The sequence below is a fragment of the Myxocyprinus asiaticus genome, chromosome 44, assembly GCF_019703515.2.
Source record: "Myxocyprinus asiaticus isolate MX2 ecotype Aquarium Trade chromosome 44, UBuf_Myxa_2, whole genome shotgun sequence".
In the NCBI taxonomy this organism is placed as follows: Eukaryota; Metazoa; Chordata; class Actinopteri; order Cypriniformes; family Catostomidae; genus Myxocyprinus; species Myxocyprinus asiaticus.
Window position 1 is genome coordinate 21,787,361 of NC_059387.1, and position 266,763 is coordinate 22,054,123.

Consider the following 266,763-nt stretch of genomic DNA (forward strand, 5'->3'; position numbering starts at 1 on the left):
GGTCCCGCACATGTTCCTGCTTAAGAGGCTTGGGCCCAAAAGTGAAACCCAACCCGTGCAGCAATGCTTCCCATTTCTCAAGACTTCATTAAAAGTGAGAATAAAAAATGCTGCCGTCTTTTTTCCTGCTCCCCCATCTCATTCAGGGCCTAAAGAAGTTGTAGAGAGAGAAAAAAAATGAAGTATGAGTACAAAACCCAGCCAGGAGATTCTTGTGACTTGTTTTATTTTCTTCCTGGTCCTGTGCCTGGATCCTTCGGAAAACAGTACGAACAGTGTACGATCGCAGCCAGACTGAATCAGACTGTGTTAGCTTATCTTTGGAGAGTTATCTCAATGAACTAATGTAGCAGGTCACTCCTTCCTCTCCTCTAAACCGATGCCTCCTTCTAGTACCATACCCCATAACCCAACCAGCCATTACTTCACCACAGAGGCTCTCATTAAATGTATATATAGTTATAGTCCCAGTGCCGGAGATAGTCTGCGCTGTTTTTCACACACAAAGAATGTGTAATACTCGGATATGTAGTATGAACAGCCTTGGTTCGCTGAGGAGGATGAACTGAGCCCAGGAGGGTTGTTTCCGATTTCCCACGAGCCAACACGGCCTCCGAAAGCATGGGTGGATAAACTTAGAAGACAGCATGCAGAGTCAGAGACATCGTAGCTCAAACATGTGTGTAAGTACACAAAAATAGGTCATAACTGGCCCCTTTCAGTTGGAGGATGACTCAAAACATGCTACGTCCTACTAAACGAATACCACTATTGCACAATGAAGACTTTAAGACATTACAGACATTACAGCTTCATTTTCTGTTACAGCATCATTTTCTGTAAAGCTGCTTTGAAAAGACGCGTGTTTTGAAAAGAGCTATACAACTAAAAATGACTTAACTTGACTAAACATTTCATGTGTTACTTTTAATGTAATCAGTTACAGATTACTGATTACTTAACAATAAATGTAATCAGTAACATAATCCAATTACAGCAATATGAAAGTAATGTAATCAGATTACTTTCCATTGCTTTTGGATTACACATATTGTGTCTTTTTAATTACTTATTCCTAATTACTATAAGTGTTGAACATACATGGGATTTCTGTCAGTATTGGCAGCTATTCCTGCTCCCGCCAAATGATGAGGGCCACGGATTTCTTTGAGCACTAAGGCTAACTCATTTTAAGACATTCTAATATTAACTAATTTTAGCTAACCTAGCTAATGTGATTTCTGTGTGACTCTTATTACCTTCAAAATCTCAGGTCCTTGGATAACGAGAGCATCTTCACAGCTGGAAGGCATAATTTCCACTGAACTTTAATGTTACTTCGCTGTTCTCTTTTAAAGTGCAAATAATGTCATAATTTCCAAGAAAATAATGTTCTTCCATGGCCATCAGCTGTTTGCTTGGAGAGCAGAGTGCTGATGTGAGACAGGTGTTAATTGTGCATACGAAAGTAGGAGGTGCTCCTGACTCAAGTGAGTCATGAGAGAGAACCTGAAGAGTACACGCATCTAAACCATCTCTCACTCTAAACAAACAGCTGTCTGTATCACTTTATGTCAAAAAAATTCACTATTTCTTTTGTCAGAAATTAAAACTTGTAATCCTGACAGTAATCCCAATTTTTTTCTGATTATGATGGATTTTTATGTAACTGTAATGGATTACAGTTACTTATTTTGTATCCTGATTACCTAATGCCGTTGCAAGTAATCCGTTACTCCCCAAGCCTGTGTATAAGTTTTGCATGTGAATCTCACGAGACTTTCAAGAGGAATGAGAATTAACATCTATCCACAAACTGGGGTTTTAAGTGTCAAGATGCAATTTAATGACAATTTACTATGTCTCAGTGTTGAAGTACTGTCAGACTACATATTCAAAAGTCACCAGCTAGGTACATATTGCAATGCAATATTCAAATTAGAACAAAGATTAAGTATTCACTAATTCAGTATTCATTGATCAAACGAGACCACAGTGTACACCACTGGCATTATTAAACATGAGTTACACATTTCAGAAAAACAAATCTTGGTTTTCATTGGAACATTGCTTAGGGGCTTTTTGTGAGTCAATGAGTGTGTCTGTGCTTGCATACTCCTGCCATGACTCCTTTTCTGCTTGACCATCGCTGGTTTTTACCACAAGTTCTCTCTTTCATATGCCTGTCTGTTCATTTTTCCATCCTTTCATCTCATCCCTCTCTCTGTCTTTCTTTATTCAGGATGAGAGGCAGCTCCCCTCTGTGCTCATAGAGAGTGTTTTTTGGCATTTCTGTCTAGTTTGTGTGAGTGTGTTTGTAAAAGAAAGAGAGAGAGAGAGAGAAGAAGAGAAAGAGACCAAGAGTTTTGAGTGGAAGAGCCTGCTGTGCTGGATTAATACTGGATGCTTAGAGGGGGGCTTCCCCCATTCATTACTGACTGATGCCCATGCCGAATTGATTTATGGAAGCGGCCCTTAATCAATTATGTGTGGAGAGCGAGAACAGAGAGAAGAATGCAGGGAGAGGGCAATGAGAGAGCATAGAGAGGTAAGATAAAGTAAGAGAGGTGAGGAAAAATAGGGCAGGGAGGTGTTGATGTAGTTTGTCCCTGGAGTGCACCACGGTGGGATGTGCTGGCATGTCGAACTGAGCGGTGTGGTTAAGAGCTGGTTAGCTACATTGTGTGGTTTAGACGGGTTGCTGTTTGTGAGGGGATGTTATTTTTCAGAGAAGGGTTTGAGTGTTGTGTTGAGTTTGCTCTATATAGTGGTTTGCAGTAACTGGCTATATAAACAGTACTGTGGATTTTATGTACTGTATACCTCCTGAAATGTATGTTTGTGACTCAGCTTGGCAAAGTGCTTAAGGAAGACAGTGTCAGTATTTCACAGGACACACTCAAACTTACAGGTTTTTTAATAAAGTTCTGTTTTTAATAATAATTCCAATGATAATGTGAGTAGCGCTTGCCTGTGCAAAATTCACCACCAAAATTCTTCAGTGTTTTGGGTGGTTGCCAGGGCATTGCTTTGGTGTTTGGAGTGTTTTTTAGAACGTTGTTGCTAGGGTGTTCTGGGTGGTTGCTAGGGAGTTGCTACGTTGTTGCTAGAGCATTCTACGTGGTTGCCAAATGGTTGCTTATTGCCCCATGTGAATAGAGCCGACCCCTAAATCTTTTATGATATTCTGGGGTCGGATTCACAAAAAGTTTTTAATATGAACTATACGAAGTTTGTAAGGCCAAAAACATATATAAGAAAGTATACATACGCAGATGCAGGCACTTAATGTGTGTTCCCACATTAATGTGGCAGTGGCTGTAATAATCCTCAGTTCTCATGGGAGCGATAGAATTACCTTCAAAAGTGACATTAAACTGGATGTGTTATTATTTAGTTAAGTTGATATAAATATATTGACTTTACCTTACTTGCTAAGCAATATTCTCTTCACACGGTTGCTCTGCTACAACAGTAATTAGCCTGAAAGGGAAAGTTTGCAGAGGAAGTGAACAGTTCACACTATAATATCCGCTATTGACCTGTTTCATATGATGTCACTGTATGACCGCGCTGCCATGTTTGTGACCAAATTCCATATACCTTCAATGTGCTGCAGTGTGGGATGTGACAAAAGCCTTCTTCAGGAGATAAAAGCAGCTCTTACATTCATACAGATGGGATAATCACAGACGTTTTTTAATACTATAACTAAATCAGACCAGAACACAACACAAAAACATTTGGAACTTCTGAATGAGAGATGTTTACAGTGATGTACTGCTGGGTGTGTGTACCATTGTGTACTCGCCGGTCACACATCAGACTCGCCAGTGTACGGAGATGAATCGTGGATAAAATATATTTAAATGTCTGCCAAAGTTCAATTTGGCAGTATTTCTGCTGTCTTCAGACCTGTATGAACTTATCCTGAGACTTGGCATGGATCAAAAGCAACTTTTGATGTTTTTCTTTATATCGTTTCTCGGGTGTTTTTCCATTCACCACCATTGTTTCCTCCTGCTGATGGTCACAAATATGGCGGCTGTGAGGAAAAATTGACATCACTGAAACAGATCAATAGCGCCCCTTGTGGCAATGTTAAGAATGCAACATGTACTTGCATAGTGTTATGAACTGCAATTTGACACATTTTGATACACAACAATGCACACAATTGAGCGTGTGTAGCTAGAAGCACGTACTTGTTTATAGTATGTCTCGGCTTTAAAAATGTTCCTTAGTACAATTCATGAAGAACATTGGCTGTTTCTCAATGTGCATTATGCATTTTTACATTTTGTGGACTTGTTTGATATCATCATCCTCCTACGAAAAAAGAAAAGAAAATAGACATGAGGTTGTTAAATCTACATGTCGCAGCACATCTCAAATAACTCGCATAGATGCGTTCTACATCCTCCTGTCTTTCTGAGTTTGTTAGCATTAAGAAGCAGCCATAGGTAAGTACACTCTTAAGAAGTCTTTTCGGCTTTAATCAATTTAACTTTGAAACTTCTGTTTTCTAGTGTCATCGTTTTTCAAAGTATGCGGAAATAGAGAGTGTTTTCCAAAGTCTTCATTTTCGGTCGAGGAATATGCCATTCTATTGTGGATAGGAGATGTAAATGCAGCAAAAAAAAAAAAAAAAAAAAAAAAGGAGGAAGCATTTTCAAATGAATGTGGCTTTTGGGAAAACAGCAAGAATTATTATTAAGAATGTTAGGTAAATCTGGCCCCTTGTACCTAGACATTGCTTGAGTCGCTCCTGTATTGTAGTTTATATATTTTGCTTATTGCTTAGAAAATTTATGCGCCAAAGTTTAATAATTTTGGTCAGTGTTTTTTTTCAAATCACTAAGTTATAGGGTGTGTGTGTGTGTTTGTGTGTGTGTGTGTGTGTGTGAGTGTGTCCCATGTGTGTGACAGACAGAGGAGTGGAGTGTTTTAAAAAGCTTGTCATGCTGGTTCTATTGTCTGTTGGATAGGGCAAGGGGGTGCGTGAGGAGGGGGCCGTTCATGCTTTGAGCTTGTTTCTCCAGCCCTATCAGGACTCTATCTGAGACTCAGCCGGAACTAATCAACTCCAATAGGCCTCCCCACTACCCACAATGCACCATACCTCACTGGGGGCCGGTCAGTGGGAACTGAAGGAATGACGGTAAAAAACACACTCCTGGTGTACACCCCCTTTGACTGGTCCGCACAGCACACAACACGCACTGTCTCTCAGTGCTGTAATAATAAACACTTGAAATAATATTTTCACAGCAAGCAAAAGCCTGCCTCAGATCACAGCTCCGCACAGCTGTGGCGGACACTTGCCTGGACACACACACACACACACACATATGCATGCACTCTGACAAATACAATCAGATATGTGTGCATAAACTGTATGACATATGCTTCTGGATACAAGCATTATACAACACAAGCATCTTTGTTTGGTTCATAATACCTAAAATTTGTTTATGCATGCATGATGAATCTGTATACAATGCTCATTTACATAAAGATAATATTAATACCGGTGTTGAGCATAATAAACAGTATGATGACATCTACATGCACTATTGGAGCAGAACTTCATTTTGATAGTTTGATAAAGCCATGTACTGCACGACTTACCTGATAAATAACTAAATTGACATAAAATTTAATTTGAGATGAAATTAGTGATATTAGACACATGAAACTTGCACAGTGTAGGAATCTAGTTGGCAGGGACAATGGTATATTATTAAATATCAAATGTAACTGTCATTATACAACAAAAATTGACTGCAGAATTCCACGATTGACTAATCAGAATAATTTGGATTGACACCCCACCCACCTCCACCCCCTCAGTACACAGATTAGTGCTCATCAATATGTGTTTTTCAGTGGCAGGTTCTTCAACTTTACGTTTGGTTTGCTTCAATCTTAAACATCTGGTTACATTATAAGTGTGATGAGCATGGCAAAATTACACTCACTCACTTTGTGGTTTGTTAAGAGGCACTACAGAGTTACAACTGCCCTCTGCTGGGGATTGTTATAAATTCATCACATTCATAATTGTTAAGATGACCATGATGGGACCAAGAAATGACAGAAAGAAAAATTAGGAAGTGAAAGAGACAAAAATGGGATATCTTATCATTGAATTATACCAATAGTTTTATTTTTTATTTGTATTTAGTATGTAATGGAATTACATAGAAAGTCAATGAAATTTCAATCAAAAAACAAGAAATGTGTCTCATGTGGTCACATCTAAATTAACTGGTTTGTTCAAGTCACAAATATTATTTAATATGATGTAACCTGACTACATTAGGTTACTCCTTAAAGGTCAGATCAGGTAAGAATAGTACCTTATGATAACAATTGTGCACTTTCACTTTTTACAGTTTCTGGAGAACTACAAAATTACTCTTTGTGAGTACAACCTTTATAAATGATTTGTAAAATCAGTAATCACAAACAACTGGATAAGACAATAAAACCTCTAGGACAGGTGAAAAGGTGTGGGAACCCTGATTTTTACATTTATTTCTTTTTTTATTTTTTGAAACATCATCATTACTATTATTATTATTATATGCGTACATAGACAAATCAGACACATGTTAAGACAGCACATCTGTTGCTCCCAACTCAAGTGACCAAATAGGGTTTCCTGTGTGTCACCCTTGCCACAGAGGATATGTATTGTGTCAAGTGCTGATGAAAGAGAAAAAAGAGAGTGAGTGTGCTTTATTGGGAAGTAAGTGTGGTGTTGTGGCTATTCATAAAGGTGAAGTATGGTACATTTAAAAGTGTTAAGAAAGAACTAGACTGCATCAATCCCCCCACTCATTACAAGAGCTACTCATTGTTTTAAATGAATGAGTTGGTATGTGAACATGAAAGAATGTGTCTTTAAGCCTGCATGGATATGAATGTGTTTGTATATGGGAGGTGGGGTGTTACTGATGATAAAGGAATTCATGTCTTTTCTAAGTAGTTCCATTATATCTTGGAATGTTTCTAAATGTGTGTCCATTTCCTGTTAGCTTTCTTTATTAACCAGTATTTTCGTCTTGTGTTCCAGTAAAAAATATATATAAACAAATATTAAACTAGATAAATGTACTGCAGCATTTTACTGTATACAAATTTATGACTTGTTTTCAGAGAAAATATTTTGAATTGAGTTTAATTGTTTTTCCCCTTTATAAAGTAATGCATAAATCTAATAAAAATGTGTGTTTAATGCTTAAAAAATAAAAATTTTATACAAGATATTTTATCTGAAAACAATCAATTTGGCCTCTTCATTAAATTTATCATGCTTTAAAAATATTTATATTTTTATAATTATTATTCTATTTATTTTGTTTTGCAGTGAGCATGCAAATACTTTGGAATTTTGAAGTTCAGAGGCTCACGATTTAATAATACTAAAATTATAAAAATGATAATGATGATGTAATGTAAACATTGTTGTAAACAGTAACTTCCTGGTTATTTTTAATGAATTGCAAACACATGCAGGGCACTTATGTGTCCATATGTTCAGACTGCAATGTTTTTGGAATGTTCATATGTGGATGTGTGTGAGAGCAGAGGGGTGGGTGTGTAGCAGACCTATTGACTCCTGAATGGATGAAATAAAGACCAGCACATGCTTGAGCTCTTAGCTCTTGGCTGGGATGGGGTTTTGAGATGCACTGGTGTGGGATTAATCCTTCATTCAGGCTCTCCTCCACTAAGCCATCCCTGGCACAAAGGGCCCCACCCTGTGTCTGGAGGGTTTCCGTGACGACCCCTAACCTGGCATTTTGCACTGCTATTCCCAACCAATTTATGAGAGCACACAGTTATTTAGTTAAATAGCAGTGGGCTGATGAAGTCGGAAAAATTAGGCATGAACCTTCGATAGTAGCCGGCCAGCCCCAGAAACTGTCTCACCTCCTTTTTGGTCTTGGGTCTCGGGCAGATTGCGATCACTGCAGTTTTATCAATTTGGGGTTGCACCTGTCCATGACCCAAGTGGAACCCCAGATACTGTACCTCCACCCACACAATTGCGCACTTCTTCGGGTTTGCTGTGAGACCCACTCGTCGCAGTGACCTCAGAACCGCCCTCAGATGCTGCATATGCTGTTGTCAATCATTACTGTAAATAATGTGTCATCCAAATAAGCAGCGGCATACGCAGTGTGCGGTCTGAGGACTTGGTCCATAAGACGCTGAAACGTAGCCGGGGCCCCAAACAAACCGAACGGATCAAATTCGTGTAATCAAAACGGTGTGGACAAAGCCTTTTCTCACAGGACATCGTGTTAAGGGGATATGCCAATATCCCTTTGTCAAATCCAGTGTCGAATAAAAGCAAACCGAGCCCAACCGATCGAGCAGTTCGTCAATACAAGGCAATGGATAAGCATCAAGTTTCGACACCACGTTGACCTTTCTATAATCCACACAGAACCGGATGAGCCATCGCTCTTAGGCACCAGAACCACCGGGCTGGCCCAATCGCTTTGGGATTCTTTTATTACGCCCATATCGAGCATGGCCTTTAATTCTTCCCGTACTACTTGTTTCTTGTGTTCGGGTAAGCGGTTTGGATGACTACGTACCACTACCCCAGGTTGTCTCAATGTGGTGTTTTATGAGATTAGTGCGGCCGGGGAGAGGCGAGAACACATCAGAGAAATTATTTTGCAACCTGGCAACCTCCGTATGTTGTGACGGTGAGTTGTGGTCTCCGCAAGGGATAAAGGTGAACTGATTGGCTTTTAGACACACCTCCGGCCGAGCTCCTTCCTCTCCGGAACTACTGTTGTCAAGGATATGGGGACTCTCCATGGTTTTAGTAGGTTGAGGTGGTAAATTTGATGAGCCCCGCCCCTATCTGTACGCACTACCTCATAATCGACTTCCCCAACTTACCGTGCGAACTTTAAGCGCCCTTGCCACTTTGCGAGTAATTTAGAGCTTGATGTGGGCAGTAATACAAGTACTTTATCTCCCAGTGCAAATTCCTGTAGTCGAGCTCCCCTGTTATACAGCCGGGACTGGTGTTTTTGCACCTGTAGCAAATTCTCCTGTGATAGTTGCCCCAGTGTGTGGAGTTTTGCTCTCAGGTCAAGAACGTATTGAATTTCATTTTTGCTCTGTGAAGGTCCCTCCACCCAATTTTCCATCATGACATCTAACACGCCACGGGCTTACGCCCATATAATAATTCAAATGGGGAAAACCCGTGGAGGCTTGCGGGACCTCTCGTACTGCAAATAACAGGGGTTCGAGCCACCTATCCCCAATTTCGAGCATCTTTGTGCACAAACTTACGAATCATATTTTTTAAGGTTTTATTAAATCATTCGACAAAGCTGTCTGTTTGTGGATGGTACACGCTTGTCCGAATGGATTTAATACCTAATAATTCGTACAGCTCGCTTAGTGTACGTGACATGAAAGTAGTGCCCTGATCAGTGAGGATTTCTTTTGGAATCCCCACTAGAGAGATTATTCTGAAGAGTGACTCCGCAACACTACGTGCTGATATGTTGCGAAGAAGCACTGCTTCCGGGTATCGTGCTGCATAGTCCACTAGAACCAACACGAAGCGATGCCCCCGTGCTGACCATTCTAATGGCCCGACGAGGTCCATGCCAACTCTGTCAAAGGGAACCTCGATCAACGCAATGGCGCTTTTGGAGTGGCCAGCGGATTCACCAGCTGACATTTGTGGCATGTCGCACACCAAGGGCTAACATCCCTGTGAATGCCCGGCCAATAGAAACGGGCCATGAGATGGCTTAATGTTTTCTCCTGTCCCAAGTGACCTGCCATTGGACAATGATGAGCCACCTGGAACAACATTTCCCGACGGCTCCTTGGTACTAACAACTGGGTTGTATCTTCCTTTGTCTGAGCGTCCAGCGTCACTCGATACAACCGATCATTTATAATTGAAAAATACGGATATGTGAGTACAATGCGCGGCTAAAGGTGTTGACCATCAATTACTTTCACTTGGTCAAACGCATGCTTAAGAGTCTCGTCTTGCATCTGCTCCGGAGGGAAATCCCCTGCGGGAATTCCCCTAAGGGCTGGGGAAGCCAAGGCTTCCCCCTCCCTTATGTCATCCTGATGCGGAGCTGACATAGATGGCCCCGGCCCCGGCCCCAGCTCCACTTCCCCCGTCAGCGCATTGCACACCCCAGATCATATCACTGTATTACAGGACCCATCCACACACAACCCCTTTAACAATTTGGGAAAAGCCGGCCAATTAGTACCCAAAATTAGTGGATGGGTGAGGTGAGAACTAACCACATTCTCAATGTTATGCTTTTGACCCCGAAATAGAATCGTGATTATCACTGCAGGATAATTGTAAATATCCCCGTGCACACACCTCACCTTCACCCAATTATTTGTATCCAATGCCCCATTTTGAACCAAGCATTGGTGAATGGAGGTTTGGTTACAACCTGAATCCACCAAGGCTTGGCATGTACCCCCCCCAATCAGGGCCACAGCAAGGTAATCTGGGCATCCTGAATGTATATTGCTCTGGGCCCTTTTCCTATTAAAACTTACAGTTTAGAATTTGTTGTGGGGCCCCCTGGATCTTTGGGCCCATAGAATCATTACCAACTTTCACCCCACTAGCTACAGCCCTGCCCTTAATACTCATGGATATTTGATACCTCCCTGCTCAATCGGGGGCAGTCTGTGGAGTGTCGGGGACCCGGATCACCATCCCCACCTTCATCACCGGGCACTGTTTACTCCCCACAACTCCAACAGACTGGCCCAAACCTCACACCCACACCAGTGGCGGCAGCTTCCCCCACCTGAGAGGAAGAAGGGTAGAGCCAGGGGAGAGAGAGAGACAGGAGTGTTAGTACACCCCCGAAGCTGGGGCAATGGTCTCGGGGGATTGTTCCACCGTTTTTCAGAAAGAAGAAGGGGAGGGAGTGGGGAGGGATGACGGGGGGGGGGGGGAGACTCGCCAGCCTCTGGGTACGCCGCTAAATGGTCCTCCACAAACTGCTTCATCCAGTGATGCCGGTCGGTGGCACTAGACCCACTCCGCAGTTCCTTTTGGTTGTTTAGAGACTAAATGTTCCAGTACCACGAGATCAATGACATCCCCAATGTCGCTGGGCTCCTTGGCCAGCCCCCACCATCGGCAGGCGTCGCGGAGCTGTTGAGCAAAGGCAAACATGCGGCCGACTTCGCTCAGCATCAGGGTTCGGAACCGCCGGCCATGCTCTTCGGGACTGCTGCCGACCCACTGCAGGATGGCTTTCTTCAGCTCAGGGTACCTCAGGAGGTTGTCGACAGGGAGTTGTTGGGCCGCGAGTTGGGCCATCCCCGGTCAGCAGCGGTAGGAGGTGGACTGCTCATTGCGTCCCCGGCCATTCCAGAGCTTGAGCCGTGTGCTCGAAGAGCTCCAGAAAGGCCTCTGGCTCATCTTGTGCCCTCTTCTTGGCCTCAAAAGAACGCCTTGAAGCGGTGTTGCTGCTCCGCCCGCAGATCCATGAGGGCCTGGTGTTGCGCCTGGTTGATACTGGCGAGGGATCGGAACACTTCCTCCAGTGGCGAAGACGACTCCATAGCAGCGTACCTTCCTCCTTATCCTGGGTTTCGGCACCAGTGTAACAATTATGGAAAGGAGGAAACTGGGGCCGGCTTGAAAAAACATATAGACATTTATTGTTGCACTTTTCAGTTGCACAAAATAAGGCCGCTTTTCAGCAGAACACAAAAGGTTTGCTTTTCAGCAACACTACACTGACATGCAGACACACACAGACAGCTTCGTGCATCTCTTTCTCGCTCTGTGGACTGGCCGTCTTTTATCTCACTCACTGTAAACATAGAGATGGTAATTAGTCACAATTCATCTCAGGTGGATGCTTTCCACTGCTTTCTCTCTCCCCAGATGGGTGCTCGACCACTCCCTCACCTCCACAATGTTCAATACTTTGTTTTGTGCCCTTCAAGACTTCAAGCTATGTGGCTATGTAGAAACTGACTTTCAGAAATAAACCTGCCCTGAATAATATACACTGGAGTAAAAAGTGTGACAACTAGCCTGGTCTCCCTTTTTTAGTGGTTCTCAATCTTTTTGACTCCAAGACCTCCCATTGTCCAAGACAGTATTCAAAGTGCCCCATGTAGGCTGAGATACAGTATTTCCTCTGGTACTTCTGGTGTAATGAACTGTTTGTTCTTCAGTTAAACAGCTGTTTAAGGGAGTTGTTCAATTAAAATAAGACATGATAAATATTGCACATCTTGATTTAAAGTAAGCCATTTTTAGCAGTTTTAGATGTATTATAGTAAGTTAAATTATTATAATATAGTGTATTAGCTTATTTTAGAAAATTTTAAGTCAACTTGATGCCCCCTGGTAGTGGGCCTCAGCTAGGGATAGCTAGGGATAAGTATAGACCCTTATCTATGAAAAGGGACTGTTTGCTGTTGAGAGCTGAGCAATTATTCAATGCAACAAGATCAACAGGTCCATTCCTTGTATTCACAAAACCCCATTCAATCTGATTTTCAAGAATTTGATGAATCCACAGTTGTTTTAGCGCCATCTGCAGGGCTTGATTCGCACCCGACACTCGAAGAATTAATTTCCAGCTCATGTCATGGATGTTTCTTAATGGAATTTAGTTCCTAAGATTTACCACTATTATCATTTATTTATTTATTTATTTGTATCGATTTTATTTGATAACGTTGTGTGTGTGTGTGTGTGTGTGTGTGTTTTTTGTTGTTTTTTTTATTATCTCCACGTGGGTGGCAGCTACTTGAAGCCACACCCATCGCTGTAAATCACAAACTTCAATACTGAGAAATTAAATAATTCAGTCTTAAATGTGTCTTTTTCTACACTAAATAATTAGGAGAGTAATGGGCGTCTTATGGTTTAGTTATGAATCTGAAAGTGAAACATTGTTGACACTGACTTTAAGTTTTTACGGGTAGTTACCACTTCCAGGAAGTGGTACACTGCGAGGAACTGCCCGAGACTTTATGAGTAAAAGTTTTTGCAGATGTACTAAACTTATAGTAAGTAATAACATTACAAACATAAAAACTTGAATGATGTTTGTCGTCGTCAATAGTGCTTTTAAAGTCTTCTACAGCGACGGGTGGAACTGAGGGATGAAACGATCGCAACTCTGTTCTTCTAAGAAACATTTGAATGAACTACATGTCATATTTTAAAGATGAGCCGTAATTATAGCGATATATTGTTGTGATGGCAACTGAGACACCTCACGATTCAGGTAAGCTTTTTATAGATACCATTCTAATGTAATTTGACTTTAAAACTCAAGTGACACGCGTTTGGGTAGTTGACATGACATGACATGTTTTACTTAATCTAAAACTATTTTAAATGGTGTTGTTAATGTAAAAAACAAAAACAAATTATTGTATAATTATTATGACCTCATATGAACTGAGAGACTACTGCTGGAAGAAAAAAAAGAAAATCTAAGCAAGACCAGCTTGGCCAGGCTGTTTGACTGTCTTAAAAAAAACTAGGACCTGTTTAAACTAGCTAAGACCAGCCAACAATATCTGGCTGGTTTTAGTTGTTTTTTACCCCCAGCAGGGACATGAAATATTTGCACATTTTTAAAATTTATTTTTTATCCCCTTTTCTCCCCAATTTGGCATGCCCAATTCCCACTACTTACTAGGTACTCGTGGTGGCGTGGTTACTCACCTCAATCTGGGTGGCGGAGGACAAGTCTCAGTTGCCTCCGCTTCTGAGATCGTCAATCCGCGCATCTTATCACGTGGCTCGCTGTGCATGACACCGCGGAGACTCACAGCATGTGGAGGCTCATGCTACTCTCCGCGATCCACTCACAACTTCCCACACGTGCCCCATTGAGAGCGAGAACCACTTAATCGCGACCACGAGGAGGTTACCCCATGTGACTCTACCCTCCCTAGCAACCGGACCAATTTGGTTGCTTAGGAGACCTGGCTGGAGTCACTCAGCACACCCTGGATTCGAACTCATGACTCCAGGGGTGGTAGTCAGCGTCAATACTCGCCGAGCAACCCAGGCTCCCAAATATTTGGAGTTTTAAAAATTAATTTGTCACATCACAGGACTAGTGAATGAACTGCAAAAAATCAAAAAGGTGATTTAAAAAAACTTTAAAGAAATGGTGACCAGTTACAGGACCAAACATTTACACTTTCCCTCACACTTATACTCTTTATAACTTATACATAACACTAATATATAAAATGAAAGTTGAAAAAAAGGTTCATGTCGATGTGTCAGCTACTTATTTGCCATTGGGAACGTTTGAGTATTTCTGTAACTGCTGATCTACTGGTATTTTCACACATAACAGTCTCTAGAATTTACTCAGAATGGTGGCAAAAACAAAAACATCCAGTGAGTGGCAGTTCTGTGGACGGAAATGCTTTGTTGATGAGAGAGGTCAACAGAGAATGGCCTGACTGGTTCGAACTAACAAAGTCTATGGTAACTCAGATAACCACTCTGTACAATTGTGGTGACAAGAATAGTATCTCAGAATGCTATTCTGAGATGCAGGTTGGCACTGTTTTGGCGGCACAAGGGGGGACCTACACAATATAAGGCAGGTGGTTTTAATGTTGTGGCTGATCGGTGTATGTGTATATATACACTGCCGGCCAAAAGTTTGGAATAATGTAAAGATTTTACTCTTATGGAAAGAAATTGGTACTTTTATTCACCAAAGTGGCATTCAACTGATCACAATGTATAGTCAGGACATGAATAACGTGAAAAATTACAATTTGAAAAAAGTGTTCAGAAGTTCTTAAACTATTCAAAAAAGTTCTTATCAAAAACTCCTCCACGTGCAGCAGTGACAACTTTGCAGATCCTTGGCATTCTAGCTGTCAGTTTGTCCAGATACTCAGGTGATATTTCACCCCATGCTTCCTGCAGCACTTGCCATAGATGTGTCTGTCTTGTCGGGCACTTCTCACACACCTTACTGTCTAGCTGATCCCACAAAAGCTCAATGGGGTTAAGATCCATAACACTCTTTTCCAATTATCTGTTGTCCAATGTCTGTGTTTCTTTGTCCACTCTAACTTTTTCTTTTTGTTTTTCTGTTTCAAAAGTGGCTTTTTCTTTGCAATTCTTCCCATAAGGCCTGCACCCCTGAGTCTTCTCTTTACTGTTGTACATGAAACTGGTGTTGAGCAGGTAGAATTCAATGAAGCTGTCAGCTGAGGACATGTGAGGCATCTATTTCTCAAACTAGAGACTCTGATTTACTTATCCTCTTGTTTTTGGCCTTGAGATTTGGCCTTCCAAATCTCTTTCTGTCCTTGTTAGAGCCAGTTGTTCTTTGTCTTTGAAGATTGTAGTGTACACCTTTGTATGAAATCTTCAGTTTTTTGGCAATTTTAAGCATTTTGAATGTCACTTTGGTGAATTAAAGTACCAATTCCCTTCCGAAACAGCAAAATCTGTACATTATTCCAAACTTTTGGCCTACAGTGTGTGTGTGTGTGTGTGTGTGTGTATATATATATATATATATATATATACATTTTAATTAACATTTTAATTGATAGGAAACTCTCTGAAAACTAGGTTAGTTAGTTGAGTTAGTTTTACATCTCCTTTGTCCTTACCTAGTTGATTTTATTGAAAACAGCCTCATTTTACTCCCCATACTCCCCATTGCTTTGTAACTATAGGACCAGAGAACAAGCAAACTGTGAAAGCCCATCTCCTGTCTTCACGCAAGCTCCTGGTGGATGCCCTGTATCACCTGGGCCCTCTGCTAGACTGCGTTATATCTGTAGGGCTGCTCTCTAGAGACAACTGTTATGAGATTGAGGCTGAACGGACACCACCCAACAAAGCCCGAAAACTTCTAGAGATTGTTGATGCTCAGATGGACGAGAGTGATGCCTCCCGCTTCGTGGAGTGCCTGAGCAAATGCAAAAAACATTACCCACGTCTGAGATGCTGGTTATCTGCAGAGGAAGGTGAAGTTACTTGTAAAGGTGTTAAAAGGGATAGTTCACCCAAAAAAAAAAAAGAAAATTCTCTCATCATTTACTCATACTCATGCCATTCCAGAGGTGTATGACTTTCTTTCTTCTGCAGAACACTTCTTTTAAGATTCAAGATTTTAAGCAGAATATCTCAGCTCTGTAGGTCCATTCAATGCAAGTGAATGGTGACCAGAACTCAGAGGCAGGGCCGCCGATAAGGGGGAACAACTGGACCTTTTGTCCGGGCTTGAGGGGGGCCCACACAAAGGGTGTTTCATATTGTAGAGCGCATCCAAACGCGGTCAATGGGAGACGTGGTTATAAACACGGAGACAGTGCGCAACAGCGAAAGCAGCTGGGGTAGTGCACATTGATTATTTAAAATAAAAAAGGATTTAAAGGAATGTCTGGAGGACATGAGGAATACATGAGGAATCAAATTTTCCTTGATCTTTTGACATATACAGTGCATTCTTCATAAAGTATTCAGCCCCCTTCATTTTTTTTTTTCACATTTTGTTATGTTGCAGCTTTATGCTAAAATTCTTTAAATTATATTTATTTTTTTCACATCAATTTACACTCCATACCCCATAATGACAAAGCAAAAACCAGATTTTTAATAACTTTGCAAATTTATTAAAAAGAAAAAAAATGAAATATCACATTGACTTAAGTAGTCAGACTCTTTGCTATGACAGTTGAAATTTAGCTCAGGGGCATCCCATTTCTCTGGATCATGTTTCTACACTTTGATTGGAGTCCACCTGTGACAAATTCAGTTGATTGGACATGATTTGGAAAGGCACACACCTGTCTATATAAGGTCTGAAAATGCATATCAGAGCAAAAACCAAGCCATGAGGTCAAAGGAACTGCCTGCAGAGCTCAGAGACAGGATTGTGTTGAGGTACAGATCTGGGGAAGGCTAAAAAAATAAAAATAAAAAAAATAAATAAATTCAGCTGTATTGAAGGTTCCCAAGAGCACAGTGGCCTCCATAATTCTTAAATGGAAGAAGTTTGGAACAACCAGGACTCTTCCTAGAGTTGGCTGCCCGGCCAAACTGAGCAATTGGGGGAGAAGGACCTTGGTAAGAGAGGTGACCGAGAAACCGATGGTCACTCTAATTGAGCTCCAGAGATCATGTGTGGAGATGGGAGAAACTTGCAGAAGGACAACCATCACTGCAGCCCTCCACCGATCTGGGCTTTATGGCAGAGTGGCCAGACGGAAGATTCAGCTCAGAGCAAGAGACATGAAAGCCTGCTTGGAATTTGCAAAAAAGCACCTAAATGTCTCTCAGACTGTGAGAAACAAGATTCTCTGGTCAGATAAAACAAAGATTGAACTGTTTGGCCTCAATTCCAAGCGTCATGTCTGGAAGAAACCAGGCACCACTCATCACCTGCACAGTACCATCCCAGTGGTGAAGCATGGTGGTGGTAGCATCATGCTATGAGGGTGTTTTTCAGCGGCAGGGACTGGGGGACTGGTAAGGGTTGAAGGAAAGCTGAACGCAGCAAAATAAAGAGATATCCTTAATGAAAACCTGGTCCAGAGCACTCAGGACCTCAGACTGTGCCGAAGGGTTATTGTCCTGTTGGTACTCTCCAGGTGAACCTAAGCACACAGCCGGGACAACTCTGTGAATGTCCTTGAGTGGCCTAGCCAGAGCACAGACTTTAACCCAATCGAACATCTCTGGAGAGACCTGAAAATGGCTGTCCACCAACAGTCCCCATCCAACCTGATAGAGCTTGAGAGGATCTGCAGAGAAGAATGGCAGAAAATCCCCAAATCCAGGTGTGCAAAGCTTCATACCCAAAAAGACTTGAGGCTGTAATCGCCGCCAAAGGTGCTTCAACTATGTACTGAGTTAAGGGTCTGAATACTTATGTCAATGTGATATTTCAGTTTTTTATTTTTAATAAATTTGCAAAGTTATAAAAAAATCTGGTTTTTGCTTTGTTGGGGTATGGAGTGTAGATTGATGTGCAAAAAATAATAATTTAAAGCATTTTAGACTTAGACTGTAACATAACAAAATGCAAAAAAACAAACAAACAAAAAAAAAAACGAAGGGGTCTGAATACTTTATGAATCCTTGCCGCCATTTTGGAAGTCTGTTCCACTTCGTTAAGTGGGTGAGGGAAGTTTCTGTTAACAGACCCTCAACCCCTCGATTTTGACCGAGGGAGTGAGCCTACTCAAATGTACGCTTCATCCCACAATGCAACTTGATTGTGATGTGACAGCAGATTGCGCTTCATCATCCCCACCCCCACACAACTCTAATGTATGATGAAAGTGAAGTTAGGTCAGTTAAGCAGTTAAGTTATATTGAGATACAGCATAAAACTTGTAGCTACCTTAAACTAACTGTTTTTCACACAGTTATAGTCTATATGTTCATTGTTATGTTACCATTTTTGCTTTTGTAAAGCTTGATTAATCCTTTCTAACAATTTATTCTAATAAAAATATATTTTTTTTTTTAAACATATAAGATTTATACATAAGCCTCTGATATTACAACTAAACTGTACCTGAATCTATGGTTGCATCAATCTCCGAAAACGTTGTTTTCTCAGGTGCAAAGATCACTAAACAATTCCACAAATTGACACCAGCCCTCAATGTAGTCCAATTGATCAAGGGTTTAGGGTGTTCCAGTTAAACCTATTGCATGGGTTCTGCCAGTAGTGGGCACTCGCGCAACGTAAGCAATGATGTACATCTGAGTCTGTGAGACGGAGGGAAGTTAGCGAGGGTAGTGCATAAAAATTTGAAGGGGAATGCAGCCCAAGCTGCCAAAATGACACGTTCTCTACTTCCTCCACATTGTGTTGTCACACTTTGATAGACATTTGCAGACCGCCTTCACAACAACACATCAGTGCCTAATTTACCTTATCACATCCGTAGCCTTGCCCAGTAGTGGTAAACAGTGAGATGGCAGGTAGAGAGCAGAGGCCCGTACCATGAAGGACACAGAAGGAACTCAGGGTTTCAGGATTTGTTTCAGGTTGACAAATTCAAACCAATCCAATCAGGCTTAATTGGTACCATGATGCAGCTCATTAACATTCTCTGTCAACTCAGGCTTCGATCCTGACTTTAAGATTAGATTACGTGCTCGTGCACATGAATGAGTGACATTTGCAGCGCACAACCAATTGTGTGAGAGAATGCGATTCACTTCACGAGAGACTCAGACTTTACCTTTCTGTTGAAAGCTGATGATTTTTTTTTTCTCCACTTTTCTCCACAATTTGGAATGCCCAATTCCCAATGTGCTCTAAGTCCTCGTGGTGGCGTAGTGACTCGCCTCAATCTGGGTGGCGGAGGACGAATCTCAGTTGCCTCCGAGTCTGAGACCGTCATTCCGCACATCTTATCACATGGCTTGTTGAGCATGTTACCACGGAGACATAGCACGTGTGGAAGCTTCACACTATTCTCCACGGCATCCACACACAACTCACCACGCGCCCCACCAAGAGTGAACCACATTATAGCGATCACAAGGAGGTTACCCCATGTGACTCTACCCTCCCTAGCAACTGGGCCAATTTGGTTGCTTAGGAAACCTGGCTGGAGTCACTCAGCACACCCTGGATTCGAACTCGTGACTCCAGGGGTGGTAGTCAGCGTCTTTACTTGCTAAGCTACTCAGGCCCCCCCGTAAGCTGATGATTATGAAAATGAGAATTTAAATTCATTTAAACTGTGCACAAGACATAGTTTTAAAAATAAAAAATAAAATTTAAATGCATTTACTCTGCTCAAGAGTTCAGCATGAAATCATGAAGACTTAAAACACATGATTTACACAGTACTAGGGATAACTGTAAAACTATGAAACAATTAAAGACATTTACACAAGAAGAAACAGCTGCTGCTACGAGAGCTCAAGAGGACTGATGCAAACAAATTCTTAATGTGATAAAAAAAAATATAAAACAGCTGGTATATCAATGTGTAAGTGAATTCATATAGGCCCACAACAAGAACACACAGGCTTATTAATTTTAAAAGCTTAAATTTATTTAAAATATAAAAGCTTTTATACAGTGGTGGCCAAAAATATTGGCACCCTTGGTAAATATGAGCAAAGAAGTCTGTGAAAAAGATCCTTCTGATCTTTCATTCAAAAAATTCACAAAAATCTAAACTTTAATTGAAGTAAAACAATTGAAAGAGGGGAAATATCTCATTATGAAATAAATATTTTTCTCCAAAACACGTTGGCCACAATTATTGGCACCCCTAGAAACTCTTATGTATAAAATATATCTGAAGTATATTCCCATTCATATTTTATATTTTTTAGTACACCTGGGTGACTAGGAACATGAAATTGTTCAGCCATGACTTCCTGTTTCACAGGGTTATAAATATGAGGTAACACACAGGCCAAATTCCCTTAATCATCAATCACAGTGGGTAAGACCAAAGAATAAAGTTATGATGTGTGACAAAGGTTGTTGAGTGTCACAAAATGGGAAGCGGCTATGAGAAAATAACCAAAGCATTGAAAATGCCCATTTCCACCATCAGGGAAATAATTAACAAGTTCCAATCAACTGGAGATCTTAAGAATCGGCCTGGAAAAGGACGTGTGTCTATATTGTCTCCATGCACAGTGAGGAGGATGGTTCAAGTGGCCAAAGAATCTCCAAGGATCACAGCTGGAGAATTACAGAAATTAGTTGGGTCTTGGGGTCAGAAAGTCTATTAAAAAAAAAAAAAAAATCAGACATCACCTACATCACCACAGGTTGTTTGGGAGGGTTTCAATAAAAAAGCTCTGCTCTCATCCAACAACCAAATCAAGCGTCCTCAGTTTGCCAGACACTACTGGAACTTCAAATGTGACTGGGCTCTGGTCAGATGAAACAAAAAAAAAAAAAGAGTTTTTTGGCAGCAAACACCAGAGATGGGTTTGGGACACACAGAGGTGAAGTACCAAATGCCCACGGTTAAATATGGTGCTGGATCTTTAATGTTGTGGGGCTGTTTTTATGCCAAAGGTCCTAGACATCTTGTACGGATACATGACATCACGGACTCTTATCAAATACCAACAGATAAAAAATAAATACCTGGCTGCCTCTGCCAGAAAGCTTACAATGGGCCCTGGTTGGATCATCAAGCAGGACAATGATCCAAAATAAATATCAATATCAACACAAAAATGGTTCACTTACCCCAAAATCAAGGTTCTGCCATGGCAATCCCAGTCTCCTGACCTGAACCCCATAGAAAATTTGTGGGGTGAACTGAAGACGAGAGTCCACCATGTGGACCTCGGAATTTGAAGGATCTGGAAAGATTCTGTATGGAGGAATGGTCTCAGATCCCTTGCCATGTGTTCTCCAACCTCATTATGCATTATAGGAGAAGACTCAGAGTTGTTATCTTGGCAAAGGGAGGTTGCAAAAAGTATTGAATAAAAGGGTGCCAATAATTATGGCCAATGTGTTTTTGGAGAAAAATATTTATTTAATAATGAGATATTTCCCCTCTTTCATTTGTTTTACTTCAATTAAAGGTTAGATTTTTGTGATTTTTTTTAATTTTTTTAAATGAAAGTTCAAAAGGATAAACTATGCAGATTTTTTTTTCACAGCCTTCTTTGCTCATATTTACCAAGGGTGCCAATATTTTTGCCCACCACAGTATTTATTTGAATTGAAAACTTTATATATCATTCAAAACTATTACAAATTAAAAACGAATAGAGACTATAAAGATGAATATTCATCTTGAATATTCCTTTTCAAAATCTAGCAGTTAGTATATCAAAAAGTGTTTTTAGACAATGGAATAAACTACTTTGTAAATATAAATGGGATAATAGGAAACTTAGAATTAGCCTTAAAATTATTAAGTTGTCAAAAAGGCTTGGAGGACTGGAATTGAATAACATTTTTATAAATTATTATAAAGCTGCCCAAATTCAACCATATTGATTTGGATGAATGAAGAATCTATAGTGAAATGGAAGAAGATGGAAATTTATCAAATGGGGGAACCTATTAGTATATCCCTGTTCCTACCCAAACAAAGCAACAAATTTAAATCAATAGATAATATTTGTATTAATAGTACTTTTAGAATTTTGTTAGAAAAATAGTCAAATTAAGAAAGATTAAGAAATAATTTACAAGAAATTGCTAAAGATCCTGATTTCATGCCAAATAGATTAGATAATACATTTAAGTTTTAGGTAGATAGAGGTCTGAAAAGATCACCAACTAAAGGAATGGATTCCTTTTTCAAACCTAGCAACAAAAAAAAAAAAAAAGAATGAGCTTCCAAATTCACAATTTTGTCATTATTTACAGGTAAGAAGATATTTATTAAGAGAAGTTAAAGTAAAAGAAATAAAAAAGGAAATGCATCAATTAATAAATTATATAATTGATACATACAACTAATCCAATAAAAATGTTGGAATTTTAAAGAGTGCACTTGAAAGAGATATACAGGACACTCTGAATAAAATTATTTGTAGGTGGGTGGATAAATTGAAAATACAAATTAGTCAGCAAGACTGGAAAGAAATATATCATACATTCCATACTATTCAATCCAGTGTTTGGAGGGAATATGCTTGGAAGATACAAATGATATTTTTTTTTGTAACACCTGTTATTCAAAGTAAATACAACAGAATGGTAAAAGGGGATTATTGGAGAAATTGTGGAGATAAAAAAGACTCATTACAGTCAAATTCTATATGAGTGCTCTAAATTGACAATTTATTGGAATGAAGTGATTAGACAGGTTAATTTAATATTTAACTGCACAATAGAAATACATCCAGAAAACCTTATTTTGGATAAAATACCATTGTCCTTAAGAAATAAAACTAAACAAAATATATTTAGGGTAATCAGAATAGCAGCTTTGCAACAGATTACAAAAAAATTGGCTTAAACCAGAACCCCCACAATTTCAAAGATGGAGAGAAACGATTTCGGAAATATACCAAATGGAAAAAGTAACATTTAAAATTAATAATAAAAGTCTGGAATGTGAACATAAATGGGATTTGCTTAAAAATATTATATATTAATTTAGATAGATTGTTTCCTTCAGATTCTTGATTTTTGAACAAAATTAGTTTATGATGTCCTATCTCATTTAATATTAAAAAAAAGGAGGTGATACCATAACTTTCTTTCCACTTTATTTGAAATAAAATATAACATGTAAATGAATGAATTACATGTTATTTATAGAATATTGTGATGAGGAGAGCGGGGCTAGGCTGTGAGGACACACGCCCGGCCCTGAATCGGGCTAATCAGCCATGAAGGGAATAAAGACCCAATGTAACGGGTAAAGGACGGGGAAGGAGGCAGCAGCCAACAAAACCTTAATATAAATGCACGCACGCACACCGGTGTATCTCTCTGGCAAACTAGCGCCTCCACCCCTCTTTATCTCCCTCCCGGCTAATTAGCCCGATTCAGGGCCGGGTGTGTGTCCTCACGACCTGGCCCCGCCCTCCTCCTCATCGCAAATATGTTGCGAATGGTTATTTGATATGGTTATTCAAATAACATAGTGTTTTTTTTTTTTATTATTATTATTATTATTATTTCTCTTTCTTGATGTACAATTTGTACATTGTCTTTAGTAAAAATAAAAATAAAAATAAATAAAAAGCATAAAAAACTGTTGGTGGTGGTGTAGTGGACTAAAGCACTGAACTGGTAAGCAAAAGGTTGTTGGTTCAATCCCCACAACCACCACCATTGTGTCCTTGAGAAAGGCACTTAAATCCAGGTTGCTCCAGGGGGATTGTCCCTGTAATAAAGGCACTGTAAGTCGCTTTGGATAAAAGCATCTGCCAAATGCATAGATGTAATTAAAAAGAAAGAAGGGTGGCATTCACCCCTTTCCATAGCAATCTTGAGCTTTTAATATTTAAAAAAACAATTATTTTATGCAGGTATCATATTAATCCATTTTACTGCCTGTTTTATAGATAGCCTAAAATATTATGTTTATATTTTCAAAGATATTTTTTGCTATGGCTAAAGAGGGTAAATGAAAAGCAATTACATTTTAAATAAAATACAACACTCTATCTGCTGAAAATCTACATTTTCAAATAAATAATTTATCATGAAGAGTCAATTTTGTGGATTTTTAAGATTTTATTTGTAAAGTGTGCTTGAAGAGACACGGGAGAGTGACTTGATTGCTTCAGAGATGTCATTTTACTCACAGCTGATTGGTTCAGCATCTGTTAGCGATCTGTAATCCAGAACGAAACCTGCTACGGAGCAGGTTAGCCATATAGCTTAAGTTGCTATGGCGATGAATACCGCTAAAAGCTGATCAACTTTCATGGCACCTAAACCTGGGGTTGAGGCAAACTAAACTAAAATTTACCTGGCTAGCCACCGAAATCGGCTTCATGGTACAGGCCTCAGGTCAATCAAGAGCAGAGAGCAAATCATAACAGTGGGTGTTTGCTGTCAAGTCTTAAAGGAGAAGCAGCACCAAAACTGAGCATTTCAGACAGAGGGTCAGAATGAGGCTGGAAAATGATCATGTTTTACAAATATATGACTGTTTTTTGTGCAAAAAACTTTACTAAAATTGTAAGTGAACCTCAAGGAACATGATAAAATAATTTAAAAAAGGCATTTCATGACCCCTTTAAAAATCTATCGGTTTCTCAACCACACCTATTATATTGATTCAGAAGATATGGATTTAACCACTGGCATCTTAAGAAGTCTTATGTCCTTTTTGGATCCTTAGAGTTCTGGTCACCATTCACTTGCATTGAATGGACCTACAGAGCTGAGATATTCTTCTAAAAATCTTTGTTTGTGTTCAGCAGAAGTAATTAAGTCATTTTTGGTTAAAGAATTCAAAGTCAAAGAATTTTCATTTTTGGGTGAACTATTCCTTTAAATCTTGGAAGTAATAAAAATACATTCATGTAGATTGCAGCAGCATGGTGCGAGTGCTAAAACGGTTTTATATTCTGTTATTAGAACGATTCCATTCTGCAGATATTCAGCAAGGACCAACAGGTAGGACTTAAAATAGTCTAATCTTGTTTCAACATTTTCAGTTTTACTGAATGTTTTTATATAGGCTATACTTATCACAGCTCTCACCATTGTCCTGTCCTCTTTCAGAACGCCATCTACAGTCCCGGTTTAGCGTTCTGTGCTCACGCTTGGGCTGTTCTGTTCTGCCGGTCTCTTTGGATCTCTTCTCCAGTGGCATTCTCACTCAGTTGGAACTGGAGAACGTTCAGTCAGTTCTTACCCCAACCCAGCAAGCACAAACCTTGCTGTCCATCTGCCTGAAGAAGGGAGAGAAAGCATGCAAGAGCTTTTACTTAGCCCTTCAGAATGAGGACCAGCAGTTAGCTGAGGAACTTAATGGTAAACTTCACCACGCAGAACATTGTTATTGCAATGATTAGCTAAAAGGAAAAGAAGAATTACACCTTACTTTCCATTATTATAACACAAATAGCATTCACAGTGATGTTTTTTAAATGAAACCTTTGTGCTGGGCATTCAATCACCTGTTATCAAATCTCCTCTGCAATCCTCTCATTTTGTAGTTAATAGTTTGGTGGAAGACCCCTCATGTCCATCCCTTAATAAAGATCTTGAGGGAAGCAGTGTACAGATAACTGTGGAGGAAACGAGAGGCCACTTGAGAACAGCTTTACCTCTCTCAGGTGATTCACTCTCCAACACCTGTATGCTTCAAAAACACTTTTATATTCTATAGCAAATTAACACTTGGCAAGTGCCAAATGACAGTAAAATTGGAGTTAATGCTCAGTTGATTAGAACTGTTTTACACTTTTGAATGTTTTATACATGGTTTAAATTGCAATGTAAAAACTTAAATCTGCTTTGAATCACCCTTTTATCTGACTTGAATTAATCAGTGATTCTGTCAGTCTGCTAAAGAAAAGCTCAGTGATCACATGTACTTTTTATTTATTTATCATCAGAAACGTAAGCCACCAAAATGAAAATATGAGTAACAAAATCATGATCTGTCTTAATGTTTTTGTGTGTTGTGACAATGACCCGTATTTCCTTTGACATAGAGATGATTTAATGATTTAAATCAAAATAGTTTCATGGCCATATCATTTTCTCAATTGGCAAGAAGTTAAGTTTGGACCCTGATCTTTAGGTTTTCTAGGCTTACAACTAAGAGCATGCTAACCTGATGTTGACCATATCATCATGTTTTTATCATTTCCTCACTCTTATGTTGTTCCAAACCTTATTAGTTCCAGACTTATTTCGGTCGCCATTCACTGTCATTGAATGGAAAAGAGATGCAAAGAAAGCCTAACATCTGCCTAACATCTCCTTTTGTGTTCCATGGAAGAAAGTCATATGGGAGTAAATGATGACAGAATTAGCTCTATATATGAACTATCCCTAGAAATCTAAAACTGGCTCTTCTTATTTCTATCAGGAGGTCTGCAGCAGGTCATGGCTCAGCTGGGTTTGACTGTTGGGGATGAGATCAGATTTAATGTCTGTGAGATGGGTGTGGCAATGGGTTTGCCTCGTCGGACGGTCAGAGAATACCTTCTAGAAGGGGTCAGCATAGAGGACTCAGCACAGCTGGAGGCTCTAGTGTCCCTGTATATGGAGAAGACGCAGGACGTAGAAAGACTACTGAGCAGAGTGACAGGACTCAGTCCTCAGTGTAAGTGATATCTGTCCTATCCAGAGACATGCATCTTTATGTAAATTTTAGATTCTGTTTGATCAGTTAAACCAAGAACAGTACTTGAAGATGCACTAAGTAATGGTTTGTTTATGTTTCGATGAACAATACAACACTGGTCTTGGATTTCTATACTGCCACTTATTGTCATACATGCAGCATGCAAATTCAGAAGTTTACGGTTACCAATGCCATTGTAGAAATATACCACTCCCAGGCAGATTTGTCACCAATGATTATTTTATTTCTCAACTGAAAGTGTCCAATAATAGGAGGTTTACTGAGATAAAGTGAGTAGTACTTGGCTGGTCATGTGATCTCAAAATGGCAGGCTCCATGAGGTAGCAGCCCACCTTGCATAGAATAATATAGCTTTTTCTTGGCCACTTATGTAACTGAGAGTGTTCATTTAACTTTTTTTTTTTTATGTTAAAATACTTTCTCCTATCCCATCTGAATATGTAGAGATAACTATAAGAAAGCCATTAGTAGGTTGATTTCCCAAAACATGTAACACTGAGTGCATTTACAAGCACTTAAAAAGTCTGATTTCAGTTGGGCTAAATAAATATTTAATCTTTTTAAAATGTCAAAATGACATGTTAGTCCGACCGAAATCGTACCTAGATGCTGTTGTAGATCAGTATCATGTATACACTTCAGTCGGTCTGCAATAGGCCTCGGCATTATGCGCATGTTTTGAGAAACAGAGGTGCCTCGCGATGTGTATTTAACCCAGAAGTTGAATGCAACACAAAGCAGATAAGAAGAAGAAGAGCAACAATAACAACACTGTCAGAGTGCTCCATTCAGAAGTGATCATTCCTATGCTCTATTCTCTTCAAAGGCTTTACCATCCACTCTGAGAGCTTTGGAGGGCTGAAAGGTGTGGGGTTAAAAAATAAAATGTATTCACCTTTTAAGTCATTTTTATTTTAAATTCAGTTTGAAGCGATCTTACAGCATGGCTACTATGATTGTTCTCCCTTCGAAGTGCCCTTTGGAGGCTGATTTATCTAGTTTCTAACACAGGGACACATAGTGAATGCTAGAAATGTTCACTTTTGGACAGATCAGCAGTCTGTAAACCATTCACACCTATGACACATTGTTGTGCATCAATTACTATTCTTTTATCCATTGACTAATCCTCTTACTACCATAGTAACACTCATATCACCCAACACCAATCTTTTCAGTAGCAATAAACTTCTTTAATAAAACAAGTATAAAAAACTTTTTCATGATCTTACGTGGACTTTTTTCACATATTACATCATCAAATACAATAAAAGAGGGTAACAGATGCATACTATGGCCAAGGTTATCATGCTAGTGTTAGCGCTATGAATTCAGAATGCAAACATTACAAATAACGAATTATTAACTGCCAACATCTTTCAACTTTGATCATCGAGTTGTTCTAACAGCTTCTTTTACTGATCTCATGTGGATTCCATTCATAGAATGAGGCAGAAAGCATGATATTTATTGAATAAGCAGCCTGAAGCAAATGGCAAATTCTGATGAAGAATTATTGAATATTGAAGTATTCAAACAAAAAATACTAGTGATTGCAAGGAAAATATAGACAAACCATGTATTTTTCTTAACTGTCTTTTTATTCACAATATCTCTCCTCAGTTTAAACATTATTATTACACAGAGTTTATAAGGATAAAGGTGAAGGAAAGCAGAGCTCGTATAGTTAGAACAATCCAGGTGGTTCTGTAGTGCTTTCCAAAATTGCTGAATTTGTTTGAGTGACCCAGCCAACACGACACAGCAACATTGACTCAACCAATGGTGAGAATTTGGGGTGGGACTAGCTGTTTTTTTTTTTTTTTTTAAACCAATGCCAGACGGAAGGTGTATTCAGAAAACTTTTTGAAAAGAGTGTTTATTTTTGCTATTCCGTTTTATGATGCTATTGTCAAAGATATTACACATTTAATGTGAAATGTACTTCATTTGAATCATATCTGACAAAAATTCTAAGTATCACAAACTATTTCTCAAAATGAAAAAAATAAATACATTTTGTTTTGAAATGTTTTGAAAGTGGAAAAATTACTTAGTGCACCTTTAATAGAACAATTTAATAATAAAAATGACTTTGAAATTAGAAACGGTCAAGCAGTTATAATGTTTCATACTAGAAAGGTAACCTTTCTAGTGTGAAACAGATTATAACCACTCAGCCATGGTTATATATCTGTCTAACTGGTTGTCATCTGTAGGGGTTCAGCTTTCTGAGAGGGGGTGTCTGCTGTTGAGGTTGCTCCAAAAGGCTGAGTCTCTGCTCCGTAGTGGAATCCACAGTCACCTGCACAGCTGGGATCACCTGCACGATCAGGACCACTTATGCAGCTGGGACCACCTACATCCTGGAGAATGCACAGACCAGCGCACTGTGTGGACCATCTTCAGTTTCCTGGTGTGGGACTGCATGGCCGAGGTTCTTGAGGAACCAGAGGCAAAACCTAGTGGAGGTATACTCGGTATGATCGAGCAGCTGAGTGCCAGTGGAAGGGTGGAGGCCGCTTTGCTGCAAGAGGTGGAGCAGTGTTGGACAGAAGGGGATGCTGAGAGTCTTCTGCAGAGTGTGAGAGTCTTCGCTCAGGTGCTAAGGGACCTACATCCCCTCCAGGAGGGCCTCCAGCTTTCTTCTTCTGTGGAGGGTCTGTTCTCCTGCCGCCCCAGCAGGCTACACAGGGTCACCTCCTTCCAGGGTGTTTCTGCTCGGGTCATCCGTAAAGCTCTGAGCAGCATGGCTCCATCCTCCTCAGACCAGGACGCAACCCTCCTTGCTAGACAATATAGGGAGACGTGTGTTCGCATTGCATGTTTGCTGGATGTGGTGCAGCCAAAACGAAGCACCCCAGACTTTTCAAATGCACCCATTGCTACGGTCACTCAGCATGTGCAATTTGTCTTATCAAATCCTGCTTTCAACTCAGAGGCCTTTGACGCAGGTGTTCGGCACCGCTTGCTGTCCATTTTGGAGTTCAATCCTGCAGAGCTGGGCTTGGATTGTCTCATGCAGCTGCACCAGGAGACTCTGTCTGAGTTGCAGAGCTACTTACAACTTGGCGAGCACCACAACTTCCAGTTCATTCTTGAATCGGTGCGGATACTCGGGCCCGCAAAGCTGTTCTCAGTCAGCAGGGTACATGGGCCCATCGCTATCGACAATGGAGTGGAGGAGGTCCTTCGTTTTATTACATCAGAGCCCACTTCCTTCCTCATTCAGTTGCATTGCCTTTGCTATGAGGAGGATAGAGGGCGCTATAAGGTGTGTGCACCACGCTGTGTGTGTATGTATCTGCTCAAAGCAGAGGGGCTGCGTGAGATGCAGTGGTTTGGTGGGAATGTTTTAGCCGAGGCAGGTGGGAAGGTGTGGATCAGAGAGGGAGACAAAGATGGGTGGGAGGAGCTACAGTCATTGGCTCAGAAAAACTCTGCTCAGCTCAGGGACGAAGGCTGCTGCTTCAAGGTTAAGACATCTGGCTTGGAGTGTGAGGTCAAATTCATATACAGGAGTGGGAAGCTGTGGGCTGTGCCACATAGAGACTGTGAAGTGGATTAAAAGTTTTTAAAAGGCTTTAACACAAGCCTTGTTGGGCATCAACAACCCACCAAATCAACTTTTCTCATTGCGCATTTACATGCACATTAAAAAAAATCAGACAAAGAGAGAAAACCGAGTTTACATGAGACTTGAAGTCATCGGGTTATTCTTTACTATTGATGTCAAAAAGGACACACGCACACACATATGATTAGTCGTTAGAGTGGCGGTAGAGCAGGGTTCCCACTTGTCCTGGAAAACCTGGAATTTTGCAATACAGTTTTCTAGTGACAGAAAAGTCATGGAAAACTATAAAAATTTCCTGGAAAATACTTATTTGTCCTGGAAAATATTTTAGTGAAAGAATCCCTGTCACATACATTCTCTGCTCATCTGCAGTCATTTGTTTTCTTTCCAAAATTGCTGTTGTGTTAACCACAAAAACATTTGAGTTATAAGCTTTAGACAACTACGGTCAGACCACAGATTTTTTTTGAAAATGAATTCACGCCCTAAGTTGGTTGCATGGTGGTTCAGCCTTAATACTTCGGGATGTAAATACATTTTTTATAATTCAGTGATCAGAGTCTGCTTATACTACGGTTACCACATGTAGTATGTGGAAAATATGGACAGAATCTAGTCGAAAAATGGCATTAGATATAAAACGCAGAATGTCATGGAATATGACATATTTGGATGCAAATGAATGTTAGAATGCAGAAGTAATTGAATTAAAATTGCATTATGTCCTAGTGTGATGATTAAAATGCAAAAGTATGTGATTTAATTAAATATATAATCTGCAAGTGATGCACGCTTCAAAACGAATGTGTGAAGCCAGCCGCTCATACACTGAAAACACCACATCATGATCATTGCAATCTTGTGTGTGTGAGATGACAGAGAGCAGAGCACACTGAAGTGCACAGCACATACAGACTATGTATTTACAAAATAATAATCCCCATGACGTGACTACGTTCACCTTTATGCGCTACATGGACGCTTGGCAGATTTGGTTGGATTTTTCAAATTTACGGAAGAAAAGTTTGGAGCAATGTCTTACACAGCCAGTTATACTTTATGTACTTTTTAATTATGAACCGATCCAAAATCATGCTTTATTAATAGGTATGTGCATGGCGCCTGTATTCAAATTCAAAATCGCTTATTATTCTGCACGTGTTTAGAGGTCTTCAACCTGAACGGAGTCCGACGGTACCCGACAAACCTTCAGGTTTTGGGCCAGGTTCGGGTCAGTTTTTCCAAGTAGGCTATAGGGCGAGTTACGAGCTGTTTACACGTCCGTCTGCGCTGTCTTTGATCGTTGTGCCACCCACAACTATTTTTTCAGGGAACCACGCAGGACCATTGCATTTTTTTTAGACACTGTTAAGTTTAAAAGAACTTTATATTTATAAACGCATCAAGACACCTGTGTTCTGTTTCACCATTTGTTGTGCTGCATCAAGCTTTTTCAGCGCTGGTGTGACAAATCGACATTCTGATGAAGTTCAGGTTGCAAAGAGGACTTAATGTGACTGTTATACATGATTCTAAATTGTTTTTCACTTGGCTAAGTTTCAGCACTTGATAAAAGGTGAGCCAATGTTTTTTTCCCCCTTTTGCTCTGGTGTGCCAACAATAATTACACAAGTTAAATGCTGAATCACTTAAAAATCAAAGCATCCCGAAGAGGTTTATAAACCGTAGCGTTCGCTGCCTCATGGAAAGTGAATCTGCCCGGGCAGAACATTTTCCATTGATTAAGAATACACTGTCAGAAAAAATTAGCAAAAATCGTACCTTTAGGGGTACAACAGCTCGTCACTGGGGCAGTACCCTCAAAGGTACACCCACTGTATCTTCTTTACACCTTAAGGTACTAATATGTATCCTTTAGGGACAGATAAGACTCTTAGGGTACTAATATATACCCTTTCAAGACAGTTAATGTACAAATACGTTCCGATTAACATATAAAGGGTACAGTGGATGTACGTTTTAGGGTACTGTCCCAGTGACGAGCTGTTGTACCACTAAAGGTAATATTTTTGCAATTGTTTCTGCCTTCAACAAAGTAGGCCTACACTGTCAGTGACATGTTTATTTTTGTTCAACTTTAATGTGATTTTATCATTTGATGATCTATATATTGTGCTATTTAGGCTCATAGCTCACTGTGCACTTTATTCCCTGCTAATCTGAGTTTGTGTTTGGCAATAAACATTCTTTATTCCCGAGTACCGACTCCCGACAAATAACAGAATAACCGTTCGTGAACTCTCATGGTTAACCAAACAGCCTATTACAAAAGGTTACCGTGCACATATTTAGGGTATTCAGGCATCTTTTGCTTTATCATTAAACATTAAATGCATGCAGGACTTAAACATTTTAAAGTCATCCATACTGTTGCACGAATTCTGTTGCTTATATGAATTTAAACCATCAGCTTTGTACACAGCCAGGGTAAACTGCACCTTATCTTTGTGTTTGGAAGCGTTTTGTAAATCAGACACTGTTCTCTGCAATCCTTCAAATAAACGCGCTTCACCTGTGAGACGCAGATTCTTTGAGCACGCGTTCGAGTGTCTGTGCTTGCACTGCTGTAGTCCAGCACGCATTCTGCTGAACAAATGGTATCTTACATAAGGCTGACATTTAAGTGGATTACTAATAGATATCTCAAAATAATTAAATAAATGATTTAGAGCTCGGGGCCCTTTAGGTTTAGAGGCCCCTGGGCAATGGCCCGATCGGCCCGGTGGTTAATCCGTCCCTGTCTGGAGGTGAGAAACCACCGTCAAAAATACACAAAACGCCAAAATAAAAGCTCAATATAAATGATTGCATGTGTTTTTGCTTAAATATTTCACTTGTTGGGCACATTAAAATGTCCTCGTAAATTGTGCCTAGAAAAGAGTGGGAACCCTGTAAAGGTGTTTACATGCAGAGTGAAATTAGGGGTAATGGGCCAAAAAAAAAAAAACCTACATCTATATTCAAAACATTTATGACTTTACACAGATAAAAGAAAGCCGGTTACTGTGTTTACATGACCTTTTACGTAGTCAGCTTTTTAGAATAATTGTTATAAGATTGTGCATGTAAATGCTCATCAGTGGGTCATTTAATGTGGTGCTATGTTACTAATAAATAATGATCAATAATCCTTTAGGAATATTTTACTCAATGCTGATTCATTTCCACAGTAGTATTACGACTTGAAAGATGTGTGAAATTTGAACAAAATTATGAAATGTAACTGGTTATATTTGCTAATACTTGTTTTATCTTTGGATGCCTCTCTCTTTCAGTGTTCTCAAAATCTGAAAATTATGCCTTTGAAACTACAATGTCAAAACAACAAACAATAAAGCATTTTAGATAAAATCTTAGATTTATTGCGTTTTTCTGGACTTTTTAAAGTAATACAAAAAAATTACATTTAAACAGTGTACACTAATTCAACATACATGCACACTAATATGTTCTTCATATGAATTCCATATTCCATGTACAATACTGTAATAAGAAAAAATGTCCAAAACAAGACTGAAGAGACACGTAATATTACTGTTAAATATCTGGCCATGCCAACAACTGATTTTTAGTGGTTTCTTGTGTTTGCAAGTTTGCAAATTTAGTTCCTGTGAGTCAACAGCCCCAGTGACAGTCACATTCTCAACATGGGCTTTACAAAGGTATGCAGCAATTCTCATAACCTGGACATCAGAGAGACATAAGCTGCATGCTGTGAATAAGACTTAGCTGGAGATGTATTTGTAAAGCTATTGTGCATGTAAATGTAATGCCATGCATAGAAGATATCCCTCTGTTGAGCTCAATTTATTTGACATGAGCAGACAATGCAAACCAGCCCTCTCTTTTCAGCTTGTACGCCTGACAGAAAAAAAAAAAGAGACTTTGTAAACACTTCCTGAATATATCTTCATTTTTCAAGTAAATATATTACATAAGACTGTCTGGTTAAATGTGTAACAATTACATGGAAAGTGGAAATAAGATTACATACTTGATTCTGAATGCTCTGGATTTCAGCACTGTCTAGATTTTGAGATAAAACTCTTCCAGCTGACCTGGGAATGGAAGTGTTGTTGAGCTTGATTTAAAATGCAAAACACAAGAAAAACATCTTATGGATGCCTGCAATGTTAGTACAGTAGAACTTGATCTAATAAGGATCTGTTCTTGGCTTTTCGTAACTCACCTTTTGCTACTTGCAGAAGGTTGTGGTGAATGGATTCTCTCAGGAAGTGTCAAAAACGTCTCTGGAGTTAACCCTCTAACAGCTGCAAAACATTGAGTTAACATGCATACAAGTCAAGTGCGTATATAAGTCAATATACATGAATCATTCTCACGCCAGCCCTAACCAGGCGTGGGACATGATAAGGCATCAACGATTCCATGTCAATCTGAGTTTTTGTTATAACCAGCCGTAACAAGCTACAGAGTGACAGGACATTTTGACAATTACTTATTTTTAACTTCTGAAGCATGCTGGGTAGCCCTACCCACCATGACATCTGATTGGTCATCATATACGTATAACATCATATATATTCTGATTGGCTGTGATTGTGTCACGTCGTGCAGCAGTTTCACGTTCAGCGTGGACAGACAAATTGCTCGACACTGGAAATACGCCTGGTTAGGTCATGGTGCCATATAGAGATAAGCAAAGCATCAGATGAGAGACTCATACACATACCTGTACGAGTGCTGATGGAATGAGGAGTTACTGGAGAAATAGCAGGGGAAACTCTGAGTGAGGTGTTCCGTTTCTGTTGTTCAATAAGCTCTAGTAGTTTAGCTCTAGCTTCAGCACTTTGTCGGTTTAACTCATGCAGTTGTTGTTCTATTTCTGTAGTTGAAGATCTTGCTACACAAACAGACTGAACAAAACAAATTTAAGAAAGCTTTACATGCAATCGTGACTGTACATTGCCCAAGGAGAAAAACAGACATTACTACTAAGTATTTCTGAGAAAAACTGTCCACGGTTGTTGCAAATGCCAGAAAATGAAATAATATAGCACCCACAAGTTTTGTGGTAACTTGCATATTTTAAAGCAAAAGCAAAATTCACATGATAAGAGATTGGTGTCAGAATTGCACATCAATCCAAGTCCAAAATATGCATCTTACCTGCTGTCTGTTCTGTGGCTCTGTAGAGGGTGATGCTTGTCTAAATATAGAACTGGTTGTGGACAGTCGGTCTGCACTCTGCTCCCTCGACACTGAAGCTCCTGCTGGAGAGGGACGTTGCTGCCCCAACTGGTCCCGTATCGCTGCATTCTGACGTGCTAATTCTGCAATCTCCCCTAGCATGGCATCCTGGGAAAAATCGTCCAGCAGATGAGTGGGGCATGGTAGGCTGGCGAAGGAGGAAGGAGAGCAGGGGATGTCAAAGTCTTCCAGTGAACCCTGACTTCCTGTTGCTGTGTAGGAGCCATTATAGTGCAGCGGGGGTGCGTGTGAATGTGCACAACACACTGAGAGAAATAAGCAAAATACCACTAAGTCACACTTTCTTTCAAGATGAGTCATTCAGATTGAGCAAACTTGCAAAAGAGGAACAAAAGTGACCGACTTCCTAAAAAACATATACACATACTTTAAAACCAAGATCATACCTCAAAACTCTGTTGCAGCTTAAAGGAATAGTTCACCCAAAAACTTATAATTTACTCACCCTCATGTCATCCCAGATGTATATGACTTACTTTCTTCAGCAGAACACAAACAAAGATTTTTAGAAGAATAATACCAACATTTTGGCTTCGGTACGATACCAGCTCTGATACTTCCGTATCGATCCTAAATCGATGCTATAATCAACAAATAAAAAGCCTCAGATTTTTTATGAAATTACACAGAAAATGACTTGATTAAAAGAACTGCATAAAGTCTCACATATACAAATTATGCCTTTTCCGCTTTAATTTTTCTGGATTCCAAGTTAAATGTTTTAATTAAATGTTATGATCAAATGGTGTTTAATCAAATTGATACATACAGTTTTAATCAAATAAAAATATAATAATTACTTTACTATAATATACTTTAATTCAATATATGTTTATTTAAAAATCATTTTTTTGGGGGGTCAAATAAAATGCTGCAGAACAGAGCTTCACAGTATTAATTAAAGTCCCAACATGCTGATAATGCACTTGCATTTGTGATATTGCTTACAGATGATAATAATACTACAACCATTTAATATTATAGAATTGTTATTATGTGTATTATTGCTACTTTTTGAATATGACATTTTTAAACAGTAGTTATATTTTTCTGTCTTCAAGTTCACGCATCCATTTGAATAAAGCTTTCATGTTAGCGGGACTTTTATTCTGACAGACCTTTGAGTTCTTCCTGTTTTTGATGGGTTAGTTATATCAAGCTTCCCATTTATGCTGCGATACTCCCGTTGCGACTCTCGAGCTAAAATCTCCGAGCTGCACCCAAGTAGTTAATTTAAGTTTTAACAGACATTTATACTCTAAACACACTGCATGAACATTAAGCACCAGTAGTGTGTGTTGCGTTTGTGAGTGTATGCGCATGGGTGCGCCCGTGTGCGTGTGTGAAGCAGATGACAGAGCAGAGCGGCACCTCTTGTTCATTCTGTAGCATGCAGTGCATGTGACTGTATATTATTTAATTAAATTACATCTTCTGCTGTTTAAAGATCACACTTGTCCATATCCAGAGGCTTTTTATTTTATTTTGAAATTGTCATTGATTTCATCTCAAAACTGTCACATCTCATATTATTTTGCTAATGACAGCATACTGTAATGTGGTACTGAAATCAGCAACAAGATAATATCATACCGTTTTAATTTTGTTGGTATCACGATACTTCAATAGTACTGGTAAACCGGGAAACCCTAGTCCATACAATGCACGTGAATGGTGGCCAGAACTTTGAAGCTCCAAAATGAACAAAGGCAGGATAAAAGTAATTCATATGACTCCAGTGGTTTAATACATGCCTTCAGAAGCGATATGATAGGTGTAGGTGAGAAACAGGTGAATATTTAAGTCCTTTTTCTTATAAATCTCAACCTTTGAGCAGCCCCAATCAGTAGATGACAATATGCACGAAGAATGTGAATCGCCAAAAAACAAAAAAGAATGTGGAAGTAGAGATTTATGGTAAACAATTACTTAAATATGGATCTGTTTCTCACCCACACCTACTATATCACTTCTGAAGATATGGATTTAACCACTGGAGTCTTATGGATTACTTTTATGCTGCCTTTATGTTCTTTATGGAACTTTAAAGTTCTGGCCACTATTCACTTGCATTGTATGGACCAACAGAGCTGAAATATTCTTCTAAAAATCTTAATGTGTGTTCTGGAGTAGAAAGAAAGTCATACACATTTGGGATGGCATGAGGGTGAGTAAACGATGAGAGAATTTTCATATTTAGGTGATCTATCCCTTTAAGAATCATGTTATTTTGTTAATTAATTGATGAATCTTAGAATTAAACAATTACATATGTGCAACAGTTACTTAAAGTACAGTACTTATTTTAGCAACTGAAATATAAATAACTACATTTTTACATTTTCTGAAGGAAATGCAAGTGCTGCCTGCCTGAGCAAAAGTAATGTTCATGTCAGTAGCACAAAGTGTGGGACAAGTTACACACCAAAGTTTAATACTTAAGGTTGAGGTTTGTTCAAATAAGCAATAGTATTGGTGATGCTCACCTAAGCAAGCACCACAAATAAATTATTAACATTACTGGCTGTAACTTGACAGAATGAGGGATCTTTCTGCCCTTCAGACTAACCTTTAGGAGGTAGGCCATCTCTTTGGCGAGGAGGAGAGAGCAGCACAGCTGGAGAAACAAAGTTATGTTGCTGAAGATCTTTTTCAGTACCACCAGATTCATGATAGCTGCCTTCTAAAGAACACAATACACTCTTAAGTTAAACAAATAAAATAATCAATTAAACAACCATTGGTAAGTAAAGTTGTTAATTGTATAGTATGTACTAACAGAAAACAGATTGAAAACTCTGATATGCAAATACAAGACGGTTTGTGATCTGTAGATAGAGATGGCAGCAGTTACTTTGGGCCGTGTTGTCTGAAATTTGAACTGCTGTCTTTGAGTCTGTAGAATCCGGTCCACCCAGAACCAGTAGTACAGTATCCAGACGCTGCTCCAGTTCAGCAATCTGCTGCTGCAGCCTTGCCTGTATAGAATTGGCATATACAAACACCATTAAAATGGCATCTGAATAGACAAACCTGAGATTAGCATCCTGATCTATAATATAATCACTGTACGCTGAACAGAAGATTGGCTCACCTGCAAGGCAGCGCTCTCCTCTCTCATTGTGAGTGATTCTGCAGTCAGGGCATCAATTAAAGCCTTCTGCTCTTTCATCTCCTCCTCTAGCTTCCTTCTCTCCTGTACCTCCCTCTGAGTCTCCTCTTCTTTCTGTGTGTAAGTCACAAGGCATTACATTATAAATTTCAGGTTTTAGAAATACAAAAAGTAAGTGAACCTGTCACAGATTTAAAAGAATACATTAAAGATTAAGTTTACCCAAAAATATACATTCACTCATCATTTACTCACCCTCATGCCATCTCAGATGTATTTGACTTTCTTTCTTCTGCAGAACACAAATGAAGATTTTTAGAAGAATAGTTCCGTAGGTCCATACAATGCACGTGAATGGTTACCAAAACTTTGAAGCTGCCTTTATATGCTTTATGGAGCTTCAAAGTTCTGGTAACCATTCACTTGCATTGAATCTACAACAGAGCTAAGATATTCTTCTAAAAATCTTTTTTGGTGTTCTGCAGAAGCAAGAAAGTTATACACATTTTGGATGGCATAAGGGTGAGTAAATGATGAGAGAATTATCATTTTTACAGGAATTATTTCCTTTATTGTATTCATGATTGTAACATGTGACCAGCTTGATCTTTGACTTGAACAATTACTGTACAAAATCACAGTCAATCCAACTCTCTCAAGTTGCAAGAAAGTGCTTAAGTAAATGCTTTAACAACAAAAAGTTAATAATATCCAATAATAAAAATGTCATCATTTACTCACCCTTATGCTGTTCCAAACCCAAATGCCTTTCTTTCCTCCACAGAACACAAAAGGAGATTTTTGGCAGTATGTTCATTTCACTCCCCATTCACTTTTAACATGTTTTTTCCCCCATAAAATGTAAGTGAATGTTAACTAAGGCTGTCGTTCTGCCATCAACATCTCCTTTTGTGCTCCACTGAAGAAAGAAAGTCATGAACAATATGGGGTTGAGTAAATGATGACAGAATTTTAATTTTGGGGTGTACCATCCCTTTAAACACACGGAGCGGAGTAAAAGAATAAGTATTGCAGTGATTTGAGATCAGTACATTGGTCAGTACATTTGAGATCAGTACTACTTGCACTAGTTTGTGCTTACTTTTCTGATATGACTGGCAAGACGTCCAAGCGTGGCCACTAGAGCCATGGAGAAGCCTGTGAGGCCCTGTCTCTGTTGCTGAGATCTACCATCAGAGCTTAGCAGCTTTTGAGGCTCCAAAGAGTCCAGCTCTGCCTCCACCTCTTCCAGCATGCTCTGCAGAAGCTCCATACTGGACTGGTTCCCAGCCAGAGAACTCAACCCTGAACCATTCAAACCAAAGGTATTTGCTAAGCACCCTTTACTGACTTGAGCTGACCTGCTCTTAGTACCTGCAAAACAGGAAGATTATGCATTCAAGAATGGATTACATAGACAGTTTGGACCGTGTGAAAGATCTAAAAGCACCATCTCAAATCATGTGTTCAAATAATGTTCATAACCAACTATTAAATATTATCTTACACACCAGCTTTAACTGTTGATAGCAGAGCCCCACCTGGTTGAGATAAAGCAGGCCCAGGGTTGAGAACCTGACTGACTAGCGATGTAGACTGGATTGTGTCAGGCTGAATCTGTCTGGACAGTTGTTGTACAGCCATTGTGGCATTGAGGGCTGAGCAAAAGAATCACAGGTGTTTAGAAAATCCAAGAACTGGTAAGTGCAATGGAGTCTACAGAGCCATTATGACATTACATGTCATATGCAATGAGATAAAGAAGCTTTGTGAGTGGCCTCTATACCTTCCTGATCTTCTGGGATCCCAGTATTATGAGGTGTCTCTGGTAGCTCTTGCTCCAGATTGTCTGAGCCCCATGGGAATGACTTTGACCTGCATTTATTTCTCCTGAAAATAAACATTTATACAAAAACTTGAAGAGCTTGTTGATGACATGATTCAAGTGATCACTTAGCAAATTCATAGTTGTTTTTTCGTAGAGAAATTAACAGTTCTTTATACCATTGTGTGTCAGTGGCAGATCTGAGGTGCACTGAGGTATCCTGAACATCTTCATCATGTTCCTCTTCGCACTCTTCCAGTTCATTCAAGGCCTTGAAAAGACCAACATACTTAGCCCTTTCCTTGCCATGCTGTAGGTAGCACTTGTATGCTTTTTTTTCACACATCCGTTTACGTACTTAGCTATATAAATGTGGATATACCATAGACTTCAATTTATTTATATATAAAATAAATTATAAATACTATTGACAAACTCTAATTGAAGACTTTTTGGTAATTTAAAAAGAAACATCAATTGCTTATAAATGTTCCAATTGAGGACATCTGTGGATGTCTCCAAAGTGAGGTTGTCAGATTTAGCGGACTTCTGCTGACAATTTGGTTCCCAAAGCATAGCTACATAATCCAACATACACACACATACAAAGCAAGGATGTACCTGTGGATCCATCATCGTCTGGGAGAGCAATGAGAGCTGCGTTGGAGGATCAGGTCTTTGAAGAACAGGAAGTTCAGAGTCAGAGTTGCAATCAGGTGCCATTGTAATGGTGGGAAACCCTAAAACGCACATACTTATAAGCTTGCACATAGACATTACTTATCTACTTGCATGCTAGAACAAACATCACTGTGGTGGCACAAGCATGGACTACCTGTACGTCGGCGGGGTGCATCACCAAACAGGTCTTTCACCACAGCCAAGGCTCTGTCTGACCGTGCAATTGCATCCTGCAACTGGCAATGATCTGAAAACACCTAAACAAATATAAATTATTGTTACAGTGTGATCTTGAGGTTCTGTGTGGGGATTTTTTTTTTTTTTTTTTTTTTTTTACACAGGTAAATCAAAGTCTGATTTCAACCTCTCTGATGATTTTGAGTCTGGCTTTGTCAAGTCCTGGAGGGCTAGGGGGCTGATTCTTTCTCCGTCTGCGTGTTAAAGCCTTTTCTCTTAATTCCCACTGTGCCACGACTTTGTTCTGAGACCGGTGCATTTCATGACGCTTGGCCTGATAGATTAATAATGTCAGAAAACAAGAAATACATTTAATAATAAATGCCTAAAACATATCACATATTTGTATCAAGTAAACTCCATACCAGTTCCTCTGGTGTGGCTTTATGCACTGAAAGGTCATTCACTGTGCTCTTAAAGAAAAGGGAGATAAAAATAAAATAAGACACCATATTTAAATAAAAGTATAGACTTAATATCAAGCTGATTGCATTAATGTTCCATACCACCCATTCATTCTTGGATGCAGACACCTTCTTAGTTCGCACGGGTCTTTTACCCGAACCATATAAAGGACGATTCATCCTCACTAACGACATCTCACAACAATGACAGGCACAGATGTCTCCTGGAGAAACACAAAACACACTTCTAAACAAAACATGAATCGTTCATGTTAATCTAATCATATAGTTTGTGCAGACAGTTTTCAGAAACGGAAAGAGCGAAGATAAAATGCAACTATTAACATCTACAAACAATAAGTAATAATTGAGACGCTTAGCACGTACATTCACACAAAAACAAAAATATTCTGGCTAACTGCTTGCTAAAAATGTGCTACGCACAATGACCGACACATCTTTGCAATTACTGACGAAAATATATACCTTATTTGAAAACGGATACAATAAAAAAATGGACGAGAATGTTGCTGTAGTTTGTTGGCGTTAGTGTTGTAGTAACAGAAATAAGGAAGCGTTGATAAAGGGGAAATTAAAAGTACTGTTGACCATATTTCAAAATAAAAGTCTATCAAGCCCTGCAGCCATAAAATACCGGATAAGCAAAAAGTAAAATGCAATAACTTTTCACAGAATCTAAAAGTTTATGTCCAAGTTAGTTCCCCAAGGCATTATATTAGAGTTTATCTGAAAAACATAGTTGGATGAGGGAACACAATATGGTTATTTAATTTAAAAGCAACGCTTGATCACATTTCACAATAAAAGTTCATCAAGTTCTGACGCCATAAAATACCAGATAACCAAAAATAAACTAAAATTTCATATAATCTAAAAAGTTCATTTCCGACATTCATCTCACAGGCTTTAACCTGAGGGAACAAAAGAATATTGTTTAATTTAAAAGCGCCGCTTGACCACATTTCAGAATAAAAGTTCATAGAGTCCTGTAATCATAAAATACTGGATAAACAAAAAATAAAATAAAATTTCACAGGGTCTAAAAATTAATCTCCAAGTTATTACTCCAGGGTTTTAAAATATTATAGTTTATCTGACAAACAGAGTTGGACGTGGGAACACTAGAAGGCTGTTCATTATAAACGCACCGATCGACCACATTTCAAAATAAAAGTTTATCGGATCCTGTAGCCATAAAATAAGCAGAAATAATATAAAATCAAATTTCACAGAATCTAAAAATTAATCTCCAAATTATTTCTCCAAGGCTTTATATTAGCGTTTATCTGACAAACATAGTACACACACAGGCACACACACAGGCACACACACACACACACACACACACAGGCACACACACACACACACACACACACACACACACACACACACACACACACACACACACACACACACACACGGGTTGGCTGTTCTGTCCTCTAGAGTACGCTGTCGACCTAAACGTCATTTCAATTATATATCGTTTTGCACTAAACAACTGCGATCAAGTGCTGTGAGCTTACCACCAAGTGCACTTGAATAGTTTATTCTTTTTTTTTTTAGAAAATTAAATTATTTTTAATTATTTTGCATAATTACAGAATATAATTAATTTTATAAAAACTGCGCTCAGAGTTTGTGTTTTTTAAACATTTTTGAGTGTATTTGATTTTTTATTTATTTATTTTATTTATTTATTTTATTTTCTAGATTCCTTTTCTGTCCGTATGCTCTTGATAGTAGCCCATTATTCCCCCAAGCGATCTTGTAGACCTAATTGAGAGCTCTAATGGATGCGAGCCACCCGGCGAGCTGAACGCATTACAATACACCGTTTCCGCGCTTTTTGTGCTCTGTGATCCCCACGGGCACCGCTAAACACCCATCGCACAGGTGCTGCTTCTGAAACTCCGAGGGGCCCCCTGCCAACATACAATGACACTTGTTTGCGTTGCCCAACTGGCCTCGTCACTGGAACACTGCATTGCGCATGCGCTGCTGGACGGATGGGCTGCTGCTATCCATTGGATGTCAGTGGATCACAGTCTATCAGTGCCAAATCCTCACCATGGACAGCTGATCTTGCTTGAGATATTGACAGCTTATTCCATGCACCCATTTGGAAAGCAGTTGTTGCAGTTCAAGTGCTCTCTTAGAAATGAATGCGGTGGACTTCCAATCCAAAAACTTGCTGAAAAGGAAAAACTTAATTGAGTAGTTTAGAAAAGAAAATAATTCGTGAGAACACATTTAGGGATCACGCGTATTCATTGCATGTAAAGTCAGCGCTGGCTTCTCAGGGGAAGACATTAGACAAGTGTGTTTTCTGGCGACATGGACAGCCTTTCTTCCGCAGCGGAGTGGGATTGATGCAAAACTTTGTCCTGGAGGTTTCTCACGGGAATGTGGGATATTCTGAATTTAATATTTTACAGAACGCATCCTTTATCTTTGGGTTTAAATATGCATCGTCCTTGCATTAAGTACGAGACAAAGCTTCTGGAAGTCTGATGACGCGACTGCGGGAAACACTGGATACTTGTCTTGTTCAATTCACTCTGCTGGATTTATTGAATTAACCTAGGAATTTCGGTGCCCAATGACATTGCTAAAGTCGTTAGTTGGGTTCCTTTTTGTCGCATCTCCTCATTTTATCAGTTTCATTAACTTAACCGGTCATTGGCAAAAAGATACTAAGTTTTTCAGTTACACATCTTGTGTCTGTGGCTCGTGACAGTATGCGCGCGTGCACGGGATTCCCGATGGCTGTCACGGTGGTATTGACACTATTGGCTTTTATTAACGTCAAGGCGAGCGGAGAGTATTGCCACGGTTGGCTCGACTCGCAGGGTGCCTGGCGAGAGGGCTTTCAGTGCCCGGAGCGCTTTGACAGCGCCGAGGCCATCATCTGCTGCGGGAAATGCGAGCTCCGGTACTGCTGCTCCAGCACAGAAGCTCGGCTGGACCAGGGAACATGTGATAACGATAAGCAGGCACAGGACACCAACACTGAGGACAAGGACAACAAAAGTTCTGGAGCAGGTAAATACATGCGCTAATGTCTAGACGTCACTCTCAGTAACTCTCCTCCAGTGCATTTCCTCTGTCTGAAATTTAGGGAATTATTCAATTACTGTGTAATCCAATTTTACTCAGACCAGTTTAAATGGTTTAATTTAATAACTTTTTGAGGAGCAGTGTGTGCATGGGCGAGTAACGTATATCGACCCACTTAAACTGTTTTTCTGTCCCTCAGGCGTTTTGTGCGTAAAAGTCCCATTAAATGAGAAGTTAGGTTAGAGTTTCAGGTGTCCAAAAGCAAAAGGGGTCACACAAATGCTGTACGCTAATGTTGTTTGGCTGTGTCTCCGGGTTAAGTGTCATTGCTTTTGCATGTTTTGACAGCTGCAGTTAAATTAGCATCCAATTGGTCACTCACTCACAAATGGTAAATTGTACTGCGCGCGGTTATAAATAGCTGCTGTTTGCCCTGGCAGTAACGCACGCGCGCCGCAATCTCGTTCGGTTCCCCACGACTCAAGAGGATCAAGTTCATACCTGACCGGATCGCTACTGCGATGTGCTGACAACCTCTTCATTAAATAATCCCTCGCTGGTGCATCATTTCCGCTGCCTTCGTGAAAGCTTCAAAACTTGCAATACAATTGTGTAGTTACTGGAGTCCCCGACTTTTCCCTCAGCTGAACTGTACAGTAAGTGCACACTCTGATTCAGGTGTTATCAGGTGACTTACCCCCCTCAGCAATCAGTGCACCATAGCTGTACTCTTTTTTTAATGAATATTTCAAAACCTTAGAAATGTAATATAACTTATAGATGTTTTGACACGTGTAAAAGTAGGTGTTTTTAAATACTTCAAGAAGGGCTAATACTCTGAGTTTAAAGAGATAATTTACCCCAAAATGAAAACTCCCTCATCATTTACTGTTACTCACCCTCATGCCATCCCATAGGTGTATGACATTTTTCCTTGTAATGAAAGCAAATGAAGATTTATAGAAGAATATCTCTGCTCTGTAGGTCTATGCAAGGGAATGGTGACCAGAACTTTAAAGTTCCAAAAAGCTCATAAAGGCAGCATAAAAGTAATCCATACGACTCCAGTGATTAAATTCACGTCTTCAGAAGCACAATAAAAGGTATGGGTGAGAAACAGATGGATATTTATGTCCTTTTTACTATAAATCTCCACTTTTACTTCTGCATTCTTCTTTTGTTTTTGGAGATTCACATTCTTCGTGCATACGGCCACCTAATGGGGAGGGATGAGAATTGATAGTAAAAACACATATGTCACTTCTGAGGACATGGATTTAACCACTGGAGTCATGTGGATTACTTTTATGCTGCCTTTATGAGCCTTTTTTGAGCTTTAGCATTCTGGCCACCATTCACTTGCATTGAAAGGGCCAACAGAGTTAAGATATTCTTCTAAAAATCTTCGATTGTGTTCAGCAGAAGAAAGAAAGTCACACATCTAGGATGGAATGAGGGTGAGTAAATGATGAGAGAATTTTAATTTTTTGGGTGAATTATTCCATTAGCAACCTAATACCTAACAGGAAAAGCAACCACGCAAAAAATAAAACGTTTTAGACACTTCTAATGATGCATAGCTGAAAAGCAAGCGGAAATGGCAGTCTGCTACGGTATGTGGGCATGGAGTTTGACAGAGCTTGTCTGGCAGTTAAAGACTTGACTCCACTTGGACACAATAATGCAACAGGTGTGATTTCATTTTAAGGGGGCCCAACCCTTTTAAGGACATGAGAAAGGCCTGCATGGGTAACATTTGCTGTCATGTAGGATCAGCAGTGAACCCCAGTGTTAGATTTACTGGATTCACTTGTTAGTGTAGCAAATATTTAATTTTTAGTTCTAATAGAATGAACAAAAATGGGTTATATAGCATGCACATACTCTGTAAAAATAGCAACCTGCAATTTTTTTTTTATATAATAGTATGTCTTTTATTTTTTTACTTGAATTAACCCTTAAAAATGACTTTTGTTGGTGTAACCTAAGTAGCGGTCATAATAAATCAGTCATAATAATTTTTTTTTTTTTTTTTTTTTTACTTTAATAAAACCAGTTAATTTAGATAACACAACATGAAGCACATTTTTAGGTTACCTGACAGAATGTTTTTTTTTTTTTTCAGTTTAGTTCTTTTCCCTTTTGAGTTGCTCAAAATGGCTTTTCTAAATGGCAGAAAGATTAAGACATTCTGTATGTTTCAACTACTGAAAGTCTCCTGTGGTGAGTGTGCTGCTGTCTATCTCATTAGACACCTATAGGTCCCTTCTGTTGTTACCACTAATACTTTATAACACATTGAATTATGCAAACTGGAAAATGTGTAACATCAATCAGGAACAATAAATCTATGGAAATAACCCGAATAATAACAGATTCTATATTGTTTTTCCACACACATTTGTGCGTAACTGTGAATAGGGTGTTTCTTAATTGCCAAATGATCCCCAAAGCATGCAGGAAAACCCAAAGCTTGCCAAAAGCCAGGTCATTTACTGTAACATTCCACTGTAATAACTACTAAAGCATAAAAGAGCTCCTGTTAAAATGACTCCCCTTTCATTTTCACAAAAGCAATCCCCAGCAATCATGTCCTTGATTGAATAAACTGTATAATAAAATGTTAACAATAACTGTTTTTGGTAATAGCTTCATTCCTGAAGAAGTCTGTTTTGCTCCCGTAATAAAATCAAAAGCCAGATTACATGGTTATTACAGATGATTTGATTCAAATCAATTAAAGAGGGTGTGAGAGCCTGATCAGACACTACAAAGGGAATGCTGAAAACATCCACAGGTGATTAGATGTCTGAGACTAATTAAGCTATAAAGGTCACAGTTTTGAGCTGTCTGTTGAGAAAAGCACCCCTAAGCATGCACACGATCAGGCAGCAAGGGCAAAATGGTCACAACAGGATTGCAGCAGATTAGAGCAGATCAAAACTGTGTTAATAAGTGTTAATGAGGGGCCCCGGACCCCTGGGGACAAGCCTCTGGTGCAACATCTCATCTTTCATTCTTCCCCTATTTCCTTCTCTCTCTCAATGCCCTCATCTCACATGGGCCATCATGTTACCCTTTTGTGAGAACGGTGGAAACATGTGAGCACTCTTGTTTTCTGAATTAAAGATGCAAACAGGCATAAATGATTCACTAAACACACTCAAGTCTTTGTACTTTGGTTGGACACATCTTCTTAAATTCATATATTTTGATATACCAACAATTTTCAGAAATGCTTTGGGCTACACACTTGCTTTTATTATGATTTTTAAAGGTGTGAAAGTGAAGACCAGGTCACAGTAATGATACAATAGTCTTCCTAATGGCACTGGAAATACAATCGCTTTGGTTACATACTGGAATTCAAAATGGATAACTGTTATTAAAGTGTTTTCAAGAGAGGTATAAACATTTCTCAAGGGCTATACACAAACAAAACTCCTCAAAGTCCTCTAACGTGTTACCATGCAGCAATGTTCTTTATTTTTGTCATTAGGGATGCCTGATACACACACTGTAACATTACACTTTCTAATATCAATGGTATTGAATACAGCTGGATGACCTAAATACTTTACATTGTGAAGGCTGTATTACTAAGTTATTGATGCTTGCTAACTTTGCTAAGACAGATGAATGATACTTCAAATTTTGTGGCCTATTGATGAGAGGTGTGCTATTACATTTCTAAGTAACTGGATTTGTGATTTATGTTTGGTGGACAATAAAATGGGAAAAAAAATCCCAAAGACTTATATTGAAAGAGGGACCCAAGCCTTAGGGATCAGAATATCATAAACCCCGTTTCCACCTGGTTTTAAGATGCATCTCGGGTGATCCAATCACATGTGATCTGGTGAGACACATCGCTGTTTACACCTGGTTGCTTAAAGGGATAGTTCACCAAAAATGAAATACTCTCATCGTTTACTCACCCTCATGCCATCCCAGATGTGTATGACTTTCTTCAGCAGAACACAAACAAAGATTTTTAGAAGAATATTTCAGCTCTGTAGGTTCATACAATGCAAGTGAATGGTGATCAGAAATTTGTAGCTCCAAAAATCACATATATAAAACATAAAAGTAATCCATAAGACTCCACTGGTTAAATCCATGTCTTCAGAAGTGATATAATAGGTATGGGTGAGAAACAGATCAAAATTTAAGTCCTTTTTTAACCCTAAATCTCCACTTTCACTTTCACATCTGAAAGTTAAAGTGGAGATTTAGAGTAAAAAAGGATATAAATAGTGTCAACATGAGTCATTGTATGAACCTACAGAGTTGAAATATTCTTCTAAAATCTTTGTTTGTGTTCTGCTGAAGAAAGAAAGTCATACACATCTGGGATGGCATGAGGGTGAGTAAACGATGAGAGAATTTTCATTTTTGGGTGAACTATCCCTTTAAATGTGCCTCCTGTCACCACTTGTCATCAGATTTGGAGGGGAGGGACTCTGTTTCATGAGGACATACATCAATCGCTCTGTCAGTGTGTTCTTTAGCTTATGCCGGGAAGCATACAGGACTGATTAGCGTTTACACCTCAAAAACTTTTTCAACCCCGTTTAGACCTGTATTTAGCACTGACCACATGTGATTGGATCACCAAATCAGCAGCTTTACACCAGGTGTAAATGGGGTGATAGAGACTTGGGAGCAGTGTTGGGTGTGCTGTTATGACTTGGGCCATTAAGCAACCACAAATAACACTGTAGCAACCACCTCACAACACCCTAGCAACCACCAAGAACACCATAGCAATGTGTGGAAAAACAATCAGAATGACCTAGGGCTGGGTGATGTGGCCAAAAATATTATCACAATATTTTTTTTTTTCGTATTGTTTGATATCGATATTTATCACAATAATCATTTAATACCGTTAATGGGGGAGGTAATGCATTCCACATGTTTGTTAGATCTCAAGAATGAATCTAAACATGACTTGATTGTTTACAATTGAACTCCAGTGGGTAAGCTGCCTTTAAAGTATACTCTGTTTAGGATCGCTAAATAAGGTATGTGATCTCCTTTCAATGCAATTTTGCCAATTTCATCCTCTTCAGCGGACGTTTGACTCTGCTGAAAGACATTTTTGTGACGCTCCACACTCCAGCTCAGTAGGTGGCGGTGTACACCATAAACTGGATTATCAACCACCAGTAAACATCATAAGAAGAAACTCTTTCTTGCCTGTGACAGCACTATGCATCATGAAAAAAATGAAATAACTAAATAGTACATAAATAAACAACAATAGTGTTGATGTATGTTGTGTTCATTCGATAGCTGTATATTGCACTGTCATTGCTGTCTTGTTTGATACACAATGATAACATATTAGTCGGATAGCTAGCAAGCGCCTACATAGCCTCATTGCTGGTTTCCATGACAGCAGGGCTATGTAGCTGCTAGCCTGCTAAAACTTCCTAAAAAGACTGATTTCTTGACTATGATTCAGTTTGCTAGTTGTGTGTATAACTTTGCCAAACTGCTTACGTTTTTAGCGACACGCACCTGGTCCGATCGTCCAGATGTAGAACCTAGGCAAAAAAACAATACTTAAGTTTATCATTGATATTGAAAATGTATTTTTTGTGATATATATTGGTAATGTTTTATCTCCCAGCCCTATGCAGCGTTGACTTGAATTCTTTCCAGAAAATGTAAAAATGTAGTTTCTTATCAAATTATGTTGCTGTAACTTGGAACTTATGCTTTATTGTATGAGTTGGTCACCACTGTTCTTCTTTTCCTCTTCAGTACCCATCTATGTGCCCTTCCTAATCGTCGGCTCTGTCTTTGTGGCATTTGTGTTGGTGGGCTCTGTGGTTGCTGTTTGCTGCTGCCGATGTCTCCGCCCCAAACAGGAGCCTGCTTCAGGCAGCGGGTCAGGAGGTGGTTCCAGTGCCCGTGTTTTAGAGACGATACCCATGATGGCCAGCACGGGCACATCACGAGGCTCCTCATCCCGCCAATCAAGCACTGCCACCTCCTCCAGCTCTTCGGCTCCTCCCACTGCACCCCGCCCCGCACCTGTCCCCCTGCTACGTGCCCAGGCCTCTTGCTGCCTACCCCCAGATGCCAGCGTCTATGTCAACATGCCCACCAACTTCTCTGTACTAAACTGCCAGCAGGCCACTCAGATTCTTCCTCACCAAGCACAATTCCTGCATCCTCAGTACATTGGCTTTGCCCACCCTGTTTCTCCGGCCCCAGCCTTCTTAGACCCCGCTCAGGCTGGCTACCGCCCCTTGCAGTCTCCATTCCCCCCACCTACCAGTGTGGCCAGTGTGACCGGTGATCAGAAGTACCCTCCAGTAACCATGTGAATGTTGGTGTGAGAGTCATATGGAATGCTGGAATACTGGACCACAATAGCAATCATGATTAGCAATCATTGGAAATCAGTTGGAATTGAAGTCACAAGTGGAACACGCAACAATGGGTCATTTCATGGCAGAAATGGAATGCCATGTCTGCTTGTTGGTGTAACAAGTTGTGTTTACGTGCTTTCACAAGTACGCGTGGCCCTCAAAAAACACTGCCTTCACCTAGGACACTGAACACTCACTTGCATTGTTGTACAATTACTTGCAACACAAATGAGACCCTGAGACTGGTACTTTTTCCAACCCAATATTGTTTCTGTGATATAAAGGACACAGTCAATACATCCTTGAAAAAAATGTGTGTAATGTGCCTTGAAAAGTGCTAATGGTGATGCACAATGAATGTGTAGCCTGTAAATGTTTGTGCTGTTGTAAATTAAGCATACGTGTGTACATATGCAATGTATAGTTGGATTGTGTAACCCTGCTTATGCGTTCTGTGTGTGACTGTATAGGTGTGATGCAGTACATGTGAATATGTGTGTGTGTGCAGTGTAGCACTGTATATGTTGTGTGTAATGGGAATCACAGGTGCTGTAATGTGAAAAGCAGTCCTGGCTCCCCGTTGAATGCTTAAAATCTAATGAAGTTAACACAGGACACAGACTGTGACGCTCCACCCTCTTGTCCACTGGCCTTAGCAGAAACACAAGCACACACACACACAGACACACTCACTTGCACTTTTACATATACACACTCACATGCCACGGAGCCCGTTTTGCAGAACCAAACTCATTATCTCACAGTGCCAAGGAACAGAAAATATCCCAATATAAAAGGGCTATATTTGAAACATGTTTAGGAAAGGTATGTGCGTGAGGGTGTATTTAATGGTATTCCTCTGTGTAGCTGAGATCAGCGGTCTTCTGAAAGCAGCTGGGTCAATTACGCAGTAAAAACTGTCTGCCAACTGTTCCCCTTCACTAATTCACTGCCTTGTGAAAGAAGTGTATGTGTGTGCCACTTTTCCTCTCCTTCTGTTAGCATAAGGTACACTCAATGACTATCATAGGGATCCAGGGCATTTCCTTTGGAGTGGGTTTCTTTCAGCACACACACAAAAAACAGCAGTTTAGCGAGAAAAGAAATGTCCCAGACTCCTCTAACAGAAGCCCATCAACTGCTGTAATATAAAACTTCTAAAACTCAAGCATTAGAATTCACCATGGCAGAGAAATCACTAGGACTGTCTTCTGGACTTCCACCATGTCCCCTTATAGGTAGAGTAACATAAAGTCTGACTTGACAGGGAGCATTTTTGTTTCAACTGTATGTGTCTGTGGGCAACTTGACATGTATGTTACAGATCTGTTTCTGAGTATGATACATGTATGTGTGTGTGAAACTGAATGTCTAATTGAGGTTGAATGTTCCTCTCCCTCTAAGAGCAGGGTGCCATGTTTGTTTTACATATGAAAATATATTAGTTCTAATAAATATTTTTAGAGACTGTGATATGTCACTGGGTTGCTTGTAAGAGATGCTGAGTGCTGCTGTCATATCGTCTGACCAGAGGGGGGGCGGGGGGTGGCAGACAAACTGCTCCTGGCTGGACCTGTTTGCACCACTGCCATGGCTAAATTAAACCAGAGTGCTCCTGTTACACATGGACTTAAATTGTCTGATTCTAGATCAGGTTGAGTGCTCCATCTTTCATCACTCTCAACACCCATGAATCATGATGAAACTGAGACCAGGGGCCTTGAGTCTAAAAAAATAAAAAAAAGAGTGAGAGAGAAAGAGAAGCTGCACATTTAGCAGTTTTTCAACATTTTCAATTAATTATGACGGTGGTCAAGGTGTGCATAACGCAATAAAAATAGAAAAGCAAATAAAATCTTGATACACAAAGGAAATTAGCCACAAAACACTTAAGCCACAACACAACAAAAATAGGCCAAAAAACAATACAAAAGTGAAATTAAGCTACAGCACAACGGAAATGGACACTTTTCACACTTCCGGGTTTTGCAATGCGGAAGTAAAGGATTGCAGGGTAAACTTTGATAGCGGTGAATGGGAGACCACAGCAAATCAAATTTTTGCTTACCCATTCGCTCTAACATCAAATGAAAAATGCCACTATTACGTTTCCACAACTTTCCAAATGAAGAAATAAATAGAGAGAGTTGGATTACGACAGTCAGAAGAGAGAAGATAGCAAATTTAAGCTACTGTCACTCTCAGCAGCTGTTAAGAAACCTCATTGCATCTGTGGTAATTTGTTTTTTAATAATTACTCATTCCTAATTCCAGGGTAGTATAATACAAAGTATAATATTATACATTTACACTAAATCATTTAAAAAATAGCAAATAACGGGGCAGGGGTAGCTCAGTGAGTAAAGACGCTGACTACCTCCCCTGGAGTCATGCGAATCCAGAGCGTGCTGAGTGACTCCAGCCAGGTCTCCTAAGCAACCAAATTGGCCCGGTTGCTAGGGAGGGTAGAGTCACATGGGGTAACCTCCTCTTGGTTGCTATAATGTGGTTCTCGCTCTCGGTGGGGCATGTGGTGAGTTGTGCGTGGATGCAGTGGAAAATAGCGTGAAGCCTCCACACATGCTATGTCTATACGGTAACGTGCTCAACAAAGCCACGTGATAAGATGCGTGGATTGATGGTCTCAGACACAGAGGCAACTGTGGGCGTGGCCAAGCAATGAGGGACAGCTGGGGGAGAATGATCACAATCAGCCGGGAGATGGATAAGATGGAGCCGGAGCTGCAGTTTGAGAGAGAGAGAGACACACACAAAGCCTGTCTGTGTGTGTGTGTCTTTATGTTTATACATAGCTGGCTGAAAAGCAGTGCATGTGTTTTTGTTTTGAAATACACTGAAAAGTGTTTATTAAATGTCTGACGTGGATTGTTCACCCGGTCCCCACTTCCTCCTTTCCACATTGAGAACCTGATTTGCCACATTGGTGCAGAAACCCAGGATTAAGGGAGGAAGAATGTCGCCATGGATGCCTCACCTCTGGAGGACTCTTTCAAGACCATCACCAGCATCCACCACACACAACATCAGGCCCTCCTCGAGCTGCGCACAGAACAGGAGCAGCGGTTTATTGCGCTCCTCCAGGCCCAAGCGGAGGACCGACAGGTGCTCCGGAGCTTGCTGCATCAGGAGGGTGCTGCCGCCGTGACACCGGACCCTGCGACCGCCCCATGTTCCGCTGGTCAAGATGGGCCCACAAGACAATCCAGAGGCCTTCCTGGAGCACTTTGAGTGGACGGCGGGGGCCTGCAGATGGTCGAGCACCCAGAGAGTGGTCCGGTTAATACCACTGTTGTCCGGGGAAGCCCAACTCGCGGCTTAGCAGTTACCAGCGGAGAACCTCCTGGTGTACGCCAATTGAGAAAAGCCATCCTGCAACGGGTCAGCTGGACACCCGAGCAGCAGTGCCAACATTTCCACTTGCTGACCATTGGTGAGCAAGGCCACCCGTTTGCCTTTGCCCAGCAGCTCAGGGATGCCTGCAGGAGGTGGTTGCTGGCTAAGCAACGTGACGTCGGAGCTGTGATCGACCTAGTGGTACTGGAGCAGGTTATCACTTAACTTCTGAGAGGGACGGCAGAGTGGGTCCAGTGCCACAGCCCGGCGTCACTCCAAATGGCCATCCAACTGGCCGAGGACCACATGGCGGCGTATTCGGTAGCCGGCGAGCCCCGAGATCCTTCTCTTAATCTCTCTCTCTTGTCTCCCCTCCTTCCCCTTCTTTCCGTGCTGTACACTGAAAAGTGTTTATTAAATGTCTGACGTGGATTGTTCACCCAGGCCCTGCTTCCTCCTTTCCAAATTGAGAAACTTATTTGCCACACTCTCCATCATCCCATCTAAGATGTGCATGAATTTCTTTCATCTGCAGAACACAAATTAAGATTTTTTAGAAGAATGTTTCAGCTCTGTAGGTCCATTCAATGAAAGTGAATGGTGACCAGGCCTTTGAAGCTCCAAAAAGCAGATCAAGTCAGCATAAACATAATCCATCAAACTCCAGTGGTTTAATCAATGTCTTCTGAAGTGATCCAGTTGGTTTTGGTTGAGAACAGATCAAAATGTAACTTCTTTTTCACTATACATCTTGTCAGCAGTATCCTTGGCGATCATGATTTCAAGCTCGATTACACTTCCTATTGGGCCATCTAGTGCTGTGCACATGCGTCAAGCACTAGGAAGTGTAATCGAGCTTGAAATCATGATCGTGCCTAGAGACTGCAATGGTAAGATGTACACTGAGTTATATTTTGGTCTGTTCTTATTTTTTTTTGTTTGTGTTCCGCAAAAGAAAGAATGTCATATACATCTGGGATGGAATGAGGGTGAAAAAATTATGAGAGAATTTTCATTTTTGGATGAAATATCCCTTTAACTTAAGGGATTCTCTGCAACTGGATCAAGTTTTTTGCTCTTGCAGTTCAAGTTCAAGTTATATTTGCATACAGCTAATTTTGAAGAGAACTTGCAAGTAGACGGCCATCCATATAAAAGCAGAAAAAAGCCTTGTGTTGTGCAGGTAGGACTGGAATAGACGCCTGTACAGGCTGACACTGGTTAAGGCCAAAATCTGTAAGTTCTCTGTCTTCAACTGTGGCTCAGAAAAACAGAAGCAATAAAAAAACAATGCAATTCAAATATTGCCATATGACCCACTTCAGTATCAAATCTTATCTGGTCACAGGAGTATTCCCAATACTATGACAATTCTAGTGATGCCTTTAAAACCCATTTTTGAGAGGCTGAAGTGAGGAGCAGTGAGTAAGCTGGCCAACGTTTTGTGAAAATTATTGAAAATAGAGTCCCTGCAAATACTGAGGTCATGTGACTTTGTATTAAAACTATGGCTCTTAATTTAAAGTAACATGGCAGCATTATGTGAAGTCCACTGACCTCAAGGTAAATGTTCCTACCTTTTACATGTTTTTTCTTTTTTCATGAAAAATAGGCTACATGAAGCAAAATTGTCAATAAAAGCAGTATGTTGAAGAAAATGTAAAAATGTAATATTTGGGCCATAATATGTTAGAAATTAATTTATTTTCATTAATTTATGAGGTATTGTTATGTTCTTGCCCTTTTAAGGGTTAATCATCAGCAGGCTTACAAAATATTTTATAAGTATTTTTTTCTGGAGTAATTCATGTGCATCAGTAAGTATACAGGCACCATTTATTTCCATTGATATCTGTTTTTTGGTCTGCACAATGTATGCTTCATCCATGCATTTGCAAACCTCCTTCTGGTAAGATACAAAAGTGTGCAAAGGTGGAAAATTGTAATCAATGATAAGAAAGCCTTTACCATTCAGTGATTTGCTGTTATGTGGCTCTGTTAAGGAGTTCCTCTCTAAGGTTAAAGAAAAGGCATCAGTCACAGTGAAACTGCATTTCAACAGTGGGTCATTCCATGATAAAGTCTTACGAATATAAATTCATACCGCAGCCACACCAAAAGCACCTTTGCGCCTGTCTATTGATCAAGGTTCCCTTCGAAAGAATTCGCATGGACCTCATAGGGCCATTAGAGCGGACACCACGCGGGCATCGCTTTGTGTTGGTTGTGGTGGACTACGCAACGTGATATCCGGAAGCAGTGCCTCTGCGCAACATCTCAGCACGAAATGTTGTGGAGGCACTCTTCAGAATAATCTCCCGAGTGGGGATTCCAAAAGAAATCCTCACTGATCAGGGCACTACGTTTATGTCACGTACACTATGCAAACTGTATGAATTATTGGGGATTAAATTGATTCGTGTCTCCATGACTTTGGCGACAGTGGTTCCGGAGAGGGAGGAGCTCGGTCACCTCAGTCACTTGCAGAGACCACCTCTCACCGGCACAAGTCACAGAGGTTGCCAGGTTGCAAGAAGAATTCTCCGACGTGTCCTCGCCTCTTCCCGGTCATACGAATAGAGCACCATATCGAAATGACCCCAGGGGTAGTGGTACGCAGTCTTCCCTACCGATTACCTGAACACAAAAAACAGGTGGTGCGGGAAGAATTGAAGGCTATGCTCGATATGGGGGTAATAGAAGAATCCCACAGTTTCTGGGCCAGCCGGGTGGTCCTAGTCCCGAAGAGCGATGGCTTGGTCCGGTTCTGTGTGGATTATAGAAAAGTTAATGCGGTGTCTAAATTTGATGCATACCCAATGCCTCGCATTGACAAACTGCTCGATTGGTTGGGTGCGGCTCACTTTTATTCGACACTGGATTTAACAAAAGGATATTGGCAGATCCCCTTGACTCCCATGTCCCGAGAAAAAACGGCCTTTTCACACTGTTCGGTTTACACCAATTTGTTACTCTTCCGTTCAGTCTGTTTGGGGCCCCGGCTACTTTTCAGCGACTCATGGACAAAGTTCTCCGCCCACACGCTGCGTATGTCCATCTGGATGATATCATCATCTATAGCAATAATTGGCTAACATCTGAGGGCCGTCCTGAGATTGCTGAGGTGAGCAGGTCTCATGGCAAATCTGAAGAAGTGTGAAATTGGGCAGGTGGAAGTACGGTATCTGGGCTTCCACTTGGGTCACGGACAAGTGCGCCCCCAAATTGATAAGACAGTAGCCATTGTGGCTTGAATGAGACCCAAGACCAAAAAGGGGGTGAGACAGTTCCTGGGGCTGGCTGGCTATTATATAGTAGGTTTGTGCCCAATTATTCGGACATCACTAGCCCGCTGACTGATCTTACTAAAAAGGGAGCGCCAGACCCGGTCCAGTGGGCAGAGCCGTGCCAACATGCTATCTTGCAAGTGAAGGCTGCATTCTGTGGCGGACCACTTTTGCATTACCGACTTGTCTCTCCCTTTTGTGTTACAGATAGACACATTGGACAGGGGGTTGGGGCTGTGTTGTCCCAGGTGGTGGTGGGGGAGGAGCACCCCGTGCAGTAGCATTAGCTGAAAGCTCTCTGTAAGAGAGACTAGGTGCAGCACGAGAGAAAAGGCATGTCTGACCATCAAGTGGGTGGTCCTCACCCTCCAGTACTACCTGCTTGGGAGGGCCTTCACCCTCTGTTTGGACCATGCCCCACTCCAATGGCTCCACTGCATGAAGGATGCCAACACGCAGATCACTCGTTGGTATCTGGCACTTCAGCCCTTTAAATTCGAGGTGGTCCACAGACCGGGGCGCAGATGGCTGTGGCTGATTTCCTCTCTCAGAGGGTGGGGGGTAGTCAGCAGTGGGGGTATGTGGAGGCAGATGCATGGCCAAGCGCCGTACTGTGGGGAGTGAGGCCAGAGGGAGATGAGTGGTGAAGGATTTCCACCTGTGCTTAACACCTGTCTTGTGTTTCAGTGAGGAGTGACAGGAGCATTTAAGGAGAGGAGACAGCAGCAGATGGGGATAGAGAGCCCAGTTATCTTCCTACATGTAAGATAAAAGTTCATATGCTTCTGCATCATCTCCAGTGCAAATTTTTTTTTTTACCAAATTTTACTTAACAACAGAGAAGCAGCACATTCAAACAGTTCTTTCAAACTTTCAGAAATCAGAATTTATGCATTTTTGTTTTTATTATTATTATTTTAAAAATATATATATTTGAAAGAATAATCTAAAATATTCTGGGCCTGGGTCTAATTTGGGTGGACCCAGGCCTGTGGAGTGGCTGCATGGGCCTAAAAATGAAACCCGATCCGTACCCGAGACCGTGTGGCCCGACCCTACACGGCCCGAACGATACCGTCAGATTTTAAGCCCGAACCCGAAATTGCTTACTATCTCATTTCTTCTCCTAGCAAATACTGTTGCAATAGGCTGTATTTTATGCAAGCATATAGGCAACATTCATAACAGTACTGAAACAGTAAACATATACAGTTTTAACAAGCCACAGCAGCCCCTTAGTACACCAGAGCAGAACGGAAAAAAAGCACTTAATTACCGTTTATTTGCCAAAACTTCACTTGGTGCAGAACAATCTGGGATAAAATGAAACAATGCAACAGTCCACACTATGTAGCCTGAACTTGTTTAGAATGTTGAATCTTTGTGACAACTGCGTTGAAAACAATCTAGACGCAGCACAAAGAATGAAACAGAGTGCAGGTGTCTCAACATGCGTTTTTGAAAAGTTTAAGTTCTTTTTAACTTGACATGGTGTTTAAAGTATGCCAGTCCTGCATGAGATGCTGAAGAAAAAATGAGACGCAGTGGAACTGTCAAAGACATTCGTCCAGCATGTGTTTAAACAATGGGAAAACGATAGTCAAGTGAAGTCATGCGAGGAGCGGACGTATGAACGGCGAGCTCTGCGCACTTTGCTAGTTTTATTAGTATTTGGGTCATAAACCAGTGAGATTCGATACACCCTGATTCTTAACTGTTCTATGAAGACAATATGTCAAAGAATTCAAAATCCATGGGTTCTGGAGACACTAAAAAACACTTACGTGCTCAAATTGATTCCCCTGAGAAACAGGTTGAAAGCCCTGGACTCAATTCGGACAGTGAACTGAAAGAAATCCAGCGTGAATTGATGAAAGTGTCGGCAATGCTGACGAAGGTCATTGCAGACATTGAGGATCTTGCTGTGATACACCGATCGATCACTTCCATGGAGGCGAAATTCAAGTTGGTTACAAGAATGTCGGATGTTGAGAAACGGATCGATTATTTGAAGTCATCGGAGAGGGAATTAACTGCTAATCCGCTAGCGACCAAGATAGATTTGGAGTGCGTTTGGGAAAAACTGGAGGATTTGGAGAATCATAATCTATGAAACAATGTCCGAATTGTTGGAATTCCTGAGCATGAAGAAGGCAGAGATATGGTCAAATTCCTAGATGGGCTCTTCTGCTCGACATAACAGGCCATAAGCTGGAAACCGAGTGAGCTCACAGGGTCCCGGCTCGCAGATCCGCGGAGGGAGACAGGCCCCAATCAATTCTGGCCAAATTTCTGAGATCATCCGATAAAGATCTCGTGTTACACGAGGCGAGGATTAAAGGAAGGCTTTCTTGGAAGAACCACAACATTTTCTTGTTCCCAGACTTTGCAAATTCGACAAGAGAGAAAGCCTTTTTATATCTAAGTCCCTCATTTCATCTGTTGTTGATTGCTCATTTGGAAACATTTTAGTCTCAGATCACGCCCTGGTGAGTTTAGAGGTGTTGCCACACACGGAGAAAAAGAAATCATATAGTTGGTGCTTTAATGTATCTCTTTAGCCAAATCCTGAATTTCAACAAATGATAAAGGCTGAAATCAATGTTTAAATGGAGACCAACTGGTCCTCAGTATCCTCTGTGGGCGTGGCTTGGGAGGCACTTAAGGCGGTTCTTAGGGGCTGGATCATACAGTATGCCTCATTCATCAAAAATCCAAAGCACGAGAACTCATGGAGTTGGAAGTGAATATTAAAAGTGCAGAGGCAGAGCTGAAACGCCAAATGTTGTCTGATGGCCTCAAAGAATTGACCCGATTGAAATACAGATATAATACTATTTTGTCGCAGAAGGTGTAGTTTTGGCTATTCAGGGCAAGACAGTCATACTTTGAATCATGGGACAAAGTAGGGAAGCTTTTGGCTAGATGAGAGCAGAGAGAGTCTTTTTCTACCATTCCCTCAGTGAAATCTGCTGGTGGTGAAATATTTACCTCAGCCATTGATATTAATAATGCTTTTAAAGAATTCTATCTTGATCTCTGTAGTTCCACATCTTCATCTACTGATGAAGATATTAGAAACTTTGTGGAACCATTAGAACTCCCTGAACTGACGACTGAGCAAAAAAATTATCTTGATTCTGAGATAACCTTGAAGGAGCTTGGTGAAGTAATTAAAGCCTTGCCTACAGCAAGGCTCCGGGGCCAGACGGCTTCACTTGATGCCAAAAAGACATTTGATATGGTAGAATGGGATTATCATTTTAAGATTTTGGAAATATACGGGTTTGGGAACACATTTTATTGGATGGATTAAGTTACTTTATAAACATCCGGTAGTGGCGGTACAAACAAATGGATTAATTTCAGATTATTTTACTCTGGATAAGGGCACCCGGCAGGGTTGCACTCTTTCCCCATTATTGTTCTGTCTTGCCCTGGAGCCATTAGCAGCTGTGATAAGAAAGGAGGATGATTTTCCAGGGGTGGTGGCAGGAGGTATGGCGCATAAGCTTTTGCTTTATGCAGATGATATTTTATTATTTGTCTCCGACCCCATTAGATCTATGCCTTGCCTTCACAGAATTAATAATACCTTTTCTAAGTTCTCAGGGTACAGAGTCAATTGGTCTAAATCCGAAGCTTTGGCTCTGACAGCGTACTGCCCAGTAACGGCCTTCCAGCCATGCGCCTTCCAGTGGCATAAACAGGGCATTAAGTACTTGGGCATTTTATTCCCAACAAATTTGTGTGATTTAGTTAGAGTTAATATTGACCCCTTAATAAAAAGTTTTTCGAGCGATGTGAGTAGGTGGGCTTCATTACATTTATCTATGATTGGGAAGGTTAATGTTATTAAAATGAATTGTATTCCAAAATTCAACTACCTGCTGCAGTCTCTCCCTGTAGATGTCCCCCTCTCTTATTTCAAGCAATTTGATAGCATAGCGAAGTCCTTCATTTGGAATGGAAAGCATCCTAGATTACATTTTAATAAGTTACATAGGCCGATTGACAAAGTTGGGCTAGGCCAACCCAAGATTTTGTTTTATTATTATGCATTCGGTCTCAGACATTTGGCTCATTGGTCGCTTCCACCTGAGAGAGCCTCTCCCTGGTTTTGTATTGAACGCGAAGTTCTTGCCCCTATTTCGCCATTGCAAAGCCTTTCTATTAAACTAATCGGAGAAGTTAAGTTACACACCGTTATCTCGCATTTGCACTCAGTATGGACAAAAGTGTCCAGAATGTCTAATTCTGACATTTATTTAAGTGTTGCCTCAAGCATATTTTTAAGCATAACTAAATTATGTATTGATAAATTCCCTTTCTGCTGGTCAGAGTGGATTGCGATGGGGGTTACTACACTCGGTGACCCATACGAGAGCGGAGTGTTGAGATCTTTTGAAGATTTGGTTCAGCATTTTGGGATTCCTAGATCTCAGGTATTTACAGCTGAACCACCTGCTCTGTACTATTTTTGGGAGTAGCATACACCCCTCTAAAGCAGCAGATACTCTGGGAGTGGTGATTACTGCTTTTGGAAAAGGTAATGAGGCATCAGTGTATTACTCCCTGCTAATTCAGAGTCTGGGGACAGAGCTTTAACTTCTATCAAGAGATTATGGGAGAAAGATTTAAACTTGGTATTGGAGGAAGGAGTGTGGGCTAGAATTTTAAATAATTTCAAGTCTGCTTCTAGAGATGCAAAGGTGCGCCTTATGCAATTCAAGATTATACATCGATTCTATTGGACCCCTCTATATAGAGGTATATAGAGAAAGGTTTAGATGTAGATGTGTGTGATTATTATATGTATATATATATATATATATATATATATATATATATATAATTATTTTTTTTATTTTTTATATATATGCTCATAAGCGTGTTTGGTGGGGATTGGGGTGGGGATTGGGAGGGGTGGGGTGGGGATTAAACGTTAAATGTTGATTCCATGTATATATGTTTTGTTTTTAATATCTTCTGTGGGAATCAATAAAAATGTTAATGACAAAAAAACAAAACAAAAAAACAATGGGAAAACAGAACAGACGTGCGCAAAAACGTTTGGTGTGAACGACCCCTAACTCGTCCGTTCACACGTGTCTATGAGTGAGAGTGCATGAGCGAAACAAATTCGATAAGCCTGTTTATTTTTTCATTAATTACAAACCCGACCCGAACCTGAAGTCCTACTTGAAAAACTCCTCAGGTTCTCGGGTCCCGTCAGGCTCGGGTCAGGTTACAGACCTCTACACAGTGTATTATCAGAGACTATTTAGCAGAGACAGGCCACTTCTATTTAAATGAATGGGAGAAATTGGAATGCCCAACCAAGAAGCTCTCGCACCCAACGGTCAACAGATGTAGAAAGGAAGTCCCACCTTACAGGTAAAAGAGCCAATAACCTTTTAGATACAGACATCGCCTGTCAATCAACTCACTAAACGCCCAGACACACCAAACCGACATCAAAGAACTAGCAGCGACAAAAGCCGACTGTGGTGGCAGTAGTCTGTATTCGTCATTTAAAAAGGGAAACCGGAAGAGCTACAAACCGTAAACAAAGCAGCGCTTGCTTACCATTTTTACACAAATCTCGCTCACCACAGACAAATGCTCAGATGAGATGAAGATGAAAAATGAGAAGAGCCTTCTGTGTGTGTGCCCTCTTGACTTCGTCGTTTGCTTGCTTTCGTCACTTCCGTTTTTCTTCTCGTGCACTGGTTCGCTAAGCTGAGCAGCCAATCAGACTGATCTGTCTCACTGACGGGCTCCGCCGGCGATTCAACATGCTCAATCGGCTGAAAAGCCACCGATGGGGGTCCGACTAATGCCAACGGTGTGGAACACACCGAAAAACTAGGCTGACAGACGCTCAACGATGGCCAGCCTGGGTAGCTCAGTGGTAAAATACGCTGGCTACCACCCCTGGAGTTTGCTAGCTTGCTAGTTCGAATCCCAGGGCATGCTGAGTGACTCCAACCAGGTCTCCTAAGCAACCAAATTGACTAAAGAGGATAGAGTCACATGGGGTAACCTCCTTGTGGTTGCTATAATGTGGTTCGTTCTCGGTGGGGTGCATTGTGAGTTGAGTGTGGATGCTGTGGTGGATGGCGTGAAGCCTCCACATGTGCTATGTCTCCGTGGCAACATGCTCAACAAGCCACGTGATAATGGATTGATGGTCTCAGATGTGAAGGCAACTGGGATTCATCCTCTGCCACCTGAACTGAGGTGAATCACTATGCAACCACAAGGTTGCATAGTGATTCACCACACATTGGGAACTGGGCATTCCACTCAGTTACCAGTTGCTTCACGGAAGACTGGGGAGTGTGCAATTAGTACTTAATTACAAAATTACCAAGTGGGAATGTTTTTAAAACACTGAAGGATAAAACAAATCAAATCTAAAGTGATATTCAGTGATAGATTATAGCTACACATCCACTGATGGTTGGCCCAATGTATATTTAAAAATGCACATGCGCAAATCTCAGATTTCTTTAACCTAGTTTCAACATAGAACAAAGGTTATGATTTTGACCAAATTGGTCGGCGGTACATATTGATGAATCAACCTCATTTTGACACTGAATATATGTTCTATTTTCATCCTAACAACGTTCTGATGTATCGACCAAATAGTGAATGTTGATTCAACTCTGAAAATTGTCGGAGGATGCATGAGGTTTATCCTTCATGGGCAATGGAAATGTCTAAAAAAAATAATATCGCCAATTTGCCCGTAAATATGACGTTCAAATGCAAGTAATGTTAATTCCCAAGTTGAAGTACCTCAGTAGATGGGTGCAGTGTATATAATATGTATTATTATATTAATATATAATTAAAATAAAGTATTAGACTAAAAGTACATCTGTAAAATCTATTTTCTTTTCTCTTTACATCTTTATAACTCTCCTAAAATGTACCTCATACATTCCCTTCCAAAGGGACTTTGTTGCCTTCTCACTCGAAGCGCTCGCGCTTGTTAAAAAGTGGCTTGCTGTCATAGCAACCACGTTACGTTACGTTACGTTTCCGTTTGTCCTACGAAGGCTGTCTCGTTTAAACAAGATTTGTTTAAAGGAGGACGCTCGGTATTCTGCAGCTTTCAAAGGACGCGTCCTACCTAGCACGCAGCCCACGAAACGAGACACGAGCCATTATTTAACATCCTATCTACTCATGTGACCGTGCTTTTAATTAGCGCGTGCATGGGCTTTTGGCGCGACCGCGGTTCCGTCTCACTGATGCAAATAAGAATGTTTTAAACGCCTTAACAAAATTATTTGTGAGCTTAAATGCAAATATTCGACACATGTTTAAATTCAATTGTTTGTTGAAAGTGAGGAACCAAAGAAGAGGGTGAAAAATAAGACGGTGAAGTCGAAGTATGAAAGTTTTGTATTTTTGCTGATCCCTGTGAGGGAGTTATTGATAAACTATAGAGAATGATGATGAACGACAGCAAGTTACAGCGGCTGTCAATGTACAATTACTGAAATGATCAAAAATAGACAGATTCTTAATATTGTTGAAAGACGAAGTGTTGCCAATTCATTTACAGACTGTTGATACGTGTGTAACACTGAGAGATGTCAAAAAGCTGTAGTGTGTGCCACGATGAAAGAAACCATGAACTTTTTAGTGGAATTTGTTTAGAGATAACAAATGTTGCACAATGTATGAGGTCTCCAATTTCCATCACAGACGTAACAAAACAAATGTCGATGACCCCATTGCCTTGGGAGGGCCAGTTTAGGGGCCAGTTAGTACACGTGGAGTCAAGTGAGGCAACCCATTTTTTCGTTGATGTAGTGTACAACAAACATTGACATAGATCCTATTTTGTGCATGCAATTTTTTTAAGCTCCAATGACTGTTTAGTTAGGCCATTAATGTTTTGTGGTTACATACAAGACTATAGAAATATCATTTGAACGTGCTAAAACATGAATAGCTACTATAACTTAATAGAATAAAGCTCATAGAGCTAAGTGTAACTTTTTCAGTGTTCAAATTTGTTTTCATATCACAGCTTAGGTTGACTTCACCTAAAAGTGTAAAACTGTAGTTCTGTGGCGCTATCAAAACATTGCTCTGTTTGTATGAGCAGCCCGACACAGCAACATTGGCTTGACCAATATTGTGAGTTTGGGGCGGGATTATATGTTTGTACAACCAATGGAAAATGGGGAGTTTTCAAAAATATGTTGTATAAAGGGATGATTTTTTAAAATTCAGTATGTGAAATTCTGTTTGATGCTTGTTTGACACACAAACCCCACACGTCACATAAGTCAAACTTTCCACCCAGACAATGGACTCTGGACCATGCTGCCACTATAATATGCAAAAATAAATAAATAATAATAATTCACTATTAATGCTGTGAGTTAAATGTGCCTTCTTAGATTTTTGGCATGCTTCTATGGAAACACCAGAGGGGTGAGGATGTTGTTGAAAAGGATCCATCTGTCTCCTGCTGAGGTGAAACATACTGCAGGAATGGATTCCCCACATTGGAGGCACTGGAGCTGGACAGAGCTGGATCAGATTTAGAGATGTAGGAGTGGACTTCCTAGCAATGAGGAATCATGGGAATGATTGAGGTGACAGTGTTACACACACCCTCATGCTAATGTGCACACTTAAATGAACTCATATGTGATTATTCTCAGTAATTCTCAATCTCTGGTCATCGCATTATTAATTTGTTATGAATCCATTTGAGCTGATCTGGCTGAGTTACTCTTTACATAGGCTTTCTCTCTCTACACACACACTTACAAAGTACTCTATATTATGTTTTTTGGACAGTGTGCAAATTGTGTGAGTTTAATCAAGGTAAGATCTACACATGCTCTAAATGTGTTAGTCCTCTCCTTTCTTTCCTGTCCTTAATTCTAAGAAAACACTCCAGCTCAGATCATTTCCTAACCTGTGTATTTCTGACTCAACTCTGAAGTGCACTTCAAAGAAACCCGGCCAGAGCAAGCACAAATCAAACCCTACAAGTGCACTTCTAAGCCCGCTGGTGAACATTTGCTTTCACCTTTTAAGTCACTTTATATCTGAACCAGATCAAGCTAAGCTACTTTTCGACTGGTCATTTCAAAATAATATTTCTTGTTGAGCCTGTGAGCCCTTTAACACTTTATCACTTCAGCTGCTATTCACATTTAGGTAATCACTTTAAAATCTTGCTGAATTTATATCATAAATTTGAATTAAATGACATGGATAGTTCACCTGTAAATGCAAATTCTGTCATCATTGTAATGCCTGGTGACTGTATGTCAGTACAGTGTAAATTGTTTTTTATTAAGGTGCAATATTTGCCTCCTGGAATTGATTTTCTGGGGCATTTTTATTAATTTTTTTACCATTATGAGGGCACATTTTTTCCTAACCATATGACACCACAGTGCGTTATCCTTTTGTGTCATTTGCTGCAATCAAGCAGTCAATTGAAATAAATTGTCCATCTTAATAGAGTGCAACAGTCTGGTTCCGGAAGTAAAAATCCCATTACATTTTTTCATAGACGAAATGATTTTCTGATAACTTATTAACATTTCAAGACAGACCTACATTGAGCTCTGAGGTTGTTCATCTATGGTATATGCTTCTGTTGAAGCCATTCGTGTGCATTATTTCAACTTCATTGTTTAAATAGCGTGTTTGATAGTGGAATTCCTGGTAAACAACTACATTCCCATTTGTACATCAGAGAACAGTTGACCAATCAGAGAATCTCAGCCAACGAAGCCCGCAAAATTTGCCTCGGAGTGACCGCCCACTCCCATGACACACTGTGAGTGACGTAATCGAGTCGGTCTCACTTTACCCTTAAACTACTTATATAATTGTACTTATCGGTATATTTTGCAATAAACTTAAAATATATGGTTTCTATACTTATAATCAACAACCTAAAATTAACAGTTTGATATATCCCATCGTTTCTTATTTTGGATGTTGTGATTCACCTCAGAGCTGATTGGTTTGGTTCATGGCTTAGAAATCTTTTATGGAAGATTTTATGAGACGCCTATGCAAAAAATGAATGGGAAAAATACTTCCGGAACCCAGACACTAAATAATTGGGTTGGGCATTGTTGCACTCTATAATTTGAATAATTAACTAAGCCTATTAAATCAAGTGTTACAAAAAAGTAATTAATTACAGTTTTATTGGCATTTCTGTCCCATTTGTTGGCATTTTTGCACTGAACCCTGATCAATTTCTGACCCTGCTGTATGCTTTCATGTGTAGAAAAGAGCAACATAAACATTCAAAACTAATTTTCTCCTTTTGTGTACCATTGAAGAAATTAAGTCATACAGGTTTGAAATAACATGAGGGTGAGTAAATGATGACAGAATTTTCTTTTTTGGCTAAACTATTCCTTTAACATTAACTCAGTAAAAAACAAAAAAAAAACAAAAACAAGGCTTAAAAAGAGAATGACACAGAGTCACAAGTCCAGTTTATTTGACACAACAGTCCAAACACCCGACAGGTTGAGTGAAAGCGGGCAAAACATAGCTACAGCTGTGATCCACAGCAACCACTGAGTGAAACAGAGGGGGGACTGAAAGGTTAACTAGACCAAGAGAACAAGAAGACATGGAGATTGCTGATCTGGAGAGAGAGACAGAGAAAGAGAAGGGTAGATAGAAGGAGAGAACATGAGCTCTAAGATACAGACTCTGTATAAAGGTTGCCATTAAGTAGAAGATTAGTGGAAGGGATAGACTAAGACAGAGAATGAAAGAGAGAGCAAGAGAGTGATAAGGTGTATTTGTGTGTGTGGTGAGTTGGGTAGCTCCATGCTGCAGGGTGGGAGCAGTAGTGGGGGTTCCACCTCAGAGGAATCGCTGTGTGTTTTGGTAACCTTGTTGGATGGGAGGGGGTATGATGCGTGTGTGTGTGCATGTGTGCCAAGCAGGTCTGTTGACAGAGATGGGTCTAAAGCAATGCCCTGCATCTGTAAGCCACACATATTCAGAAACGCACACAACTCCTCCATCTCAGGTCTGTAATAGGAATTCCTCCAAAGTGTGTATACATGTGTGGGTGGGTGTGTCACTGTGTGTGGGTGTTTTGTGTTTATTTAGAATGGACTCCCCTCCTCTGCATCGCCGTGGTGATGACGGATACACCAAACTCCAATCTCTGGAGACATGGATGTTAGGGCTCAAAAACACACGCACACACACACACACACACATAACCACCCTCTCACAAACACATGCAGACACACACAAGTGCACAACAGCTGCCCCAACCAACACACACACACACACACACACACACATAAGACAAAGGTCTCTCCATAAATCATTCAAGTCAATGAAACAGATAGCAAGTGCAACAGACAAGCCATACACACAACAAAATTGAGATCTGTCTCAGTGCATATATATGCTCACTGCTCAAACAAACATGCAGATGCATCCACGCACCCACACGATATATATAACCGAATGCAGACAAAAGAGAGATTCCACAGAGTGGTTATGCAGCAGTTTTGTAACTCATGATAGTGATGAAACATTATGACACATTTCCACTTCTGGATGCTACTTGGCTCCTTTTGCCTGTTCGTTCATGAGTAGTGCATTTTGACTGGCCATTTCAGTGCGACAATTTCCCAGCCCACCCTAGCCCTCTGTTTCCGTACATCCACACCCTCCAAAAAGTCCAGCCTCGTTGTGGGAGGCCATGTGAAATGTAGCTGGGTCCAGTAGTGCGCTAGCTGTTCCCAGTTCAGTTAGTTTAGGTTAAAGTTCCAAAAAGGCCACAGCAGGATCACCCAGCACAGGTGTGTCATTAAAGTCTCTACCAGCTGTTGCTGTGGTGATCCCTCAGCAAAATGCTGCCCAGCTATAGACTGGGCCGTTGACGGGTGGTGTCGTAGGAGCGTACAACCTGGGACTGAGACACCACACCATGCTCCTCCTGTGAGAACGCATATCCATCTATGGGGAAAAGAAAGAGAAAAGGCATAATCACATTTATGCTAATCAAGGCACACTTTGCTGATACAGCAAAAGCAAGATAAAGCAAGGCTGGTCACCCAGCTTTGGATGCTGGTCCCACAGGAAAGAAAAATCACAAATGAGATCTCTTTAGTACCTCAACTGCTTCTGCTAGACCCCAATGAGATTAAAAGAAGAGAACATTTTGATTAGGCCTCCTGCATTGGTTATGTCTCCTGCTTCTCAGATTTTTCTGAGTGTCAATTGTTTCATTTGTGGCTATTTGTTTTTCTTGAAAGGAATTTTTAGGAGAAATATTGGAGACAAGGTTGATACTTTAATGCAACATAATGGAGAACACCCTTCAGATTTGAGAGCTATGAAGTAGCAATAAAACTTTTCCTCTAGGGTTTGCTGGAGTCCCCACCAGGCATCTAAACTATTTTAAACAGCAAGACTTCCTTGATCATCCAGCTTCACCAGCTAAGTTTATCATTGCTATGCTGGTCCACCTAATTGACCAGGACCAAACCAGCACTATCCACCCTGAACCAGCATGGAAATTCATGTAGGTCTTTTAAGCAGTTTATTTAAGCTTGTATTCAGTGTGTTAAAATGTGTGTGTGTGAGGAACTTTAACTTACGTGACACGGTCTGCTGCACAGAGTTTGAGCGTCCCACGCTGGAGGGCGTTTTCCTAAAGACCCGTGTCAGCAGGTGGGCACGCTCGTTCAGACTGGACAGAGAGAGAGAGAGAGAGACAGACAGGTAATCTCGCCAATCACAGTGCAGAGCTAATGATTGATAAGCTATAATGAAGGCACACAGGAATGACTGACAAACTAGAGATCAAATCACATGCTGAGATACAACTAAGATATCACACCACCATTTCTATAACACGCAGACTTTTACTCTTCTGCGTGGCAGTCTTGGCACACAACAGATACAATTAATGATGATCAGTCGAGCAGAAAACACACACCCAAACAATTCTAAGAAATGGCTTCCCAAACCACTCCTAAACAACATTAAACTCAGCACAGCAACTCTTCAAATATATCCACAGCCCTAAATCCTCAAGCTTCTCATCCTTCAAAATAAAAAATGATAAAATACTAAGAGCATAAAACAGTTCTCTATCCTAAAAATGTATGTACCCAATAAATTAGTTTCCAATTACTAACTTAAATGGCAAAATATCAATGAATTCCAATGCCATTTTGTGGCCAGTTTCAAAATGTAGAGAAATTGAGCAAGCCTGACCTCATCTTTAATAAACAGATTCTAAGTTGAAGAATCAGTCTATGATGTTTCCCTGTATATCAGATAAAAGAAAATTTCCCCCCATCCATAACAGAGAGAGTGTGATACGAAAACCAGTTGTCATGGAGGATGGCCAAACTTTTCAAGGTTACAGCTCAAAATCCTATTGCGCTATGAAGGGGACCGTTTGCACTGTTATCATTGGGAAGGACGTGGCATTCATTTGGCTGTGCTGTAAAAAAATTCAGCAACAGTGTATGAGAAATGGCAGAAAGTCAGCCAACAAAAACTATGTCTGCAAAACAGATGACCGGTTGAAAGAACGGGATGATGAATGTATAAATAAAGAAATAAAATAATGGAATGACGCATAGGCTCACTTGTAACCAGAGCTCTTTCTTTCTTTGTCATTTTAGAGCAGTCTTTCTCTGAAACTGAGGACAATCTTGGAAATATACGTTTTGGTGGGGAACAGTTGTTTTGATTAATTAACTTATTTTCCCCTTGATTGTCCCTCATGATCGAGTCCAGGTTGGGATTAGACTTGTGGAAAATAATTCGCCCATGTCCAGTATGGCTAGCTGAGGTCTTCTCAGGTCGACAGATTTGCAAGTCGAAATGCCTAAGATGTACTCTTCGATTGTCCCAGCCTCCACCTCAAAATGCTGAATTCAAAACTAATGTTTAATCATTCAGCAGACTTTGGACACTCGTTCAGAATGACTTGCACCCATTATCATTTCAGCTGGATATATACTGAAACAAATGAGGTTAAGCACTTCCCTCTGGGAGAATAAGGGGGTAAACCCAAACAGGGTTTATGGCTAACATCCCTCTGATTAGAAGTCCATTCTGTCAACTCTATGGCCATATAAATTAGTGGCCTAAAGACCACAAAAACCTCTTCAAGGTATTAGAAAAACTGCATGAGGCTACACATACTGTACATTTGTCTCATATAGGGCCATAGGGCCAAACACCAAACTCAATATGTAGTGCAATATTCTGTAATATCCCTGGGCAAAAACTATTAGTCCACACAATTATTCCACACAGTCAGCCTCAAAATCTACAAACAGTATGAAAACAAACACATGCACAGAGATAATTTTAACTACTTTCGAAGGATGCTACACACACCCAGACCTTATAGCTACGCAAACCAGCTAACCAGCTCATGGCCTCCTGACCTCGCAAAACATGGAAACAGAAAGAGAAGAGGAAAAAGAAAAGTCAAAAGATATAATGATGATAGAATGAAATGTTTAGGGAAAAAGGGAGAGGGAAATAGAGGTCATTCCAAATCCCAACAGATGGTGACATTCAGGCAGACTGGTTCTACCTGCATGCATGCCTGCCTTTGACTCTTTAGTCTATGAATCCTCAGCATTGGGTCTGTGAGCGTTCAGGCAGGGGTAAGAGAATCACAATGAACTTAAATAATGTCTCTTTCTCAAACACATCCAGAAACTATCATTTGCAATTAACATGCAGGCATAAACAAATGATACGTTGATAACATAACACAATAACATACGACATATCACAGTATGGTGATAAATAAAACATAACACAAAGAGATAAAAACAGGGTTCCCATATTTTTTTGACCAATTAATTCCCATGACTTTCCCATGACCTTTCCAGTCATTTGTACAGTAATCACTGTATAAGGATTTTAAAAATCATTTAAATTCAGACTGATACGCAAATGAATGATTCAGACCAATTTGTGAACTGGTTTGACTAGTTTCAATTATGCATTTGTGTGAAGAGAGACCAATTTTAAACCTTGATAAAATGCCTGGTAAATCAGTTTGAGGTATTAAAGGGGAAGACACATTTACAGTTTTACAGTTGTTTGCTTTGGCTTCAAGTCAAATTTAAAGACATACCTGCGGCCGCTGGCATCTCTGAGGACGGCTGCTCTTGGGTCCACAGCCCGAGCCTCTAATTCCTGCACTTCCTCTAGCAGAGTCTTCTTCACTGTGCGTCGTCCTCTGAACACACAAAGCCAGACAGTGTGAAATTGTCAGTCTGTTTATGTGAGTAGCTAATATACATTGCCAAATCACACTATATTTTCTCCATAAATACACTGAAGTGTGTGTGGTATGTTACTTACGCATTCCACACCACATCTTTGAGTAAACATGCTGTTGGCACCAGTATAAGGCCCAGCCAGAAGCTCCAGCACTGCATCACCCTGCCAGCCTAAAACAAAGATAAACAAATCGTCAATTTGAAATCAATGCTCCGCAAACATTACAACACTCAATCAATGCAGGATTTCTCTCTCCTAAAAGCAGCTGTCGACTGACTGAGTCATCTTTGACCCCTGTTAATGGCAGAGGTTAATTACTTATTTGTCTTCTGTCTATCTCCCCCACCATCTCTGTTATTTGCTCGAATAAAATGTTTTTTCCCTAATGAGTCATCTTTAAAAAAAAAAAAAAAATGGACCAGTAGGCCAAGTATAATAGCTAACAGTAGGCTATATATACTAATTGTTTAAAACTATAAAAGTCTCTGAAGTAGCCTCTTTAGTAGAGCTCAACCTACACCGATCAGCCACAACATTAAAACCACCTGCCTAATATTGTGTAGGTCCCCCTTGTGCCACTAAAACAGCGCCAACCTTCATCTCAGAATAGCATTCTGAGATGATATTCTTCTCACCACAATTGTACAGAGCGGTTATCTGAGTACTACGAAGCACCAATAATCATCCATGAGATTATCTAATCAGCCAATCGTGTGGCAGCATTGCAGTGCATAAAATCATGCAGATACGGGTCAGGAGCTTCAGTTAATATTCACATCAACCTTCAGAATGGGGAACAAATCTCAGTGATTTGGACCGTGGCATGATTGTTGGTGCCAGATGGAGTGGTTTGAGTATTTCTGTAACTGCTGATCTACTGGGATTTTCACAAACAACAGACTCTAGAATTTACTCCGAATGGTGCCAAAAACAAAAAACATCCAGTGAGCGGCAGTTCTGTGGACGGAAATGCCTTGTTGATGAGAGAGGTCAACAGAGAATGGACAGATTGGTTCGAACTGACAAAGTCTACGGTAACTCAGATAACTGCTCTTTACAATTGTGGTGAGAAGAATAGCATCTCAGAATGCTATTCTGAGATGTGGGTTGGCACTGTTTTAGCGGCATGAGGGGGACCTACACAATATTAGGCAGGTGGTTTTAATGTTGTGGCTGATCAGTGTATATGAGTTTCTATAATGGTCGATGATGGTGATACCTAGAGAGCAGGGTGACCGGTATTGACCGGAGCAAATGAGACATACACAAAATTGCTGAAACTAAGTATGTATACAGTATTTAGTTAAAATTCACTTAAAAATATTGGGGGGAAAATATGCATAAATTTACAAGGCTAATTTTGGAGCTAGTGGACACGGTCGATGCCAAAACAAATAGATGAAACAGTCTTTTATTCCATCTGTAATTTCACTACTGAATAATGTAAGGTAGACTTAACTTATGGCCATTCTTTTAAATGTATCTATTTATTCATTGTATGTATTTATTTTTAATTATGACTGTGTAAATTCTTTATTAACTTATTTCATTTATAACTTGTCTAAAATGTACACTGTGTTGTCGCATTGTTTGTCAAGTGCTGTGTGAGTGTATTGTGAACTGCCAATGGTACACTGCAAAACCAGTTTCCCTAAGGGGATAAATAAAGTTTCTATTCTATTCTATAAAGTTTCTATTCTATTCTATTCTATAATATTATTTGCAGATCAATTTTAAAATAGCAAAATACTGGTTGATTAATTGGCATGGCTGAACTGTTGTCAATTGCTTCTTTTCAGTATGAGAGAAACATTAAATCTATTCCAAATTTTATTACTTCAGAGCATTCAGAAATAAAATATGATCAACAGGATACATTTTTCCTGAGGTAACTTTTAATGTTAATCCCATAGACTGGAGCAACTTCACGGTGTGCAATCAAGTGATCCCAATGAGAGGAGAGGGTTAAGCATCCTCCACAACTGATATTCCCGGCGGACTCTGCTGGACTCTGAAAACCATTAGGAGGCATCCCCTTACAACAGCTGCACATACACCCCCAGACTGCCAACCCTCCTGAATTCTCAGACAAGGCGACGCGCAAAAATTCACACACTGATATACAGCGATGGAAAAACATGCACATGCATATGCTCTCCTAGTTTGGCCTACATGGAGATGGAGAGATTAAGAAATGAGCGTCTGGGAAGAAAAGCCTATGCTTTAGGGTAAAGAGCAAGGGATGTCCTGTCTCTTTCTCTCTATGAGAGCAGCTGTGGGGATACTTGAGCACATTCCAGATTTCTTTTTAAAAAAAATTTTTTTATTGTCTCCCCAATTTGGCATGCCCAATTCCCAATGCGCTCTAAGTCCTCGTGGTAGCGTAGTGACTCACCTCAATCTGGGTGGCGGAGGACGTATCTCAGTTGCCTCCGCGTTTGAGACAGTCAATCCGCGCATCTTATCACGTGGCTTGTTCAACGTGTTACTGCGGAGACCTAGCGCGTGGATGCTCACGCTATTCTCTGCGGCATCCACGCACAACTCACCACGTGTCCCACCAAGAGCGAGAACCACATTATATCGTCCACGAGGAGGTTAACCCAACGTGACTCTACCCACCCTAGCAACCGGGCCAATTGGTTGCTTAGGAAGCCTGACTGGAGTCACTCAGCACGCCCTGGATTCGAACTTGCGACTCCAGGTGTGGTAATCAGCGTCTTTACTTGCTGAGCTACCCAGGCCCCCACATTACTGATTTCTGACACAAATTTAATTAATGGGCCAAAGAGTTTCAGAGAGCTCTATCCCACCCCCAACTGCCCCACACTCTGTGGATATCCCTGTTGGGACAGGGAAAAACTTGGAGTGTTCCTCATGTAAACACACATTGAGATGTCTGTAGTGTTGCACAAACCAGCCCACCCGCTTGAGTCAACACTTCCAGGGTAGGCCGTAAAAGCCTGGGGCTCGGGTGACTGCGTGGCAGGTGCAGTGGGACTGCGGAGTGGGACATCAGGCCATAAATCTGACACGGAACACACAGAGAGCAAGTCGTCCAGGCGCCGGACGGCAGTCAGATTAATGAGCGTGTGAGAAGGTATGAGAATGAGCAGGTGTGTGTGTGTGTGTGTGTGTGTGTGTGTGTATGCACTCACCTGGCCCAACATATCTGGCGCTATTGGAATGGTTGGCCAGATAGCAGAATAGACAGTGAAAAAAAGCATCCAGAGCACCATGCTGCCCCATACAGCCAGATGAGAAAACTAGGCAGAGAGCGAGAGAGTTAGTTAGTAAGTAACTTTTATTTAACCAAGATAAAACACTCGTTGAGATCACTTTTGTAATGGTAAGCAAAAGGCAGCAAAAAATACAATTAGAAGGTAACATATGACAAATTAAAGACTATTTGTAAAATGAAAACTAAAATCAAGCAGAAGACAATAATACAAAACAATGGCCAAACTCAAGGTCAAGTGCCATAAATTCAGCCAATGGAAGAAGTGTAGTCACATTATGTAGTCAGTTTTATGTATGTATTGGATATTGCTGGGCATTGAACATTAAACCTTGTATTCCCAGCTCAGACCTAACATGAGGAACAGTCAGATGTACACTATCTTTTGACCGAAGATTATAATGTCTACAGAGAAACTAGTACCAAGAGCACCAGCTCAGCTTTGACATATAAAGAGCAATTATGAGTCTGATAACCACTACTGGTAATAAAATGTAAGACAAAAAATGGTGTCAAATGTTTCTTTAATATATATATTGAGAGCAATAGAGAGAGCTGGATCATGGTCAATTTCAAACCATTCATTGACGCACTGAATATAGACTTCTCCAACACATCAGCAAAGCCTCTCTGTCTGTAATGGACACCGTGTGAATTCCAAGGGGGCTTTACTTCATCACAAGTGCTGGTGCGTGGACAGCTGAACGGACAGGGAGTGTCGACGTCTCCTCAACACACATCACAGCGGGACAGAGAAATGTCCTGACATAGCACCAGTACATGTTCTCCATCTATCTAAAGCAATGGCACTTCCCGGAATATACATGACCTACCTACAGAATCGGACACATCCAAAATATCATGTGCAAACTTGAGAATGTTCTGTTATGTGATTTCCTTTCATTCCAGATTTAACACATTCTTTGTAATAAATTTGTTGTTTTAGATGGGGTTTTCATAATTGTTGCCAGAGATGCTCATTACTTTGAGCTCAGGCGGCCGGCTGCGAGGAGTGTGTGTATGTGTGTGTTTTGTTGGAGGATGGTGACTGACTTACCCTTGTCCATGCTGTGGTCTCCATACCGGCTTTCAGACATACAGTTACCACTACATACTGCAGCAGGGGGGGAGAGAGAAAGAGAGTGGTCATAAATAACAGTAATGATATGCACTCATCATCCTGGTAAAACGTTCTGTACAGTATCACATACACTACACTTGAGTACATAAAACCAGATGAGGGCTTTCACACAGGCATTAACTTACTACTGCCTCTAGCAACAAATACAGCTTTAAAATACACACAATTACACATTTACCCTTTAAAGTAATCACTCATACACACACATACACACTCAGAAGCCTGTAAGGAACAGATAGAAATACCAGCAGACAAAGACTTTACTCACCATGGGACTCATTCATTACTGTTTTAATGGCTAGAGTCTAGTATCGCCTCCAGATTTCCAACATACTGTATTTAATAGTCTGGGTCACAAACACACACACATGGCCTCATTTCTATAATGGAACCTAGTCCAAAAGCACAACGCAAAAACATCTGACCACCCAGAACACCCTAGCAACCGCATAGTAAAATTCTGGCAACCACCTAGAACCACCACTCACAATTACTTCAGAAAATGTACAAATCCAGTTACTGTCATAACCCTAAATAGCTGACTTGAACTGTAGTAGTTCAGCCGTGAAGCGCACACATTGGCCAATGGTAAGCTGTCTTTTCTGTTCTGGTCAGTGTCCTAAGAGTTGGGGTTTCTGTCATTTTTTTGAGTTGCGATCATTTCATAAGGATTTTTTTCAAGAATAGCCAGTGAAAAGAGGCATTAACAAGTTTACCGAGTAAACACTGACGACTAAAGCACAAATGGAGAAAAGGCACTAGCACGGAAATTATGTGTGACTACTTATTGGCAGGGAGGGCAACGATGCGATAAATGCCATGCTGTGATTGACTGATGACTCACTGTGTAGACTATGTTCCCCACAAACAGGTAGTCGACACTGTTGCCATTGTCAAAGGGAGTGTCTGAAGAAACAAAAGGGGTTGATGAAAGATACTCAACAATTTACACACTCAAGCTTAAGTGTTTTAAGTGTGTGTGTTTGTGTGAGTGCTTGTGGTAGTTACCGTGCTCCAGTACTTTGAGTGGAAACCAAAAAAGAATAATGGAGTGAATGAGAGCATTTATACAGTGACCCCAAAAGACCTGGAAAAAGAGAAAGAGTGAATGAAAGAGAGAAAGGAGGGACAGAAAGTAGGAACGAGGGGGGGGGGCGAGGAGTCAGTTAAGACAGTCTAATGCCAAGATACACATAGCCCACACAAACAGTTTCTCTGCAATTGCACAGCTAGTGCAGTGTCCCCCAGATCACCTCTAATGCACACAAATACACACACATAAACACAGACCTTCTGCCATAAATGAAAGACTTCCTTATTCTAGCCTCTTGAATCTCATCAGTATCTCTGTGGTAACAGTGCTGCTTCTTGCATTCAGGAAATGAACAGTCAAAACAACATGATGTCATTGCTAACAACATCATACCTTGATAATCAATTACAGGTCTGGACGTAGCATACCATGACTATCATAATAAGTCTGACCCTACTGCAGACAGATTTATGAGTCTTATAGTATTTGTTGTTATGCATGCCCATGATTGTCTTCTTGTGTGTGTGTGTTTATGATACCTTAGTGTTAAAACCTTCTGCATTCTGTGTTATGCGGTAGAGCTGAGGGAATCGTAGCATGTTCTGTTGACTGCATGGGCGGTCAAATATCCCCAATGTGAAAGGAGGGAGTGCTGTAAAGATCTGAAACACATATGCACACACTCAATTATTAAAGTCAATTATCTTCAAGTACTGTAGAATATCATTCCTCTGCATCTAAACAAAACCTACAAACTATGGCTCTGTACCAAACCCAAGTGTGCTGTTTTGCTGTTAACTGCCTTAATAAGTAGCTTCTAAGGCAGCATTCAAAACATAATTGGTCTCATAAGTGATTTAGAATGCTGAACGTAGGCACGTCACACACTATGCAACAAACTAGTATGATTTTTTGGTAATTCTGGTTAAACGAAGAAGTTAAGCTGGTTAACATATTTAATTAAAAGCATTGTTGGAACACCAGCGCACCAGCATCCCATGTTGTGGACCAGCATTTAAAACACAACATATGTTGGTGACCGTCTCTGCTGTTATCTTTACTGAGCTTGTCACAATGCATTCTGAGGTTGCATTCTCCGTTAAGGATACATGTGATCCTGCCCTAGATTTGACCAAAATGCGATCTCTTAATGTTGCTGCTTAACCTTTCGGAACAGCCCTTGTGTTGGACACGTACCTATGATGTTTTAAAAGGCTGTCTAGGTAAGCAGCTTACTAGGTTTAGGAACAGATCTTATGGCCATTAAAATGTTTCAAAATAATAAAACAACTGAGAAAGAGAGATAGTGGGATAGATACACTCACCACATTGTACAGGCCAATGCACCACCGTTCAAACAGGATTTGTCCAGAGAAACCGTTTACAAATGCGAACCAAAGCTAAGGACAACAGAAAGGGTAAAATGTGGTAAAAAAATACAGTAAGTGAAGACGAAAGAATAGTGAAATAGTGAAAGAATAAAGAAAAGAGACATGAACAGACAAGAGTAAACGCCTTTGCCCACCAAAGGCGACGTAATTATGAGAGGCGAATCGCCGAAGAATGGCCCTTGTATATTGAAAATGATGCGAATGATCGCCGTTAGCACATTCACGCCTTTACAATAGGTGGCCCTAATCGACAAGCAATTTACCACCGGTACGTTAGGTTGCTCAATGCACCTTTGAGCTGGTCCAACCTCTACCTATGAAGAATGAGAAGTACTTGAAAAGCAGACCAAAAAAAGAAAATGGATTTCACTACAAGCTGCAACACTAATGAAGAGTTTGTTGTTGATATGCTCAACAAGAAAGAAAACATTTGAGACACTTCATAAATTCATTCAGTTTACCTGCTGGACAAGTTCACTGCCAGTATTTACATGTGTACACAGTCTGAGGGGTGATCATTATAATTTGGAACAATACTGATTATATGCTACTGCCACGCATACTGTATATACTGTATTTGTGTTAAGTATATTTGTTTAAAATCACTGCTTAATGCACACACATATAATGACTGTTATAACAGATGTTGTCAATTGGAATAATACTGATTTTGTGGAGACAATACCACGTTTGGTTTACAAAGGCATTTTGATACAAAGACTGCACTGCAAGTCACAGCAATAGTATTAATATTGTTCATATTTGGCGAAGAAAAACACTTAAGATCCGTAAAGTTCAGAGAGTTTTTTAAAGGAGATGCAAGGCAAACATATCATTTACATGTTAAGAGAACCCATATGAGAAAATATGTTTCAGTTTTTAAGGCATTTGTTGCAAATGACATAAACATCCTCACTGCTGGATCAGGATTTCTTCCTCAAGTTCCTTCAGCGTTTAATGTCGGTGCTCAAAACAGCTTTCTGTGCTTTAGTGCCACATGTTGCGCTGGTTTTGTTAACTGCAGCAGCTCCTGCCACGTGATCCAAAGGTCATATTTTACTGGTCAGGGCATTTCATCAGCCGGCAAAGAAGAAAAAAAATGACACACTCATCGGAAACAAAAAGCCTCGCTTTGTCAGTGCGTGATTCAGCACGAATGTTCGCTCCAGGTGAGAATGGCTTGTTAGGAATCTATGGTTTCAATTCAAAATGTTGATCAAAGCTAGACATCATGGCGCAAATTTGCATTTGGTGTGCAAAGGCCTTAACATGGAAACTTGCGTGTCATGCTGCTTTCGGTCAACATCACAAACCAAGGCAGAGGTCAGTTCACTTAAACAAAAGCCTACACACACACACACACACACACACACACACACACACACACACATACATACACTTGCTGTCTATCCCCCATGTCTCTGCTATAAAGACAAAGACAGTCTGTGAACTTTGACCTTTAAAACTCTTCTTTGCTGGAAGTTAATCCTTGGTAGGACCCCAAAACGTCATGGTTACTTGTGTAACCTCCGTTCCCTGATGGAGGGAACGAGACGTTGTGACGATGTAGTGACACTAGGGGTCACTCTTGGGAGCCCGAGACACCTCTGGTCTTTGATAAAAGGCCAATGAAAATTGGCGAGTGGTATTTGCATGCCACATATGGGTATAAAAGGAGCTGGTATGCAACCACTCATTCAGGTTTTATGCTGAGGACCCGATATAAGGTCCGGCCATTTCAGCGGGTAGTTCAGCATTGTGGCAGGAGGGACACAACGTCTCGTTCCCTCCATCAGGGAACGGAGGTTACACAAGTAACCATGATGTTTCCTATCTGTCACTCACTCAACGTTGTGTCGATGTAGTGACACTAGGGGTCCCTATACGAAACGCCACAATTGGCTGAACTGTGTTACGTGAACTGGCGGTGTGTGGTGGGCAGACTACTGTGTGCCTCATAGCCAGCACACCAGGTCGACATGTAACCTCCCCCAACATAGTTATGAGTGTCGAACGGCCCTTTGGGGACAAGTCGACTACTCAAGAGATAGAGACAGGCTTAACACAGTCATGGCCTCTTTTCCCCTTCTCTTTTTCCACTCCCTAAAAAAGAAGGGGGATTATCCGACTGGGCCGCCAGGTCTAGTCGGGGGGTGTCCCTCCCAAGGGGAAGACACTGCGGAGACCACACCTCGCCCAAAGAGAGGGGGGGATATTTAAGTGGAAGAATACGTCACATGGTCTTTCCGACCATGTGGAGAATCTTCAAGATAGATCCTACCCAATGGGGTAGGAGTTACTACAAACATGGAGTTTGCCAACAGGGAAATGAAATATATATAGCATGGGGTTAGCCTTACAGGGAACCGCCACATGCAGAGCACCTACTCCAGAACAGGGCTCTTAGTTAGCATGTGTACTGGGCCGGCAGCGAGTCTCTCTGAAAACTCGACTGCCACAGGGCTCGGAGGAAGTCAACCAGGGAACAAACTTGTGAACACTACTGGGAATTAATGGCACACGTCTTCAGCTCAAAAGGAGGTGGAAGGCGCTATGTGCAAGCGATACACCCGGCCGGATATCCTGGGCTTATCCGCTTGTGTTGCGTGCCACTCCCTGGGACGAAACTGGTTCCACCCGGAGGTTGTAGAACCTTGCAACGGTGTTGGGTGTTGCCCAGCCTGCTGCTCTGCAAATGTCTGTTAGAGAGGCACCCCTGGCCAGGGCCCAGGAAGCCGCTACACCCCTGGTAGAATGGGCTCATGTCCTGGGCGTGATATGCCATAGTTATGGCGTCAATGAGCCAGTGGGCGATCCTCTGCTTGGAGACAGCGCTTCCTTTCCGCTGTGCACCAAAGAAGACAAAGAGCTGCTCAGAGATTCTAAAGCTCTGTGTGTGATCCAAATAGATATGTAAAGCGCGCACAGAACACAGCAACAACAGGGCTGGGTCTGCCTCCTCCTGAGGCAGCGCTTGCAGGTTCACCACATGGTCCCTAAAAGGGGTGGTGGGAACCTTAGGCACATAGCCCAGTCGGGGTCTCAGGATCACGTGAGAGTAGCCCAGACCGAACTCCAGGCACATTTCCCTGGCAGAGAACACTTGCAGGTCTCCTACCCTCTTGATGGAAGTGAGCACAGTCAGGAGGGCAGTCTTCAAGGAGAGTGCCTTAAGCTCGGCTGACTGCAAAGGCTCAAAGGAGGCTCTCTGTAGACCCTGAAGAACTACAGAGAGGTCCGATGAGGGAACAAGGTGCGGTCTGGGGGGATTCAGCCTCCTGGCGCCTCTTAGGAACCTGATGATCAGGTCGTACTTCCCTACCGTCGACTGCATCATGGTGTGCTGCTATGGCGGCAACGTACACCTTCAAGGTGGAAGGGGACAGTCTCCCTTCCAACCTCTCCTGCAGGAAGGAAAGCACTGATCCAACTGCGCATCTCTGGGGGTCTTCCCGTCAGGAAGAACACCACTTAGCGAACAGACGCCACTTAAAGGCATACAGGCACCTCATAGAGGGGGCCCTAGCCTGAGTGATCGTGTCTACCACTGCATAGATCTTCCGCGTCCTGTCCAGGGGCCAGACATGGAGATTCCAGAGGTCTGGTCGCAGATGCCAGATGGTGCCCCGTCCCTGAGAAAGAAGGTCCTTCCTCAGGGGAATTCGCCGGGGGGGGGGGGGGTTGGTGGGATGTCGCGAGGAGCGTGAGGTCCGAGAACCACGCCTGGGCAGGCCAGTAGGGTGCTACCAGGATGACCTGCTCCTCATCCTCCCTGACCTTGCACAGGGTCTGTGCAAGTAGGCTCACTGGGGCAAATGCATATTTGCGCATGCCAGGGGGCCAGCTGTGTGCCAGCGCGTTTATGCCGAGGGAGGCCTCTGTCAGGGCGTACCAGAGCAGGCAGTGGGGAGGATTCTTGGGAGGCGAACAGGTGCACCTGTGCCTGTCAGAATTGACTCCAAATCAGCTGGACCACCTGAGGGTGGAGTCTCCACTCTCCCCTGAGGGTAACCTGTCGTGACAGCGCGTCCGCTGTAGTGTTGAGGTTGCCCAGGATGTGAGTGGCTCGCAGCGACTTGAAGTGCTGCTGACTCCAGAGGAGGAGACGGCGGGCGAGTTGTGACATACAATGAGAGCGCAGACCGCCTTGACGGTTGACATATGCTACCGTTGCCGTGTTGTCTGTCTGAACTAACACGTGCTTGCCCTGGATCAATGGCCGAAACCTCCACAGGGCGAGCAGAATTGCCAACAACTCGAGGCAGTTGATGTGCCAATGCAGTCGCGGGCCCGTCCACAAGCCGGCGGCTGCGTGCCCATTGCAAACAGCGCCCCAGCCCATTTTGGAGGCATCCGTCGTGACCACGACGCGCCTGGAGACCAGTTCTAGGGGAACACCTGCCCGTAGAAATGAGAGGTCGGTCCAAGGGCTGAAAAGACGGTGACAGACCGGAGTGATGACCACGTGATGTGTCCCGCGGCACCATGCCCATCTCGGGACTCGAGTCTGAAGCCAGTGCTGAAGCGGTCTCATATGCATCAACCCAAGCGGGGTGGCCACCGCTGAGGATACCATATACCCCAGGAGCCTCTGAAAAAGTTTCAGTGGAACCGCTGTTTTCTGTTTGAACGCCTTCAAACAGACCAACACCGACTGGGCGTGCTCGTTCGTGAGGCGCGCTGTCAAAGAGACCGAGTCCAACTCCAAACCGAGAAAAGAGATGCTCTGAACCGGGAGGAGCTTGCTCTTTTCCCGGTTGACCCGAAGCCCTAGTCGGCTGAGGTGTGCACCAAGTCCCTGTGTGCGCACAACATGTCCCGAGAGTGAACTAAGATTAGCCAGTCATCAAGATAGTTGAGAATGCGAATGCCCACCTCCCTTAGCAGGGCAAGGGCTGCCTCTGCGACCTTCGTGAAGATGCGAGGAGACAGGGACAGGCCAAAAGGGAGGACCTTGTACTGATATGCCTGAACCTCAAATGCAAACCACAGGAAGGGTCTGTGTCGAGGAAGGATCGAGACGTGGAAGTATGCGTCCTTCAGGTCTACCGCCGCGAACCAATCTTGATGCCAGACCCTCGCCAGAATGCGTTTTTGCATCTGCATCTTGAACGGGAGTCTGTGTAAAGCCCAGTTCAGTACTCACAGGTCCAAGATTGGCCACAACCCACTCTTTTTTTGGTACGATGAAGTACCTCGGCTGGAGGGACAGGTTCTATCGCGCCCTTCCATAGGAGGGTAGCAATCTCCGCGCAAGGTAGCAGCGTTTTCGTCCTTCACCAAGGTGAAGTGGACACCGCTGAACCTGGGCGGACGCCCGGCGAACTGAATCACGTAGCCGAGTCGGACGGTCCGGACCAGCCATTGCGACAGATTGGAAAGCGCAAGCCATGCGTCCATGTTCCGCGCAAGGGGGACCAAAGGGACAACGTCGTCGGACGTACCGGCAGGTGGGGCCTCTCGGCGGGGCGGAGCTCGAGGTGCCACACCATGTCATGGCCGTGCTGAGTCTAAGGACATCGAAGCACTTACCTGGCTCCTTATGACCACCCCCGGAACAGCCTGGGACGGGGGAGGAAGAGGCCTGTCCTTGTGACCCGTGGAGACTGTCACATCGGGGGCGGATTTGTGCCACAGCTGGGTGTTCGGGGGCGGGAGACCACCGCTGGAGCGCCAAACCTGCCAAATAGAGTGGTGGACGGTGGTCGTGATGACGGCTGTGCACACCGGATACGTGACCCAGGGAACAAGGTAACCGCTCTTGCTAAACTCTTGAGTACTGCAGCCACTGGGGCATGCAGTGCAATTAAATGCAAAGGTAACAAAAAGACTCCACGCCAGGGCCGGGCCGAAGGGGCGGGCTGCGGCGGAACCGGTGCAGTCACCGCAGGGGGACGCCCTTGGCAATGAGGAGACGGGGTGCGGGATCTTGAGCCGCGCCGGGGCAGGATATGCCGGATAGCCTCCGTCTTCTGTTCCACCATCGAGAACTGCTGGGCAAAGTCCTAGACGGTGTCGCCGAATAAGCCAGCCTGGGAGATGGGGGCAGCAAGGAATCGTGTCCTGTCGGCCTCACCCATCTCGACCAGGTTGAGCCAAAGGTGGTGCTCCTAGACCACTAATGTGGACATCGTCCGCCCGAGAGACCGCGCCGTGACCTCCGTCGCTCGGAGAGCGAGGTCGGTCACCGAGCGCAGCTCCTGCATCAATCCCGGTGCGGAAATACCCTCGTGCAGTTTCTTTAGTGCCTTGGCGAACTTGCAGGAGAGCCATGGCATGCAAGGCGGAGGCGGCTTGTCCAGCGGCACCGTAGGCCTTGGCTGTCAGAGATGACGTAAACCTACAGGCCTTGGACAGGGGCTTTGGGCACCCGCGCCAGGTGGCGGCGCTCTGCGGGCATAGGTGCACCGCGAGCGCCTTTATCCACCGGGGGATTGCTGAATAGCCCTTTACCGCCTCACCATCGAGGGTAGTGAGGGCGGGGAATCTGAAAAGATCGGGACCGGGCAGTAAAAAAGTGCCTCCCACGACCTTGTCAGCTCTTCATGCACTTCCGGGAAGAAAGGAACGGGGGTGGGGTGTGGCTTTGAATGGGAGAATGGGAGGTCCGCGGGGGGATACCCGGCGGAGGCGGTCCCATTGGGGTCCCCAAATCGCCCCCAGTGCTAGCCGCACTGGCCTCATACCCGTGAGTAAAAGGATCAAGGCGGGGAGCCTCTGGGGTGGCTAGCTTTCTTATGAAGGCGAGCCACGACCACATCGTTGCCATTGACATGTCCTCGCAATGAGAACATGACCATCCACGAACGCTGTCTCCGCGTGAGCAGTGCCCAGACACGAAAGACAGTGATCGTGACCGTCAGAAGGCGAGAGATAACGAGCGCAACCAGGAATAACACACAATCGGAAAGGCATCTTTAAAAAGAGGCGTCTTTTAAAAGACGTTCCGTGTGTGCCGCTCTTTTAGAGAAATATACTCTTTTAGAGAAATATACACTTTTCTTTCCGCCGAAGCGCCCAGGGGCATTCTCTGCAGTGCACCAGTGCAGAGGGGGGAGAAGCCGCTGAAATGCGCCATCAGATCCAGCAGAGGTGAATGAACAGTCGTGGGAATTCAGCTCAATGAGCATGACTGTTCGGTTCCGAAGAGAAAATCTGAATGAGTGGTTGCATACCAGCTCCTTTTATACCCGTATGTCCAGGGGAGTGGCATGCAAATACCAAATTTTCATTGGCCTTTTATCAAAGACCAGAGGTGTCTCGGGCTCCCAAGAGTGACCCCTAGTGTCACTACATCGACACAACGTCGAGTGAGTGACAGATAGGGAACCACCCCTCTCCCCTGACACATGGACAGATGTGCTCATACAACAATCACATTCCAAAAATATAGAGACATCTAAACATTTAACAGCCCCCACATGAGTACATTGTACCCAGCTTTTCCCATAATACACACATTCATGCATAACCACATCATCATCATCATCATCACACACAAACACACACACAGCAGAGCAATGGGTGCTGACTTTGGGGGCATGTCTCTGCACCTGCTGCCATTTGTGGTGGGGGGGTTGATGGAAAGAGGGGGCATCTCATTTATCATTGTCAAACATTTCCACAAACAGCTGCAAGCAGTCTACTTAATGTACTTAAATGTGTCTGTGTGAAAGAGACACAAGCAAAAGGAGTGAAAAAGAATGTGGGAGAAAGAGTAGAGAGAAACAGAGACTATCTTTAAAAGTTTACTGAACTCATGACATGTAAATTCAACACATTTTAAAGGCAAAATTATGTTATTTAAAGGGGTACTTCATCCAGAAATGAAAATTCTGTCATCAATTACTCACCCTCATGCTGTTCCAAACCTGTATAACTTTCTTTCTTCAGAGGAACACAAAGTTAAGTTTAGCAGAACGTCCTTGGTGCTCTTTTCCATACAACAAAAGTGAACGGGAATGAATGTCATTGAGCACCAAAAATGACACTATTTTTTTTTATATTTAATTCACCATAAAATTAGTCCATACAACTTATGCGTCTTCCATATTTAAATCATCTGAAGCCATTTATTCTGAAGCCATTTATGTGCAACTTAAATTTGTTCCTTACACAAATCTACCATATGGCTATAAGATTTGGAATATAGCACACAAGTTACTTTTTTATATTTTTATTGTTTTTTGTTTTTTTAGCTTTACAGTAATTTATGAGCATCGTAAACATTCTTCCAAACTTTTATTTTGTGTTCCATGAAAGATAGAAAGTCATACAGGTTTTGGAAAGACATGAGGGTGAGACCTCATTTTTGGGTGAAATATTACTTTAAAAGTGTTACACACATATACACTTGATTGTGGTTAATGTTCATACCTCTATGATGTACAGAACCACATTCTTATAGAAACAGTACAGGATACATTTGGTTACCCGGTTGTAACTCCAAGCCCCATGAACCAATAACAGCTTCTCCAGGTAGGAAAACTAAAAGAGACAAAGAGAGGGAGAGAAAGGAATTAGTTTGCCCGCATGAACACATGAACCATTACATCTACCCGGATACAACAGCGCTGTGGGCAGAAGACTGCTGTGTGTTTTGTGTTGTGGTAGTCTAAGTTTGTAAAGATGAGGCATTGAGATGTTTGTATTTGTGTGTGTGACTTAGCCAAATAATAATGTTGTGTCATACCTGAGCTATAGAGTAGTCGGATGAGTTGGTGGCCTGCATGCCCTCATTCCCACTGATGCCCACTCCCACATGTGCCGTCTGTATCATGCCCACATCGTTGGCTCCGTCTCCTATGGCCAGTGTGATGGCCTTTACATGCTTCTTTACCATGTCCACAATCTCCGACTTTTGCAGCGGAGATACCCTGGATACACAATACAACAATTTCATTTAGCCACATTACATATCAGGAAAATGTCAGCCATTGTTGGTTCTACAATGGCTCTTATGTTAATGACAAAGGCAGTATGCAAGTTCACATTTTACTTGAATGGTGTATTATAATTAGGGCTGTCTATTTAACACGTTAATTTAGTGTTTATTTATATAAAATTAATGCGTTGAACAATTAATCATGCAACCTAAGCTACCAACTTTATGTATTTGTGTTTCCTAGTCAACAGGGGGCAGTCAGTGCAGCCCCAGTACATGCTCTTATCAAGTAAAACTTACAGAGAGCAAGCAGAAAAAAAATGAGGAGGCATTTACATAATACATAGGGCGCGCTCTTGCGTTCAAACGCAGCTGGATGGATCACAACAGAACACAGGGGTCTCAAGGCATGTTTTTCTAAACTAAAATTAACTTGTCAAAATGTCTTAAAATGTGCCATTTATGCCACAAGATGCTGAAAAGTGACACAATCAAAGTGAGATGTTCCATTAGTCATGGGGAATTTGTCAATCTATCAACTCAAATGACAAACTTTGAAGCACAAGAGCTTCCTCTTAATGTTTTGATAAGGCAGCTTCATTACAAAATCAACCAACACTAACAAAAACATTGTTGTACCATATTTTTGGAAATGATACCATGGTACTCTTTTGCTCTTTCTAAAAAAAATACCTCATTTGTTGCGCATGTACAATGGTAGTAGTACCATGTAAACCTAAAAAAGTACTGTGCTGGTACCATAGTACAGTGATGGTATCAGGTGGTAATACCATGGCAGTCAAATAAATACTATGGTATTTATTAATTACCATATTAATGTACCATGATATGTATCAAAGCACCATAGTATTACCATTTAGTACCATCATTGAACCATGGTTCCACCATAGTACTTTTTTTGCATCTGCAGCAGACATGTAATCATAAACTATTGTGCTTCTTTGTCCCTATGGAATTCCCCTATGGCAGGTGTGGTATATGATTTGGATTTCTAAAGAAAATTAATGACCACTGATATACATTTACATGCATTCATTCAGCAGACGCTTTTATCCAAAGTGACAAAGCATGAGCAATTCTACGACACAAGCAATTCATTATAAGTAGACATTAATATTAGAAGTGCTGCAATACAAAGTTTCAGAGTTGACCAGAAAAGGACAATCTAATACAGAGATGTATGATCAATGGTGCAAGCATGGTATAGTCAAGAAATCTAAAATCTGCAGCTAAAAGACAAATCCTCAGCAAACTGCTTTCTCTTGTCATTGTTGTTGATCGATTCCACCCTTTTTCCATTATAACTCTGAGATCTGGAGATCTGAGGCAGCAGGCAGATGAAAGGCAGGCTAATGTTCTTCATGGTGGAATTGAGCAGAAAATAAGGAGGTTAAAGCAGCTCTTTAAACAAACAGAGTGTGAACTCCGGACACCATGCATGGAGCATATATACACACACACATGCAGATAATTTCCCTGCAAACTTTCTCTCACTAAGACACACTTTTAAAACTTTATGGTTCAAGAGTTCATATGTGAAAATGCTTCTTTTTTACATGTTTCTAATTTAATAAAGTTTTTTTCCCCCATTACAAATTGTTTTATCAACATAACAATTTGAGTGAAAAGCTGAATTGAATTTGAGAATTTCTTAGTATTTGGTCCATCTTTTGCTTTAATGACAACATGCACTCAATGTGGCATGGACTTCACAAGTTTATGCAAAACCTAATGATCCATGTTATTCCAGCATGATTGAGAATTTTCCAAAGAGCATCTTGTATGTTTCAATGGAAGCAAAAAAAAACCTTTTTTATATAGTAGTTAACATGTTCAATGTCACAAATGTGCTTATTTGATTAGTAACCTAGAAATAATGAAGAATCTTCAATGTTTCTAATTCATTTTGTCATAACATTTCTTTGTTTTAAATGGTTCTAAATCCTAAAACTTTAAAAACATCAAACCAGTTTTGAACCCATCTTCAAACCCATATTAGTGAGGATGGTTTTTATATTAAAATAGTGAAATTTACTATACCCTACCTCTAAATCTAACCCTCACAGAAACCATCTGACATTATTATTTTTAAAATAAAACATGATTTGGTCAATTTATGAGCATTTTAAATTGTGAAGACCACTTCAAATTTCCTCACAAGTCAGTTTTTGGCACGTTTCACCAAATTTGTGAGGACATTTTCTAAAATAGCCCCTAACAATAGCCAAACCTACACACACACTGTGCTCCTCTCTGTTGGCTGTCTCAGGATGTGTGTGAATTCATGTAGTTCTGGGACAGTGTGGGGGTGCTAGAGAGGGAGGAAAGGTTGGTTCAGCCGGTTTGTAGGGCCTTGGAGACCAGAGTCCGGATATGGGCTTTATGCAACAGCAAGTCAATAACTCCCTCTCTGACACACACAACAGATGGAAAGACACTTTATTATTGAATCAAAACTTTAATGCTTACAACACGCCACACAGACCGCTTATTTATATTCAGATAAACACTCTCAGCAATTAACAATACTATATGAATGACTGTATTGTCTACCTGTGTGTATGAGAGTTTGTGCGTGTGTATAATGACAGTAAGTGAGTCATTAGTTTGACATTTGCACAGAGCTCAGTATATTACATTACCTCTCCACAGCCCCTCTGTTCTGGGAGCCAAGCTCCTATTTTCACCAGTTATTTAGTCACCCAGGGCAAGACATAACCTTTTACTAAAAAGCATGCACACACGAACACAGCCACACACAGTAAAAAAAAAAAAAAAAAAAAAAAAAATTGGGATAATAAGGGTTGTGTTTTTTTGTTTACGCATACTGTTCACATGTACAATATATATGCGATGTTAGACTACAGCTTTCAAGACACAAGGCATAAACCTGCAAATATGTGATAATTTCATATTATTCCAAACCTGTTTTATTTATTTTTTTCTTCTGTGGAACACAGAATGTCCGATATGTCCAAACTGCTCTTTTCCAAGCAATGGAAGTTGTCCAAAACCCCTACACATTGAGGTTTATTTTTTTTTTAATTTAGAAAGAAAATCATAGGGGTTTGGAACACCATGCAGGTGATTAAATGATGGCAATAAATAATTAATCTTTAGAGTGTATAGGCTCTGAGATGGAGATGTGCATATATTTGTGGGAAAGTTTGTGTGTATACCTGCAACAGATGACGGCCTTACAGGACAGGGCGAGATCAAGGAAGGCTTGCCGCACTTCAAAAGAGAGGGCGTATTTGAGAGTTTGTCCGTCTATGATGAGCGCTAACTCATTCTCTTTCCTCAGACTGTCACCCAGCGAGGAACAGTGAGCTGTTAGTGTGGCCCTGGTTGCCTGAATACAAGAAAAAGACCAATTAAAAAAAAAAATAAAAAAAAAAATGCTATAGTCCTGTACAATACATTCATGTGTCTTTTTTAAAAAAAAAGTAATTTCTAAAACATGTCTATAACTGCATAAAACCATTCCCAATCTCTTCATGAGAAAATATGCCAGCACATATTTCCTTATATTTGCCTAACACCATACTTCTCACGCATACACGCGGATAATACACACATATCAGAGCAAGAGTGTAATGCCAAAGGAAGTTAAAGGGGATGTTTTAAGTGGTGTCACTGGGGTTGTTAGCACCACAATCTCTCACTCACTCTCACACACACATGCACACACACCTGTTCCACATCATCCTGTCACCCGAGACACTCTAAGCCCTTAAAGGACTCGAAAGCATGAACTGTTGGCCAACAAGAACTGTATATGGGGAGAGAGAGAGAGGGAGAGAGAAATGTGATAATGGATGGAGGAAGGAAAGAGAAGGATAAGGAAAAGTAGAAAAGTAAAATTCAAGACAAACTTTGATATTGACTTAAAGAGTTGTCTGAAAGTTAAAAAAAGTTAAACAGCCTTGAAGTTTGAAGGCGGAATAGGCCCTATGTACTTTTAATCCTTTTGCGACCTTCGGGACATTTTTGTCTTTTTGATTTTTGTTTTTTCGATCATTTTGGTTGTTAATGCCAACGGCATAAATTTTGCCAAAGGTGTGTATTTTTGGGGGAATTTTTATATTTCAACATCAGTTCCTAAAATACATCTATAATACATTGTGTACACAAAATAGTTACACTCAGGACCTTCAGGTAAAAAATTTCCCCATTGAAACCCATTAAAACTGCAATATTTGATCCCAGTGCCATTAAAGCATAAAATCGTGAATTCTACGATATTATGCTTTCATTCCGGAGCTGGCTTCAAAATTATTATTTTTTTAAATATTTTCCACCAGATGGCACCATTTTTCATGTTTAGCCTATGGAGCAAATACATGCTTTTTTCCTATTTTCTGTTTGCTGTATTATAGAGCACTGCAGGCCAATTGAATAAATGATGCAGCTAAAATTGTGTGGGTGTGCTGGTATGGATGTCAGAGTGTGTTTTGTATGTGTGTATTGAGAAATTTGTGTGTGTGTGTAAAAAACAACAGTGGAATTATGTAAACAAACTGGCATTTAAAGGGTTAAAATCCTGAAAATGAATGAATATTTGGTAGTTATAATCAGGACTGATGTTGGTTAAAAAAAATAACTAATTGAAAGTGGAAAATAATATTAATATATAATATTTTTATGACAGATTTTTGACATGGACATTTTTGTCCTCCATGGTCCTGAGTGATGTTTTTAATTCTGACACTGCACAAAAAATAATAATGCATCAAAATCAATGTTGTTGCTAATCACTGACATATCCCAGACTGTGATAATCCAAAAAACAAATTTTCCCTTAGCATTTAGTATATGGAAAATAATTAATTTTTTTGTTTGTTTTTTCATAAAAAACAACAGTGGCATTATGTAAACAAACTGGCATTTAAAGGTTTAAAAACCTGAAAATTAATAAATATTTGGTAGTAATGATCAGAACTGATGTTGGTAAAAAAAAAATTTACCAACTGAAAGTGGAAAATAATATTAATATATAATATTATTATGGCAGTTTTTTGACATGGACATTTTTGTCCTCGAAGGACCTCTGAGTAACTTTTTTTTATTGATGCACAAAGGTAAAGTAACTAACTATCAAACTAAGTACCTAAATAACTAACTAAGTAACTGACTAAATAACTAACTAACTAACTAACTAATGATGGATGGATGGATGGATGGAATATAAAAAAAGAATGAAGAAAGATAGGAAGATGGATGGATGGATGGACAGAAACAAAGAGAAAGAATAGATGAATGGATGGGATCTATATAGTTAGTCTGTAGTCAATATGAGTTTATACAAAAAAAAAAAAAAAATGGAGGTCTATGGTATAGTAACTCTCATTTAGATAGCCAAGTAAACGTGCATGTGAGTGTGTATGTGTGTGTACGCACGTGCATGCTTGAGATAGAAAAGACATGGAGAGATAAAAAGAGAACGTGAAATATGTGCATGTGTGTGTTTGTTTAAATGTGGTTGGAGGCAGTTTTTGATTGTGATCTTGATAATGGGGAGAGAATCACTAATAGAGGAAACAAACATCCTTCATTCTCTAACAAGAACCATGTGGACGACACAGCATGCAACAAGGCACGGCGCTGGCGGCCACACACGCATACGCACACAAACATACATTCACACAGCTGTAGAAAGTCCCTGTCAGTGCTATGACATTCTTTGTGTATCATACAGTTAAATTAATTCACTCTAAACTGGCAACTCCAATCAATATCTTGCTTTGAATCAGTGAGTAAATGAGTCTCGGTGCTCAGACTATATAAATACAGGCAGAGCTGAGACCAGCCAATAAAGATTCCTTAGTAACTAGAGCTCATCTCCTCTCTTCAGCTCAACCTGAACATGTTTTGTCCGTTAGTGTGTATGTGTGTGTGTGTTTATCTTTTTAATCAGGAATTCCTGTTTGCTTTCACCTTACCCGGGAAAACAAGAGGGAAAAAACAACACAAATGGAATGAAAGAATTAAGAGTGATTATGGATCAGTGGGGTCGTTGTGTGTTTGGGTATAAACAGTGGCCTAAGAAAACTGCTACTGGTAATTCATTACCAACTGAAAGAAATTTCCCAGCTAACTAGTTTATTATTAACACATTAGACACTCATGACTGCTTCAATTTAGTATTAACTCTTGAACTTCAGACAGGATGCGTCAATGGGTGTGTCCAAACCTAAACCAAGCCTTGTTACCTTGTAAAAAATATATCGCTGGGTATCGATAAAGATTTCTTGATTTGATTTAATTCCAATTCACAAGCTCTCGATTCAGTTCCGATTTTGATAAGATTGTGATTCATTTGGATATATTTCATTTATGTCCATTTTGCTTACATATTAAAGCAAAAAATGATCCCTCAGGAAAACTGAAGTAAACTTTAAAGTAAAATGTAGATCTTGGGATTTTAAGAATGGTTATCAGGTTTGCTAAAATGAAGATCGTGATTAATCAGAAAAGTTATATTTTAACCCAGCCCTAGTAAGGAACAGTACCCTACCGATATTGGCCTTTCACAGATATATCGTATCGTCGTATATGTTTACCGATAAACGCAGATATGAAAACTTTTTTTTCAGAACATATAATGCAGAAAACAATGCTTTAGAATTGGTGTCATAACATAGTTTGTCCAGCAGAGCGCGCTCCGACTCCAATGTTTACAGAGCTGAGCTGATGGTGGTTCTGCTAATGGTGGTTCTGCAGACAGTGCGGAGTTAAGCGGTGTCTTCACGGTAAGTTGCTAACTAGTTTGTAAAATACATACTGGAAAGTTAATAAACAATGACCCCATCATTTTCCCTTTTCAATATAACTAATATATAACGTTATCCCTGTCCCTGACAACCATGTCACTCATGTTTATCACATCTGTTTGCTATGTTAGCCAGATATAGTTTGTCAGAGCATCTTTTTGCAGCTCAGCAGACAACAGTGCGGTGGTGGATTGTGTCTGTTGAGTGTTGATTTCACGCTACGTTGTTACCTAGTTGGTGAGACGCAATGCTGGAAAGTAAATAAAGTCCATCTTTTGCTCTCCGTGACAACAAGCTTATAGCTAACTAGCTAACCACGTAGCTATTTTCATTGCATGTCAGCTGAGTGGAAGCTAATTTGTAAACTGTTTTGTTCAGGATTCGCAGTTTGGTACCCCCTTCAGCCAAACAATTCCAGTCGTTACATTTACAAAATGTAACACCGCTGTTTATCTCTTGACTTGGCAGGTGTAAATGCCTCGGTCCCTAATTGGCAGTATTAGAACAGTCAGCATTTGACTGATACTAAACAGTACTACTGATGTTTATTTAGCTATTTATTGTATTTTTATTTATTCTTTATTTAAATGGTCAGCAACTGACTGATACTAAACAGTACTGATGTTTATTTAGCTATTTATTGTATTTTTATTTATTCTTTATTTAAATGGGCAGCAACTGACTGATTCTGAACATACAGTACTGATGTTTATTTAGCTATTTATTGTATTTTTATTTATTCTTTATTTTCTCAGTGTTCATTTCTAGAATTTGTTGACAGTGTATAATAATAATGTCAAATATTCTTTGATAAAAATATTTGTTTAAGAAAGCAGACTTCTGAGTACCTCTGCATAGTCATATCGGTGCAAAATCCGTGCACAATCCACATAGAAAAGGTCTATGTGAAAGCTCAAAAATTAGCTATATCGGCCACCATATCAGTAATCTGTGAATTTTCCCCCTCTAAAATCAGTATTGGTCTCAAAAATCCCATATCGGTCGGGCTCTAGTAAGCTTTCAATGCACCTTAAAGTCATGTGTAATGATCTAAAACAAAGCTTTAGAGATAGCCAAGCAAATATTTAGATATATTAGAAGTAGTTCTATTAGAAATTAAGTCATTTAATAAAACTAAGACATTTATAAATAAATTCCTTCAAATCGCTCCTTCAGATGCCTTTTTTTTCCAACAACCTGCCGAACTGCAGACACAGGATTGTAGGATATCTAAGGCAGCAAGGGATTCAGTAACTACATCATTCCTTAAAAAAAGCGACAAGATGAAGGCGACTTACTAGGCAGGATGGTATGCAAATATTGGATTCGGTTTGAGCAATTAGCTTAACGTTGCAGTATACATCCTAAAAACCCAACACAGAGGTGCTAATAACCTAGAAGAACGTACCAGTCAAACCTCTCTCGCTTTTATGGCTGCCAATACAGTGTCCTTGAGAACTGCCAAGTCACCACATATCAATTCCACCAGTCAACCACACACTGAATACAGAATTCTCTTTGCAATAATACAAACTGAAGGCGTGATTTAAGCAGGGTTATTACAGTTTGGGATTTTTAATTTAGTTTTAATTTTATATTCAATATGTCATTTCAATTTGGTTTAGTTTTCACACTTTGTCAGTTAGTTTTAGTTTAGTTGTCATTTTCTCTGTTTTCTAGTATTTTAGTATTTAATGGCTGCCAAAGCTAAAGCGTTTTCTGGTTTAATTTAAAATGTCTAACATCATTAAATTTCTCAGGGCAGTCTTGTGTTACCTCTAGTGGCATTTTCATGTTTAATTAAGGTAGATTGTAAATGTTTCAAATTTTATAATATAGGGTGAAGTGTGCTGGAAAAGTTTGGGCACCCCTGGTAAAAATTTCTACTGCTGTGAATAGTTAAGTGAGTAGAAGATGAACTGATCTCCAAAAGGCATAAAGTTAAAGATGAAAAATTATTTTCAACATTTTAAGCAATATAAGTGTATTATTTTTATTTTGTACAATATTAAAGTGAAAAAAAAGAAAGGAGCACCATGCAAAAGTCTGGGCACCCCAAGAGATTTGAGCTCTCAGATAACTTTTACCAAGGTCTCAGACCTTAATTAGCTTATTAGGGCTATGGCTTGTTCACAATCATCATTTGGAAAGGCCAGGTGATGTAAATTTCAAAGCTTTATATGTAATGTAATTAAGAAATGGCAGTTAACAGGAACGGTGGAGTTCAAGTTGAGGTCTGGAAGACCAAGAAAACTTTCAGAGAGAATTCCTTGTAGGAATACTTGTAAACCCCTGTTTGACTGCAAAAGACCTTAAGGAAGATTTAGCAGACTCTGGAGTAGTGGTGCACTGTTCTACTTTGCAGCGACACCTGCACAAATATGACCTTCATGGAAAAGTCATGAGAAGAAAACCTTTCCTGCATTCTCACCACAAATTTCAGTGTCAGAAGTTTGCAAATTAACATCTAAACAAGCCTGATGCATTTTGGAAACAAGTCCTGTGGACTGATGAAGTTAAAATATAACTTTTTGGCCACAATGAGCAAAGGTATGTTTGGAGAAAAAAGGGTGCAGAATTTCATGTAAAGAACACCTCTCCAACTGTTAAACACAGGGGTGGATCGATCATGCTTTGGGCTTGTGTTGGTGCCAGTGGCACAGGGGAACATTTCACTGGTAGAGGAAAGAATGGATTAAATTAAATACCAGCAAATTCTGGAAGCAAACATCACACCATCTGTAAAAAAGCTTTAGATGAAAAGAGGATTGCTTCTACAACAGGATAATGATCCTAAACACACCTCAAAATCCACAATGGACTACCTCAAGAGGCGCAAGCTGAAGGTTTTGCCATGGCCCTCACAGTCCTCCAACCTAAACATCATCGAAAATCTGTGGATAGACCTCAAAAGAGCAGTGCATGCAAGAAAGCCCAAGAATCTCACAGTACTAGAAGCCTTTTGCAAGGAAGAATGGGCGAAAATCCCCCAAACAAAAATTGAAAGACACTTAGCTGGCTACAGAATGCTTTTGCAAGCTATGATACTTGCCAGGGGGTGTTACTAAATACTGACCATGCAGGGTGCCCAAACTTTTGCTTTGGGCCCTTTTCCTTTTTTGTTATTTTAAAACTGTAAAAGATGAAAGAAATGTGTCATCTTTAAATTTAAGCCTTTTGGAAATCAGGCCATCTTTTGCTCGCTTAGCTATTCAAAGCAACAAAAATCAGGGGTGCCCAAACTTTTGCATGCCACTGTATATTTATTTCCTTAAATGGTTAAAAATCATTACTAAACTAATCTTTAAGAGTTAAAAAATAACTTTTCGAGGTTTTAAACTGATGATTTTACATCAGGATGTGTGGCAGAGCTCACATGAACACCACTGGGAAAAACAATGGTAAAGAAACCTACAGAAATTTGAGGCAAATGTTATATATGATGATTTATGATGTGAAACAGTGTAAGAAAATTGTAAAACTAATTTCAGATAATTTGTAGATATTTTTACTTTGTCCCTCTATGACAGATGTCAGTAGTGAATGTATTTCATGATCCAAGAAAAATGTTATTTTCTGTACGTCTTTGAGCTGGGAACTGAATAAAGTACATGTTCTCACAAACCCACATAAATACTGTATATAGAAAACACTTCAGTATGTACACACACACACACACACACACACACACATTGTAGCTTTGTTGTGTTCTCAGGTTCCAGCGAAAGGGATCTTATCACATTATATTTAGAATAGAGGAGAATGGCCCCTTTGGTGTGACAGATCACATTCTCCATTCATAGAGAAATCACATACACAAGTAAGTAAGACGTTAAGGCTAACTGCTGTGACATATGACAGGTCATCTTATCTATTCAATAGCAGTGTTGCATGCACTAAGCAACACAATGCAGTGAGGTCTCTCTCTCTCTCTCTCTCTCTCTCTCACACATACACACACACACACACACACACACACACAGGACAGGATCATGGTTTATATTCTAGTAGTAAGAGATAAATGTACAGTCAGCTGTATATACCAGACCGCAAAATTTTTGTGAATGAACAAGGTGTGCAAAAATTATAACTTCACAAATTTTTTGGAACCCAGTCAAACATTATTATAATACTGAATTATTATTGTTGGACCCAGTCAAGTTTATTATTATTATATAATACTGAAACGTTATTATTATTATTTTGAGGATTATATTTGTTTAATGCAAGAGTAATACATTTCTTCACCTTTAGCTTTTATTTTGGGAGAAAACTGAGTAGAGTTTAAATTCTTCCTCATTACAAATCAAGTAAAGCGCTGTCACCTGCTCATTTGTGACACTGTGATACAATTGTAGATTTGTACAATAATTTATAGCAGTAACAAATTTGGAATTGTGCGAATGTGTGAACCTGCAGCACTTTGCTTTCACACTGCATGCAAACCGCTCTAAGACCTCTGAAAACAGCGTATCATGAGCCCAGCGCGCACAGAATTGTGCGTCACCCATTCACTCTGAAGCACACAAAGACAGTGTAATAATTTAACTAAATCGCAGTCTTATCACATATGACAACACAGCGATTTTGATGTCTTTTAGATTAGTTATGCAGCCCTGAAGGATCATGAAATTACTCTAAAGATGCCCTTCTCTTTAAGAAGGGTACTGGCCAAAAAAAAAGCTCATTAAAGCTTAAGTATGTAATTCCTGCGACACTAGCGCCACCAAATAGAATAACAAAAATAAACTTTGTTTTCAAAACAGATTTCTGAATACACCCCCGTCTGCTGTTGGTCAAACAAAGAGATAGCCCCGTCCCCAACTCACAGCGTTGGTTGAGTAACCTTGTTGGATTGAGGTCAGGGCTTTGTGATGGCCGCTCCAATACCTTAACTTTGTTGTCCTTAAGCCATTTTGCCACAACTTTGGAGGTATGCTTGGGGTCATTGTCCATTTGGTAGACCCACCTTTAAAATTATGGAAAACATAATTTTCCATAATTTTGTGAAGCTGGCATCATGAGGAAGCTGTGTGAATACTGTAAGTTTTGCATAGTATTTGTTCTACAAAGAGGGAACAGCAAAGAGGAGCACAACTCTGTGTGTATGATTAATGGCGAGTACAGTGAGCGTGTTTGTGTAAGTCGTGTAATGCTGGCAGTGTGACACCAGAGGGGATTGTTGGTGTGACTGATGAAATGTGGAACTCAGCCTATCACACAGATCAGGGAGTCTGAGACACCCACTCTGTGTGTGTGTGTGTGTGTGTGTGTGTGTGTGTGTGTGTGTCTGGCAAAGTAATAGGGAATATGTGTGGGCCATGGAAAGAATATGTGTGACAAAGGAAGAAGGGAAAGAAAATGTTTGGAAAAGAATAACTCTGTGTGTATCACAAGGACACCAGCTATCTGAATGGGACCGTGTGTGTGTGTGTGTGTGTGTGTGTGTGTGTGCGTGTGTGTGTGTGTGTGTGTGTGTGTCACAGCAGAGTGACAGATGGAACTTGTCACAGAGTCAAAAGCCATCATGTTTACCCAGGAGGCTTTGCTGCCAGAATTTGTTTTGACGAGATGGAGCGCCAAAATGAGATCGTGTTACTCCTCGCTTGACACACACACTTGCTCTTGAACACACTCTAATGCACACACGGTTCCTGTAAATTTGGAAGCTGTTGAAAGACATGGGAGGAGATGCCTGACAGCAGAGATGGAGAGAAAATCTACCAACCACACCATCAACAATGACGAACTAATTTTTCCATTATATAAATGACAGAGAGAGAAAGAGATAGAGTCATGAGGTGGAAGACACGAAAGACTGTGATATGTTGGCCCAACTGTGGGTTCAGCAGCTGCCACACACAATACACACTCTCACTCATACACACACACACATTCTACACTCTCGTATACATCCACACACACACACACACACACACACACACACACACACACACACATATCACTGCAGTGCCAAAGGTATTGTGGGTTATTTTAAGTGCTCTGTAAGATAAGAATTCTTTCAGGGATTTTAACTACGACCAGCATGGCCAACCTCCTTAAAACATCGGCCTTGTGCTAACTACATAAAATTGAGTAAAGTAAAAGGTCATTAAACACTCACTAAATTAATCCCATAATGTGGTTGGACAATTTTCAAAACTACAATATAATTTACCGCAAATGGCTGCCCATTAGAGGCAGAAGAGAAACTGCACATACACTCTCATTTATTATCATCGTCTATTTCGACCGTAAGTACTGTGTTGTGGTGCAAGTAAAGGTCTATTCACACTGAGCATTAATTTTCACATTAAAATGAAAAAAGCACATCCCTTTGGACTCCTTCACACCAAGCGAAAACCTTTTTTCCCCCAAAGAATGTGGTCAATTTGTTTTGCTCACTCTGATTTAAACTTCATTGGCAAAAATGGCATTTGAGTTGGTAAGTTCGATTCATTTCCATGATTCAGTTAAAACTGCTCAAGTTAATTGAATAAAACGGATTCTACGATTGATGTAGCACAATGTAGCAGAATTATATGTAGGTAGTGTTAATGTTACTGTTTATTAACTATGTACACAGTAAAAAAAAAAAAAAAAAAAAAAATCACCAACCAAAAGAAATACATAACCAAAAGAAAAAAAATGTCTCCCCTTTTCTCCCCAATTTGGAATGCCCAATTCCCAATGCGCTCTAAGTCCTCGTGGTGGCGTAGGGACTTGCCTCAATCCGGGTGGCAGAGGACGAATCTCAGTTGCCTCCGCGTCTGAGACCGTCAATCCGCGCATCTTATCACATGGTTTGTTGAGCACGTTACCGTGGAGCCATAGTGTGTGTGGAGGCTTCACGCTATTCTCCGCAGCATACACGCACAACTCACCACGTGCCCCACCGAGAGCGAGAACCACATTATAGCGACCACGAGGAGGTTACCCCATGTGACTCTACCCTCCCTAGCAACCGGGCCAATTTGGTTGCTTAGGAGACCTGGCTGGAGTCACTCAGCATGCCCTGGATTCGAACTAACGACTCCATGGGTGGTAGTCAGCGTCAATACCCGCTGAGCTTCCCAGGCCCCCCCCACCAAAATAAATGTTTTAACTGTATCACCCAGCCCTAGTGTATATGTGCGCATGTTCAGTTTTTCATGTGTCCCTCTCAAGCTTTTAAGTCATAATGAGTGCATGTCCATATGATCCATTACGGCTTTCATCATGCCCTCAATGATGACACCAGACACCTTAATTATCTTAACCTGTGCATGAACAAAGCACACACTTTCCGCACCTGACGACACCCAAATTCCTCCAGAGACATCATGAGAATGTTAACCAACACACGCACACACACACACACTGTATATATCCACAACATGTACTCACATCCAGGGAATCTTCATTGACGATTATGAGGGACATGCCATGTGACACCAGCCTACAGGAGTAACCTGAGACACAGAGAGACAGTTACAGAAGAGGTGTTACACAATGCCACACATACACGCCCCAACAACTTAACCTCATTGTATATCTGTCATTACCCACTAATCCTTGTCTACCGAGCTGTGCTCTGCTGTCCACTGTTTTATCTCCACTCACACCCACTTTATTTTGAGCTGTCTGTTTGCAGCGCCCGTCTGACTGCATATCTGTCTGTTCTTCCTCGTCATCTGTGCTCTCTATTAATCTGGGATTCTGATTGTGTGTTTTCAATCAGTGTTTATTTAATATTGCGTTGTCGTATTGTACGTCCTTGTCTGGATTCAGGCTACTTTCAAGCTGCTTTTGGTCATTTTTTCGATGTTAAAATACTTTCTCTTTTTTCAGCTTATGCTGCGTTCCATTCAAAGTCGGATGTGTGAGATTCCTACTTGATATTTCCCACGTCCGATCACGAAGGTGTTCAGTTGCCCGACACTCGGAAGATGACGTACAAGGAACGAAATGCAACGCTAACCAAACCAAATTGCAGAGGATAAACTATGTTATGCAGTGCTAGCATTTGTTTAGCAGGTGTAAAAGCTCATTTACTGTTTTTTTTTCTTTTTCATAAGAACTTTAACTCATTGATGCATTTGTTTTTGTTCTGTGCAAGTCCTGTGCGCCACCGTGTTCACGTAACATTATACACCCAAAATTTGGGGACTTGCAGACTGCAGCGCAAATTTCCAAGTTGGATTTCTGACTTCAAGTAGTGTTTAATTGCACTTTTCCAAGGAGGAAGTTGAATATTTAAACTTTCCGAGTTGAATGGAACACATCATTGATGTGCAGAGACAAATATACGTAAGCCATTCATAGACTGATTTCTCTGGAAAGTGTTAATACTTTGTGTCATTATTAAAACATTGATCTGCTTGTTTGAGCATCCTGACACCAGTGGCATAACTTTTGGGTAGGACTATCTGCTTGTTGACCAATTGAAGAAAGGGAGAGTGTTTGGGGAAACCCGTTTTTAAACATTATTTTTGTTTTTCCATTTGGTGCTGCTAGAGTAGCACAGAAATTACACGCTGCTGCTTTAATGATCTACTCGTGCATGTTTGTGTAGTATATATCCATTTATGACAAACACACACCAATGTTGATGGCTGTCTCCTGCTTGTCTCCGGTTAGAACCCAGATCTTGATGTCAGCTTTCATGAGTGTTGCAATGGTTTCTGGGACTCCTGCTTGCAGGCGATCTTCTATTGCAGTTGCACCCAACAACAGCAGGTTCTGTGTGTGAGAAACACAGATGACAGACTGTATAAAGAGGGGGCATTGAACATTTTCTAAAGAAAATATGAGTGTGAACTCACAGCCATGGTGCTATGGTGTTATGGGTGGTTGACAGGGCATTGCAATGTGATTATAAAGGTGTTGTGAATGTTTTTAGTGCATTGCTATGTGCTTTCTATGGTGTTCCAAATGGTTGCTACGGTGTTGCTAGGTGGTTGCCTATTTGCCCAATTCAAAAGAGACAGAAAATTCTGTCCTTCTCCTCAATAAGCTGCATTATTTGAAGTATCATTCATGTCTATAGCACAAATGATGCAAAATGAGTTACGTGTTGAATTCTAATAGAATAGTTCACCCAAAAATGAACACCCTTTTAGTATTGACTTAATTTACCCTAATGTCAATCCAAATTCATATGACTTTCTTCAACGGAACTCAAAATGTACATTTTTAGAAAGTCTTTGCAGGGTTTACTTGTAAGTGAATAGTGACTCTGGTCTGTCAAGCTTGAAATAGTACAGAAAAACACCAAATAAGCTACAGCAAAAGTCATAGACACGACTCATCATGCATTACATTCCAAGTCTACTGATGTGATACTATCACTTTCTTTGTGCAATGAACCGAACAGAATTTAAGTCATTATTCACTCTGAAAAGTCATTTTAATAAATTGCTTAAATCAAATATGGCAGCTATGTTGATAACATGAAACCTCATTGGTTCACATCAGGTTTCGTGACCAAAGGTCATGACATCAACATGCATGTTTGGTTACAAGATGTGACAGCTTTCAAAATATCGACGTAGCCGCCATATTTGTTTTAAGCACTTTAGTCACTATACAATTACAGTATGGCAAATAAACCCTGTGAAGACTTTTTAAATGAACTTTTGTGTTCCACGGAATAAGTTATATGGGTTTGGAACAAAATGAATGTGAGTAAATAATAACAGAATATGCATTTTTGGCGATATATTCCTTTACTACTTTGGGTTAGGGATTTGTTCAAATCCCTGCCTCTAATTATGAGCAATGATAATAGTGATGCTTGTCTTAGCAAGCAAAACTAAAGCAGCCACACACGCAAGGATACGGAAACTCAGTAACCACATTAAGGCAACTGACGACCTGAAACAAAACTATTATGAAACCAAATAAGTATGACAAACTAGCCCATCCTTCATCTCTCCTCTCCATAATCTCCCACTCCATCATTCACTTCAACATTTCTTTTCCCACTCTCTCCAAAAATTTCTCTTTTTCCCCAAGCGTCAGTATGTGTATAAGGGGCGATATTTGGAAAGTTGTGTGTGTGTTTGTGTGTGTGTGTGTGTGTATTTATGTGTGTTAGCAGTGGTAACACAGTAGTGATGTTGACTCTGATTTTATGAGGCTCTTGGCAGACTAGTGAAGATAATTATCCTCGCTGTGGTATACCAACCCCTCCTCAAACTACTAATCTGGGCCAGAGCCCTGAAACACACACAAAACCCTACAAACTCAATTTTCACTGCTCCATATAACAGTGTCTGTGTCCTGGGGCTCAGATCTCTGATCAGTGCGTTTGTAGCCAGTAAGTGGGAATGGAGCACAGTACTGTGTATTCCGGTCTGATGGGAGAGTTTATGGCTTGAGAATAACAGAGCCACCTTCTGCACAATACCAGTATGAGCTGCCTGCTTAAAATGTAATGATACAATGCCACCTTTTGTACAATCAGAGCATTGCAGCAGGGGCATTGCCTCAGACAAGAGACCCTAGTCTTGACTCTTGTGTAGCAATATGTTTGTCTATTGGCAAGAAGTATGGCACATTACAGCTTATTCTGGTAAAGCAGCACCAATTGAAATTGGATATAACTGAGAACCAAGTGGAATAGTTTATTGTTTACTATTTAGGCATTCAAAGATTTCAAAAATTCAATGCCACAAACCTCATAAAAGTGGCAAATCTAATGATGTTCCTTCGAAACATTGCGTAGCAGCCGGCCAGTCAAGTTGGAACTGCCGATTTCAGCCAGTTCTTACCATTTTTGTGTGTAATATGCATCAGATGGTCTGCTTCAGCAGTGTAAAGTGCTTATTACATACTTTATTGGCCCTTGTTCAAATATAATAACTGTTAGATAGTGATGCATGTAGCCTATAAAAATCCTGACATGAAATAATAATTGTTTTATTATTTTTATAAAGCTTTAAAGGTCTTTATCCTCCTGAGACCAAACATATATAGGACTTTTGTTTTTTAAGTTCCTCTTATCCGATACATGCCATAGTAGTAAATCTTGGGCGATCTTTAAGAGGACTCCCTAGGCTTTTTAGAGATATCAAATGTTTGGAAGTTTGGTCATGACAGCTTTCTCTCCTTGGTGTATATAAATGTATGGCATTACAATTCAGCACATAAAATCAAATATGAATAATCTCTCTCTCTCTCTCTCTCTCTCTATATATATATATAGATAGATAGATAGATATACTGTATATATATATATATATATATATATATATATATATATATATATATATATATATATACACTGTATATATGTATATACACTACAATGTATATATATACAGTATATATATATAGAGAGAGAGAGAGAGAGAGAGATAGATTATTCATATTTGATTTGATGTGCTGAATTGTAATTAAGTTATTAACAGAGAGAGAGTTATATGTAATTTATTAAAATTTTTTTATGTACCAAACACAATATTTACATTTAAAAAAATATGAAATTGTATTTGATTTCTTTGCTGGGTTATAGTAAGATGCCTTTATAATAGCTTTTAATGTAAAACAATTACATATTTATAATGACAGAGCAGGCTACATACAGTATATAAAAATACATATAAATATCAGTTCCCACATTAAATATATCTAATAAAAATTATTTTTCAGTATTTTTGAAGCTCTGTGTTTTTTATTGTGGTGGACATGATGAATGGAATGGAATGACGATTGAGAGTTATACTTTAAAAGCCTGTTGTATCATATTTGATTCACCCATTTCAACGTGATTTTTCTATAAAATAATGTACATAATTTTAACCAAGCACAAGTTGCTTCAATTCAGCAAATACTCATTTTGAAATAGCAGTAACGATATAAACGTTATGGTCACTTTTACTTTATCAAAATCAGCAAAGATTTCACAGCAAAAAGACATGTGCTTCACAATAGGAAGGTGTATTACTCCAAGAAAAGAACACAAACCTTCACCAGGAGGCAGTAGACATCTAGTACATTGCATACAATAGGTAGCTCAGCAAAGTATTTATAATTTCGAGGCTTCAGAAAATCATGTATCAAATATAATACGCACGGCTTTATAGGGTCAAGTACCTTCTCTATGAGTTCGTAGCATTCCTCCAGTTTCTGAGCTCTGTCCTTTATCACTGTGCTAACACGGTTGTACTCTCTCAGCCACTCCTGATACGCCCCCTCCTCTAGATCCACATATGCAAAACAGAGCGTCCTCAGCCCTACACATGCACAAACATACAAAAATACATGTAAATCCAGGAAGTAGGGGAGGGGAAAAAACCCCCATAAAAACCCTTCAAACAAATGACAAATTTTGAGGAACTCTTCACCTTCTGTGGCAAACTGCTCCAGGTGGACCACAGTCAGGTCTTTATACTGCGATGCCTCATGCAGACGCTCAAATATCACATTATCCTATAATACATGCATGACATCATCAAATTGCCATATAGTCGTAACCATTTGTCATGGCATCTCTAGTATAAGAAATAACATCACAAGGCATAAAAAATTATGGGAAAGTCCTAAGATGTGTATGCACTGTTTATCGTGCCTATTTCTGTCTTTGCTTTAATTATTAGTGTGTGTATGTGTGTGTGTGTGTTTATGAAACACTCACTGCTCCCTTGCAGTACAGTCGCAGTTTGCCTGTAGGTGTTCTGACAATTACTGACATCCGTTTGCGGTTGCTGCGAAAAATTTGAAACAAAGTGAACTCCCAGCTTGTTATATTATAGACCTTTAGTTTGCATGTGTTATATGTGAACTCCTTCTCATGGGTGGGGTGTGCATGTTACATTGTGAGACTTAAAAGCTGATGCCTACCTGGAAAATTCTAGAACATTAAGCAGCTCATAAGACTGTTCTTTTCCTCTCTGAGGAACAGACACAAGAAATGTACACATTAAACAATGAAACCTTCAGAGCTTTGGTTGATTATTAATGATGAAAACACACTAACCGCCTCTATGATGACTGAATGGGGTGTTCTTGCAGTAAAAACAAAACCCAGGCTTTTGGCACCTTTAACCAGCGCTCCTTCATCTGAGAACACAGATTTTTATTAATACTTGTAGTAATATGCACTGTGGCACATGATTCAAGTTGAATACTGAGTGAAAATGACAAAACACAAGTCTTAATAAAGTCTTTTATAAAGTCTTAAAGATCCCATGATAAGGTTTGACAAACAATTTTCTTCCAGTGAAAATTTGGGACATATCAAAAAGTTTTTCCTTTCTGAAAATAGCCAATAGCCTTAGTTAATGTCACAAATCGACAAAACCATACTTTGCAACTTGCAATTACTAGTTAGAGGCAGGTAGTATTAATAATATAGGGGGAGGGGACATTCTCATTCTAGAGATCATTTTATTGGACAAAAATATCTAATGTACAAGATGAGTCATCAATATGTTTGGTGCTTTTTTTTTTTTTTTTTTTTTTTTTTTTTACAAGAGAAACAATGTTAAATGCATATAACTGCTAAAAGTTAGTCACATTTTATGAGTACACTTACATATAGATGGCAATAGCCTCAAAATCTAATAGACTAAAAGTCACAAACCCCCCAATTTTGAATTCATGGTGTCTGATAATTAAAGAAGCAATCTGTAATTTTTTCCTCATTAAAAAAGTTTTACTTCTAAAGACATGAATTTTGCAATATATGACCACTCACATTAAAATGAAGACTCCAGTCATATCAGTAACCTTATAAAGCTGTTTTATTCTACATGGAGAGGGTCCACACATGGGGGCTGCCATGTTAGAATCACATGACCAGTTGTGTACTTCTCGCTTAATCTCAGTAACCATCCTGTTATTTAACCCTTTCACTCATTGATTAAAGTAATCATTGCTGACTGTGAATACTAAATTTCTACAATGGCATCTGAAACTGAAAACTATTGATTTTAAATGATGCTGCATCCAAGCCGCTAGGTGTCAGTGTAAGTCCAAGATGACACAAACAAAAAAGTTACTGAGTGCACCTTTAAAGGTTTGACAATTAAATGGTTGTTAACTTATAAATATTTAAAGCTGCACCTTCAGTTTGATTCACAAGCAAATAGGTCATGAGAAGAAAGTTGTGAAACCTGGTGAGGAGGCCTGGAAGATAATTTGGTTTTCTTCTCGCTCAGGAACAACAGTATGACAAACAGCCATCATGGTTAAAAACTCACAAATCTGAGGGGAAGTGGGCTATAAAGAAAGAACGAAGGACAAATTCTCACTATAAACACTCATAATACATAGAAATGTTTCATTTTAAAATCTAAGATACAATAGAGAACTGCTTTAAAAACTCACATGGTTCTTCTCAATGTTCTGAATAAGAGCTGGATCATCAAACTCTGTTGAATTATGACTTGTAGAGGGAAGCTGACTGAAAAAAGTGAAATATAAAAATGAGATATAACATATAATATAATATAATGACACACAATATACTCTTAGATTTGAGAAGCATTTGTTAAATTACAGGACTGAGATAGAATCAGCTGTATCTGACCTGAAGTCCTCCATGGATCGATCGCTGTCCTGGTCTGGGAAGTGCCTGGAGACAGAGTTATAGATCAGTGGCCACACACACAAATATCAACAAAAAGCAACAGATCAATGCATGCTAATAGAGTCAGAACCATGCAGAGCACACAGATAATGCACGTTCATTGATTTATGAAAGCAATTGAACACTATAATTACCCATATGTAATTCCAGCTATTGTGCACTTCTTAAAATGCATGATGTTGCAGGTGAGTGTGCCGGTCTTGTCTGAAAATAGATATTTCACCTGAGAAAAACATAGAGAGGAAGAGACTGAGAGAGAATTGTGAGAGTATTGCAACTGAGAAATAAACATTAGTAAGATAGAAAAATGTTAATGGTAGGTTTTCCTTACTTGGCCAAGTTCTTCATTCAGATTAGACGTTCGTGCCATTGCAGGCGTATCTGTCTCAGAGTAATACATCTCAACATCCTGCAAACACACATGGAAGACAAAAAGCATTTGTTGTTCACCGCACATTACCTCTCATACACATACTGTACATCATTACTTAGTTATCTACATACCACAGACTTCTACTGCTTTTAGATAATGCTAAAATAATAATGCTTAATGCTAATAATGCTTATTTATAAATAATAAAAAAACATTATTTACAGTAATATAAATCGGGTTTCCAATTGAGGATGCCCTGAATGTCCCAAATGAGAGATTTTTTTTAGGTTTAGTGCACTTTTGGAGACAAAAGTCCCCAAACTATAGCTAAATATACACACATTAAGCATCAGTCTTACCCAGTTGATAAAGAGAGCCTGTGTAAATTTAACCACTTCCAGTGTGACCAGTAGACTTATGGGGATCAGGTTATTATAGAGGATGATGAATGTCAGCAGATTGTACCAGAAGTTCAGGGAGATGTCACCTACACACACAGACACACACACATATATAAATACAACCAGAAAACTTAAAAAAGATAACAAATGCAAATATATCAACATATCTGTTGTTTAGTTCACCTTTGCTAAAAACTGAAAAGATGCTCACAAATACAACATCTAACACACATCTACAAGGTGTGAAAAGGAAAAGCAGAGGCAAGTGAGTGTTTGTTTGCATGTGTATACCTGCACGGGAAAGGTACCAGCAAGCCTCATCTGTGTGCTCTTTATTCCATATGGCGGCACCAATGGAGCTGACCAAAGCCATGACCAAAAGAATGCAGAACAGAACGAGAATCTGCATGTTTGTCACACGTTCAACATTGGAGCGTTTCAGTGGAGCTTTAGTGGAATTCTACAGAATAGAGATATTATATTTAATGCTCATATTATGCTTGTGACCCTTATGAAAATAACAGGTCATAAGAGAAAGTGTAACAACAAATGCAACATGTTTATATACAGTATACACACAGATACATATGACTATTTACATGTACTGTATAGGACTATGTACTAATGTTTTAATAAGGCTGTCAATCAAGTAAAGTTTTTTATCAAATTCATTACATGATGTGCCGATTAATTAATCAAATTAATTACATCTAAATATTTACTAAGAAGGCCCCCAAATAAAGGTAATTTACAATATCATAATTATAAATAAATAAATATTATAATTCAGATCATTCTAATGCATTACACCATATTGTGGCAACAGGCAAGTAAAGCATTTAGACAATACAAAAAATGGTTTTAAAAGTCCAAATATTATTATTTTTATTTCCATATGATTAAACAACCCAAATATTGGCCTTTTTCTGTCTGCACTATTTTTGATTGTTGGTCTATGTAATCGTGTGTCTGACGGATGCCTTTGGAACATCGCACTTTGGTTGTGTTGCATCTCACTAGTTTTCAGCATCTCTAGTCATGAGCGCTGTGTTTTTGGGATGCTGTGTCACAAGAAACATAGTCTGAAACTTTACAAAAACGCATTTCGAGATTCCGGCATTCTATTGTGCTTGGTTATTGAGCCCAAATGCACATCTGTCGGTGGAAGGCTGAGCCTTCCTCCCTGTTGCTCTCATTGGTTTGATGAGGCATGTAGCCTGTACAGCCAGAGCTGACTGCCACCTGCTGCAACAATGTGGTTTATCAAGCTTGAATTGCTCTGATGGTAGAAACATTACTTATTACAGAATTTACATACCGGTCGGGGGCATGACTAATTGTGTTATTTTTTTTATATAATTAATCACACTAAATTATTGCGTTAAATCGACAGCCCTAGTTTTAATCTATTGCGGTATAAAATAGTGCTGTTTCAGGAATTTCAGATGGTTTTACCATTAAATTCATGTACCAAAGGTCTGATTATGATTTTGAGTATTGTGGCAGTACCTTGGTACAGTGAAGGTATCTGATGGTAATACCATGGCAATTACTTGATATATACCATGATAATACAGAATGCTTAGAATATTCATGAAACATTGTATTTACATGGTACTCCAAGGTATTTCAAAGAATACCATGGTATTACGATGGTACAACTGTCCATAAAAACATGGTAATACCGTTGTACTTTCAACAACCTTAAATTTGACAAGTCTACAGGTGAATATAATTTCAAACGAAGGTAAAATTTCACTTTGTTTTTTTTTTTAGACGACACTTACTTGCATGAGTTTGGAATCATGTCCAGTGTAGACTACAATTCCAACAACCCACTGCGTGTTCCTGAGCTGAGCGCCTCGTAACAGCACCTGGTCCGGCCCAAGTGGAACTGGGCTGTAATATAAAACAGCAAATTATCAGTGTGTGTGCACACGTGTATGTGTGCAGAGACATTATTAGTGGTTTAACGTACTTGTGGTTGTCTAGGCGCAGTGTTCCAGTGAAGTCATACAGGTGTCTGTTTGGCCCCTCACATTCTAGTCGACCAGATAAAGCCATCAGTTCCTCCAAAGACTGAATACTTGCTGTGAGAGAGAGACCCTGTACACACACATACACACAATATTGTAACAAAACTTACAGCTAAAAACACGTTCATATTAAGAAACACTTTTGCGACATGCAGCTGACCTGTCGGATCTTCAGGTTGGTCTCTCCATCTAAGTTGGATGTTTCAGTATAACACATGGCCTGAGGTTCACTGTTAGAACAACAGCAGTTTGATTAAAACACAACTGTAGCGCACAATCATAAATATTAAACTCACACTGATGTTAGGCTTTGTTCACACTGCATTCGATTCTGCTCTTTAGGACTGACTGCCCGCAATGTCATTTAGCAAGTGATGAAATCAGATTCCTTTGTTTTTGGCAGTGTAACCAATATCTGTTATACAGTATGTACACCTGTCTGAACAAAGCCACAGAATCCCCGAAACGTCACCAAAACCACACTTAACATACTTCTCATATCTCACACAGGTATAAATATAGCTACAGCACACACACAACACAACAAACCCCACAGATAAACAAACACAAACACACACTGCGGTGCTGACCTGGAGGACACTATGACCATGTCAGCTGGGAGATGCTGCCCATTGGTCACCTTGACTATATCTCCCACTGCCACCTAGTGGACAGGTGCAGCATTGCAACAGCATGAGAAAGGAGAGAGAGACAACAGTGCATGAAACAAAGAGAAGAGCTGCAACACAAAGGAGGATGAACAAAAATCAAGAGGAAAATGTAAAGAAAGATTGGGGAGAGGTGAATTGAAATAAGCAGATGCTACCAAAATAAAAACAGTTTGCATGAGGACAGAAATGAAAGCGTCATTGAACAAAAAGGATTGAAAACGAAGAGAAGTGGGATAAGAAAGAAGAGATGGAAAGAGAGAGAAGGTGAGGGTTACCTGCTTCCAGATTATGGTCTGCCATGCTCCATTACGCAGAACTGGAAAATAATGACATTGTCAGAAAAACTCTTCCCATAACATACACAATTACATGCATACTAAATGATTCTAATAGTCAACCTGTTGTCTTCTTCTTGTTCACTGTGTTGTCTGCTTTGTGTCTTTTCTGTAAGAACAAGATATGTGAAACTTATCAAGTGTTTGCAAAACATAGTCTAGTCTGTGGTATATAGTGTTTAAAGTCAATCCAGTGTACCATTCAGCAGAATACTCACATAATCCTCAATGATCTCCTTGATCCCAGCCACTGTCAGAATAAAGATGAGCGGCACCAGCGTCGTGTAGCGACCCGTTGGTGAGACATCAGGGATTTGCTGTATTTGAAAATGTACACAGATCACTTACATAAAATCAAGTGCTTTACTCAGATGCTGAAATTACGTGCTTTATGTTTCAAGTGCTGATGGATAACTGCATCTCTAATTAAAAAAACAAAAAACTATTAGACAGGTATAAGAGAATGCCTGAATAAATAAGTAAAACAAAACAACATGATGCAAAAACTTTTGAGCTATTTGGGTTAATCTCACAAAGAAGTGCCCAGGTCATATTTTATCTTAAAATCAAAACACAGAAACTTGTATTTTTCTTAAATAAAATGAAACCTGTTTTTAGGACCATTAAGATTTTTAGCATTGTTATTGTCATGACAATTGAGAACATTTCCCCTACAAATTCTCAGAACTGTATAGCAAAACAAATCTTATTTTCATTTCTGTAATTATCAATTCTGTAATTCTCATTTTTGTAATACAGTAGCGAAAATAATTGTATTTGGAGACAATGGTTTTTAAAAATCAGCATAAATACAGTACAACAAATAATGTATTTTACAATTTAAATAATATATATTTTTATTAATATGACCATTTTTGCATTACAATAAGCTACTTAGAATTGGGGAAGGCATGTTTAAATGTGCTTATTACATGGCTCTCTGGAATATTCTATTCTGATTGGTCAGTGGTGCCATCTAGTGGTCTGATATTTCTGATGAACAACCGCACATCCACATATCATACCGCTCATCCGGGTATTGCGAGCCATCTTTCCTGCTTCTCGGATCACTGTGTAATCTCTACTAGTAAGCTAATAAAATAATTTCAACTAAAATCAATGTTTCATGTGCATTTATTTATTTATTTGTCAAGTAGTCTTGTAATGAGCTGGATAAGGAGCTGTCAAATAGTCATTTATTACAAAATAAATACCAATAGAACACCAACGCAAACTGGAGGTGGATTTCAGCTGTTCAGCAATTTCTTTCTTCACACATAATTACATAATTTCAACACAAATCAATGTTTCATGTCCATTTATTTATTTATTTGGTTAGTAGCCATGTAACAAGCAGAATGATGTACAGTCCGCTCCGATTCACATCGGGGTCCTGATCACCCTGTTGGGGCTTATTTTGCGATAATAACTAGCTGACTGTACATTATCCCTTACTTAACTGTCATAATGCATAACGGTCTAAAATAATAGGCTTTATTTTCTTATTTCTTTCTTTTGATTTTGGAGTGAAATATGGCCCAGACATTTCTTGACAGTTTTCATGAGATTAACCCATTTAGCTCGTATTCTGTTTGATGCGTTACCGGCCTAAAGGTTAGATCAATATCCAACACTGAGAATGTATAGTGACTCAAAGTGGATGAAAGTGTCATAGTGGACCACTTCCAAACAGAATCCATCCATTTCAAGAATGGATATGTTGGCAAACGACTGAAAAGTCTGTACAAGCAGTTCAGCTCCCCCGATATCCTATTGCAACAGCTCAAAAGTGGCACCTATGTGTAATAAATGTTCTTTGAGATCAAAACAGAGACAGTTTGGACAGGTGCGAGTGTATTTGTGTGTGCCACAAGTGTCATACCTGCATGAGAGCGATGAAGAGGAAGAAAGCATTAGCTGCTCGTCTGATCTGTTCATACAGAAAGCGCGGCAAGAAGGTAAGGATCCCGTATTTAGCCGTGCTAGAGAGGTAAAAGGGGAAATTGACGATATATCTCTTTAGTAAGTCATCTTTCACCCCACTTTTGACTTTTTTAGAATGTCTATATATACACATCCTGGACCATTATAGCATTAATTTTGGATTGGCTCCACTTAGGTTTTGCGAAAAAAGCATTCGCAAGTGTTTTGCCAACACCCACCTGCTTTCAATGCCTGACACATTACTGGCTAATGCATTTAAATGTAGATAAACAATCCCAAAATGAGTGTCTGGGCTGTTCCGATGGATGTTTCTCTCCGTGTCAGTCAATTAACTGTATTGATCAAACTATAAGTAGCTCTTGAATAGCTGATTGCAGCAGTAAATGTTTTGCAGTCATTAAAATAGCTGTGAAGAAACACTAAAAATAACTTCAGGGACTACACATTTGTCTCCATCCCAAGACTGTCAATCTAAATCTAAACAAGTGTCAGTATGAATCTGTTTGTGTGGGAGTGTGTTTGTATCCGTATGGGAGGCATGTACTGTATAAATCCAAGCGTAGGCACGTTCCAAGGACTTTCACAGCATTATATGGATAGCTCACCCACAAATTGAAATTGTCATTATTTACTCATCCTCATCTGTATGACTTTCTTTCTTCAATGGAACACTAAAGGAGATGTTAGGCAAAATGATAATCTCAGTCACCATTTACATTACAAATGGCTTTGAAATGTCATATGGGTGAGCAAATGGACAGAATTTTTATTTTTTGGTGAACTAACCCTTTAATGTACTGTTTCTATGCAACAATACAGTACTTGTGAGCACAAGTATGTTTTTGGTGTTCTCTGTAAACATTACACCCTTCTGGGTTCATTGGGAACGAGTTCACAGCCTAACACACTCCTTGCAACCCAAACTATGGCCTCAAACAGCAGCTCAGTAGCTGACCTGGAAGTACGGTGGGCTATCGTTGACATCAAAGAGCGCCTGAGACCATTCATACGATCCCCTTCATTAACATTCAGTGGTCTAATCACACACACACAGTAACCCACACCACCGTGACCATGCTGCATAGTACTTGGGGATACCCTAAAAGACTGATGTGGATGATATAACTACCATGCCAGCCTGAATGATCCCTGGCATTGACCCGAGCTATTGTGTACTGCTGGATTTGTCGCTCTGGTTACTCTTTGATTGACAGCTGACCAGTTGATGCCAATGCCATGGGAAGCAGAAACCGGTTTGTAAATAAAACATGAGGATAAAGGAAGAAGAAAGAGATCTAAATAAATCTAATAACAATTTCCACTGCTCCAGTAAAGAGAGGCATTATGCAGAAAGGTTGATGAATGGAAAATAGCGGAATGATTCCTGAAATTAGCCAATGACAAAGCGGATTTGGGGTTCTAGGCCCATGTTAATGTTGTTACAGGAACCAAAATAGAGCCTTTTAGAGCAGAATCCAATCTTCAGGTCATAAAGGCAGATCAATAAAGTGTGTGTTAGTGAGTGTGTCGATATTGAGAGGTTCTGTTTGAGCTTCTATATGAGTATTTGTGTGTGTAGGGCACTATTATACACTGGCAATCACCCCTTGACTATGAAAGTTTTAAAGGATCCAAATCTATCTGGCTTATGGTCTGAGTATTTAGCTAACACTGAGAACATTTGAGAAACTAATCCCATTTACAGGTCAGGTAAAAACTAATTGATTTAATGGCTGGTACACACAGGCCCGCCCAAACTCCAAATTATAGGTAATGGGCCCCCCTCCTCAGTGTGGGGTTGAGAGATGCACGTGCCGGTATATGTTGGAACGCCGGTATTTGTCGCAGGCAACAAGTGCTCACGATCTCCAGCAGGTGATCTCCGGATGTCGTAACACTATCGGGGTGTTGAACTATCTCTCTTGGGTCCCCCTCCATGGCTGGGCCCCAGAAAGCTCTTCCCTTTTTTCCCCCTTATGGGCGGCCCTAGGTACACAAGTCTATATGACAGGTCTTTATTGGAGTCTTTCACAGACTGGTCCACTTTAGAGACCTCATGACGTCCAAAAAGCCTTTTGTTCAGGAACTGCAGATGAACTCTAGCCAAGCAGAGCTCGGAACATGACCTTGGAGTACTCTCAGGAAATCTTTGATGGAGTACTTCACTTAATGGAGGCTATTTGGATGTCACAATCAAGTCGCACCTGCATAAAGTTAGCATGGAATTTCCCTGAGGGCAATGTTTTTCTTAGCTTGATTAAAGTATTTTACAATCAATCTCGTAGTATTACTGGCTAATTAAGATGATCTGTATTGAAACAACTGCGTCCTTGCTGTGGCATAAAACACAGTTAGAATATTGTGTGTCATTTAATAATTAATGCAATAACAGGTACAATGAAACGCAATAAGATATTGAAAAGAGAACTACAGGAAACCAACAACTTCCTAAAAGAAGAGTAAAAAATTGTGCATGGATGGCAGGTAGTGCACAGAATCACACAAGAGACGGATTAAGCACTTCTTTCAATTGGTTCTATAGGTATGACTTGATACATACAGTATATAGTTATTTAATCTTTTACAAATCACAAGCCAGAAATTTGGTTATAGGCAGCAAATTATAGGAGGATATAGTCATGGGACAGAATGCAAAACATATTCTCCTCTAAACTGCTGATCAGGCTGCTAAAAAAATTTTTTAACACCATGTCAGCTTCTTAAGCCGTTTCATGGAAAAATCAAGCTAAACAACTAAAAACTTTTTTTCTTGTTGTTTGTTTCTCTAAAAATGCATAACAAATAGGTAAAAATATAGATGTTTAAGATTGTTTTGTGTGTGTGTGTGTGTGTGTGTGTGTGTGTGTGTGTGTGATATATATATATATATATATATATATATAAACAATACTGATTCTGGACTGACTTTGTCAACAAAACATTTTTAGGATCCTCAAAGATTTCTGCAGATTAATACTTACTATTTTTGCCTATTTTTAGGATTTACACATTTTAATTTCAAAGCACAATTCTATCAAATTAAATTGTGTAATGTTTAACCAAATTAAATTAATAAAACTTAAAATATTTAGTTTATTTATTTATTTTTTTATTAAAGATTACTCAATTCAATTGGATGGAATTCAGTTAATTTTACATTTTTAAATTATTATTATAATTTGTGTACACTAACTATAAGTCTGTCGAACTAAAACATACTAACCTTTCTAACATATTACTTACAACAGCGATATGATGGTTTACAGCCTCTAAAATAATGTGAATGTTCTATAAGGAAATAACAAATTCACTATGAATAATCAGTGATTATGCCTTTAACTGCAACATTAAACCAATAGAGAGGCTACAATATTTAAATCAATGTAAATTGTGAGACTTTTCACACTCTAAACAAAGAATACAACTGAATTTGCATGCAATTAACCCTTTTCCTATTCACTAAAACAATGTCTTAAAGATTCCACTATTTAAGCATCCCGTCAATGACTTACCTGACATGGTTATCACAATATTTGGTGGTCTGGGGCCGGTTGAGAAGTACAGTCCGCGCTGTGGCATCTATCGGGTCCGCCTGGGATGTGGTTCCGGACATCTCATCCTCTGCCTTGCGGTAGCCGGTGGACGAGCACGCGGGTCCTGCACCGTTCGAGTGATGGGAGAGAGGCGAGGCTAGCGTGAGTGCGCGTGAAAAACAGGAGGAGGAAGAAGAGACATAGAAATGTGGTTTATAGTTCAGTGCGGTGGCCACTAACACTACTACTGTAGTGTATGCTGATGCAAGCCACCCCTAATGTCATGACGTTCCCCTCTGTGTTCCGCCCTCCCTTTCATTCTGCACATCATCATCAGCAGCATCCACGAGCTCCGTCACCAATACAGCATACGCTCGACGCCCACGGGACCCCCCTCTATAGAAAGTGCTGATGGGTGCACAATGGCGCAGCAAACACCACGGGCGTTTCACCTTTGTAGGAAACCTTGTGCATTTGTTTCTCTTTATAAAAGCCTTTTTTCGGCGGACATCGCCGGCAAACACCTGGTTAGATAAGCTGGAAAAATGCAATGGGCTTCAAAGCGACATTTTGGCTGTGGCTTAAACCCTATCGAGCTGGCTACCTCCTAGACAGCATTTGACAACCGGACGCGAGCGGCGCGTCGTGTCTAAAGCAAATCGTTCCCATTGCAATTAATAATTTTGTCTACACTTGCTGTCGCGTTGCGCCGAGTGAACGGATTCCCCGTTCTATTTTTGACGCGCTGCAGAGCTACTCCATTAAACCGTCCATCTTAAATGAAATGATTTTGCTTACCAAATATCATAGGTGTGATTTTTTGTCATGTATTTTGCTTGTTATATATTTAAATATCCGTTACATCGAAATCAGCTTGTGATGTTTCTGCTCTCTGATCTACTCATTTAAATTATATTGTTTCAAACAATATGTATACGCAGTTATTGCAATAATAAAATTATAAGAACAATTACAATTTATAAATGTATAGGTTATTCACCCATTTAACTCTCAAGCTCAACTGATAGGCCTGTTTGCCGAACGTCATTTAGAACGTCCACTTTGACGCGTATAGTTACAGTTGCGGACAATCAAACGTTCCAAGTGTTTTCTAGCTAGGCAGCTCACTAGGTTTTGAAACACAGCCGCCCAGAGCAATTTATAACGTCTCATAAAACACAAATTTTCATGCTGTGAAATTTTTTTTTCCTTCTTCTTCTTCTTCTTCTATCGCTTTTACTATGACTTGAATCAACCCATAAATGAATTAAAGGTGCTATATGTAAGATTGATAAACAAGCGTTTGAAATGGGTACTGCAGTCCAAATTCAAAATATTGGAGAGTTGTCTGCCCCGCCCCAGACTCGAAGCTCATGCGGGTTGCCAGAATTTTGACACGTAAACTAGCCAACTCAGCATCCGTTTTAAATGATTTCTGGGCTTTAAGCTGTCTCCATCTTCCAAAGGTATCTCCAATATTTATCCTTGATTTACTACGCCTCTGGTCATGGTGGATTTTAGACGGATGGTGAGGCTTTTTAGGTCGGGTGGAATCTGTTACCTCTGATCCAGTTCGTTTGCTGGCTTCCATGGCTGCAGCAAGCAGTGTTTGTCTGCAAACTTGTTCAAATCTGGCAACCCGGAGGTGTCAAAATACTATTGGGGAGTGTGCAGTGGGCGGGATCACACAGGCCAAAACATAAACAGAAATTCCGGCCCTGAATTGAAACTTAAAAGTAGAATATACTGGCTGTAGCATTGTTATCAGAGAAGCCCGTATTTCAATTTAGCATGTTTCCTAATTCTCTAATGACATATTATGGTCATTTTATGATTAAGTACAGTAAAAATATGACATATAGCACCTTTAACGTTCAGTTTTTAACTTTAATTTACCTTATAGGCAAATATAGGTGTCATTGCAGATGTTATATGTTAATTTGGGAATGAGAGCTGACACAGTTTAATCCAGAACATGCTCTTATTCAGATTTATTTAAAGATTATTTTAAAAAAAGGAAAGAAAAACATTGAGTGTATCCTCTCTGGGTAACTCGTGTATTACAAGTGACCCGGCAGAAACGTGTTTTACATATTTTGGATTTTTTTTTATAAAATCCCGCTTAAAAGTATTCAAACACACAATAATTCCATAGGCTGTCACTGGAAAATAGCAAATGTGGCAGGGCAACGGTTGCTAAGACAGGATTGGTCAGAAGCGCTTTTAAGGCGGGGCTTAGCGAAGTGTCAGTTGTTCATATTGGAATATTTAGCAATAAACGTAAACTATATTGTTTCTATACTTATAATCAGTGTTGGGCTATTCTAAAAAAGTAATTCATTACTAACTACTAATTACATCTTCTATGGTGTAATTAGATTACTGTACTAATTACTCTGTCTGAAAATTTATTGCATTACTTATTACTAATTACATTCTAAAACCCTTATCAACCCCGACCAGATGAAAAACACAAGGATAGCCATGAAATTGTTCTTTTAATTCTTTCAAATAAATCATATAAAATCAAATAAATTATTCATGAACTAGCCAAAGAAATTAAGGGGGCTGCATTTAATTAGAAAACATCCATTTTGACATAAGACATTCAATATCGATTTTAAATTCACTATTGTTTTATATAGAATTGTTCTATAGTCTGTACAGTATTTAATGCAATTACATCAGAAGTAACTGTAATTAAATTACTGAAAAATTAAGAGTAATCCCTTACTTTACTTTTTCAACAAAAATGTAATTTAATTACAGTAATTAATTACTTAGTAATGCATTACACCCAACACTGCTTATAATCAACAACCTAAAACCAATAGTTTGATATATTCCTATGTTTTTTTTATTCAATTATATAATTCGCATTGCTTCATAGAATTGTAGCATGTTCCTTCGTGAAAGACGGTAAGTACACACTGGGTGGTTCTGTCATATCAGCCTTCCTAAAACTATCAACTATCAAACTATCAATTCAAAACTTATTTGAAAAGTATAATTTTTACTTTTGAAAATAAAAATGAAAATAACCCAAAAATGCAGGACGATAAGAAAAATAACAATTGATTAACAGGCAGTTTGATCCAAGTTTTTTCAAGTTTTTAGTCTCTTTGCTATTCTGCATATGTGTGGTAATCCTTTGTGCGTGCGTTGCCAGCTAGCTGCTTCTTTTGAATGGAGAAGCGGCTGTGCTGCATGTATGTCATAGAGGCAGCCGGAGGCGGCAAACTTGAAGGTATTTTCTATGATTTTTTGACCTGTTTGCTTACCTGCATCAATGCATTCAGTGTCTACAATGTCTAAGGAAATTTGCCCTCTCAAATTAGCTAGCAGTAGTTAATAATCATCCAGCCAGTTTATAATTCAAGATTGCTTGGTCATGCTTTGTAAACTGAAGTTGACTGTCATAAATGACACATTTCTTTAATACAAAGTCTATATTTTTTGCCTTTAACTAGCTAAAAGTAATACTGGCTAATAATAATGATATGATGGATAACAAGATTATAATGTTTCAACAACAGTAGCGAAGCAACTGCAGTGCAGAGCGTGCACACACTGTTCAGAGAGGACACACAGACTAGGGATGGACGAGACCACATATCTTATCCGATACCAAGTACTTTTAGGCCATATCACCGACATCTAGCAGAAACTCCACCATTAATGGCATATTTTTTATGTGTTTATATCAGATGTCACGTTTTTGTTCCTCATTTGAATAAAGCCGAGAAATCTAAATTTTTTGATGCTCTCGACCGTCCTCAATGCTTTGTCCATACTGCTGTCAATCCCACAATGCACCTCGCGAGGGTGGTGCTCGGCTTCCATAGGAATGAATTGAAAATGCTCCCTCACCTTCGCTCACCACACGCCAGTGGAAATGTATGGTTAGAACTCTTTTATGGAGGTTTTATGACAAGCCTATGGAAAAAAAAAATGGGAAAAATACTTCCGGAGCTGAATAGGTTCGCGGGGCATTGTTGCACTCTATAAACTCATTTCAGTGACGTCACTTTTCAGCGGTCATACAGTGACATCTCATGAAACGTTTTGTGTAGTGGGTGTTCCTTGTCATCTTGATGCAGACAGATATGGCCCTTGAGCAGTGCCTGCGCCTTTAAATGAAAGGCTTTTGTATTCTTTGTGGAGTGAACGCTGACGTGAGACAGAAAGGGCTCGTTGTCTGGAAAGAAACCAACTTCTCTTACTGAAGAGACACAACGGAGGTGAACCTGTTACACAAAACGTCCAGAGATTGCCCAAGGCGGCCCAAATGACACAGTGGGAGAGGGTTTTTGACTTTTGTCTGTTTGAGAGACTGACTGGAATAGGAGAAGTGACGTGTGTAGCCCATCTCTCCACACCCGCTTTCGACCATGCACCAGCTGGGTAAACTCTCCTGTCACATCCAGATAGCTGTTATTTACCTAGCTTACATTATTTATTATGTGCGGAAAAAAAATATTATTTTGAAGTCTTTGCTGCGACAACATTTGAGAGAGAATCGCAGTGATCAGCGTGGTGAATGGCTGTGTTTCAAAACCTAGTGAGCTGCCTACCTAGACAACACTTGGCACGTTTGATTGTCCATTGACGTGACGCAAAGGTTACTGGACGTGTCAAAGTGGACGTTCTAAATGACGTTCGGCAAACGGGCCTATCAGCTGAGCTTGAGAGTTAAATGGGTGAATAACCTATAGATTTATAAATTGTAATTGTTCTTATAATATTATTATTGCAATAACTGTGTATACATATTGTTTGAAACAATATAATTTAAATGAGTAGATCAGAGAGCAGAAACATCACAAGCTGATTTCGATATAACGGATATTTAAATATATAACAAGCAAAATACATGACAAAAAAAAATCACACCTATGATATTTGGTAAGCAAAATCATTTCATTTAAGATGGACGGTTTAATAAATTGGCTGGAGTAGCTTTGCAGCGCGTCAAAAATAGAACGGGGAATCCGTTCACTCGGCGCAACGCGACAGCAAGTGTAGACAAAATTATTAAAAATTACTGTCTCCGCAGTTTTTAATCAAATTACTGTGTAATTTATCAATTTATTTTACAAAAAACTTCAGATAAATATGCATTACAATGTCACTCTTCATCCCACCCCACGTAAAAATATTAACGCTTCCGTTTATGAGAATATTTTACCAAAAACTGCGCCGTCCACGGCAATCTCCCATTCGTTCCAATGGGGAGTTCTGCAGAGCTTGTCAGAGTGAGCAACTGTAACCAAGGGGGGCAGAGCTTAGCAAAGGGTCAATTATATAAGTAGTTTAAGGGTAAAGGGAGAAAGACTTGATTACGTCACTCACAGTGCGTCATGGGAGTGTGGGTTGCTCCAAAGCAAATTTTGCAGGCTTCATTGGCCGTGGTTCTCTGATTGGTGAACGGATCTCTGCTGTACCATGGGTAATGTAGTTGTTTTCCAGGAATTCCACTAACAAACACACTATTTAAGCAATGAAGTTGAAATAACGCAGATGGATGGCTTCAACAGAAGCATATAACATCTTTGAAAAACCTCGGAGCTCAAGGTAGGTCTGTCTTGAAATGTTTATAAATTATCGTTGTAAATCAATTTGTCTATCCAATATTTTAATTCGATTTTTACTTCCGGAACCAGACTGTTGCGCTCTATTGGCAAAAATAACTATTAAAATCATATGCAATCGCTGATTCATGTTGTTTTAACTGTTGTTGAGAATCTTAAATTATATGTGACATCATTTTATTAAACAAAAGATATACTGTAAATGGTGAAATTAAACATTTCTCTGTTATGTTCATGTTTTCTCCAGTTAGCTCACTTGTGTGTCTTGTTGTGGGCATGTGTTGAGTAGTCTTGCAGGATGCAGACAGACCCTTCTCACAGCTGCCTAGGGGCTTCACTATTATGGATCGAAACCCACTATACATGCTCACTGACCGGCAAGGAGTCACTTCCTGCTCAGTTGCTCCTTTTTTCCTATGAAATGGAAATTTTGCCTGAGGCCATAGATATTTTGATATTTGGCAAAAGTGTTCCTTTCTTATAAGTCAAACTGCCAATATTATTATTTTTATAAGTAATAGAAGACTCAAAACAGTGGAAACAATTGCACGTTTTAGGATGAATTAAATTAAAAATTTGCCCAATAATATCATACTTTATTACACAGATCTCTGGAATACTTGATTCTGATTGGTAAATTGCAGCATTTTGTGGTGAACTATATCTGTATAATAATGATCTCTAAACTGTATAATTGAGCATTGTCCCAGACAACCAATTTCAATGTCTCTCATATCACTCTGCAACTTATCGTTTCACATAATAAAGTAATTTAAATTCAAATTAATATTTTATGTCCATTTATTTATTTAGTTGTAGCTGTGTAATAAGTGGGGTAATGCACAGTCAGCTGTTCATTCACACATTAGTTATTTTTGTTATAATGGCTGGCTGACTGTACATTTATCCCTTACTTATTGCAGATCTTTATAGTAAGCATTATTAGGACAGAGCAGAAAGTAAGATTATATTTCCTTTCAAAATAATTGTTTAACTTGCACTTAAAGGACAGGTAAGCAGGAAGTACTATAAAAGAGGTGTGGCTCAATATGGTGGAAAAATTCCTCCATGCTTCCTCTCGCTCCATATCAACCATTTCAACTGAATGTTCAATCATGCAAAACCATAATCAAGAGGGATCAGATAAAACACGGACCCACGCACACACCCATAGACACACACACAAAATCTCTCATGCTAAGGAGGGCCATACATCCATCAGAACTTCTTGGTTTTTATGAGATTGCATTCTGCAGGGGGCTTGTATACTTGTAAACAACATGAATTTATGTTTTGAGGTGCAGGACATAAATATAACAAGCACCCATCTCTTTGGTGTCAAAGGCGAGCTTGGCCACTGATGACCATCTTGCCACTAACTGAGCTATCAATAAACTTGCAATTATATACAGTGTTCTTATATTTTAGCACTGAAGACATAAATGTGATATTATCTGGTTATAATATATAGCTAATGTACCTTCCAAGATGACACTGGACTGATTACATTTAACTGTAACATAAACTACAACAGTGAGCTGGTGGCCTGCCTCACAAGTAAAAACCAAAGTGCAAGTAAAGAGAATTCCTTAGTAGAATCAACTCTGGACCAGGACCAAGGAATCAGATATAACCCACTTTTCACCACATACCTCACATCCCACTCTGAAAGATCACTTTCTTCTTGTCACACTTTTATCTTCTCCCTCCTCCACTTATTCTCCCCGACAATTCGCTCCTAATGATCGATAAAAATCCCATGAGATGCATCTTCGATTTTATTCAGGGACAGATGAAAGCCTCAGTTACTCACAGATGGCCAGGCAGACGGACAGTTAGTACCTGATTAACATCACAGAACTGTGGAATCAGCATCATGTTGGTAAATGATTTGCAGTACACTGACTGGGCATATAACCAGTTTACTCAAGTTTCATTGTGGACACAGAGACTTCAGTTCTGATTATTTTTAAGTTGTGCTGATAACACTATGAAGCTGATTTTGCCCTCAAATGAAGAACAATAAACACTAATTGTTTGTTCAGTTTTCATGAGCAGAATATAAATCATGTGTGTCACCACCCCCAGCCAAAACTGATAGAGTTTTTCAGAGCATTTTAGCTCAAAATCAAACAGAAACATTATTAATATTCTAAAATAAAACCATAGCCTACCCAAGCAAAAATGTCACCCCTATGTTGAATTTCCCCCATTGTCTTCTGCTTTTACAATATATTAAATGTATTTATTTAGCATTATTTCTTGGCAAATACAAGACATCCAATCTTTTTATTATCATTAAAGGTGAATGCTAAGGGCTTGATAAGACCATCCTGATGAGTACATATTTCTCAAAACAAAATATAGTCTGATACTGCTAACCAGGCCCACACAGAATTTGTGCCCACAGAACATCACAGACAATTCCATAATATTCCACAGAATTCAAACACCTGTCATTCACAAATTTCTACACAAACCCTGTCCCTTACATATTCATTGATTTTAGCAAATTTGTAGTTTTCAATAGAGTTTAGTGCTCTCAGCTCTGTTTTTACCATGTTTAATATTATATATGCCTACAGTAGCTTGGTTTCCATCCACATATTTTTATGTGCATGTCGCATAAAAACTGCTGGATGGAAACACTAAGATGCGAATAAAATCTCCAAAATCTGCATTAAATACGTATAGCCTACGCTCGCTTGAGGTGGATACATTTTGTATTTGATCAGAAGCAAATGGGCATAAACTATCCTGGAAACACATTTGCTGAGTAAACTCCTTTTGAATTTATTAGGAATACAAGATGCAAGATACAAAAAAGTTTGCTCATAATTGGATAACCAGCAAACCAATCATTGCATCTGAAATGCTGCATTGGTCATCCTGAAATGTTTTTAAAATCCAAAGCCTGCAAAGAGTTTGCAGAGCAAATAAGTCGAATACAAACTTGATCTGTGCCGAAGAGCATTGACACTTTTTAAAATATCCTCACAGTAAAGTCAAAAGAAAGGAGGAACGCACACACGTAGTGCTGTCGCTCCCAGACATAAGACAAGTTCTTTAAAGTTTTTTGTATGTGTGCTCTAAACTGTAAGTATTTTATTAATAAAAGAGTCACAGTGGCTTCGGTTTATCCGGAAGTAGCCATTTCAAAGTAATCTCATGAGTAATTTGTATGTATTCTTACATAAAGTTTGGTTCAAGCAAATGTACATTCTCTTACGTTTGCATAGACACTGAAACGTACAATATGTTTACATGTTTACGTACAATACTGACGTATTGACAGCATCTAAACGTAATCATTTTACGTATTAACACCTATAAAAATGTACAAATGTTTACGTGTACTGTTTGAATTTATTCATATTGAATAATTCATAGAATTAAGCAGTTAAATACATTTAATTTATAATCAGTGAGATTAGTTAAATGCATCACATTTATTTAATGCAGTTGACATAATAATGACATTTTAACGGTTCATTCTGTTCTGTGTGATTTAATGCAGATTGCCCTATACAACATTTTAAATGATTATATCACTTTAACCAAGACTACACTTTAAAATGTTAAAATGAATAAAAACTCTGTAATTGTTTAATTTTATTTTTGTCTGCCATGGGACACTAAAGGATTTTTCAGAATATACCAAAAAACTAAATAAACCACAAAAAGCACCATAAAACAACAATAAAATTAATCCATACATTTGTTAGCTATAATCCAAATCTTCAGACTGCTTTCTGTGAAGAACAGACCCAAATTCAATCCTTTTATTCAAAGATCTCCGTCTCCATCCGCCGCAGCGCCACCATGCCCGCTGTAACCGTCAACCTGCATTGGTTTCGTTTTCAAATTCAAAAATTGCCGCCTCAGTGATGTCGAATGGTCATTGGCTCTTAAGTGTCTTGTGATCGTTTGCGACATGCCGTATTCTGCGATGTATATGTTTGAATGAGATATAACAGCGCCGTTATGGAGTGCATCAGAAGATTTACAACGATTAGTAATTTAAATTCTACTCTCCACCTCACACAATGCTATTGTATGACATCATGGAGCACATCGGCTGCAGGCATTGCCCTTTGAACTAATTTTGTACTGAAGTTTGTCATTTTTCTGAATTAATTATTGTGATTAAATGTAGCCTATCTGCCTGTTATGTGTTTTATATGCTTAATAAATGGTTATGGTAAGGTTTTGTAGTAGGTGTGGGACTAGCAGCTGTAAAATATACATAAATGAATATATTGTATCAAAAATTATTGCTACTGTACATTAATCTAAGTTACATGTATTTATATTGTTGAAATGTGGTTATGTTTAGAGGTTGGGGTAGGGTTAAGGGATCTAAAATATCTATAAAACCGTAAAAACTGTACAAATATATTTATAATCAATTAGTGTATTAAAATTTATTTGTAATGGATTCGTCAATATTTTACGTTTCAAAAGCTGTCAATATGTAAAAATGTTTTCATTTTTAGATGCTTTCAAACGTCCATATTGTACGGTTTAGTGTCTATCCAAACGTACAAAAATATTTGTTTAAATGTTACAAATATTAACGTACAAATAGCTACGGATATTAATGAGATCAGGCTAGCAATTTTGTTCTTTTTAACACATTGGATGGAAACCCGGCTTTATTCGCACATTGTTTTTGCGATATTACATTTTGTTGTATAAATTAAATTCGCAACTTGGAAGGAAACATAGCTTGTGACATATTTTAGTGCTTTGTGCTTGTGTTTTCTGAGCATCCATTCTACAGAAGTTTGCATATTTTCCCTTCAAAAAACATCAGAAGATTCCACATGGACCTAAAAAAACAAATACTTGACACTTCTATTTACATTTCACGCATATCGAGTCAATAACATAAGTGCTTATTATTAGTCATGTCTAAACCTATAACAAGGTTTGAAGCTTAGCACTACGCAGGTTGAGTGTGGTCACTTGGCCATCCGCCAGCTTTTCACCACTATAAGGCAGCTTGCTTTTAAATAATGAATAGACCTGCTTTGCATTATTCATCACAATGCCTTTGTACCCGTGCTCACTTTACCTTCTGCATTCTCCTGTACCGCATGCATTCATTTAGCGGCCCTCTCTTATTCCATGCAATATCACTGCACATCTCTCAGCCTGTATTATACTACTCTGATTAGTCTCATTTTGGTCATGCTGTTCAGTTGAGTGTCAAATTCCTCTGTTGTGTGGAATTTTCTGCTGCCACAACACATTGGCACTGAAATCGGGTCAAGAGGACAGTGACCCAGCAAATCGTCATAGTGGCAATCATACAGTAAACCCAACAAACCCAAGTCTCAGCCGCCACAGTCCACAAGTTGATGGTCAAATGCATAAACGTAGCTGACAAAACTGGAACTTTCTCGATCTGGCAAGCACTAATCTGATTGGATGACATTACACAAGTACCAAGAGTAAGGGCATACAGGATTTTTTATCAGTCCGCATGGAAACAAAGTTATGTTTACAAGGTAAAGGGGTTAATACAATGACCACTTTTGAGGATAAAACAATAAAACAGTAGAATATTTTTTTCATACTTAGCTCCACTAGACTAAACAAAACCCAAGCACAAAACAAATATGCATGCATGCTACAGTCGCACTACTAGCAACCAGGCTGTTGCTTCTACATGCGTTGGCATGGCCACTCCACCAGAAGTTCAGAAACCCATTACCTACAGAGCCCCACTTAGACCTGGTGTGCCTTCGGCGTGACATGTTTGTCCTGTTGCGAAGGTGACCCACAGGTCCCAGTTGCCACCAAGGCTGGAAATGTAGGATGCACTTGCAGCCTGGGTCGCTATGGCGATGGAAAGGGTGAATGAGGAATTAAAGCCAACAGGCACAGTGACCAGGGTTAGTAATTCTCTTTCTGTCAGCACTACAACTTCACCTGTGTCTAATCCTGACCGGAGTTTACCCAGAGCGCAGGTGAGATTGTTCACTTTACACCACCAGGCATGCCAGATACCCACAACCTCATGCAAAAGCCATGCAAGCATCACAATCTAACCCCTTGCATACTAAATGACACACTGCAAAAATTGCTTTCTTAATCAGCATTTTTGTCTTGTTTTCCTGTAAAATATCTAAATATCCTTAAAACAAGATGCATGTTTTAAGACATTCAGACATTAATTTGTTTTCAGATAATATATCTTGAATAAGGTTTATTCTTATCCTATTGGCAAATAGATTTTTCTTGTTTTAAACCTCACTAAAACAAGAAAAACAGGGGGTAAGAAATAAACTGAATTCAAGATATAATTTCTGAAAGCAACTCTTAATACTGTATATTATGCATTTTTATGAGATTTCTCATTTAAAGGATGTTTAGATAGTTTTGCTGAAAAACAATACAGAAATAGTGAAAAAGAACATGATTTTTTGCAGTGCACAACCCAGCAAAAACCTGAGGACTGCTTTTTTTTAATGCATGCATGCATTTTGGAGCATCCCTTGATGCATATTATGTATGTGTGCATGTGATGACATAAATGACAATGCAAAAGTGAGATTGTGAGGGAGCAAGACTATGTGTCAGGGCTGGGTGGCATGATGACATTTACAAATGTGTCAACCGGTTGAGAATTTACCATTCATACCACTGTAGATATTTATATTTGTGCATCTATCAGTGAGCAGGACCATTTTTTTTTTCTCCCAATTTGGAATGCCCAATTCCCAATGTGCTTTTAAGTCCTCATGCTCGTGTAGTGATTCGCCTCAGTCCGGGTGGCGGAGGACGAATCCCAGTTGCCTCTGCATCTGAGATCACGTCTTATCACATGGCTTGTTGAGCGTGTTGGACGGAGACATAGCGCGTGTGGAGGCTTCACGCCATCCACCATGGCAACCACGCTCAACTCACCACACGCCCCACCGAGAATGAACCACATTATAACGATCACGAGGAAGTTACCCCATGTGACTCTACCCTCCCGGGCCAATTTGGTTGCTTAGGAGACCTGGCTGGAGTCACTCAGCACGCCCTGGGATTCAAACTAGCGAACTCCAGGGGTGGTAGCCAGCGTCTTTACCACTGAGCTACCCAGGCCCCCGAGCAGGACTGCTTTATGTTTCTACATGCGACAAAGAAACCTGGAGCAATGCGAAATAACAAAGCAGAAAGGAGTGTTGTAAGGTGCAGGAAGCAATTTTTTATGGAATATGCAGAAAATGTTTCTTCTCCCTGAAGATATCACTGAAATGAATGTCCTGAAATCACATCTTTAATGTCATATTCAGATTCATAACTGTTGTCAGCGTAGGGCGAAACTTTGCTACTGTTGAGTTTAATTGTGAGAAGACTGCTGCTCTTCTGTTTGTTGACAGTCCCAATGCTTTCTTTGGAGGACGGTGTTTTGGAAAGAGTTGGCGTGACTAATTCAACAGCTCAGATTCATGAAGGTTCCAGACCTGCAAAAATCACTTACAACAACTTTATGTGAAGTTAAGTCATTCATGTTTGTTGAGCAATGTTGAAACTCGGTGTGATCGATGAGCGATGACAGGTGTGCATATATCGGCTATTATAACAGCTTCATCCAATCAGAATTTAGAATCGGAAATATCCATTTTGTAATATTAGTTTTGTTGTTTTGGGGGCTTTTGTTTTGTAACCCAAGTGTTAAAGGGATAGTTCATCCAAAAATGTAAATTCTCTCATCACTTACTCACCCTTCTGGAATCCCAGATGTGTATGACTTTCTTTCTTCTGCAGAACACAAATTAAGATTTTTAAAAGAATATCTCAGCTCTGTAGGTCCTCACAATGCAAGTGAATGGGTGCCAAAATGTTGAAGCTCCAAAATCCACATAAAGGTAGCATAAAAGTAATCCATAGTACTCCAGTGGTTAAATCCATGTATTAAGACATGATATGATAGGTGTGGGTGAGAAACAGATCAATATTTAAGTCATTTTTATCATAAATTCTCCTCTCTGCCCAGTAGGGGGCAATGTGCATTAAGAATGTGAATCACCAAAAACAGAAGAATGGGAAAGTGAAAGTGAAGTGGAGATTGACTGAGCAGGGAGGAGAATTTATAGTAAAAAAAAAGGACTTAAATATTGAACTTTTTCTCACCCACACCTATCATATCGTGTCTTAATACATGGATTTAACCACTGGAGTACTATGGATTATTTTTATGTTGCTCTTAAGTTGATTTTGGAGCTTCAAAATTTTGCATTGTATGGAACTACAGAGCTGAAATATTCTTCTAAAAATCTTCATTTGTGTTCAGCAGATGACAGAAAGTCATACACATCTGGGATGGCATGAGGATTAGTAAATGATGAGAGAATTTTCATTTTTGGGTGAAGTATTCCTTTAAATAATGAGAAGCTGATTTTGCAATGCGACATTCATTTTTAAACAGTCTTTTCTTTAGGTCTGAGATCCTCAAGTTCCATTTAAAAAGTGAAAATTATCAAAATCATTTATTTGAATTTCCAACAAAAATACAGTAACTACATTGTGATATAGAGGTCACTGACAAATAAGGATGTCCGATGGGAATAAAAAAGGTCAAATCTTTTAAAAATAGTTATATAAAACAAATATATCAAATTTGTTTTTCATGTTTTGTAAACATTTATAGCATTTTCTACACACAAAAAAATAAAAAAAAATAAAAATGTAAAGTAAATGGTATTAAAATACTTTCCTTGCAACTTGAATACATGTGAGTGTATGCAACTTAATCATTATTTAAAAAAAAGGGGGGTTTCAAACATATTTTTCAAGGTATTTGTACCCCCATGAATATCAAAATGTTTTCTTAGGGTTAACTTCATTTGACCTGCCTTTTCATAAAAATGTCAAAATATCAGATTTTTTTTTTTTAACTTCACATGACAACTGAATGGCAACCTGCGTGTTGTTTACACCACCTGACATTGATTTAGTGGACAAAAGAGTTTCTAATATTAATAATATTAGAGAACAAAATTTCACTGCTAACTTTTCAAGAAATAAACTTTTGCCAATATTTTGATTTTCAAGAATTTCAGCTTTTAAATTTAGAGACAATTATAATGCATTTTTTGTGTCTCTGGACGGTTACACCACTTAGAGATTTTTTACTTTTAGCACCAGAAAACATACCAAAATGACTTCGAACTCAGTTATTGAAACATGTTCATCATAGCAGAGGTGTACTGTAATTGTTGTAATTCAAGTAATTGCTTTGTGTGAACTGCATTTTTAATCTAATTTTTAATAACTTAACATATTTTACAAATTATAATTACAATATAATTACAAATTATAAATTCCACGCCATTTACCAATATGCATTATGATTTTGGCCATACCACCCACTCCATGTTTCAGTGTGTATGCGTGGGTGTGTGTTAGCATTTATTAGTCTATCCATGCAGTGTTGGCTAATGGAAGGGGTGGCTTCATGCACCTGTGAGGCTCCAAGCAGTAGCAGGAGGGCACTTGAGGAGGGCACTCACTTTTCTCAAACCTGTCTGTCAGACGGGAGCATATGTTGGAGCCCATGGGCTGGTCCTGCAGGACGGGGGAGTCCTGGCTAAGAGGTGTCAACACTAACTGTTCTGGAGGAGCCCAACAAGCGTTGCCGTAAGAAAAAACAACACACAAGACATCAGTCAGTTAGAGCAACACACTCTTAAAATGTGCCTCGAGGGTTTGAAGGATGAGAAATGGTGCTTGGTAAAAGTATTACCATTGTGTCAAGGGCTTCTTAACAAAGGTTCTTTGATAAAAGTATGAAGCAAAGTGGGTAAAAATGGTTTTATCTTTATCTGGTTGACTTCCATTTGGAGTGTTTTGGAGTTCAATAATGTACCACATATAACAAACGTAACATGAAACATACATTTTTCTGCTTATTTTTCCCCATCTAACATAAGAAACTGCACTGACATTGAATGACATAAAAAGGGCACCGATTTGCTGCACAAGATCAACTTACATGTCTTTAAACCCACATTAGCTCATGAAGCAAGGCATGTTCTTTAGATGTGCGTTGGGCTTGCTCCTTGAAATGTCTTGAAATTAAATTTGCTGGATGTAATATTAAATAGAAGAGGCAGGGTCTAGCTAGAAAGCTATTGTGGTACTCAGTTTGTTAATGTGACTGTCAAAAGCATTATTACAATAATTCAAACAGGATTTATTTTGATGCAGATGCAACCTCAGGATAGAAATGTTAACAACAAAAATGTGAACTGACTAGCAAATGTTAGCCTGAACACAGCAATGTACAACATGCTTTATAATAAATATACATACATATGCATATGCTGTTACAATATGTAACAATTTGTTGTTAGTCCAACTAAATAATAAGTAACACATTTTTAAGACAAGCATTTCCCGTTAGACTCCCACACCCGTCATTAGTTGACTTGCTTCATTTTAGATATTTGAAATTTGGTTTCTCTTGTACATTTTCAGACTAAACTTTACTTACTTTGTATGATGCGGATGGCTAGACTTAGAAAATGGTATACACCATAGTTCCTGTTGATATTTTAATAAATGTCCAATGACTAAAGTTTAGTAATATTTTAAGCAATAAATACTGACAGCAATACATTTCTTGCTCAAAGCACTATCTGCTGGTTTCAAATAGTATTCCTTTAGCACTGTTCTATAATATATACACTACCGGTCAAAAGTTCTGAAACACTTGACTGAAATGTTTCTCTGATCTTAAAAATCTTTTGATCTGAAGGCGTATGTTTAAATGTTTGAAATTAGTTTTGTAGACAAAAATATAATTGTGCCACCATATAAATGTATTTAATTATAAAACTAAAATGTAATAAAAAAAAATAAAAAAAACGTTTTTTAAATGGATGAATTGGACAAAATAATAAAGAAAAGCAGCCAATAAGTGCCCAACATAGATGGGAATTCCTTCAATACTGTTTAAAAAGCATCCCAGGGTGATACCTCAAGAAGTTGGTTGAGAAAATGTCAAGAGTACATGTCTGCAAATTCTAGGCAAAGGGTGACTACTTTGAAGATGCTAAAATATAACACAGTTTTGATTTATTTTGGATTTTGTTTAGTCACAACATAATTCCCATAGTTCCATTTATGTTATTCCATAGTTTTGATGACTTTACTATTATTCTAAAATGTGAAAAAAAAAATTATAATAAAAGAATGAGTAAGTGTTTCAAAACTTTTGACCGGTAGTGTGTATATAAGAAATCAGAAAGGGGGCAAACACTTTTTCACACCACTGTATATATATATATATATATATATATATATATATATATATATATATATATATATATACATACAGTGGTGTGAAAAAGTGTTTGCCCCCTTCCTGATTTCTTATTTTTTTGCATGTTTGTCACACATAAATGTTCCAGATCATCAAACAAGTTTAAATATTAGTCAAAGATAACACAAGTAAACACAAAATGCAGTTTTTAAATGAAGGTTGTTATTATTAAGGGAAAACAAAATCCAAACCTACATGGCCCTATGTGAAAAAGTGTTTGCCCCACCTGTTAAAACATAACTTAACTGTGGTTTATCACACCTGAGTTCAATTTCTCTAGCCACACCCAAGCCTGATTACTGCCACACCTGTTCTCAATCAAGAAATCACTTAAATAGGACCTGCCTGACAAAGTGAAGTAGACCAAAAGATCTTCAAAAGCTAGACATCATGCCGAGATCCAAAGAAATTCAGGAACAAATGAGAAAGAAAGTAATTGAGATCTATCAGTCTGGAAAAGGTTATAAAGCCATTTCTAAAGCTTTGGGACTCCAGAGAACCACAGTGAGAGCCATTATCCACAAATGGCAAAAACATGGAACAGTGGTGAACCTTCCCAGGAGTGGCCGGCCGACCAAAATTACCCCAAGAGCGCAGCGACGACTCATCCAAGAGGTCACAAAAGACCCCACAACAACATCCAAAGAACTGCAGGCCTCACTTGCCTCAGTTAAGGTCAGTGTTCATGACTCCACCATGAGAAAGAGACTGGGCAAAAATTGCCTGCATGGCAGAGTTCCAAGACGAAAACCACTGCTGAGCAAAAAGAACATTAAGGCTTGTCTCATTTTTGCCAGAAAACATGTTGATGATCCCCAAGACTTTTGGGAAAATACTTTGTGGACTGACGAGACAAAAGTTGAACTTTTTGGAAGGTGTGTGTCCCATTACATCTGGCGTAAAAGTAACACCGCATTTCAGAAAAAGAATATCATACCAATAGTAAAATATGGTGGTGGTAGTGTGATGGTCTGGAGCTATTTTGCTGCTTCAGGACCTGGAAGACTTGCTGTGATAAATGGCTGTTCGTGACCTCAAGCTGAAGCGAACTTGGTTCTGCAGCAGGACAATGATCCAAAACACACCAGCAAGTCCACCTCTGAATGGCTGAAGAAAAACAAAATGAAGACTTTGGAGTGACCTAGTCAAAGTCCTGACCTGAATCCTATTGAGATGCTGTGGCATGACCTTAAAAAGGCAGTTCATGCTCGAAAACCCTCCAATGTGGCTGAATTACAACAATTCTGCAAAGATGAGTGGGCCAAAATTCCTCCACAGCGCTGTAAAAGACTCATTGCAAGTTATCGCAAATGCTTGATTGCAGTTGTTGCTGCTAAGGGTGGCCCAACCAGTTATTAGGTTTAGGGGGCAATCACTTTTTCACACAGGGCCATGTAGGTTTGGATTTTGTTTTCCCTTAATAATAACAACCTTCATTTAAAAACTGCATTTTGTGTTATCTTTGACTAATATTTAAACTTGTTTGATGATCTGAAACATTTAAGTGTGACAAACATGCAGAAAAATAAGAAATCAGGAAGGGGGCAAACACTTTTTCACACCACTGTGTGTATATATATATATATATATATATATACACTTTATTAGTACACCTGCACATCTACATATTCATGCAATTATCTAATCAGCCAATCGTGTGGCAGCAGTGTAATGTATAAAATTATACAGATATGGGTCAGGAGCTTCAGTCAATGTTTACATCAACCATCAGAATGGGGAATAATGTGATCTCAGTGATTTAGAACATGGTATGATTGTTGGTGCCAAACGGGCTTCTGTAACTGCTGATCTCCTGGGATTTTCACGCGCAACAGTCTCTAGAGTGTAAAGAGAATGGTGCGAAAAACAAAAAACATCCAGTGAACAGCAGTGTTTGAGAATGGCCAGACTGATCCAAGCTGACAGGAAGGTGGCAGTAACCATTAACATGCATTACAACTGTGCTACGCAAAAAAGCATTTCTGAATGTACAACATGTCGAACATTGAGGCTGATGGGCTACAGAAGCAGAAGACCCCTCCGAGTACTACTACTGTCAGCTGAGAACAGGAAACTGAGGCCGCAGTGGGCACAGGCTCACCAAAACTGAACAGTAGACAATTGGAAAAACATCGCCTTGTCTGACAAATCTGGATTTTTGCTGAGGTACACAAATGGTAGGCCCACCGCAGCCTCAGTTTCTGTTCTTGGCTGACAGAAGTGGAACCCAACGTGGTCTTCTGCTGTTGTAGGCCATCCGCCTCAAGGTTCGACATGTTGTGCATTCTGAGATGCTATTCTGCTCACTAAAATTGTACAGAGCGGTTATCTGAGCTATTGTAGCCTTTCTGTCAGCTCAAACCAGTCTGGCCATTCTCTCTCATAAACAAGGTGTTTTCGTCCACAGAACTCCCACTTACTGGTTGTTTTTTGTACCATTCTCTTTACACTCTAGAGACTGTTGCGTATGAAAATCCCAGGAGATCAGCATTTACAGAAATACTCAAACCAGCCTGTCTGGCACCAACAATCATGCCATTGTCTAAATCACTGAGACCATTCTGCTGGATGATGTGAACTTTAACTGAAGCTCCTGACCCATATCTGCATGATTTTATGCATTACACAGCTGCCACACGATTGGCTGATTTGATAATTGCATGAATAAGTAGATGTACAGGTGTACCTAATAAAGTGGCCGGTGAGTGAGTATATATATATATATATATATATACACACAGTACTGTGCAAACGTTTTAGGCACTTGTGAAAAATGTTGCATAGTGAGGATGTCTTCAAAAATAATGACATAAATAATTTTCATTTATCACTTAATGTCATACAAAGTCCAGTAAACATGAAAAAGCTAAATCAATATTCGGTGTGACCACCTTTGCATTTAAAACAGCACCAGTTCTCCTAGGTACACCAGGACACAGTTTTTCTTGGTTGTTGGTAGATAGGATGTACCAAGCTTCTTGGAGAATTCACCACAGTTCTTCTATCTGTTTCAGCTGTCTCAATTGCTTCTGTCTCTTCATGTAATCCCAGACTGACATGATGTTCAGTGGGGGGCTCTGTGGGGGCAATGCCATCTCTTGCAGAGCGACCTGTTCTTCTATTCTAATCTTTTCTATTTGTAAAGGTAATGTTTGGGAATCTAAAATGTATTTTTCCTATTGACACACTAAAGCTGAAGATATAAATAACCAACTTAAGACAAATGTTTTTGTGCCTAAAACTTTTGCACAATACTGTGTGTGTATATATATATATATATATATATATATATATATATATATATATATATATATATATATATATATATATATATATATATATATATATATATATATATAATAAAATAAATATATAGAATAAAACTAAAACAAGACAAAAGGAAGATCTCTTGCATATTTCTTGTATATTACTATATTAGATTGTACTGTATATTACATTTCCTTAGCCATGGCCTATGAGTGATGGGTTTCCAGATGCTGCCCCCATGTGGCCTTCAAAAGTGAATGCACGGAAACCTTTCACACAGTACGGGTTATCACTAAAGCAGGGGCCTCTGATGAGCTAAATTATTGTTTGTGCATTATGTAAACCACCTATGACATCAGAAGATTATTGTTCTTCCATCTGTAAAATGACTGTTCAAACAACAGTACACTAGTATTAATACATTTAAGAGCACTTGGTTTGACATTATTGTTTGATGCTATATGTTATTTTTGCTGTTTTCACTTTAGGGTTCAATTGATTCCATTCCATTTCCGTACATGAATCTACCGTATGGAAAGCAAAGGTGAAGGAAAGCAGCTGTCAGTCATATGCTGTGTTGAGTAGAACTGAGTCGATTAATGACATAAATAACCCTTTCCACTTACAGTTAACATCTAATGACAGCAAAGTGCCGCATTTTATGAAAGGTTTTAATAAGATATTTCTTCAAGGCCCATTATAAACTAGACAGATTAGAGATTTCCAACATTAACAACTTCAATGAGTGGTAGTCAAAACTAAAACAAATCAGAGGCATATTCCTATTCCACATGTGGTTCCCAACGAATTTAACTGAACATTTGTTTGAGCATTTGACCCAGCCTGTTCCAGAAGCTCAAACAAATGTTCAGTTAAATGCACAATGCATTTAAGACAGTCAGTCAAAAGGCTCCTCCCTCAGTGTCATCACCTCACAAAGCCCACAGAATAAGCACATGCTGGAATAGACCTGCTGCCAAAACGACACACTCCAATCTCTCAAACCCTCCACCACTGCTCAAATCTAAAGAGTACTCGCAATGTACTCTTGGCTCCTGTTCTGCACATTAAGGGCTTCCAAACTTTCTGTGTGCTAGACTGAAGTCTGGAGAATGATATGTATGAGATCCTGTTTAGGCTCGCAATAATTATCTCAATGACGCATTTCCATTCACACTGGATTCTTAAAAAGACTCTGCAGGGATTCAGTTTAATTTTTCAGTGGTTTACAGTCTCTGACCTATACATTTTTCAAACACTATTTTAACCCTAAATTGCATGCAATGAAAGCAATATTTATTCAATGTTTGATTGACTTTCCTTGCATAAAATGGACCTCATTAATATAATGAAAAAATAATCATATTTGTGAGGGTCCTACTGGGACAGGGAGGTATGTTGCTTGGAGGCAACACTGTGCAACAATGGAAAGAAATGTCAAAAACATATCAAAGATATGTTTTTATTAATTTACTGCAAATATCTGTAGAGAAATTAAGTGACAATACAATTTGTTGATGTCAGAAAACTAAAAATGCTTATCAATAGCAAAAAAGTAAAACATAACCCTATTTTTACCGGATACAGCATGCATTAAGAAAGTAATATAAAACATTTTTTTTAAAAGCTTGATTCACCTTTCTTGCATAAAATGGACCTCATTACTAAAATCTAAAGCAAAATTTGACAAATAAATCATATTTGGGTGGGTGCTGGGAGGTATATCGCCTGGAGGCATCACTGTGCAACAATGGAAAGAACTGCATCAAAGATTTTTATCAAAGGTTTTTGTCTATTTAAATATTTGTAGAGTAATGGACTGACTGTACAATTGACTGAAGTCAGAAAATGTAAATTTTTTAAAGAATAGCAAAAAATATAACCCTATTTCAACCCTATATTACATGTATTATGAAAGCAACATTTAAAAAAATAGCTTGATTAAATTTTTGCATATAAAGGACCTCATTACTAAAGTAGAAAGCTAATTAAAAAATATATTTGGGAAGCTCCTGGGAGGTATGTTGCTTAGAGGCAACATTATGCAACAATGAAATTAAAAAAAAAAAAAAATTAAAAAAAAAAAAAGATGGGCTTTTAAGTATTTAAATATTTATAGAGTAATAGAGTGACTTTCCAATTTGATGATGTCAGACAACTAAAAATGCTAAATAGCAATGCTATTAACAATCTTATAACATTGTGTAATAGACATTACATGACAGAATATAGTAGAATTGTCACCTTTAGTTTAAATTTTAACTTAAAAGTTAAGTAAATAATGAAAAGGTAGGTACTTCAGCCAGGTGCACGTGACCTCAACAGGTGAGCCCTGTCTATGAGCTTACAAAGATAGAGCGCTTTAAACTGTCACGTGACTACTAATAAGGGAATTTCTACCCCAGACGTCCATACAGATTTGGATATGGTTCGTTTTGGTCGTTTTCTCTTCGGTTCACCTCCGCCCAACTGATAGAAAACAGAACATCACTTTGGTAACCCATCTGTTTACACAGCGAAAATGACAGGTAACCTACAACACAGCTCAAAAGGAGACCGGTGACCGTTTCAATAACTACATCACCTCCCTTTTCTGATAAACACAGGCGTACAGTACAGCCAGTTCTTGATGTTGATTAAGCACTGACTAAAGTCAAGACTGGGCCGCTTGTGTACAGCATCCTTATAAATAGGCTTGTTTATATGTCTGTTCTACTATTAAATTAATATTCTATGGCACATCATTCCACCGAAACAAGCACACACGAAAACAGAGCTGACGTTCATTACAAAGTGCATTGCGAAACAAAAACATATATGTCGCACATCTCGGCAGAATATGTCACGCTTACCTCCCTCGCTGTGGATCTTCGACCGTCTGTTGAAATACATCGCGCACGCATGTGTAGGACTTCCAACAAGGGGAGCGCGATGATGGCATACTGCGACTCAGCGGGGGTATGCGGCCCACGGAGGCAGGGATGCGGTCTTCTTTGATGGAAAGAACATAGTTTCTGATGATGGGGTCACCCTAAACCGCGTGCACTGGAGCGGGCACGCGCTCCTGCCATTCTGCTGATCCGTCGCATTATTGCTCGCGCGAACTTACAGGCGAATGAATCCACGCGCGTGCCGTGTCATTAGACTCCGCCTGTCCCAACTGGACACTTTAAGCTGTCCATACGCCCTCATATGGTCTTTACTCAAACTGTTTAATAAGATTGGCAATCAAAAGTACTAATATACACTGGCGGCCAAAAGTTTGAAATAATGTAAAGATTTTGCTGTTTCGAAGGAAATTGGTTCTTTAATTCACCAAACTGGTATTCAGCTGATCACAAAGTATAGTCAGGACATTACTTATGTAAAAAACAGCACCATCACTATTTGAAAAAAGTCATTTTTGATCAAATCTAGACAGGCCCCATTTCCAGCAGCCATCACTCCAACACCTTATCCTTGAGTAATCATGCTAAATTGCTAATTTGGTACTAGAAAATCACTTGCCATTATATCAAACACAGTTCAAGGCTATTTGTTTCATTAAATGAAGCTTAACATTGTCTTTGTTTTTGAGTTGCCACAGTATGCAATAGACTGGCATGTCTTAAGGTCAATATTAGGTCAAAAATTATAGAAAAGAAACAGTTTTCTCTAGAAACTCTTTAGTCAATCATTGTTTTGTGGATTGAAGGCTATACAATGCTTGAAACTGCCAAAAAACTGAAGATTTCATACAAAGGTGTACACTACAGTCTTCAAAGACAAAGGACAACTGGCTCTAACAAGGACAGAAAGAGATGTGGAAGGTCAGATGTACAACTAAACAAGAGGATAAGTACATCAGAGTCTCTCATTTGAGAAATAGATGCCTCACATGTCTGACAGCTGACAGCTTCATTGAATTCTACCTGCTCAACACCAGTTTCATGTATAACAGTAAAGAGAAGACTCAGGCGTGCAGGCCTTATGGGAAGAACTGCAAAGAAAAAGCCACTTTTGAAACTGAAATCAAAAAGAAAAGGTTAGAGTGGACAAAGAAACACAGACATTGGACAACAGATAATTGGAAAAGAGTGTTATGGATCTTAACCCCATTGAGCTTTTGTGGGATCAGCTAGACTGTAAGGTGCGTGAGAAGTGCCCGACAAGACAGCCACATTATGGCAAGTGCTACAGGAAGTGTGGGGTGAAATGTCACCTGAGTATCTGTACAAACTGACAGCTAGAATGCCAAGGATCTGCAAATCTGTCATTGCTGCATGTGGAGGATTTTTTGATGTGAACTCTTTGAAGTAGTTTAAGTTCTGAACATTTCATTTTTTTTTTTTTTTTAAATTGCAATAGTAATTTTTCATGTTATTAATGTCCTGACTATACATTGTGATCAGTTGAATGCCACTTTGGTGAATAAAAGTACCAATTTCTTTCCATAACAGCAAAATCTTTACATTATTTCAAACTTTTGGCCACCAGAGAATATGGTTTGTAATTTCTATATATTCATAGTTTAGGCCTATTTGGTTGGCTACCATGTAAAATAATAAGGTAATGAATTTAAATCTCCTATTCATATTTTAAATAAAGACACAAAGGAGGCCAAATGCATCAGGTGCATGAACAGTTTGGGTTGAATTTGTAAGGAACTATCTTCACACTTTCAGGGTAATTTGAACCACTAGTTAATTCTGGCTTATCTTGTTCCATGCTTCACACTATCCTTACTTTACTCCTTGTTAGTAATTCACAATGTATACTTTTGGCACCGCAATGCAGTGCTAATCCTACCCCTAAGTAGGGCTTTGTAACCCAGGGTAAAAAGCAGCCATAACCCTTTTCATAATTGCATTACTTCAAAATTAAGTTCAAGTGTGAACCTATGGTTAAAATTGGCCTTAAAGGAATAGTTAACCCCAAAATGAAAATGTTCTCATCCTTTACTCACCCTCATGCCATCCCAGATGTTTATGACTTTTTTCTTCTGCAGAACACAAATGAAGATTTTTATCTCAGTTCTGTAGGTCCATACAATGCTAGTGAAGGGTGGCCAAAACTTTGAAGCTCCAAAAAGCTTATCAAGGCAACATAAAAGTAATCCATAAAACTCCAGTGGTTAAATCAATGCCTTCTGAAGTGACATAATCAATTTTAGGTGAGAACAGACCCAAATGTAACTTATTTTTCAATGTACCTCTTGCCTTTGCAGTCTCTAGGCACGATCATGATTTCAAGCTCGAATAAGGCCCAAGTATACTACATTTTTGCGTGTTCTGGATCGGCTTGCGCCTGGTCAACCACGTTAACTTTGTGAGTATACTCTTCTGACCCCCAGCGTATACGAAAACGTTTGACGCATACCCACTACAACTTCTTTGTGATACTCTTTAAGTAGAGTCAATGGCCGGCACATGCGCTGACGACGTGCACAGACGATGACCGCACCCACGAGTCGAGAAAATCTGGCTGGTATGCGGTTGGGCCTCGTGGACTGAATTATTAAGAAATGCATGTCACACATATTGTGAGTGGAGCGATCCGCAATGCAGATGTGCAAAGTATACTTTGGCCTTTACACTTCCTAGCACCATCTAGCACTCTGGGCATGCGTCAAGCACTTGGACGTGCAATCAAGCTTGAAATCATGATCATGGCTAGAGACTGCAATGGCAAGAGGTACAGTGAAAAATAAGTTACATATATAAGGGTCTGTTCTCACCTAAAATTGATTATAAGACATGGAGACATGGTTTTAACCACTGGAGTCATGTTGATTTCTTTTATGTTGCCTTTATGTACTTTTTGGAACTTCAAAATTTTGGCCACCACTCACTTGCATTGTATGGACCTACAGAGCTGACATATTTAAAAAAAAAAAAATCTCTATTTGTGTTCTGCAGAAGAAAGTTATTCACATCTGGGATGGCATGATGGTAAGAAAATTATTAGAGAGTTGTAATTTTTTGGGTGAACTATTCCTTAAGGAAAATAACTCTAGGTTTAAAACAATGATTTCTCAGGATTATTCATAGAGTGAAAAGTCAATATGTTTCCAAATTCCAAGGAATAATGAAGCCTGGCTTTAATTGTTAGGGAGCAGAGAAGAAAATCAATGTGTTTTATTTTATTACATAGTAACAGAATACATATTCTTCAGTTTTAGCATCACATTATAACATAATACATAGTCATTGCTTAATGATGTAATTTTTTCATCATTAAGTATCTAAACTTCATGGCCAAATATCCCCCCACTCTCAGTTACACAACGCCTCGAAAACCATTCTATTCCATTCAGCATTCAACAGACATATACACGCACATTTGCAACACACATACTTAGAATTTTAGAATTCACACTTCTTTTATAACATACACACATCCTCACAACATATAGACAAAATAAAGGGATATTTAATATACAAGAAAACAAAAACTTTGAGGACAGCTGTTTAATAACAGATTTATCTTTGTTTGAACTGAGATCCTGAAACATAGACATCTTTTGTATACTGAGGAAAAGTGCACCTTTAAGAGAATAAGGTACCACTACATTCATGATCTTTCATTCAGGACTCCTACTTCATGCTCTGCTTCACGTGGAGATGAGCAACACTGCATGAATGGTACAAAATGGTGACTGGAGGAAACTGGGCTTTCAGACAAGCCCATAAGTGAAACCACTGTACATTAAAATAACCGTGCACGAAGGGAAGGTGATCAGGGCAGGCCAGAGGAAGGATCATGATGTGTGTAAGATATGGGGCTCATGATGATAAAAACAATAAAGGTAGTTACATAAGAGGGGTAAGAATTAGGAAAACATCTTAAATAACAAACATAGGTCTTTAATATTTAACTACCAATCAGTATCTTTCATTGCCCATTGAACTTCTCATATAATTCTGACCTATGACAGGCTTGATTGTACTGCCCTATGGGTCAGCTGCTGACAAGTGCTTTAGGATAAAAGCTTAAATTGATTCTCACCTGACATTAAAACATTGTGAACTATGTGCTGGATGATGAAAGGGCTTTACCATGTTTAAGCACAGGTAAACCAAAGACAAATCAAGCATGCACTTCCTAGGTCGTACAATTTCATATAATCCGATCTGCACTCCAAAATGCTGTAGTTCAAATGTAAATGGCTTGTTCACATTAGAAATGTAATGACACTCAAAATGGACAGCATATTCAGTCTGTTGGGAAAATAATGACCACGCTTATAAAATTACTGTGTTGTGTAGTGTTGGTGGAGGAGCTTGCTGCTGTTTCCCTTAATGTAAAATGCAGATGCAGTTATTAGAGTTTCATAAGGACTAATCCCTATAAAACTGGACTCAAAGAGAAACCGCACTGACAAACATAATCTCTGTCCAGATATATCCCATACCTTTTCTTATCAACCCCATAAAACTCACACTTAAAACCTGCTTTGATTGAAAACGCATTTAAAATTAATTTGCCCAACATACAAGGACTGTCATAACAGCTTCAAAATGGTGAATTCTGCAACAAGCGCTTAAATGTAAATTTCCTTTTTAAAATGCAAATTAAACCAGGAGCTTAAGTTTCTTCCTAGAATATGTCTTACTGTCAAAACCAAAAACAGACATTCACATATTTACATGTACTTAAAGAGTTTGTAGAAGTCTATCTGTAGAATTCCTGTTTTGAGCCACCAAAATCAACTTAAAATCATAAGTGGGACAGAATTAACTGAAGCTAACATTACTAACTCCTTCTGAGTTAGTCACACTGTCTGTTAATAATATGCCTACAATCCATAATGGCGAGATCATGGAGAGAATGCAAGTGAAAAAATGAAAACAAGTGCAGAAAACAAAAGGAGTCTAAAAAAATAAAGCTTTGTTAAATCTCTGCATTATAGTAATTTTTCTGCTTTTGGTTCTACCTTTAGCTTGAATACAATGGATCTCAGAGAATGAAAACATTGAAGCACTATGTACAGGTACCCACTAATTGAAAGTGACAGCCTGACATCATTCCTGATGGCTGGACAGAATAGGTTGCCTGCAAATGGGGCAAGTGTTGTTTTCAGATAGCCAGCGATCAATGCAATGGATGTGGAACTCGTGGGCGCAGGGCAAACGACGCAGCTTGTTGCCCTGAGCATACTCATTGATGCAGACGCTGCAAGCGCGGCCCTGCTCACCCTCCAGGTTAACCTGACCGTAAGTGCGTGTGACAAGATTGTCGATCTGTTCTTTGGTGAGGCCCCGCGGGTGCTCCTCATCTTCATCTTCATTGAGTAGGAAAAAGTGTGCCAGCCTCAGGATAGGCAACGTGCCGTTCTCCACCAGATTGTTAGTGTCTCTACTGCTAGGCCGTCCCTCTGTCCCAGTCCTACTCACCCGTACTTGCCCTTCCTCCTCACCCTCCGCTAAAACCTCTTCAGCTGATTCCACCCCACTGTGGGCTGTAACGCCCTCATTGCCATTTACACGGTATGCCTGGGCTCTGGCTGCCGGAGCAGAGTCCTGGTTTGGCATAGCAGTCTCTGAGTCCGCTTCTGTCTCCATGAGGGAGCTAAGCTCGCCAAAGCCGGTCATGATCTGCCGCAAGATGGAGCGCAGTGCTGTTGAGCTGGGCTCGCCTAGGCCTGTCTCAGAAATACGGCGTAGCGGGATGCGTATAGTGCTAACGTAAGTGCGGATTCCTGCACGTTCCGAGCGGGAGATGGTACGGCGAAAGCCTCCACTGTCACTCTCAAAAGTAACCGTGTTCTCAGCGGCACGAGCCCGAGAACGCGTACGACTGGCAATGCTGTCCCTGTCACGGTTCTCGCCTGGTCTGATACGCCGCACCTGGAGGTCCAGCATGATCGTGGGGTGGCGCCGCACTCCTCCATTACCTGATGCAGGTGTCTCGCCCTCTTCCTCACCTGCCTCTGGGAGAGATTCCGTAGGCGCAGCCGGCTCTACAGTAGATTCACCAATCTCCATAGGAACAGCTGTACTTCCAATGGCCTCCACTTGTGGAGTGTTGCTGCTATGGATGGGGCTAACACTGGGGGCAGGATTTCTGTCCAGAGGGGAGCGGCTACGTCTTGAGGAGCGAGACAAAGCCCCACCTCCTCCTGCTGCCCTGCGGACACGGCCACGTGAACGAGTCCTACTGTTTCGCGGCTCACGCCCCGCTGGTGCCACCTGAGGGCCAAGCTGAGGCAGGGGGTTGGGGCAGTCTGGGCCTTCATTCGCATTTTGCCCTTCCTCTGCATTAACTGAAGATGTTGTGACCTGTATTTGACCCCTTACAGCACCACTATCCTGCTCTTGTGACTGAGAGGTGAGAGGAGCCTGTGGAGGGGAAGGACTTGGCAAAGGGGGCAGATTCCTCCTCAGAGCTGTGGAAGGAGCCTGTGCTGTAAGAGGAGGTATTATAGGTGGAGCCGAGCTACTACTACTACGACGCACTGCAGCCCTCCTTCCCAAAGTGGGCCTGGCTGTAGTAGAGAATGGTGCAGGGTTTTGAAGTGAGTAAGGTGCATTTCTTATGGGGCTGTATGGGGTCGTGGGTACAGTTGCAGGCGACACTGGGGGAGGAGGCATTGGGAGTTCAGAGGGGTCAGGTGTGTCACTGTGTTCTCCAGGCTCGGGCTGCTCGTGATTGATGTTGATCTCAAGACTAAAGCGGAACTCGCCACTGTTAGGGTTTGTGCGGCTGACAGCACGCCAGGTTTGGTTGCCACTCTGCCCGCTACGTGTGGCATTTCCCGTGCGCCGGAATGTGTTCAACCACTCCAGCAGGGAGTCTCCATTAGATGTCTCCGCACCTGGCTCAACGGCACCTGGAAATGAAACACATTAAGAAACTGTACTATTCCAATTTCACACCATATATTTATGAATGTTACGGAGGATTATAAAACAACGCACATTCATCCTTTACTTCTTTTTGCACAAACTAATTTGATCCCTTTCGCTCTTTTTTTTCATACAAGTAGGTCCACAATGCAACCTGCCCTTGCAGAACTTTGCAGAACAGTGTTTCCTACTGAATCTCCAGCGCCATGGTAAAAGAATGATGCCCAAGATGTGAGCTTGCAGTCTCAATTGAATGTGATGAGATAAAAAGAGCACATGCTTTGAAATAGCGCAAAAACAACACGTCTTTCTATTGCATTGTGTAGGGCTGATTGATCCGTTGAAATAAAATATAAATCATGACCTTATGTGAATATTAAACCGCAAAGGGCTGTGATTATATCAAACAGTCTGCATGTGCCACACGCTACACATCTCTGTTCTGAGCACACATGAGGCAGTTCTGTGCTCGCTCCACAAATTTAATCTCGTGGACAGAATAACAGATGTGTTGCGTTTGATTCAGTTTGGTAACATGAGCTGATCATGTTATATTTACAGCGCTCTAAATTCACTTTAATTGGCCACTACAAGTTACTATACAAATCGAAAACAAACCTATAACACCAGGTTTTAGTGGACAGAAGCGGAGATGAGAGCATTTCACCATATTTAGAATTATTAAGCGGCCTTTCAAAGGCTATTGTTAACGCGACTTCACACAGAAAGTTCCTACAGTTTTTAACCAGGTCCCATAGCAACAAGTTAAGTACAAGTTAAGAAATCTTTAGAGAAATATGACTTCTATAATAATAATAATAATAATAATAATAATGTAGTTATTATTAGTTATTATAATAAAATTAATTTCTTAATGTTGTAATATATATATCCCCTTTTCTCCCAATTTGGAATGCCCAATTCCCACTGCTTAGAAGGTCCTCGTGGTGGCGCGGTTACTCACCTCAATCCGGGTGGCGGAGGACAAGTCTCAGTTGCCTCCGCTTCTGAGACAGTCAATCCGTGCATCTTATCATGTGGCTCGCTGTGCATGACACCGCGGAGACTCACAGCATGTGGAGGCTCATGCAACTCTCTGCGATCCATGCACAACTTACTACACATGCCCCATTGAGAGCGAGAACCCCTAATCGCAACCACGAGGAGGTCACCCCATGTGACTCTACCCTCCCTAGCAACTGGACCAATTTGGTTGCTTAGGAGACCTGGCTGGAGTCACTCAGCACACCCTGGATTTGAACTCGTGACTCCAGGGGTCGTAGTCAGCATCAATACTCGCTGAGCTACCCAGGCCCCCTTAATGTAGTAATATTAAACATTATTAGTATGATGATTATTATATTCAGTATTATGTTACAATTCTGCATCCTTGACTGAAAGAACTTACTGAATCAGTGTTGTTTAATGTTCATATGACAATGTGTAGCTAGCTACAGATAAACTTTAAAAATTAAAATGTTACTATTATGGTCGGGGGGAGGGGCTTAATGTATATAATTTGATTCCATATTTTCTGTTATGTTTATTTATTTTGTGAATGGAATCAAATAAAATTGTTAATAACAAAAATATTAATAGAATTACATTTAAATACTTATTTTGTATGGGGCAGTTGCATGTCATTTTCTTTATGAAGGCTACGCATCAAAACAACTTGAGAACAAAAAAAGTGTAATTCACAATTTGAATAAATTGTACACAGTATAATTTACATAGTGAGCAATACTGATATGCCTTAGACTAATTTAAACATGTAAAATGAAAATGCAGAAAAATGAAAATGCCCAGAAAAGTTTGCAAATTCTGTCTGCACCTGCTTACGAGCAATATGCTTCACTATAATATTTCATGCAAAACCAGTGGATTATTCAAAGAAAAGTTATTATGAGAGTTGCCCAGTTGAATTTAAAATCCTTTCTAAGTACTCACCACTACTGCCTTCTGCCTCACTGTTCTGTGGGCGTGGTTCAGGGCGTGGCTGAGAAGACACTCTCTCCTTTGCACCATCCAGACGCTGCCTCAACTCCTCTGCTGTGACTTCACCTATGATCAGACAAAGACACACCTTACAAAAGAGCTATATTTGGTTCCTTTGGGTGAAAGGCTATGTTTGGGGATTTCTAGTTTCCCATGCTCTGAATTTTTTTATTTCTATGTTGTGACTATAGTATACGTGTATTACTTATTAATGGTAAAACTGAAATGCATTAGTGGTAAATTGACTTTTCTTTATAAATATATATAATGATCAAAACTATGATAATGTAACAATGTATGGTGATAAGAGTACTAAGGGCTCCAGCGTAAAGTACGATTTACATTATTATTGAACTGTGTGCTACAGAGGGTCCCAAATAGGGCCGTTTCTAGGCATAGGTGAACTAGGCGCCACTGGGGGCGCCAAAAGGGATCTCGCCTAGGGCGCTAGAATGGTCTGAAATGGCCCTAGTCCCAAAGCATGGTGTGTATCTTTGCGTATGTCTGTATTTGGAGTGTGCTCACCAGGTGTTCCCAGTAGATTGCTGTCTCTCATTAGTCTGTACTCTTCCTCACTCAATTCGTTAATGAAGTGATAGTATGCCTCCTCCCGCCGAAGGCGCTCTGCCTGACGATGACGCTCGTCTCGCCCGCCGGGAGGGTCCATCACCACAGAAACCGCTGCTCATAGATATTCCAAAGACAAAAAGGGGGAAACATTGTTAAAGAGATACAAATGGTGCGCTGTTTATGACCCACTGTGATGCTTACACCATCAAATGCCATAGAAATCCAACCATTCATTTGCTTCCTTCAAATCTTCCATAGAATAAACAAGTGCCGAAAATTTCGGCTCCTTGCCAAAGGTCAGTTTACCCTGACTTAATATTGGTCTACAATAATATACTACACTAAATCTCTATGACTTACCGAAAACAATACAAAAAGAGTTCATTAAGCATTTTACCAATGTGACACTGGAAAAATTGGAAACCAGGGCAAAATGTAGTCTTTGGATGTTATGTTTTGACAAAGCAAAGACAGGCTTGTTTATTTAGCAATGATCATGAAACGGCATGAAAATGCACGTCGGAAATAATGTGTACATTTAAAGAGAGTCTGAGCCATAAACTTCTCAGTCTCACACAGCCACCATTAGAGGATTGCATGACAAAATGAACGCCAGGCCATCCGAATATCCTCAGTGTGGGGGAAAAAAACACCTTTGACACATGTCAACAAGCAACGATACCAATATGGCATTAACAATCGCGTCAAACTAATAAAACTGAACAACATCCTTGTAATTTATCCAATACCGCTGCTCTGTTCTAATATGTCATACAGTAGGCCACAGAGAGCACCGCAGAACAAGTCAAGCACCAAAACTGACGCTGTCAGCTTCACAACCAATGAGCGAGCCAGTAGCGATGACTGACACGTTGATTGTCCAATCACCATCGCTCTGAGCAGGGACATAGCCAAGAAAAAGTCGGTCTCCATGTCAGCTAGCAACCTACCCGAGAGAGACAATAAAACAGCCTCGGCTAGCACTCTACACTTGCTGAAATTCGCATTTTAAATTTGTCATTAAACTGTCACCACCGCCTGTCATCGGGCAAACGCAAGTCATGAGAGTGAGTGAGCTGTCATTTAAAATGCGCAACACCTTTGATGGTGTCGACAGATTGCTGACAAGCTAACTGTGGGCCAATGAAAAGGTTTAGATCATTATTTTGACAAGATGAGAAAAATGTCACTGACACAACAATGTAACAGGAAATGTGAACTGTATTAACACTACGCAGAGTAAGAACAAAATAAAGAGACAACGCAAGTTATAGATATTTAGGTACCTGAAACAGCAGCTGTAATATGGACGGGCTCTCTTTCCTCTGCGCTCTGATTACAATGTAGGCAAGATGGGACTAACGGAGCTACACAAACAACTGTCCGGACAACTACCATGTGCGCAAAAAACGATCCCCACTGTTATAGATGCATAACAACACTATAATACACAGATTAATAACTTATCAACCATATCAAGTTTGACAATTCGTCTATGCAGTCATTTGTTGTGGTGCAATACATGAATCAAAACTAAATTCTGCAGATATTCATATTACTTTCTATATTCAGGGTTGTTCTCACAACTTTTAACAAATTAAATGTTATTATTTTCTCAGCTATTCGTACTTACTGGATAAGGATTATATATATATATATATATATATATATATATATATATATATATATATATATATATATATATATATATATATATATATATTCACTATTGAGATATACATGGTTTTTCTAGGCCTGAAAATCACGATTACAAAATTCCCGGATATTTCCAAATTTACCCTGACAGTGTGAGCCCTTTATATTTATTATTTAATTCAAGTGCATTGAATTACTTTTGTCATTGAACTATTTTTAAAATAATTTTATCTCAGATACTTAAAAAAAAATGCCTTTTGGAGATAACTTTTGCAGGGAGGGCAAATCCTTAGATTTAGAATGAAGAATTCATTATGGAACGCTGTGTTAAAGGAATAGTTCACCCAAAAAATAAATTATCCCATCACCCCACAAATTAAGATTTTTAGAAGAATATTTCAGCTCTGTAGGTCCATTCAATGGAAGTGATGGTGGCTAGAACTTTGAAGCTCCAAAAAGCACATAAATGCTGCATAAAAGAAATAAATACAACTCAAGTTGTTAAATTCATGTCTTCAGAAGTGATATTACAGGTATGGACGAGAAACAGGTCAATGGTCCTTTTTCAGTATAAATCTCCACCTTTCACCACATAATATAGCCGACCAGTAGGTGGCGATATGCTCAAAGAATGCAAATTGCCAATAAATAAATAAATAAATAAGGAAAATGTGCAAGTGAAAGTGGTCATTTATAGCAAAAAAGGACTTTAATATTTATCTGTTTCTCACCCAAACCTATTATGTCACTTCTGAGGACATGGATTTAACCACTGGAGTCATATTGATTAACTTTTATGCTACCTTTATATGCTTTTTGGAGCCAAATACTTGTTTAAAATGTGTGTGGCTCTTTTATATTTATGTAACTACAACGAAAATATAATGCAACACAAAAGTGCTCTTTGGCTGAGAAGAGTTAAAATCCACGTGGTGCGCCACAAAGCCCATTGCTCGGTTGTTAGTGCCATTCACGACGTTTTGCGACATTGCCGTACGTGGACGCTGAACTCTCCCGGGTGAGATACCGGCTGAGCAGCGCAGTTGCAGAGAAAGATCGAAGAAAGCGACTCATAACCCAGTAACACTTTGCGTTTTTTGCCTGATCAGAAGCGCACGTTGTTCATACATCGTTTCAGCCGCCCGTAATTGCTCGCGGTAAATGTGGACTCTTTAGTAAAGTTGAAAGCGCGCGAGGGAAGGCAACTAATTGTCTAAACGGGGCTTGAAGTAAGTTGCCTCCCCAGCGGCGCTTTAAAGGGAAGGCGCAGCCCGGATCCTCGTTATAACGGTGAAAATGGACTATGATTTCAAAGAGAAGCTCACCGGGGAGAGAGAACGAGTCGAGGATCTCTTTGAGTACGAGGGATGTAAAGTTGGACGGGGGACATATGGCCATGTGTACAAAGCCAAGAGGAAAGATGGGTGAGTTTGCAGGATAGACTTGTGCATCGATACGAGGCCTGCGTTCCCGTCGCATTCTGCTCTCAGAAATCAAAATAGACAGCGTGTTAGCCGCTCATGTCCACCTTTTTTATAGAGACACATTTCTTATATTATAAAAGAGGTAGATTTGCACCGCTCACAGCGCCAGTGAAACCACATTTTGAGGGGGGGTTTGAATGTACGTCAGCAGGCAGGAATGATTTTGTGAGCCCTGTTTTCTAGACCAATAAAAAAACTACTTAAATCTCAATATTATGTCGATACATGAATGTAGTGTTAATATGCTTGACGTCACTCATGAGATGTTACCATAGAGATCGGTATCAGCGTACAGCTGCATCCGCTCCAGTTCACGGGTTTAGAGGAGGATCTCTTGGGTCCTCGTTGCCATTCTCAGGTGTCTTTAGGTTGCAGGGCTTCTACTGGGTTGTTGTTTTTTTTTCTTTTCTTTTTTTTCTGTCTGTCTTTTTTTTTTATTTGTTTTTTATTTTTATTTTTTTTATTGTATTCAGCACCACTCTACGTCAATGACACTGCGCAGTTCGGAGTCACTCACCAGTTTGTTACCAATTCTGTCGTCGCAGCATTTGTTGTTAGTGATAATGAAAGGTTTTTAGAACTAAAATACAGCCATGACGTGCTTGGCTTTGTAGTCCAAGAAAAAGGACACATAATTTTATGTCAACAAGTCTATGTTACCCCAAAAAGATCAATGTAGTGCCACAACTTAAATGCTTAGTAAATAAACAACAGGCGATGGGCCAAATAAACACAATATATTTTAAAGGTACATTTTGTATTTCGTATTTTTTTTTTTCTCATTAAAAAGTTGCAATTTATAGTAATTGTTAAACGTATGTATAAACTCATGAGCACTCACATGAGATGAAGACGACATATCAGTAACCTTATAAAAGCGGTTTTATACTACATGGAGAGGGTCCCCTCATGGGGGCTGCCATGTTAGTATCACACACCAGTTAAAGACTACTAGCTTAATTTTAGTACCTGCCCTGTTTTGGACACTTTCACTCATGGATTAAATGAATTAGGGCTGATTGTTAATAGTGCATTTCTACATTGGCATCAGTAACTGAAAACTCTTGCATTTTAATGATGCTGCAAACATCAACTAAAGTTACATTAAAATGTGCTATCTATGACTTCATGCCTCATTCTATGAGTACAATTCACACGAGATCAGTGTGTTAACTACTCAATGATTTAAAGTAATGTATATGCAGTAGATAATGTGTAATTTGTAATGTTTACCTTTTGAGGGGGCCTTTATTCCTAGATGACTGCCATATTGACCAGCACAACCTAAACAAAATAAAAAAAATACTTGTGCACCTTTAAATTAATAACCTAAGTAATTATCCCCTCTTGGAAAGTAATAAAATGACCATGACTCGAATAGGTTATGTGAAGTATTTGGTGCCAATTTGAATGCGAAAGAAAATCACAAGGAGAAAACACACAGAAGACGATAGGTTATAATCTACTGATCCAAGAATGCTGGAAAAGAGAATTGGGAGGTCTGTTTTATTAGAAGTCTGTTGGGGAAAAAAAGGGAGTTTATTGAGAGAAATTCTTTTGCTCTCAATGTTTTTGGTATCTTGCCGAAGCACATTCTGCAAACTTTCTCACTACCTGACACAGACACAGGATTTTATCGGTACTCTTCATCCAAAACAAGACAAATGATTACCTTCAAACACAATGATCAAAGGACTACAGAAAACAGTATAACAAGTGTTACATTTCTTGGTAGGATTAGATAATAATGCATATATATTTCAGCTTTGATTTTCTACATTTTAAAGTTTAGACATATTTGTCAGGTCTCTTTAATAGACCACTACACAGTACACACCGATGCAATTCTTTTGATTGCCAATTTTAGCTGCATTGTTTGATTTTACTCCATGGTTTAATTACTCACACTTGGAAAATAACAAAATTACCATATGTCTCAAATAATTTTGCATTAATTAGCAAGAAATTAGGGCTGTGGCAGCTGTGGCTTGGTGGAAAAACAAAAAGCACACTACATTTTACTTGTATTTATTTTTTAATTTTTTGAGGATGCTTAAAGCTTTACTGAAAATAGCCCTTAATATCTGCAGGACATCGGTGGTCATATTTAGGCAGCTGAAATAGCATTCTTACCAATGTGATAAAAACCTTCTTTCAGAATTCCTAATATTTTATTGTATTTTTGTATGGGTACGGGAGGTCTGTTTTCCATACTGATCCCACACACTAAATTGATGTTTAACTCTTAATAACTTTTTGGTTTGTGTGCTGCAAGCTTTTGTTCACACCAAATGCCAACTATTTATATTGGTAGAAGAATGGATCTACTGATGAGTTAAGTTGGTTCTGAGGTGCCCAAAGCTGAGTTATTAAAGTCCAGACAGCCTGGCGGCCAAAGTCTCGTTTGAGCGTCCTAAGTGTTTAAAGATGTTTTTGTTCACTAAAAGTGCTGGTTGTTTGAGTGGTTTACAGCTAATTTGTTCTCCTGAAACTGGACAGGGCATTAGGACTTTTTATGGGTTTGTGGCATGAGGTTTTTTAGGTCCTGATCTCAACATGGCCATTCCCTCTTACCTTCATCGCCCCACTTTAGCAATTGTAAGACTTTCGTTGCTGGAAGGTGTGGTGTAAATAAAAGAATACAAATCTTTGGGGACCATTTAGACTTGGAAGAGCCTCCCTAGTCTTCCCCAACAGGTTTATTCTCTTTGTAAGTGGTTTAATGTGCTCTGTAAGTACAGATTTTGGGAAATATACTGAAGAGTAATTGTGGTTGCCGCTATCTCCATTTGCAGGAAGGATGATAAAGACTATGCTCTGAAGCAAATTGAAGGCACAGGAATCTCTATGTCTGCCTGCAGAGAGATAGCAGTAAGTACATCAAGCTTTAAATGTGTTCCAGTCAAGAGGATGATCTTCAGGTAAAGTAGCTCTGGCACATGCGATCTTGGTTAACTAAAGTTCCTAGAAACACATTTGGGGCACGTGAATATTTTAGAGTGTGTAAATCTTAAAACAACTTCTTTTAACATTCCAACAACTGTTTGAACATGTAAGTGCAGTATGCAGTAAATGCTCTTTAGAAATGAAATGTGTAAATTTTTGATGTTAAAAAAATATATCCTTCTATCTTAGTTTAGTGTGCAGTAAGCCATTGGTTGGTTGACTTGCCAAAGAGTGAAAACACTGGCTCTGTGGTGCTTTCTAAACATTGCTTTCGAACAAAGGCAGACGGAGGGAGTGTTTCTGGAAACCTGTTTGGAAGTAAAAAATATTACATACTTAACATTTTAAGAATGCTATTTTTGATAAATTCCCATTTTTTGGCTATGGTAGCCTAAATGCAAAAGATATGGGACATCACCTGCAAGGTTTATGGTTAATTCCCAAGGCTTTTGCACGGTTTAAGTTGGTCACCATGGAGGGAGCTAGTGAAATCTGCCTTATTACAGTTGGCAGGCACAGTTTGAGATCAAAGTCAAGGGTGCTTCTGAAAATAGTGAGGGTGCTGTGTATGAAGTGGACACGCAATGTAATAATAAAAAAAAAATAATAGGTGAAATCATGTTTAATGCTACCAAATCAACTTAATATTTAATCCACAATTTACATTGCCTTCGTTTAAGAAAAGGTATTTTTTTAAATGTTCAATATAGCTTCTGCACATGAATGCAGCATGCAATTTTGGAAGATGTTTCAGCAACCACTGATCTAGAGTAAGTTTTTGCGTTTCATTAATAGTTAAGGGTTTGGATTTGGCTTTGAGAAACTGATCCTTGACCAGCAGTTATGGGACGATTTATCCCATAGCAGAAATCAAAAGCAACAGGCTTTCTTGGAACAAGATAATTCCACTAAAAATACTCTTTGCTCGAGCGGAGGTCTTAACCAATCAAATGCTCAATTGTACGATGGACGCATGAAAAAAGAATGCTAAGCCTGATATATGTGCAAAAATGTGCGTTCTTTTGTGTCGTTACCTTCTCATAGACTAGTTCAACGTCATCATCCACTGCCGAAAAATGGGATTCCAATCCTCAAAATGCAAGTACAGAGAACAAATAAAATTACCCGGATATGTTCTTAAGCACACCAAACCTGTTTGAAGTCTTAGAAATCATGGCTTTACGATAGCTGAAGAAGGACATTTGTCATGTTTTTTCCCATCAAGTGTTTCCCGCAGTAAGCTCGTGAAAGTCTGACGACCATGAGAACTTGTTTTGTTCGGTGTCATTTTAATAAAGTAATAAACACATGGAGGAAATTAGTTGTAACAGGCTTTTTTCTTTCAAAGTGCTACTAGTCCATCAAATCTCACTGGTCTGATTATAATGCTGTCACTGGTGTGTATTAATGCCAGAATTTATTTTACTGGCTTCAAATGTGCTGTGACGGGCAGTTGTGTAACAGGAAGAACGCAAGAACATCTCAATCCTCAAAATAGATGCGTTCTATGTCCTCCTGTCCTTCCGAGTTCATTCTTCCAAGGATGTTTGGCAAGATCGGTCTTAATAAGAATGCAAGTCCATTCTCTGCGTTCTTTGAATTGAGATTCACCCATTGATATGCAAGATAATACCAGAGATTATTTAGCAGAAATGGGTCAATTCTACTTAAATGAATGGGAGAAATTGGAATGCTCAACCAAAGAGCCAATCACCTGGGGCCTGGGTAGCTCAGTGAGTAAAGACGCTGACTACCACCCCTGGAGTTCGCGAGTTAGAATCCCAGGGTGTGCTGAGTGACTCCTAAGCAACCAAATTGGCCCGGTTGCTAGGGAGGGTAGAGTCACATGGGGTAACCTTCTCGTGGTCACTATAATGTGGTTCGCTCTCGGTGGGGTGTGTGGTGAGTTATGCGTGGATGGCGCGAAGCCTCCACACGTGCTATGTCTCAGCGGTGATGCGCTCAACAAGCCACGTGATAAAATGCGCTGATTGATGGTCTCAGACGCGGAGGCAACTGAGATTCGTCCTCCACCACCTGGATTGAGGTGAGTCACTACGCCACCACGAGGACTTAGAGTGCATTGAGAATTGGGGAGAAAAAAAAGAGCCAATCACCTTTTAGATACAGACATTACCTGTCAATCAACTTTAGAACGCGCATTAGCTATACAAGCTGGGAAAATTGCGTTTTTAGCATAATATGAGGTAAAGAATCACAATTTATGATTCAGGTATTGTCAGATTTTATTGCTGATTTGAAATATGTTCTTTGATTGTAATCTTTACCAACCATTTTTGAGATTTTGGTCTTTCTCCATTCAAGTAGATAGGAGCTGCACTGGCATGACTGGAAATAGCCTCCCGAGAGTGTTCCAAAGATGGCGGCAGTGGACTGACTTGCTAGAATGACTTTGATAATACTTTGATTTTGCGTATGTGTTCTTCAGGATTCAAGGAAATCTGCTTTGCCACTTTACTGTGTTATTAGGCTTGCATATTTAATTAAGGGTGCTCTAGCGTTTATTTGAGGGTGCTTAGCACCCCTGTCTGTAGAACCGGGCCTGACAGTTGGCCCTGTAACTTGTTTAGAAGAGAAGTGTCTGTAGAATGTTTTATTATGAATAAACATTTTGGTCTTGAATGAATCTGAAACGATCGATGGCCTCAGATCTCTTCATGTGTTTAGTGATTTTTAGGTCTTGAAGATTCCATAAAAATCACATGATGAATGCAGTTTTTTGTCCTGTGTTTGTTTCTTATTGAAACAACATTTGGGTGGGACATATCCAAAGGTTTGTAAATAACCAACAGGATTTTCTTACATCTATGAACAATGATTGGCTACTAGGGCTGCAACTAACGATTGATAATCGATTAATCTAACGATTATTAGACTATTCTGCGATTATTGCAATGATTAATCATTAGCCCTTAACCGATTATTCAGCTTGTGCCCAGATTTAAAAGGTTGTATAAAATGTGCTTACTAACAATAAAGAGGACAAAATCATCTTTTAAAAATACCTCTAAATGTCATTCACTGAATTGAAGGAAAAAGCACTTTTATTCATTAAAATTCTGTTAAAAATTCACAGCAAAAAATTCCTTTTGTTATCAAGTGTATTTGTCTTGTTTTCCATTTAAAATTGTTTAAAAATCCTTAAAACAAGATACATTTACTTGAAAAGCAACATATAAGATATTTAGACTTGCTTTAAGATAATGTATCTTAAATATAAGTGTATTTTTTATAAAAGTATATTTTTTTTCACTTGGTTCTACTTCTGCGAGTGCAGTAAAGACAAAATATACTTCAATTCAAGATCTATTCTCTAAAAGCGAGTCTAAATATCTTATATGCTGCTTCTCAGGTGAATGCATCTTTTTTTAAAGGATTTGTATTTTTAATATTATATTCAACATTCTCAGATAAAATTTTTTTCTTCTGCAGTATAGCTTCTAAAGTAAATGTACATTGTTTTAAAGATGTTTTAGATATTTATATTGGAAAACAAGCCAAAACAAAAACAAAATTTTGTCTCACCTTTTTGTTTACGTCAGTCCATCTTTAACTCACACACAAAAAAAACTCTCACTTATTAATAAAGCTATTGCCAATTTTCTTATAAACACACAGTGACATATATTATGATTCAATACATCGCGAGCCATCACGTTATAATCTAGCTGCATTAAGCGTGCATGCTCGAGGGATGAGCGTCACTGCACCATCAGCCGGGTGCAGTTTTAATCTCTCCCCCTTAGATCGGGACACTTCGCGCAGCTCATAGAAGAGGCGCTGACCGCACAGAGAAATGCCAGTTTTGGAGTTTGTAGTTATTTACATGACCTGCTTCCTTATTATTTGAACTTTAATAAAGCTATAAAGATGTAACACCGGGGTGTTTCCTTTAAAGACGCTCGACACGCAAGTTTTGCTTCAGCGGAGCGGCAGGTCCAGCTCCACTTATTCCACAACAAGTGTGCTCCTATACTTACTTATTTGGTATTTTTTGTATAATTCCCTCATACTTTGCGATCTACATCACCTGAAGCTGTTTGGAATGTTTAGAATGCATCTGGGCTGTGAGCTGTTTTCTTCCTCTCCTCAGTCAGGCGCGAACTGCAGTGCTGCTCTCGCGCGCCATCATTGGAGTTTCATATGATCACATGTTATGTTAAATGAGATCAAATGACTATTCGACAATGGAAATTTTTGTCGACAATGTTTTATTGTCGACGTTGTCGATAACGCCGACTAATCGTTTCAGCCCTCTTGGCTACGTGCTGGTCTGTTGCTCATTCCAGAGACCATTTGATTGCACAGAAATCTGTGTAGTGCAGTATGAGTCATCAATATTTTTGTACTGTAATACTGTAAATTTGAAATGTGTAACTACTAAAACTGAACGTCAAAGCAACATACAAACTAAATGCCACAAAAGTATTATTTTGATTTTTTCAGGGGATCTTTAAAGGGATAGTTCACCCAAAAATGAAAATTCTCATCATTTATGCCATCCCAGATGTGTACGACTTTCTTCTGCTGAACACAAACAAAGATTTTTAGAAGAATATCTCAGCTCTGTAGGGCCATATAATGGTGATCAGACCTTTTGTAGCTCCAAAAATCACAAAGGAAACAAAGTAAACCAGATGACTTAAGTGTTTAAATCCATAGCTTCAGAAGCGATATGATAGGTGTGGGGGAGAAACAGATCTCATTTCTCTCTCATTGTATGGACCTACAGAGCTGAGATATTTTTCTAAAAATCTTGGGTGGGTAAATTATGAGAATTTTCATTTTTGGGTGAACTATCCCCTTAAGTACTTGGGTTACACTTATATGATGCATTAAAAATCTGCATAATAAAAAAAACCTTCAAATTCTCATGTACAATGTAGTGTGCTCATTGCTAACAAAATAGCTATTTTGTACAAAAATCATTAGCTAAAGGAGTATTTAGCTACATGAAATTTCTAAATATCAAAATGTGGTCCAAAATGTGGATTTGTTTTAGAGACTACCTTTTCAAAAACAGACGGTCATTCTGCAGTAATGCAGTGCTTAACAAACTTACTTAAGACTGATGTGGTTCTGTGTACTTTGGGTTCTGTGGGTGCACTGTAGATGTCTGTCTCAGTGGGGGTGTGCATGTGTGTGTGTGTGTGTGTGTGTGTGTGTGTGTGTGTGTGTGTGTGGTTCTCTTTGCTCCCTGCAGCTGCTGCGTGAACTGAAGCACCCCAATGTGATCTCACTGCAGAAGGTTTTCCTGTCACATGCCGACCGCAAAGTGTGGCTTCTCTTTGACTATGCTGAACATGACCTCTGGGTAATATACACTCAAATGCACATATTCATGCACACACAGAAATATTTGTATGCACGTCTTGCTGAGTGTGTACGTGTCTCTGTAGCACATCATCAAGTTCCACAGAGCCTCCAAGGCCAATAAGAAGCCTCTTCAGCTGCCGCGTGGGATGGTTAAGTCTTTGCTCTACCAGATCCTGGACGGCATCCACTATTTGCACGCCAACTGGGTCCTGCACAGGGACCTGGTGAGCTTGTGTGTGTGTGTGTGTGTGTCTGTCTTTGGCAAACTGAACACTAGTGCATTTCGTACCCATCCAGAAGTGTTTGATTTGGCATGGTTATCATTCTTTTCATTAAATTTTTTGATTAGTGAGATGATAAATGACAGGAGGCCTGTCAAATCTGAATTCTTGCTCCTGAGTCATCTCACTCAAAAATATTATTTTTATGAGTTGAATGTAATGAAACCTGGCTTGTTATCATGAATGTCATGACAATATTTCCAGCAGGTGTCAGCATTTATTAAATTTTTATTAGATTATTTATTTTCACATCTGATCTGCTTTAAAGGCATGTGCTCTGACAGTAAGCTCTGTCCACAGAATTTGTGGTATAATGTTAATAACCACAAAAAATAAATTTTGCTTGTCCTAAAAAAACAAAAAAGCAAAAATCATGGTTATGGTGAGGCACATACAATGGAAGTACACAAGGCAGACAGCATTAAAATAGATTTTGAAGGTATACCCACAAATTCTCTTGTCATTTACTCATTCTCATGCCATTCCAAATGTGTATGACTTTTTCTTCTGTAGAACACAAACAAAGATTTTTAGAAGAATATCTCAGCTCTGTAGGTCCTACAATGCAAGTGAATGGTGGCCTGTTGTGGGTCAATACAGATCAATATTTAAGTCCTTTTTTACTATAAATCTCCACCTTTGACCAGTCCCGGCCAGTAGGTTACGATATGCACGAAGAATGCGAATTTCCAAAAAACTTAAGACAAATGTGGATGTAAAAAGGGAGATTTCTAGTAAAAAAAAATAAATAAAAAAAAAGGACTTAAAAATGTATCTGTTTCTCACCCACACATCATATTGCCTCAGAAAATATGGATTTAACCACTGGAGTTATATAGATTACTTTTATGCTGCCTTTATATGCTTTTTGGAGCTTCAAAGTTCTGGCCACCATTTACTTATAATTTTATAGAGCTACAGAGCTGAGATATTCTTCTTAAAATCTTAATTTGTGTTCAGCATAAGAAAGAAAGTCATACACATCTGGGATGGCATGAGGGTGAGTAAATGATGAGAGAATTTTGGGCGAACTATTCCTTTAAACATTATATGTGTTGGAATTAAGGAATTCACTTCTGATATATATGGCACTCACAACTGTATAAAGGGGAATGTTTTTAACAGAACCATTAGCCCATGTGTTCCAGCACTTTAAAGATACAGAATTAAATGAGAGAGGAAGTGTTTAAACATGAAACTTTGACCTGCCCTTTGAACTTTGATTCTTTTCACCACAGAAACCTGCCAACATTTTGGTAATGGGAGAAGGTCCTGAAAGAGGACGTGTAAAGATAGGTATGACATCAGCTGTTTTTTTTTGTTTTTTTTTCCATACTCAACAAGAAGAACAGATATATGTGCACTTGATTGTTTCGCTTCACAATCATAACTATCCTATGCTTTGTATGCAGCGGATATGGGTTTTGCACGGCTCTTCAATTCACCACTGAAACCTTTAGCAGATCTGGACCCTGTAGTTGTTACGTTCTGGTACAGAGCACCAGAGCTTCTGCTGGGAGCCAGGCATTACACCAAAGCCATTGGTGTGTATGTGTGCATATGCACATGCTTGTCCATGCATATGTGAAAAACAATTATGTCTTATGCAACATCACATCTCCCTCAGGACTGCTGCTGTCCCTGTCTTGTATGTTAGATTTCATGTTTCTCCTCCACAGACATCTGGGCGATTGGCTGTATCTTTGCCGAGCTTTTGACCTCAGAGCCTATCTTCCACTGTAGACAGGAGGATATTAAGACCAGTAATCCCTACCATCATGACCAGCTGGACCGCATCTTTAATGTCATGGGCTTTCCTGCAGGTATTCAGCGCTATGCTGTGCTGTCCAGTCGTCATTCAAAACTAGTTGATTCAGCTATATTGAGCTTTGAGACTGTTTTTGTGCTGAACAAGCATTTGTAACCGTTCCCTCAATGTATTTTTAATGTGTTCAAAGTCCGTTTTCTCATACAGAAGTAATCTATAGACAATATAAATGTATTAAACAAGTAACTTTTATTCTGCTGTTACAGTTCAGTTGTACTTGAAAGGCCTAATCTAATTTTCTTCTCAGACAAAGACTGGGAGGACATTAAGAAGATGCCAGAACACTCTACATTGATGAAAGACTTTAGGAGGAATACGTTAGTTCGATTTAATCTCTGGCTTGCTTTGCTGAAATGTTTACACATTTATAAGGTGTTTCAGTGATGACACTCCTCCCTCTTGCTGTAGGTACACTAACTGCAGCCTTATAAAGTATATGGAGAAACATAAAGTCAAACCTGACAGCAAAGCATTCCACTTGGTGAGTGAATCACTGACTCTATCAGAACATACAGTACAACTATGGAAAATCATACATTTATTTAGAAACTTCACACTATTGACATCTGAACTTCCTCTCAGCTGCAAAAGCTGCTCACTATGGACCCAATCCGCCGAATCACGTCTGAGCAGGCCATGCAAGACCCGTACTTCCTAGAAGAGCCTTTACCCACGTCTGAGTGAGTGGCGTCAAATCCAAAATCAGCTTTTGTGAAATGGACTGATTAATATCGGAATATGATTGTTCTGATTATGCACGTGTCATGTAAATGCATTAACCTAAATAAGCCAATATTCTGATTCTAGAAATCCAAATAAAGCCATCTTTACACTGCAAAGGTGGCACAGAGGCTGCATCTGAAGTGGCATTTAGGTGTATTTACACAGACTGTTCAATGCTGCTCAGAGGTGGCATAAATGCATTTACACAGCAATTACAATTACATAAATAATGTTATGAGATTAATGTTTTAAATATAAAATGATTAATCTAAAAATATAAAATGAATGAAAACATGTTTATATTTAAACTTTTCAATATAAAACAAAATTATTAAACATATGCTCTGTCATGATTACAACAAAGCTTAAGGCATTGCGTCTTTACAAAGAATTTTAAACTGGCACAGAGCAGGCTTAACTCGGCTGTGTGTAGATACCTTAAGACTGACAAAAACCTGTATTGATCAGAATTTTTCATCATGTAAATACCTTATAAATATTCATTTATAGCATATATGTGCATGCCCATATGAAAGTAATTCTGGGTGCTTCTGGAAAAAGTCAAGCTGTCGAAGAAATAGGACAATATATGTAAACTGTATTACAATACATGTACACAGTTTAAAGTATGTACAGTACACTTAAATCAGTTGCAATACTTGGATGAGAAGTTATTTAAAACATTTTTTTTTTTTTTTTTACTTTTATGTGTGTTTTGTTTAGTGTATTTGCTGGCTGCCAGATTCCTTATCCCAAACGAGAATTCCTGACAGAAGAGGAGCCAGAAGATAAGGCTGATAAAGTGAGAAATGTGTGTTTGTTTCTTTTTGAGTGTTTATGTGTATGTGTGTGTTTCTGTTTAGAGTGAGTTGTAATGCTCCCTCTTGCTCTCCTGTTACCACAGAAAAACCAGCAGCAACAGCAGCAGGGAAACAACCACACCAATGGGGCGGGGCACACAGGTAACCCAGACAACAGCCACGCACAAGGCCCGCCTCTGAAGAAGGTGAGAGTGGTCCCGCCCACTACTACCTCAAGTGGCCTGATCATGACCTCAGATTACCAGGTAACACATGAAAACACAAGCATTCATTTGTTTTATCTTGTTACTTTACAAACATTGGTGGAAATTATGTTTTTGCTCACCAGCCACAGTGGCTACTGAATGCCCAATTTGTTATATATTTAAGAACTCAGTAGTATATATGTTAAATAGAGCAAATGCACATCTGACAGCAGTAATCAATGGGTATTTTCATTAAGCAGACGCATTCGCTACAAAGCAAAGTTGTAATCAAATGTATTACTTCTATATGTGTGTGATTTTTACTAAGCTAGAGCATTTCTTGTCAATGCCCAATCCAAGATGTGCTACTCACCACCACAGTAGCTGGTACAATAGACAAAATAACCATTTGGCTAGTGGCGGGTGTTAATTTCCCACCCTATTTACATAGCTTAAATTAAAACGTTTTATTTATTATTATTTAAAAAAAGATGCAGAAAAAGTACACCCTTCTTCCTTGTTCCAGCGCTCCAATCCACATGCTGCCTACCAGAACCCAGGACCAAGCACATCATTGCCCCAAAGCAGCATGGGATACTCCTCTACCTCCCAGCAGCCTCCACAGTACTCACACCAGACCCACCGCTACTGAGTCAGGCCACGCCCCCCTCACATCGACCACTAGGGAGAATGTACTTAGAGAGGTGGGCGTGGACCTGGTGCAAACCACCCTCTTACCCCACTTGGCACTTGCTGTTCAGCATTTCCATAGAGACACCACAGGAACAATAACCGTACATGAAGCTAACTAACCTAACAACGCATCAGTATCATAGAGCTGACAGTATCCTCAGCTGAGAAAGAAAAATGAAACCGAAGTGAAAACAATCCTAAAGACTGAGGAAAACAGATATGTGTATCATTGGTGATAGTTCAAGTCTTCGCTGCAAGTCTGTGATCCTTCACATAAAAGTAGGACAAAATACACAATAAAACAACAAACTTTCTCAATGTGTGGTACTGAACAGCTGCACACTGTAGTAAGACTGGTTTGGTTTGAAGTGAATATCTACCATACCAACTAGTTTCTGAAGCCCCAGTCCTTCTTGCCCTCACTTTGAAAGACCTTTGGCCTCTCCAAGACTAAAGCTGCTATGTGACTGCCAGCAAAGATAGAATGACTTGCTTTTAGTCTGTCTGTCTTTCCGTCTGCCCTTACACACACAGATGCATTCAAGCACTCACTCTCAGCCCATTGCTGGGGACCGAATTCTCTGTGCTGGAGCTGCTGACTGAAGCGTTATGAGAACCTCTAGTGCCCCCTGCTGGATTATACTGGTAGTATGCTATATAGCTATATATATATATATATATATATATATATATATATATATATATATATATATAAATAATAAAAAAAAACAGTAAACTTGATTTTAGTAGTTAAATAATTTAATGTTTTGGTTTTACGTTAGGAGAGGTCAGCAACTTCTATTTTGCTGTCAGACCGGCTGTTATGTGTGAAAGATCACCCTTAAGAATTTCGTGACAAAACTAGTTGTGTGGACAGCAGATTGAACATGCATTGTACTGTATTGTAATGAAATATTTTACATTAAACAAATAAAAGTGTAAGCGTTTAAAAAGATAAAGTGTGAGTGAGTGTGTGAGTGAGTCCGAGATTGATTGATTGATTGATTGCAGTACCAGGAACAATAATAACTAAAATTTGCAATGCACCTTTAGTTTATAACTGAATTTTTAAATTTAATTTTGAGCAATTGTTTAGGGATTTTTTCTGTTGCTATTATGGCTGGGTTATCTTTGATCATCTATTTTAAATGAATGACATTTAAAATGTATGAAAATACTGCATTTGAAGTTCATTAATGTACAGTATTTGAAGCTGTACTGTAATACATGTAGATTTTTGCAAAAGCTTACAAATATGACTCAGTCAGAAACAAGGAGACATTGGGAAATTATAATGTGGTGTTGCACCATCAATAACAATTATTCCATAAACGTCCAGACTTCCCTAGATCATTGAAAGAAACTGTAACAATTAATGTTACCTTTATTAAGGGTTTATAAAATAGTTCATTATCGACTTATGAGTCATTTAAAAATGCCTTATAAAAAATGTTATGCAGTTCTAGCAGCATGCATAAAACCACAACGTTCATCCAAAACTTGCCAGATAGTAAGCATTTAACTTACATTTTATAAATGCTTAATTAATAATACTCTTATTCATACTTAGTCATAAACATAAAATGCCCTAATTCATGATTTATGTCACAAAGAAGCAAAATAGACTATTAAAGTGAGATTTTGCTACAGTCCACTTTGTGGTATATTAATAAGTGTGTTAATGACTATATTAATGTCTTGGCTTACTTGTGTTGTCACTGTTATTGTCACATTTATGTCAAAAGAATGGTTTTACCTAGTCCGTGTTACCTGAATTCCTCTGCAAAAACACTTTTCAGGTCTTTGTTAATTTTTTATCATATAATAAAGGATGATGACCATTAAACTAACTTTATGGAGAGGTTTCTGTTGTCGGCCACTGCTTAATAAATGCCTCACGTGTGTCTGCTTTACACCAATGTACATTTTCATTGGTTACTTCTGTTGAATAAGTGTTATTAAGGATTTATAACGTGAGATTAAACGGCTCACAATTTATCGGGCATTGCACCGTATATAAACGGTTAACAAAGCGAACATCAGTGGAAAGTGTTACCAAAGAAACTATTTTAGAGAATGCTCGATGTTATTATTAAATAATTCTGCCTTGTTTTATGATAAGTACGTTTTATAAAGCATTTTCATCCTGACTTCTAGTTGCTGGAGCGTATTATGTGTTTAAAGCCCACTGCAAGAGCGGCTAAATCCCGCCTTTACACGGCCCTCCCTATGGTTTTATGACCGGAGGCTCTCTGTCAATCATCCTCAGCCTCACCTCTGATAGGCTGCTGGGATAAATGGTGGCGCGTTAAATTCTAATTGTAAAATGTTGATTGGTACAAGTTACCCAATATGCCCCGCCCCCAAGCGGATTGTTTGGAACGGTCAGATGGACCGATGGAGACACAGGATGGCTATCCGGACCGCTAAAGCTTTGGATATGTGAGCGAATTTAATTCTGCAAAAAATACACTTTTGGTAAGCAGCAAACTTGTTATCTTGACTGTTTATCGAGCTTTTATATAATAAGTGGCACGGTTTGCGCTTATTTAGTGGGGAGTTTATTTTAATTCCGTTAACTTATAAAATAACAATAATATGACATTAATGACAATATCTACCGTTTGCCACCACATAACACGACCTGTCTTCTTGAGCACAATAAATAGAGAAGAAAAAAAGTTTACGTTTTCAATCATGTCACCATACTCCCAGTAAAGGCTTGCCCTTTTAGTAAATTGGCATAACAGAATACCATATATAATCAACCATTCCTTTTGTTTACTTTTCGATTTAGAGTGTTTACTATTTTTTAAAAACCCGAAAACTTAACTGATTTAACCTGAAAGTGTTAGCACAGATAAATCTTACATTCACCAGCCTTCATCATGTCTGACGTTATCCGTATTGAAATATTGATGTGGTCTTACGCGCAGTGATGTGCTTTACTTCAGTTATGAATAGCTAATGCATCATTCTGTCCTTAATGGAGCTGCAGCGTTTAAATCTACGTTTAGAGAGAGTGGATGCGTGTTTCCCTAGTTAGTTTAGACAGGATGTGGCCTCCTGTAGTCACGGGATGGGTCTGATGGACTTCAAAGCCTGTCAACAGCAGTGATGCACACCATTTATTAATGTGTGTTATTTGTTTGTGCATATCTTAAAGTGACTACTTTTGGTTATGCACCCTTCTTGTCATTTGATCAGGATGACATGTGTTCTGTTTGTGTTTGAAGTGCTCTATATATGTGTTGTTTTTGCAGTAGGCACAGACTTACGGAAAAGGAGGCAACTGAAAAGACGGAGAGAGAGGCAGGAGTGCTTCTTTTATTTGAAGAAGAGAGTGGGGTGGGGATGGCAGGGGTAAACGGGTGGGGGAGGGAACAGAGCATGCATGGGAGAACTCCTCCTTTGCCTTGTGAACGGACGGCTATTGTCCCAGGAACCTTTCAAAGTGGCTTCCCTTAGGTCCCCTGCCATTCTCCCTCCCCCGTCATCCCTCTCTCTCTAGCATACTTGTCCTCTCATTCACTCTTTTCTCCTTTGCCACTTTCACTTGCACACATACACAAACAATCACACTCTCCATTTCCTCTCACTCTCTCCCTCACCTTCTAAGCACTCTGGATCACTCCAACACATTTTCCTCTCAACCGAAAGTTTCCCAAAGAATTCTGTCTCTTTCCTGTCTAACTATCTCACAGACATTGCAACTTATTTTCATTTTCATTCTCACTCCCTTTGTCCCCTGTGTGTCTCTCGTCCCCCCTCCTGGTGCGGTCTTAATTCAATACACTGTGTAATTACTGTGGGTTGTGTTGTGTCCGTACTGCCATGCACGGCAGAATTACAAAGCTGTAGAGAGCTGGGCCGCTTAATTAACACATTACAACACTCATAGACATGTACCACATTAGACTAGAACAACAACTGTGTCTGTGTATGTGTGAGGTCTAATAGCATATTTGCAGTGCTTTTGAAACCACTGACTATCCTGTTTGGGTTTTTAAAAGTTCAGGCCTATTTAACTGGTGGAGTGAGGCACTGTGCTCAGTTTGTCTATAGTTTTCACTTTTAAAGTTGAACTGAACTGGTTCGGTTGGCTCGGTGGCATAGTTTGTTACTATGGGAAATGGTAGCAAACTACTATAATATGTATTTATTACACAGTCATTGTTCAGATGCCATCCGTGTGTGTGCTGAAGGGAGCTGTCAAAATTTATGGGATATGTGTGGAAATAAGTGGTGATAGATCAGTCTAAACCTAGAGTATGTCATTTCTCCAGCATTAGCATCACCAAACAGAATGAGAAAAAATAATAATTTTTTAAAACATGTGTCTCAAACATTTCCCGTCTTCCATTGGTTACCAAATGGATGGTCCCGCCTCAAACTCACACCAATGGTTTAGTCCAGACTGATCTCACAGTGAAATCGAAAACAGTAGGTTGAATATTCTTTAGCTAAAATCGGTCTGTGCTTACCGAAATGCGAAACACTGCCCCCAGTGGTTAAAGCTGTAAGTGTTGTTGGGCTTATAGGCATGTGTGAGCTCCATTTTACAGGTGTATTGTCCACAGAGGGGTGCCAAAAGCACGTTGTTGTATACAGCAGTACAGACTGTAATGCAGTAAGGAGGAATATATATTATATAAACTGTACCCCCCCCCCCCCAACCCAAACCTAACAATCAGTGGAGTAAAAATGTAATGTTAGAGGGATAAATGCAGCCTCCGAATCATGACAGTCGCTGATTGTGCAAACACGATTACTTCTTAGTTTTAATGCTGGATCTGAACCCGGGTCTCACACGCTGCTGATGCAGGGAGCTTCTAGTCGCACCACAAGGGAAGGTATACAAGCTGGAGCTGCCACAATAGTGGCTGATGCGGATGGCACTTGTCAGTGAGTCAGCATAATGTGGCCGATCCTAGGGTACTGGAACTCTCGGAAACAACATGCCGACACCTCGTGTGATCATGTCGTTGATTCAGTGCTGCTTTGTCAAAATGGATGCTCAAAGAAACAGAGCAATGTTTTGATAGTGTCACAGAGCCACAGTTTTATTTACACTTTTTGGGTTAAACCACCTTACAAATTGATTACTTTTTTTAGTTATCTCTGCATTTTAAGATGGGATAGGAGAAACTATTTTAGCATGTGCTGTGATTGTGTATAAGTGGATTATTTTTTACACCAGCTCCGGCTACATCATTGTTCTGGCTGTTTGGGATGACAGGAAGTCAGAGATGTGACAGAGAGGAACAGAAAGATTGGAGCTGGGTGTGGCGCAGGAAAACAGGAAGCAGGGAAACAGGCAGATAAGATGACCCCTGAGATGATACCCCACCATCCCTTTGTTCTTGTACCTAATCTTTGACTTTCAACCCCCCCGCCAATCACACAGCAGATGGCCTCTCAGCTGGCCAATCACTGTAGGGGTTACTATTTCACAGATGAGAGCATTCTGTCATGGTGTCCAGTTGAACCAGCTGACTTGGCTTAGTGAGGTTACTTATGTTCGAAAGGAAAAACTTTGCTTCTTGACACTGCATATGATATTTTCATGTCATGCATATAGTATTAAAGAAGTAAATATATTTTCTGTTATGTTTTATGTACAAACATGATATTGAGTCATATTTTATTATACAGTGTGGTGTGATATTTTGAATGTCACAGTGTATGAAAAATCAGCCACACTAGAGTAGATTGTACTTAAGATAAATATTTATAGAAAACAATATTGGCATTAATTTGACTTCTTATTTGTTTAGCTGTTTTTTGTTCATTAGATGGAAGTTTCCCTGATTTTATGTAATGCAAACAATATGTCTGATTAATTATATATTGTTTATATTATTTTTTTAGTTGTTGTTTTTCCCCATCATTAGGTAGATGTCAAGGGCAGAGAACATAAAGAAAATGCAGGGAAAGAACTAATGCCATCTGGCTATAAAGATAGGACGAGTTAAAAATAGAACATTTCATGAAAATAATTCAATTGACGTAAAACCTTTTCTGATGACAGGTTTTTATCAATATTGGCATGCAAATGCAAAATGCAGTAACTACACATTTTGTCAAAACTTAGTTATGGCCGAAATCGAATCTTTTTATTTGATCTGTTCGACAATAGCCACGCTAAAACCAAGTAATTTTGAAGTACTTTCTCAGTTTCAGACTGGTTTAATAATTAATCATTTTAATAATAATAATTATCACACATTATACATATATAGAGTGAAATTCTTTTTCCACATATCCCAGCTAAGCTGGGGTCAGAGCACAGGGTCAGCTATGATATGGTGCCCCTGGAGCAGATAGGGTCAAGGGCCTTGCTCAAGGGTCCAACAGTGGCATCTTGGCTTGAAACCCCAAGCTTCTGATCAATAACCCAGAGCCTTAACCACCTTAACCGCTGAGCCACCACTGCCCCTGACTTGTTGTAATCATCATATTTTCACTAGATTTGTTATAAGCAAAATTTCAGTTTTTAGAAAAAGTTTATAATACATTGTCTCATTCTGAAATTATCATATGGTCTGACACTAAATCATTCAGTATAACATTCAAATAATGTTTTTGACAGCAAATAATTATGAAAATCTGAAACATGCATATTTCTGAAGATTAATGATTAGAAGTGAGAATGTTTCCTTTGGAAAAAATTATTGGTTTGTGTCTTTTCTCCTTAGATCTACAGCTGGGCAGCTTGTACGATGAACAGGATTAGTTTGCCTTGTAATCCCGCCATGGGACTCTGCTTGTTGCTCCTCTGTTGTGCTGATTGCAGCTTGGGCCAAAGGTCCCTCTCACTGAATGTTACAGTATATGTTGTTTGTGTTGGGACGTATTGGGGTTTACATATGCTGAACATTAGGAGCATGATTTTGGAGTCAGAAGTCTGTCTGGTTTATGACAGAGTGTACTGTTTTTACAAAAGACCCCTTTTTCCTCTTTTCTTGATCTAGAGTTGCCCCAGTTTAATTAGAACGCTCTTGCAGTGTGTGGGTGTCTTTCATATAATGAGTTGTTGAAAACTGAGTAAACATTATAGATGGACTTTTCCTTTGCACTTTAATTCTAGTCAGTAAAGGTGTGTTTTTAAGCATATTGTTTGTCTTTCTCTGTGCAGGCCAAATCTGGTGTGGCTGTGTAAGGGAAAGTCATGCCGCTGGTGAAAAGAAACATTGAACCCAGGCACCTGTGCCGCGGGGTGTTGCCCGAGGGCATCGGCAGTGAGCTGGAGTGTGTGATGAACAACACGCTCTCTGCCATCATACGCCAACTCAGCAGTCTGAGTAAGTAATCCCTCTCTCTTTCACACACAGACACACATGTTTACTAATCAGGGACTTAGCTTTGGGTTCTATTATCCTTAAATTAAGCTATTTTATAATTACTGTGCACTAACCCTAACCCTCAAATGAAGTAATAAGCCACTAGAGACTTATTTTTAGATTTACACTTATTATTAATAAGAATCAGAATATAGAATTCTTCTGCCAAGTAATACAGTTCATAAGCCTAACTGCAGGCTGTTTACGTTTGCCTAGTAATGTAGCAACTTGGCTCATTAATACAGAATGTGTGGTCACTGGTGTGTGTTTATCAACATTTTACAATTCTTTGAACGTGGAACATTTTATAATTAACTTCAATTCGTTTTTTCATTTTTTTTGTTTTTAAATTGTTTGGTATTAAGTGGAACGTTTCTGTTACCAAACGTATCGCTAGGCCACACACACATACAAAGTGTACTAGTGTAACTCTGTTGCAACTAAGATTAGATCCTTTTTGTAAATAATAGTTTATAATATTTCAAGCCAGAGGTTAATACCTATACTTCACCTGACTTTTTGTACATTCTCTGTGAGAGACTCATTAGTTCTTGTTAGAGTATTTTTTGTACACCCTGCTGATAATAGTGTGCTCATACTTTTTTCAAAACCCCTTACACTATGTAGTAAACATTGCCATGTAACTCGTCACACACAATTTGTGCTACACACATGAATGATACCTCAGATCATCCACTTGTTGAGAAGAGGTGTGCTTTAATTTTTACAAGTGATCAGATCAGACATTTGTTCAAAGGCGGGACCCAAGCAAAATACAGTGCCACAGAAACTTGTGGTGGGTTCTTTTTTTTATTCTTGTGTAAAAAAACAAAAACAGAATAGACTATATATATATATATATATATATATATATATATACAGAATCAACTTCTACACCCATTATTTCCCCCTCCCCAAACCCACCCTGTCCCTCAACAAACATCCCTGTGGTCAAAGCCTAAATTACACAATGCACACATATAAACAAACAAACCAAAAATATTTGAGATAATCAAAAATATAAAAAGCAACAAACAAAGAGAAAAGAAAGAAATCCACAAAGAACAGAATCCACAATTACTACCACAATTTTTCCTCTCTCCACATGGTCCTCACTAAGAGCGGGGTGGGTTCATTTGACTTTGGCCTAGACTTGCACACAGAGTCTGGAATGTATAGCAGCTCTAACTGGTCACAAATAATTGAACAGAAAACACTCGACAAATAGCAAAAAATGTGTGGAGAGGTTATGTACAGCACAGAATACTTAAATACAGACTATTTCTCTGACAACTATGAAAACAACAGATTAGTAAATTCTGCTCGTGGATATCTGCTTGCTTGCCACTATGTGCCTCAAACGAAAATCTGAAAATCTTTAAAAGATCTAATGTCACAAACCTTGCAAACTTTGGCAAATCCAGTGATAATTTAATCCTCAAAACCGCTAGTTTTGTCAACCTGGAACTTTGTGAACATGTTTCCAGGTGGACGGATAAAAAAACCATGTGTGCTTTGACTCACAGAAGTTTTATCAAACCAGACAATCAGATTAGAACTGACTAACTTAAGAAAGTCTTTTCCTGTTTAGTGCGCAACATGCATCAGACGGTTAGTGCACGGACTGTGAGCTGTCCGTAGGTGTGCTGTCTGAATCAGAGACTTGCAATCACCTAGCAACCACTCAGAACACCATAGTTACCATAGCAGTTCTCTAAAATCACATGTTAGCACCACTCAAATTTTCTGTTGTGTTGATTATGCATGCTTGACTATTTATTATTTAAATTACTGGACACTACTGTGTTATTATAAATTTAGACTCTTATCCAGAGACATTTGGTATGCATTCATTGTGGAAATAATTTAGTGGTCCATCTATTGTTATTATCAGCTTACAATGCCAAAGGGAAGTTCTCTAATAATAATTCCTCTTGACACACGGGACCTTAACGGCGTTACATAAGACCATTATCTTGAAAACATGTCCTTAGAATCAGCAAGTCTCTCCCTGTGTATCCAGCCACCATTCCTTCTTCCATCCATCCATCCATCCATCCATCCATCAATCCATCACTCTTTTTCTCTCCACCTTTCCCCCCGATCCCTGAAATCCCCTGAAGTGTCTTTTCTGTGTTGGTGCTGTGTAGTGAATGCCTGTAGAAGGAGAGGGCCTTTCAGTAGCAGCTGTGTGGATTAAATATAAATGACAGCCCATTGGACTTGAAGGCAGAGCTGTAGACTATGTGTGCGTGTGACAAAAATAGATTATGCATGTGTGGAAACATGCTTTTTGTCTGTTTGTGGGTGTAGTACACCGAAGAGAGTGTAAGTGTGTGATCTGTGATATATATATATATATATATATATATATATATATATATATATATATATATATATATATATATATATATATATATATATATATATATATATATATATATATATATATATATATATATATATATATATATATATATATATTACCCTGGCGGCCAATAGTTTGGAATAATGTAAAGATTTTGCTCTTATGGAAAGAAATTGGTACTTTTATTCACCAAAGTGGCATTCAACTGATCACAATGTATAGTCAGGACATTAATAACATGAAAAATTACTATTACAATTAAAAAAAAAAATGTTCAGAACTTCTTAAACTACTTCAAAGAGTTCTCATTAAAAAATCCTCCACGTGCAGCAATGACAGCTTTGCAGATCCTTGGCATTCTAGCTGTGAGTTTGTCCAGATACTCAGGTGACATTTCACCCCACACTTCCTGTAGCACTTGCCATAGATGTGACTGTCTTGTCGGGCACTTCTCACACACCTTACAGTCTAGCTGATCCCACAAAAGCTCAATGGGGTTTAGATCCGTAACACTCTTTTCCAATTATCTATTGTCCAGTGTCTGTGTTTCTTTGTCCACTCTAACCTTTTCTTTTTGTTTTTCTGTTTCAAAAGTGGCTTTTTCTTTGCAATTCTTCCCATAAGACCTGCACCCCTGAGTCTTCTCTTTACTGTTGTACATGAAACTGGTGTTGAGCAGGTAGAATTCAATGAAGCTGTCAGCTGAGGACATGTGAGGCGTCTATTTCTCAGACCAGAGTCTCTGATGTACTTATCCTCTTGTTTAGTTGTACATCTGGCCTTCCACATCTCTTTCTGTCCTTGTTAGAGCCAGTTGTCCTTTGTCTTTGAAGACTGTAGTGTACACCTTTGTATAAAAGCTTCAGCCATTTTTGACCTAATATTGACCTTAAGACATGGCAGGCTATATATGCCACTCAAAAACAAAAACAATGTTAAGCTTCATTTAATGAACCAAATAGCTTTCAACTGTGTTTGATATAATGGCAAGTGATTTTCTAGTACCAAATTAGCAATTTAGCATGATTACTCAAGGATAAGGTGTTGGAGTGATGGCTGCTGGAAATGGGGCCTGTCTAGATTTGATCAAAAATGACTTTTTTCGAATAGTGATAGTGCTGTTTTTTTACATCAGTAATGTCCTGACTATACTTTGTGATCAGCTGAATGGCACTTTGGTGAATTAAAGTACCAATTTCCTTCCGAAACAGCAGAATCTGTACATTATTCCAAACTTTTGGCTGCCAGTGTGTGTGTGTGTGTGTGTGTGTGTGTGTGTGTGTGTGTGTGTGTGTGTGTGTGTGTATATATATATATATATATATATATATATATATATATATATATATATATATATATATATATATATATATAATGGGTTCACAGGGTCATAGGCCAGGAATTTGAAAGGAACAGACACTCTTCCTTCCTGTAAATATTTTCCCGTGTGCTTTTGTTTAACACTGCCATTATTAATAGCAACACTTGTGGGTGATAAAAAAAAAAAAAAAGTGTATTCTTTATTTCTTTAGACATATTTGAACCATGTTTCTTGTATTACTGTATATATTCTGTCCCTAATATTATGTCCTTAATGCTGTATATTTTGCATATGGACAAATTTAGAATTCATAAATATAGAAAGCAACTTAAAAGCAAGCCAAATTTTGTACTATTTAGAAAGCTAATGTGTATTTTTTTTTTTAATACTTTGTACCAGTTTAATATGCAGAGGCAACTATAATTAATCATTTGAATGTTGATTTCCCTGAAAAGTGTAAACACTGTGGCTCTTTGGGGCATTCATAATTTCTTTGATTATTTGAGTGGCCCAACAGGGCAACACTGACTCAACCAATGCTATGAGTTTGGGGCATGTCTACCTGTACTATGGGAAACTTGTCATTATATTTGGGTGCAGAAAATGACACACTTTACCTTTTAATATATAATTGAATAATATATACTGTATTATATATATTTTTAATATAGTATATATTAAAATATTTATTTCCTCAAAAATAACAACTTCACCTTTTTTTCTCTTATCTCATAGGTAAACACGCTGAAGATATATTTGGAGAGCTCTTCAACGAGGCAAACACGTTCTATTTGCGGGCAAACTCTCTACAGGATCGGATTGACCGACTTGCCGTCAAGGTTACGCAGCTGGACTCTACTGTTGAAGAGGGTGAGTATGTGTTTCTGGGAAACAAGGTTCTCAGGATCATCTCTCTATACAGTGTGTCCATCGGAGTCTCATTTCTCCCTAAAAAAAAATCACTGAGGTTACACAGCTCCAGTGTGAGATCAATACCACTGTATTCCTCCAAACCAAAAATCAACAAAAAATAAATAATGCACAATTTTACGCTCTCCACATCTTTTTTACGTTTCTCTATTACCCACACCGAAGCATGCACTTGCATCTCTTTTTCAATTAAAAGATCAATACTGGAGTTTACTTTATACACTCGGGAGGGCAGGTGTAATCAATCTCTCTCTCTCCTTCACCCCCTGCAGTCTCTCTTCAGGACATAAACATGAGGAAGGCTTTCAAAAGCTCTACTGTACAGGACCAGCAGGTGGTGTCCAAGAGCAGTGTACCGAACCCGGTGACAGAGATGTACAACTTGAGTGACAAACCCCCACCTCTTAATATTCTCACACCCTACAGGTGTGTGTGTATGAGAGTGTTTAGTGTTTTCCCCATATGCTTAATTTAAATCTATAGTTAACTCAAAAATTATAATTCTGTAAGCATTTACTCATCCTCATATCATTGTAAACCTGTATGACTCTTTTCGAAGAATGTACTGGTCTTTTTTTTTTCTTCCATGGATTTACAAAGTATGCGGACTGGAGCTTTCAAGCTTAAATAAGGAAGCAAAAGCACCATAAAATTATCGTCTTCTGAAAGTCTTCTGAAGCCATAAAATTTTGCGTGAGAAAAAGACCAAAATTTAAGTTTAAATGTTGCTTGTTAATTTGTTTCAAATTTTATTGTCTTTTATATTTGGGAAGTCAACATGAAACAGCATTCACAACTTATTTTACTTCCGTAGTGTGACATACATGTATTTCCAAGTGAAATAGGATATTCAGTTATATGTAGGGTGGGACTTGATTTTACCCATAAGGAGTTGATTGGTCTCTATATGAAAGGCGCTTGAAGGGGAGGGGTTGAACAATACAAGGGATTGGTGAGATGAGCCAGAAAGGAAAGTCATTACACAGACGGAGCAGGTCATTACAATTTGATGACAAATTGCATTTTCTTTTTAATAATATGTTCTGATGAATTGTTTGCAGTAAGACCAGTATCATGTATTAAGAAGTGAATAATGACAAAAATTCTAAGGCATACCCCCACACAGACTTCCTCATGCCATAGCCCGTACAGCCTCTTAAAGTGCTCTGCACGCTGGTGAGCAGGAGAACTAGTCTTTATAAAAAATAAATACAAAAAAACTCTGCTGGGTCCATCTGTGGCTAGTTCATTCTGTCACAGGTTGAGCAGAGAATCAGAGGCAGGACCCAAACACAGAGTAAAAACAAAAAGGATTTATTAATACAAAAGTAAACAAAGGTAAAAGAAAAACTACTTCAAAGGGGGAAAACCAGGTACTGGGTGGTAATGACAAAAACGGGCTGGACTGGAAAATGGGGCAAAACACAGGACAGACCGGAACCAACAGGAACTGGAAAGAACACATACCGACATGGACACCAAACAAGACGAACTGGTATCGGACAGCACACACTAGGAGACTAAAATAGGGAAGGAAATCAAACAGGTTAACAAGCAGAGCAGGTGAGACAAATGAAATAATAATGGGCAAACAAGGAGGTGGGGTATGACGCAAGACTGAGAGACACGTGGCAATACAGAAACAAAACAAAGCCACGTGCTCTCACAAGACACAGACACCCGAATGGCACAAGTGCAAATCACCGAGAGAACAGGAAACATGCGCTCATGCCAACCGACAGATAAAATGAAAGAATGCACAGCAATGCTAACAAAGCAATGCCATGTATTCTCACACTAGATAAAGCCTGAGCATACATCGCGAGGCAAACACCACGCGATGCACTCAACATGTGACAAAACGAGACAGGACACCAGTGTGAGAGTTCGGCCACACACAAACCCGACACCTCAGACCTGTATCGAGGTTTAACCTCAGCACAACGTGAAGACAGCTTGCGACCCGGGCGCAGAGCACAACGCGAAGTGTGTCCGTGGTCGCAAGAGACAGACATAGACAATTGAGTGCATGGTTGCCAAGATGACATGAGCGCAATGCACACAAGCCAATAACAGACAGAACATGGTGCATGCATATCCTGACACCAATTGAAACCGAACTAGACAGGGAAGTCAAGATCCAGACACCATGCTCCGAACATGAAACATGAGACCAACCAAGGAGCGCATGGCAGGGAAATCTTAACCAAAGCAGTGCACTCACACAAAGACAGAAAACGAAACACAAGACAGACATGGAATGATGATGTCATGGTCCGGCCACACAAAAACCCAGACTGACAGAGTGATAGGACCGTGACAAATAAAGTCATTTTTTATTTCATGTTGACATTAAATGTGCTTTTGATCCTCTACAGATTAGATTGGTCAGAAAATACCAGTGAATCAAACTAAATTATGTTTTACTGCTTTATCGCCAAACCATTAATATCTATTAAAACTGGTACTTACAAAAAAATCAACAGCAGCAGCATAGTTGAATATAAGTCTTTTAAACTGTCTTGAATGGAAGTCTGAAGTATGATAAAGGAATATAGAGCAGTCATGAATACTTAAAGCTGGCAGATGTAGTTCATGTGAATGTCAGCTCTCAAGGTAGAGAATGTTCATGAATACTTCAACAGATCTAATTCAGAATATGTGGAGGGACTGTTTTAGACAGTGGCTTTGCTCAGACTCATCTTTCTTGGTCTGTTCAGTGGAATGCAGTTAACAAAGTTGTTTGTGATTTTTGCATTAATGATTAATGGTCAATTAATAGCACTTTTAGAATAGCATTTTATTTTATTTTTTTATCTTTCTCTCCTCTAAAGATTCCCATAAAAGCAATGCAGCACCTGCTATGCTTGATGGGAATGGTTACTTTAATTTATTAGGACCCATATTTACCACACTCATTGTGTTTTTGAGAGATTCATTGAGAGAAATTGTTTAAAACAATAAATAAAAATCAATCATAAAAATTAAACGTTTTTATTGTAACAACTCTGACCTCTTTGTTTCCATAGAGATGATGATAAAGAAGGCCTGAAGTTCTACACTGACCCCTCCTACTTCTTTGATCTGTGGAAGGAAAAGATGCTACAAGACACAGAAGACAAGAGGAAAGAAAAGAGACGACAGAAGGTTGACTTTAAATTCTTTCTCTCTCTCTCTTATAGTCATAGACCGAAATATCGACCAGGCCGATAAATATGCTGATATTTGGCCATTTCAAGATTTTGAGCAAATAGTGAATAAAATATAATTTGGCATAATCAAATTTAATCAGTTCAATGTGCATATCAGCATTATATCAGCCATCGGCCACCTTGCTCTTCAGATATCAGTATCAGTTATTAAAAAAATCGAACTACTACTCTCTTTTTCCCTATACTTTTCAAAATTTCTGTGCATGTATATTGAACTTTATATGTAGATACCATTTTTATAAAGCTATATCTGATTATAAAACATCTATGTGCGATAAATTTGTGGTTTGACACCTGCTACAGGAGCAGAGGCAATGTGTAGATGGCACACTGCAGCGGGAGGTTAAGAAGGTGCGAAAGGCACGAAACCGCAGGCAAGAATGGAACATGATGGCCTTTGATAAGGAGCTGCGACCTGACCATCGACATGCTCACACGGTGCACAGAGGACGCTCTACTGAAGGCACCATGTCCCCAGAGCACAGGTTAGACAGTCTACATGGACACTTAAAGGGATAGTTCACCCAAAAATGAAAATTCTGTTTTCATTTACTCACCCTCACGTTGTTTCAAACCCGTGTGACGTTCTTTCTTCTGTGGAACACAAAAGAAGGCAGAATGGAAGTGAATGCTGAGGCTGACATTCTGTCGAAACATCTCCTTTTGTGTTTCACGGCTGTCATGTGGTTTTGGAACAACATGAGGTTGAGTAAATGATGATAGACTTTCATTTTTTTAACCATTCCTTTAAGTGCACTTATATAACCTCAATCTGATTTATCTTATTCATAAATAAAAACTCTCTTGACCACTGCAGGTCTCATGGCCAAGATCATATAGATCATGGTTATCTCAGCATGGCTAACCATGCAGGCCATGCCCACACTTACTCTGGGCCTCCACCCAGTATGGCAGCCTTGGCAGCTCATGCCCAAATAAACATGGACCAGGATTACAGGGCTGGGTCTATGGCATACCGTTCTGGCCGTCCACATCAGGCCCCGCCCCCTCCCCCAGCAACAAACACAATGAATGGCTCCATGACACTTCCACCTGTCAACTACAGGTTTGTTGTTTTTATGTAGCTCTGTCAAATCTTTAATACCTAAACAAAGCATCATATATTTTAGGGCTTTTACATGCAGTTTTAATGCACTTATATTCATTAAAGGACTACGTGGAATATTTTTGCATTCAACATTCATTTGTCACACTGCAGGATTATTTCAAATTAACTAGTGAAGTTCAGAAATTGATTAAAAATTGTGAAAAACTTAATGGTGACCAGTTACAGGACATAAAGTAAATACCTAATGTGAAATACAATACACATTTTTTAATAAATACACATTTTAATCTAAAATCTGGATGCTGGATTAAAAAAAAAAAATGAATTGACTTGTTATACAAATGCTGCCACCTCATGGTCAATATACAGAATATGTTACTGAGTGAATCTATGATTTGCCTATATACAATATCACAAAAGATATTGGACTTTAAAAAAATAGCCTTAGATTATGATTTATGAGATTGTTGCATGAGCTGAATAGGCAAGATTGATTTTATTTCCTACCGTTTTCTTCATCCTCTCTTGACAGTGTGGATTACATGAATTCTGGCCCCCCACCTCCAACACCAGCTGTTATTCCATCAGCACAAACTGCTTTTGCAATGCCGCCCATGGGCCCAGTCCCGCTTCCAGGCCATCTAGGACCATTGGGAGCAGTCGCTGGCTTTGCCCCATCTATTCCACCTGCTTCTGGACCAACAGTTGCCCCTCCTCCACCAGTAGCCCCACCCCCTCTTCCCAATGCAAGCCAATCAATCACTCCCAAACGACCCTCTGTGCCTAATGAGGCCCAGCCCATAAACGATGCTCGCAGTGACCTGCTCGCAGCTATACGAATGGGTATGAAGTGTTTGTGTGTGTTTAGCAGTTCTAGTACGTTAAATGAAAATTCTGCCATAATTTCCGTGGAACACAAAAGGAGGCAGAATGTTAGTCTCAGTCACCATTCACTGTCATCGCATGTTTTTACCATACAATGAAAGTGAATGGTGACTGAGGCAAACATTCTGCCTTACACCTTCTGTGTTCTAATCTTGTTAAGTTAAAAATAGTTTTACATTTGTGCATCACGGTTAGTTTTAAAATAATGGACCAATCAAATAATACCGCAGGAGGGATAAGCATCTTGAGTGCATACTAAGTGTGTACATTAGCAACAGTCTATGGGAGTTAATGTGCCTATAAACAACCTTCTGTTTAATTCTGTTGTGCTCCATCTTGCTGCTTTCAATGCAATAATGCATCCTGTGTGAACACCCCTGAAGCCTTTGAGTTGTTGATCACATGTGTGTGTGTTTGTGTTGGTGCATGCAGGTATTCAGCTGAAAAAAGTTCAAGAGCAGCAGGAGCAGCAGGCAAAACGAGAGCCGGTGGGCAATGATGTCGCCACCATCTTGTCTCGCCGTATAGCTGTGGAATACAGTGACTCTGAGGATGAATCTGAGCTAGAGGACAATGACTGGTCTGACTAAAACAATGCATAATAACATACAAGATCATACAAAGGTTCACAACACTAAATTCACAAACAAACGTTAACATTACATTTCCCATGAACAAAATGTTCTTATATACAGGGTCCAAAATTAACTTTTTGCCACAGGCGCCAATAGCGGGTGAATTGACAAAATTTACCTGCTGTAAATATTTCTGAACAATTAAATTTTTTGTCCTTATGACAATAGAATTATTTAGCTGTTTTTCCGTGTATATTAGTGACAAACAACACGGGTCAGTGCGTTACTTGCAGCATCATATACAAGATCAGTGTCGGTCTCTCAGTAATACTGCACCTGTCACAAAAACATGAAAACACTTCCTAACTTTTGTTCCTTATATTTTCATTTTGGTGGCTTAATGCGAGGAACGATATGGGTTGCCACATTGTGTTGAAAGTGATCACACTTCATCGAAACTCCAACTATAGTTGTTATTGTTTGACTTACACCATGTATTATGTTTCTATTTAAGATTCTAATAAAGTTACCGGCCAACTCTGGGCCAATTTTTACTTGTGTTTTACGAGTGTTAATTTTGGACCCTGCTTGTATTTTATGAAGGCCGTCTACAGGTGCATCTCAATAAATTAGAATGTCGTGGAAAAGTTCATTTATTTCAGTAATTCAACTCAAATTGTGAAACTCGTGTATTAAATAAATTCAATGCACACAGACTGAAGTAGTTTAAGTCTTTGGTTCTTTTAATTGTGAAGATTTTGGCTCACATTTAACAAAAACCCACCAATTCACTATCTCAAAAAATTAGAATATGGTGACATGCCAATCAGCTAATCAACTCAAAACAACTGCAAAGGTTTCCTGAGCCTTCAAAATGGTCTCTCAGTTTGGTTCACTAGGCTACACAATCATTGGGAAGACTGCTGATCTGACAGTTGTCCAGAAGACAATCATTGACACCCTTCACAAGGAGGGTAATCCACAAACATTCATTGCCAAAGAAGCTGGCTGTTCACAGAGTGCTGTATCCAAGCATGTTAACAGAAAGTTGAATGGAAGGAAAAAGTGTGGAAGAAAAAGATGCACAACCAACCGAGAGAACCGCAGCCTTATGATTGTCAAGCAAAATCAATTCAAGAATTTGGGTGAACTTCACAAGGAATGGACTGAGGCTGGGGTCAAGGCATCAAGAGCCACCACACACAGACATGTCAAGGAATTTGGCTACAGTTGTCATATTCCTCTTGTTAAGCCACTCCTGAACCTTACCTGGGCTAAGGAGAAGAAGAACTGGACTGTTGCCCAGTGTTCCAAAGTCCTCTTTTCAGATGAGAGCAAGTTTTGTATTTCATTTGGAAACCAAGGTCCTAGAGTCTGGAGGAAGGGTGGAGAAGCTCATAGCCCAAGTTGCTTGAAGTCCAGTGTTAAGTTTCCACAGTCTGTGATGATTTGGGGTGCAATGTCATCTGCTGGTGTTGGTCCATTGTGTTTTTTGAAAACCAAAGTCACTGCACCCATTTACCAAGAAATTTTGGAGCACTTCATGCTTCCTTCTGCTGACCAGCTTTTTAAAGATGCTGATTTCATTTTCCAGCAGGATTTGGCACCTGACCACACTGCCAAAAGCACCAAAAGTTGGTTAAATCACCATGGTGTTGGTGTGCTTGACTGGCGAGCAAACTCACCAGACCTGAACCCCATAGAGAATCTGTGGGGTATTGTCAAGAGGAAAATGAGAAACAAGAGACCAAAAAATGCAGATGAGCTGAAGGCCACTGTCAAAGAAACCTGGGCTTCCATACCACCTCAGCAGTGCCACAAACTGATCACCTCCATGCCACGCCGAATTGAGGCAGTAATTAAAGCAAAAGGAGCCCCTACCAAGTATTGAGTACATATACAGTAAATGAACATACTTTCCAGAAGGCCAACAATTCACTAAAAATGTTTTTTTTATTGGTCTTATGATGTATTCTAATTTTTTGAGATAGTGAATTGGTGGGTTTTTGTTAAATGTGAGCCAAAATCATCACAATTAAAAGAACCAAAGACTTAAACTACTTCAGTCTGTGTGCACTGAATTTATTTAATACACGAGTTTCACAATTTGAGTTGAATTACTGAAATAAATGAACTTTTCCACGACATTCTAATTTATTGAGATGCACCTGTATATTATGGATTACTTAACAAAATAGCCAAATAGCTACACTGGTGGCCAAAAGTTTGGAATAATGTAAAGATTTTGCTCTTATGGAAAGAAATTGGTACTTTTATTCACCAAAGTGGCATTCAACTGATCACAATGTATAGTCAGGACATTAATAATGTGAAAAATTACTATTACAATTTGAAAGAAAATGTACTTAAACTACTTCAAAGAGTTCTCATCAAACAATCCTCCACATGCAGCAATGACAGATTTGCAGATCCTTGGCATTCTAGCTGTCAGTTTGTCCAGATACTCAGGTGATATTTCACCCCACACTTCCTGTAGCACTTGCCATAGATGTGACTGTCTTGTCGGGCACTTCTCACACACCTTACAGTCTAGCTGATCCCACAAAAGCTCAATGGGGTTAAGATCCATAACACTCTTTTCCAATTATCTGTTGTCCAATGTCTGTGTTTCTTTGCCCACTCTAACCTTTTCTTTTTGTTTTTCTGTTTCAAAAGTGTCTTTTTCTTTGCAATTCTTCCCATAAGGCCTGCACCCCTGAGTCTTCTCTTTACTGTTGTACATGAAACTGGTGTTGAGCAGGTAGAATTCAATGAAGCTGTCAGCTGAGGACATGTGAGGCACATATTTCTCAGACCAGAGTCTCTGATGTACTTATCCTCTTGTTTAGTTGTACATCTGACCTTCCAAATCTCTTTCAGTCCTTGTTATAGCCAGTTGTCCTTTGTCTTTGAAGACCGTAGGGTACACCTTTGTATGAAATCTTCAGTTTTTTGGCAATTTCAAGAATTGTATAGCCTTCTTTGCTCAAAACAATGATTGACTGATGAGTTTCAAGAGAAAGCTGTTTCTTTTGTGCAATTTGTGACCTAATATTGACCTTAAGACACGCCAGTCTATTGCATACTGTGGCAACTCAAAAACAAACACAAAGACAATGTTAAGCTTCATTTAATGAAACAAATAGCCTTGAACTGTGTTTGATATAATGGCATGTGATTTTCTAGTACCAAATTAGCAATTTAGCATGATTACTCAAGGATAAGGTGTTGGAGTGATGGCTGCTGGAAATGGGGCCTGTCTAGATTTGATCAAAAAGGTATTTTTTTCAAATAGTGATGGTGCTGTTTTTTACATAAGTAATGTCCTGCCTATACTTTGTGATCAGCTGAATGCCAATTTGGTGAATTAAAGTACCAATTTCCTTCCGAAACAGCAAAATCTGTATATTATTCCAAACTTTTAGCCACCAGTGTACCTTTCCCTCAACTACCATGTCTGTTTTGTTTTTTTATTATTATTTCTTATAATGATTTTTAATGAAACACTTGTTAATAAATCATATGGACATATGTAGTATATAGCAACTGAAAAAAAGATACATAAGTACGATGAGGTCAGCAAAACAGATTCTGATCAGCTCTGTGAAGTTTTGGAATGTGCATGAAAGTTAAGATATACTGTATATTGAGATTTGAAGTTAGTAATTATATTTGTGTGAACTGTCCTGTGGTGTAGACTTAAACTACCTGATTTTAGGTAACACTGGATTGTGTTCACTTAGTAATGTCTGGTGTGTGTGTGGTGGGTGTGTGATGAAAAGACGGACAGCTGTTGGCACGGTCCCATGACAATAAAACTCTGACAAATCACGTTAAATCACATCGCTCTCTGTTCCTGCCCCTGACTGCCTTTGTCATGGAAACAGGACAGTTTTGATTCTGAGACACATGTCTCTATGGAAACGGTACAGCTGAGACTCAGATCTCCATGGCAACAGTGAATTTGAGGCACTCAGCCATTTGATGTGCATGTGTGAATAAACCCAGGCAAGGATATTTTAATGCACAGCACATTCTTTTAATACAAAATTAACAAGATCTCTCAATTCATTAAACTAACCAAAGCAATAAAAGTATACAACTAACACCTTGGAAAAATATACAACACGTTAACACAATGTCTTAGTTAATTAGTGCATGTTGATTCTAATTTTTACAATAATGTTTTGCAGGTAAGTCATTTTTTTGTGCCTTTTATCATAAAAAAAATAAAGTGCATTTCACAGTTAAAACTACACATACGTGTACACAAGATGCTGAAACTGATGCACCCAACTGCTGCTTGGATTGTTCAAGATACTGTTTCAATTTCAGTCTGTTCATAAAAGAAATATACAGTAGAACAGGATGAATCTGAGTTTTACTGTTAATGTAAAAATTTGCCTCACAGCTACACAAAACCAGAGGTGCGACCCACATGATTTCTTCTGCTATGCTCATTGAATAAACTGGAATAAGAGACACACTACTAGTCAAGCCCTTTTTCACTGGCAAAACCACCTGTCCCATCGGTATGACATCAAAGTCATTATTTAGTGGATTATATTGGATTACAGAGCAAAATCAGTTGGATACAGGTCTACTTAAATCAAAGGTTCAATTGGCAAGCGTCCATCCACATGTGGAGGATCCATCAGAGACATCACAGTTGATGTCGACCAGGCACAAAGCATGATAACATCATTGTACAAATCTCTTTTCAAAAACAGACGGAAAATTATGTTTTAGACAGAGACCTAAACCCAAAGCCACTGCAATAATCTCCGGGTCATATTGGAATGAACGGCTGTGCATCAAGCATAAGCCCTCTCAATCTGCAGTAAACAAGCATGCCCAGGCAATAGGAGACAGTATGCAAAGGTCAATACAAAAGATTGGAATGTGACCCAAAGGTTGCAGAATGACACTGTGAGATACTGTGAGATATGTCATCATGCCTCCCGAAAGTTGCATGCTTTATTATCAGGATCAAAATGATCGATAGGATGCCATAGGAACAGAACAATAAAAATGTCTTTTATCAGTACATTCAGAAGAGGCTGTACAGTGCATCAGAATATAAAATAAAATCTCAGTAGTTCAGAAAGAATCAAGACTGAGGGGGAAAAAATAGAGACTTTCAATTAATATAGTAAAATAAATGATTCCTCAAAGGTCAAAGAATTCTCTTTTGTTTCTCAGATCTGGCTCAAAGCAGCCTAACAACTCATGTCACCCTCATGTAGTTCCACTAATGGAGATGTTAGGCAGAATGTTAGGGACTGACAGCCTCAGTCACCATTCACTTTCATTGCATCTTTTTTCCATTCAATGAAAGTAAATGGTGACTCGACTTGTCAGTTCCTAACATCCTCCATCACATCTCTTTTTGTGTTTTACGGAAGAAAGAGAGTCATACAGGTTTGGACCAACATAAGGGTACCCCCCTCATTTTTGGGTGAACTAACCCTTTAAAACTTGCATACCTGTTCGATACAACTCATGCTGTTTCAGTCGAATAATCAAGAGGTCGCTCAGGCAAAAAAGGTCACAAGGTGTGTCCGACCCGCAGGCACAATGTATAGAGGGCACCTCTCTTGAAATGATGGGAAGACTGGTAGCCACTCTAGCCCATGCAGGTCTATGGGGAATATACATTATTACCCCCAACTACATTGTTCCCAGAGATACAGACTTGTAGCTCACAAACATGCAAGCATTCACGCACGCACACGCACACACACACACACACACACGCACGGCCATGCAGGTTGTATGCACCGACGTAGTCACATGTCAGTCATATGCACACAATATGAACACATTCCTCACGTTATAAACATCTCTAAGGTTCACTAAAAGCAAATGCATACTGCAGAGTAGATCACACTGAGTGTACAGAAAGGGCACAATCACCTTCTGGATGGAACACGAGGCAGTGAGATTATGGACATGTTTACAGGGATTGGGACATCTGTCCAGTTCAGATTTTTTTAATCCCAAATTCGCTCACATCATTAGGGTTATGTTGTAATAAGTACAGTTGTCAGTTGTTTTTGGAATCCACTCTTTGAATCATTTCGTGGTAGATATCTCTAGAAGTTCTCAGCTAGCTGAGGTTGTTGTTTTGCTTGGGCAAGGGTGTTATTGCTGCCAGAATATTGCTATAATTTGATGAAACACTCAGTCTGTAGTTATTGCTTGCGGATGGATTCTGCCACAGCACTGAATGAATAGTGGCTGGTTGGCATTTGAAAGTCATTTAGCTATAAAGCCGGGGTGAACATTAGCTCTTAATAGTAAGGTGACTTCAGTCTCAGCTGTGAGGAAAGTACTGAAACAGGGTCACAATACACTTTCATCATAACATTCAACCCAAAGGTCAACTTTTTTGCACACCTTTTCTCTTCATTAAAGTTTTGTCATTTTAGACAGGAGATTTGCCAATTAACTAACATATAAGGCTCATTTGAGGGTAAAAGTGTACAGCATCTTGGCTGAGCTGACATATCATTTATCAGTTTCATGACTTTAAGTCTCCATTATTTGTGTGGGTAAATCTCACCTGAAAACATGTCTGGGTCATATTTTACCCCAAAATCAAAAGAAAAAACAAGATATTATATTTTACTTATAGAAAATAAAGCCTGTTTTGGGGCCATTAAATTCTAATTTTGCGTTTTTATTTTTATAGTTTATATGTAATTCTTATTATTCTCAATGGTGATTATCATTTGATTCTCTTTGACTCTATCTTTATTAAAGTAAAATAAAAATAAAAAGGTGTATAAATACTTTAATTGTAATCATATATATATATATACACACATACACACATACTGTATATTGCATTATAGTAATGAGGATTGAGGTGAAACTAATTTTATATTTAAGTTTTATTAATTAAATTCAGTTAAACATTACTCGAATTTGATAAGAAATTATGAAATGAAAATCCTAAAAATAGGCTAAAACATTTTTTTTTAACTTTTTTTTTTTAGTGAAATAAGCATGCTTAATTGTCATGAAAATGTCACAATGCAGAAAGTCTTAATGGTTCTAAAACGTTATAGTCTATATTTCTATATAATTTCTATTTCTTTCTATTTTCATTTAAGTTTGAGGTGAAATATTAAGCCAGCATTTTCTTGATGAGCTTTGTTAGACACCCTCTAATTATTTTTATCTCATGTTGGGGCCAAATCATCCTTCTTTATAAACGCAATACATTGAATAATCGAGCACAATGCTATTAATTACAATTGTGCGATGGCTATACTGGATCCAGCAGTCATTACCAATTGAACATAATAAAGGAGCAGTGCTCTATTCAAAGCATTTGTGGGCACAATGTAAATTAAAAGCAAATCAATAGAAAATACATTCGGTTCCATTCTCCTTGTCGCTGCAAATAAACAAGCTTCTTTTTCTCAGCCACTTGATGCACGTTTAGTACTCAACAGTTATATGAAGTAAGCCGCTATTCACAGGGGGGCTGTTTAAATTAACATACACTTTCTCCCGGGCCCTAGTCATCTTCATCCCGCATTTATGGAAGATGAGCAATGAGCAAAAACGATTGCCAGTTAAACTTTAATAAAATAAAAACAGAATAAAGGCATCAATGGGTTCGGTTATTTATAGAGTGGTTCTCATTCTGAGATTGTATTTAGCTCTTCGTGGTTTTCTGCTTTGGAAGAAATTTTACATTCGGGCACGCTTGGGTTGAGAAGCGAGATGACAAACAGAAGAGAGAGGGCACAATGGCGAAGGCTGTCTTTCTCTCTCTCTCTCTCTCCCTCCAGGTCGGTTTCTTTGGAGGATGCAAGGCGCAGATCACAGAGCGCCTTGTCTATTTTTAGCACTCCGTGGTTACTTAACGTTCAGCGCACATTCTTGAATGCAGCAACAGCAGGACGGGATGAATGAGCTTCAGGATCCAGTCAAGAGGGCCGCCCCGTGCTGCCCCTCATCCTCCACCTCCCCCTTCACCGCCTGTGTAACAGAGGCTGCCACTGTGGCCAAGCCAAACAAGCACTAAAAATGCAAAAGCGTATATATGTACAACATATTTACAGCAGCCAGCCACATAGCATCCATTTCCACCCTTTTTCTGGACAGGGTGTGGCAGCTGGTCAGATCAGGATCAGGCAAAAATTGTGTGGCAGTGGTAGTCACGTTACAATTAGGGGAAGACATTAACAGTTGACACACGGCCCTCTTTCCCAGGATTTGGGAATATCTGCAGCTGGAGACTGAGCATGACTAGGCCTGTGCAATTCCCTATGCTTCCAGCGTTAAAAAGCTGCCCCCTGCATCAGACGTCGCTGGGGACCCGTGCCCGCTGGGCCACGCTGGCAGGGATACAGCCACAGCACACAAGCCACAGCGCTTTCTGGATCTCTTGATTGCGGAAGGCATAAATTACGGGGTTGATGACGGAGTTGTAAGTGGCAGGCACCAAAGTGGCATAGGTGTAGAGGGGTGGGTACGTGTAATCAGCTATAAGCGAATAGACTGTAAATGGCATCCAACAGGCGGCAAAAGTGCCCAGAATGATCGCCAGGGTGGAGACGCCCTTCCTGGTGGTGACGTAATGGGGGCTCGCTGCTAAAAAGTGGTGCTGCAGGGCGATTTGGTGTGTGTGTCGCATGACAATTTTGCAGATCTGCACATAAAGTTGAAGCATTAGGCCAAACAGTAGAAGGAAGGAGACGGACAGAACAGCCACGTTGTTTTTTGTCAGTGGCCACACCACACTGCAGTTTGCTTCCTGGCCCAGGCAGTTGATACCAGTGACAGGCAGCAAACCCAGGCACAGTGACACTCCCCATAGAAGCACAAGCATGGTGTATGTGAAGGCAGCTGTACGCTCAGAGTTGTAGGTAAGGGCGTAGTACAATGACAGGTAGCGGTCAATGGTGATCGCCAGCAGGCTGAAGATGGATGCAGAGAAGGAAGCCACCACCAGACCCACAGTCAGGAGCTGTGCCGAGTCAGAGCGCAGCAGATAAGCAAAGGTAAAGTGCAGGACTAACCCCAGGCCAGCCAGCAGGTCAGCTAGAGCCAGGCTGCCAATCAGCAAAAACATGGGGGCGCGCAAAGCTGGGTTCTGCCAGATCACAAGAACCACCAGGGCATTCTCACAGGCTATCAGGGTGCCAGAGGAACACAGCACGATGTCCCAGGGGTTCACCAGAAGCTCATCAGGTGGCCTCGCCGGCAGAACCGCAGGTGGGTACGTTCCGGCGGTGAAGTTCTCTGGGCTTCCCGCACCACTGCTGCCCCAGGTGGGCTCTTGGGCCAACCAGCTGGGGGTAACTGGCACCTCCTCACTCATTCTGCCTCCCATCGAGATGACATATGCATACACCACACAAACACACAGAAAAACACATTTAGATGAGTAGACTGTAAAATGGTAATCTGCAATTGATACAACATAGTTGTAACCTAAATTTTTTTTTGTTAGAGTAGCCTAATGTACTTAGGTTGATTTAGAGATTTCAAATAATATTTTTGACTTGGATGAAACCAGTTAATTCAAATGTTACCACACAAAGTGCATTTTTGGTTAAAATTGTGTACACTGTAAAAGGTGGTAACCTTGAGGAGCTATTTCTACCTGAACTAACTCTTAAAATGAGTTTTGTTGGCATATCCTAATGTAGTCAGGTTGATTCAATGATGATAAATAATATTTTTGACTTAAATAAAACCTGTTAATGTTGTTGTTACCTCATGAAACATTTTAAGGTTCACATTTTTTTAAATGCTAACCTATTGTTACCTTGAGGACCTATTTCCTGATGTAACCCTTTTTTGTTTGTATAACCTAATGTATTCGGATTGATTCAGTGATGATAAATAATATTTTTACTTAGACAAAACCTGTTAATTATTATGTTATCACGTAAAAAAAAAAAAAAGAAACACATTTTTTTTAAGTGTTAACCTGCAATTCTTAACTTGAAGACCTATTTCTACCAGATCTAACCCTTAAATTTAGTATTGTTGGTATAACCTAATGTATTCGGGTTAATTAAATGACAAAAAAATATTTTTGACTTGAATAAAACCAGTTCATTTTAGTGTTACCACATTAGGCACATTTTTTACAATTTTTTTCCTGTGTACGTAAAACGTGGTAACCTGCAGTTGTTACCTTGAGGAGCTATTTCTGCCTGATCTAACCCTTTAAATTAGTTTTGTTGGTGTAACCTAATGTACTCAGGTTGATTCAGTGATGTTAAATAATAATTCTGACTTAAATAAAACCAGTTAATTTAGATGTCAGAAAAAGAAAAAACAATACAGTATAATCATGATCAAAATACATGTAATCATGATACATTATTCATTATTATACTACAAAACATCAGACAGTCAAAATCAGCCATTGTAACAAAATGTCAATAAAAATAGCCTATATTAACTATAACAACAACAACAACAAAAAACATAATAATAATTTAATGGAATAATATCTTAAAGGGATAGTTCACCCAAAAATGAAAATTCTCTAATCATTTACTCACCCAAAAAAAAAAAAAAAGGATTTAAATATTGATCTGTTTCTCACCCACACCTATCATGCCGCTTCTGAAGACATGGATTAAACCACTGGCATCATATGAATTACTTTTATGCTACCTTTATGTGCTTTTTGAGCCTTCAATGTTCTGGTCACCATTCACTTGCATTGAAAGGACCAACAGAGCTGAAACATTCTTCTAAAAATCTTAATTTGTGTTCTGCAGAAGAAAGAAAGTCGTGCACATCTGGGATAGCATGAGGGTGAGTAAATGAGAGAATTTTCATTTTTGGTTGAACTATCCCTTTAAGTGTTACAGAGATATTGTACAATTGTTAGCTTAAACCTGGCCATGAGAAATCATGCATTACTCCTCAACCAGTGTCTTAAGACTCATAAAGTTCATTTGTTCAGAACAAAGAATCAAATTAAGATAAATTAGATATACAGGTACATTTATCTTCTCTTGTATTTAATGATTAGGTGGATATACAGGAACCTGTTATTATTCAGTCATAGGTTACAATACAACGGTGGAAACTACAAAGAGAAGGGAGGGCCCTTATGAGTACTGATATTAAATAAAGCTTATAAAACATTTTATAAAAGAGCTCTGCGTCTTAAGAAGACGCCTGCATCAGCAACCTTTTATTTATCACATATGTCACCATAAGACCATTCAACACGGCAACCAGCTGGATGACAGCAAAAACCTGCATCCAATGATGCTCTATAATAATGCTTAACCTCTCTCTCTCGATATATATATATATATAAGATAACTGGTTCTTTATCTGTGGTAAAATGCAAAATCAATATACAACTATAAACATTTTCCGAAATGGACATGTTCCCCATTCACTCCCCATCTGGAGGCTTCCCTACCTTATCTCTCAGAGGAGAGGCGCCTGTTTTAAATGTTTTTACGTCCTTGCTGTCTTTCCATTATAATTAATGGCAGCGCTGTTCGCCGGTGCATCGCATCACGGATGGAGGAATCGGATGCGGTGATGCCGAATCTTTTCTTTTTGCTGTACGTTACAGCCAGCAGCGATAGCGGCTCTTCGCCCTCTGCAAGAGCATCTCCGCCGACTGCGACTGTGCGAAGAGCTGGAAGATAGGGAGGGGTGAGGTTTGATTCAAACCGGCCAGACTCACCAGAATAAGGATCCAGTCACATTTGTTTGCATTTCTGCTGCTTAAGGGCGGAAACTAAACGATGATAATCCCTCCGTTTAAATTTCTTGTGCAGCATCATTGGGGGTTGGAGGCACCATATAGCAGCGTTCATATAATCTTATGCACATAAATATTAATACTCGACTTAGGAGCATTTGGACCTGTGCATTCTACCGCGTGCGCAATCAGTGCAGCTTTCAAAATACATTCATATTTTCAAAGGTCTTTGAGAATACTCTAGGATTATAAATTGTTGTTAAGAGGAGATATTGCAATGCCTCAGTGTAGGATGACACCCATTTATCTATCATCTGACATTCAGACTGCATCTTTCATTGTGTTGCTCCCCTGTGAGAGCTATTCTCGGCGCGTGCTATTAACAGCATGCTCATCTGTGTCACCCACTTCCCCCACTATCTTTCCTCTCTCCTGCATCTCAGTCTAACCCCTTATATTTAGTTTATTCCCCTCACTCTTTTACAGTCTAAGCTTTTTCGCACAGATTTATACCAGATCATCATAGATTAAACTGCACATTGCTCCTCTTAAAATCTTTCTAGCCTGAGACCAGGCTTGGTATGCATCTCAAAAAATGACTGTATATGTTTAAACAGCGTATTTTTTTCGTTACAGACCACTGGCAATACAAAAACAGAATGCATTTTATGTGATACTTTTATGTAAGTATAAGAGGAGAAGAATCTCTTATCTTAAAGGGATAGTTCACCCAAAAATGAACATTCTCTCATCATTTACTCACCCTCATGCCATCCCAGATTTGTATGACTTTCTTTCTTCTGCAGAACACAAACCAAGATTTTTAGAAGAATATCTCAGCTCTGTAATACAATTCAAGTGAATGGTGACCAGAACTTTGAAGGTCCGACTAGCACATAAAAGTAATCCATAAGACTCCAGTGGTTTAATCCATGTCTTCAGAAGCGATACGATAGGTGTGGGTGAGAAACAAATCAATATTTCAGTCCTTTTTACTGTAAATTCTCCTCCTGCCCAGTAGGTGGCATTATGCACGAAGAATGCAAGTAGCCAAAATCAAAAGAATATGAAAGTGATAGTGGAGGTTTATAGTAAAAAAAAAGACTTATATTGATCTGTTTCTCACACACACCTATATCATTGCTTCCGTAGACATGGATTTAACCACAAGTCTTATGAATGACTTTTATGCTACTTGTATGTGCTTTTTGAGGCTTCAAAGTTCTGGTCAACATTCACGTGCATTGTACAGATCTACAGAGCTGAGATATTCTTCTAAAAATCTTTGTTTGTGTTCTGCAGAAGAAAGAAAGTCAAAAATATCTGGGATAGCATGAGGGGGTAGTAAATTGAGAGAATTTTCATTTTTGGGTGAATTATTGCTTTAAGCATTAATGAATCAGCTATATATTTTTTAATTGCTTCAAAGCAAAAAACACAACTACTGAAATATGTCTGAGCTGTAAAGATAGGAGTGCAATGGATGAAATAAGTGACGCTATATTTCATTCTCCATCTTGCAGTAATCCAGACTAGCCACTGAGGGGCCACAGTGACCAAGAATGAGTCATCACCACCAAGGCAGGATCAAATCGCAGCAGGCTGGTGGTAATAGCTCATCCTTACATGCTTGCATGCATACATCCTGTCTTGGTGTATACACTTTTATTTCTTTTTCTTTAAAACAGAAAACGATAATTTCACAACAGGCCGTCTCAAGCAAACCCTTACATTAACCTGCCAACATCTACAAAACTGTATCAAAAGTGCACCATAGTGTTATATATTTTTTTCTGGTTCTATCCTTTTTTTTTTTTTTTTTTTTTTTTTGGCTATATCAGTAATATTATTATAATTCTCATAATATTTATACAAATATTACTCTGTACAAGGTAGAAATACATAACTTGCAGTTCCCCACACCTGGAGTGTTTAAGACCCTCCCCTCCATTTTAATAAACACACCCCCTTTTCCCCCATGCACAAGTCTTCGCCTCCTCACAACCGCAGGAATCAAAAGGTTGCAACATGAAAGTTGAATGCAAATCCCGGTCATATCATACAATCTGTTACATTAAACACATTCTCTCCACAGTAAAGGACTGAACACAAGTGATGAAACGCTCTCACAACATAAATACAACTGACAAACAATGTTCAAAATGCCTTGCGACTGCATCACATCCAACACTACTGCTGCATCGAGACCGGCGAGGGAGGGCTTGGACGGGTGGGGTGTGCGCGAGGCGCCGCTGCAGCGAGAAACTGCACAGGTGGGATGCAGCAGAATTCTGCAAACAGGCATGCCTGTTGCACTGGTGTCCATAAGGGGACGCCCCTCTGGCCTCTTTCAGTCTCTGGACTGGTAAAACAAGATGTACCCGGACTCTGAGTTCTTAGAAATTTCCGATGTTAAACCATAGAACTCTTCAATTGCCTGGGCATCAATTTTCTATAGGGAGAAATGAAACAAATTCAGACAAATAAAGAAAGTCCATTTTTGCAATCTTGTATTCACTATAATATATGGCCAAAAGTGTGTAGACTCCTAAATGCCACACCCTTATATACTTGTTGAGCATTTTCAATGCCAGTGAAGTGTATTTCTGTCTCAATGAATGAACAATGCTGATTTTGCATTTCTATTCGATCTACAGTACTATGGATGAGGGCTGGCAGCTTACCTCTACAATGTCATCATCAAAGAGCAGCCAGAAATCATGACTCTTTACAATAGCGATGTAGTGTCCTCGGTTTGGGCCGCTGTAAAAACACATACAGATAGGCTACAAACCAGATAATACTGATTCTACTACTTTGTAAGGACTAATTACAAAAGGCTGTCTGTGAGTTATGGTATTTATTGTTGTGAAATCATTGAAGATAGGAGTACTTATACATGTACTGTATATTGAAAGTTCATTCAGACTTGGAGTGTCAAATATTACTAAAAAAATGTCACATCTGTACTGACTAACCTGCCACAATGCACCACCACAGCGACCAGGTCGTAAAGCCTCTCGGGATTGGTGGCATCTCCAGAGGTGTTAAAGAGACGGAGCTCCAGAGGGAAGACCACGCGGTAGCTTAGCTTCGTATAGCGCTGCAGCTGCTCCATGTATTTAAATCTCTTCAAGTGCAAGGCGAGGATCATGGGAAGTTTCTTAACCCGCATTCTACAGTCATATACAAACACATTCATTTATAAAGTATATACAGTAAATACATGGTAAGGAATCAGTTGGTAAAGGACCAACCGACAGAAATGAATACACAGTCATTCATTTTAAATGGTGCTAATGCTCACCGTTTGTGTGCCTCTTGTTTACTTCTGCATTCCTCACAGTAATATTTATATTCACTGCACAATGTCTCTGTATTACTGAAACCTCTATAAAGAGTGAGTGAAAGAGAGAAAATTTTATTAAAATGGATATAGATGGTCTTTGAGAAGACTGTTTTGCATTGGTTTAAAGGCCCCATGAAGTGCCTTGATTTTTTTCCTGTGTTGACTAATTTTCTATTGAAACAGGACGTTTGGGTGGGGCATATAAAAGTGCTCATCCCTTTTTTTAAAGTAGCCATTAGCCTTTAGTTTGCATCAAAGCCAAAAACCATGATTAGCTACTTGCTAGTTGACTGCAGGTTGTATTACACCGTCTACACCGGACACGCCTATTGACATGACGCATCAGTTTGAGGCTGTCTAACACTGTAGAAAGCAAGGACCAATCCACTGTAAGCTCGAGTAGAATTCAGCAATGGTTAAATGGGTAAATAACCAGTATCATACTTTATTTTAATGAAAAAAATCCACTGGTATAAACATTTACTTATTATGTTGGCTTGACACATGGCACATTCCTTCAGGCTATTCTGACTCAGATTGCTATGACTTTTCTAACTGATCAGGGCTGCATTTCCGAAAAGCATCGTAAGCCTAAGTAGATCGTAGAAATCATTGGCGGCAATGGTTTCTATGATCTACTTAGCTTGCAATGCTTTTGGGAAACGCAGCCCAGAATAAAGCACAACAGTGCCCGCCCAATTTTTCAGCCACCTGCGTTCTGGAAGTATTTTTTCCATTCATTTCCTCCACAGACTTTTCATAAAATCCCTCATAAAAAAGTACTAAGCCATGAACCAAACCAACGAGCCCTTTTTTTTTGTAACAAAAAAAGTATTTGAAAATCGGACAAAAAGACAAAGGCACAACACTATGTACTTCCGGTCTTTCACGAGGGCAAAATCTACAATCCCATGAAGCACTGCAAATTACGTTATCGAAAATAAACCGATGGAAGTATATAAAACTTTTGATTTAGGTTGTTGATTATAAGTATAGAAACAATGTAGTTAAGGTTTAGTGTGAAATATTCCAATATATACAAATATGCACTGTAAGTAGTTTGTGGGTGAAGGGAGGCCGACTCATTTGCATTATCAGTCACACGTCACAGTGTGTCATAGGAATGGATGGTCGCTTCCGGGCTTGTTTGGCTGCAATTCTTTGATTGGTGGATCTTTCTCTGCTGGACCACAGGTAGTGTAAAATGTTCACCAGGAACTGATTTTTAAACAATGAGGTTGAAATAACACAGACATATGGTCACAACAGAAGCATATATTGTACCATTGATGAACAACCTCAGAGCTCACGGTAGGTCTGTCTTTATATGTTTGTAGGTCATCGGTAAAAATGAATTCGTCTAAGGAAAAAAGTGGTTGGATTAGCTCTGCAGCCCATCAGCAATAAAAACAGGACATCCGTCTACTGTTGGTGCTATGCAGCTCATCTGGTGTCACATGGCATTCTAATTCTAGAGAGCATTATTAGATTGGAAAAGAAAATCTGTGTTGTAAAGATGAGTGATCAATATTTTTTGGTCTGTTTTACCAGAAGAGGAAGACTGTAAGTTATAAATGCGTATATATGCTAAAAGTTAATTCTGTTAACTTTAAAGAGCACTAGTGAATAGAAGGCTTTAAAGCCAATATACCAAACCCCAATTTGTTTTAATGAGGTTGTGACGAGGAGGAGGAGGGCGGGGCCGGGCTGGGCCGTGACTACATACGCCCGGCCCCCAATCGGGCTAATCAGCCGAGGAGAGGGATAAATGCAGCCGGATGTGGCAGTTCCGGAGAGAGAGAGAGAGAGAGAGAGAGAGACACACGCAGTTGCCGTGTGTGTTTCTCTCTCTCGAACTGCCGCATCCGGCTGCATTTATCCCTCTCCTCGGCTGATTAGCCCGATTGGGGGCCAGGTGTGCGTAGTCATGGCCCGGCCCCACCTTCCTCGTCACAGAGGTCTTTAACAGCATGTACAGTATGTGTGTGTGTGTGTGTGTGTGCACTTCCTAAAGTGTTTTCAAACCTGAGACAGTGTGTAATTGAAGTGTTCTGTTCAACATCCACTGACAAATCCAAGAAATCCTCGTCTTTACTGCTTATCTGTGAGAGAGCAAAGTCCAAAGATCCACCTCAGATAAAAGCACAGCCAATCGCATTCATCAAAATTATCAGGATATCACATCCTATTGGACTTAAGGGTTTACCAGTTTAATAATATACAGTATGTGGCGCTATTACCGTCTCACAGGTGAGGCACCGTGTCTCATTGGTCAACGTGCCTTGGAAGATTTCATGAACCCAGGTGGAGGAGGGCGGGGTGCTGTTATTGTTCTGTGAATCAAGTGTGCCATTGGCCAGTTTGCCATTCTGTTTGTCTTGCTTCCGCTCTTCTTGTAGAAGGTCTGCTATAGTGTTCAGCAGGTAGTTTAGGAACTCATGTGCATCTTGTTGCATGTAGTTATCAAATAGTTCTGTGGGTTTACAGGGAGAAAGGATATGTCACTCTCTGTAATAACAATCTGCTAGGTAACACAAGGAATGATGAATGAATCCAATATGTTTCTAGGGCTGCACAATTAATCGAAAAAAATAATCGAGATTACAATTATGGCTGCTACAATTAACTTATCGAGAAAAGTGTCAATTACAGTATTCCATTTAGATCTCCCGTTGAATTAAAATTTGTGTTTATTTTTTTTTCAGAGGTTGAGCAATGTAACCAATCGCAAACATGTTTGTTGAGTACATAAACCTATAAATAATGTTGCAACAAAACTAGAATGCTCCCATTATAATATAACAATATAATTAAGAAACACAGATGTCATCTGCGCATTAATATAACAGTGAAAATTAAGGAACACATTTCTAAGCTTGTTTTTGGAGGTGTAGCTTACATAAAAAATATGGATAGTAATTTGCCCCACACAAAAAAATTTGTGTCATTTAATGTCAATTCTATTAATCAAAATTAATAATCGTGAATACAATATCAAGTGAAATAATCGACAATTAAGATTTTTTTTTCATAATTGTACAGCCCTAGCTGAACTTAATGTGTTTTACATGCCAATAAAACCCATTGAATGATTTATGATTTTATACAGTGGCGAAAACAAGACACTTTAGTCAAACTTAAAATGTATGAATGTCATTGAATTCGAAAAACTAAATATCAAACCATGTGGCCTTAATTTTAAATACAGCTCATGCAAACTTTTTAAGGAAAATACTTCATGTGTATGTTAGGTTTTAAATGATACTTCAATATAATTAAATTCAATTATATTTAATTTATTCAATTTTATTTAACATATTAAAATGAAAAACAAAAATATTTGCACACTTTCTGGCTGTTAAACTTTGTGGAACATGTCCACAGTTGTTGTGCTGAACTATTAGCAGGTCTAGCAACATTTAATTTTATCTAATGCAATGAAATGCATAAACTGAAGTGTGGCTTAAGGCCTCTGCACACCAAAGGTGAATGTTCATCGCAATTTCTCCCCGCAATTAACATTTTGAATCGAAACAATGGATTACTAAATGGAGTTCTCACCTGGAGCGAATATTAGCGCCGAATCGCACGACGACAAAGCGACGCTTTTTTACAGTGAGTGTGTAAAAAAAAAAAAAAAAAATCTTCGCTGGGTGATGAAATGCACGGACCAATAAAATATGAGTTCTCTTTTATCTCTAATTTAACGTATATCGTATAACATATTTTCCTTTTTCGTATCACCTTTTTTAATATACAACTTTATGGATTTTAAGTGTTTTTCTTCGCCAAATATTAACAACAATGTGGTGACTTGCAGTGCATCGTATGTCTTTGTGTCAAAATGCCTTTGTATACCAAAAATGTGGTGATGTCACCAAAAAATCTTAATTTTTAGTGCAATTGCTAAAAGTCATTAACAGCTGTGCTGCTGATGGCAAGTATTATAGTATCAGACTGAAGATGGGTTTTGTTGGATGAGATCTGTGTTTCATTGCTTGCATTATATAGACTCTTTGAGCATTTAAATGCAGTCACGTTTAATTAGTAACATGTTTTGAGCAAATGTTGATATACATGCAATAAGACAATCAGTATTGTTCCAATTCACAACAACTGTAACAACAGTCATTATAACAAATGTAACAAATGTATGTAATGTCGCCTTCGGTGTGCAAAGGCCTTTAAGTGTCCAAATACTTTTTGGGCCAACTGTTAACTTAAAAATATAGTTGCTTGATCATAATTCAGCACTTTCTCTTCTATCATCCATTACTTCCTGCATTCATCTTCCTTACCATTCTCTTTCCGTAATCTCGTGATGAACTTTTTAGGGGGGATCACCCCAACTTTCCTCTTCTGGTTAGCTATACTGTGAAAGAGGTCTGCCAGGCAGGTGAGCAGGTTCTCCTTGCGGCGTGGCTGACTCCTGTATGCCAGAATTTTTTCCCGGAACGGCCTGCAGAAGTACAGTGCCTGGAGCACAGAGTTACAGTAGCAGGTGTTTCCAAACTGTGGATCAAAACACACAGAACACACCCACAATGATTCCAGGGCATGATGATAAACACACTGCCAGATTAAACAATGTTAGAGAACAGGGAAGATCTCGTCTTACATTGACCAATCCAAAGTAATGCTCATTGACAGGGAACTGCTCCGAGCCGATCTCTTTCTCCAAAGCGGAGGCATTGGCGCCCTGAAACAGAACAGGCGAGCAGCTATTCAAGCATTTACAGCTGTTAACTTGTGGATATAATGTCTCTTTTACAAAAGTGCAACAGCAACCATAGTTTCTGACAAATATATTTACTGTACCTACAACAAAACTGTAATAACATTTTGCCACTAGCCATGGATGCCATCTAAAATATTAAAGGGATAGTTCACACCACTAATAAAGAGAATAAAATTATCTTATTTACTCACCCTCATGCCACCCCAGTTGTGCGTAACTTTCTTTCTACTGCTGAACACAAACAAAGATTTTTAGAAGAATATCTCAGCTCTGTAGGTCCATACAATGCAGTTGAATGGTGGACAAAACTTTAAAGCTCCAAAAAGCATATAAAGGCAGCTTAAAAGTAATCCATACGACTCCAGTGGTTTAATTCATGTCTTCAGAATATGAAAGGTGTGGGTGAGAAACAGATCAATACTTAAATCCTTTTTAACTATAAATTCTCCTCCCTGCCCAGAAGGTGGCAATATGTACAAAGAATGTGAATTGCCAAAAATAAAATAAAAATAAATAAAAATAAAATAGAAAATTGTGGAAGTGAAAGTCTTAAGTCTAAATATTGATCTGTTTCTCACCCACACCCATCATATCGCTCCAGAAGACATGGATTTAACCACTGGAGACGTATGGATTACTTCCATGCTGCCTTTACGTCCTTTTTGGAGCTTCAAATTTTGTCCACCATTCACTTGCATTTAATGGACCTACAGAGCTGAGATATGCATCTAAAAAAAAAAAAAAAAAAAAAGAAATGTGTGTTCAGCAGAAAAAAGAAAATATTATACATATGGGATGGCATGAGGGTGAATGAATAAAATAATTTTCATTTTTTGGATGAATTGTTAATTTAATTAGGCAACATGGCAGAAAGATTCTGAAAGCTTTTAAGAAGACACTTTGACAACATTACAGCAATCCATTGTGATTCAGAATAACAACTTGATACAATAATACATAAAGAATATAAAGCAGATACATTTGCATTTCATTAAAATGTGCAAGAAATTTTAAGGGGGTAACACTACATTAGCACAACACTCATTTGCATTTCACAGCCCTAATATTTGCAATTTAAGGTTTTCTAACTGAATAATACAATCCAAAAAGAGCAATTAAATCAATCGAATAAAGATACAGATAATAGATATGATATCGAGGCACACTCTAGATAAGGGGGATGCACAGACAGGGGATGGGACACTAAAGCAATCACGGTGTGACCGTACTGGAGCACAGGTACACTGAACGCAGTGAACAACATCACGATGCTAACGTTTGCCGTACCACTACTCATTTATCACACAACAGTAAAAATCGCGCTGATTTAGTTGGCTCGCGCTTATTAAGCATATCTCATGCTCATAACCTGTGTGTACTGAATGACACTTCAGCTCAGCAGTTAGCTGATCTCTGCGTTGCTGCGTCCAGGACGGGCGAATTCAAAAGTCCAAAATTGCTTTAAAAAGACATAGACAATATTTATGTCGCATATCCCTCCGATAATAGTAATTATTTAGGCCTAATGCAAAATTCATAGCAGGAACACACGCACGCAAGGAGTCCAATTCCCAGTCGCCACTCACACAACGAATGCAGCACGCCACCGATTATACTATCATGCATGCGCTGACGTCCATTAATCCGTGAATCAGGGTATATTTACTCACCATGGTACAAAAAGAGGCAAATTTGGAAACTGTCATTAGGATTTCCATTCGCCCACCGCCATCTTCCACCCAATCACCGCGCGGAGGCGAAGAGGAGTCCCCGTGAGGACAGACTGCGTCCCTGGCAGAGGGCATTCCGCTGGGTCTTAGCGCCCCTCCAAGACAGATGCTCTTCCGTCTGATTAATTTCTTACACAATTGCAAAATTAGTATTGGACTGAATAGAGTAAATCCAGAAAATCAGGGAGAATTCTTAAGATTGTATAATTTGCATAATTTGTTTATGACGTTTAAAATTTATTTTTGCTAGTTTTATTTATTAATAGTCATTTTGTATCGAACTTTGAACATGCTTGTTGTCAATAAAAAATAAAATAAAATGAAATAATGTGAACAGAGACAGTTTAGCAGCGATGGACCACTGTATTAATCGGAGCGTCCAACGGATGTAGAAAAGGAAGTCCCGCCTTACAGGCAAAAGAGCCAATCACCTTTTAGTTTCAGACGTCACCTGCGCATTAGCTGAATTAGCCTGAAAAATAGCTTTTTTTTTTTTTTTTTTTTTTTGCGTGATCTGCGCTAAACGAGTACAATTTATAATACCGGTGTTGTCAAATTTTACTGTTGATTTCAAATATGCTCTTTGATCGTAATCTTAACCACCCGTTTTGGAGATTTCGGTCTTTGCCCATTCACACAGATGGGAGCTGTACTTTTATGCCGCTTGTTTACATAGAAAATAGCTACCTGGGAGCGTTTCAAAGATGGCCGCCGAGTGGACTGACTTGTCTTGAAAGGGGCTTTGATATTGGCCGCTCACTTTTATGTCACATACTTTAATTTCGCCCAATTTAAACCCCCATGCTTTTTTAAATATATTATTTAAGCGAAGAAAACAACACCTACATGTGTGTTTAAAATGAATCCCTTAAAAATCAGTGAGTAAACTGGTTCTGCATGGCAATGACATCACTACGGAATCACTACCCTGATTCATTTTAAACACACATGTAAGTGTTGTTTTCTTTGCTTAAGAAACATTATATACAGTATGTTTCTTTCCTTGATTAAGATTTGCAAAACATTCCTTTTGTATTTTACAACAATAAAAATAAACAGATTAAGTTCCACAGCTGTCGTCCGTAACCTTAAGCACAATATTTAATTCTTACTGATAGTGGCACCTGGTGGCCGAGGCTGGTACCGCATGCTAATTGTTAGCTAGCAAGCAAAATATAAATAAATAAATAAAATAATAATTCCCATGCGTTGCCTGTGGAGGAGAATTTTTTTTTTTTTTTTTTTTTTTTTTTTTGTAGGATATAGGTTCAGGAAGGCACTAAGACATCTAAAAAAAAAATCACTTTCGGTTCAGGGCTTCCATACCGTCACTGTCCAGGGAGCAACAGCTTTGGAACAATTTTATTCAGGCAAATGAGCAGTACACCTATTCGTGTGCTTTGAAGGAAGATCCGCAGGACCCTATCCCTCTCTTTCCGCCGTACCCGCCATCTTGCGAGCAACCGGGGGTAAGATGTGCTCTAGACATTATACAGTAAATCATCGATTATATATAATTTAATGCAGTTAACTCGTACACAAAGCACCCATAAAGTTTCTTACCCAACCTGTCTTCGAAATTAAGCCAATGTGTGTGTTGCTTGATATTGTAAACAGTAAAAAATACAGCGTTAAGATGAAGTGTGTCGGTTCCATGTGGGCCATGCGTGCACTTTGAGAGAGACGAGACTGGCAAATAAAAGTGTAGGAAATTGTGTTGCAGTATTTATCGAGATTTTAGTGTCACGTTTGATAGATGTTATGACGTAATGTTAACTTGAGGTGGTTAAGTCAATGTTTTACCAGCAATATAGGCTAACTAATGACAAGCGTTTCTCATATTGTGCAATTATGTCACAAATACAGCGATCTTAACTGTTAATTTTGCATAATTTTACAACTACTTGTTTAGATTTTGTGTATATATTATGTTATCAAACTAGTGTATTGCTTAGTTATTAATGACTATAAGCTGTCAACTGTGATAGTAATTAAAGTAGTTCCTTGGTGTAGTTATAGTTGAATAAAATGTTTATGAAAACTTTTTGTCTCTCTTGCACCTAGTAATCAGGCATCATGACGAACACCAGAGGCAAGAGGAGGGGGACCAGGTACATGTTTGCCAGGCCCTTCCGTAAGCATGGTGAGTTCACTTGAATCACACTGCATTCATTCTCTGGACTATAGTTTTACATGAACATATGTTGGCAGTGTTGATGTAGAATATTTTAGATCTGACGGAGCTTATTTTAGGTCTAACAGAGCTTAATTCTTTCTGCAACAGGCCCAGTCCCTCTGTCCACTTATATGCGTATCTACAAGAAGGGTGATATTGTTGATATCAAGGTAAGTTTAATTACATGAAAGATTTGTATGTCTCAGTATAATTTGTTGTCATAAATTTTGTGCAATGAAAAAAAAAAACGATTACATTTTTACCCAGGGCACAGGAACCGTTCAGAAGGGTATGCCTCATAAGTGCTACCATGGCAAAACAGGACGTGTTTATAATGTTACACAGCATGCTGTAGGCATCATTGTCAACAAGCAAGTCAAGTAAGTAAAGCCCTTGTCACATCTAGATGTTGATGATTAAAATATACTGATATTTTAACCAGAGATGTGTGGAACGACTAATTCCACTGACATTTAAATATTAAGTCGACTAGTCTAAAAAGAAATAAACCCTCAGAAAACAGTCAAAAACACTGTGTTTAAGAACCATTTAAAAATCTTAGACCATTCCAACAGCCAAATCCGACACTAGGGGCGTTTATCAGCAATGTGCTTGCATTAGATTATGATCATTGTACATTAAATATAGAACATGACACGCATTCACTGAATCAGCGTTAGGGAAAACGGGTATATTTATTCAAAACAATTGTATTTCATGACGAACATTAGCATATGGTCTAATATGACAGCTGTTCGGTTAAGAATGCTAACCAATAACAGTTAAGATGAAGAAAAAAAATAGGCTTGTGAGAAATGTACAATAAACCTAATGTATTGTTCTAAACATGACGTTCACAAAGAATAAATGTTAACCAGTAAGCAGCCGGCACATAATTGAAAATAGCCCTCTTGTTAAAAATAATTTTATTTTAAGGGTAAAAATAATTTGGAAAAATAAATAAATGGGCATATCTGGCCTAAAATGACTCACCAAGACGATTTTCCTGCTCTTGAAAAAGCCCTCTCGGTGGGAAAATAACTCGCAAGCATGCACAGATTTAAAAAGACTCAAATGTGAAAACATCCATAGCGACTTGCAAGCCAACGTTTCGGAAATCCTCTTCTTGCATCACTGCCAAAGTGACTTCCATAGCTACACTGAGTTTGCTTATCTTGCGAGAGGACATTTTTCTGTGTGCGCCATGAGTGAGAGAGGTATGAAGCACACACTGTCTGAGAAGTGAAAATGTGTATATTTGCTCCAGATATCATCTTTTAAAATAACTGTATTTGAGGTGCTCCGATACTACTCGGTAGTACTCATATCTGGCTGATACGGGGGGTAAATACTAAGGGTGTAACAGATCGAATTTCTCACAGTTCGGTTTGTATCACGGTTTAAGGGTCACGGTTTCGGTACGGTATTTGCTTTGTTCAGAAAAAAAATATTACTGCCAAATCCAAAGAGTAATCTATTTGGTAAACACTTCAACAGGTTTACCCTTAAATAACAATCATTGTTTTACAACAGTAACCATAGTTTAACCATGGCATTTGTAGTAAAATCATGGTTACTATATAGAAACTACAGTATTACTGTTATAAAACCATGGTTAATTGTATCAAAACAATGATTTCTGCACAGAAAACCATTGTGACAGCAGTCATGCAGTCATTTACTACAATATTATTATAGTAAAACCATGGTTAATTTTTGTCAGGGTCCTTAACTAAAAACAAAACATTTTCTCTAATTACTAAATCAACATTTTAACTTAATATCTGCACTAATACGCTACATACATCAAAAGGAAGTGCACTTCAGTTTAATCTCAACAAATATTCAATATTTGGAAGCTGTACATCACTAGAAAAGGAATAACCTTGCTATTAAAATGCATGCGAGAAGGGATGTTGTGATCATGCTGCAGGAGTATTTTAATAATACGTGGAAATCCCACACGAATACCCCAAGCGCTTTAGATATTGTTTTATGTCTGTCCGAATTAGCGTCTGATTAAAAATGGGAGTGTGGCTCTTTCCCTGGGTGATGTCGGTGTAAAAGATTAATCATGTATCAATGTATTACTATAACGGCATCTTAATGCCATTAATCAAAGCGCATTATTGACACTCGCAATAGATTACAGCCACACGAGGAAACAGGAAGGACTTACATGCACGTTTTTTAAATAAACCCTCATGCGCATTATTGACATATATTACCAGTATACAGCACTCGTGTCGAGCGATGTCTGCAAACAGTGTCTGTTTTGTTAATGTCTTTTGACCATCGCTGTTGTAATTGACTGCAAAAAGAAAATGTTCCCAGAAAGGGGAAACACAGGGAGCTTGTCTATCAGTGTCTCGTTTTCTCCACTTGCCATTTCCAACTACACACAACGCTTGCAAAACTGTGATGTCATCAAGTTGACCCACGTGAAACACTGGCGGAGTGTCCATCTACAAAGCCATACAGGAGCATTAGCGGAGGTTGTAACTGTGCCTGTCTGCTTGATGCTTTTTCTTGTGCTCCAGATGCATCATTAAACTTGAGGTGAACCGACTGCGGTGCCGATGCTTCCCGAACCATGGGTGGCGAACCATATGGTTCGGGTTTTTACCGAGAACCTTTACACCCCTAGTAAATACTCATACTCCGTATCGGTGTCGTCATTTCATATTTTAGAATACAAGTACATTTATATTATGATGTGGTTACATGTGTGCATAGTACTTCTAAGACTAGTTTGAAAACATGAGAAACATTGAAATATTTAAACCATTTAAATCTACAACATCAGGTTTTTTTTATTTTATTCATCTTTACCTGATAAATGTGGATCCTCTCATGCACGTGCCTTCTCTCTCCCTCCCGTGTGTGTGGTGCGAGAGCATGCTTTCCTAAGCACTTTCCAATTATCCAGGATTTGTTTTTACGTATAATTCCAAATTTCATTTTGACAGATAAAATACAGCAAGAAAAAAAATTCGTTTGAAATTAATGCAGGAGTTTTCATTTCATCTGCCATCTCTCGCTCTCTCCGCACACATCTACCTGTCGTAAAATCGTCTGTGACTTCTCTTAATAAATTACAATTTGTCATAGTAAACTCAATAGTTCACGCCAAACAGATTTAGTGTAAATTATGTTGAAGATTAGCGGACAGGCGGTCAGTTCTAGTGATTGAACCGTTTCCTCACAAAAAGTAGTTCATTCAACTTCGTGAAGCATCTTTTCCATATATATCCATTAAAAAAGGACGGCCTCTTGTCTCCTCGCCAGTGTACCACCCATAGATCGCCACGTTACGCTATTCTATACTAACATTGTAGGCTCTCCTTTCAGAAGGGCTCTGCTCACGCCAGAAGGCCATTGTTGCCATAAATGCAGCTACTCCAAAAAATAATTTGTTACGTGTAAAGACGAAGATGGAAAAAATGATGGGAGTTACTGTCTGTCACTTCAGCCCAATAACAACACAGTTTAAAGCGAACAGACGTCGAACTCAGTCAGGCTCAATGCAACAAAACCAGAACAGTCAATCAATACTAAAGCTGCACTGTCCTCTCCATGAATGTACAGAACAATATTAATAACATAACGATAAAGCATGAATAATGTGTACGTGTTAGCTGGGATACTTTTAAAGGTAAGCTACACCCTATTAAAACAGTCCTGAATTGTCATTTTTAATGACTGAAAACACTAATATTGACTATCAAAATATCAAATGCAGGTAGAATGGCATAGTTTTACAAACTCAAAACTACTCTGTATCGGCCGATATCCAAATCTAGGTGCTTGGTACTTATATCGGCCTTCAAAAATTGGCATTGGTGCACCTCTAAATTGTATTAATAATTATATTTTAAATGTTACATTAACATGACAGTAAATTAAACAGCCTTTGTAAAAATATAAAGCCAAACATAAATGTGTAAAAATGTAAAGGGATAAAATATTGACAGACTAGTAATTTCAGCGTCAATTAGCAGCATCATTACCGTTTAGTCGACTAGTCTTGCTCATCCCTAATTTTAACAGTCCTGACATAGCCAGACTCTATGCGTTCAAAGTTTCTGCCTTGTTTTTGTTTTAGTTTATGTAAAGAGGTGGTCACACTACACTTTGCGCTCCACTCACTCGCTTTCAAACACGGGACACCGGAAATGCAACTTTATGCGAAGAACTTTGTTTGACGAGAGGACGAGTGATGAACGGAAGATCAAAGTGTCACATGCTGACCTCTTGGTCATTACAAAGAATACAAATTTCATAGTTGCGTGTTTTGTTGTACAGAAGTGAGTAGACAATATATTTTAACATGTTTAATGTAATATTTATTTGTGATGTATTTACTTTCACTAGAAGGCTTCTCGTGTGACATAATATACTGGCCTGTTGCGTTGTCTGAAACAATGTGCATGCTTAAAGCCTAGTGTGACTGCTCCTCAACTCAATTTGGACTAGTTGGTGATGGCTGAAAGTTATTAGTCACAACAAAAGAGCTTCAAACAAAAGTTTATTCTCTGATGGGATGCAAAGTATAAACATAATATTTTGGGCTAGCCAAAGTTAATCTGAGCAACCTCCAAAGATGCTGATTTATGGAATGCAAACATATGTGTATATGTGAATAATGGTTGATAGACAGTACTGTGTAAAAGTTTTAGGCACATAAGATGTTTCACAAAAGCATTTGTCTTAAGACATTACTGTTGCAAATAGTAGAAGAAAATAGAACAGGGAGCTCTGCAAGAGATGGCATTGCCCCCACAGAGCCCCCCACTGAACATCGAGTCAGTCTGAGATTATATAAAGAGACAGAAGCAACTGAGACAGCTGAAACAGATAGAAGAACTGTGGCGATTTCTCTAAGCTTGGAACATCCTATCTGCCAACAACCAAGAAAAACTGTGTCCAGGTGTACATAGTAGAGTTGGTGCTGTTTTAAAGGTAAAGGTGCTCACACCAAATATTGATTTGGCTTTTTCATGTTTACTGGACTTTGTATGATGTTAATTGATAAATGAAAACTATTTATGGCATTATTTTTGAAGACATCCTCACTATGCAACATTTTCCGCAAGTGCCTAAAACTTTTGCACAGACTGTATGTTTTTGTCAAATGCCAATTGCAAATTGAATTTACAATTGTCCAATGTTTCCTATGGAGAAAAAAGGCAAAAATTCTAATCTAAAAATATTTTTATGTCAGGCCTTTACTGTTTATCCTTTTTATAAAGGAAGGTACTAGAGCATCCTGATAAATTGTTATTCCTTAGTCACCAGAGTAATACTTTTTTAAAGTATTAATGGAGTTTGAGATGGGTGTTCCTAAGTAGGACTGGGGAAAACAATACAGATTTTCCGATAAATGGCGATCTTCACAGAACAGCCGGATTTCTTATAGAAACAGTGCCTTTTTTAGCATGTGTTCAACAAATCAATGTAAATACCTGTAAGTAGTACAAATTATGCATGTAAACAAAATACATAACATACACCACAGAATCCAATATATGCGATATATCATTTGTTGATGGAATACATGGATTTGTTCATTTTTAAAAAGCTAAAATGTGACATGAAAAACTAATAAAATATAATTGGTAAAATAAATATTTTTGTAATATACCAAGTTAGCATTATCTGGGAGAGAATTTCTTTCATATGTAAGAAACGTGGACATGAATATCTGAAACATACCTGCATGTCAGTTGATATCAAATCGAGAGCTTGTGAAAAAGAATAAAATTGGGAAATCAGTATCAATACCCAGCCCTGCTCTGTGTTTTTAAGGTGTGTAACATCCCCAGATTCACTTTGCCATAAGGGCAGTCCAGTGTCCTATATGGTCATTCATGTGGGGAAGAGCAGTGATCCTTAAGCACCCTGGACAGACACATTAATGCCTGTGCCAGATTGTCAATAAGGGAACATGCGTCTCATGGATGATATTTATGATTGCACAACATAACCCCTGTTGTAGTGAGCAACTATTTTTGTTCCTTTCAGAGGCAAGATCCTGGCTAAGAGAATTAATGTGCGTATCGAGCATATTAAGCACTCAAAAAGCAGAGACAGCTTCCTGCAGCGCGTAAAAGAGAATGAGAAGAAGAAAGTGGAGGCCAAGAAGGCAGGCACTTGGATTGAGCTGAAACGCCAGGTATGGGGAATGAATTTGGTATTTTGTCGTGTTTTTTATTTTATTTTTTTACAGTTAACTAGACTTGTGTACAAATGAACAGTTTCATTGCTGTTGTGTATTTTGTTGATGTATATTCATCTTGTTCTCTCCTCTCAGCCTGCTGCTCCACGGCCAGCACACTTTGTCAGCACCAAGAACAATGAGCCTCAGCTCCTGGAGCCCATCCCCTACGAGTTCATGGCATAAGTCTGCTGACCAAAATAAAGTCCTTTGTACAACATACTTCATGTTTGGAACTCTTTACTTTTAAAGAAATCGTGGTTACTAAAATTGCTATTATTTTCATTTTATTTGTTGAAGATAGTTGTAATAGAGTTATAAATGTAGCATTGTTGCTCAGACTAAAAATGAAAGCATTTGTGTACAGCACGGAGCATGTGCAATGAAACCCAAACGTTGATGCAGTTACTTCAGTCCATTTTTTCCTATTATTTGAATGCAGTTATTACACTAGCGACAGTGCTGTTAGAGCTCCACGATTGACAATGTTTTTTTAATTTCCCTTGAAATTGTGATCATGATTATTACAATTAATAGAATTTACATTAAATTACTTTTTTGTGTGGGGCAAATTACAATCCATATTTATGTGAGCTACACCTCCACAAACAAGCTTAGAACTTTGTTCCTTAATTGTCTTTGTTATATCATAATGGGAGCGTTCTAGTTTTGTTGCACCATTACATATAGGCTTACGTACTCCATGAACATGCCAGCAATTGGTTAAAATGCTCACCCACCAATTAATTTTTATTTTTTTAATTCAACAGGAGTAGATCTAAGTGGAATGCTGTAATTTACACTTTTCATGATTAGTTAATTGTAGCAGCCATAATTGTAATCTCGATTAATTTTGTAGCCTTTAAGTGCTGTTAGGCCATCATAATAGCAGTTAAAGCTAAAGTGTCATTTCTGTGCCACCGATGGAGTTGCTAAAATAAACATTTGCTTTCAAGTAGCCTTTCTAGAGTGCTGCAGAGACTGTGTTTACAGTTTTTGAGAAAATTATCCTACAAATAGCTTATATTTGTCTTTGCTTATTAAGCTAAGATAGAAGTCTTTTAACACCTTAAATATGACACAAGCTTTAAAGGACATTTGCAGATTTAGTTACCTGTCTGAAAGAAAACCAGCTGTGTATTCCTACTGCTATAATTGGATTTCACTGTTATGTAGGGTGTTATTTCTAAAAAATAATAGCCAATTTTAAAGATGCTCATATAGTGCGAAGCTTGCTGTCTCACCAAACAGTCAGGAATGTAGTGTTCAGTGAAGCAAACCTTTTAAGTTTTAAGATGGTTCAAATCAAAACGTTCTCACTTATCTTTCTTGATGCCTCGTTTACATTTTAACACGCTTATGAGATGTTTATTCAAGGACTTTCTTTTTCTAAAACGACCTCCATTCACAAATTATGACAAATTAGGATTTGCCACTCAAAGCAATGTGGACTGAGCCTGATGTTGGCAATATTGTTTTTTTAGTTCCTCTTGCTTAAAAAGCATGCTTCCACTATCGTGATCCTTGACAGAAGATTTTGGTCTAAAAATGTCAACTTTAGGCTCATCATGCTAAATTTTCTTTTTAAAGTTGTCAGGGTTTGTCTTAAGGGCTATACACCAAACTCTAGTGCTTAAATGTTGACCTTTCTCTGAAGTGTCTTCTGTTTAGCTACTTTCCCCAAGAGCCTGAAATCAGTAAAGTGAAGAGATTGATAGAGATGAGCATGAACGCTCTTATTTGCTGTTTTAGTTTTGAGAACTGACGAAGCCACAATAGAACTGGCGACTTCAAAATTAGTGATGGTGTATCATGTTAATGCATTTATTGCATATGCGGAATTTTAGGTAGGTATGATGTGGACATGCGCCTACCAACTTTTAGGAAATCGAAAATGTCCCAACCAACATTTGGGCAATTTTACCACACAGAAAATACTGTAAATTTATACTATGCTTTTATTTTCATTTGAACAACTATTAAATGTCCTTAGTATAATTATTAATGTGTAAATTATTGCCCAACTTCTTCACATATGCGTATTGTCACCTGGCACCTGTTACTTTTCTCAGCGCTGTGTAGGATGCACCAATCACAGTCGTTTGTAAGATTTTTGTTATTATTTATTATTATTTTCTGGAGATTACGCGGGCGGATTTCCATTGGTATTTTACGTCCAATCCTTGAAATGAGTAGATTTACAAGCATACTTTTCGTGTACAAAATGTTTCCTGTAAAAAAGTCAAAACGTCCTGAGTCTTGAATGCAGCCCAATGGAGGATTCTGCTTTTTCGGCCGGTAAGCGCCTTCTTGAGGTGCAGGATTTTAAGATGTTTTTAGAACTCCCAATAAAAGTTTTATTTTGCACATTGGAGAAGAGCATCGGGATTAGAAAGTAATGTTGTGTCAATAAAATAAGGCATTTGTGATAATAATTGTAGGTTGTCTAAATGCTGCTTTGTTCACATAAAAATCTAAGAACATATGATTAAGCAATATGAGAAAAGATTATGTGGGAGTTGGAAAACAGAAAGTGTTATACAATGACAATGCTCTATTCTCCTAATTGAATTTAATTGTTTATTTTGTGATGTCATTTTACACATGTAAATTGTTAATTTGCCCTTTGTTTAGATTTCCATATTCCATTTGTTTAATGATGGATAATACATTTTACAGAATGTCACTTTACATCTGAAAAGGACTCTAATTAACAAAGATTCATAACATTTTATGGATTTCATTGTTATGTATTTCAGTTTTGGAGATTTTACTTGTATATAATTATTTACATTTCTATTAATGTTGTATTTCTGCTTAGATCTCAAACAGAAATTCTTATGTAAATGGTACTTCTATCATCTTTGTATTGCAGCTTAGACTTGAAACTTTGAAGATGCACATTTTTCTTTTTTTTTTCATAGGGGAGGTATCGCTATAAGCCATTTTGGCTTCAAACCTCTCCTGCACAATGTTCAAATTTTTTGGTTTTAATTCTTTTTGTCTTTTGTTGTGTTGTGGAAATACAATAAATAATAAAAATAACATTTGTCTCAAAATTACTAAACTACACCATTAATTTTCATATAAAATAAGAAAATGTTTATGTTACGTTTACTTCAGTGAAGATCTACAGTACTCAATTTCATTCATGGAGAAAAAAATTAAATATTTGTCATGCTTTAGGGGCAGATTGCTGTCATCTGCTGGAAAACATTTTTTTTTTTTTCATTTTTTTTCATTTTTATTTTTTTTTATAAAATTACATGAAATTACAACTGAGGTCCACTCAAATGCCACTCATAGTTTAGCTTTTTTTTTTTTTTTTTTTTTTAGGTGTTTTGAAGTGTCAGTTTTTGCAGTGATGCCACATTATGATTACTAAACATGGTGCTACAAAGAGAAGACTTAGAGTAAGATTTTTGTTACCTATCATTTATTTCAAACATTCAACTCAACTCAATAGAGTAAATTACTAAAAAAAAAAGTAAACAAAACCAACAGCAATAAACAGAAATGAACAGGAGTGAACAGTGATAATTCGTTGTGTACAAACAATATTTTTTCAATGGCAAACTTGGCATTTTTTCAAGCATGAACATTCAGTGAACTAAACAGCAATAACGAGCATCAACAAATAAATTATTCATAAAAAAACAACCAATAAAGGGTATAGAACAGTATAAAACAGTGAAGAATGATACTAAGTATCATCATAAACTATAGTCTTGTTTATGAATCCACGCACACATGGCAGAAGGTTGTGTAAATGTGTGTGTGTTCTCCATTGTTGATGCGTTGTGGTCTCACCACTTCATTTCTGTGTGTGTTCTGCATTGTGGCTGATTTTATTTGTAAAATTATATTAAAAATGCTCTCTGTTATAGTGTCACCTGTTCATTCCTTTGTGTGACTGTGTGTATGTGTGTGTGTGAGAGAGAGAGAGAGAGAGAGAGAGAGAGAGAGCATGTGTATCGGCATTGTGGATGTGTTATAATATCACCCCTTCATTTATGTGTGTGTGTGTTCTGCATTGTGGCTGATTTATTGAATTTATTTGACAAAAAAAAAAAAAGAAAAAAAAATGGTTTGGTTTTATCGTCTCCTCCATTCATTTCCTATGTGGGGTCAAATTTGACCCCGAACAGTAAGCGTGTGAGTATTTTTGTCACACCACCACACCACCAGATTCCAGCCCAATGTGTGCGTGTGTGTGTGTGTGTGTGTGTGTGTGTGTGTGTATAGATAGCAAATGTAGGAAAAGTCACCAAATTTCATGCCACTGAGTTGAAGGAAAACATGTTTTTTAAAGCAGCAAAGTTCAAAAGGGGTCAAAATTGACCCCAAGAGTACATAAGGGTTAATATGTTGGGCCAAATGAATAAGAAATTAAACTTGTTATATGCAGTGGTGGAAATGGACAAAATTCACTGGGGGGACCCTAATGGGGTGGAGGGGTGAAAGGTCACTGAACAACATTTATGAATTTGATGTGTATAAAACGCCTTTTATTCAACAGAATTTGTGCTTGGGGAGAATTATCTGTGCAATTCCATCCAAATTAAAGATGCAACCAACACATGGGGTGCAGTCACAGACCTTTCAAATACATGTGTTAAAGGTTAAAGAAAACTGCAGAATGTTTTAGACCTTTCAGTTTAGTGCATTGTTATACACATGTAAAGTTGTAGGGAAGAGGGGGAATGCAGTTGACTCTGACTAAAGAAAGAGGAGACAGGAGTTTCTTTTCGAACTGTATTGACAGTAGCATAAACCATATGAAAACATAATCATCAGTGAGGAGCAAGGAGCACTCAAGATTGTAAACTACAGAAGATGAAAATGATGCAACCATACATTTTCTTTATGGCTATGGAGAGCATTAGAACAAACACTTGAACGGTCAGTGTAATAAAAAAAAAATGGTACAGTAAAAGTCCATAGTGGCTTGATAATCTGCACTAATGACAGCTAAAAAGTTTAATTACATATCTCTATATTGACAAACATAGTTTCTATTTACAATTCACATTTAGGCTAACATAACTATGGATATAATGCTTAGTAAGCTATAATAGTAAAATGAGTAAGGACGTTTAAAATAGTCTCAGTAGTGATGCACCGAAATGAAAAGGTCTAAATACAATTTTCCTACCAAAAAATAAAATAAAATAGATATTTCTCCTTTTCCCGCATAATGAATGAGTGCTGGGTAACTGGTCTCAGCCATGATAAACCATGCCCCCAGCATATGAGGAAGCACTCGTGTGTGTACAAATGGCATTTATTTGTGCACTAAATTACACTTATTTCAGTTTATTTGTGTATTGTATTGTGACTCGTGAGTGAAGTAAGTTTGTACATTCTTCTGGTTTGTGGATTTGTCAGGATTTGTTGCGTGCATTTGTTGATGCATGTGTAAATCTGTCACGTGCTTGTGGATCCCCATGCTAATTAAGAACCTGTTGAGCACATATGTGGGAGGTTATGAGGTTATGTTTTCACTCAATACGTGTCTCATCAACTATAAACGCGAGCTCTTCGGCAAGACACTTGGATAATTTCATGTACGATCACGCAGCTTTATCGATGTAATGTAATCGTTTCTGATATCGTTTCTGTTATCGGATCTGTTAAAGGATTGTGTTCAGATTATCGTTCGGTGCATCCCTAGACTGAAGTAAATTCTCAGTCTGAGCCTGAGGTGATGTGAGGACGCAGAGTCTCACACTGACAGATACGCATTCCACTAGCTGCGTTTATTACGTAATTTCTACCCATTCACGAAAGTTAACACAACGCAAGTTACGCAAACACAGACGCAATAGATCCCACAACATTTATGTGCGTAACTCGCATAACTTTCGTAGGCTATTCAGTGGATACAAAATAAATATCCTCTTTGTTCACTTAAATGTAATCAGTTTGAACTCCCCGGACGCATTTAATATTGTATAAACAATGCAGTAATAATTGCATTTAAATATTTAATTTTCAACACAACACAATAAGGCATTTTCTAAAAGTAATTTACAGTAGCGCCAGTGCTGAGTGGTAGTTCTTAAGTGCTGTCACTAGAGGGCAGTATTAGCTATAACTCAGTGTGACCCACTAAAGATACTCTTGGTGTGGCGAGAGGACATTGATAGCTATTCTTCCAAACGTTATTTTTGGGCGCATATTTGCATATCTGATCTACTTATCAGAACAGCCTCATGGCCAGCAGATCATGACTTGAGAAAAGTTTTCGAGAAAATGCTTTAATGAGTTCTGTTGACATCAAAGCATCTAACTATAGGCAGTCAGGGCAGAATCTCAAGACATTCGAATTTACATTATGATTTAACACACGAGTTGAAAGTTTTCATATTAAAGGAATATTTCGGTTTCAGTACAAGGGAAGCTCAGTCTACCGCATTCGTGACATAGTGTTGATTACCGCACAAAATAATTTCTACTCATCCCTCCTTTTCTTAAAAAAAAAAAAAAAAAAAAAGCAAATAGCCAGATTACAGTGAGGCACAATGAAAGTAAATGGGGTCAATTTGTGGAGAGTTTAAAGGCAGGAATGTGAAGCTTATACTTTTATAAAAGTACTTACATTAATTCTTATGTTAAAACTTGTGTATTATTTGGGCTGAAAAGTTGTTTAAAACGCTGTTTTTACTGTCGTTTTAGTGTTTACAGTTACGTCATCATGGCAGCAAAGTTGTACAATTTGATAACTTTACAAAGAAAAGGTTAGTAAGTGATTTTATCACACTAAAATCACATTAGCACACACATTGTTTATGTCTTGAGGCTATACTATTGAAACAGTGAGTATTTTAATGTTTACAGACTGGCCCCATTCACTTCTATTATAAGTGCCACACTGTAACCCAGATTTGTGTTTTTTTTTTTTTTTTTTTGAGTCAAAATACTCATTATGCCACAAATGCTGATGATTGAGCTTAACTTGTATTGAATATGGAATATCCCTTTAAATTAAACACAAATCACAAACACAGTGTTCATTTTGGTAAATGTTTATATTTGAGGAGAAATGATGCTGACTTAAATGTTCTTTCATGAAATAAAAAAATTAAAAGAAACAGTGCAGTCTAAAACATTTGCAAAATAGTGCATCCATTATTAAAAAAGTTGCAATAAAATAACAGTTTAAATAATTAAACACCCCTTTCTATTCCCCTCAAAGTGTAAAGTAAAGAGTGAGTTTGAGTCATGTCACCAATCCAAAAAACATGCTCACCTCAAAATGTCCAAATTTGCTGATGCTTTTGTCTTGTTTTTGGTGTGTGTACACTTGATATTATATATCTGCAGTTCTGGGCCTTTATTGTGTGTGTGGTGTGGGTGTTTGTGTGGTTTGGTGTGTAAGTGAGGACCACCTCTCTCTATCTTGAGTTGTGGTGTGTAATCAGAGTGGCTGAATGCTTGACTGGATTTCTAACAAATATGTTATCTCATCCCACCTCAGTACTTCACCCAATATTTGCTTCAATTAGGGTCAGTTTACCGAGATACGCCGCAGCTGTGTGGGTGTGTATGACGCTTGTGAAAACAGCCTTAATTTCATAGTGTTCTCATGTCACTTATGACAATTTGTATTTTATAATGTCTAGGGGGAGAGTGGGGCTAGTTTTAACACTTTTTACTCCAGTGAATATTTCTTAGTGTAGGCCCTATGTTTGTTTTAGAAAGTCAGTTTCTAGAGGTATTTAACAATTGAAAAACTGCTTAAAGCAGACGCAAAAACACATTCGGTGTGAACAACACCCTATTTCCCAGGATAAAAGATACGGTTAATTTAACTCAAGTTGACCTTTAGTGATCGTGGGTCATGTTGTCACCCTACATGGGGTAAGTTGTCACAATATAATAGAATTTTGATCATCAGGGTGGGGAAGTGGTTGTCTCTTCATCGGACCAGGAGGGCTGTCAGAAGTTTTGGGGGTTTTGGGGCACAAGCAAAATCTATAGAGTGGACAATCTTTTTGACTTAAAACTGTGCCCTTGTAATTTCCATGTGTGACAGTTAGCTCCAGTCTCCCCTATAAAGGATGTTTATATATTATATTGAGCATAATACCTTGAACAAATTCAGTTTTTAAGTAGCCTAAACAACAGAACTATCTACTTAGAAATATCAGATAAGTATCGCCATATCAGCACATCTGCATTAAAGTAAATCAACTACTTGATTTAGATTAGCTGCTACTGTGATGCAGAATGTGTCCTGCATAGTCTGTTCACTCTGTCCTTAGGGGACACACAGGTCTAGGAATTAGTCAGAGTATTAGGATGGCAAGCTGAGAGGTCATTGCAAGACTGTGAGAATGTGTGAGGATGACTAGATAACCTCATTGTATACTGTGCCTATCCGTTGCCTCTGCTATCATGCTGGTGTTAGATATTTGTTAGAATTGGAAAGAAGGTGATGAGGTCTCGCCGAGGTCATAATCAATAGTATCAATCAACAAGTGACATGCTGACCTAGTATTGATCACTACAAAGATGTTGAAAGAACTATAATGGCATGGAATTTCCCTGTGCAGTCAAGTGTCAGTAAGTCCTAGTGGCTGACCGGATCTTTCCATCTTCAAGATTTTTGAATTTAAAGATTTTAGAATAGCAGGGAATGTTGTTCTGGACCCACACGTCTTTAGTGTATGGGGCTGGGGCCCACCCTTTAAATTCAAACAATGTCCCTGACTGTAACATTTGCAATATCATACACAAAATAAAACTGAAAATATGGCATTTGCATTCAGTTGTTATCTGTCGCATAAATTAAAGCTGATGTGTGTACATTTTTTCAGAGTGATCACACTGTGAATTTGGCAGTCTGTGCATACCGAAATTTGAACCATTTCCCCCAGTGGCCGAACCTGGAAGTGTTGTTGAGGTGAAATGTCCACAGAGTGGTGCCAAAAGTGAGTTATATTTTTTTGTTGTAAATGATGTAACATAGTCAACGGGAATGCATATTTTATTAACCATACTCCCTAACCCAAACACCAACCCTAAACCTAAATGTCAGAGGGGTAAAAAATGTATTTTAGAGCGAAAATGTAACCTTCGAATGGCGATCAACATTGTTTATGTGAATGCATTTACTTCCTGGTTTCCATGGGACCAGAATTTATGCTTATAGTCTGCTCATGCAACACATCAGTAGTGCCACAGGTTCCAGGAAAAGTGAACAGGAGTGAATTGATGCAGAAATGTCTGATGGGAGATGGCGCTTGTTAGCAATTTGGCAGAATGGGGTCGATTTTAAGGTACATGAAAATTCAGAAGCAGCATGTCAATTTCTCGTGTAATCATGTTAAAATCTGTTCTCGTATTCCAGATTAATATGTGTCAGTTATAGAGTAAGCCATTTTTAACACTATCAAAACATTACTTTGTTTTTTGGAGTAGTCTGTCCAAGCCAACACAACAACATTGGCTCGACCAATAATATGAGTTTGGTGCAGGACTATCTGTTTGTACAACCATTGAAAACGTAGGGAGTTTTCTGGAATCGTTTTGAAAACCATAATTATTTTTGCAATTCCGTTTGGTGACCAAGTGTCGCAGAAATTAAACACTTCAGCATTAATGTAATTTTGTTCAATTCCTTTTATGCTTAAATGGTTCTTGAATGCACACAACCATGTTTGTATGTGCATTTTTAGTGTCCTGGTACACGTTGTCTGAAGTGCTGCATGGCTCTGACTCATAAATTGAATAAAACAGAGTAAACAGACACAAGAGAGGTAGAGAGCAAAAAGGGATGGAGCTGAGTGGGCAGAAGCAAGTCATGCAACATAAGGTCCTTAATCATACCTGTTTGACACTCAGAGATTTAGGCAATCAAATAGTGCGGCAGCTGTATCGACCTCAATTGTTACACATTAACTTTCCTCTCTCAGCCAGGGAGACAAGCAAACATGGAAGAAAAAGATAGTACAACTAGACATCATGTTGTCTTCTCCTACCACAGTCTCTTTTTGAAACCACACATAGGTTGTGAAATCAGGGAGACGGCTCACATGTGAGACTGAAGGTATCCTATCAGCACCAAAAACACACTGTTTGGCTGTGAGCTAGTGTTTGTCTTTTTTGCTTGTTGGTGCTTATCAAGACAGATCATGGCCATGCAGATACAGAGACAGCTTTATTGATCAGTCCCAAACATGGGGTGGGTTGGAACACAGCAAGACCGGATGATGTGAAGGAAGAGGCATGGTGATTATAAAGCAGGAATGTTCACTGCTGTGTCACAATTAGCTTGATAGAGGGTCCAATTGAAGCTCCAACCGATTTTTGTCTTATTTAGACCCACTACTCCATCGGTAAGGCTCAAGCACCCCTTCATCAACACCAAACCAGAAATGTGTTCCTCTTTTAAAATATAATATAATATTTTACTGGATATTAGAATAAAAAATGAACCAGGTCTTGGGGCAAAAATGCCACAGAAAGTGACAAAAACGCCCCAGTTCAAATTCCTCATTACAGAGTTTCTTCATGTGTTATCTAATATTTGAAATATTTTATAATATTTTATTCTTGGCTTGTCTAGTTATGGGTGAAAATGTGATTCAATTGAAGTATTTAACATAAAGGTCAACATGCTGTGTTTTTGTTTTAAAAATTTGCCCTCAAAAGGTAAAATTGCCTTTTAATGAAAAATGTTGATGTCTAACTACTGGATATAATTTAGCATTTTTATTAATAAATTATTAATGAAAGTATGAATGAAAGACAATTTTAATAAAGGAAAAAAAACTGTATTTAAAAAAAACCAGACTCACTAGCACACAAATGAATAAAACTTGCACACATTTGCTAAATGTTATAAACTGGAAAATTCATATAAGATTAATCATCATTAGTTATTTTAAACAATTAATGTTTCTGTTTTACAAGACAGAACATTAAATCTAACATTAAAAACCAGTGTTAGATTTTGGTTGTGTTTACCGTTAAATTATTTAAATGTAAGGTCTGGGATTTAGCCTTATGAATAATTGATACACTGAAGTTCTGTATCAGGTCATTCCAATATACTTTTCAGCAGGGGAAAGAAAAAAAACATCTAGCCTTAGGGCAAAGGGCAGCAGGCGGGAAATTAGAAATAGTTTACAGTATGCAATGCTGATTTTGAAATAGATCAGGATCACCTTGGGACACGTAGCATAGAATGAGAGCAATGGATCATGGCTGTAGTAAATCATACATATCAGCAATCTGTACTCGGAGGCTGATAAACCACAATTTGGGCTGAAACTTCCACGTGTGTAAATGATGGATCGAGCCAGGCAGTCTTTTAACACTCTCAGACAGAAACATTAATTCACAGGCTTGAATGGAGCCACCACTGACAGTTTAATATCCACATAAATCTCTGTCAGACAAACCCAAAGACCTTCAGTCCCGATCACAAGTCTGTGAAGGTGAACCTCTGTGTTTATCAGGTGTCAGACCATGTGTGAATCACCATACAAAATAAACAGTAGAGGTGATGCATTATGTGTTTGTTAAAACAAAAAGACATGGCAAATAAAAACATTGTATTTCTTCTTATATTTAAGTTCACATAATTAATGCCAGTAAAAAATAATATTACATTTTATATTCCAACAGTGTATGCAGCAGTCTCTCGACTGTCAGTGTAGATTATTGCTAATGTAACACAATTCTTGATTATTATTATTTATTTATTTATTTTATTTATTTATTTTTTTGCCACAACATAATTATATTGTGTGCAATCAAATTTAATTTGTAAAAATGAAGTGGGTCAACTTAAATAATTTTCATTGGCCATAACCATAACCATAATGTCAGGTTCCAAGTATGCACCGAGGCATGAGTTAAAAACTGTAAATTAATGTCTCACTATTTGCTTTTTATTGCAGTATTTGTACTGGTGGTGTTGTGTTTGTTGTTCCTTTGGGTTTTGTGTCATATGAGTGCATGTACTTCCAAAAACATGATTGTTGATTGTCACCGTCATTGTGGTTTGTGTGTTGGATGTTTTGCAGCCCTGCATGCACAAAGTCATCTTTTATTGCTGAGACTACAAGCTCACAGCTGCAGCTCTTACAGCTACAAATGTTTGAGAAAAAAAGAAAAGAACTCGAAAGTGGCATAAATTAAGTTCCCTCAATGTTATTAAAATGATGACTTTGACAAATGTTTATCTAGTTGATGTGACTAAATGAATTTAAGTTCGTACAACAATCAAATTAATTTAAATAAATTAGTTTTTAATGTAAAAAATGTAATTTAATTGTGTGGAAACAATTATTATTATTATTAAGTTAATTGAACGTTTTTAAAATTTGTACATTATTGACAACTATACATTGCAAAGTGGAAAATAAGACCAAAAAGAGACATACAATTAGGGGATAAATAAAAATACGTTATCAACATAATTTAATACATTGTCATTTTTTAATTGATATTCAATACTAAAGACTCTTTCAGTAGATCCAATAGCCTACTATTAAAAAGAGGTAGAATTTAGGTTGACAATTTACAATATTTTGGTTTGTGGATATAATATTTTCCATGCAGAATATAGGCTAAGTTTACCACATCCTCCATCCTCGTGTTCTCCTTTGGAACATATATGCCTCATAATTTTCAAGGATACATTATAAAAAGCCTAATCCTCCTTGGGTCAATTAAGTAGGAACTTTCTTTGAACTGTACAGATTATTGATAGATGCATGAAAGTCCTAATGATGTGACGTCATTCGTCAATCATGTGACGTGTACAGGTAAGTCTATTCAAATGAGGGGTAAGCCAAGTTTACCTGTGATAAAACGATTACCATTATTAGTAAGGTAAAACCATAGAACAATTTGGGCTCCATCTTTTGCCACTATTTTTTTTGTAAATTATATTAAGCAGCCTGACAGGTTGCATGATAATTTTGCGACTTTATTATCTTGTTTCTTTCGATAAACACTAAGTAATCAGGTGTCAATGGACTGGTTGGTGGTACGTGCCACTCACAATAAAAAGTAGCCAAACGAAACGCTGCTGCTGTTGAAGGCCGAAGATCGACCTGCCACCGTATGACAAGTCAAAATGGGTGAACGACTCCAACACCCAAATAAACACTTCTTATGTTCTTTCGCCAACTGTAAAGCGACGTTTTCCAAGTTGTGGAAGTTCGAAGCACATTATTGCAAACACTCGGGACTGGTGAGTGATAACTTGATGAATGCCATATTTCTTCCTCCAAACGTCTTGCTCGGTGAGAGAGCACGCAGTTAAGACATGCTCTTTATTTACGGTTTATCAGAAGCCCTTTGCTTGTGGAAGCTGCGACAAGAGCTTTTGTACCCGTTATCTGCTCACCCGACACCAGCTGAGCCACAGTGGGGATAAACCCTACCTGTGAGTACACAACACTGGCTCTGTCTAAACTGTTCAGCTGCTTACTAACACAGCATTTATGGAGCATGATATGAAGCTCACCAAGTTTTTAAACACCGTTGCATAGCATGGCGCCTTGCACATGATTCTTCTGATCACCTGTTTGATATGTGTTCAAGGTGCTCAGTCAATGGATGTTCAGATGCATTCTCCACACATGGCAGCTTGAGGAACCACACTGCTCAAGTTCACCACAACAAAGAAAGGAATTATGTCGTGAGTCCCTTTTTTAAATGATGGATTAAAGTTCTGCTTTTAATGTTCTTCTTAGTTAAGAAAATCTGTGCTAGCAAGTAGCTATAAGTAACTTAAAAAAAAAGGGGAAAAAAAAAAAAAGGAAAACAATTATGCTGTTTGTCTTCACTACAGTACTTCTCAAGCAAGCTCCCCAAACACTGTATCAGAGCCTACATTATCTCAGTGTATATGGTTGATGAAATTAGAACACCACCTAAAAATGTCAAATGTATTCCAGAACAGTTTTCAGTAGCTTCCATGTTATCACTCCACAAGCTCTTCAAATAACTCTTTCATTCAGCTTTTTCAGGATGTCTTTTGGCCAACCACAAGTTCACATAAGGGCCTTTCCCACTGGTGGTACTAAAGCCCCCTTTTTTTTTTTTTTTTTTTTTTTTTTTTTTTAAGATACTTTTCCCCAGGACTAGTGCTTTTCGTCGCTTTCGCACCAAAGGAACTATAGTTCCTCGAAGCTCTCTTGGGGGACCTTTTTAGCTCCTAGACGCTTTAGACACTTTTTGGGCATATAGGGACTGTGGGAGGTGCTGCAGCCTGTGATTGGACAAAGACCTGGACTGAGAAAGGAGAGGGGCTCCATAGCTACCAGTAGTAAACAACTATCTGCTAGCCTGCTACTGAAAGGACTGCGCTAATTTTACAATTCCCTTAAGAGAAATGACATATAACAAAGTAGTGTGTGTGTGTGTGTGTTCATCGGGAGACACTCTGAGTTTTCATCGCATCTGAACTGTGTGACTATAAAGAAAATAAGCAGATATAAATAATCAGATGTTTGTCCGGAGTAGGTAATTTGAACTTTATACACTAAACCGTCAATAAATCTAGTCTATATTAAGGAAGTATTGCATACCTGTTACTGTGTGGTTAACTTGCATAAAGACCTTTTTTTTTTTTTTTTTGGTCGAGTATTTCAGTACAGTAATTTGCTGAGTTATGTTCAGCGTGGTTAAAGAGCACATTTCGCCACCTCGTCTCATCTCCGGCTGCAGGCAGCACGGAGCACCGCAGGCGTGGCTCACGAGCCCAGTTTAAACTGTAACCTGAAGACACCGGCTGTGTCCGAATGCTGATAAATGCTGCCTTCAGAGGCTGTAGAAGGATGGATGGAGGTAGGATGAAATAAGGTGCTTTTTTTTTTTTAAACCGTTCAGAGTTCCATTCATCCAAAAACACTGTTTGAACCATTAACTGATAAGGCAACTGCCCACGTTTTCCGAAGTTCCTATAAAATAGCCCTAAACAAACAAAAGTGTAGGTGGGAAAGGGCCTATAGTGGACCTTTTAGATCTCGAAAAAGAACTTTGTCTTTGTCCTCAGTTTTTTTTTAAAGTGTTTCTAAAGACAAAACTGTAACTTCACTTGTTACCAATCAATATACTTATTCTGACTTTTATGCTTATCTGAAAGCTAGAATTACTTACGGTTTGTGTGAAAGGCACTGAAAAGATATTTTGGAAAATTTGTAAGTGTTTTTAAGATACGCATTTCAATGTAATAAAATTCAATCAAATGGAATTGTGCAAAATTTTACAATTAAATGTAATAACTTTGGAATAAAATTTATGAAAAAATAAACTTGTCAAAGAATTTCTTTTGTTTCAGCTTTATTATTCTATCTTATGTGCACACTTGCAGTTCAGAGATGTTTGTTTTTTATTACCTGAGTGTTGTGACTGTTTCCTAGTGCAACCATCAAGACTGTGGAAAGGAGTTCCATAAGAAAAAACGACTGATGTTTCACTCATCTGAGCACACAAATGAATTGCCTTTTCAGTAAGTGTTACTTCCAAGATCTGCTAATGTACATTGGGTTTGGGTTCTAAATTGTAACCAGTTACTCATAAATGCCTATTCTGGCAGATGTGACTTTGAAGGATGTGGCATGAAATTTGCTTCTCCTACAGCTCTAGAACGACATGGGAAGGTACATGAAGGTAACGCATGCCTCTCGGTCAAAAAAAAAAAAAAAAAATGTATCTGATTTTCAAACAAGGTGGTTTAATTTTCCTATTTTTAACTTTTTTCTTTTTCTCTATTGCGTTCTAAAACCTTAAGGTTACCCATGTGCTGCGAAGTACTGTCCTTTCAAAGGGAGAACTTGGTCAGAGTATCAGAACCACAAAAAGGCTGAGCACAGAGGTACAGTACATGTGCATTTCTACTTGGTAATTTCGGTGTTCTGTTTTGAATAAAGTCTTTTGTTTCCCCAATACTGAGTCCTTTTGTTTTGCAGAAATGCTGCCATGTGATCAATGCAAGAAGATCTTCCACCAGGCCTGGTTTCTGCAGAAGCACAAACAATTGGTTCACTCTGGGGAACGGCGCCTGTTTAAATGCACTAGAGAGGGTTGTCCGGAGAGCTACACCACACATTTTAACCTCCAGAACCACATTCTTGTCTCCCATGAGGGAAAACATGCCTTCACCTGTTCTCTTGCAGGCTGCGGTAAAGCCTTTGCGATGGAGGTCAGTTTTCCAATATATTAATAAGGGTATCCTGCTGAAAAAACCCATTATACCAGCATAAGGTGGTTTCTGCTGGTCTGATTTGATGGTTTTAAAGGGGGTTTAGGTAAATGACAGCTGGGAGGCCAGTTAAACTTGCTGGAAGAACGGCTAAACCAGCTTCATAATGTTGAATTTAGAAGCTGTTTAGTTAAAATGTTGCTAACATGAAATGACTCTTTCTTCTCAAAAGGAAAGCTTGAAGCGGCATGCTGTGGTCCATAAGCCTAAAAAGACAAAGCTGCAGGTAAATTGATACATGTGCACAAAGGTCTTTGTGTGTAGATGTTGCTCAGCAGAGTCTGATCTTCTTATAGAAGCCAAAAACCACTCTGCGCAAGAAGACTTCATCCAAGACAAAAGTGTCGGATGCAGCAGAACTGTCACAGCATCTGCAAAATGTCTCCTTGAACAAGGCTATTTCACAGAAACCAGAGTCTTAGGCTTTTTTTTTTTTTTTTTGGTCCCACATTTCCTCTGAATTCTGTTTCTAGATCATTTTCAGTTTGTCACTTTATGAAATAAAAATCACTGCTGCAACCTTTTTTTTCGGTAGTGGTGGTGAATAAGTTAATTGTGGTGAAAAAGGACTTTGTTTAAGGGATAGTTCACCCAAAAATGAAAGATTTCTCATTTACTCCTCGTGCCATCCCAGATGTGTATGACTTCCTCTATTCTGCAGAACACAGATGAATATTTTTAGAAGAATATCACAATTCTGTAGGTCCTAACAATGCAAGTGAATGGTGGCCAGAACTTTGAAGCTCCAAAATGCACAAAGGCAGCATAAAAGTAATCCACATTACTCCAGTGGTTAAATCTGTATCTTCTGAAGCGATATGATAGCTGTGGGTGAGAAAATAAATATTTTACTAAATATTTAGTAAATTTTTACTATAACTCACCACCTTTTGACCAGCTCCGACCAGTAGGTGATCATATGCACAAAGAATACGACTCGCCAAAAAAAGGACTTATTGTTTCTTATTTTTATTTTTTTTTTTACCCACACCTATCATGTCGCTTACGAAGACATTGATTTAACCACTGGAGTCGTATGGATTACTTTTATGGTGACTGATTTTTGGAGATTCAAAGTTCTGGTCACCATTCACTTGCATTGTGAGGACTAGCAGAGCTGAAATATTCTCAATCTTAATTCGTGTTCTGCTGAAGAAAGTCATACACATCTGGGACTGCATGAGGGAGAGTAAATGAGAGCATTTTTATTTTTGGGTGAACTATCCCTTTCAGTTTAAAATCCTCTTATATAGAGCTTGCACTTTCTGAGCCAAACAAGAAGAGAAAGGGATGTATGTAGGAAATACTAAGCTTCGATGACATTGCTGCTAATCTTTTATAGATTTCAAAAAGCATTCTAAGAGGGAAGATTTTAAATATATGCCTTTTTTCTAGTATATCTGAAGTTTTAATTTGAGAATTTTCTTGGATATCACAGTAAAAAAAAAAAAAGGCATTTCCAAATCTGATTACAAGGGTTAAACTGAATACAGTTTAAAAAAAAATGTTTACACATAAACAGAGCCTCATCTCTCATGTCCTCACTGAGATAGATTTATTAAATGGCTGTGCACATTCATCCATTCATACTTGCACATGTACACTTTTGTTCAGTCTCTCTTTTACACAAACATTCACAAATATAGCTCACATTTAGAGATAACATGTATATAAAACCTCCAGTAGAGTGGACTGCTGATCAGCATGGCGATGGGAGACCTTAAGGCTGCTCTCCAGAGGGGGTGTGGCCTCATGGGCGTGGCAGGTTTTCTAAGGCCTGGTTTATTCAGCATCAAGTAAAGCATTCTATTACCGAGACTCTGGCTTGATAGTATGGTGCCTCTGTGGCAGAAAGAACACACAGGACCATTAGAACAGATATGAGAGCTGTCTGTGGTGAGGCATGATGCCCTTGTGGGGCTATATCAGACTTCCTGGCCAGGACACAACGGTGAGTGCCACCCTGCTGCGCTGCTCCTTCAGCATGGGCACCAAAGCGGAGTGACTCATGCCAGCTGTGGACAGACCGTTTACTGTCACTATCATATCGCCACACCTAGGAGACAAGAAACCAAGAGGTGATAAGTGTAAGTGCCATTTCAGTGCTACAGAATAACGTTAACTTTATTACAAACGGACAGCAGTGTTTCCTGCACCGCACTTCAGCAGCAGCAGCAGAAAAAGATCTTTTTAATGAATCGGTCAAAAACACTCATGATGAGAGTTTGAATCAGTTTAACAATTTGTAAGAGTGGTTATTGTCCATGTCCAACCTGAAATGTACCATTACTGTATAATGTGTAGTGTACTTAAGATTTGTAAGACTTAAAGGAATAGTTCACCCAAAAATAAAAATTCTCTCACCATTTACTCACCCTCTTGCCATCCCAGATGTGTATGACTTTATTCTTCTGCAGAAAGAAAAGATTTTTAGAAGAATATCTTAGCACTGTAGGTCCATACAATGCAAGTGAATGGTGGACAGAACTTTGAAGCTCCAAAAAGCATATAAAGGCATCATAAAAGTAATCCAAATGACTCCAGTACTTAAATCCATGTCTTCTGAAGCGTTGCTATCGTTTTTGGGTGAGAACAGACCAAAGTATAACTCCTTTTCCATTTCACATCTTCCCATTGCAGTCTCTAAGCACGATCATGATTTCAAGCTTGATTACACTTCCTAGTGCTTGATGCTTGCGCAGAGCCCTAAATGGCGCTAATAAGTGTAATCAAGCTTGAAATCATGATCGCCAAGGAGATTGCTGATGTCAAGATTTATAGTGAAAAACTAGTTCTATTTTGGTCTGTTCTCATCCCAAACCAATTGGATGGCTTCTGAAGATATAGATTTAACCACTGGAGTATTACAAATTACTTTTATTCTGACTTCGTGCTTTTTGGTGCTTTAAAGTTTTGATCAAAGTTTTTCGAGGAAGTCAGTCCACTGTAAACCATCGTTGGAATGCACGAAATCTCAAAAATGGTTGGTCAAGTTTATAATCAAAGAACATATTTAAAATCAGCAAAAAATGTTAGAATATTGGAATCATAAATTGTGCTTCTTTACCTCATATTACACTAAAAGACAATTTTCCCGGCTTGTACAGCTATTGCACATGCGCATTAGCGAGTTGATTGACAGGCCATGTCTGTATCTAAAAGGTGATTGGCTCTTTTAACTGTAAGGCGGGACTTCCTTTCTACATCTGTTGACCACTGGGCACTAGAGCTTCTTGGTTGGGCATTCCAATTTCTCTCATTCATTTAATTAGAAGTGGCCTGTCTCTGCTAAATAGTCTCTGTCAATATTCACTTGCATTGTATGGACCTACAGAGCTGAGATATTCTTCTAAAAATCTTTGTGTTCTGCAGAAGAAAGTAAGTCATACACATCTGGGATGGCATGAGGGTGAGTAAATGATGAGAATTTTTATTGTGGGGTGAACTATTTCTTTAAATGACTGCTGCATGTACAATGCATTAGTTATTTAGTTTGGGAAATTAAAAATTACACACTGCATCTTTAGAAATAAACTTTACCTAAAGTTGAAAAATTGTATTTTTAAAGAAGTATTGTTTTTGTCTAGCATTTTTTTAGGAGCAATTGGCCAATTAATGGTGACTGAATCCTGTAGGAAACACTGATGGCCAGAGGTGAGGGTTGTTGTTTTTTTGTCATTTTAATTGAGGTAATCTTGAAAAGTGCTGTATCATCTAACAGTAAACCATAAGGTCATAGTTTATTGTGTGCTTGTGCTTGCTCACTTTAGACGGCCATCGTAATAAGCGGGTGTTCCAAGGACGATAGTTTTGATAAAGAATGCCTGGCTGCTGTGGTTCTCCTCATAACCTCCAACAATGCTGAAGCCCCAGCTGCCAGGGTGACTTCTGCGGAGGACAATCTCATGGCTGCTATGCAGGTAGCTGTGACAAAGAGCCAGAGAGAGGAACAAAAGAAACTTATTAATAACAAATTAGATTTTTACATTAAAATAAAAAAAATGACTGTAGTGCTACCGTTTTCTGAGTGGTAGCCAATGCATTGTGGTTGCTGAGGTGTTCTGAGTGGTTGTAAGCGTGTTGCTATGTGATTGCTAGGCTGCTATGGGTGGTTGCTAGGGTGCTGTGGGTGGTAACTAGGACATTGCTATGTGGTTGCTGTGGTGTTCTGAGTAGGGTTGCCACCTTGGCCCTGTAAAATTCCTGGACACCTGATCAATGATTGAAAAACGTATTGCTGGCCATCATACAAGAAATAAAACATTTTATATGAGTTTACTCATTGTGTGATATGGAAATTACTGCATATATAGGATATAATTCAATCAAACAACAGCAACAATACTCAAATGTTTTTTTTAAATACACATTTCAATTTCATAACCAAATTCCATCAAAATTAATCATATTTTTTTTTTTTTTTTACAAAATTAATAAAACTTAAAATATAAATTTTATGATGTTAAAAATTACTCAAAAAAAAAACATGTTATGAAATTTAAATATGTAAATATATATATATACAATTTTTTCATGTTGGGTATTATGAACCTAAGAGATCTTACAGAAATAGGAAGGGATTCCCTTCTTTGATATGTTTTCCAGAACATTAAAGCATTATAGCAAGTAGGCTAAAGTTTTTTTTTTTTATTATTTGTAAAGTTTAGTGTGTCATGACATGCAACAAAGTGGTAATTCTTTTAAATAATCACTTAATCACACAATCTGCTTCAAGCAGTACTCTTTAATTTCTTTCAAAGTTTCAATGCCAAAAACTTTGCAAGCTTTGGCAAATTTAATAAAAAAAAAAAATAGTTTTTCCAACTAGTTCTTCCTCAGATGTGCTCATTGTAGCAGCCTGGTAATTTCTGAACAAAATTTTACTGATGAACTGATAAAAACTTGTACATCCCTGTCTCATAAGAGTTGCCTATAGCAGCCAGCCAATCAGAATGGAGTTCTGCCAGCACTTGCCATTTTTGCTGCAAAATACAGCATGCTTGCTGTGAATGGTCTGTGGGTATTCCATGGGCATGCTGTCTGAGACCTAGACTAACCTTTAACATTGAGCAAATTTAAAAATCCTTGTCTAAATTCATTAGTGTTTTACAAGTACAGCAACCAAAACAGGGGAATGCAAAATAAACAGTCCCATATCCATAACACATTTGGATGACGACATAGCCTACTTTTATTACTATTCATTCATGTTATGATAAATTATAGCCATTGCTAAAGCTCAAAGCATACAAAATGCATAACCATTTTAAGAAATGTTTTAATAACATTCATTATACTGGTTTAAGAATAGACCACTGAAAACCCCTTATCTGTCGACCACTAATATGAATATCCTTTTAGGAAGACATTGCATGTTCTCAGAAATGTTGAATTCAGGGTGCTTCTTAATCAGAAGGCTGCAGCCTCGTTAGGCTGAATATTTCGGCTGCCACGTCAACAAGCATCGTCGAAGGCCATCTCAATTGTGAGGACACTTGGAAGGCAGTCTCGTTTTGCAGCCTTCATTTGCCATATTTTGGAGGATGCATCAGGTGTATCCTTTGTGGCCTTCAATCACCCACAATGCTTTGCACATGTCCCAAATTATTAAGTTTTTAAAAGTTTTATAATTCCCTTACGACTCAGTAAACTTTACATTGCACTTATTAACGCATATGGGGAGTGCCTTACACTACCTAGCTGAAACCTCTCTACAATAACGGCAATATTCTAATATTGGCTATGGTGTTTGAGCCCCGCATGTTTTGGCGCGAAACTGTCCGTTATAAAAAAAGATGCACAAACACCATTTCCTCAGAATTTCTCCAAGACAGCCATGATCTCTCATCTAGAAGCCCTCTACTTTCGCCGTCGACATACACGAGTCAGCGGGCGGAATCTTTACAGCAGTGAGCGCATTCAGGCCATTCTACAGTGTCTGTCTCAGTTCAAACTGGAGAGAACACTTCCACTGAAGCTGTTTAGAAAGCATTGGGATTTATGGCGGTGGCATCCGCCATCATTCCATTAGGTCTCTTACACATGAGACCTCTTCAGTGCTGGGTGCATGCACATCACTATATCCCGCCACCGTATAGCTGCTTTAGCACCATGGACAGCTCCTGTGTTTTACCAGCGAGGTGTCGCGCTGGGGCAAGTTGTCAGGCGGAAAGTGGTGACTACGGATTCTTCCAACACAGGTTGGTAGGCAGTGTGTGATGGACGCCCGACTTCTGGCACCTGGACAGGGGCGAAGAAAGTGTGGCACATCAACTGCCTAGAGCTGTCAGCTGTATTTCTAGCCTTAAAAGCTTTTCAGTCAGAAATAGCAAACTGTCATGTCCTGGTTCGCTCAGACAACATGACAGTTGTGGCATATATAAACCGCAAAGGTGCAATTCATTCACCGTCACTGTTGAGACTGATGCGTCGCCTCCTATGAAGCGAGCGTCATCTCATCTCCCTGAGAGCAACATACGTCCCAGGTCGCTGAATTAAGGCACGGACCTACTGTCACACCAAGGGGTGATACTGGGTGAATGGAGACTTCATCCTCAAACTGTATTGAGGATTTGGGAAATATTCGGCAAAGCAGAAATCGAGTTTGCCTCAGTGGGGAATAACCACTGTCCCCTCTGGTACTCAAAGTCACAAGCCCCGCTGGGAGCGGACACAACGGCACACAAATGGCTGGCGAAACACAAATATGCATTTCCCCAGGTATGCCTGAATCACTCTGTCATATGCAAAGTCCGAGAGGACAAGGAAACGATTCTACTGGTTGCGCCAAAATGGCCCAACCAGCCATGGTTTCCGGAAATGATAGAGATGCTGTTAAGCTTGCCATGGGAAATACTGCTGAGGAGGGATCTCCTCTCTCAGGTGCAAGGCACAATCTGGCATACCCAGCCCCAGACGCAGGACTCACTCCATCAATTCTCAAAGTGTATGTCACAACTATATCTGTGTATCACGCAAGACAATTAAACCCACCACTGGCTACAGTCCCGACTTGGGACTTAACTTTAGTCCTAAAAGCTCTCGCAGGGCCCCACTTTGAGCCTTTGGATTTGCGCATGCTCTCCGTTAAGACCATACTACTGCTGGCTCTGGCCTCAGTAAAGCGGGTTGGTGACCTGCATGCACTATCAATTGACAATTCATGTCTGGAGTTTGGCCCCGGTCTTTCAAAAGCCACTGTCAAACCCAGAAAAGGCTATGTGCCTAAGGTCCTAACGACACCCTTCAGAGCGCAGGTGGTTCACCTACAGGCATTCTTCCCTCCTCCATTTAATTCGGATGAGGAACAATCCTTGCATTTGTTATGCCCTGTGCGGGCACTCCACGCATACGTTGAGCATACACGCTAGCTCAGACTGTCTGATCAGCACTTTGTATGCTATGGAGGACGCACAAAAGGAATGTTCGTCTCCAAGCAAAGACTTTCTCACTAGATTGTCGATGCAATTGCCCTGGCTTATGAGTCGCAGGATAAGACTTGCCAATTGGTGTTAAAGCACACTCAACTAGAGGCATGGCCTCCTCATGGGCATAGACGAATGGTGTGTCCTTACAAGACATATGTTTTGCTGCAGGATGGTCTTCTCAAAACACATTCGCAAGGTTTTAGAACCTAGACATAATGTCTCTCTCTTCACAAGTCCTCTCTGTTTTAGAGCGCTTGCTATTTTTTTTGCCAAACATATACTTATGCCCCTCCCCATCATTTTACACAACCGCCTGCATTCAGGCTGTTGTAATTTACCATAAGTCACAAGCACTTACATTATAAATAAACTCCCTTCCCAACTGGGTTCGTGAAGGAGTTAATTCATACTATATGACTATAGTTCATATATTCATTCTGAGTGCTCCCCTCTTGGCCCAACACAAGGGTCACTCACTGCAGCGTACTCATGTCGGTCACCATCCCACGAAACTGCGGTATCATGCTTCCTTTCTGGGAAGTTATGTCGTGTAGTGCGGCGTGATGGGATTCTGTTCCCCATATGCATTAATAAACGCAATGTCAAGCGTACCGAGTCATAAAGGAACATCTCGGTTACGTACATAACCTCGGTTCCCTGAGACGAAGGGAACGAGACATTGCGAACGCTAGCCGCACTACAAGACTCAGAGTTCTTGAGGCACGAGCGATGCGCTCCTTGTGCTCAGTCAGAAATTCTGAGGAAATGGTGTTTGTGCACCTGTTTTTATAGCAGACAGTTTCGCGCCAATTCACGATACCAAACACCATAGCCAATATTAGAATATTGGCGTTATTGCAGAGAGGTTTCAACTAGGTCCTGTAAGAAAGCACTTTTTTCATTATTGAAGGATTTAAATATAAATTCTAATAATAGTGTTGCAAAATGTATTATATAAAGGCTTTTTTTGAGTGACTAGCTTTGTGAATAACAAATTTTGCTAAAATAATTTAGAGATTAAGGACATATTTCTCGTTTTCTGAAGTATATGGGTTTTCTAAACAAAGTAAAATATCACATGGTACTAAGCATATGGTTTGTCATGCGCACTTACTAGACTTCCTCACCATACGGCACTAGAATGAGACAGAGTATAGCCTACAGCCTCAGAAGGTCTGGTCTAGGAAGGACACAGCCTAACTAGGCTGCAGCCTGCCATTTGAGAAGCACCCAGTATTTCTGAGCTCACCATTCATTCTCTATGAGTCAGGCATCTATATACAGTACTCACAGACTTGCGGGCAAACAGAATAATATCTGCCGTTTTATTTGATCGACTCTCAGTTTCTGCTGCTCTTGTTTTTGTGTACAGTGCATTAAATTGAGGTTCCCTATCGATTCAGTTCACTCGACATTGCGGTGAAACGCTTTGGGGAATTAATTCTCCGATGACCTAGTTGAATCCCTTGTATCATAACGCCAATCTTATCATTGGCAATGGTGTTTGAGCCTCGCCATTTTAGGCGCGCATTTGCCCTATATAAGCAGGCACTCAATCACCATTTCTTCAGAATTTTCTTCCGTCAAGACCGACATCGTCTTGTCTTGACTACGACAATCATCTGATCTGAACAGCCCTCTCTTCGCCGTTGACGGACACCTTCCAGCGGACGGGATTTCCCTGCAGACGCATCAGGATGTTCTTCGCCTAACTCTCAGCACCTGCAGTGAAAGATTCACCCGCCCCCTCTAGTGTTTTGGCAAAGAGTTTCTCCGCCTCGCCACTGGCATCGGGCCACCGGCAGCATTCCAACAGGAGCTACAGTATATCTATATATATATTGTTTATATATAATATTCCGTCCAAGTGACAAAACACTCATATAAAGAGCCCCTTGTGTGCAAGTGTCTTTTTAAAGACGTCATATCGCAAGTGTTCCTGTGAGCGACACATTGCTCCATCAGACCAACATGAGAGCTGCGTTCGCTGCCTGGGCTGCACCCACGCTGAAGCAGCTCTCATGTGGACAGACTGCCCTCACTGTGAGGACATGAGTCTCAAGGCACTGTGCTCTGGGGCCCAAAGGGCAGCAGCATTTTTCCAGGAGATCCGGCTTGCATGTTAATTCGCCTCATTAAGTATTAGCCTTAGATTCAGAGGATCACGGTTCAAAACCAGCCATCGACACAAGCTGATACGTGCCATGACGTATCAAATTTAGTGGTTGCCTCGATGGTTCTGAGGGTCACAAAAAGTCACCACTCTATTTCAGATCAGTTCCCAGTGGAGAACCCCATCCCCGCTGCTCCGGCTCCGCCAAAAACAGCTGAGCCATTGAATTCATACGCTGCTCATTCCCTGCCGTAGGTCGCTGGGATGATACACAAATGTGTTTTGATTCTTACACAAAAGAGAAAGTGCTTGTTGCAAGAGATGTACACACACTTTCATACGCTGCTCATTCCTCACCAGAGTTAGCCAGTATGATAAACAGAGACTCTTATAAAAAAGAGAAAAGTGCTCTTGATGCCTTCACGAGACAAACAAACATTCTCATTTCTCTCCCCCTCCCAAACCGGAGTTTGTCGGGACTGGGATATTACACAGAATGTTGCTTCTGTGTGTTGCGTTTAAATAAAGGATGTTCTCATAAAGAGAAACACACTCAAAGAAGCCCTTCACGCTTCTTTTACGCACACACTTTGTGCACAACTGCTTCCCAATGGTGAACGGTGATCTATCTCCTCTAGCAAGCAAGCTGACGCATTTGTTATCTTACTTATGGTGTTCGGTCATCTATGGTCCCAGCTCGGGATGCACCTATGTTGCGCGCAGGATCTCACAATCTTCTCGCAGAGAACACGATAGAGATTGTTCCAAACTGCGGTGAACACAAAGGTCTACAGCCGATTTCTTCCGTTCCGGAGTGAGATGGTGGGCTTCGGCCTATTTTAGATCCAAGACACTTGAATTGCGTGCACACAAAGCACCTTGACTGATTTGTGTCAATAGATCTAAAGGACACGCGTACTTTCATGTACGAGTTGCACCTCGTCTCATGTTTTTGAGAATCGCATTTGAGGGAACAGCTAATTAATTCAGAGTCCTTTCCTTGGCTCTCCACACTCTCGAAGTGTATCGATGCAGCGATCGCTCCATTGAAGCTGAGTGACGTGCGCATTTTGAACTATTTCTATGATGGGCTATTATTAGCCCGATTAGAGGCTCTGTTGTGCGAGCATGGGAATTTACTACTCTGAGGCCCAGGCTGTACAAATGGCAATGACAAACTGGGTGAAAAGCATCCACATCGCACTGTTAGTTCTTTTACATGAGACCTCTTCAGCGCTGGTGGCACACCTGGCGCTGGGGCGCATCCACATTGACATAATCGCTGCTGTATGGCTGCTCTAGCACCTCCAATCTTTTAACAGCATCATGCTGGGTCAGGTCTTCTGGCAAAAGGTGGTAATCACGGATGCGTTCAGAGCAAGCTGAGGTGCACTGTGCGGCAGGCAACCAAACTTCGGCACCTAGCACTTCAGTCGTCTGGAAATACTAGCTGTCTCTTAGCCTTGAAGGCTTTGCATTCTGAGGTAGTGAATCACCACGTTCTGATTCGATAGGACAACATGACAGTTGTAGCTTACATAAATGACATGCCCCGCTGGGGTGAATGCCATTCTGCAAGCTACACCGCTGTCCACGAGACGCCTCTATGCACTAAGTGGAGTGTGTTTACAAATTGGTGCTCTTCACATGGTGAAGACTCCATGAACTACTCCATAGCGGAGATCCTCGCATTCCTCCAAGAGCGGCTGAACACGGATCTCACCACATCGATGCTTAGGTAGTAACTATGTCGGCATACCACGCCCTGGAGGCAGACATGTTCTATTTTTCAGTTCCTTATGGGAGCGAGGCGCCTAAACCCCCTTGCCTTGCTACAGTCACATCTTAGGATATAAACCTGGTGCTGAAGGCGCTCACGAGCCCCTCGTTCAAACCACTGGAATTTTTGAGTTGCATGTGCTTTCTCGAAGACCACACTCCTATTGGCTCTGGCCTCAGTTAAACAAATGGGTGATATGCAGGCACTCTCAGTCGATAGCTCATGCCTGGTATTTGGGCTGGGTCTTTCAAAAGCAACCATCAACCCAGAAAGGCTATGTGCCTAAGGTTCTATCCACGCCCTTCAGGGCTCAGGTGGTCCAACTACAAGCCTTCTCTTCCCCACCATTTAATTTGGATAAGGAGCAGTCGATGTATTTGTTTATTATGCCCTGTGCAGGCATTACACATGTATGTGGAGTGCACCCGCCAGTTTAAGCTGTCAGATCAGCTCTTTGTTGGTTATGTAGGATGCACTCAAGGCATGCCCGTCTCCAAGCAAAGGTTTTCTTACTGGATCGTTGATGCGAATGCTCTCGCTTATGAATCACAGGGCGTGAGATGATCTATTGGTGTGAACGCGCATTCAACTAGAGGCATGGCCTCTTCATGGGCATGGACAAATGGTATGTCCTTGCAGGACTTATGCTTTGCAGCAGATTGGTCGTCACAAACACTACGTGGCGTCCATCTCTTCCAAAGTCCTCTCTGTCTAGAGCGCTTATTGTTCCAACACTTAGTAGGTGAGCCCAGGCCCTTTTATTATGGGTGGGCTACCAGATATATGCATATTTTGATACAGCCACCCGTATTTAGGCTGTTGTTGAAATTACCCCCCTTAGAAGTCACAAGCACTATATTTATATGGTTCATATAGATTCCCAGGCTGAGATGAACTTCCATCTGGTTTTCACCATGTGGGGTTATTCATTAATTCATACACTTGAAGATGTCTTTAATAAGTCACTGTCCTCTAGGCCTGTGACTTCCTATTCTTTTTCAGGCGTTTATACCTCAGGGGGTATGATGAATCTGGAGTGGTGGTGGTGTAGTGGGCTAAAGCACATAACTGGTAATCAGTTGCTGGTTCAATCACCACACCATTGTGTCCTTGAGCAAGGTTGCTTCAGGGGAATTGTCCCTGTAATAAGTGCACTGTAAGTCGCTTTGGATAAAAGCATCTGCCAAATGCATAAATGTACATGTAAAAATTTAAATGAATCAATACTATGCATACTGTGTGTATTATATGATTCATAAATATCCACAGCATAAGATTAACTTCCTGTCTGGATGTCACTGTAACAAGGTTATAAAGGGAAAGGAGGAGGCAGGAACCGGCTGAACAGTCACAGTAATATTTTAATAAGAACTTAAACAAAAAGACACCAACACAAATACATCTTATATAGATATAGCTCTATCTCTCTCGAACTGCTTTATCTGGCTCGGCCTTATCCCTCTCCATGGCTGATTAGCCCGATTGGGGGGTGGCCGTGCGGACTCACGGCCTGGCCCTGTCCTCCTCCTCGTCACAGTCACCATTTGGGGTAATTCTTTATTCTATACACTTGAAATATGATTGTAATAAGTCACCGCCTGGCGGGTCCATGACCTCATATACATATTATTTTACAAGTGTTTATACCCTGGTGTATCTCTCGGGGTATGACGTCATGTAGTGCGGCATGATGGGACTCCATTCCCCATAGCGTTTCTCCGCAATGTGGAGTGAACTGAATCGATAGGGAACATCTCCGGTTACACATGTAACCTCGGTTCCCTGAGATGAAGGGAATGAGACATTGCGAAACTTGGCTGCACTACTACTTCAGACTTTTGCGGTACGAGCAATGAGTTCTTGTCCTTCAGTCAGAAAATTCTGAAATAATGGTGATTGAGCGCTCACTTGTATAGGGCAAATGCGCACCTAAAAGAGTGGGGCTCAAATACCATTGCCAATCGTAATCATAGAAAACATTCCCTGTCTTAGGTCAGTTAGGATCACTACTTTAAGTATGTGAAATGTCAGAATAATAGTTGAGAATAATTTATTTCAGCTTTTATTTCCTTCATCACATTCCCAGTGGGTCAGAAGTTTACATACAATTTGTTAGTATTTGGTAGCATTGCCTTTAAATTGTTTAACTTGGGTCAAACATTTTGGGTAGCCTTCCACAAGCATCTCATAAGAAGTTGCTGGAATTTTGGCCCATTCCTCCAGACAGAACTGGTGTAATCGAGTCAGGTTTTTAGGCCTCCTTGCTCGCACACACTTTTTCAGTTCTGCCCACAGATGTTCTATCAGATTGAGGTCAGGGTTTTGTGATAGCCACTCCAATACCTTGACTTGTTGTCCTTAAGCCATTTAGCCACAACTTTGGAGGTATGCTTGGGGTCATTGTCCATTTGGAAGACCCATTTGTGACCGAGCTTTAACTTCATGGCTGATGTCTTGAGATGTTGCTGCAATATATGCACATAATTTTCCTTCCTCATGATGCCATCTATTTTGTAAAGTGCACCAGTTCCTCCTGAAGCAAAGCACCCTCACAACATGATACTGCCACCCCCATGCTTCACGGTTGGGTTGGTGTTCTTCGGCTTGCAAGCCGCACCCTTAACATAACCATGGTCATTATAGCCAAAAAGTTCCATATTTTGTTTCATCAGACCAGAGGAAATTTCTCCAAAAAGTAAGATCTTTGTCCCCATGTGCATTTGCAAACTGTAGTCTGGCTTTTTTATGGTTGTTTTGGAGCAGTGGCTTCTTCCTTGCTGAGCAGCCTTTCAGGTTATGTTGATATAGGACTTGTTTTACTGTGGCTATAGATACTTGTCTACCTGTTTCCTCCAGCATCTTCACAAGGTCCTTTGCTGTTGTTCTGGGATTGATTTGCACTTTTCAAACCAAACTACGTTCATCTCTAGGTGATAGAATGTGTCCCCTTCCTGAGCGGTATGATGGCTGTGTGGTCCCATGGTGTTTATACTTGCTTACTATTGTTTGTACAGATGAATGTGGTACCTTCAGGCATTTGGAAATTACTCCCAAGGATGAACCAGACTTGTGGAGGTCCACAATTTTTTTCTGAGGTCTTGGCTGATTTCTTTTGATTTTCCCATGATGTCAAGCAAAGAGGCACTGAGTTTGAAGATAGGCCTTAAAATACATCCAGAGGTACACCTCCAATTCAGTACACCACCTATCAGAAGCTAATTGTCTAAAGGCTTGACATTATTTTCTGGAATTTTCCAAGCTGCGTAAAGGCACAATTAACTTGGTGTATGTAAACTTCTGACCCACTGGAATTGTGATATAGTCAATTAAAAGTGAAACAATCTGTCTGTAAACAATTGTTGGAAAAATTGCTCATGTCATGCACAAAGTAGATGTCCTAAACGACTTGCCAAAACTATAGTTTGCTAATATGAAATCTTTGGAGTGGTTAAAAAAATTAGTTTTAATGACTTCAACCTAAGTGTATGTAAACTTCTGACTTCAACTGTATGTACAATAGTAATAGTGATACTTTCCTCCGCTAATAATGAGCAACTGGGACACATAGGGATATAAACACTAGAAACCTGGACCACAGATGGAGAAACAAAGAGAAACAGATGCATGTATGTAGGAGAGGTACAGACAGGGAGGATTTGGCACAATGACAGGAAGAGGGAAGGAGACAGCAGGGCACCAAAGCAAAGGGACTGGATGAAGGAGAAGGGAGGACAGAGTAAAAAAGTAGAAGTGAGATTGGACACATTGACCTCTGCGTATCAGCCTAAGTCTGGGCTGAAATGGGTTAGAAGCAAGTTATCTCCACATGTACGCTTCTGATGATAATCTGCAGCTGTTGATGTTTACATCACGACAGAGCCATAATCCCCTCATGGGTTACCACTGCATAAAGCTGCTGATCCAAAACACACCACACTACAGACATTTTCGATGTCAAAGTAATCAAAAAAGCTTAATTCCGTCCCTTCAAAGCTGTTTCCATTCAGATTTGGATTAAAAAAGTAGGTAAACCTAAACCTGACATGATGGTCCTGGCCAGAATGCTTTTGACCATTTTAGGGTTATTTGGATGAGTGCTCAGCAAGGTGATGATGCTATTTTTAAGCATCCCAGTGGAGTACAAAGAGAGTTTCCAAAAAAATACATTTGGATGGTTCCAAAAGTACATCCTGTTTAAGACCTTGCTAATAGCTCTGTGTCATTTAAGTAGTAAATGAAGTAGACATTTTTGAAGAATTGTTTTGCAGTGCTTACCATAAAATGACAATATTCATAGTGGCCATGGGTTATCAAGGTCCATAAAACACTATATAAGCGGTATAAAAGTAGTAATCTTCAATTCTGCCATCCAGATTCAAAAAAAGCATTTCAATGGCAAATCAACATGCCAAATTGATGTCAAAACGGCATTCTCACTTGTGTATTAATGCAACGTACAATATAAAAATTTTGATATTGACTTGCTCTCAGCTATTTTTTTTCCCTCACAAAAAAGTTTTACTCCTAAAGAAATTAATTGCGATTTTGAAACGTATGCATATAATCATTATGACATGAGATAAAGACTCCAGTCATATCAGTAACTTTATGAAAGCTGGGGGGCTGCCATGTTAGAATCACATGACCAGCCGAATACTACTCGCTTAATTTCAATAAACGCACTGTTATTGGACACTTTCACTCGTGGTTTATATTTATCATGGCAGACTGTGAATAGAGATTTTCTACAATAGCTTCTTTAACTGAAAACTATTGCATTTGAATGATGCTGCATCCAAACCCCTAGGTGTCAGTCCAAGACAACAAGAATAAAAACTTACTGTGTGCATTTGTACGCACAAGTTGTATGGACTACTGATTTGCTGCATTTATGGTTCCAAATTTTTTTCTCTTTGTGTTCCATGGAAAAACAGAATTACAGGATAACAGGAATTTTCATTTTTGGGTAAACTACTCCTTATACTAGTGCAACAAAATCTTTGCTTGCGTTACTGCACTCTTACCTTGGAAGTCCAAGCCACATAACCCAAGATGGTGACCAGCTCGCGTCATAGTCATTTTCATGCAGAGGGAGCAGCTCTTCGTCCGGGCCGGGTTCTTCGACAGTGCTGACCTCCAGTGCCCTCAACTGGACAGAGCAGGACGTGGCGCTGGACTTCAGTGTGCCCACTGCTTCGCTGTGGCTCAGGTAGGTCAAATCCTGACCATTAATACTCAGCAGTACATCCCCTGAGCAATGAGAGACACAAAGGGCACTTAGATAGGCTTCAAGCAGACACACAGAGGGGACCGCAGCATGTGTTGAAAACCCCATGGAGACAGAGTTCGGTTCACTGCACTTCATCATCAGAGATACAAATGAGAAATTGTGTCTACCTTTGGACAACCTTTGGAGTTGCTGTTTTGGCCTTTAGCTGAGAAGATATGTTGCCGTAAGAAACAATTCAGATAACTCACCACGCTTGATTCGTCCATCACGAGACAGGCAGCCATGGGGCTGGACGCTTGTCACAAAAATTGGCAGCTCACCACTCTTGCTGCCCCGCCCTCCTGCCACAGTCATACCCAGAGACTCATGAAGTTCCTTCTTCACAGTGATGTGTTTCTCCTTACTGGTCACACACTGGGAGAAGTCCTACAACACATGCTTATATTTACACAAGCACTTACAGCAGGAGAACATTGAGGGGGGAATTCTCTAAGAATTAAGTATGATAATAGGGTGGTTTATTGCACACACTTTATGGGTTGTTTTTGCAGCCGATTCACTAAAGGAATGAGGTAAATCGGAGATTTAGTGCTGAACACAATTCGCATGGCGCAGTCAGAATCTTGCGGGACGGTTCTGAGGGCTGGGTTGTGAAGGGTGCAGCAAACTACCACAATCTGGTATACAGTACTGAGACTGTACAGCATCGCTCCACCACTGCATTCTAGACACTTTCAGCTATTTAAAATGCCGAAATTAAGTTTGACTACACTGTGCATCTGGATATATGATCGATTATTACGTTTTTCTCCTTTATTTGATTGCTTGATATATTACTGCTGCCACGAACAATAGAAAATGTGCACAAACATCGCTTTTTAATTAAAAGTTTCGTTTGAATGGGCCGTCATAGCGTGACATTAATTGCACCAAGTAAATAATGCTGATTTTTGTGAACAAAGCACAATCTATAAGAAGCCTAATTTACACGGAGAGGAGGCCTGTTTTCACTAAAAGAAATTACAATGACTTAATGTAAATTCAACGCAGTGCTATTTCAGGACAATTTAGTGCCCGGTTAAACTGGATTACAAGTGGTTAGTGAATAATGGTGCGTTCAAGTCATGTTGCAAAGAGTGTATTTACGAATAAAGCACCCATGAACACTCCCACAAAGTCGTTATTACCAGTGGGAAAGCCCCAACTTTCAGAATTGGGGGCATGATATAAGAATCGTGACGGAAACAATTTTGGTATTGGAAATAATTTTGTTTTACTTGTGAATTTAGACTGTAAAGTTTAGTTTGCCAGTAAATAAGACTCTTTTAGCTGGTTTATGAGGCAAACGGAGTGTAGCAAAAATAAATTCCCCATCATTATATGTGGCGGCACAAGAACTAATATACATAGATAACATATCAATTACACCTAATGTGTGACTTTGCTCTCTCATTTTGTTGCATTGGTGCCTGAAAAGGTTTATGTCTTTGTCAATAACTGAAAAAGAGAGAAAGACATATGGAATAGCAAAACGGGCTTCAAACTCCTGATCTCGAAAGTATGAACTTCCCAGGAGGACTTGAACACTGAAATACAGTGCACAATAGTGGCGCAGCTGTTTAGTGAAATCACCCCTAAACCTACATTTGTCTCAAACGTGGATAAGGAAAAAGGGAAACCCCTTTCTAAATTGACACTGATCCTAACTCTGATCGGCTCCCTGTAGAGCGATGATCATTATACTTATGGGATCAGCACTACTCTAACTTCATAATTGATTTAATAATAGGTCCAACCAGGAGGTTGCAGGAGTAATTAAGCTTGTGGTCTGAACCCATGGAAAACTGGAGTCTACCCAGATGCTTTGGAAATAGGGCTCCCTAATTACGTCTGTACAGTGGAAAATACTAAAATAGAATCTGCAACACACACACTTGCTCTCACACTCAGCCACAGTAACTTGTACTCACTCTCTGGGTGGAAGACCTGGCAAGGTGCAGACTTGGGACGGGGCTGGGGGTCGCAGTGCAAGGGAGTGGGGGGACGTGTTCATGGCACCAAATGTCCCTGGTCAAAGTGGAGCCCGCGTGCACGGCCATAGTCTGCTTGCTGGAACGGCTAATCAGCAGATTGACTCTTTCTCCACTAGCCTAGAAGATGGCAGTAGGTGGCTTATGAGACTGACATTATATCTAATATTTTTATATTGAGTGCTGAGGTGGCACTGTATCTTACAAAGGTGTCTGGTATCTGCCAGTGCTATTCTTAATGAAGCTTTAGCTGCCCTTTGTCTTTGTGATCTGGGCAGCCAGATTGGAGAAAGTGCATAAAGAAGCTATCAATCACATTAACCTTTGAGCAGGGCAGCAGAGACAATGTCCTAATGTCCTAAACAGGCAGCGAGACTTGGATATATGACAACAGTGGAGAATATGTATAAGAGAATATGTGAAAGGACTAAATCTTTTTAATTTCTCTGAGTGGTATTTGCCTGTGCAAAAGTCGCTGCCACAATGTTGGAGAATTGTTGTTAGAGGTAGACCGATACAGTATATCGGTTTCACCGATTAATCGGTGCCGATAGTTGCTTTTTGGAACTATCGTTATTGGCAAAAATCTCAGCCGATAGTTGCAGATAGATTTTCATAATTTCAAAATAAGAGCCCCCGGTTTGTTTTTGGGCTTGTTTATACTGAAAAATCTGTGTTATGCACCAAATCTTAATTTTTTTTCTGGTTATTTTGGGGATTTTGGTTGAACAACATATTGCATCTGGGATTTTATTAATTTTGGACTCTTTGTCTGTGCCAGTCATGGTACAGAAAGAATAAGTAAAATGTTTGACATTCTATAAATCTATTTTAAAAACTATCGGCCGATTAATCGGTTATCGGCCTTTCCCACCACCTTAGATATAGTTATCTACAAAATCCACTATCGGTCGACCTCTAATTGTTGAGGTTACCAAGGCATTGCTATCCAGTTGCTAAAGTGTTCTGAGTAGATGTTAGTGTGTTGCTAACTGCTTGTTAAAGTGTTCTGGGTGGAACTAGTCTCTGTGATATTCTGGTCACTAGATATGAATTGGGTCCCTCCTTCAAAGTTTATGGAATGTTCTGGGTTCAGTATATTATAAGTTCAATCAACAGCATTTGTGGCATAACGTTGATTACCACAAAACTATTTTTCACTCCTCCCTGCAGTTGAAAATGCAGTTGCAGTAAGGCACTTACAATGGAAGTGAATGGGGTCAGTCCATAAATGTTCAAATACTCACTGTTTCTAAAGTATAGCCACAAAATGTAAACATTATATGAGGAAACATGATTTTAGTGTGATAAGACTGCTTACTAACCTTATCAGTATAAAGTTATATCTAACACAACTTAATTAGCATGACAATGCAATGCGGTAAATCCTGTGAGCAATTTTATCACACTAAAATCATATAGAACAGAGATCATATCGCACTAAAATCATGTTAACTGGTATAATGTGTATGTCCTGTGGCTATACTTTATAAACCGTGTGTATTTTAATGTTTTGGAGTGGCCCCAATCTCTTCCATTGTAAGTGCCTTCCTCTAACTGTGGTTTGTGGTTTGTGCTTTTTTTTTTTTTTTTATAGAGACAAGTCAAAAATATTTTCTGTGGTAATCAACATTATGCTACAAATGTTGTTGATTGAGCTTAACTTGTGTTGAACCTGGAACATTCCTTTAAGTATATGGAATTGTTTTCACCTGTTTTATCATCCACCAGGAAAAATCATAAGTCTAAATACTTTGCAAAGTAACAGGACACCTCTCCTGCATGGTTTGAGGTATCACAGCCCAAACAGTGCGAGATGAATTATACGCCAAAGTTTAATTCATGTGATTAAGGTTTTTTTAAATCGCTAAACTGAAGTATAAGCAATAGTAATAAACAAATGTATGCAAGCAAGCATCATTAGTGTGACCTGTGCTGCCTACCAACACAAACACACATGTTTTCTCTCTACCTGTATAATCTGAGCAGCCTGCTCAGGTGTGCCATGTCTCAGGTCGTGCTCGTTGACGGCCAGCACTCTGTCATTGCTGCAAAGTCGTCCATCTTTAGCAGCAAGCCCTCCGTCCAGCAAGTCCAGGATAAACACGCCTGCTTCATCCGTACGCCGCACCAGTTTGATCCCGAGCTGCTCTGATGATTCCTGCTTGTGCAACATGATGCGTATGCTGGCAGGGCTGCCCTTGGGCGTAGCAGCTGCCACGGGCGGCCTGGCAGAACAGCGGCGCTCTCTTAGAACTGTCAGTTGAAGAGTGGCACAAGGACGCATCAATGAAGAGCGAGCAAAGTTATGGGGCACGTTACTAATGTCTACGTTGTTCACCTGCACACAAATGGGAAGTGGGAAGAGAAAAATTTGTTTGAAAGATTTAGGTTACAGCAGTTTGAAGAATGCTATTCACCTAAATCTATCTGTGGCAAAATACGTACTGCATCTGTTCACACAGATAGCTGCAGCCATATTAAGTTTGAAGATCGCTTTTCACATAAACTAAATCTATCTGTGGCAAAACACACTGCACTACTTCTTGCAGACAGCTATTTTGCAGCCGCTATTCATCAGGACTCTTTCAAGATTGATTAAAATATCAAGGCTGTTCTGTAAATAGCAATGAAAGTGCTTTTTTTAAACAGGTAGTTATTTTGGAAAGTAGCAACAATACCTGAAGTATTTGGTCACCGGCCAGCAGCCTTCCATCTCGGGCTATAACACCGTCACGGTACACCTCCTGTATTACCACATTTATCAGGGGAGTCTCGTTTCCACCCACAATACTTATACCCAGCTCCATATAAGGGTTTGAACGATGAACCTCAATGGTTGTGATTTCTCCCTCAGGTAGGGACGGAAGTTTCACACAACCTGATGAACAAAAGTTATCGAACCCAAGCAAAGATATAAAAGGTATTTAATCTCACAGAGGTTGAGCGAGGGGGAGGGGAGGGGAGGGGGGGGGGGGGACATGTTTTAGTCTAGCATTGGATGAGACAGTCATACCTTCCTCTGCAGAGAGCGGCAGAGTTTCAACAAAGTCCCATCCTGAAGAGGCAGAACTGCCAGTGCGGAGAAGATGGATGCAGGGGTTACTAAGAGGCCGCTTCACACGTGGAGGAGCGCACTCCAGACCATGGAGACCTTTGAGAGAAAGAATGACAGAGAAAGCTGTAGATTTCACTCCCAAAAACACAATGTGTGTCAGATTAGGATATTGCCTTGGAAGAAAGCTTCCTACCCTGCTTAAAAAAAAAAAACTAAGATGGTATGCTGGTCTTAGCTGGTTTAAGATGGTCTAGATAGTCCCAGAGCCTGGCCAAGCTGGTCTTCAGCTGATCTACCTTGTTTCCAAACTGGTGTTCAACTGGTTTAGCTGATCGGTCAGCTGGTCATGCAAAACCCCTCTAAAACCAGCAAACCAGACCAGCCTGAGCAATTCTACAGCAGGATATGTAGGCAGTCAGCAGCTAGGAAGATCACAAGGTTCTGGAAAATAGCGAGAGAATACGGAAGATACTCACTGTCTTCTTCAGTGCTCTCTTCAAAAGCAGGGTTGTCAACACCAGGCTCTTCTGTCCATGTAGGAACGTTGTTGCATGCATTGGATCCAGCAGGTGGTGATGGCATACTCTCCTTTATTTCAGTCTGGGGGGATTTGGGTGGGTTGGTCACCATGACCTTGTCCTCCCCTCCCTCCATTCGTGTCCGCTCCAGCTTTGCTCGCTGACTCTGTGTTCCAGGACACCTACACCCACATAAACAAACACAGGCAAATAAACAAAGTAACCTCAATCTTCACAAAATGCTGGGGAGGCTAGATACACATGGAGATCTGCTTAACAAATTATACACAACAGCAAGAAAAAGGAAGATAACAAAGATATCAAATTTGTTCCATTCTCTCCAGAACAACCTTGAGCTAAATCATCAGGGCAGAGGCTATTCCATTAACCTAAAGTAAATATCCTGATCATGCATTACTTAACTCAGTGATTTTCAACTGGTGGATCGCAACCCAAAGATGGTTTGAATGAATGAATTACCAGAGCTAAACACAAATAATCAAATGCAACAAACCATATAATCATTAACAATTAAGGATAGTAAGATAAATAGGCTTGTCAACTTACTTTTAAAAGGGGTGCGAAACAGTTCCATATCTTTTGTTGCTGATGTCAAAGGCTGTGTCTAATCAAATTCTATGAAATTTGGTATAAATTCATCTATCACTGGTAGAAACTAGCAAAATCAGATAGATACCAACATGGCTGGATGACATGCCCTCATCATCATATAACATCAATCATTTTCCCCCCTATTTTCTTTTATTAAGGTCAGAAAATATGACAGCATTTAATATGGGTTCACTTGCCATGAGAATAAACATGGTTTGAGCCAAACAGATGTTTTGTGTGGTGAATTATTGGCTACCTATTTAATTCATGGTAATATTAAAGTATTAAATGCCAATGTATGATTTTAAGTATATTTTTATTTACTTTTGAACTATAAACACTTTTGTGTTGGGCCACCACTTGATGTCCAATGTAAAATCTGGATCCAGAAGCAAACCCAGTTGAGAACCACTACCCTAACCCAGTCCAGACAATAAAATGACATGTCTTTACATGTCTTACTTTACCTTTGACACTATTTAACTGGACTCACAGTTATACAATTAATGATAATAATTAATTACTTTACACTTCAGTGGGGACAAAGACCTGAAGGATGGTATTACATGCTGAGGTCTCATAGTGTAACAGGAAAGCACTGTCAACATAGATAATGCTGGCAATGTTTCTGTAGTCTTTGGAAGGTGTTAGAACCTTGTTAAGGTTAATCTCCCAGTGATCTTAAGTGCCCTTCTATAGAGATATAAATAAAACTCCCTTGCAATAGGAGTAAAACATTTTTAAAAAACAATAGATGATCTGACAAAACTTTGAGAAGTTCCATCTTTGGTTCCAAGTCTTCCTTAGTAGAACAGGAGAGTCTTTCAAAGAGTTTACACTGTTTTGACCTATAATTTGTGACCTGACATTACTCTTAACTACTCAAATGACATTTGGCTTCAGACATCAGACTTGACACCAAACCCTTTGCGGGCCAAGAACTTGAGTTTATCCAAGGGCACAATCATCAAGCCTATTCTTTGCACCTGAACTCAATTTAAAACATATACCACTCTCTCAAAATCATCCTGCCAACTCTTAGTACAAATTCCATGCTATATTTTCAACACTCACCATAGTTCTGGGTTGCCCTTGGCGGTCTCACAGAAGAAATGGTTGAAAAGGTTTCTAGAGTTGAAGTTTCCAAGCATGATAGCAGAGAATATGAAACTGCTGCTGGCCCGCACAAGACACGGGACTGACTAATCCCCCATCACATGACGAAGGGGCAAATAATCCCCAGATGGGATGCCAGATCAACCCCAGCAGCCTTCACTCAAGGAAGTGACTCTAAGGTTCATTGGAGCCTTCTCTACCAAGCATCATCTACTAAGTCTAACTCTAGTAAACAGATACCCAACTTTATGAGAAGTATTTGTTCCTGCATGTTCTCTCTCAGAAAGCCCCTGCAGGCATGTGATTATAATCATAATCAAGCCTGACTTCTTAATATGCATTCTTAATATACTTCTTAATGCATTCAGCAAGTTGATCAGATTTGCTTGTGATAAAGGATGTTTATCATTCATGTCTGAGGAGTACATCCGTATTCTTAGAATTTACATCCTAAAATGCATTGTAAAAAAACTACTATGTAAGACTTCAAGTAATTTCATAATATTAATACTACCACTGACTTTTTTTAAACATACATTTAAGATGTAACCTTTGGTTAAAATAGCCTCCATACAGCTCTCAGACCATCTAATGCATATTGTAAACAACAATGGCAAGAGCTGGTTGAAATCACCAGTTCCAATCTGATCGGTGGTCTTTAACACAATTTCCGGGAGTCAGGGTGCACAGGTTTTTTTTTTTTAAGGTAAAAAAAACCCCAAAAAAACAAAGTTGCTTTTAAAAATCTGTGAGCTCCATGGCATTGAATCTTTGAAAGTTATTCAGTAATTTTTTGAGAAAAGTAAACAAGATTAATTTGAGAAATCTGAATATTCTGCCTTGTTATATCTGATTTCAGATTTCCCACCCATAAACATCATTAAAATAAGCAAATGGTGGTAATGGTCACTTTACATAGCCATCAAACCACCCCATCCTGTCTACTTGTGCAGTTCTAGGCCAGAATAGAGCGCAACAGTCTGCTTCCGGAAGTAGAAATCAGATAAATTTTTTCCATAGACTAATTGATTTTTATCGATAACTTACGAACCGTGAGCTCAGAGGTTGTTAATCAATGGTATATGCTTCTGCTGAAGCCATCAAGCATGTTATTTTAACAAAACATTTTTTATTGCGTTTAAAAGTGGAATTTGTGGTGAAGAACTACACTACCCATAATCCCGCAGAGAAAAATCCACCAATCAGAGTATCGCAGCAAACCAAGTGTGCCAACAGATATCTTCAGGAACCTCCACTCCCATGACACACTGTAAATGACACAATTGAGTCATTCTCCCTTCACTCTCAAATTACTTATATATCTGAATATTTTGCAATAAACTTAAAACATATTGTTTCTATACTTATAATCAAGAACTTTAAATCAATAGTTTTATATATATTTCCATTGTTTTGAATTCAGTTATGTCATTCAGAATGCTTAATGGGATTGTAGTTCATTCCCTCATGAAAGACTTTAAGTACATTAGTCTTTTTATCGGATTTTCAAATACTTTTTGCTTCAAATCAAAATTTGCAATTTTGTGGTTCACATCAGAGCTGGTTGATTGGGTTCATGGCTTAGAACTTTATTATGAAATCCCTATGGAAAAAATAAATGGGAAAAATACTTCTGGAATCATGGTGGCTGAAAAAGTGGGCTGCCACTGTTGTACTATTGGCTTCAAAGTGGGCCAGACTTAATAGAGACAGTCAAAAGTCTAGATCTGCAAGACTATATCTGAACTAACTATAAAACAATTATTTTAAACAAAGATTTACATTTGAAATTATATACAGTACATATGAGTTTAAGCATGCATATTTGTGTTTCAAGTCAGTTGAGTACATTACCTGTGTTTAAGATGTGCCTCTAGGTCACAGCGCGGCATGCTGAGAGAACAAGTGGGTGTGAGTGGGCATATAACCGACAACTTATCCAGCAGCTTGTGCACCAGAATGCTCGAGCGCCGACAGACCTGCAGCTGCAGATATGCACGGTCCAGTGGACAAAAGTCCCGTTCCTGCAGGAAGCTGCGCAGGCAGCGGGCACAGAAGGTGTGGCCACATGGTGTATCCAGGGGCTGAACTAACGGCTGAAGGCAAATGTGACACACCAAATCATCGTCCACCTCCAAACGATAGTTATAAAGGTGGTTCTCCCAGGCGCGGTGAATCTGTCCACATTCAGAACAGAGGGCCTCCAGAAGAGCATCGCTCACCATGCCCGGATCCACTCCCTCTCCCAGACTGCCCATTGCGCATAGCACACAGCTTCAGCTTGACAATCAATAGCTTGGTAATGGGGGGCGTCCGCCCCATGGGCGTCAGAGGCGATGTGACTCTGGCAGGGGACGGCCACCCCCTGGTAGAAGATGTGACATCACTCTGATGGGTTGCAGAGAAGAAGGGAAGTTACTATGCTGAATGAGAGTGTGTTTGTGTGTGTGTTGTGTTGTGAGGATGAGATTATGTTGCAAAGCAGTGTGGGTTTACTCCTGCACATTAATCTGACAGTGTAATCTCTTGCTCTCTCGCCTAGAGCAATCTTTCAATCCCACAGAGAGAGAATTATCCAGGATTGAGGCAGTGAGCACAGTCAAGAGGTTTTCATGTGAAAGTGAGAAGAGGACAGGCAAGGAGAGAAGACAAAAGTCATAAGTAAGATGACAAATAGATAAATAGAATGAAATCAAGTTTTTCATGTTTCATTTGTCCTATCCTTTTGGAATAATATCACCTCTACAAATGCACCTAAAAGAAAGCCATTTGTAGTTTGCTTCCCCAACCTCAGGATATTGTTCAGTTTGATTGAGCATCCCGGCACAGCAACATTGGCTCAACTAATGGCCTGAAATTGGGGTGAGACTACCTGTGTGTCCAACCAATGGTGGACAGGAGGGGTATTTAGAAAACCTGTTTGAAAATGGTCATTATTTTTGCATTCTGTTCGGTGATGCTAGTAGTGCAGATAATACATACTTCAGCTTTAAAAATCATAGTGGAGGGGTGGATGCAAAGTCACACAATAATGCGTAATTATACACAAATATTAATCAGAAACTTCATTATAATTAACATCATACCTCTGAAAGCTCTGATTCTAATGAAAATATTTTAGATATATTACATTCAGATGATGTTATTTAATTATGCATTCAGAAGTTCTGATTGCAGAATTCAATAATATTACTTGATAGTTACATACTGTATTTACTTCGGGTGACCTCGGGAAACAAATAGGGGGACAACATTGAATTAATATACACTAATAACTCTAGAACACACTATTTTATTTAACTGAATCAAAATATAGTATAAAAAACAGCAATTAACTAAATATTTCGCTTTTAAATAGAAAACAAAGACTTCTGACAGTCCCTTTAAAAGAAAATTCCGGTTTCAATACAAGTTAAGCTCCATGGACAGCATTTGTGGCAAAATGTTTATTACCACAAAAATGTATTTTGACTTGTCCCCCCTTTTCTTTAAAAAAAGCACAAATCTGGGTCACAGTGAGGCACTAACAATGGAAGTCAATGGGGCCAATCCATAAACGTTTAAATACACACTGTTTCAAAAGTATAGCTACAAGACATAATAAAAAATTTGTTAACATGAGTGTAATAAAAATCGCTTACTAACCTTTTGTATAGTTATGTCCAATTTGATAACTTTGTTGCCATGACGACGTAACACTGTAAACCCTGAAGTCCCGCAATAATGATGATTTTAACAACTTTACAGCTCAAATAATACACAAGTTTAAACAGAAGAGTTAATTTAAGTGCTTTTATAAAATTATAAGCTTCACATTTCTTCATTTAAACCCTTCTAAAATTGGCCCCATTCACTACCATTCTAGGTGCCTCACTGTCAATTTCTGCTTTTTTTTTTAAGGAAAAGGAGAGGGACAAATCGAAGTTATATTTTTGTGGTTATACCACATATATTGTCGATTGAGGTTAACTTGTATTGAACCCAGAGCACTCCTTTAAAGCTGCACAGGGCACAAGTGAATCACTGAATCACATATCCGAACTGGTACATTTACATGAACGGTCCGAAATAACTGACTCATAAAAATAAATCCCAAAGCTTAATATATGAAAATTGTTCTTTTACATGAACTGTCCGATAGATCAGACTCACTTAAATTAATTGGTTTTTACCAGTGCTACATGAGAGAGAGAGCAGTTTAGGTGAGTTTGTTTGTTTACTCCCGTAACAATTGTAACGTTTTATGACGCTACAGTTACTCGTTGGAAATTGTAGCTTACCAGAGACAGTTTAGCAGAAATGGACCACTGGTATTCAAATGAATGGGAGATTCAGATGCCAACGGATGTAGAAAGGAAGTCCAGCCTAACAGTTAAAGAGCCAATCATCTTTTAGATACAGACATAGCTTGTCAGTCGACTCGAGAATGCGCATGCGCGTTAACCGAACAGCCTGAAAAATAGTGGGTTTCTATTAGCGTGATCTGAGCTAAATGAGCACAATTTATGGCACCATTGCTGTCAGATTTTACTGCTGATTTTAAACATGTTCTATGATCGTAACCTAGACAAGCCGTTTTGGAGATGCTGGTCTTTCCCCATTCAAGTATACAGGAGCTGTACTTTCCTTCCTCTTGTTTACATTGAAAATAGCTGCCCGAGAGCGTTCCAAAGATGGCTGCCGAGTGGACTGACTTGCCTTGAAAGGGAGTTTGAGCTTACCATTGTAAAAATGGCTGAGCTTCTGAAATATATATAGTTAAGTTAGTAGCATTGCCACTTTCAGTTAACTACTCCCCAACACTGGCCATCACAGACTGTGATTTCATTATTGGTTTTCTGAGGCCACCAAACAGCAGGGGCAATCTCTTGAGCCAATGATAACTACAACTATTTCAACCTTCGCCTATCCATAATATCCAACAGCTGTACATGCATCCATGATCAACCTCACACTTGGGCCGGAGAATGAAAGTCTGTAACAGCATCTCCGTCACTACCTACCTCTGTTTTTATCTTGCAGCTGGACATGAATAAATCATGAGGACACAAGGCTCCTCTGTTCCCATTACAAAGCCCTGTCAACATCTCATCACTCACACTCACTCCCAGTGTGCAATGCCCAGTACACTGAAAATGTCTCAATGTGGATATTATTTTATTATAATCTACATGAAGCAGCCTGTAATTAACCCTTGATTGCATGACGTGGGACTTCATTTTAAGGTTGAATGCTTAATGGCTTTTAGGGAACTATTCCATGTCGATTCTCTGGTCACTTTTAATCACAAGGGAGTGTTTTAGACCACTCACTTGTTGTATCCTTGTATCTTTAGCAGCTTGTTTGGGTGTAAGTCCTAGTCAGTGTTCCCACTTGCAAAATGGCACTTGGGGTTTTTCTGGCTGCTGGCCGATGAAGAATGAAATGTTTCTTCTGATAAATGTTTGTTCAACCAAACAGGCGTGGCTGACATAACAAAACAAAGTTATATTTTTATCATCTACATTGAAAACAAGGGATATCTGATATTTTCTATGCATAATGGCACACGCATATTTATAGTGTTTATTTATTGCGCAAACGGCTTTCAATTGGTAATGACATGTTTTCAATCTACAGTCATTTTTTGACACCCATCATGCATTCGCTTTCCAAATCAATACCGTGACCTTAATTGTCCAAAAGGTTGTCTATCCACAAACAGGTAGGCAACCAAATTAAATTAATGGAGGGAGGGGGAGGAGAAATAACGTCACTGCATTCAAATGTCTGTAGATGCCACCTGCATGAATTGTCTCATTAATAAGGCGCATCCAGTCCCAATCTATGACACGCACAAATATCGATTTCTCATTATTTCTGGTATAGAGCGACTCGCTGTAAAAAAAAAAAAAAAAAAAAAAAAAAAAAAAAATTATGCCGTCTCTCTCCCCACTGCACAACTATGCCATCGCCTGCAAAAAAGGACGACAATGACATCAGATAATACACATGAGATAATAAAGGATCTGCGGGTGATAATAGGAGTAGGCTATATTAATTAAATTACCTTTTCGTGCTCCCCTTGTATGGTGTGAACTCTGGCCCTGAGAGTGGAGAATCATGGAGCTCAATCGCATCCACCGCAGTTTGCCTGAGCCGCATCCGAACGTCAAAACATCCCCCGTATCTGACATGGAGGGCCGCCCCTGTTCTCTCGGGCACACACGGGGGCGGGCGGCGAATTTCTGTAACGAAGGATTGCAGGGAATGAGTCATTGATATTCATAATTTAAACGATATTTAATTGGAAGAGTTATTAATATTAATCAGGAAAGGGCTATCTGATTTGTCAGTAAAACTATAAATCAACCCCCTAACCAACCGCCCTCATCGTTTCATTGACCAATCAAAGCGCTTCCCTCATAAATATGAAGAACTCTTCCCCTGCAGATGTGACCGTTGATGTGCCTGGTTAAAAAGAGATCGTCGTGCATACCGCCAGCCTCTTAAGATTACATTTTAAGAAGTTCTTAAATTCGTACAATAATACAGAAGCTCTTATATTTATATTTCTTACGTTTTCCTGTCATTCTTATGACCAGGATAGTCGTTGTGTTGTTTTTAGATGGACTTGCGGGGTCCGCTCTGTTTTGGGTGTTCGAGAATAGAAACATAACAACAACAACTAGGAAGCTTAGCTGAAATGCATTATATTTGAGAGTTGAGTTGAGTAAATCATGGATGATAGTGAACTAGAGAGGTATGACTTGCATAAACATATTGCATTTGTTTACAGTTTTCGGGATACTGTTTTTACGATGCTTAATATCTGTCGGCTGCGTTTGACTTTAGTCTGTGTGCAACTGTCTGACTTTGACTAATGAAAGTTTGTCACGATGATTATAGGTAGTAATGTGTGGGCAGTTATCTCTGCTATATGTACCAGTCATCATTGCCAACAATGGCATTTAATAGTTGATGATTTTTTTTTTTTTTTATGTTTTTTTTTTTTTTTCCATTTAAATCAATTATTCACCACGTACATCGTTAAATCCGCTGTTCTGTGTTGCAGTTCACCCCAAAATGAAAATTCTCTTATCATTTACTCACCCTTAAGCCATCCCAGATGTGTTTGACTTTCTTCTGCGGAACACAGATGAAAATTTTAAGAAGAATTTCTCAACTCAGGTCCTCACAATGCAAGTGAATGGTGGCCAGAACTTTGAATCTCCAAAAAGCACATAAAGGAAGCATAAAAGTAATCTATAAGACTCCAGTGATCAAATCCATATCTTCAGAAGTGATATGATAGGTGGGGGTGAGAAACAGATCAATATTTAAGTCCTTTTTTTACCATAAATATCCACCTTTGACCAGCCCGGCCTGTAGGTGGTGATATGCACAAAGAATACGAACTGCCAAAAAACAAAAGTAGAAGAATGTGGAAGTTAGAGTGAAAGTGGATATTTGCAGTAAAAAAGTTCTTAAATATTGATCTGTTTCTCACCCACACCAATCATATCGCTTCTGAAGATATGGATTTAATCACTTGAGTCTTATGGAGTACGCTTATGCTGACTTTATGTGATTTTTGGAGCTTCAAAGTTCTGGCCACTTTTCACTTGCATTATATGGACCTACAGAGCTGAGATTTGCGTCTAAAAATCTGCATTTGTGTTCAGCAGAAGAAAGAAAATCATACAAATCTGGGATGGCATTAGGGTGAGTAAACCGATGAGAGCATTTATTATTAATTTAGGGGGAACTTTCCTTTAAGCTTTATAGAAATGCTGAACTTGCCCCTGCTAAACAGTCTGGATGAAAGAGTAAAAGCCTGCCTCTCGGGTCGAGTTGTATGCACTTACCTGTTTTTATCCAATTCATATCCTGTTCCAATTTATCACACTCTGAATCCTGTAAATATTCTTGCCACCCTAGGAAGGCGGTGGAGGAGCTCCTTAAAGAGGCTAATAGAGCAAAAGTCCGTGCAGAGACAATGGGCCCTGCTGGGTGGTAAGTAGTAAGCAGATGTTTTACTGACAGTGCACAAGTTTACAAGAAAAAAAGAAGGCAGTCTTATATGTTATGTATTCTTTATGCTGGTATATTTGTTATAATAGCTTGTTAAATTGCTTTATTGTAGGATAAAGTGTCCACTGGGAAGTACCAACAAGCGTTTCTTGCTGAACACGCTTCGTTCCACTGTTTTGATGGGTCAGCTTAAAAATCAGGGCACTTCCGAGAGAGGCAGAGATGGACATAGGTACAACAGAGAGTGTGAAAAACATCACATCAAAGACTGTGAAGAGTGCAGTCATAGAAAAGACGTCACTCTGATTCTCATTCATCAAAGCATGATTCCTCCTCACGCAAGGATTCATCATCCAGAAGCCACTCCCCGTACCTCTCCAGGAAGTCAAATAGGACTCGATCTCGTTCACCTGTCAGGGAGAGATCTGCAGCTGTCCAAAAACGCTATGACAGAAGGAAAAAATGATGTAGCGTTCTTTGGAGAGTGTCACAGAAGTCTAATATTAGTCAGTCTAGCTTTTTCATTTTTGTCAACAACATACATGAGATCATTACCATCTGTCTAAAGTGTCCATGTCTTCATTGTTAAGCTCAGTCAACAGCATTTGTGGCATAATGTTGATTACCACAAAAATAATGACTTGTCCCTCTTTTTCTTTAAAACAAAAGCAAAAATCTGGGTTACAATGAGGCACTTACAATAGAAGTGAATGGGGCCAATCTATAAATGTTAAAATATTCACTATTTTTAAAGTTTAACGACAAGACATAAACAATATGTGTGTTAACATGATTTTAGTGTGATGAAATCGCTTACTAACCTTTTCAGTGTAAAGTTATATCTAATTTTACAACTTTGTTGCCATGACAACATAATGCAGTAAACCCTAAAATGAATGTAAACGACCATTTAAACAGCTTAGCACAAATAATACAAAAGTCTTAACAGAAAAATTAATGCAAGTGCTTTTATAAAATTATAAGTTTCACATTTCTGTGTTTAAACCCTCCAAAAAATTGGCCCCATTCGCTTCTATTGTAAGTGCATTACTGTAACGTATTTTTTCTTTTCTTTTTTTCGCCTTGTTCTTAAGAAAAGGAGGGAAGAGTCGAAATGACTTTTTGTGGTAAATCAACATTATGCCACAAATGCTGATTGAACCCGGAACATTTGTTAATGTAATGTGGACAATATCTCATTGTTTATACTGGGATTGTTTTTTAAACTTCTTGAAAGTTATTATGTTACCTTCAGGTACTTGACCAGCACAAAACATGATATTCGTAATTAAAAACCTGTTTACTCTGGTAATATCAGCAATATTTTCTGCTGTAGGCCTATAGTTTGTCATTAAAAGCCTTTAGTAAGTGTTTTCAGTTCAAATTTGGCCAATAAACACAAGTTTGTGTTTGATGTTTTTGTAATGTATCCTCTCAATTCGTGGTGACTCCATGTCAAAATGCATGATTTAAAGCGCCCAGAGTTTTTCCACAGTGGGTTACCTGGGTTTCAGTTTAAATGCAATTATCATTCCTTTGCCGTTACTCGCGGTTTGACATGTTTGCCTAAGCTTTGCTGTCGCCACTGAACAAGCATATTTTACCGTCATTCGGCCTCCCATAGTTTATTTATGTTCGTCTCCTTATCGCACAGCTTATTGTCTAAAAAGCAAAAATGCTCCTTTTTTGTGTGATCAGTTTACCCTCCACCTCACAATGAATTTAATTTTTATCAAAATCCATTCAGTAGTTTGTCTAATCTAACTGTTTATTGACATAAGTATTCAAATAACAATTTAAATGTTTTAAGAGACATCTTGACGGTGTGGGCAATGCACTCGATTAAACAGAGACTGATCGTTTTACATAACGCAATTGTACATTATGGTATGGCTTCGAGGAACTCTCCCATTATCGAGCCGCACTTGGACGTTTATGGCCACACATTTCTCCTACTCAAACATACAAGAGGCTTCAGAACGCTTTTGCGTGTCCACTAACTGGTTTATTGCATTTTATCTAAAGTCTCAAAACGCATTTTAATTGCTTGCCGATTTTATGTACCAGTGCCTTATGTTGTGTATTTCCTCCCTGGTTCGGCAAAGATAGATTATATATCACTTAACACCATTATACCACTTAGAAACTTCCATGGATATACTTCCAAATTGCGGCGTCTCACTCACGCTTTATAAAACCTTTAGTACTCTTTCAACATTGGGGAAAAAGTGGCGTATGATAGTTTCCTTTCCTTTTCAAACTAAAGTCATATATAAACACCATTAAGCGTCGTTACGAGGCCTGATTTGTGAGAAATGGATTTGTCTGAACTTTATGATGGCGCATGAGAGCCCCATTAAGATATGAGAGAAAGTGCCATTATTGTCATTTGAAGAGGTGTATATAAAAAAACACTCTTGTATAGTCTCGATTCCTCGAATTTTTCTTACATTTAAAAGGATTGTTAACCCCAAAATAAAAATGGTCTCATTTATTTACGCACCCTGACTTACTTTCTTTTGCAGGACACAAACGAAGATTTTTAGAAGAATATCTCAAGTCTGTTGGTCCATACAATGCAAGTGAGTGGTGACCAGAACTTAGAAGCACCTAAAGGCAGCATGAAAGTAATCCATACAACTTCAGTTAAATCCATATCTGCAGAAGCGATAAAATAGGGGTGGGTGAAAAGCAGATCAATGATTAAGTCCTTTTTTACTACAAATCTCCACTTTCACTCATATTTTTCTTCTTTTTTTTGTTGCCGATTTGCATTCTTCGTGCATATTGCCACCTGGTCAGAGCTG

At 39.3% G+C, this 266,763-nt stretch overlaps 12 protein-coding genes and 1 pseudogene across 26 annotated transcripts; 7 read left to right on the top strand and 6 right to left on the bottom strand.

Moving 5' to 3' along the window:
* Window positions 1–12,845: 12,845 nt before the first annotated feature.
* On the top strand, window positions 12,846–33,624 carry LOC127434376 (uncharacterized). 3 transcript variants are annotated; one of them, XM_051687070.1, is made up of 7 exons: window positions 12,846–13,298; window positions 14,391–16,035; window positions 25,074–25,112; window positions 25,221–25,472; window positions 25,658–25,777; window positions 26,539–26,775; window positions 29,037–33,624. In XM_051687070.1, exons 2-7 carry the CDS (start codon window positions 15,942–15,944, stop codon window positions 30,383–30,385), a joined length of 2,091 nt encoding a protein of 696 aa, XP_051543030.1. In that variant the 5' UTR covers window positions 12,846–13,298; window positions 14,391–15,941; the 3' UTR covers window positions 30,386–33,624. The 3 variants fall into 3 exon arrangements, with proteins under 3 accessions (XP_051543030.1, XP_051543029.1, XP_051543031.1); XM_051687069.1 differs by having other exon boundaries at window positions 15,742–16,035; XM_051687071.1 differs by lacking the exon at window positions 12,846–13,298 and having other exon boundaries at window positions 13,312–14,524; window positions 15,742–16,035.
* A 130-nt stretch (window positions 33,625–33,754) lies between these two features.
* On the bottom strand, window positions 33,755–42,494 carry spice1 (spindle and centriole associated protein 1). Of its 3 annotated transcripts, none has more exons than XM_051687072.1 (18): window positions 42,393–42,494; window positions 42,009–42,130; window positions 41,868–41,915; window positions 41,630–41,776; window positions 41,420–41,522; window positions 41,206–41,324; window positions 40,764–40,855; window positions 40,546–40,649; window positions 40,271–40,417; window positions 39,862–40,133; window positions 38,742–38,873; window positions 38,502–38,625; window positions 38,217–38,330; window positions 35,546–35,892; window positions 35,109–35,292; window positions 34,605–34,686; window positions 34,410–34,473; window positions 33,755–34,276 (listed from the first exon to the last, which is right to left on the bottom strand). In XM_051687072.1, exons 2-18 carry the CDS (start codon window positions 42,099–42,101, stop codon window positions 34,223–34,225), a joined length of 2,226 nt encoding a protein of 741 aa, XP_051543032.1. In that variant the 5' UTR covers window positions 42,102–42,130; window positions 42,393–42,494; the 3' UTR covers window positions 33,755–34,222. The 3 variants fall into 3 exon arrangements, with proteins under 3 accessions (XP_051543032.1, XP_051543033.1, XP_051543034.1); XM_051687073.1 differs by having other exon boundaries at window positions 40,301–40,417; window positions 40,546–40,651; window positions 40,763–40,855; XM_051687074.1 differs by having other exon boundaries at window positions 34,410–34,496; window positions 40,546–40,651; window positions 40,763–40,855.
* Window positions 42,495–43,979: 1,485 nt separating this feature from the next.
* Window positions 43,980–52,861, top strand: LOC127434606 (protein shisa-2). Its single transcript, XM_051687446.1, has 2 exons — window positions 43,980–44,969; window positions 50,757–52,861. Exons 1-2 carry the CDS (start codon window positions 44,666–44,668, stop codon window positions 51,323–51,325), a joined length of 873 nt encoding a protein of 290 aa, XP_051543406.1. The 5' UTR covers window positions 43,980–44,665; the 3' UTR covers window positions 51,326–52,861.
* A 15,624-nt stretch (window positions 52,862–68,485) lies between these two features.
* Window positions 68,486–142,954, bottom strand: LOC127434415 (phospholipid-transporting ATPase IB-like). 6 transcript variants are annotated; one of them, XM_051687145.1, is made up of 38 exons: window positions 142,709–142,954; window positions 134,776–134,877; window positions 119,652–119,796; window positions 116,078–116,177; window positions 114,414–114,512; window positions 114,259–114,304; window positions 114,136–114,176; window positions 113,780–113,853; window positions 113,350–113,419; window positions 113,132–113,259; window positions 112,941–113,052; window positions 111,445–111,613; window positions 111,112–111,239; window positions 110,711–110,788; window positions 110,514–110,602; window positions 110,320–110,364; window positions 110,118–110,193; window positions 109,904–110,009; window positions 108,766–108,848; window positions 108,630–108,679; window positions 108,424–108,493; window positions 108,134–108,218; window positions 107,883–108,022; window positions 104,387–104,525; window positions 103,191–103,255; window positions 92,211–92,383; window positions 88,819–89,002; window positions 88,503–88,613; window positions 80,061–80,135; window positions 79,275–79,397; window positions 78,711–78,789; window positions 78,547–78,608; window positions 77,619–77,675; window positions 76,482–76,589; window positions 73,405–73,493; window positions 73,175–73,279; window positions 70,659–70,750; window positions 68,486–70,014 (listed from the first exon to the last, which is right to left on the bottom strand). In XM_051687145.1, the coding sequence occupies exons 1-38, from the start codon at window positions 142,746–142,748 to the stop codon at window positions 69,920–69,922; spliced, it is 3,633 nt and encodes a 1,210-aa protein (XP_051543105.1). In that variant the 5' UTR covers window positions 142,749–142,954; the 3' UTR covers window positions 68,486–69,919. The 6 variants fall into 6 exon arrangements, with proteins under 6 accessions (XP_051543105.1, XP_051543104.1, XP_051543107.1 ...); XM_051687144.1 differs by having other exon boundaries at window positions 119,652–119,829; XM_051687147.1 differs by lacking the exon at window positions 134,776–134,877 and having other exon boundaries at window positions 142,709–142,953.
* Window positions 142,955–145,957: 3,003 nt separating this feature from the next.
* On the bottom strand, window positions 145,958–153,649 carry LOC127434282 (E3 ubiquitin-protein ligase RNF6-like). Its single transcript, XM_051686905.1, has 4 exons — window positions 153,538–153,649; window positions 152,207–152,362; window positions 151,634–151,747; window positions 145,958–149,667 (listed from the first exon to the last, which is right to left on the bottom strand). The coding sequence occupies exons 1-4, from the start codon at window positions 153,647–153,649 to the stop codon at window positions 147,860–147,862; spliced, it is 2,190 nt and encodes a 729-aa protein (XP_051542865.1). The 3' UTR covers window positions 145,958–147,859.
* Window positions 153,650–154,906: 1,257 nt separating this feature from the next.
* LOC127434283 (cyclin-dependent kinase 8-like) lies at window positions 154,907–170,055 on the top strand. 2 transcript variants are annotated; one of them, XM_051686906.1, is made up of 13 exons: window positions 154,907–155,331; window positions 158,187–158,262; window positions 163,562–163,672; window positions 163,758–163,898; window positions 165,194–165,251; window positions 165,368–165,499; window positions 165,635–165,778; window positions 166,031–166,100; window positions 166,192–166,264; window positions 166,366–166,463; window positions 167,230–167,317; window positions 167,411–167,572; window positions 168,039–170,055. In XM_051686906.1, exons 1-13 carry the CDS (start codon window positions 155,204–155,206, stop codon window positions 168,162–168,164), a joined length of 1,407 nt encoding a protein of 468 aa, XP_051542866.1. In that variant the 5' UTR covers window positions 154,907–155,203; the 3' UTR covers window positions 168,165–170,055. The 2 variants fall into 2 exon arrangements, with proteins under 2 accessions (XP_051542866.1, XP_051542867.1); XM_051686907.1 differs by having other exon boundaries at window positions 167,230–167,308.
* A 538-nt stretch (window positions 170,056–170,593) lies between these two features.
* wasf3b (WASP family member 3b) lies at window positions 170,594–186,554 on the top strand. The gene is made up of 9 exons (XM_051687393.1): window positions 170,594–170,683; window positions 175,344–175,509; window positions 179,973–180,107; window positions 180,440–180,593; window positions 183,197–183,314; window positions 183,683–183,864; window positions 184,197–184,445; window positions 184,981–185,291; window positions 185,766–186,554. The coding sequence occupies exons 2-9, from the start codon at window positions 175,377–175,379 to the stop codon at window positions 185,921–185,923; spliced, it is 1,440 nt and encodes a 479-aa protein (XP_051543353.1). The 5' UTR covers window positions 170,594–170,683; window positions 175,344–175,376; the 3' UTR covers window positions 185,924–186,554.
* A 6,394-nt stretch (window positions 186,555–192,948) lies between these two features.
* On the bottom strand, window positions 192,949–198,418 carry gpr12 (G protein-coupled receptor 12). Its single transcript, XM_051687389.1, has 2 exons — window positions 197,328–198,418; window positions 192,949–195,249 (listed from the first exon to the last, which is right to left on the bottom strand). Exon 2 carries the CDS (start codon window positions 195,246–195,248, stop codon window positions 194,226–194,228), a length of 1,023 nt encoding a protein of 340 aa, XP_051543349.1. The 5' UTR covers window position 195,249; window positions 197,328–198,418; the 3' UTR covers window positions 192,949–194,225.
* Window positions 198,419–199,268: 850 nt separating this feature from the next.
* usp12a (ubiquitin specific peptidase 12a) lies at window positions 199,269–207,507 on the bottom strand. 2 transcript variants are annotated; one of them, XM_051687387.1, is made up of 9 exons: window positions 207,376–207,507; window positions 205,586–205,666; window positions 205,266–205,479; window positions 203,208–203,440; window positions 202,993–203,069; window positions 200,926–201,009; window positions 200,597–200,794; window positions 200,303–200,381; window positions 199,269–200,070 (listed from the first exon to the last, which is right to left on the bottom strand). In XM_051687387.1, the coding sequence occupies exons 1-9, from the start codon at window positions 207,421–207,423 to the stop codon at window positions 199,969–199,971; spliced, it is 1,116 nt and encodes a 371-aa protein (XP_051543347.1). In that variant the 5' UTR covers window positions 207,424–207,507; the 3' UTR covers window positions 199,269–199,968. The 2 variants fall into 2 exon arrangements, with proteins under 2 accessions (XP_051543347.1, XP_051543348.1); XM_051687388.1 differs by lacking the exon at window positions 207,376–207,507 and adding an exon at window positions 205,897–206,017.
* Window positions 207,508–208,820: 1,313 nt separating this feature from the next.
* Window positions 208,821–216,050, top strand: rpl21 (ribosomal protein L21). The gene is made up of 6 exons (XM_051687366.1): window positions 208,821–208,904; window positions 209,500–209,578; window positions 209,720–209,781; window positions 209,879–209,991; window positions 215,636–215,786; window positions 215,925–216,050. The coding sequence occupies exons 2-6, from the start codon at window positions 209,512–209,514 to the stop codon at window positions 216,012–216,014; spliced, it is 483 nt and encodes a 160-aa protein (XP_051543326.1). The 5' UTR covers window positions 208,821–208,904; window positions 209,500–209,511; the 3' UTR covers window positions 216,015–216,050.
* A 12,874-nt stretch (window positions 216,051–228,924) lies between these two features.
* On the top strand, window positions 228,925–235,971 carry LOC127434564 (transcription factor IIIA-like). The gene is made up of 10 exons (XM_051687377.1): window positions 228,925–229,041; window positions 229,142–229,236; window positions 229,395–229,491; window positions 231,218–231,306; window positions 231,394–231,467; window positions 231,589–231,672; window positions 231,767–231,999; window positions 232,232–232,285; window positions 235,647–235,713; window positions 235,830–235,971. Exons 1-9 carry the CDS (start codon window positions 228,925–228,927, stop codon window positions 235,683–235,685), a joined length of 882 nt encoding a protein of 293 aa, XP_051543337.1. The 3' UTR covers window positions 235,686–235,713; window positions 235,830–235,971.
* Window positions 233,593–262,186, bottom strand: LOC127434563 (ligand of Numb protein X 2-like). 4 transcript variants are annotated; one of them, XM_051687375.1, is made up of 12 exons: window positions 261,993–262,186; window positions 257,798–258,331; window positions 254,174–254,397; window positions 253,656–253,793; window positions 253,321–253,520; window positions 252,612–252,980; window positions 250,580–250,759; window positions 248,858–249,035; window positions 248,404–248,629; window positions 235,825–235,983; window positions 234,424–234,470; window positions 233,977–234,115 (listed from the first exon to the last, which is right to left on the bottom strand). In XM_051687375.1, exons 2-11 carry the CDS (start codon window positions 258,199–258,201, stop codon window positions 234,431–234,433), a joined length of 2,118 nt encoding a protein of 705 aa, XP_051543335.1. In that variant the 5' UTR covers window positions 258,202–258,331; window positions 261,993–262,186; the 3' UTR covers window positions 233,977–234,115; window positions 234,424–234,430. The 4 variants fall into 4 exon arrangements, with proteins under 4 accessions (XP_051543333.1, XP_051543334.1, XP_051543336.1 ...); XM_051687373.1 differs by lacking the exon at window positions 234,424–234,470 and having other exon boundaries at window positions 233,593–234,115; window positions 261,993–262,183; XM_051687374.1 differs by lacking the exons at window positions 234,424–234,470; window positions 261,993–262,186 and adding an exon at window positions 261,256–261,912 and having other exon boundaries at window positions 233,593–234,115.
* Window positions 262,187–262,362: 176 nt separating this feature from the next.
* On the top strand, window positions 262,363–266,424 carry LOC127434565 (protein POLR1D-like; annotated as a pseudogene).
* The last annotated feature ends 339 nt before the right edge of the window (window positions 266,425–266,763 follow it).

Excerpts from the sequence above, each read along its gene's own strand:
- usp12a (XM_051687387.1), bottom strand. The coding sequence starts at position 207,423 with ATGGAAATCCTAATGACAGTTTCCAAATTTGCCTCTTTTTGTACCATG. Across the intron at positions 203,070-203,207 it reads GGTGCCTCACCTGTGAGACG|ATAAGCAGTAAAGACGAGGA; the intron begins GTAATAGCGCCA and ends GCTCTCTCACAG. Across the intron at positions 200,382-200,596 it reads GTGGTGGTGCATTGTGGCAG|CGGCCCAAACCGAGGACACT; the intron begins GTTAGTCAGTAC and ends GTGTTTTTACAG.
- LOC127434564 (XM_051687377.1), top strand. The coding sequence starts at position 228,925 with ATGGGTGAACGACTCCAACACCCAAATAAACACTTCTTATGTTCTTTC. Across the intron at positions 229,492-231,217 it reads ACAAAGAAAGGAATTATGTC|TGCAACCATCAAGACTGTGG; the intron begins GTGAGTCCCTTT and ends ACTGTTTCCTAG. Across the intron at positions 232,286-235,646 it reads CTAAAAAGACAAAGCTGCAG|CATTTTTTTAGGAGCAATTG; the intron begins GTAAATTGATAC and ends GTTTTTGTCTAG.
- LOC127434563 (XM_051687373.1), bottom strand. The coding sequence starts at position 258,201 with ATGGGCAGTCTGGGAGAGGGAGTGGATCCGGGCATGGTGAGCGATGCT. Across the intron at positions 249,036-250,579 it reads CCAGGTCTTCCACCCAGAGA|GACTTCTCCCAGTGTGTGAC; the intron begins GTGAGTACAAGT and ends CATGTGTTGTAG. Across the intron at positions 234,116-235,824 it reads TATTACGATGGCCGTCTAAA|GTGTGGCGATATGATAGTGA; the intron begins GTGAGCAAGCAC and ends CTTGTCTCCTAG.
- gpr12 (XM_051687389.1), bottom strand. The coding sequence starts at position 195,248 with ATGAGTGAGGAGGTGCCAGTTACCCCCAGCTGGTTGGCCCAAGAGCCC.
- LOC127434283 (XM_051686906.1), top strand. The coding sequence starts at position 155,204 with ATGGACTATGATTTCAAAGAGAAGCTCACCGGGGAGAGAGAACGAGTC. Across the intron at positions 155,332-158,186 it reads AAAGCCAAGAGGAAAGATGG|GAAGGATGATAAAGACTATG; the intron begins GTGAGTTTGCAG and ends CTCCATTTGCAG. Across the intron at positions 167,573-168,038 it reads TCATGACCTCAGATTACCAG|CGCTCCAATCCACATGCTGC; the intron begins GTAACACATGAA and ends TCCTTGTTCCAG.
- LOC127434415 (XM_051687144.1), bottom strand. The coding sequence starts at position 142,748 with ATGTATTTCAACAGACGGTCGAAGATCCACAGCGAGGGAG. Across the intron at positions 134,878-142,708 it reads GAAGATCCACAGCGAGGGAG|AACAGTTAGTGTTGACACCT; the intron begins GTAAGCGTGACA and ends GGGCTCCTCCAG. Across the intron at positions 114,513-116,077 it reads TCTTCATCGCTCTCATGCAG|CAAATCCCTGATGTCTCACC; the intron begins GTATGACACTTG and ends TTTCAAATACAG.
- spice1 (XM_051687072.1), bottom strand. The coding sequence starts at position 42,101 with ATGTCGTTAGTGAGGATGAATCGTCCTTTATATGGTTCGGGTAAAAGA. Across the intron at positions 41,523-41,629 it reads GACTCAAAATCATCAGAGAG|GTGTTTTCAGATCATTGCCA; the intron begins GTTGAAATCAGA and ends ATATTTGTTTAG. Across the intron at positions 34,687-35,108 it reads TTCCATCAGCACTCGTACAG|CTGTTAGAGGGTTAACTCCA; the intron begins GTATGTGTATGA and ends AATGTTTTGCAG.
- LOC127434376 (XM_051687069.1), top strand. The coding sequence starts at position 13,271 with ATGGCAACTGAGACACCTCACGATTCAG. Across the intron at positions 16,036-25,073 it reads CTGGTTATCTGCAGAGGAAG|AACGATTCCATTCTGCAGAT; the intron begins GTGAAGTTACTT and ends TTCTGTTATTAG. Across the intron at positions 25,778-26,538 it reads AACAGCTTTACCTCTCTCAG|GAGGTCTGCAGCAGGTCATG; the intron begins GTGATTCACTCT and ends TATTTCTATCAG.
- LOC127434606 (XM_051687446.1), top strand. The coding sequence starts at position 44,666 with ATGCGCGCGTGCACGGGATTCCCGATGGCTGTCACGGTGGTATTGACA. Across the intron at positions 44,970-50,756 it reads CAACAAAAGTTCTGGAGCAG|TACCCATCTATGTGCCCTTC; the intron begins GTAAATACATGC and ends TTTCCTCTTCAG.
- wasf3b (XM_051687393.1), top strand. The coding sequence starts at position 175,377 with ATGCCGCTGGTGAAAAGAAACATTGAACCCAGGCACCTGTGCCGCGGG. Across the intron at positions 183,865-184,196 it reads ACCATGTCCCCAGAGCACAG|GTCTCATGGCCAAGATCATA; the intron begins GTTAGACAGTCT and ends TGACCACTGCAG. Across the intron at positions 184,446-184,980 it reads CTTCCACCTGTCAACTACAG|TGTGGATTACATGAATTCTG; the intron begins GTTTGTTGTTTT and ends CTCTCTTGACAG.
- rpl21 (XM_051687366.1), top strand. The coding sequence starts at position 209,512 with ATGACGAACACCAGAGGCAAGAGGAGGGGGACCAGGTACATGTTTGCC. Across the intron at positions 209,782-209,878 it reads GTGATATTGTTGATATCAAG|GGCACAGGAACCGTTCAGAA; the intron begins GTAAGTTTAATT and ends ATTTTTACCCAG. Across the intron at positions 209,992-215,635 it reads ATTGTCAACAAGCAAGTCAA|AGGCAAGATCCTGGCTAAGA; the intron begins GTAAGTAAAGCC and ends TGTTCCTTTCAG.
- LOC127434282 (XM_051686905.1), bottom strand. The coding sequence starts at position 153,649 with ATGGTAGTTGTCCGGACAGTTGTTTGTGTAGCTCCGTTAGTCCCATCT. Across the intron at positions 152,363-153,537 it reads TATTACAGCTGCTGTTTCAG|CGGTTTCTGTGGTGATGGAC; the intron begins GTACCTAAATAT and ends ATCTATGAGCAG. Across the intron at positions 151,748-152,206 it reads CAATCTACTGGGAACACCTG|GTGAAGTCACAGCAGAGGAG; the intron begins GTGAGCACACTC and ends GTCTGATCATAG.